This window comes from Aphidius gifuensis, linkage group LG1, assembly GCF_014905175.1.
Source record: "Aphidius gifuensis isolate YNYX2018 linkage group LG1, ASM1490517v1, whole genome shotgun sequence".
Taxonomy (NCBI): Eukaryota; Metazoa; Arthropoda; class Insecta; order Hymenoptera; family Braconidae; genus Aphidius; species Aphidius gifuensis.
This window is the reverse complement of record NC_057788.1, coordinates 7,269,869-7,555,238: the sequence shown is the minus strand read 5'-3', so window position 1 is coordinate 7,555,238 and position 285,370 is coordinate 7,269,869. Positions and strand designations below refer to the sequence as shown.

At 24.8% G+C, this 285,370-nt stretch overlaps 40 protein-coding genes, 1 long non-coding RNA gene and 1 pseudogene across 69 annotated transcripts; 18 read left to right on the top strand and 24 right to left on the bottom strand.

The window, feature by feature from the left end:
* Nucleotides 1-9,542: 9,542 nt before the first annotated feature.
* LOC122847917 lies at nt 9,543-11,499 on the top strand. The gene is made up of 4 exons (XM_044145773.1): nt 9,543-9,681; nt 9,768-9,964; nt 10,318-10,666; nt 11,054-11,499. Exons 1-4 carry the CDS (start codon nt 9,543-9,545, stop codon nt 11,497-11,499), a joined length of 1,131 nt encoding a protein of 376 aa, XP_044001708.1.
* An 838-nt stretch (nt 11,500-12,337) lies between these two features.
* Nucleotides 12,338-16,934, top strand: LOC122847513 (mitochondrial folate transporter/carrier). 3 transcript variants are annotated; one of them, XM_044145260.1, is made up of 8 exons: nt 12,338-12,466; nt 12,636-12,885; nt 13,878-14,031; nt 14,098-14,350; nt 14,436-14,549; nt 14,614-14,759; nt 15,891-16,084; nt 16,436-16,931. In XM_044145260.1, the coding sequence occupies exons 2-7, from the start codon at nt 12,744-12,746 to the stop codon at nt 16,030-16,032; spliced, it is 951 nt and encodes a 316-aa protein (XP_044001195.1). In that variant the 5' UTR covers nt 12,338-12,466; nt 12,636-12,743; the 3' UTR covers nt 16,033-16,084; nt 16,436-16,931. The 3 variants fall into 3 exon arrangements, with proteins under 3 accessions (XP_044001195.1, XP_044001194.1, XP_044001193.1); XM_044145258.1 differs by having other exon boundaries at nt 12,340-12,885; nt 16,436-16,934; XM_044145259.1 differs by lacking the exons at nt 15,891-16,084; nt 16,436-16,931 and having other exon boundaries at nt 12,338-12,885; nt 14,614-15,251.
* A 274-nt stretch (nt 16,935-17,208) lies between these two features.
* Nucleotides 17,209-18,022, bottom strand: LOC122847521 (DNA-directed RNA polymerase II subunit RPB11). The gene is made up of 4 exons (XM_044145273.1): nt 17,850-18,022; nt 17,680-17,769; nt 17,417-17,591; nt 17,209-17,335 (listed from the first exon to the last, which is right to left on the bottom strand). Exons 1-4 carry the CDS (start codon nt 17,900-17,902, stop codon nt 17,300-17,302), a joined length of 354 nt encoding a protein of 117 aa, XP_044001208.1. The 5' UTR covers nt 17,903-18,022; the 3' UTR covers nt 17,209-17,299.
* An 8,866-nt stretch (nt 18,023-26,888) lies between these two features.
* LOC122847916 (trypsin-like) lies at nt 26,889-28,019 on the top strand. The gene is made up of 4 exons (XM_044145772.1): nt 26,889-26,895; nt 27,138-27,483; nt 27,573-27,795; nt 27,870-28,019. Exons 1-4 carry the CDS (start codon nt 26,889-26,891, stop codon nt 28,017-28,019), a joined length of 726 nt encoding a protein of 241 aa, XP_044001707.1.
* A 3,893-nt stretch (nt 28,020-31,912) lies between these two features.
* LOC122847501 (cytochrome b-c1 complex subunit 7-like) lies at nt 31,913-32,871 on the top strand. The gene is made up of 4 exons (XM_044145239.1): nt 31,913-32,089; nt 32,226-32,276; nt 32,363-32,529; nt 32,595-32,871. The coding sequence occupies exons 1-4, from the start codon at nt 32,059-32,061 to the stop codon at nt 32,670-32,672; spliced, it is 327 nt and encodes a 108-aa protein (XP_044001174.1). The 5' UTR covers nt 31,913-32,058; the 3' UTR covers nt 32,673-32,871.
* Nucleotides 32,872-32,969: 98 nt separating this feature from the next.
* On the top strand, nt 32,970-36,410 carry LOC122847500 (sodium-dependent phosphate transporter 2). Of its 2 annotated transcripts, XM_044145237.1 has the most exons (7): nt 32,970-33,177; nt 33,250-33,366; nt 33,536-34,299; nt 34,622-34,828; nt 34,908-35,118; nt 35,191-35,858; nt 35,936-36,410. In XM_044145237.1, the coding sequence occupies exons 3-7, from the start codon at nt 34,096-34,098 to the stop codon at nt 36,164-36,166; spliced, it is 1,521 nt and encodes a 506-aa protein (XP_044001172.1). In that variant the 5' UTR covers nt 32,970-33,177; nt 33,250-33,366; nt 33,536-34,095; the 3' UTR covers nt 36,167-36,410. The 2 variants fall into 2 exon arrangements, with proteins under 2 accessions (XP_044001172.1, XP_044001173.1); XM_044145238.1 differs by having other exon boundaries at nt 32,970-33,366; nt 33,495-34,299.
* A 155-nt stretch (nt 36,411-36,565) lies between these two features.
* LOC122847499 (EF-hand domain-containing protein 1-like) lies at nt 36,566-39,669 on the top strand. The gene is made up of 5 exons (XM_044145236.1): nt 36,566-36,683; nt 36,762-36,901; nt 37,444-37,766; nt 37,829-38,289; nt 38,364-39,669. The coding sequence occupies exons 1-5, from the start codon at nt 36,636-36,638 to the stop codon at nt 39,207-39,209; spliced, it is 1,818 nt and encodes a 605-aa protein (XP_044001171.1). The 5' UTR covers nt 36,566-36,635; the 3' UTR covers nt 39,210-39,669.
* LOC122847497 (YTH domain-containing family protein 3) lies at nt 39,533-44,054 on the bottom strand. Of its 2 annotated transcripts, XM_044145231.1 has the most exons (5): nt 43,940-44,054; nt 42,834-43,512; nt 41,368-42,701; nt 40,341-41,273; nt 39,533-40,171 (listed from the first exon to the last, which is right to left on the bottom strand). In XM_044145231.1, the coding sequence occupies exons 2-5, from the start codon at nt 42,865-42,867 to the stop codon at nt 40,055-40,057; spliced, it is 2,418 nt and encodes an 805-aa protein (XP_044001166.1). In that variant the 5' UTR covers nt 42,868-43,512; nt 43,940-44,054; the 3' UTR covers nt 39,533-40,054. The 2 variants fall into 2 exon arrangements, with proteins under 2 accessions (XP_044001166.1, XP_044001167.1); XM_044145232.1 differs by lacking the exon at nt 43,940-44,054 and having other exon boundaries at nt 39,953-40,153; nt 42,834-43,888.
* A 102-nt stretch (nt 44,055-44,156) lies between these two features.
* Nucleotides 44,157-49,374, bottom strand: LOC122847498 (nicotinate phosphoribosyltransferase). 3 transcript variants are annotated; one of them, XM_044145234.1, is made up of 11 exons: nt 49,186-49,374; nt 48,743-49,114; nt 48,234-48,404; nt 48,046-48,172; nt 47,769-47,980; nt 47,121-47,239; nt 46,864-47,057; nt 46,279-46,476; nt 45,199-45,745; nt 45,001-45,129; nt 44,495-44,915 (listed from the first exon to the last, which is right to left on the bottom strand). In XM_044145234.1, exons 2-11 carry the CDS (start codon nt 48,810-48,812, stop codon nt 44,838-44,840), a joined length of 1,845 nt encoding a protein of 614 aa, XP_044001169.1. In that variant the 5' UTR covers nt 48,813-49,114; nt 49,186-49,374; the 3' UTR covers nt 44,495-44,837. The 3 variants fall into 3 exon arrangements, with proteins under 3 accessions (XP_044001168.1, XP_044001170.1, XP_044001169.1); XM_044145233.1 differs by having other exon boundaries at nt 44,157-44,915; nt 48,743-49,374; XM_044145235.1 differs by lacking the exon at nt 46,279-46,476 and having other exon boundaries at nt 44,157-44,915; nt 48,743-49,371.
* A 1,336-nt stretch (nt 49,375-50,710) lies between these two features.
* On the bottom strand, nt 50,711-55,514 carry LOC122847493 (zinc finger protein 43-like). Of its 4 annotated transcripts, none has more exons than XM_044145224.1 (6): nt 54,675-55,514; nt 53,701-53,922; nt 53,446-53,639; nt 52,973-53,383; nt 52,677-52,894; nt 50,711-52,046 (listed from the first exon to the last, which is right to left on the bottom strand). In XM_044145224.1, the coding sequence occupies exons 1-6, from the start codon at nt 54,819-54,821 to the stop codon at nt 51,919-51,921; spliced, it is 1,320 nt and encodes a 439-aa protein (XP_044001159.1). In that variant the 5' UTR covers nt 54,822-55,514; the 3' UTR covers nt 50,711-51,918. The 4 variants fall into 4 exon arrangements, with proteins under 4 accessions (XP_044001159.1, XP_044001162.1, XP_044001160.1 ...); XM_044145227.1 differs by lacking the exon at nt 54,675-55,514 and adding an exon at nt 54,214-54,289 and having other exon boundaries at nt 51,856-52,046; XM_044145225.1 differs by lacking the exon at nt 54,675-55,514 and adding an exon at nt 54,153-54,285 and having other exon boundaries at nt 51,856-52,046.
* Nucleotides 55,515-56,464: 950 nt separating this feature from the next.
* LOC122847495 (cilia- and flagella-associated protein 20-like) lies at nt 56,465-57,375 on the top strand. Its single transcript, XM_044145228.1, has 2 exons — nt 56,465-56,836; nt 56,897-57,375. The coding sequence occupies exons 1-2, from the start codon at nt 56,543-56,545 to the stop codon at nt 57,323-57,325; spliced, it is 723 nt and encodes a 240-aa protein (XP_044001163.1). The 5' UTR covers nt 56,465-56,542; the 3' UTR covers nt 57,326-57,375.
* Nucleotides 57,376-57,414: 39 nt separating this feature from the next.
* LOC122847496 (cilia- and flagella-associated protein 20) lies at nt 57,415-58,671 on the bottom strand. Its single transcript, XM_044145229.1, has 3 exons — nt 58,396-58,671; nt 57,913-58,218; nt 57,415-57,720 (listed from the first exon to the last, which is right to left on the bottom strand). The coding sequence occupies exons 2-3, from the start codon at nt 58,186-58,188 to the stop codon at nt 57,415-57,417; spliced, it is 582 nt and encodes a 193-aa protein (XP_044001164.1). The 5' UTR covers nt 58,189-58,218; nt 58,396-58,671.
* Nucleotides 58,672-60,608: 1,937 nt separating this feature from the next.
* Nucleotides 60,609-61,177, top strand: LOC122847492 (60S ribosomal protein L30-like). The gene is made up of 3 exons (XM_044145223.1): nt 60,609-60,629; nt 60,732-60,877; nt 61,000-61,177. The coding sequence occupies exons 1-3, from the start codon at nt 60,609-60,611 to the stop codon at nt 61,175-61,177; spliced, it is 345 nt and encodes a 114-aa protein (XP_044001158.1).
* A 617-nt stretch (nt 61,178-61,794) lies between these two features.
* On the bottom strand, nt 61,795-64,049 carry LOC122847491 (annotated as a pseudogene).
* A 190-nt stretch (nt 64,050-64,239) lies between these two features.
* Nucleotides 64,240-69,827, bottom strand: LOC122847488 (WD repeat-containing protein WRAP73-like). Its single transcript, XM_044145220.1, has 8 exons — nt 69,774-69,827; nt 69,351-69,492; nt 69,110-69,292; nt 68,006-68,185; nt 65,030-65,305; nt 64,787-64,961; nt 64,508-64,717; nt 64,240-64,442 (listed from the first exon to the last, which is right to left on the bottom strand). The coding sequence occupies exons 2-8, from the start codon at nt 69,489-69,491 to the stop codon at nt 64,240-64,242; spliced, it is 1,368 nt and encodes a 455-aa protein (XP_044001155.1). The 5' UTR covers nt 69,492; nt 69,774-69,827.
* LOC122847485 (elongator complex protein 2) lies at nt 65,428-68,012 on the top strand. The gene is made up of 2 exons (XM_044145214.1): nt 65,428-66,681; nt 66,751-68,012. Exons 1-2 carry the CDS (start codon nt 65,498-65,500, stop codon nt 67,931-67,933), a joined length of 2,367 nt encoding a protein of 788 aa, XP_044001149.1. The 5' UTR covers nt 65,428-65,497; the 3' UTR covers nt 67,934-68,012.
* On the top strand, nt 68,541-69,038 carry LOC122847490 (histidine-rich glycoprotein-like). The gene is made up of 2 exons (XM_044145222.1): nt 68,541-68,638; nt 68,711-69,038. Exons 1-2 carry the CDS (start codon nt 68,584-68,586, stop codon nt 68,953-68,955), a joined length of 300 nt encoding a protein of 99 aa, XP_044001157.1. The 5' UTR covers nt 68,541-68,583; the 3' UTR covers nt 68,956-69,038.
* Nucleotides 69,828-69,875: 48 nt separating the features above from the next.
* On the top strand, nt 69,876-73,620 carry LOC122847487 (V-type proton ATPase catalytic subunit A). 4 transcript variants are annotated; one of them, XM_044145215.1, is made up of 4 exons: nt 69,876-69,965; nt 70,827-70,925; nt 71,028-72,703; nt 72,776-73,620. In XM_044145215.1, the coding sequence occupies exons 2-4, from the start codon at nt 70,844-70,846 to the stop codon at nt 72,866-72,868; spliced, it is 1,851 nt and encodes a 616-aa protein (XP_044001150.1). In that variant the 5' UTR covers nt 69,876-69,965; nt 70,827-70,843; the 3' UTR covers nt 72,869-73,620. The 4 variants fall into 4 exon arrangements, with proteins under 4 accessions (XP_044001150.1, XP_044001152.1, XP_044001153.1 ...); XM_044145217.1 differs by having other exon boundaries at nt 69,942-70,071; XM_044145218.1 differs by having other exon boundaries at nt 69,945-70,315.
* A 957-nt stretch (nt 73,621-74,577) lies between these two features.
* LOC122847489 (upstream stimulatory factor 2) lies at nt 74,578-76,279 on the bottom strand. The gene is given in 5 exon segments (XM_044145221.1): nt 74,578-75,167; nt 75,170-75,251; nt 75,314-75,609; nt 75,689-75,759; nt 76,154-76,279. Coding segments are annotated over 5 exon segments (717 nt in total). The 5' UTR covers nt 76,195-76,279; the 3' UTR covers nt 74,578-74,940.
* A 447-nt stretch (nt 76,280-76,726) lies between these two features.
* LOC122847914 (odorant receptor Or1-like) lies at nt 76,727-78,037 on the bottom strand. Its single transcript, XM_044145771.1, has 5 exons — nt 77,823-78,037; nt 77,371-77,742; nt 77,079-77,283; nt 76,853-77,008; nt 76,727-76,774 (listed from the first exon to the last, which is right to left on the bottom strand). Exons 1-5 carry the CDS (start codon nt 78,020-78,022, stop codon nt 76,727-76,729), a joined length of 981 nt encoding a protein of 326 aa, XP_044001706.1. The 5' UTR covers nt 78,023-78,037.
* A 1,386-nt stretch (nt 78,038-79,423) lies between these two features.
* LOC122847913 (odorant receptor coreceptor-like) lies at nt 79,424-80,823 on the bottom strand. Its single transcript, XM_044145770.1, has 5 exons — nt 80,648-80,823; nt 80,173-80,438; nt 79,781-79,902; nt 79,555-79,710; nt 79,424-79,471 (listed from the first exon to the last, which is right to left on the bottom strand). The coding sequence occupies exons 1-5, from the start codon at nt 80,821-80,823 to the stop codon at nt 79,424-79,426; spliced, it is 768 nt and encodes a 255-aa protein (XP_044001705.1).
* Nucleotides 80,824-92,991: 12,168 nt separating this feature from the next.
* LOC122847912 (odorant receptor 85f-like) lies at nt 92,992-94,337 on the bottom strand. Its single transcript, XM_044145769.1, has 5 exons — nt 94,252-94,337; nt 93,768-94,031; nt 93,337-93,541; nt 93,112-93,267; nt 92,992-93,042 (listed from the first exon to the last, which is right to left on the bottom strand). Exons 1-5 carry the CDS (start codon nt 94,335-94,337, stop codon nt 92,992-92,994), a joined length of 762 nt encoding a protein of 253 aa, XP_044001704.1.
* A 2,784-nt stretch (nt 94,338-97,121) lies between these two features.
* On the bottom strand, nt 97,122-99,633 carry LOC122847483 (odorant receptor 46a-like). Its single transcript, XM_044145213.1, has 6 exons — nt 99,119-99,633; nt 98,152-98,357; nt 97,885-98,068; nt 97,484-97,688; nt 97,259-97,414; nt 97,122-97,172 (listed from the first exon to the last, which is right to left on the bottom strand). Exons 1-6 carry the CDS (start codon nt 99,631-99,633, stop codon nt 97,122-97,124), a joined length of 1,317 nt encoding a protein of 438 aa, XP_044001148.1.
* Nucleotides 99,398-100,562, top strand: LOC122847484. Its single transcript, XR_006373375.1, has 2 exons — nt 99,398-99,467; nt 99,541-100,562. It is a non-coding gene; the product is annotated as an uncharacterized LOC122847484 (long non-coding RNA).
* Nucleotides 100,563-104,989: 4,427 nt separating this feature from the next.
* LOC122847482 (keratin, type II cytoskeletal 5-like) lies at nt 104,990-105,818 on the bottom strand. Its single transcript, XM_044145212.1, has 2 exons — nt 105,709-105,818; nt 104,990-105,614 (listed from the first exon to the last, which is right to left on the bottom strand). Exons 1-2 carry the CDS (start codon nt 105,761-105,763, stop codon nt 105,013-105,015), a joined length of 657 nt encoding a protein of 218 aa, XP_044001147.1. The 5' UTR covers nt 105,764-105,818; the 3' UTR covers nt 104,990-105,012.
* A 2,702-nt stretch (nt 105,819-108,520) lies between these two features.
* Nucleotides 108,521-151,593, bottom strand: LOC122847478 (whirlin). 5 transcript variants are annotated; one of them, XM_044145203.1, is made up of 16 exons: nt 150,670-151,593; nt 127,209-127,582; nt 126,683-126,942; nt 126,303-126,314; nt 124,809-124,939; nt 122,009-122,329; nt 120,963-121,195; nt 120,590-120,890; nt 120,307-120,366; nt 118,827-118,984; nt 118,294-118,375; nt 117,700-117,810; nt 112,774-112,977; nt 111,026-111,349; nt 110,882-110,960; nt 108,521-110,807 (listed from the first exon to the last, which is right to left on the bottom strand). In XM_044145203.1, the coding sequence occupies exons 2-16, from the start codon at nt 127,562-127,564 to the stop codon at nt 110,665-110,667; spliced, it is 2,775 nt and encodes a 924-aa protein (XP_044001138.1). In that variant the 5' UTR covers nt 127,565-127,582; nt 150,670-151,593; the 3' UTR covers nt 108,521-110,664. The 5 variants fall into 5 exon arrangements, with proteins under 5 accessions (XP_044001138.1, XP_044001137.1, XP_044001139.1 ...); XM_044145202.1 differs by lacking the exon at nt 150,670-151,593 and adding an exon at nt 136,060-136,238; XM_044145204.1 differs by lacking the exons at nt 126,303-126,314; nt 150,670-151,593 and adding an exon at nt 136,060-136,238.
* LOC122847481 lies at nt 137,007-140,044 on the top strand. Its single transcript, XM_044145211.1, has 7 exons — nt 137,007-137,527; nt 137,594-137,882; nt 137,964-138,202; nt 138,583-138,830; nt 138,899-139,179; nt 139,240-139,390; nt 139,477-140,044. Exons 1-7 carry the CDS (start codon nt 137,033-137,035, stop codon nt 139,757-139,759), a joined length of 1,986 nt encoding a protein of 661 aa, XP_044001146.1. The 5' UTR covers nt 137,007-137,032; the 3' UTR covers nt 139,760-140,044.
* On the bottom strand, nt 138,783-147,220 carry LOC122847480 (ral guanine nucleotide dissociation stimulator). Of its 3 annotated transcripts, none has more exons than XM_044145209.1 (6): nt 146,604-146,793; nt 144,509-144,915; nt 143,089-143,193; nt 142,516-142,933; nt 141,658-142,277; nt 138,783-141,580 (listed from the first exon to the last, which is right to left on the bottom strand). In XM_044145209.1, exons 2-6 carry the CDS (start codon nt 144,743-144,745, stop codon nt 140,606-140,608), a joined length of 2,355 nt encoding a protein of 784 aa, XP_044001144.1. In that variant the 5' UTR covers nt 144,746-144,915; nt 146,604-146,793; the 3' UTR covers nt 138,783-140,605. The 3 variants fall into 3 exon arrangements, with proteins under 3 accessions (XP_044001144.1, XP_044001145.1, XP_044001143.1); XM_044145208.1 differs by lacking the exon at nt 146,604-146,793 and adding an exon at nt 146,970-147,220 and having other exon boundaries at nt 139,712-141,580; XM_044145210.1 differs by lacking the exons at nt 144,509-144,915; nt 146,604-146,793 and adding an exon at nt 146,970-147,215 and having other exon boundaries at nt 138,787-141,580.
* A 1,034-nt stretch (nt 151,594-152,627) lies between the features above and the next one.
* On the bottom strand, nt 152,628-165,420 carry LOC122847477 (protein PF14_0175). Of its 2 annotated transcripts, XM_044145201.1 has the most exons (6): nt 165,282-165,420; nt 164,848-165,193; nt 155,888-157,197; nt 155,525-155,778; nt 154,943-155,359; nt 152,628-154,749 (listed from the first exon to the last, which is right to left on the bottom strand). In XM_044145201.1, exons 3-6 carry the CDS (start codon nt 157,176-157,178, stop codon nt 153,691-153,693), a joined length of 3,021 nt encoding a protein of 1,006 aa, XP_044001136.1. In that variant the 5' UTR covers nt 157,179-157,197; nt 164,848-165,193; nt 165,282-165,420; the 3' UTR covers nt 152,628-153,690. The 2 variants fall into 2 exon arrangements, with proteins under 2 accessions (XP_044001136.1, XP_044001135.1); XM_044145200.1 differs by lacking the exons at nt 164,848-165,193; nt 165,282-165,420 and adding an exon at nt 157,615-157,972.
* A 2,350-nt stretch (nt 165,421-167,770) lies between these two features.
* On the bottom strand, nt 167,771-179,647 carry LOC122847476 (class E basic helix-loop-helix protein 23). Of its 2 annotated transcripts, XM_044145198.1 has the most exons (6): nt 179,071-179,647; nt 169,475-169,568; nt 169,218-169,390; nt 168,898-169,142; nt 168,602-168,825; nt 167,771-168,529 (listed from the first exon to the last, which is right to left on the bottom strand). In XM_044145198.1, exons 3-6 carry the CDS (start codon nt 169,347-169,349, stop codon nt 168,288-168,290), a joined length of 843 nt encoding a protein of 280 aa, XP_044001133.1. In that variant the 5' UTR covers nt 169,350-169,390; nt 169,475-169,568; nt 179,071-179,647; the 3' UTR covers nt 167,771-168,287. The 2 variants fall into 2 exon arrangements, with proteins under 2 accessions (XP_044001133.1, XP_044001134.1); XM_044145199.1 differs by lacking the exon at nt 179,071-179,647 and having other exon boundaries at nt 169,475-169,625.
* A 1,770-nt stretch (nt 179,648-181,417) lies between these two features.
* On the bottom strand, nt 181,418-195,712 carry LOC122847475 (dynein axonemal heavy chain 7-like). 3 transcript variants are annotated; one of them, XM_044145196.1, is made up of 24 exons: nt 195,012-195,712; nt 190,445-194,939; nt 190,050-190,385; nt 189,779-189,952; nt 189,528-189,700; nt 188,744-189,454; nt 188,373-188,667; nt 188,140-188,307; nt 187,742-188,058; nt 187,347-187,666; nt 186,603-187,260; nt 186,311-186,537; nt 185,688-186,239; nt 185,333-185,628; nt 185,070-185,234; nt 184,769-185,009; nt 184,209-184,498; nt 184,099-184,107; nt 183,988-184,011; nt 183,538-183,775; nt 183,235-183,386; nt 182,870-183,151; nt 182,608-182,782; nt 181,418-181,662 (listed from the first exon to the last, which is right to left on the bottom strand). In XM_044145196.1, the coding sequence occupies exons 1-24, from the start codon at nt 195,638-195,640 to the stop codon at nt 181,652-181,654; spliced, it is 10,938 nt and encodes a 3,645-aa protein (XP_044001131.1). In that variant the 5' UTR covers nt 195,641-195,712; the 3' UTR covers nt 181,418-181,651. The 3 variants fall into 3 exon arrangements, with proteins under 3 accessions (XP_044001131.1, XP_044001130.1, XP_044001132.1); XM_044145195.1 differs by lacking the exon at nt 181,418-181,662 and having other exon boundaries at nt 181,721-182,782; XM_044145197.1 differs by lacking the exons at nt 181,418-181,662; nt 183,988-184,011; nt 184,099-184,107 and having other exon boundaries at nt 181,721-182,782.
* Nucleotides 195,713-196,836: 1,124 nt separating this feature from the next.
* LOC122847473 (elongation factor Ts, mitochondrial) lies at nt 196,837-198,764 on the top strand. Its single transcript, XM_044145191.1, has 4 exons — nt 196,837-196,940; nt 197,502-197,657; nt 197,726-198,254; nt 198,336-198,764. The coding sequence occupies exons 2-4, from the start codon at nt 197,502-197,504 to the stop codon at nt 198,566-198,568; spliced, it is 918 nt and encodes a 305-aa protein (XP_044001126.1). The 5' UTR covers nt 196,837-196,940; the 3' UTR covers nt 198,569-198,764.
* Nucleotides 198,765-198,797: 33 nt separating this feature from the next.
* Nucleotides 198,798-199,508, bottom strand: LOC122847474. Its single transcript, XM_044145192.1, has 2 exons — nt 199,462-199,508; nt 198,798-199,210 (listed from the first exon to the last, which is right to left on the bottom strand). The coding sequence occupies exons 1-2, from the start codon at nt 199,496-199,498 to the stop codon at nt 198,798-198,800; spliced, it is 450 nt and encodes a 149-aa protein (XP_044001127.1). The 5' UTR covers nt 199,499-199,508.
* A 1,137-nt stretch (nt 199,509-200,645) lies between these two features.
* Nucleotides 200,646-204,690, top strand: LOC122847470 (villin-like protein quail). Of its 3 annotated transcripts, none has more exons than XM_044145189.1 (7): nt 200,646-200,835; nt 201,574-201,666; nt 201,745-201,858; nt 201,924-203,042; nt 203,120-203,306; nt 203,443-203,688; nt 203,752-204,690. In XM_044145189.1, exons 1-7 carry the CDS (start codon nt 200,818-200,820, stop codon nt 204,396-204,398), a joined length of 2,424 nt encoding a protein of 807 aa, XP_044001124.1. In that variant the 5' UTR covers nt 200,646-200,817; the 3' UTR covers nt 204,399-204,690. The 3 variants fall into 3 exon arrangements, with proteins under 3 accessions (XP_044001124.1, XP_044001123.1, XP_044001122.1); XM_044145188.1 differs by having other exon boundaries at nt 200,649-200,835; nt 203,443-203,691; XM_044145187.1 differs by lacking the exon at nt 200,646-200,835 and having other exon boundaries at nt 201,365-201,666; nt 203,443-203,691.
* On the bottom strand, nt 204,616-206,033 carry LOC122847472 (proteasome subunit beta type-7). Its single transcript, XM_044145190.1, has 4 exons — nt 205,872-206,033; nt 205,517-205,696; nt 205,018-205,333; nt 204,616-204,934 (listed from the first exon to the last, which is right to left on the bottom strand). Exons 1-4 carry the CDS (start codon nt 205,931-205,933, stop codon nt 204,629-204,631), a joined length of 864 nt encoding a protein of 287 aa, XP_044001125.1. The 5' UTR covers nt 205,934-206,033; the 3' UTR covers nt 204,616-204,628.
* Nucleotides 206,034-207,430: 1,397 nt separating this feature from the next.
* On the bottom strand, nt 207,431-210,414 carry LOC122847467 (cell division control protein 6 homolog). Its single transcript, XM_044145184.1, has 4 exons — nt 209,492-210,414; nt 208,490-209,428; nt 208,187-208,392; nt 207,431-207,976 (listed from the first exon to the last, which is right to left on the bottom strand). The coding sequence occupies exons 1-4, from the start codon at nt 209,766-209,768 to the stop codon at nt 207,743-207,745; spliced, it is 1,656 nt and encodes a 551-aa protein (XP_044001119.1). The 5' UTR covers nt 209,769-210,414; the 3' UTR covers nt 207,431-207,742.
* Nucleotides 210,415-213,013: 2,599 nt separating this feature from the next.
* LOC122847466 lies at nt 213,014-215,830 on the top strand. Of its 3 annotated transcripts, none has more exons than XM_044145182.1 (4): nt 213,014-213,099; nt 213,686-214,235; nt 214,299-214,501; nt 214,587-215,830. In XM_044145182.1, the coding sequence occupies exons 2-4, from the start codon at nt 213,871-213,873 to the stop codon at nt 215,684-215,686; spliced, it is 1,668 nt and encodes a 555-aa protein (XP_044001117.1). In that variant the 5' UTR covers nt 213,014-213,099; nt 213,686-213,870; the 3' UTR covers nt 215,687-215,830. The 3 variants fall into 3 exon arrangements, with proteins under 3 accessions (XP_044001117.1, XP_044001116.1, XP_044001118.1); XM_044145181.1 differs by lacking the exon at nt 213,014-213,099 and adding an exon at nt 213,112-213,377; XM_044145183.1 differs by lacking the exon at nt 213,014-213,099 and adding an exon at nt 213,130-213,227.
* A 146-nt stretch (nt 215,831-215,976) lies between these two features.
* Nucleotides 215,977-217,889, bottom strand: LOC122847468. Its single transcript, XM_044145185.1, has 4 exons — nt 217,498-217,889; nt 216,970-217,406; nt 216,732-216,872; nt 215,977-216,655 (listed from the first exon to the last, which is right to left on the bottom strand). Exons 2-4 carry the CDS (start codon nt 217,387-217,389, stop codon nt 216,317-216,319), a joined length of 900 nt encoding a protein of 299 aa, XP_044001120.1. The 5' UTR covers nt 217,390-217,406; nt 217,498-217,889; the 3' UTR covers nt 215,977-216,316.
* A 59-nt stretch (nt 217,890-217,948) lies between these two features.
* Nucleotides 217,949-220,120, top strand: LOC122847469 (protein C1orf43 homolog). Its single transcript, XM_044145186.1, has 3 exons — nt 217,949-218,201; nt 218,261-218,417; nt 218,489-220,120. The coding sequence occupies exons 1-3, from the start codon at nt 218,043-218,045 to the stop codon at nt 218,905-218,907; spliced, it is 735 nt and encodes a 244-aa protein (XP_044001121.1). The 5' UTR covers nt 217,949-218,042; the 3' UTR covers nt 218,908-220,120.
* Nucleotides 220,121-222,343: 2,223 nt separating this feature from the next.
* Nucleotides 222,344-224,331, top strand: LOC122847465 (F-box/LRR-repeat protein 12-like). Its single transcript, XM_044145179.1, has 2 exons — nt 222,344-222,495; nt 222,584-224,331. Exons 1-2 carry the CDS (start codon nt 222,351-222,353, stop codon nt 223,045-223,047), a joined length of 609 nt encoding a protein of 202 aa, XP_044001114.1. The 5' UTR covers nt 222,344-222,350; the 3' UTR covers nt 223,048-224,331.
* A 5,016-nt stretch (nt 224,332-229,347) lies between these two features.
* On the bottom strand, nt 229,348-233,905 carry LOC122847444 (focadhesin). Its single transcript, XM_044145129.1, has 5 exons — nt 233,371-233,905; nt 232,798-233,288; nt 230,064-232,721; nt 229,650-229,974; nt 229,348-229,522 (listed from the first exon to the last, which is right to left on the bottom strand). The coding sequence occupies exons 2-5, from the start codon at nt 233,277-233,279 to the stop codon at nt 229,370-229,372; spliced, it is 3,618 nt and encodes a 1,205-aa protein (XP_044001064.1). The 5' UTR covers nt 233,280-233,288; nt 233,371-233,905; the 3' UTR covers nt 229,348-229,369.
* A 2,668-nt stretch (nt 233,906-236,573) lies between these two features.
* LOC122847441 (zinc finger protein 608) lies at nt 236,574-276,026 on the bottom strand. 3 transcript variants are annotated; one of them, XM_044145122.1, is made up of 5 exons: nt 275,177-276,026; nt 256,588-259,634; nt 245,912-246,035; nt 240,489-243,857; nt 236,574-239,037 (listed from the first exon to the last, which is right to left on the bottom strand). In XM_044145122.1, exons 2-5 carry the CDS (start codon nt 259,081-259,083, stop codon nt 238,967-238,969), a joined length of 6,060 nt encoding a protein of 2,019 aa, XP_044001057.1. In that variant the 5' UTR covers nt 259,084-259,634; nt 275,177-276,026; the 3' UTR covers nt 236,574-238,966. The 3 variants fall into 3 exon arrangements, with proteins under 3 accessions (XP_044001057.1, XP_044001058.1, XP_044001059.1); XM_044145123.1 differs by having other exon boundaries at nt 240,489-243,854; nt 275,177-276,025; XM_044145124.1 differs by lacking the exon at nt 236,574-239,037 and adding an exon at nt 239,179-239,913.
* Nucleotides 276,027-285,370: the final 9,344 nt, after the last annotated feature.

Here is a 285,370-nt window from a genome sequence, read left to right as displayed (position 1 = left end):
CACTTTCGTCAACCTGGTTAATAGGCAGTTTTATTTATCTAAATAATTAATTAAATTTATTTTATTTCAGGACATTTTTTATATTTTTTTTTACAAATTAAAGTTTCCATAAAAGTTGAATAATTAAAAAAAAAAAAAAAGAATAATTCATAAAAAATAGTGATAGTTTCACTCCGTTGCGTTGTGATCTTATGCACATGCGCAACGGTTGCCCCATCTCTTTATTGCTTTTTATCTCCAATCAAGGTCCATAATAGATAGTGATAGATAGACACAGATAGTGGTAAGCCTTCGTAGTGGTAACAAGTAATTCAAGTTGATTTCTGCTGAGCGCATATATTACTAATAATAAAATCAAGGTAAATATTATTTAAATTTTACTTTTTACAGTAATTTTAATAAATTTTAAATGATTTTCTAAATCAAAATTACGAATATTGAACCACGTAGTAAATTCTCGTAGAAAAAATAATGAATATTTTTTTAAATGTTTTAAAAAATACCAACTTTTGAATAGTAAAATAGTTCGTCGCTCTTTAAGAAAATGAGTACATTTTATTATTCAGTATATTTACTCGTTAATTTTTTTTAAAACGTTTTAATTTTTTGTTTTAACATGCTCATTATTTTTTAACACATTTTGACGTACAACATTTAGTGAGGTGGACTGCACAAGTCATAAAATTTCGTAAAGATTGTGTTGAAAAAATAATTTATGTTTTTTCTGAAAATAAAAACAAATATTCATTAAAATTTAATGTATAAAATATTTAAAAAACGGATCATAAGATGCATAAATATAATAAATTTGCAATTTAAAATTACGAATAATTCTTGCATACAAAATTTTATTTATTAATTAAACTTTATTTAATATTTGATAATAATTAGTGATATAAACTCGAAATATTAATTTTTATGAAGATTATTTTAGGAGTATAGTCAATATTTAATAAGCCTGAATCCATTTTATTCGAAAAAAATTAAACTTATCGTTATTGTTCCAATATATTATTTTTTTTCATTTTTAGAATTTATCATTATGAGTAAAAAAAGGATCTGTCACATTCAGAAACAACATCATCAAGTTGTTGTTGACGAAAAAATAGATCTCATCAATACTCTGGATCATGATTCATTGGCACAAATATTCATGCGGCTACCAGTACCTGAAAGAATAGCCATGGAAAAAGGTAATAAAAATTAAAATAAAATTTTACTTATTTAAATTATAATTTTAATATTTTTATTTTATTTAATTTTATATATTTTTTTACAGTTTGTTCCAAATGGAAAGAGGCATGTGAACTAGCTTGGTACGACATTAAAAAATACACATTTGGTGGATTAAGCGATCGTGTTTTTGATGAAAATTTGTTGGCACCATCATATGTTGAGAAATTATTATCAAAGTTTGGTTTTTATTTGAGAGAGTTGCGTTTGTTGGAAATTTGCAAATCAAATATCATGCCACTCATTGGTGAACACTGCAAAAATTTAACAAGTCTTGACCTAGTTGTCAACGGGAAATTTAAAATAAATAACAATCACTACATTCATGCCTTCAAAAAGTTGGATAAATTAAAAAAAATTCATATACGCGTATTAAATATTGAAGATTGTAACAATACCAAGTTTCGATCTCACATAATCAATTATCTTCCAGAAGAAATAAATCAAATTTTTTTCGATTATGGAGTAGACATGTTCATGCCACCACTGTTTTTCGTAAGTTAATACTATTTATTATTAATACTATAAATCAAATGAATTCATTACAATAAATTTAATTTATTTAAATTAATTTTTATAATTTTTCAGAATATAAGGAAATTCAAAAAGCTTCAGTATTTGGCATTAACTGGCTGCCTTCTAGACGACATAATTCAAGGAATATCCGAAACAACAACACTTGTTGAACTCAGTCTTATTGATTGTTTTGTGAGCGAAAACTGCTCGTACAATCCTGTTAATATTTTTAATCAATTTGTAAATTTGGAATATATCAACATTAATAACCAATGGGACAAAGAGACTCCAAACGTACTCAATAATATTCTAAATTCATCCAAGAGTATAAGATATTTTAATATTATGTTGTATCCAGATTTTAATGCACCTGATATTTCAATTAAAAACTGGGATAATCTTCTTACCTTGAAACATTTCGGTACTCGTTGGAGAATTAATGATAACATAGCAATCAAATTGGTAAAATATTGCAAGAATTTAATGTCTTTAGATATTTGGAGTGGAGTGATAACACAAACTGCTTTTCTAAAATTGTCAGAACTAAAAAATCTTGGATTTTTAAAATATTGTTTCTTAAATGGAGTTTCCAGGAATGAATTTAAAAATACAATATTTACAATTAAAAAAAATTGCAAAAAACTTAAACATCTGATTATATCAAATCATTATAATGATATTGATAATAATGAGACTGAACCAGTTCTGCCTGCAGTCATTTTTAATGAGTTATCAAAATTGCAATATCTTGAATATTTAAATGTGTCAAATATGCATAATTTCCAAGATAGCAGTATTATCGCTATTGTTAATAAATGTAAAAATCTACGAAAATTAGATATAAGTTCATGCATCTATATTACTCAAGCAGCTCTCAAGTCTATAACCAGTTTGGAAAAATTAGAAAAATTAAATGTCAGTTTTATGGATAGTGTTACAGACAATTTTATCAGTAAATTGAAAGGATTAAAGAAACTTTGGTGTGAATCTTGTAAAAACATCACTGATGCTGGTATAATCCAATGTATTAAAAATTGTCCAAATCTTAACACTCTTTGTCTCTACCACTCTAACATTACAATTAACACATTTACTGGTGCTGACGAAATAACTAAAAATCGTATAAATAATATTGTTTTGTATATATTCTATAGTAATTTTACGGAAGCTTCAAAGTTAAAAACTAAATCTAACTGGTTAGTTCTTCGTCCTGGAAGTTAGGTAAAAAGTGATATGAACTAAAAAAAAAAAAAAAATAGTCATTTCGTATTTATATACTTAGTTGTTAAGTTATTTTTTTTTTATTAAATAAAAAATGTAAATTATAATTTTTTTCTTTTTTTTAGAATTATTGTAGATAATTATTAAAAGTATATCAGTGATGATAACAACAAAATAATTCGAAAATAATAATGTATATAGTAATGATCAATAATAATAATATAACTTAAAAAAAATTAAAAAATATAAATTGACAATAATTTACTGCTGAACCTGAACCCTTTTATCTTTTGTCTAATTTTTGATTCAAACAAATTATTATTAAATGTCATGGTGCAGAGTTGGTATTAACCATGTTGGTATTTAAATCAAGAAATAAAGGCTAACTGCATACAAAGCTATTTTTCTATTATTTAATTATTTTTTCTTGCGAATTACTGTGTTATAATTTTACAGATTTTTTGTATTGATTAATTCCTATCTAAAACATAGGAATAATGCAAAATTCACACAAAAGTGACTTAAAATATATTTTTTTTTTAAATTTTGTCAGAAAGAAAAACAATGTTTCAAAATTAATATTAATTAATTAAAGTCTAAGTTTACAAATAAGTTTAAAAATATTTTTTTTAGTCTAATATTTAGTCAAGATTTTTATACAATTTTTGAGTCATAAAATTGTTTTTTTTTTTTGCATTCCTGTTAATAAAATGTTTACCACTTGGATCTCTTATATAAGAGTATATTCGATAATAAATCAACTTTATAGAAATACTTTCATCTCTGATACCTGAAAAATAAAAAAAAAATTTAAATTATATACTTATAAATCTAACTCTTGAGTCGATTTTTTGATGTCGTTTGCGCCATGTTTTATTTTCATATGGTACTTTCGGTCTTAAATTAAACTAAAAAAAAAAAAAATAATTAAAAATCCGATTCAAAAACTTTTTTTTATAATTAATACAAATTTTCTTTTAATATTGTCAACTTACTGAATAAGGTAATGAATTTTTTTTTTCATCTGATTTTTTTATTGATGACCAGTTTTTTGTTGTTTGTGTAGATGTATGTAATTTTGAATTAACCAATTTGTTTTTAGGTTTTAAGTTGGAAGTATATTCGTTATCGGATTTCATCTAAAAATTATTAAAATTTTATTATTTCTCATAGTTTTTAGTACTCTTTTATAAAATGATAATGCAGATAATAAATTTTTTTATTTTTGCTCACCGAAATTGCTCCAGTTTGTTGTATTGGTTGTTGCTTGTACCAAGTTTTATTCTTGCTTTTACCTAATCCATTGGTAAACTGCGACTGGACTGCGACATTGTGACTGGATTCTTGATAAGGAATCTAAAAACGGAATAATTATATTTTTCATTGAACAAAGTATATGTTTTACAAAATTTAGATTTTTGGTTTTCAATACCGACAGCAATTAAAAAAGAAAAAGATAAAATACTTTACTATATCTATAACGTGATATATTAAACGATTTGAATAGATTAACTAAATTTTTCGTACTCTTTTATGTAATGATTATGCAGATTATAAATTTTTTTATTATTTTGCTCACCGAAATTGCTCCAGTTTGTTGTATTGGTTGTTGCTTGTACCAAGTTTTATTCTTGCTTTTACCTAATCCATTGGTATTGTGACTGGGTTCTTGATTAATCTAAAAACAGAATAATTATATTTTCCATTGAACAAAGTGTGTTTTACAAAATTTAGATTTTTTAAAAATTTAAATTTTTGGTTTTAAATATCGACTGAAATTTTTCAAAAAAAGATTTAAAATACTTTACTATATCTATAACGTGATATATTAAACGATTTGAATAATACATAAATTAACTAAATTTTTAGTACTCTTTTATGTAATGATTATGCAGATTATAAATTTTTATATTTTTGCTCACCGAAATTGTTCCAGTTTGTTGTATTGGTTGTTGCTTATACCAAGTTTTATTCTTGCTTTTACTTAATACATTGGTATTGTAACTGGGTATACCTGGGTGTAATTCTTGATGAGGAATCTAAAAACAAATAAAAATCATAAAAATTCAACTTATATCGTTATTGTTTTTTTTTATTTCAAAAATTTATCATCATGAGTCAAAAAAGGATCTCTCATGTTCAAGAACAACATCATCATAATTTTATAATTATAATTTTTTTTTTTTTTTTAGAATTATATTGTTGATGATTATTATTAAAAGTATCAGTGGTCACAATCAATGATATAACAATAATAATTCTAAAATAATAATGTAGTATATATCAATAATAATAATATAACTTAAAACGAATAAAAAAATATAAATTGACAATAATTTACTGACAAACACGAACCCATTTTATGATTTTTCAGAGGATCCATTATTTATCGTAAGATGCAGCCCATATCCAATTGTTGTTGTTTAGTTAAGTAAAAAAAAAATAATTTTTTAATTATATATTAATATATATAAATATTCTCGTATACTCTATAGAATATTTCGTCGTCTTTAAAAAAAAAAAAAAACAAAATAAAATACCTGGTGTTTACAATACAAACAATATTATTTCAGGGTCTTTGTGTTCAGTTTTAGTGTTATCTATCATTTTAATTTAAAATTTTTTGAATTTATTTTTCTGAGGGATTTGAAATATTGTATTTTATTTTTTTTTTCTTTCAGTCAATAGATAATAGTAGCACGAGGCTAAAAAACACCATAAATAAAAAAAAAAGAATCAAATAAACTATAAATTAAGAAGTTTAAAAATAAACTCCGCAATATTATTTCCTATTTTGAAATATTTTTTGTTACTAAAATACATGTCAATAATTAATCATAGAAAAAAAAAAAAAAAATGAGAAAAAAAAGAAACTCAAAGTTTATTATGAAAAATTGAAACGCTGATTGAACTCAACACATGAATATTCTATAAAATATTCTATAAAATATCCTTCCTACCGAATGACATATATGAAAATAATTCAAAATTTAAATTTCACCCTAAAGCATTGACAAATAATTTGGAATATTTGAATAATGCTCGATTGGAAAAATGTGTGTATTTGGCATACATGATATTTTAGTAAAAAACAATCAGAAAACTTATTACCCTCTGTTTTAAAATACATATAAGAATAATAAAATACACCCTTATTTATATTTAATTTTCATAATTGAAAAACAATTAAAGATATGTTGAAAAATAATTTTAACAAAAATTACAGTATACGTTTATGTGCAGCATTATTCATTTGACTTTATGCAAATTCTTAATACAGCTCCATTGAGAATTTTAGTCAAAATTTTAAAGCCCTTGAAACTTTGAATATATTAAATTAATTTGTTTCACATGACAATCAAAATAAAATATGCTGAAATTAGTCTAATTAAATTTAAAAACTTTAATATCTTACTTTATATGATGAATTATTAAACTGATTTTCTTTCGATTCGTGAAATCTTTTACTGTTATCCATTTTTATTTTTTTTTTTGCTGCACTACGATTTGCCACACACTCTTAAAATAAACAACCAGTATAACTGAATGGAGATCGGGAAAGAAAGAAATGAAAATTTAGACAATGTAGACAAATAGAATAATGGCTAGAGGATTATTGGTATCTCAAGGGCATCCATAAAATTCAATATTTATTTGCTAAATATATTTAAAATTCACTAGTATGTATATAAATAATTGTTGTTTATTTATTAACAATGCTCAATTCATAGTTTTTCAATTTATTTAATTATTATTTTTTTTTTCTTTCAAAGTTATTTTTATCTCTTTTATTATTATTATTATTATTTTATAATATCAATATCAATATCAAGATTAAGAATTATATTGATAAATCATTCATCAATTGCTTTAAATTGTCAATTTGTTTTTTACAAATTTAGTTTTTTGAATTTAAACTCTGTTTTAATAATTAAATATTTTTATATAAAATATTTCACCATTTTATCGAAAATTTAATGTCTTCATTACTAAATTGGAATTCAAAGTCCATTATCCCATCCAATTGGTACATTTTCTTTACTGACAACCATTTCTGGTATCATAAATACCAGCTCATTTGTATTATCAACTTGTTGTGTATTCGATAATTTATAAAGTACTTGTGATAATACACTACTTGCATAGTTTGGATATTTTTTAATAATTTTACATAATATTTTTCCAGTTTTTGTTAATATTTCTAAATTATTTGTGTATAGAAAAATTCCAGGTAAAATTATTTTATGTTTGTAAATATTACTTTCTGTAGATTTAAATAATTTATCTAGCCATTTAATAAAATTATCAGTTGACCATGATTTCATACAAATACAAATGTCAGTACAAAAATTGTACATTTTCATGTGCATGACAAAGTACAGAGTGTATTTTATTTGTAAAAAAATCATGTATTGATTCATTCCAATCATTTTTATTTGTTATTTTGTTAATTAAGTTTGTTGCAATGTCCAATGCTTCTGATGATAAAATATTTGCATATGCCATCCAGGGAAAATTGATGCTACCAATGAGTAAGCTGAAATTTTATCACAATTTAATTTATCAAAAATCATTGAGCCAAGTTTTATGATATCCAACAAATTAGTACTTGGACTTATTGGTACCATTTCAGCTAAAAGACACATGATTAAACTACCAATATCTTTATCAACATGCTCAATGACATCTTCCATCATAACAATGTTTGGCTTAAAATCACAATTTAATCGTAAAAGTTCAAAAGCTGTACTCATTATCATTGGACTTATTGCTGTACAATAATCAATGTTTTTATTTGATACTAAAAATTCAGCTAATTCTAGAATTCTTGTATTTGTATCGATGCATGTTATTGAATCATTTGTTCGTAGCCATTGTAAAATATTCAATTGAAGATTTAATGTGCCTGGTGGACTATCAAGCAGCGATTTCAAACACCTTAATTGTTCTTTAATTGTTGGATATTGCTTCAAATAACTTGAGCACTCATCATATTCCCAATGAGTTAGTTCAAGTTTTTTTACATTCGACCAAAAATCATCAAGGGCTTTTTTCCATTTCTTGCATATACTAAAAAATAAATTTATTATCATTACAATATATATTTTTTTAAATCAAATAATTGTTGTGTTATAACTATCATACCCAAAGCATTTTCGGTCTTTCCCATACTGGCACATACGTGAATATTTCAGCCAGGCAATCATCATTAACAAGGTCTTACTTACACTTGTGAAATCATACATTATATTTGATTAAATTAAAATGTGGTATATCCACTATTTAATCAAGTTTTAGTTTGATATTTTTTTATTTCTATATATTATATTTTAAAAAATCAAGATTTTTGAGCTATTTATATTTCTCACCAAGCATAATAACGTATAAGTTATAACCACGTTTTAGTTTAATCAAGTTCATGATTGAAGTTAAATAAAAAAGTAAACAAAAATAACACGTGACCATGAAACACAAGCGTTATTATCAGAAAATAGTATATTTCGTTACAAGTGCCCTAAGTTACTATGTAACTTGCTCTAAAATTAAAGTTCATATTTCCATTTTTTTTTTATCATGCTGCATATATTTATTTAATATTTTTTCATTATCTTTGTCACAATTTAAATCTTGCTCAATTTGTAAAAATTTCGTTTTATCAAGTAGCAGAATAATTTTAGATTTATTAATTTTAATATTAAATTTATCAAATTATTAATATATTATAATATATTTTTTCGTTTACTTCTACTTTTTATATCACCTTTGAGATTGGCCACTCTTTTTTATTTATATGAGACAGCTGATTGGCTAATGATAATTTTTTTTTTTTATTGGATGATAAAAAGTGACGACAGCGCTCATAGTGTTTACTTCCGTCAACCTGATTACAGCTTCCAGATGATCCAGCATAGATAGCCATACAGTCGAAAGCCTTCATAGTGGTAACAGTCGTAACAGTGATAACAAGTATTTGAATTGATTTCTGCTAAGCGCATTACTAATAATCAAGGTAAGAATTATTTAACTTTTAATTTTTACAGTAGTTTTAATTAAGTTTAATAAAAGTAGTTATCTTTTTAAAAATTTTACACGATTTTTCAAATCGAAATAGTGAATATTGGATCATGTGGTGAATTGTCAGAGAAAATAATAAATATTGTTCGCGGCTTTTTGATCGTTGCTAATGAAATAATAGTATTAATAATCAATTCATTAAATGAATCTACATATTTTTCGCATAACAAGTTAATAATTTTTAAAAACGTTTTAATACGTTTTATTTTTTAAAAAGTTTTGAAAAATAATCAACTTGTGAATATAGTAAAATTGTTCGTATCACTCTTCGAAAAAATTAGTACATTTTATTATTCAGTATATTTACTTGTTACTGTTTTTTTAAGACGTTTTAACATTTAGTTTTAACATTCTCATTATTTTTTTAAACCTTTTGATATATACAACATTTAACACTATTTGGCTATTCAGTAGGGTGGACTGGGAAAGTCATAAAAATTAAACTTATCGTTATTGTTTCAATATATCAATTTTTTTTGTTTTTAGAATTTATCATCATGAGTCAAGAAAAGATTCAAGAACAACATCATCATCATGTTGACGAAAAAATAGATCTCATTAACACTATAGATCATGATTCATTGGCACAAATATTCATGCTGCTGTCAGTACCCGAAAGAATGACCATGGAAAAAGGTAATAAAAATTAAAATAAAATTTTACTCATTTGAATTATAATTTTAATATTTTTATTTTATTTAATTTGATATTTTTTTTTACAGTTTGTACCAAATGGGAAGAGGCATGTAAACTAGCTTGGTACGACATTAAAGAATACACATTCGGCGAATCAATTGGTCGTTTTTTTGATGATAATTTGTTGACAAAATCATATGTTGAAAAATTATTATCAAATTTTGGTAATTATTTGAGAGATTTGTTTCTTTTGGAAAATTGCGATTCAAGTATCATGCCAATCGTTGGTGAACGCTGCAAAAATTTAACAAGTCTTTATTTAATTGTCAACGGGGAATTAGAAATAAATATGAATCACTACATTCATGCCTTCAAAAACTTGGATAAACTAACAAGAATTGATATACGCGTAGGAAATATGAAAAATTGTATGAATACCAAGTTTCAATCTCACATAATCAACTATCTTCCAGAAGGAATGAAACAAATTTTTTTACATTATGATGAAGACACTTTCTGGCGACCAGTGGTTTTCGTAAGTTACTATATTGATTATTATTATACTATGAATCAAATTAATTTATTACAATATACAATATATTCAATTTGTTTAAATTAATTTTTATAATTTTTCAGAATATAAGAAAATTCAAACAACTTCAATATTTGTCATTGAGTGGCTGCCTTCTAGATGACATGATTCAAGGAATATCCGAGACAACAACACTTGTAGAACTCAGTCTTCTCAATTCTTTTGTGAGTGAAGACTGCTCGTACAATCCTGTTGATATTTTTAATCAATTTGTAAATTTAGAATATATTGACATTGATAATCCATGGGTAATAAATACTCCAAACGTACTCAATAATATTTTAAATTCATCCAAGAGTATAAGATATTGCAATATTATGTTGCTTCCAGATTGGGATGCACCTGATATTTCAATTAAAGATTGGGATAATCTTCAAAACTTGGAACATCTCGGTACTCGTTTTAGAATTAATGATAACACAACAATCAAATTGGTGAAATATTGCAAGAATTTAAGGTCTTTCAGTATTTGGAGTGAAGGAATAATAGAAATTAATCTTAAAAAATTGACAGAACTAAAAAATCTTGAATATTTAAATTATTGTTTCGCGAATGATGTTTCCGGGGAGGGATTTATAAATACACTATATACAATTTCAAACAATTGTAAAAAACTTAAATATCTGATTTTATCAGATGAAGAAGATGATGGTGATGATGATAATGATAATGATGATGATAATTTATATAGACGAAAAGTTGCTCCTGTCTTTTTTGATGAGTTGGCAGAATTGCAATATCTTGAATATTTAAATGTGTCAAATATGCATGAATTCCAAGATAGCAGTCTTCTTGCTATTGCTTATTCATGCGAAAATCTACAAAAATTAGATATAAGTTCATGCATTTATATTACTGAAGAAGCTCTCATGTCTTTAACGAGCTTGGAAAATTTAAAAGAATTAAGTGTCGGTAATATTGATGGTGTTACAGATAATTTTATCAGTCAATTGAAAGGATTAGAAAAATTTTTTTGTGAATATTGTAAAAATATTACTGATGCTGGTATCATCGAATGTATAGAAAATTGTCCGGAACTTGACACTCTTAATCTCTACCGCTCTAACATTACAATTAACACACTTACTGGTGCTGATGAAATAACTAAAAATCGTACAAATAATATTGCTTTGTGTATATTCTTTAAAGATTTTGCAGGAGCTTCAACGTTAAAAATTGAATCTAACTGGTTATATCTCACGCCCCGGTGGTTTGATATTAATTGAATATATAATAAACTAAAAAAAAATTAGTCATTTAGTATTTATAAGTACGTAGTTGTTAAGTTATTCATATAATTTCAATATATTTTTATCTAAATATCGAATTAATTAAAAATATGTAAATTATAATTTTTTTCTATTTTTTAGAATTATTGTAAATAAGTATCAGTGATGATAACAACAATATAAATTTATTATATCAATAATAATAGTATATACCTAAATTAAAAAAATATATCTTAAAATATCAACTTGTTGTGTATTTAATAATTTTCACAATATAATTTCTAAGCTACCACAAATCGTTATACTAATATTCATTGCTGACTAGTGATACAGTTGCCTGACAAGCGATTGAAAATTATTACTCTTACATTTCATCAATAATGCATCTAATTCTGATATTTTTTATACATCCCTCTCATTATTTGATATTTTTTTTTCTTTTGCTCGATCCAATATTTTTGATATACCATGTGTTATTAAAACTAGATAATTATTTGACAATAATTTGTACTCCAATTCATCCATATTTTGTTTCTGTTTTTTTTTAAACTAATTTTTTATTAATAATTACGGTTGTTTTGTAAATTATTAATAAAAAATTTTTTGATTATTTATACTTACGTTTGTTTTGGTTCGTTCAGGTTCGTTTATATATCATTTCATATTGTTGTTGTTATTATTATTATCAATGACTTGTTGATAATTGAGCATGCGTAAAAACATCTTGTTGCTCTTGTGGTAAGAATTAAGTGGTGGGGAGCTTTTATTTTTTTATATTATATATTTCAGTGCATTGCACAGCGTTTCTATAACAATTTACATACTTTATGTTTAAAAAACCAGAGAGTGGGAGAGAGAGAGCAAGAAGTGTGATGCTCGTGTGGTAATTGAGAGAGATATTTTTTTTTTATCAAAATTTCATCATCTCTCCCAATGATCTCCAAACACTGATCCAGCCATTCAGGTATTGAATCAAGTGGTGTGTTTTGTGTGTATATATTTTATAATTAAATGAATAGAAAAATAATAAAATTTAGAATAATTTTTTTTATCAACAAAACTTTATATATTTGATGATAGTGTGTGTTGTGCTTAAATTAATAATTTAATAAGAATATTTAATTATGATTAAGATTGATCATAATACAAATGACGATGACAGTGTTAATAAATTATTTAAACTGTCAACGATAACAAAAATAATTGAGGCAAAAACAAGGGGCCAGGATAAGGATAATAACATGACGACAACTGGAAGAAGACCATTTTTTATACCTTTCTTTAGTCATTTTAAATATGAGCCTTTTGTTGCTGGAATATCTGGAGGTGTTGTATCAACACTCATGCTGCATCCTCTGGACCTCATGAAAATTAGATTTGCAGGTCAGTCTAATTACCCTAATTTTTCTAAAAAAAAAAAAAACAATAAATCAAACTCAATCATCCATTTTATAATCTACATTTTATAGATAACAAAAAAAAAAAAAAAAACAACAACAATAAATTAGTTGGCACAAAGAAAAACATCAAATTTTTATATAAAAAATTTTTTTACTATTAAATTAATTGCTGACATATTTTATTCAATTAGTAAAAAATCAATTTTTTATATTTTTTATTTATTTTTAAAATATAAATATTGTTGGTTTATTATTTCAATGTTGACACGTGGTTTGTTACTTCACTGATATTACAAATGACGTCAGTATTTGAATACATTTGTCAAAGTATAAAAATAAATACTTGGAATAACACCAAGTTAAAATAAATTATGTACAATATTTAAAGTTGCTATTAACAATTTAATTAGTAATATTAAAATGTAAAAAAATTATCATGATTTATCAGCTGTTATACTCTTTTATTTCGATTCGAAAATTATTTTGGCTATTGTATTAAGATTAATAATAGAGGTCATTTATTTGTCTTCCTGTTTTACTAATTTATATATTTAATTATCATGTTGAAATAAAATTTAATGGAAAGTTTTATTCAACTGAGTTAAATCGAAATATTATTATTTAAATTATTAAAAAGAGAAAAAAAAAAATTAGCTTGTGAGTAATCGATGAACCTTGTTGCATCATTTATTGATAATTTTAAAAATTGATTAGCAACAAAAGTATCTTCCAGCTGTTGACTAAACAACACTTAAAATTAAGAATATAAATTTTTTATCTAATTATAAAAAAATTTAACTGAGGCATTTGAGAAATCCTTAAGCAATCAATGTCTACAATTGCGTCATAAAAATAATCTCTTATAAAAACTGCCGAGTATTTTTTTTTTCCTATGAATAAAAATAAATAAATAATCCAACATGTACAATGAATTATTTTCTTGTATATTTATTTAATAATTTTTTTATATTACAGTTAATGATGGACTCACAAAAACAGCACCACAATATTCAAGTTTAACAAATGCTGTTAAAGACATAGTTAGAACAGAAGGAATAAGAGGACTTTATCGTGGTGTTGTAACAAATGTATTAGGTTCTGGTAGTTCATGGGGTTTTTATTTTTTTTTGTAAGTATTTTAACTACAAAAAAAAATAATTTATTCATTTGTTAATGATATTAATATTTGTTATAGTTATGAAAGTATGAAAGCATGGATACAAGATGGTGATCCTAGTAAATCATTATCACCAACATTACATTTACTTGCTGCTGCTGATGCTGGTTTATTATCATTATTATTAACAAATCCATTGTGGGTTGTTAAAACTCGTTTATGTTTACAATATGCAAATGATGTTAATATATCAGAATCTAAACGATATTCTGGAATGAATGATGCATTTCGTAAAATTTGGAGAACTGAGGGTATCAGAGGATTGTACAAAGTATGTTTTTTTTAATATTTATTTAACAATATTATTAACAATACAATTGTTTAATTTTATTATAACATTTATTTATTGTTAAAAGGGCATTGTACCAGGTATGTTTGGTGTTTCACATGGTGCAATTCAATTTATGATATATGAAGAAATGAAAAAGGGATATAATGTTTATAAAGATAAACCATTTAATACAAAACCTGTAAGTTAATTTTTTGATTATTAATTATTTATAATTTAATTATAATTGCTATTATATTATTTAGGAATTTTTGGAAAATATTGGTTTAGCAGCATCATCAAAATTCATAGCTGCTGCATCAACATATCCATATCAAGTTGTTAGAGCACGTTTACAAGATCATCATCATGATTATCGTGGAACTTGGCATTGTGTACAATCAACATTTAGGTCAGAAGGAATTAAGGGTTTTTACAAAGGCTTAACGCCTTATCTTCTTCATGTTACTCCAAATATTTGTTTTATTCTAATTGTTTATGAAAATTTTCCTCGATTGTTTCGTTAGTTATTCATATCGTAGCTCAGTTTTTTTATTTTTTTTTTTTTATTTAGTTAACTTTACAGATATATATTTTGATATGAAAAATTAAGATTCATATGGTAGAAAAATTTTAATATTTTTTTTTTTTTGGCCTTTTTTTAATTTGATCTAATCTATTATCAAATTTTGATAATATTTTGAGATTGTGTGTTTTATACAAACACACTTACACTTTTGCTCCCCCCTTTTTTAAATATTTTTTGAATGAATGTTTTTTTTGATTACTACGAGGTTTTTTGATTGAGTTTTATTTGATTATTTTGAGGGTGCAATTAACTTTGTAATAACAATGATTTTATGAAAAAATAATTATTGAAAAAAAACCACTGATAAGTGACGAGTGAATGATCAAAATTTATGAACATTTTATTAGTTTATTTAGTTATTTATTTGTCGAAAAGAAAAAACAAAAACTGATATTGCTCTTGATGAGATATTTGTGTAGTTATTTGATGACTGAACTTTTTAATTACAAAAAAAGAAATAAAATATTTTAACTTTTAATGAATTTCATTAAAAAAAAAAAAAACAATCAAGCAAGCATATTTAAATGAGAAAAATATAATCTCATATTTAATGCAATTTGTAAATAATAGAAAAAATAATTTATATTAGATTATTAATTGTGTTTAGCTATAAATAGTTGATCGAAAAAACAAAGAAAAAAAACAAATTTCGTGGAAAAATAAATAAAACAATATTAAAAACATTTTATGTGATAAAATGGATAATAAAATTAGTGAAATAATCACTGATTAATTTATAAAATTTTAAAAATAATGAATGAATGAATGATTAAGTTTGTGATGACAATTATAAACCACCAGCAGTACGATTTTTGACTGATAATAATTAATAAAACAGTCAATTAAATCGTTAATGATCATCAAGAATCGTACGCGGGTATAAATAATTTTTAATTATTCAAATATATAAAAGAAATTTAAGTAAAAATAAGTATTGCTGGTGGTTATTTACAGGGGTGAAGGTTGGCGTGGATTTTACAAGGGTTTGAGTGTCAACTTGGTGAAAGTTATACCAACAACTGTAATATGTTTTGTCACCTACGAGAACGTTTCCCATTTTCTTAAGATCAAGGACAACAACAAAAATGATCAATGATTTACATCCATCAATTATACAATGACTGTTAAACACGTGGAAAATGATTGAGGTAATAATTCACACACATTTTTCCAGGCATACTTGCTCTTATTTTATTTTTTTTTTTTTCATCAACAAGATTGACATTATGATGATTAATAATAATAATAATGATAATAATAACATGTGTTTTTATTATTAATTAATAATTAGTATGTATTTTTCCAATTCATTTTACGTATTTCAATATGTTTTATAAAATTATTATTAAAAAAAAATATGAAATTGTTATTTCTATTATTATTATTATTATTATTATTATTATTATTGACAGTGTAAAATGAAAATAATTTTTTTTAAATATTTTTTTGTTTTATAATTGTATTCAGTAAATAATTCGATACCGGTAATTTTTTTTCAGGATAAATAAATTCGTTTATTTGAAGATGTTGTAAATTTTTCACTCGGATATTTTTATTTATTGTAAAATATATTTATCAAGGATTTATCAGCGAAATATACTTAATGCATTTCATCAAAATTTTCAATCATCAAGACTGAATTTTCTTTTATTTAAACAAAAAGAAAACACGAGCTAGCTTTGTTCAAATTTTAGGGTTTTTAATTATTTTTTTTTTCTTCATTTGGTTAATTAATTATTGTTTCATTGATTTTTTTTTTTTGGATTACTTATCATGTTCTGATTGATGAACAGATGATTTTTTTTTTTTTCTTTTTTCATTGTGTTAAAAGAGATTGATTAATTACGCTGGCGTGATTGTTCCAATTTTGATTATGTTTGTTAATTATTTAACAATAATCTACATTATTAACAATTAAAAATAATCAAAATTAATTGTTATTTTTGTTATGGAGAAAATGTACATTTTTTAAAGTTTAATAAATGTGAGCTCAATGTATTAACGATGTTATTAATTTATTTATTTTATTAAAGATAAAATTCCCTTCAATTTTAAAATTAATTATCTGGTATAATTGAATTGCTGAATTTTTAATTGTTTAGTTTTATCAAAGTGTTTTGTCCCTATTAATCATAGCATGGTTTTAAAAATTCCATCATAATTTTATTGTTTACCTGTTGATAAAAAATTATCAAACTGTTTGTTGTATTTAATTTTGTTTTCAACTGGTAGATTTTCGTTTGTAAAATATAACAGTTGATAATTAAAATCTAAACAAAGTATTACAATAATATTAATGAATTTATTTAAAATAAAAAATATGGATACAGGTTTTATTAATAACTTATATTCAGCTGGATAAATTAATCAAGACCTTCTTTCTTTTCTTTAATTGCATCCTGTAAAATATTAAAACAACAAAAATATTATCATCAAAATGTATTTGATAAAAATCTAAAATATATATCAACAAATTTTACCTTGAATCTCTCTTCAAACAATGACAGTTCAGCAATCAAATCAGTGATTGCATGCATAAATGCTTCATGAGGTGTATAATCAGATGTTGTTTGTATTCTGATGACAAATTTTGGATCCAATGGATGTGGAACTTTGTATCCAGCAAATAATACATGTGGATCTTTCAACAACTGACTGAAATATAACAAGTTAATTAACCTCAATGCATTTTTTAATTATTAAAACAACACAACAAGTATTTATTGATATTTTTATAACTTACTTTCTGATCATATTGCCAAGAGTATGATCCTCTTTGTTGATAGTAAATATTGCAGCATTTGGCACTTTTGTATCTTGTTCTTTGATAATTCTGATAAATAACAAAATAATATTTATAATTAAGTAACAAAGATTTATAAACTATTTGTTATTATGAAAAATTAAACTTACTTTTTTTCACCATCATAAAGAAGAAATGATTCGAATGTTGGAGGGGCATTCATTTTTGAATTATATATTAATAATTATTGCTAAATAATTAAACAAATTAAATAATTTATTGTCAACTTTGTCAACAACGTTGTGACATGCTTTGTATATTTTTTTTCTTTCGGCGTCACACACATACACACACAAGCCAATTGTTAAACAGCTGATGACAGTGACCTAGACAATCACAAGATGGCGCTAAAAATGGCGCGCTTACTCCATTAAATTTTTAAATAAGTTTAATTAAATTACATATCGTAACAGCAAATCTTATAATCCTCATTCAAATGAGTGACATATCACAGTAGTTGATTTTTCTTTTTTTTTTTTATCATCGAAATTAAATTACTTAAATTAATAATGATTATATATTTTTTCGTGTATCATTCTTTACAAAATAATGAGCGAAATATTTTTATCAGTATTGTAACTATCATCATAAATTAACTATGTTTAAATAATGATAACGAATATTTATTTTCCCCAAAATTCGTATCAAGAAAATTAATTTAAAAATTTATATTAATCAAAACAATTTCAGGCTTTCAATAGACAAGTTAAAAAAAAAATAAGCAATGGCAAGAATTTTAATAAATTCAATTGTATTATACTTGGTTGCTTTTATTTATGGTAAATATTATTATTTGTTTAATTATTATATTATTAAATATTGATTATGTAAATTAACAAAAAAATATTCAACAGATGTAAATGGAAAATTATCAAATAAACTTGTTGGTGGTGCTTATGGATATATCACTGATTATCCTTTTCAAGTATCAGTACGTATTCATGGTGACCACCATCTTTGTGGTGGTTGTATAATCAGTAATTTCCATGTACTAACATCAGCAAGTTGTATAACATCTGATGTTAATATAATTTTGGGTAATCTTAAAGTTTTATCTGGCACAAATGATAGAAATAATAGAGATAATTACGGCAAAATTCATGACGTTGATCTTGTTATTATTCATCATGAATACTCACCACGTAAATTTTGGGCCAATGACATATGTCTATTAAAAGTATGATAAATTAAATAATAATAAAATACCTATATAAAATATCATTGTTTTAATTTTAAAATTGATTTTTTTTTAGTTGACAAAACTTTTTACTTTTACACAAAATCGTCAGCCAATTAATTGGTCTTTATATCTCAATTTGAGATCATATAGTTTTCATATTATTGGTTGGGAAGGATTAATAGCTGATAATAGACGTATATCAAAACTTGCTGTTACCATGTTACCGCAATCTGAATGTGAAAATTATTTTAAATCATATGGTATTCGCACTGGACAATCATGTGTTAAAACAAAGCAGCCATCACATAACATTATTGGGGTAATTATTTATATATTTTTCTAATAAAAATTATTCATTATTTAATTTTATATTCTTTTCTTTTTATTCAAAGGGTGATGGAGGTAATCCTATTGTTACGGCTAGGGATAAAAGTTTAGTTGGAATTATTTCATTGATCTTGTTAGAATCCAGCCATCCATCGATAATAACACAAACAACAGATTTTTATGACACATGGATGCTTCAAATGATGAAAAAATAATAAAAAATCTTAATCATATATAAATTTTAATATTTAAATTTGTTTAAATATTATTTAACAATAATTAAATTAATTTTTCAAAACTTTTAAACATTGACAATACAAAAAAAATATATAATCATGCTTGTATAATATTTTTTCTTCTTTTTGTTTCTAATTTAGAAGAGTAAATACATTTTATATAAATTTTACAATTTACATACAGATACTTATCAGAGCTATTTTTTATGTTTGCTATTTGATAAGGATAACCACCCAATGAATTTTAACAATAGAAATTAAATTCAAAATTAATAAAAACATAATAAGCTGACTTGTAAAATATTATCATCTTATTTTTCTATTTCTATAAGACAAACTTGTATAAATATTTAAAAATTAATTCTTTCAAATTGCATATATAAAATAAAATTAAAAAAAACATCCCAAGAATAACTTGTAATATTAATTAATTCATTTTTTTTTTATATTTTAAAATTTCTGTTACTCTTTTTATACATGATATGTTTAAACAATGATAAAGAATATATTTTATCATATTCAAATATCAAATGCGAAACTTGATAAAAAATTCAAATTTACAGAAATTAATTTCAAATTAATTTTATACTAGTATAGAGCTCTCAATCGACAAGTTAGAAAAAAATAATGGCAAGAATTTTAATAAATTTAATTGTATTATACTTGGTTGCTTTTATTTATGGTAAATATTATTATTTGTTTAATTATTATATTATTGAATTTTAATTATGTAAATTAACAAAAAAATATTCAACAGATGTAAATGGAAAATTATCAAATAAACTTGTTGGTGGTTCCCATGTTCTTATCGATAATTATCCTTTTCAAGTGTCTGTACGTATTCATGATGATCATCATCTTTGTGGTGGTTGTATAATCACTCCATTGCATATATTAACATCAGCAAGTTGTGTAACATCTGCTAATAATATTGTTTATGGTAATCTTAAAGTTTCATCTGGTACAGGAGATGGTGATAATAGAAATAATCATGGTACACTAAGTGATGTTGCTTTTGTTATTATTCATTATAAATATTCACCAAGTAATTTTTGGGCCAATGATTTATCCGTATTAAAAGTATGTTAAATTAATTAATAATATAAATAATTTTAACAAATTTCATATATAATAAATATATGTATTATTTATTTTTTTTAGTTGACTAAAAGTTTAATTACAGCACCATATTGTAAGCCAATAGACTGGCCAAAAATAAGTCAATTTACAAATTATAAATTTCAATTAATTGGTTGGATTTTATTGGGTGAAAATAGCATACGTCTTTCTAAATTTCCTATTACTTTTTTGTCGAGTTCAGAGTGTAACAAGCAATTTATTCTAAGTGGTGGTGTTCGTAAGGGACAATCATGCATCAAACCAAATTCAGCATCACATCAAATTGTTCATGTAATAATATTTATATATATTCTTGCTTCAATTATTTATCATTTTAATATTTTTTCTTGACTTTTAAAGGGAGATGGAGGTAATCCTGTTGTTACAACAAAATCTAAAAAATTGATTGGATTTATTTCGTTGGTTTCAACAGAACCAGATTGTCCTTCAATAGTAACACAAGTAGAAAAATATTATCATGATTGGTTGCTGAGAATTATTAATAGATATTAAAAGTTATTTTTACTTATAAAATTTATATTTGAAAATAATTTCATTGGATTATTTATTCTTTATGTATTTTTTAAATTAAATTCACAATTTAATTAATCTACTCTACTGCTCCTATAATTTTTAATTTTAATTATTCCTTTTTTTATCGTAAAAAAATATCTTTAATACCGTAAAAGCCATTTTTTTTTATCATTTTAAAATGATCAATATGTCTACTTTGCAGTCAACAACAAGTACTGTTTTTTTATATGGAAAAAAAAAATACAAATTACATATGATAATAAAAATATACACTTGAAATAATAAATAGCTTCGAAGAGATGATGATAACGTTAAAAATTCTGTAGTATTTTTTTTTTCATAGTTTATAAAATATTAAATTCAGTAGAAATGATATTCATATCTGCGTGATCTTAATTGCCCATAAAATTCCCTTTGCACTTAGACATAATGAGCATTTTTATGGATCGATTATGTTCAAGGAATAATAAAATTGTCATTTATTCAAGTGAAGTTGATGTAGCAAAATAAAATATAAAAATTGCTCATACATCAAGTGAATATTTATTATTGTGATATTTAAAAATTTTATTTTTCTTGTGATTAATTGAGAAAAATATAACACCAAATTAATAATTAAAATTTAAACTAAATATAAGTTAAAAATGTGGAAACCAAAATCATTTACAACAGCTGTTTTACCATTGTATATAATAAATTTAATGCTGAGTTGTAGTTTCATTCGTTTTCCAATTGATAAAATTAAATTAAAATTAAGTATTTGTTATTCAATTATTTATTTAACTAGTTATTGTGTTTGTGGTTATTTTACGCTAAAATATTCATATTCATCGGCTTGGTTAAAACCAACTGAACAACTTATTTTTTACGTTTTATATGCACATTTTTTTATGATGGTTTTAAATATGGTTTTAATATATCCATATGGTATTGTAAGTAGATTTAAATTATTATATTATTTAAATTAATGAATTTAATGATTTTTAATAATTTTAGAGTCATACAAAATTTATGAAAATGGCAAAGGATGTGGATACAAGTATGAAAGAAATAAAAGGTGAAATTAATTATCAAAAATTATTCATCGAAATTGTGTATACTGTTGGAGGATGGTTTATAACAGTAATTTTATTAAATTCAATGGGTGTTGTTTGGCTGAGTAGTGAGGAAGATTTAATGACAAGTTTTTTAATAATTACGGTCATTCAATTTCCAGTTCATGTTAATAGTTTTCGTGATTTAACTTATCGAACATATGTCAGGTAAAAATTTATATATACTTTTATAATAAATAAATCATTTATTTATTGATTATTTTTTTTTTACAGAATAATTGGTATAAATCTTGAAATGATAAATGAAATATTGGAAAATATTGTCAAGAAAAAAATTGAAGTTAAAAGTATTAATAATAAATTTACTGGATTAAATAAAATTAATAGTTTGACTAATAATATTGATAAATCATTTAATAAACGTGATACTTTATCAACAATTCAGGTTTTAAAGTAAAAATTATTTATATATTTATTTAAAAATATAGTTGAAATTTGTTGATATTAATTTTTCTTTCGAAATATTTAGTAATTGATTTAATAAAATAATAATTAATAAGAAAGTTATTGATAATAATGAGGATTTTTTTTTTTTACAGACAAATTCATTTGCAATTTGGGGTGATTGGTTATCATGCAACGAGAAATCATGGAATTCAATTGACAGTTTCTGTAATGACATTATTTTTTCTAACGATTGAATTTTCATATGACATATATTTTCTATGGCTCTCTCCAACAGTTCCATCAGAAATAAAATTTCAACGAGCTTGTATACTTATTGTTTGGATTTCAACACAAACTTATGGATTCATTTGTATGAATCATATTTGTGATGCAACAGTAACAGAGGTAATTATTATTATGCTATAAATTTAAAAAATTTCATGTATTTATTATTTCAGTACAATCGAACGAGTGAAATTATTCATAGAATCGAAATAAACAATAATAATGAAGAATATCGAAATGAAATACGTCAATTTTCAATTCAAGTGACTCAAAATCAATTGTCTTTTAAACCATGTCAATTATTTACATTAGGCTATGGTTTTGCACGCAGTGTAAGTTATAAATTATATTTCATTTTTTATATACAACCAATAATATTATAAATAAAAAATTTAATTTTCAGTTTATCACGGCAGTAACGACAAATCTTATAATCCTCATTCAAATGAGTGACATATCACAGTAGTTGATTTTTCTTTTTTTTTTTTTATCATCGAAATTAAATTACTTAAATTAATAATGATTATATATTTTTTTGTGTATCATTCTTTACAAAACAATGAGTGTAATATTTTTATCAGTGTTGTGACTATCATCATAAATTAACTATGTTTAAATAATGATAACGAATATTTATTTTCCCCAAAATTCGTATCAAGAAAATTAATTTAAAAATTTATATTAATCAAAGCAATTTCAGGCTTTCAATAGACAAGTTAAAAAAAAATAAGCAATGGCAAGAATTTTAATAAATTCAATTGTATTATACTTGGTTGCTTTTATTTATGGTAAATATTATTATTTGTTTAATTATTATATTATTAAATTTTGATTATGTAAATTAACAAAAAAAATATTCAACAGATGTAAATGGAAAATTATCAAATAAACTTGTTGGTGGTCATAATGTTGTTATCACTAGTCAACCTTTTCAAGTATCTGTACGTATTTATGATAATCATCATCTTTGCGGCGGTTCTATAATCACTCCATTGCATATATTAACATCAGCAAGTTGTGTAACATCTGATGTTAATATTATTTACGGTAATCTCAAAGTTTTATCTGGGACTAGTGATAATAATAACTTTAATAATTTTGGTACACTCAGTGATGTTGCTCTTGTTATGATTCATCATGGATATTCACCACGTGATTTTTGGGCCAACGATATATCCATATTAAAAGTATGATGATAAATTAAATAAAAACTTATGTTAAATATTTAAATATATATATATTTTTTTATTAATTAAATTTTTAAGTTGACACAAAGTCTATATTTTTCACACACACGTGGACAAATAAATCCTCCTGAAGCATTAGTTGCACAAACATTTCGACTTCAAATGATTGGATTTAAATTATCTAATGGACATATTTCAAGACTTCCGGTTTCATTTATTTGGCATTTTCAATGTAAGGAAGTATATCGTCTTATGACTCTTGGACAATCGTGCATCAAACCAACAAAGAAATCAGATAAAATTAACGAGGTCATTATTTATATATATAATAATTTATTATTTTTTTTATTTTTAAATTATTAATTGATTTATTTAAATTATTTTTTTATTTAAGGGTGATGGAGGTAATCCTGTTCTTTCAATTTCATCTGGATCCTTTGTTGGAATTGTATCTCTTATTACAACATCACCAAATGATCCAACAGTAATCACAGATTTATTTGGTTTCTATGACAAATGGATGAAACTTACAATTGAAAAATTTTAAAAATATGTTAATTTCAATTGATATATGATGATCTAAATAATAAAAATACCATTTTTAATTAATAAAAAATTTTTTTCTCTCATATTAACTTGAAGATTCAAACTGCTTATCAAAATTTTATTTTTCATGTTTGTTTTATGATATGATTTGATGAAAAAAACAAAAAATAAAAAATCTTCGTATATTGTTTGAGTAAATAAATAGTTTTTTGATTTTTTAAAATCATTTTAAATCACAATGCAAAATGACGAAAAATTTATCAATTACGTCATTGGCATTTTCAATAATCAATTTTTGAATTAAGAAACAACCGATTTACATTTTGATTAAAAAAATATATATATATAATTTAACATAATTTATATAACTACATATTGTCTATTGAGCTATATCAAACTACAAACAATAATAGGTAAATAAAAAATTATGAATAAATGAATAATGAATATATATTTTTTTGTGTATCATTGTTTACAAAATAATGAGCATAATATTTTTATCAGTGTTATAACTATTATCATAAATTGAATATGTTTAAATAATGATAACGATTATTTAGTTTTCCCAAAATTCATATCAAGAAAATTAATTTAAAAATTTATATTGATCAAAACAATTTCAGGCTCTCAATCGACAAGTTGAAAAAAATTGATAATGGCAAGAATTTTAAAAAATTTAATTGTATTATCCTTGGTTGTTTTAATTAATGGTAAATATTATTATTTGTTTAATTATTATATTATTAAATTTTGATTATGTAAATTAACAAAAAAAATATTCAACAGATGTAAATGGAAAATTATCAAATAAACTTGTTGGTGGTTCCCATGTTCTTATCGATAATTATCCTTTTCAAGTGTCTATACGTATTCATGATGATCATCATCTTTGTGGTGGTTCTATAATCACTCCATTGCATATATTAACATCAGCAAGTTGTGTAACATCTGATGTTAATATTATTTATGGTAATCTCAAAGTTTTATCTGGGACTACTGATGTTAATAATAGAAATAATTTTGGTACACTCAGTGATGTTGCTCTTGTTATGATTCATCATGGATATTCACCACGTAATTTTTGGGCCAACGATATATCCATATTAAAAGTAAGATGATAAATTAAATAAATACTTGTGTTAAATAATAATATATATATATATTTTTTTTTTTTTAATTAACTTTTTAAGTTGACAAAAAGTCTATATTTCACATTGACACGTAGACCAATCAATCGTCCTAAAGCATTACCTGCACAAACATATCGTCTTCAAATGATTGGATTTAAATCATGTAATGGATTTATGTCGAGAATGCTGGTTTCATCGCTTTTTCAATTTGAATGTAAAGATAGTTTTGCACCATATGGTATAATTAACTTTGGACAATCGTGCATCAAACCAAAAGAAGCATCAGATCAAATTACCGAGGTCATTATTTATATTTATATAATAATTTATAATTTTTTTTCTTTTTAAATTAATGATTGATTATTTCTATTTTGTTTTATTTAAGGGTGATGGAGGTAATCCTGTTCTTTTAATTTCATCTAGATTTATTGGAATTGTATCTCTTATTACAACATCACCAAATGATCCAACAGTAATAACAGAATTATTTGGTTACTATGACAAATGGATGAAACTTATAACTGAAAATTTTTAAAAATATATTATGTTCATTTCAATTGATATATGACGATCTAAATAATAATAATATTCATGTTTAATTTAATCAAAATTTTTTTTCACTCATATGAACTTGAAGATTTTAATTCAAACTGTTTATCAAAATTTTGTTTTTTCTTGTTTGTTTTGTGATATGATTAGATGAAAAAAATAAAAAATCTTCGTATATATTGTTTGATTTATAATTTTGCCATTCAAAATAGACAAAGTAAATAAATAGTTTTTTCATTTTTAAAAATCATTGTGATATTTCTACATTACATAATTTTTAAACAAAATAATCAAATCATTTTTCTGTTCAATGATGATATTTCTTTGATTATTTAAAATTATTTGTTAATATTTTTTTAAATCACAATGCAAACTTATAAAAACTTATCAATTTATATTTTTTTATAATTAAAAATCAACTACGTCATTGGTATTTTTGATAATCTATTTTTAAATTAAAAAACAATCTATTTACACTTTGATGTAAAAAAAAAAAGTAGATATAATTTAACATAATTTATAACTACACATTGAGCTATATCAAACTACAAACAATGATAGGTAAATAAAACAATTTTTTTTAAAAACTCATCATAGAAAAAAAATACAGTAAAAATAAAAAATATAAAGCTGATAATATCACAGTTGTAGTCAAGCTGTTGTACAACAATGTTGTGTTTTTTTATTAATTTTTTGTTATTTTTTTTATTAAATATTACTGGTAAGTTATTAATTTAGTCTATTTGATTTATAAAAAACAAGATTTCAATTTTAATAATATATTTATTTTTAAATAAATCAAGTTGGAGATGGAAAAAAAGCTAATAAACTCGTTGGTGGTATTGATGTTGATATTGATGATTATTCATTTTATGTAAGCTTACGTCTTCATCATAATAATATTTGTGGTGGATCTATGATAAATGAAAATCACATACTTACAACTGCCAGCTGTATCACACTTGGAAAAAATATATTTCTTAGTAATATTGAAATTTTAATTGGAAGTAATGACATCATTGGTTTTGATGCTGTTGCAAGTTTTCATGATGTTTCACTTGTTATTATTCATCCAGAATACAAACCAGTTGAATTTTGGAAAAATGATATTTCTATTTTACGAGTAATGAGAAATATAAAAATTAATTTGTTAATTATTTAATTTGTTATTGATGTGATTATAATTAATTTTTAATATTTTTGTTTTTCAAGTTGTCAAATGAATTACAATTTAATAGACAAGTTGTATTGCCGTCAATTGAATTTCTTTATGAAAGATTTCATCTTGAAATTATTGGATGGGGAAAACCTCCGTTACCATTTTACATTGAACGTTTAGAAAAATTAAATGTATATTCAATTTTACGAACAGAATGTTCAAAATATTTTCGATCAGGTTACATTCTTTCGCCAGGACAATCTTGTATTTTACCAAGCATTCCAGCAGCTTCTTTTATAAAGGTATATTTATTTTTATTTGTTATCTGAATTATTGAAAAAGAAATTGACATTTTTTTTTTTCTTTTATTTTATAGGGGGATGGAGGTAATCCAATTATAACAGTTAAAGAAAATCATATTGTTGGAATGATCTCTGCGATTTCAATTTATCATCCAAATTTAGCAATATACACAAAAGTTATTGTTTATGTTAATTGGATTAATGACATGATTGAAAATTATTAACATCATGATGATGTTTATTTTATTTTTTTTAAATTGATATATGCATTGTTATTGGAATTATGATATTGTTGGTGATTTTATGAAATTTAAATAAATATATACCAAAAGATCAAAAATATTATGATTTTTATTGCTTTTTTTTTAAATTTAATTGGTAGTTTTTTTTTTTTAATTAAATAAACAATATGTAATTTCAGGCCAAAGTTTCATTATAAATTTTTATCAAAATTAAATTACTTGAAATAAATTATATTTCATTAATTTTATAAATAAAATATTTAATTTTCAGTTTATCACGGCAGTAACGACAAATCTTATAATCCTCATTCAAATGAGTGACATATCACAGTAGTTGATTTTTTTTTTTTTTTTATCATCGAAATTAAATTACTTAAATTAATAATGATTATATATTTTTTCGTGTATCATTCTTTACAAAATAATGAGCGTAATATTTTTATCAGTATTGTAACTATCATCATAAATTAACTATGTTTAAATAATGATAGCGAATATTTATTTTCCCCAAAATTCGTATCAAGAAAATTAATTTAAAAATTTATATTAATCAAAGCAATTTCAGTCTTTCAATCGACAAGTTAAAAAAAAATAAGCAATGGCAAGAATTTTAATAAATTCAATTGTATTATACTTGGTTGCTTTTATTTATGGTAAATATTATTATTCGTTTAATTATTATATTATTAAATTTTGATTATGTAAATTAACAAAAAAATATTCAACAGATGTAAATGGAAAATTATCAAATAAACTTGTTGGTGGTTTTAATGTTGACATCACTGGTTATCCTTTTCAAGTGTCTGTACGTATTCATGATGATCATCATCTATGTGGTGGTTGTATAATCAGTAAATTCCATGTACTAACATCAGCAAGTTGTGTAACATCTGATGTTGATATTATTTACGGTAATCTCAAAGTTTTATCTGGGACTAGTGATGGTAATAATAGAAATAATTTTGGTACACTCAGTGATGTTGCTCTTGTTATGATTCATCATGGATATTCACCACGTAATTTTTGGGCCAACGATATATCTATATTAAAAGTATGATGATAAATTAAATAAATACTTATTTTAAATAATAATATATATATATAATATATATATATATATTTTTAATTTAATTTTCAAGTTGACAAATAGTCTACATTTTACAATGACGCGTAAACCAATAGATCCTCCAAAAGTATTGCCTGCAAAAACATATTGTCTTCAAATGATTGGATTTAAATCATCTAATGGACGTATTTCAAGAATTCCAGTTTCAACACTTTGGCATTATCGATGTAAGGATATTTTTGGAGCATATGGTCTTATTACTCTTGGACAATCGTGCATCAAACCGAGAGAGACATCAGATCAAATTACCGAGGTCATTATTCATATAATAATTTACAAATTTTTTTCTTTTTAAATTATTGATTGATTATTTCAATTTCGTTTTATTTAAGGGTGATGGAGGTAATCCTGTTCTTTCATTTGCATCTGGATCCTTCATTGGAATTGTATCTCTTATCACAACATCAGCAAATGATCCAACAGTAATCACAGAATTATTTGGTTACTATGACAAATGGATGAAACTTACAACTGAAAAATTTTAAAAATATGTTAATTTCAATTGTTATATGATGATTTAAATAATAAAAATATTCATGTTTAATTAATATACTTTTTTTTTCCTCTCATAAATTAATTTCAAGATTTTAATTCAAACTGTTATCAAATTTTTATTTTTCATGTTTGTTTTATGATATGATTAGATGAAAAAAACAAAAAATAAAAAATCTTCGTATATTGTTTGAGTAAATAAATAGTTTTTTGATTTTTTAAAATCATTGATTTCAAAAATGATGACATCAATTATTTAAAATTATATGCACTTTTTGTTATTATTTTTTTAAATCATAATGCAAACTGAAAAAAAAATGATCAATTGATCAAAGAACATTGATATTATTTTTAATTTAATATAATTTAAAATAAATTACGTCATTGGTATTTTTAATAATCTATTCTCTAATTGAAAAAAAACTGAATATAATTTAACATAATTTAAAACTACATATTGAGCTATATCAAACTACAAACAATGATAGGTAAATAAAAAATTATGAATATATATTTTTTCGTGTATCATTCTGTACAAAATAATGAGCGAAATATTTTTATCAGTATTGTAACTATCATCATAAATTAACTATGTTTAAATAATGATAACGAATATTTATTTTCCCCAAAATTCGTATCAAGAAAATTAATTTAAAAATTTATATTAATCAAAACAATTTCAGTCTTTCAATAGACAAGTTAAAAAAAAAAAAGCAATGGCAAGAATTTTAATAAATTCAATTGTATTATACTTGGTTGCTTTTATTTATGGTAAATATTATTATTTGTTTAATTATTATATTATTAAATTTTGATTATGTAAATTAACAAAAAAAATATTCAACAGATGTAAATGGAAAATTATCAAATAAACTTGTTGGTGGTCATAATATTCATATCACTAGTCAACCTTTTCAAGTGTCTGTACGTATTTATGATAATCATCATCTTTGCGGCGGTTCTATAATCACTCCATTGCATATATTAACATCAGCAAGTTGTGTAACATCTGATGTGAATATTATTTACGGTAATCTTAAAGTTTTATCTGGGACTAGTGATGGTAATAACTTTAATAATTTTGGTACACTCAGTGATGTTGCTCTTGTTATGATTCATCATGGATATTCACCACGTGATTTTTGGGCCAATGATATATCCATATTAAAAGTATGATGATAAATTAAATAAATACTTATGTTAAATATTTGAATATATATATATTTTTTTTATTAATTAAATTTTTAAGTTGACAGAAAGTCTATATTTTTCACACACACGTGGACAAATAAATTCTCCTGAAGCATTACTCACACAAGCATTTTCATTACAAATGATTGGTTTTAAATCATCTAATGGACGTGTTTCAAGAATGCCGGTTTTATCAATTAAGCGTTTTCATTGTAAAAAAATTTTTGGAGCATATGGTTTTATGACTCTTGGACAATCGTGCATCAAACCGACAAAGGAAACAGATGAAATTCACGAGGTCATTATTTTTACCATTATTTATACCTTATTGTATATATGATAATTTATGATTTTTTTAAATTATTGATTGATTATTTTAATTTGTTCTGTTCAAGGGTGATGGAGGTAATCCCGTTCTTTCGATTTCATCTGGATCCTTTATTGGAATTGTATCTCTTATTACAGTATCACCAAATGATCCAACAGTAATCACAGAATTATTTGGTTACTATGACAAATGGATGAAACCTATAACTGAAAAATTTTAAAAATTTGTTAATTTCAATTGATATATGATAATCTAAATAATAAAAATATTCATGTTTAATTAATAAACTTTTTTTTTCCTCTCATAAATTAATTTCAAGATTTTAATTCAAACTGTTATCAAATTTTTATTTTTCATGTTTGTTTTATGATATGATTAGATGAAAAAAATAAAAAATCTTCGTATATTGTTTGAGTAAATAAATACTTTTTTTATTTTTAAAATCATTGTAATATATTTTTACATTATTACGTAATTTTTAAACGCAATAATTGAATTAATTCTCGGTTCGATTATGATAATAATTCAATAATATTGTTGGTGATTTTATAAAATAAATATATACTTTTACTAAAAACTAAAATATATAATCATTCATTATTAATCATTCATTTATTTATTTATTAACTATTTACGTATATAATTATTTCAAATATAAAACTCTACTTTGCGCCATATTTTTCTTATCGACTGCACATATTAAACTGTTTTTTTCGAAAAAATTAAGATGTCACTTTCGAATCGTCAGCCATTTTCTAACCTCAAAGTGTTTTCTATATTTTTTTCTGTAGAAATTATCATCTGGAAGTTTTTTGAGAATAAAATCTCAATCGTTGTTAAATAATTAAAAATATAAATATCGGAGAGATATAACATTATTAACAATGTCTGGAATTACTAAAAATTTGCTACTTGGTAAGTTGATATTTATGAACTCTTATCTCTAAAAATTTATACATTGTTACGCGTATATTTTTTTTTCTTGTTTCAATCAGATTTTGATTGTCAAATTTCAATGTAATCTTATGTAACTGTTTTTATTAATTTTTAGGAAATGGTTTCAAAAGATGGGCTTATAACCTTTCGGGTTTTAACAAATACGGTTAGTAATATTAATATGCATTTATAAATAATTAATTCTAACAATGATAATATTTTTATTTAATCGAAAAAAAATTGTATTAACAGGTCTCAGATATGATGATTGTTTGTATGAAAGTCCAGTAGTCAAAGAAGCACTTCGTCGTCTTCCTCAAAAACTTGTTGATGAACGTAATTTTCGTATTATTCGTGCAATGCAATTGAATTGTAACAAAGTTATATTGCCAGAAGAACAATGGACAAAATTCGAAGAGGTAAATACATCAATACAAAATAATTAAAACAACAATTTTAATAATATTTTATATATTTTTATCAGGATGTTCAATATCTCAGACCCTACGTTGAAGAAGTTGAACGAGAAATCAAAGAAAAAGAAGAATGGAATAAACAATAAATTCCTTAACTCGTAATTAAAATTAGCAGAATAATAATTGAAAAAAAAAAAAACAAACAAACAAACAACAACAAATCAATCAAACATGTAAATTATTATTACTTGTAAATTATAAAAAGATAATAATAATTAATTAACAAATACATGTAAAAATTTATTGATTAAATATATAGATAACTCAAAAGTATCAATAGCAATAGTCAAATAGTTAAATTAATTTTCAAGGTAATTTATTAATTGATAATAATAATTATTTTTTGTTTTAATATAGCTTTGATTTTTGTCATCAACAAGATATTTTAAACACGTGGATAATTTTTATATACAATCACACACTTGTACAAAGCAAGTGAACAATGAAATATATATGTCCTCTGGGACATTGAGAGAGGGTTTACGATCAATATCACTACCTCCCACAAGTTTTCACTAAATGCACCCACATCATGTTTGTATGTTAAAACTATTCGCAGTTTCATCCCTCCATTGGTGCAATTTTTGTCTAGTATATATGTTATCTAAATTATATTTCATCATAAAATCTGCAAATTAATTTAATTTTTTTTTTTTATTTTAGATTTATTTAAATATCAATAATATATTTTTTTTATTTTTGTTTTACATATAAATTGAATGATACTTTATCGAAGATACCGAGGAAATAGAAATTCTCATAGCAAATATGAATATAAAGGTACCAGTTGATTTTATTATTAATATATATTTTAATTAATTTATTTCATTTTTAAATTAAACAAGTTGTAGTATATCTTGTCAAACAAAAAAATTAATGTCAATTAAATTTATTAATTGTGTTATTAGGATTTTAATTGAAAAGAAAAAACAATGGGCTTAATTTACAGATGCAGCAGACGAGAATGCTCAGCCTTTCAACAAGAACGATGCTGAGGCTAAAAAATTTTAGAGTTAAAATCAAGTCACATCTTTATCAAGTCCATTTAGCATGATAATCTGACTATTTTTTTTTTTCAATCAATATTAATCAAATTTCAAAAAAATATATATTTTTAATCTGAATAATTATTATAAAAGATTTAAAAACCAGTGAGACATGAATATAAATTCTGGTGCTATGAATAATACCAACTACCTCCCCTACATGTACAAAATAAAAATCATTGAATATAGATTTGATTTTACCATCATCAAGATATAAGATTAATGAAATTTTTAATTGATTTAAAAATAATTAAGTGACTGTATATTTGAATGGAAAAAAAAACATAATTATAAATTCTTCAAAGTGTGAAGCTGTATATAACTATTATACCCAAGTGAATTATCAAATTAAAAATTTAAATTAGATAAAAAAAAAAGTAGATTGAGAGAGATCAGAAGAGACTTAGAATTAGAATCAAGAAATTTATTAAGTTAAAATATAGAATTGAATAGAAAATCAAAAATGTCTTTGGCATATGATGAAAGTTTACTATGGCTGGTAGTACTAGGATTTATGGTTGCATTTGTGCTTGCATTTGGAATTGGTGCAAATGATGTTGCCAATAGTTTTGGTACAAGTGTTGGTGCTGGAGTATTGACTGTATTTCAGGCTTGTATATTAGCAACAATATTCGAAATTGCTGGTGCTGTTTTAATTGGTTACAAGGCAAGTTTTTTTTTTTTTTCTAACTTTACATTTTAATTATCTTAAATATTCACTTGAACTGCTTGATGATATATCTCATGAGTCATTGTGACACACTTGAATGTACAAATCTTGAAAATTCAATAAAGCCAGAAATACAATTAGATATCTAGGTATTTTTCAAGTCAATAGAAATAATAATAATCATAGAAAAAAAAAAAAAAAAGAAAAACCAATATTTACAGCTGTACATTATTGATTAAATTTTAAAATTTCCAATTACATTATTATTTGGAAATTAAAATAGAAAAAAGATAATAATTATTAATTTATATTTATTTAGGTATCAGATACAATGAGAAAAGGAATTCTTGATGTTAGTTTATACATTGGACATGAAAAAGAGCTTATGGTTGGATCACTTTGTAGTCTAGCTGGTTCAGGTATATGGTTACTTCTTGCAACAGCATTAAAAATGCCAATATCTGGTACTCATTCAATTGTTGGTGCAACTGTTGGTTTTTCACTCATTTGTCGTGGAACAGCTGGGGTAAAAAAAAAAAAATAAACAAATCATTCAATCATAAAAAAACAAATTAATTAATTGTTAATTTAAAAATAATTTACAGGTAAAATGGATAGCATTAGCAAATATTGCAGCATCATGGTTTGCAAGTCCACTTTTATCAGGACTTGTATCAGTATTAATATACTGGTTAATTAAAAATATAGTATTAAAATCAAATAAACCAATTGAACAAGGTTTACGAGTCCTTCCAATTGTCTATGGTCTTACTGTAGCAATCAATATATTGTCTGTCGTTCTTGATGGACCAAAACGTAATTAAAATATCAAAAAAATAACATAAAAAAATTAATTATATAAATTTAATTTATAATTTTATTTTCTAGTTTTAATGCTTGAAAATATACCATGGTGGGGTAGTTTAATATTAGCAACAATAATTGGTATAATATCATCAATAATTGTTTATATATTTGTTGTACCAAAACAACGTAAAACAATATTAAATATTAAAAATAATAACATAAATGAAAATTCAACAAATTTATGTGTTTGTGATAATAAAAATGAAACAACTGTATTATCTGTTATTGGTGAAAATTCTGTGCCTTTAACAGTATCATCAAATAAAAATAATAATAATCATGATGATGATAATAATATAAAGCCAACATTGAGAGGTAACACAAGTGCAAGTCCATTATTAATGATACAAAATGATAATGATAATGAACATGATATTGTTATTGATGATAATAATGATACAAATTTATCAATTGAAAAATTATTTTCATTTCTTCAAGTATTAACTGCTGCATTTGGTAGTTTTGCACATGGTGGTAATGATGTTAGTAATGCAATTGGACCATTAATTGGTTTATGGGCTGTTTATGCTGAAGGTTCAGCAAAACAAGAAGCTGAAACACCATTATTAATATTACTTTATGGTGGTTTTGGTATTGCTGCTGGTTTATGGATATGGGGTAGAAGAGTTATACAAACACTTGGAAAAGATCTTGCAACAATAACACCAATAACTGGCTTTACTATTGAAGTAAATTTTTATTATTAATATTTAATATTTTTTTTAATATATAATAATATTATTTTAATTTATTTTTAAAACACAAGGTTGGAGCTGCAGTAACTGTTTTACTTGCAAGTAAAATTGGTTTACCAGTATCAACAACACATTGTAAAGTTGGATCAGTTGTTTGTGTTGGTTGGGCATCACAGGGTGGTGATAGTGTATCATGGAAATTATTTCGTAATATTGCTTTTGCTTGGCTAATAACTGTACCACTTGCTGGGGTATTAAGTGCTGGTTGTATGCTTTTTATGAAACAATTTGTAGAACTGTGATTTTATTTTTTCCATTGCTTCGATATAATATATATTTTATTTTAAGACAAATAGTATTGTATTTAAAAGATATATATATTAAATAAATTTGTCAATAAGATAGTTATTATGAAAATATCGCCATGACTCATGCTGAGTTGGTTGTCAATAAAGTTTATTGAAAAGTATAAATTAATTGTTGAATGGAAATATTTTTCTTTCGTCTTTTCTTCATCTTTTGCCAACTTTTTTCATCCACCATTTCTTTGGCGAAATTTTCTCTAAACTTGAATCATATAAAACATATTTAAAAAATAATCGTTAATAGTTTTAATAACAGTTCTTCTTTTTTTTTTTTTTTTTTTTGTTACTTAGCAACCTTGAAGTTTGAGATTAATCAATAACGAGTTAATATTTCTGATGCACGTGTTATAAATAAATAGTTTTTCTTTTATATATTTTTTGTATATTTTATATAAAATTTATTAAAATGGAAGATGTACCACAATTACCTGGATATTCATTTCGAGATTACAATGTAAGTATTTTTTTAATTAAATAAAAATGTTGAAAAATAATATAAAATGTACAACTATGAATTACTTTTTTTTTAAAGCTACAAGATTTTAAGTTAAATCCAAAATGTAGCTATTTAAATGGTCATCGGTTTATCAAAGATTCTTGGTGTGGTGTTGGAAAACGACCAATTGATGTTATGTCCAGTGCTTATTCTCCAGAAAATCCAGAAGCTGTCGAGTATATTAATATAATTTCATTAAAACAATATAGGCAAACGTTGGGGAAAAATAGACACTTGAAAATTATAATTAAATTATTTAATATAGTTTTTTTTTTTTTTCAACATTTTAATCTTTGAAAATTTATATATTTAAAAATAAAAAAAAAAGAGCAACACTATAAAACTCAAATGAGACCACAATTAATATGTAATAATTGATAGAAAAAAAAAAAAAAAAATTATCAATTTTGTATGCAAAAAAATAGGAAAAAACATTATTTATTTTTTTCAATTTTCATTAATCAAAAATTAGCATATTGTGTCAACTTAGCACACTGAGTATTTTTTACTTTGTTTATTATTATTATCAGTACTTATTTATACAATCATTGAAACATGAAATTTTTTTTTTTTTAATTTTAAAAATTAACAAGTATGTGTGTCTATTTTTCCCTGTAAATTTAACTCCACGTTTTGCTATATATTATTAGAGTAAATGTAAATTATTAAATAGAAAAAAAAAAAAAGGAAATGAAAATAAATGTAATATTTATTTTAGCTATGATCCTTCATTGACTTATGGAAGATCAAAAGGCTATCCAAAAAGACAAGTTATACCTCACTATGTATTATTTGCTCAAAAATGCTTGAATTTTAAAGCATTTTTTCGTCAAAGTGTTTATAATTCACCAAGTGAACATCATCGTATTCGCCATGTTAATATAATATATTTTTTGGAAGATGATACACTTTGTGTTATTGAGCCACCAGTTGATAATTCTGGTTTTCAACAAGGTAAACTTGTTAGACGTGGTAAAATTCCTAAAAATCAGGATAACGATGTTTATCATTGGAAAGATTTAAATGTTGGAATAAACATAGGTATTTATTAATTCAAAAAAACAAAATGAACAATCAATAATTTTGTTTAATATTTATTTTAGAAATTTATGGTGTAACTTATCATACAGTTGATTGTGATGCATTTACTAGAGAATTTTTACTAAGTCAAGGAATTGATATTGGTGATAAAGAGGATCCACCACCTGATGCTTATACTCAAGATCGTTTATCAAAATTATCAATAACAAAAACAATTAAAAAAAATACAAATTCAAATGCTGAAGATTCACGTAGAAAATTTTTAGAATATGATGGAATGGTATTGACATTTAATTCAACATGGAATGATGATTATTATCAAATATTATATTTTTTAACTGATGATACAATATCAATAAAAGAATCACCAATTATTAAAAATGGTAAAGATCCATGTAAATTACTTTTAAAAAAAACTAGAGTACCTAAAAATTGGAATGATCTACCTGATTCATATCCAAGAATTTATCTTGAAAGAAGTGATGAAGAAGTTGTTGAATATTATTCACCATCTGATTTTAAAGTAATTTATTTATCAAACAAATGTATCAAATTTAAAAAAAATAATGGCTAAATATTATCATTAATAATTTACAGATTGGTGAGACAATTTTTATTTTTGGACGACGTTTTTTACTATTAGATTGTGATCAATTTACAAGAAAATATTATTGTAACATGTTGGGTCTTGAACAGCCAGAAAAAATACAATATAATACTGAAAATATTAAAAATGGAATATGCCAAGGTATTGCAACAAATAATAAAAATAATATTTGTAATTTTAAAAAATCAAGAAATACAAATAAAGAAGATGTCATAAGAAAATTATATAATCATCAAAAAAAATTAAGATATAAAATTAGCATGGCTGCAGTACATCCAGATGACATTGATCGTGAATTTATAATGGAATATAGTCTAGGTGATGGAACAATAAAAATAAATGAAATTGGAAAAAAAAATTCTGGTAGAATTGGTGGATGTTTTTTATCATCAATGCTTGTACCAAAAAAAAATATAAAAATTGATAATTGTGATGAAGAAATACCAATTTATTATACACCAAATGATTTTTTAATTGGATCAAATATAAATATATTTAATCATCATTTTTTAATAAATGATGCTGATGAATTTGTACATCATTATGTTGAAAATAATAAAGATAAATTTACACCAGAATTAGTTAAAAATATTCAAGATTATTTTACAAATAAAAAATATAAAATTATTCAAGATAATAAAAATGATAATAAAATTCAAGATGATAATAAAATTACTAAAAATAATATTGTTATTGAGCCAATTGTTCATCCATATCCACAAGGTAGACTTCCAAAAGGTAAAATATGCTCACAATGTGATGATATTAATAATGAACGTCGTAAAATTACCTGGTCTGATCAAGTACAAGTTCCATGCACTCTTACAAGTGGATGAATTCAACGAAAAAAAAATAATAATTTCGATTTCATCCAATTTTGTATTGTATAAATAAAAAATAAACACTTTTTTCTTTCACTTTATCCCATTTTATGTAGACATTGTTGTATATTCATTCATAATATTAATAAAAAAAAAAAAAAAATAGATTAAAAAAAAAAAAAAGAATTAGTTATTTTTTTTTTTTTCTTTTGCTATCGTATTCTCTTCCTGCACAAAGTGCAATTACATTTTTTTCTTTTTTTTCCTTTTCATTACACATGATAAACATAAAAATTTTCTTTACTCACAATTCGTTATTATTATTATTATTAATTCTGTTTTTTTTTTTTTTTCATTCAACTGTTACTTTATTATTATTGTTATTTTAATTTTTTTTTTAAATTCATTTTTGTTATTAACAGCAACAGGCACTGAGTTTAAATTGTCCATTGAAGCATCAACACCTTTTCTCGAGTGTCTTTTTTTGTTTTTTTATTAAAATCATTGTTAATAATAATTCACTCTATGTATTTGCATAATTAACTTTTTAATTAAAAAAAAAAAAAAAAAGATTTTTTAAAGTTAAAAAAAAGAAAAGTTTGTCAAGCTAAGCTTAATATTTTTCTCATTAGAAATTTATTATTTGTTTTTTTATTTTTTGAATCATTAGGATTATTATTCATTAGATGAATATTTTTTTTTTTTATTTACTCATTGAGAGAGAGAGTGATTCTGGGAGTATCTAGTGATCACACTTGTTTTTTTTTTATTAATTTCGCGGATTTAATATATTTGTGTGTTTTTTAAAATCTTGTTGTAAATGATTATTAACAGTTTTAAGATCTAATTTAGATCTATTGCTAGTGACGAGATGGAGGTGGACCTCTTCCTCTACCACGACCACCACCATCACCTCGTCCACCACCATCACTACGTCCACCGCCATCACCACGTCCATCCTGAAAATTGTAATGATCCTTGAAACAGTGTGTCAGCAGTGTTCAACTTAATTCTTAATAATAATATACGCTGAGACAATTTTTTCGTTAATGATAAATTGATATTATATTTATAAAACAATCGAAATAATTTAAATGTAAAATTGTCTCAGCGTTTTTATGAAAATGAAAAATAATAAAAACTTACTCTGCGTTGATGATGATGATTATTATGTGAATGATGATGTGAATTATCATGTTGTCGTTGCTGTTGATGTCCTTGATGATGATGTTGTGGATGATGTTGTCCAGAATGATGTCCTTGATGATAATGATGATTATGTGGAATATTATGATGATGATTATGTGAATGTTCTCTATCACGATGATGCATATCACCAGATGAATGATGTGGTCTACCTCTATGACCAGAATTTGATGATGATGATAATGACGGTGGGGGTGGAGGTGGTGGTGGTGATGATGGTGAATGTTGTTGTTGTTGTTGACGATGCATACTTGGTGGAAGCACTTTACGTTGATCTTCTTCAGCTTGACGTTTTTCATAATGTCCAAAATCATCAAATATACTTGTTGAATGACGATAAGAATGTAATATACGTAATACATTAATACCCTGTGTATGTGGTACTTCTTGTGCATCACGTGAATTTGTAACTGATTTATTTTCATTATTTTCTAATTTAATATGACGTAATTGTACATTTGGTACGTCTTTAACATATATCCAACGTACACGAAATTGTCCTTTCCATTTATCTTGTGACCATACTGAACTATTTGAATGATAATCAACTGGTGATACCATTTGTGCCATACCACAAAAATGTCCAGATCCATTTACAGAAAAAAATAAATATAATGGTGCACCTTCACGATTAGCTTCTCTAAATGCTTGATCAAGACGTTTATTACCATGCTCAGTACTACACCATATTTCATATTTTATTGATCTATGTATATCATCCTCAGAATATGATTTAATAACAAAAAATTTTGCACCAGGTGCTGTTTGATCAAAATCTGGTGGATTATAATCATTTTTAGCTTTTGAATCATCAGTATTAGCAACTGTTTGAGTTGTTGATTGAGATGGTGATGATTGTTGTCGTTGATATTGCTTTAAAATAATTAATTTTATATTTTATAATATTTAAAAAGAATAAAAAAATAAATAAAAACCAATAGTTTTTAAAAATAATAATTTTTAATACCTGATGATGTTGTTGTGGTTGTTGTTGTTGTTGTTGTTTTTGTTGATGATGGTGTGGTGGTGACTGAGAGTCATGCTGATTATGTTGATGATTTTGATTCATTGAATGATGAATTTTTGGTGGACTTGAAGCTTGTTGATGTCCACCACTACCAATTTGTTGATGATGTCCTTGATTTGCTGATGTATTTTGTTGTTGTTGTTGTTGTTGATTTTGTGGTTGTGGTGATTGTTTTTCATGTTGGCCTTGATGGCTTCCCTGTTGTTTTTGTTGTTGGACTTGATTTTGTCGAGCATGTTGTTGTGGTTGCTGTTGTTGTTGTTGTGATTGGGGTTGAACTTGTCTTTGTTGACTTTGAGATCCTTGTTGCTGTTGATTTTGAGGATGAGCTTGTTGTTGTTGTTTTTGTTCTTCTTGATTAGATGGTAAACCAGATGATCCAGTTTGTTTCCAACCTGCTGGTGGTGCTCGTTCTCTTTGTATAACTGGTATTGGTGCAACAACTGGAGGTGTAATTTGTGGTGGTAATGGTACTTTTGGTGGTGGTGGTACTGATGATTTACCTTCACCCCATGTACCAATATCCATATTATGTTTACCAGGTATTATTGGTGGTGGTGGCATACCAGCTTTTTTTTTCATTCCTTGATTCGTTGGTGCTGGTGGTATTGGTTTTGCTGGTTGACTTGCAACACTTGCCCAAGTTATTTTTCTTTGTTCTTTTGGTTCTGTTTTATTAATTTGTCCAGTTGTTATATTTTGTTGTTCATGTCTTGATAATTCACCAATTGATAAACCTTGAACACCTTGATCAACTGTTTTCATTTCACCACCACCACCACTTGTACTTGTACCACCACCACCACCTTGATAACCATCATTACTACGTGGTTGTGGATAATAATCTTCATATCTTGCTTTACGTGGTGTACCCCAAGCATTAAAATCACCATTACCAGGAAAATAATTAAATGCTGGTTGACCAAAACCACTATAACCACCACCAGCACCAGTTGGAAACATTTGATCCATTCCATATGCATCATGTGATATTTGTCCTCCATAACCAGATAAAAATGCTACTGATTCAGTACCATTTGACCATGTACCATCACCAGCTCCAAATGTTTGATAAGGAAATGATGTACCGGCATAGTAAGGATATGGCTCACCAGTTCCAACTTGATAATTTGAATGATGTTGTGTATTATTTCCACCACGCCATGAATCAAAATTTGTGCTGTCATCCCCAGCATGATCACCTGGCTGTTGTTGTTGTTGTTGTTGTTGTTGTTGTGGTTGTTGTGCCTGATGTTCCTTAGGACCATTGCTCGCTATATTTATTTTATACAAATAAACAAATACATGTCAATATAACTTTTCATTCATATGTCAATTTGACAGTTGACATAATAATACAAAATAATAAACAAAAATATGTTTTTTATTTTGATTAATATAATTACCCTGATTGTTGGCTTGTCCTTTCATCCGCTGCATTCCGTAGCATACAAAAACAGTTTAATCTTAATATGTATAGCTCCTTGATCTCCAATGACGCCAAAGTAGTCCAATGATTTTTTGTCAACGAGTTGTCAAAACTAACCTGATCCGGCAAAGTACCTGCCAAACTAGTTGACATAACCTGTCACAAATACAAGACAGGGGTTCTTTCACCCTGTAGATGATCTTCAACTACTATATTTAATTATTTTTTAACACCAAAAAAACTATCAACACTTTTTAAATCAACAACTGTACTTTGATTTATTCTTGAGTCAATTTTTTTTTTATTTTTTGCTTTTTTTTTTAAACACTGTTATTATTCTATTAAACAATATCTATTTATCAATTGTTGTATGTATTTTTTTTTTTTTTTTTTTGATGACGTTGATGTTGGGCACGTCAATTGAACAGATGAAAATAAAATATCATAACAAAACAATTATTTAAAATTGTGATAAATAATTGATTTCTGAAGTTTAAATATTGATATTTTTAAACAAACAATTAACAATATTTTATGATGTTTTTAAATGCTTTTTAACAACTCAAGTTGTATCCTTCTCCCTCTTGATAAAAAAATGAAATTCCCCCGGCTTGTTGGTGTCTGATACAACACACACTCTCTTTAATCACGTTCCACTATTTAGAAAAATAATATTAAAAAAATATCAAAAGAAAAAAAAAAAAAAGGATCAACTCCAAATGCTTTATCACCGTAATTTAATAAAAAATTAAATCTTTTATTAAATGCAAAATAATAAATGTTAATTAAACATTAATTTTCAATATTTAAAATATTATTTATAATAATTTTTATTATTTATTTGATTATTTTAAAAAATATATGACCGCAGGATATAAAATTGCGTGACGTACACTGACCCCCTGTTTTATTATTTTTTTATTTCTCTGTCGAACAACTTCGGCATTGCCAACCCACTCACTGTCAAGATCAAATTATAAATATATTTATAATTTTCATAATTTTATCATTGCAAAATTATCAATATTTATAATAATATTAATTCATTAATAATTGTTTTTAAAAAAATTCATAAAAACATACCTTTTTTATGTTGCGGTTTTTTTTAAATGTTAAAAATAGATATTGTTTTTCTTTTTTTATTTTTTATGAATAAAAATATAAAATCACTGTCTGTTGTCGTCTTGCCGGCTTCTTTACGCCTGCGCAATTGATAAATGATTTTTTTTTGTTGAATAAATATTCGCGGTTTTGCTTTGAAGGACCTTTTTTGCAGTAAAAAAAAACGAAAATTTCGACGTTTATTTTAATAGAAATTTTTAATAACTCTTTTTTTTTTTTATTAATTATTATTACATTGTTGTGTAATTTGTCTTATCAAAGATATTCTCAACACAATTGATATTTATTCATTATTTTAAGTTAACACATTTACATAAACATTAAATTTAATTTTATCAACAAAGACAAAGTGTCGTTATTTGTTTTTTTCTATAAAAAATAAAAATATCGACTATATTTTTTTTAATTTATTCATTGGTGCTCTATTTTTATAAATTATCTATTTTTTTTTTTACATTAAATTTTAAATTATTTACAGAATTTTAATTTTTTACATTAAAATTTTGTTTGCAATAATTTTTTCTACATTTTTTTCTTTCTTTTGATTTTAAACATGTTAAAATTTGTGCTAATAAAAAAATATTATAAATTTTTTGTTGTGAAAAAAAAAAAATAATAAAAATTGTAATTATTATTAATAAATCCATTTATCTACAATATTTTTATTTTTTTAAATAGATAATTGAAAGTTTGACTGAATATTTTTATTTAATGATTTAAATTCATTTTTATCATTTTTTTTTTTTGTTCAAATTTTTGTACTTTATTTTTATATTATTTTGCTTAAACAAGTTTTATTTTAATAATGATTATTAAAAATATCTTTAACTTGTTTAACAATAATAATTTTTAAATTTATTTATGATAATTCACCAATTGGAGCATTTTGTACCCAAAGATCATGAATATATGTGTACAAATCATCACTCACTGAAACCTAGAAGAAAAAAAAAAAAAACAAGTTAATTAATAATTGAAAATAAAAATTAAATAAATAATTGTTAAGTATATAAATAGAATACCTTGTAAGGTGTAGGATTAAGACTTCTTTTGTGATCATTTCTTAGTGTTTTTAATGATTCCAAAACTCTATTTCTTATATCAAATAAACTTGGTGCTGGATAAACAATTTTTCCATCTTTCCAATAAACCTATTTAATGAATAAAATAATTGAAAAAACAATAATCAATATTTTATTATATAATAATGAATAATATACCTTGTATAATATTTCAACTTTAGTTGGTGTAACATATGCACGTTTTGATTCTTGAAATGGATGACGACATAATACTTTTTTTCCAACTTCTGGTTTTGGTTCATCTGATCTTAATAAAAGATCAGCAAGTGCATGTCCATCACTACCATATAATCTGTATGCATTTTTACCACCAGGTAATGTTACTTTATCAACTTCTTGACTTAATTTAATTCGTGGTTGATTATTTATTTCAACCATTTTATAAACACAACCAAGTGCTGGTTGTCGTTGACATGTTACTAAATGTGTACCAACACCAAAACAATTAATTTCATGATTTTGTTCATTTAAACTCATTATTGTTTCTTCATTAATATCATTTGATGCAACAATTGTTAAATTTGCAAACCATGGACGATCAAATTTAACAGCAAGTTCACGAAATGTTTCACGTGCAGCTTTACTTAAATATGCTAAATCACCACTGTCAATTCTTATACCAACAGCTCTATAACCAATGTCAGATAATGCCAATGCAACTGAACAAAAATTAAGTAGTCCACTTCTGCAAATAAATAATACAAAAAAAAAGAAAAATAAACAAAGTAATTTTGATTTTATGCAAGCATTCAAAACGTGCATGATGATACAAAATATAAAAAGACAAATGATGGCTTAAAAAAAATACCACATGTTAACCACCCAAATGATTTGTTACACACCATTATTAAATAAACCATTTGTTTTTTTTTTTAAACGTGCAATTATATGGCATTATGAAAATAAAAAAAATATATTTGTTTTAATTTTTTTTCAAATTTCCAAGGCTGAATTGGGAAAGGCACTATATGAGGCAGATAAATTTATGCAGGCTCATCCAGTGTCCCGGTGAGTTTTGTATTTAAATTTAATTATTTTTTTGTTTTTTAAATTTCAACTGTTGTATTATGAATGGGAGAATGTGTTAAAAAAAATTAAACCAACAATGAAATTTTAAATGTCAACTTAGCTTCTTTTTTTCATTATGAAGCATTAAAACAAAAAAAAAAAAAAGATCTGCTTTTTTTTGGAGACAACACGAAAGTATGATTTCCATACCTCACACATAGCTCGCCCAATTCGCCTGGTTTTAAATAGTCATTGTTGTGTGATGGTGTTGTTGTGAGACAATCTTGTTCCTTGGCATTATAGCCATTATTTGATATATTTGATTTAATCAAATATTCAATATTTTTATCATTGTTATTAACATTTGTTATTCCAGTACTTGATTGCCCCTCGGCTGATGATTTAATGCTACAAATATACTAACGTTAGACTAACAATACACATATTTTTAAGATAATTTTTGTACTCAATTTGATTCATTCGTCTTTCTTTCTTTTTTTTTTTTCCAATAATAAAACTTATTGTCCTGATTTTTTTTATTGTTATTGTTTCTTTTATCAATGACACAATTGATTTGTGTTTTTTTTTTTTTTTTAAATTTAGAGTTGAAATATTTGTAATAATACAAGGTCGTATATTTAAATAGTATTTTTATATATTTTTTTTGTGATGATACTATTTGTGCATAGATAAATAATCAATAAAATTTAAATGATAAAAGAATTTGTCATTTGAAATGCGTGTTTATGTGAATTTAAATAGTAAAAAAATGTAAATTTTGTATTATTTTTTTACCTTTTGACATCGTAGGTATCAACTAGTGCCATGAATCCATCTGGAAAAGCAACAGCAAAACTAACAAGGGCAGCAAGTTCACTGTCAGATGCTTCTGACACCAAAACCTTGAGATTAACAGCAATTATTTCACGATATTTTAATGCCAAATCAAGAACATCTTTTTCTTCACCAGTTTCTTTATGTCGTAGTGTCTGTTGAATATAAATTTATTAATATCTTTTAAATTATTTTTAATTTATATTTAATAAAATTACTCTTAGTGTTAATTCTTCAATTCCAGCAAATGAACTTATGTAAGCATGAGCATGTGTTCCTCTAACTGGAATACCAAAAAGTTTACCAGCCAGTACATTGCTTGTTCCATCAAATCCACCTGTAAAAATTATAATCATATTATTAAACAATAAATCATTTATACAAAAATGATTTAAATTTAATCAACACAAATTATTTTTTATCTATCAAAAGCCAAATGATTACATCAAAAAAAGATATGGATTTATCAAAAAGAAAAAAGTTTTACAAGGTCATACGGCAGTCATTCTGGCACTTGAAAATTATTCAAAGTCAATCAATATATATTTTGTTGTAATTAAAACAAAAACTTAAGTTTAAAATTTATTGATAAAATTATATCTCGTCTTTAAAAAGAAACATTGTATATTGTTGGTAGTGACTGGTACAATTTATTGATTAATTTAACCAGGCCAGGTTTCTTATCCACGTGGTAGAAATAAAAAAAAAGAAGATGATGATAAAGTTAGTATGTAATTTTTTTATGACCCTCAAATATGATTTTTCAATGTCTTAAACTATCTTACAATTTAAAAAACTTGAACTTGACTTTGAACGTTTTCAAAGGGAATAATAATTATTGATAGATTTATTGAATATTAACATACCAATATAGCTGTATCTTGATGCACTTAAACCACCATCAGGACCTTGTGCACGACGTAAACCAAATTCAAGAAGTGATACATTATTACCAGCAACCATTCTGTATCTTGCTGCATTTGTTGCCATTAAACTTGCATAATTAACAAGTGTTAATAATGTTGTTTCCAATAATTGTACCATTATAAGTGGTCCTTCAATACGCATCAATGGTACCCTAAATGATTAATCAAATATTTTATGTTAATTCATGTTTTATTTGTCTTTTATTTAATGGTTTACCTTGGAAATACAACTGAGCCTTCTTGTATTGCATGTATTGTAACATCTTTTGGTGTTAAAACTCTTAAAAATTCAAAAAATTCTGGTTCAACTGATACTGGCATTGTTGTTTTTAAATATTCAATATCTAAATAAACAAATTTAATTAATTTTAATGATTTTTAATCATAAATTATTAGCATACCTACCACTATCAGAATATTGAAATTTTTCCATGAACTTTAAACATTCACCAAGTCCAGCAAATATTGTATATTCACCGCGAAATGGATTTTTTCTAAAGAACAAATCAAATACAGTATAATCATTCATCTTTCCACATTTCCAGTATGCATAAGCCATTGTAATTTGATATAAATCTGTAATTTAAAAATGAAATAAATCATCATATAATTTATAAATAAAAATTAGACAGTAAATAAATTAACATCCTTTTAATAATTACTACAATTATTTTTCAAATGAAATTTCTTTAAAGTAACATTATCATGTGATGTAATATAAAATGATATGTTATCATAATATCCCTCTTGAAAAATTCAATTAAAAAAAAAGAACAACAATATTAATAAAATCAAAAAATATAATTATAAAAACCATGTTAATTTATATTTAATGTTAAGATTTTTTTTTTTTGTAATTTATTTTAAGGTTATTAACATTTAATTTAATTTTTAATTAATATAAATATTTATACCAGTAAGTAGTGGCTGTACAACTCCATTTTGTTGTGATTCACGTGATAATCTATCTCCATCGTTCAACATAATGAATAAACTTTGTTGATGATAATATTTACAAAAAAAAAACAAAACAAAAACAATATCAAATTTAAATAGCTGGAATATTTTGATTGTTCTTATATGAAAAAAAATATAGAGTACTTTGTGTGTGTTTGTGAATGTTTTTTTTTATCAACAAAATTGTAAATATATTTTTGTAATCATGTGTATGTCACTAGATGTCTCCTAATGAACATAGATTCGTGGATTTTCGCAATATTATGGATATTTTGATCGTGAATGTTCGGATGACAGGAGCAAACTAACGTGGTTTGTTGACTGATCATCTGTTTATACCAAAAAAAAAAATCAACATATAATTTTTTTTTGTGTAATGATTTAGCATTTGCTTATTTACCACTGATAAAACCCCACTTCCCGGTGGTGAATGTGGGCTGGTTGGTGGTGGGTATGGAGGGTGACATTAAACTCAATACATACTGTGATAATCCCCACTTTATATTTGATTATCTATACACATTTTTATGATGGAACAGTCAAATTAATTGTATTCAACAAAATAAAAAAAACTACTGCAAGCTTGGTATGTATATTGATTGATCGATTTAAAAAATTTCAAGGACATATTTATTATTATTTTATAAAGTTAAACTTTTAACCTCGGTTTATTTTAAAAAAAAGATGTAAAATATTTATGGATATATTGATGATAATTTGTATGTTTTTCATTGTTAAAAATTTAGATTGGCAATAATACAAAAATATATTGGAGTAGACAATTAAATAAATAAATAAAATATTTAATTGTTTAAATTATATTTATCAACAATTTATGTATAAATTTGTTTAAATTTTAATATTTAAATTTGTAAAATAAATGTGATTTCGAAATTAGTATACTTCAATAATTTTTTTATTGTTGACATAGTTTTTTTTGTTGTTGTTATTGTTGATATTTAGAACAAATTTTAATTCATAATTAATTGATGTTTTGATTATTGTTTAGTGGGATTTTTTGATGATTGACATGGCAGGAAATACTTTGTTACGTTTTGAATGAAATATTTATTTTTGAAAATACTATTGACCTGTTTAGGCAAAGCTAAATAATTAACAAGATGGTTTTTTTATTTGATGATGATTAAATCATTTAAATGATGAATGAAAATATTAATTTTGATATTTAAAATGATAATTGTATATATTTTTTAAAGTTGATTTAAAAATTAGAAAAAAGAAAATTTTAGTCTAGATGTTAGTCACTATAACATCAATGGAAAAAATAATACAATTAATAAAAATTAGCTGTTTTTTAAAATAACAATTATTGTCAAAATGTTAAACAATAAAATACTATTTTTTAAAAACAAAATAAAACAATTAATCATTTTATAAAATAGCTATAAAAACATTAAACATAAATCAACAAAAACATCAATGAAATAATGATTTTAATGTTTCGAAAAAATGTTAATTCAATATTAATTTTCCAACATAAAATGATGATAATATTATTTTTTATTATATTTACTGTGACGTAATATAATAATCAAGAATTGTTGCTGAGATATACGACCTCAACTCAGAGGTATATCTTTAAAGCGTATATATTTTTGCAGTGTCAGGATGAGGTCAAATGTTCGATTAAACACACGCAGTTGTTCAGGGCAACATACTGCATCAACACTTTTTTTTTTCATGTTTATATAACAAGCAATATAATAAAGAAAAAAAATAACAAAAAATACAATTAACAAAGATATTATACAAGCTTCAACTGATTCAGTCACAAAAAATAAATTATCAAAAGAAAAAAGGAAAAATAAATTTAAAAATCCATAAGTAAATCAATGATGACATTTTTAAAATTAATAATTTTTGGTAAATTTATTATTAATAATGACTTATGTAATGACTCATGTAATGATTTGAGAATCAATTTTATTATTTGTCTTTTTTTCTTCCTGAATCTACATCATGTGTATCACTTAAAATAACTCAAAATTTTTGTTTAATATATATATTTTTTAGCTCTTGGAAAATGTAATTAAATGACAGTGATAATATCATTTACTTAATTTACATATTGATTATTGAATCCTAATGATATATCTATTACTATTCAGACTTATTTTTTTAATACATGATTATTATTTATTTATTAAAATTTGGTACCATGTCAGTTGTCCTAAGATTTTAAATCAAGTTAAACTTGTCTAAATAATTTCTTAGAAATTAATTACATTGCTTATAATTTTTATTATTATATTATTTACAGTGCTGAAGAACTTGATGTATATTATTTAAACACTACTTTGACACACATTTTATTTTCGTTCACACAGTCTTGTTACTATTACATTGACTTAATTATTGTTCCATTTCTAATAGTAATTTTTTTTAATACTGTGATTGTGCTTATCTAATTACCACAATAATTATTAACTACAAAAGTGTTTTACAATTTTAAGGAGGTATTTTTTACCTATTTATTTATTATTTTTTTTTACGCAGTTTCTCTTTGAGAAGAAAAAAATATAAATTGTTACATTCAGCTGAATATACAAGGGTTCAAACAGAATATTAATTCGTTTTTTTATTTGGCACAAATAATAGCAATAATAATTAATATAACAAATTGTTTTTTTTTTTTTTATTAAAATTAAAAGACTAAGTTTCCTGATTTATCACAGACCTAGGTTTATAAATAGTCTAACATTAAATTGTTTTTTTTTTTTTTACAAATAAATATATGTTGTTTTAATTATAAATAATATATTGTTGATATAGGCATGAATATATACTCAAGGTTAACAACAAGTTGATAAAAAAAAAAAAAATTAATATCACTGCAATTAATATGCGGAAGAAAAAATGATAATATCTGGAATTATATATTGCTTGTTATTGTCGTAAAAATAACTTCTAGTTGATGAGAAAAAAAAAGGATTATTATTGAATTTTAAAAATATATTGATTCATTAATATTGATCATCCGAATAATTAAATAAATTATAATTTTTTTATCTTTTGAATTATGTATATATATATTAATTAACGTAATATATCACTTTCTTGTTTTTATCATTTGTTTTTTTTTTTTATATTGTTGTAATTATAATATATTTGTTCACCTCATAAGATCAGCAGCACGTTGACGATCACGATTAACTTCTCTTGGATGCATACGTTTACGATGTGAAAAACAATTACCAGAACTTGCAAATGCTTTTGGGCAGTATGGACATTGATATGGACCTGAATAAAAAAAATTATATTTCATTAAAACAATAGGCAAACGTTGGGGAAAAATAGACACTTGAAAATTATAATTAAATTATTTAATATAGTTTTTTTTTTTTTTTCAACATTTTAATCTTTGAAAATTTATATATTTAAAAATAAAAAAAAAAGAGCAACACTATTAAACTTAAATGGGACCACAATTAATATGTAATAATTGATAGAAAAAAAAAAAAAAAAATTATCAATTTTGTATGCAAAAAAATAGGAAAAAACATTATTTATTTTTTTCAATTTTCATTAATCAAAAATTAGCATATTGTGTCAACTTAGCACACTGAGTATTTTTTACTTTGTTTATTATTATTATCAGTACTTATTTATACAATCATTGAAACATGAAATTTTTTTTTTTTTAATTTTAAAAATTAACAAGTATGTGTGTCTATTTTTCCCTGTCAATTTAACTCCGTTTTGCTATATATTATTAGAGTAAATGTAAATTATTAAATAGAAAAAAAAAAAAAAGAAAATGAAAATAAATGTAATATTTATTTTAGCTATGATCCTTCATTGACTTATGGAAGATCAGAAGGCTATCCAAACCGACAAGTTATACCTCATTAAATTTATGTGAAAACTTACGTTGACCAGTATGTTGATTAATATGAAATTTAAGATCTTGATTACGTTTAAATGTTTTATCACAAAGTGGACATGCATGTGGTCGTAAATCCGAATGTGTTATACTGTGTGCACGTAAAGTTGAATTTGTTGGATAAACTCTTCCACAAACACTACATGGAAATTGTACACCACCATGATATTCTTTGTGACGAAATAAATTTGATTGAGTTTTAAAACTATATATAAAATAAAAAAATTAAATACATTAAATATGCAATATATTAAAAAATTATATTTATATATTTAAAACTTACATTCTTCCACAAATATCACATCCATATTTTCCTTTTGGTCTGTGAGTTTCAAGATGTACTTTTAAATTACCTTTTGTTGATATTCTTTTATGACAAATTGGACACACAAAATTTGTTCCAGAATTATCATAACCACTTGAACTATTATTATCATTATTTAACGATGAATTTTGTATACTTTGATGGACGGTTTTATTATTATCATCATCATCATCTTCATCATCATCGTCATATTGATTATCTGATCTTGGTAAATGTGACCAGAGATGATTTTGTAAACTTATTTGTGTTATAAATGTACGTGAACATATTGAACAATCATACAATGATGATTTACCATTATTTTCATTATTTATCAACATTGTTGGACTTTTACAATTTTTTTTAATCTCTTTTCTTTCGAAATAATCACTAGAAACAACAAAAAAAATATATTAATAATTTATTTAAATGTATTATTTTATTTTATTTACTTTATATGATTTGATTTATCTTCATAATCAGAATTATCATCTGACAACTCTGATGACAATGAATTTTCAAGATCACATTGTAAAAATATCATTGGATCAACTTTGACTTCCATTTCTTCAGTTGTATGCTGATTTTCATCTTGATCAATTGAACGAATTGAACAATCATAGCCAGAATTTATTTCTTCAATTTTCTATAAATAAATTAATTATTATATTAAATATAAATTTAAAAATAAATATTATATCACTTGCCTTATCAGTAAAATTAGATTTAATAATATCATTTTTATTATTTTCATTATTATCATCAAATTCATTGTCATCTAATTTATCATTATTCCCAGATATTTCATAAAATTTATTTTTAAGTTTTTCTTGTGCTTTATGTGCCATTGTTGCAAATCTATGAATTCCCTCCAATCTTTTGACACATGAGTGACAAATAAATTTTGATAAATTATCATCATTTGATACCTGCAATCAATAAAATTATTTGAAATTAAAAAAAAAAATCAAATTTCGATTTCAATTTCTTTCACCTAGCAACAGAATATTGCTTGTATTATTCAAATTAAAATATAAAAAAATGTATTAAAAATATATTTATGATTTTTTTAGTTTTGGATGTGGATAACTCAGTTGATTATCCATCAAATATATTTTTATTTAACATTCATGTTGTTAAATTGCAACATGATACATACTCTCGCCCTTTTTTTTTTTGCTATTTATCCTTTTTTTTTAACTCACACTAAAATAAAATACCTTTCTGTGTCTGACAATTATATATTGCCAGATTTAGTTGGAAGGGATTTGCTGAGGATTCAGACAAAAAGTGGGAAAAAGTAACTAGGATATACATATACTGCAAGTGGAAGTACATACTTCACTAACGAATCGATAAAATGCTAATTTTTTTTTTACTTTTTTTTCTACAATTTATATTATTACAAAAAAAGATAAAAGCAAAAAAATCATCATTAACTTGTTACAATAAAATTAACATACTTTTTATTATTAATAAATAAAAAAAAAATATAAATAAATAATATAATTATTATTAATAAACAATAAAAACAATGTTTCGAAATTTTTTTAATTTCGAAATTTTTTTATTTCGAAATTTTTTCCAATTTCGAAATTATTGATTAAAAATTTATTTAAATAATAATTTGTTATTTAATTATTAATAATTGTTTGGTATATTTTCAAGATAATTTACTTACCAGAATATATAAATATTTACGTATTTTAGTTTGTAAATAATTACGTCTTGCGTTATCATCAAAAATATGAATTTTATTATTTTTATCAGTAATATTATTAGCACAAATTCTACACTGTAATTCATCATTATCATTAATCATTTCCATAATCAATAAATTATATAAATCATGTATAAAATGATTATCATCGATTCATCAATATAATTTTAATTTTCCACGTGTTTTTTCCGGATGGTAATGTCGCTGATCACAATTCGAAATAAATTCACTTTTTTTTTTTTATAAATTCTTTTTTACCCAATTATTTACATTAAATTTAATAATTATAAAAAAAATTATTCAACACTTATATTAATGATTATTAATTCATGTAAATTAATATTTTTTTATAATTTTTAAATTATATATTATCCACGTGTTTGAGATAAATATTGATGACTCTTGCAAATTTTCAAACAAATTTCTATTCAAATTTTTCTTTTTAAATAATTTTTTAAATACTTAAACTATTGATAATTATATGTCAATTTTTACGGCTATTATTGCTGTTATTATTATTATTTTTTTTTTTAGTAATGGAGCTATATGGACAGTGGAATTGGTGAGATTATTCTGACGCGATTTCGTTGCTTGAAAAAGTACGTCGGCGCCAGGCGTCGGCGTCTCATCCCCCGAAACAAAAGTAATGTTCTCAATATAAAATTTATAATAGTATTTGTCGATTTTAAAAAGCCCACGTGTGTGTTATCCATATATGTGTATATAAATTTTATTTTTTGATTATTTTTTTTTTCATGTATAGGAGAGAAATCTTTCTTTCGCGCCAGCGCGTTTAGTTTATGTTCGGGATGTTGCGCGGGACCAAGTAATTTTTTTTTTATTGTTATAGTGGTATTTTTTTTTTATCTATACATATTATCACTAACACTTGACACTTTTCATTCAATTCATTTTTAATCAATTTTCAAATAATCCATGAAAATATACAGACAGAAATAAAAATGTCTATTCGAAATTTCGACAGAGAAATTAATTATCTACAATAGAATCAAAAATTTCTCATGACAACAGTTTTGAATTAAAAATTGAAAAAAAAATTTTTTTAATATCTTTAAAGATAGCTTAATTTATATTTATAAAAATCTTTAATGTAATTGGTTTATTTTTTTTTTTACAAATGAAATTTAATGATTAAAATTTTCAAGTATTTTTAGGAATTTTTTTTTCGTTTTTTTCATATCACATTTGACCTTTGCATTATTATTGGGTTATTTTGAAAATTTAAATTTCATGTAAAAGGTCAAATACCATCATCATAAAACCTAGAGAAATTGAATTTACTAAGTAAAAAAAAAAATTAATAATTTATTAATAGTTTTATATTAATAAAAATGTTTATAAAAATTTCAAAACAGTTATATTAATTTTGTAAGAGAAATAAAATTAGCAAATGAAATAAAAATTGTCACCAGACGTGATCCCCACTTTTATTAGCCACTTAAAAAAAAAAAATCAATACCTTATAATTAGCAATTAATAGTTTTTGGCACATGCGTATAAAAAAAATATTTTCTGTAAATGTAAAAATAAATATATATTTATTTCTCCCGGGCGTTATCATTTCCACTCTCCCCTTTTCTTCAATTGATTTCTATTAAAAACAAAAATAATACTTGACAAATAATTGATAAAAAAATATTAATTATTTAATATTTATAAAAAAACAAAAGCAAATTTATTTCCATCAAAATTTCTATAACCTTTGAAAATGATAAATTAATAGTTTAAAATTTTTTTAGTTTATTTTTAATATTAGCAAATTAACAAGTTAATTAATTTATAAATATACATATTTTTTTTTTGGTAAAATGCAGCTGAGTGAAGGACTTGAAATATTATTAAGTAGTGTAGGAAATAAACCATTAGAATTATGGTCAAAAACCATATCTCTTGATGGAAAAATAAAACGTATTAATGATGAAAATTTAAATAACAATAAAGTCATTGAAATAATTGGTAAAACAGATACAAGTACAAACAAAGATTCAATATCAACTTGCATTAGTTGTCCAGCTTTATCAACTGATTTTTTACAAACAAATTTACCAATAATTGTATTTGTTATTAAAAATTTAAAGCTAGATGGAAAAATTGAATTTCAAGTTACGTTAATTATTAATAAACAAATTAAATTTATAATAATTATTTATTAATTAATTTAGGTTATTGATCATATGAATTTAAGAAGAAAATTTATTTTAATAACAAATTCAACACGTGAAAAAATACCAAAGATTTTACCAACAATGTCATATTTTCCATTCAATCTTGAGGAAGGCTGGAATCATTTAGAAATTGATTTACGTTTATTAACAAAAGATATTTATTCAACAAATTACACAACATTAAATCGTATAATTGTTTATCCAAATTTTCGTATCAGAAGAATATATCTTCAAGATCGTCATTATGAAAAATATGAAAAACCACAAGATTTTTTTAAAGCACTTATTGAATTATCAGATTTACGTAAAAATCATATTAAATTAATTGATAAAAATTGTCAAACAAACACACAAAAAACAACAACAATTGTTCCAAAAATTATTAAGAAAAAAAGAGTTAAAAAAAAAATTGAAGTTACCAAGTAAAAAAAAAAGCCAAACAATTTCGATTAAATTAATTTCGATTTTGCTCGTATTTTATTTAATGAATAATTTAATAAATGTTTATTAATAAATTAACATTTAGCCTTGTTTTGAATTGGTAAAAATAATTTAAATTCAGCTGGTAATTCATCTTCAGAATATAATCTATCAGAAAAATAAACTCTTCGTATTCGACAATTAGCATGAATTTGTACTCTCAATGTTTCAACATAATTTGTACCATATGCACGTCTTGTAAAATCAGCAAGATTAAACTGTATTTGATTCCATCCGTCATCTAATCTCATTGGCATTGTACAGATAAATGGTTTGACTCTTGTTGTTGACTGATAATTACTTGCACGAAATCTTCTTCTAACATTTTTATCATCAATTACCTAAAGACAAATGCAACAGCAATTAATATAAATATTTTTTATCATTTAAAATAAATATTTGTACTATAAAATTATCTTTATCAATTAATAAATAACAATTATAACCAACAGACAGCCAATTAATGCCTCAAATTATCATTGTTTTTTATTTATTTCTAAATTAATTTTCGAAATTGTTGGTTTAATAATTACCTGTACTTCAAAGGTAAAATATTTCTTTAAATTCTTTATAATCATTACTAAAAATGGTAATTTAATACCAAGTGTTTTACGTGGATCAGCTGGACATGTTATGTATGTTGTACTAACATTACTTCCCAATATTTCTAGTACTAAACTTTGTATGTCATTATCAGTTATACGTTTAATGTGTCCATTTCTAACTTTTTTATCCCATATTTGTAATGGTTTACTACCAATACTATAAAGTATTGATAAAAATCCACTTTGAAATGTGTTTTTAAACATTATTTATATTTATTTGTTTATTTGGTTTATCTGTAAATAAAAAAGATAATGGTTAACACACAAGTTTTTAGTTAATCAATATGATGCATGAAAATAAACTAGAATTGTATATGAATTATTTAATTTGTTACTACTGTGTTTATTGATTGTTTTATTTTTGTTGGTAAAATTTAGTGAGTCATGTTAATTGGGAAATTGTTGACTTACCAAAAAAATTTATAATTAATTATTATATCAAAATAGTTGTGTACGAAAATTTTGGTGTCGAAAAAATATTACTTGTTTCAATGGATTTAACAAATGTTGAAACACAATTTAATGATATTGTTTGGTCGATTTTTATAGCCTCTTTTTAATCACCATTGAAATTTATACATGTCCAAAAAAAAATATAATAAAAAAAAATATAAATAAACAAATATATTGTGCAGGTGGCAGGTGGTAGCAATGAACGTTGCTGCCATCTGCAATTTAATCATAAAAAAATATTACAACTCAATTGATAAAATTACTCGTAGACATCTTTTGTTTACTTTTAAACAAGTATAAAAAAATTAGTATTTTATGTACGCAAATTTTTTTGTATTTTACAAAATTATATAAAACAAAAAAATATCAGTGAAAATTAAGCTTTTACATAAAATAAATTGAATATTTAAATTTTTAAATTTATATTTAATAAAAAGCATACAATAGCCTGAATTATTTATATATAAAAAAACCAGAATTTATAATTAATTGCATTGCAAATTAAATTTTTTCAAATTTTGTGAAAAATTAAATGCAATTAACAATTGTAAAACAACTCCAATGTTGTCCATTGTAGCGTAAAATTCAATGTCTTCCTTTCTGTAAAATGAGAGGAAAAATTATTTACCAATTTATACATTTATCAACAATTAATTTGGTGTTTTTTTTTTTCATTTACTTACTTGTCATTGGGTGTATCACTGGCGATGATGACAAGCTTGGCGGTTTGGTTCTTAAGTGATTTTAATGTTTGTTTACATCCAAAAACGACTACGCCTGTTTCCTTAACCACAGCCAATTTGCCATCGATTGTCTCCTTATTCTTTTTAAATAAAAACAAAAATATTTACTTAATAAACTTGTGGCTACGTTTTTTATTAATTTTAAGAGTTGATTTGGGTAAATTAAAGGTTTAAGTAAAAAGCGAAAATAAGTCATTAAATTTTTAAAATGGAAAAGCAGCAAATAAATAAAAATATTCATCAAAAATGTAAAAATATATAAATTTAAAGACATGAATGAAAACAAAAAAAAAGTAAATAGAAAGAAGTAATAGATATGTTGATGTTTATTATTATATTAGTATGAGTAACAACAACACGATGAAAAAAAAAAGCTATTTTTCATCAAAGTCACAAATTTATTGTGATAAACGAAGAAAAATGTGTGTGTATTTCAATGACCATGCACGTGTAATGTTATATATATCAAAATAAGGTGAAAATTATAAAATAATAAAATAGATTGCAATATACATGGATGTATATTTTGCATTATTTTGTATCACAAAAATATCAAAAATGAAATGGTATATAGATTAAAAAAATTTGCTAAAGGGGATAAATCTTGTAAATATAAATGCACTAGGCCATGGGCAATTAATTTGTCTCAAAACAGTATGAATGGAATTAATTAAAAATAAAATTACAACTATTTTTGAAAATTACATCATGATGTCAATTATTTACAAAATATGTTAAATATATTTAAAAACTTACCAAACTTCCGTTACTCATGGTATTATTAAATAGTCACAATAAGATTTCTACACAATTAGTTATATTTATTGATAAATATCAAACCCCGACTTTTATATTTTTTTTTTTATGATAAATGATAATTTCACAAGACAAAGTAAAGAGAGAATGTGAATTTTTCAATAGGAAACGTAAACCGTATGGGCTCTATCTTTTGAAAGACAATGAACTTGAGCGCATGCACCCCATGAAAAAAAAAAGAAGGGATGAGGCCCCTGTATTTTTTTTCATATAAAATCAAATATATAATAAGGAAAGATTATAATTACAAAATTAATATAATGTTTTAACTTTTGGCGCTATTATTGGCTTTGAGGAATGAGTGGGGATGAGGAGAGAGAAAAAAAAAAAAGAGAGAGTGGATAATATTAGCTTTCAAGTTCTAACACTTCTAACTTCTTGGCTCTTGCTGGCAACTCTGGGCCGGTATTTTTTTCGTTTTTTTCAGTTTTTTTTCATTCATATTCTTTTTTTTCGTTGCAGCTTGGAGGTTAAAGTTAAAACCCTTTTATTTATAAGATTTTTTTTTTTTTTTTTTTCATACATATTTTTATTTAACCATTTAAATAATAAATTAAATTTATTATTTGTGCAGTATTTTTGATAATTAAAAAACAATTGAAATTCATCAAAATGGTTGCTCCAAAGAAACAGGTAAAATTTTTAATTTAATAATTAAACACATGGTTTTTTGTTGAACCTAAAACTGTAAATTATTTTTTTTTGTTTATTAATATTATTATTTATATATTGTAGAAAAAAGCTATGGAGAGCATCAACTCCAAACTTGCTTTGGTTATGAAATCAGGCAAATTTGTATTGGGCTACAAGCAGGCCTTGAAATCTCTTCGTCAAGGAAAAGCTAAACTTGTCATTATTGCCAACAATACACCTCCACTCAGGTGAGACTAAAATTACAAATCATTTTGTTGTATATTCTCTATAAATGAATAAAAAAAAAAACACCAAATTTATTATGGATTAATGAACAAATTAATGACATTTTGTTTAATTTTATTTTCAGAAAATCAGAGATTGAATATTACGCATTGTTGGCCAAAACTGGAGTCCACTTTTACACTGGTAACAATATTGAATTGGGTACAGCTTGTGGTAAATACTTCCGTTGTTGCACACTCTCAATCACAGATCCTGGTAACTCAGACATCATCAAGTTAATGCCAACTGCTGCTCAAGCATAAAAATATTACAACATTCAGTTATTAAAAATTTCGACTTTTTTTTTAAATCACCATAGACTATTGAGTCAATATTATTTATATTAACATGATAAACTATGTCCAAAGCAGTGATTTTCTAAAAAAATTCATTGAAATAAGATAATAATTGTATTTCTTTTTCGAAAATTTAATTTCATTTTAAAAATGCAAATATAAATTGTTATAGTTTATGTTGTTATAGTTATAGTTTATTGTTGTTATAGTTAAATTGTTATAGTTATATTTTGTTTACTTCTAAATGATGATTATTTTAATTAATTTCTCTTATATCCTTAAAACACAAAAAGTAATTAATCATTGTAAAAATGTTATTTACTTTTTTTGCTGAAGTTGAAAAAACAATTATTTTAATTGTTAGTTTTTTAAATTGTATTATTTAGTTATTAAAACATATTATAATAACTTGTTTAAAAAAAAAAAGATCATACAAGTAAACCTGAATTATTTATTAATATAAAAATAAACAGAAAATTAAAAATTAATTGTATTTTCAAATTTTTTTATTTAAGTTTTTAATTATTAATAATGAAAAAAAAAAAAAAAAATGTACAATGAACAATTTTACTACATACTATTTATTTAATTTTTTGAGTCATTAGTAAATTAAAAATATTTTTAATCTCCATTTTAGTATGAAGGTATAAAAAAATGTATAGATGAGTAGAATTGTTATTGATTGAAATGGAAAAAAATTAAAATTAACAATGTCCACGATCTTGAGTGCGTTTACGTGGAGCTGATCGAAGAATGTCATCAACACGAAGAATCATTTCTGCTGCTTCAGCAGCACTAAGAAGAACTTGTCGTTTAACTGCCCATGATTCAGTGATGCCAAGATTTTTCATGCAGCCAATTTTACCAGCTTCCATGTCTAAACCAGCACTGTTATTTCCAGAGTAATGAGCTGCTCTGAGTTCACTGACAAGTTGAGCTGAATCATATCCAGCATTGTCAGCAATAACTGTTGGTAATTGTTGGAGTGCTCTGGCAAATGCTTCCATGGCAACAGCCTCTTTTCCAGCAGTTGCTGCTGCTGTTTTCATTACTGCAACAGCCATTATCATTTCACTACATCCACCACCATAAACAATTCGTGATTCTTTAACAGTTGCAGCAAGAACACAAAGAGCATCATGAATTGATCGTTCAGCTTCATCCAAGATTTGTTGTGTTGCTCCACGAATAACAATTGTACATGCCTCTCCCAATGGAACTCCGGAGAAACGTAAAATAGTATCTTCTCCAATCATTATTTGTTCAATCGATTCACATTTGCCAAGCTTGACAAGTTCAGGTCGATCAAATGTACTGACAATTTCACCTCCAGTTACAAGAGCAAGTCTTTCAATTCCATCAAAGTCAGCATGTTCAATTGCCATGACATTTGCATCAGCAAACAATTGTTCTGGATAATTATAAATCAATTGTCTGTTGATGAAGAAAATTTGAACCATGTTTTAATTTTATCAATTTTGTCTTTCCTCATTTTTCTTTTTCAGAAGTTTACAAGTTCAGCAATTTTGGCCATTGAGTCAACTCGTACCCTTGAACCAAATACTTTAATTTTATCTGTGTCCATTGGTATTTCCAATTAATATTTTAGCATCAGTTATTTTTTGTGGCTGATGAACACCTGTAGTTTTTGTCTAGTAAAATCCAGTATCTAGAAAAGAATCAGCAGAGTTGCTCTCTTTTCTTGATGATCTGTATGGCAGATAAATTGCCAGAGCCTTTTAAGGCGATAATACTGCATCAACTGCAAGTTTACTAAAATGTTCTTTGTGTTGTGAAAGAATCTTTGAGCTCAATGTTGTACGTGCAATATTCATGAGATCCTCACGAAAACGTTCTGAATCTGCTGAATTGTCAGATGTTGCATTTTGAAGAGCATTTTTAGCAACATCTTGTGCAACACGCCAACCCTCAATAATTGTTTGTGGATGAATTTTTTGTTCAATTAATTTTTCAGCTTCTTTCAATAATTCTGAGGCTAAAATAATAAAATTACATGGTCAATACAAGGTCATATTCAGAGCTGATACAATGAAGATAATCATCAAGTGAATATTTACCAAAGACTGTGACTGATGTGGTACCATCACCAACTTCATCATCTTGAACTTTAGACATATTTACAAGAATTTTAGCTGCTGGATTATCAACTCCAATACTCTTGAGAATAGTTGCACCATCATTGGTTACTTCAACTTGACCAGCACTTCTACCATGAGCAACTAGGATCTTGTCCATGCCTTTTGGGCCTAAAGTTGATTTTACTAATTCTCCAATGGCAATTGCACCAACAAAAAGACTCAAACGAGCAATTTCAGCTTTTTCCTCTTCTGCCTCACGGTTCAATACCCTCACAGGGTTTAGGGACATCTAAAAATAATTAAAATTTCATGGGTTAGGTTAATATCATCACTCAAAAAACTTTTAACATTAACAATAAAATATTTTGAAGCAAAACCATCATAATGCACAGTCTATAAAATTCAAAAACAATCAATCAATATTTATCCCCATTAAAATAAAGAGCATTATTATGTCAAAATAACAGTTTTTAATTTTATTTGTACATGACACACGTGATGGTTTGTCATTTTTTTCTTTCTAGCCGGTATCATCATGAAATATAAACCAAACTTAAACTCATCATAATTCACACAGTTAATTAACAAAATTAATAAACATTACCATTTTTGACGCCCTTAATTATCGTCAGTACTTGATGTTGAAAAAACTTGTTAAATAATACCAAAAAAGGATATGAATGAAGCTCCCAAAAGTTACAAATGGAGAACCACGGAGAACGCCAACTAAAATAAAGTTGAGAATTGAGATGATGATTATTATATGATAATAATAATAGTCCATCGCCATATTTAATTTGTAGATAAATTAGAAATTTATAATTATCTACAAAGCAATGAAAATAAAAAATTGTGTGTTTATTTTATTTTTCTTATACAAAAATTAATAATTAATTGAGTTATGATCAAACCAAATTCTCAATAATAAATTCACTCATTTATTCTAATAATTGAAGTTTTACAGTATCCATGCAAAGCCAAAGTATCACCTCCAGGATTACAACTGGCATTTAATACTTTTATACTTTTTGGAGTCTCAAAACACATTGCAGTTTCATTTGGTCTCCATTCAATGACAACAGATGAATTAGAAAAAATAAAAAGACATCCTGAATTTGGCTTCCAGCAAATACCTAAACAAATTCCAACATGTAAATTAATTTTTTAAAATTTATACACATCAAGATATTTAATTTACCTGTAATTGGATTTTTTGTAAATACATAATCAACAGTATCTTCCATTAAATCCCAAATGAACATTACAGTTGGATAAAGCTGATGTCTCATTGCTAAATATTTTCCAGATGTGTTAAATTCCAAAATATCAATTGCAGCAATTGACACGTTATAATTGCTAGGCTTCAAATCAATGCTCAGACTTATTGGACGTTCATAAATTTCTTTGACTAGTCAACAAAATAAAATGATAAACAATTATTTTAAATTAAATAAAAATTAATAAATCATAAACTTACGTTTATATCTCAATGGACGATCAGGAATTGTTGATAAAAATTCGTCATTTGTCCAATTACGTGGTTTAATATCAATTTCCTTGAAAACTTTGCTGAGAATATTGTCTTCAGTAATTACAGGACCACAATAAAATTCCAATACAACTGACCATGTTATATAATTCACAATAGCAATCTTAAATCATATAAAAAACAATAACATCATTAATTTATTCTTAATTATTATTAATTTTTTTTACTAACTTTTTCATTGTATCCAGCAATGGCTATAAGTTCACCAGTTGATCCCCAAACAATTTTATCTATACCTTTAACATATTTTTCATCATCATCATCGAAATGCATCTCGTTATTTTTTTCATTATTTTCACCAGTAAATGCTCCAATATGTGTATCAGTAATTGTTGAATAAATAAGTAGCCTTGATTTGCCAATAGTTGAACACCATATTGCCAATAACTCTCCATTTGGTGACCAAGATACACCATCAATACCAAATAATTTATCACACATTAATTTCTGAAAACCAATAAAAACATTTATTCGAAATTTCGCGCTAAATTATTTATTAAAATGGCGTGTATGCGTAGAATATTATGCGCGTTAATAACATCTAGCTAAAATAAAAAAATAAAACACGTTTTCATTTGAGGTTTGAAGTATTTATTAGTAATTGTTGTCAAAATAAACTTTAAACAATTAAAATATAAAATGGAAACTAATTATATATCTTGCTCGACAAATAGTCATTCAAGATCAGTTGATTGGGGAAAAAATAACAAGATTGCATATGGTTCATCAAATGCAGTTGCAATATATGATCCAAATGTTGAAAACAACACCGGTAAAACTGAAAAAACACTTCATAAACATATGTCAAAAGTTAAAATAGTAAAATGGATAACAAGAGAACAAGATAAAATTGAAGATGAATTATTATCAGCTTCAATTGATGGTACCATAATAATTTGGAATGTTAATGATGATGTTTATACTCCAGATATTAGCCTAAGTCTTGGTGATAGTTTAACAACTGCTGATGCAATTTATTTGGATGATAATACTCATGATGATTATAAAAAACGTGATCTATTAATATGTGCATCATCATTTAATGAAATATTTTCAGTATGGCAACGTAAATCAAATGTCATAAGTGAAAAACAAATGATTAATTTAAATGGAAAAATACCAACAGAAGTATTATTTGCATTTCTTCCTGGTAAATCAAAATATCCAATAATAATTGCTGGTCTTGATGATTCATCAATTCAAATATTAGCATGGGAAAATTATAAAAATGAGACAATACCAAATTTTACAAAAGTCAGATCATTAAATGGACATCAAGATTGGATTCAATGTTTTGATTATATTAAAAATGATAATAATGAAAGTGTACTTGTAACTGGTTCACAAGATGGTACAATAAGATTATGGAAAATATTAATTGCTGAAGAAAAACCAGATGATGAAAAAATAAATCAATTTAAAATTGGTAATGAAGAATATGAAATTATGATTGAATCTGTATTAAGTGGACATGAGCATCGTGTTTATGGTGTTAATTGGATTCCATCAATAACTAAAAATGGTAAAACAATTAGAGAAAATAAATTATTATCATGTGCATTGGATCAATCAATGATTGTTTGGTCACCAAATGACAATGGTGTATGGACTGAAAATGTTAGATTAGGTAATGTTGGAGGTAATACACTTGGTTTTTATGGTTGTAAATTTAGTGGTGATGGTTTAAGTGTACTTGCACATGGTTACAAAGGTACATTTCATATGTGGAAATATAATAATGAACTTGATAGATGGTTACCATTATCAGTACCAAGTGGACATAATTCTGATGTTACTGATATACACTGGGATCCAAAAGGAAGGTATGTCATTAACATTAAAATATTTTAATTGATTTATTTACTAATCTATTTATTTTCATTTATTTTTAGATATTTATTATCAACAAGTTTAGATCAAACAATAAGAATTCATGTACCATGGAAAATAAATAATAATAATAATGAAATTTGGAAAGAATATGGACGTCCATTGACTCATGGATATGATATTAATTGTATTGAAATATTAACACCAACAATGTTTGCATGTGGTGCTGATGAAAAAGTTCCAAGAATATTAACAGCACCAAGTGATTTTATAAAATGTTTAAACAATGAAAATTGGATAATTTCAAAAAATACAAATAACAGAGTTGAAGTAGGAGCATTAGGTTTAACAAATAAATCATTTGTCAATAATGAAAATGATATTATAGAAGAAGATTTTGATATTATGGATATTAATAATGATAGAGGACCAACTGAAGAAGAAAAAATACGTCATACAAAATGGGAAGAAATAAGAAAACTTTATGGTCATGGTTATGAAATATTTTCAATGGCATCAAGACATGATGCTAAATTATTAGCAACAGCATGTAAATCAAATAATGAAGAACATTCAAGTATATTACTTTGGAGTACAGTAACATGGGGATATGTACAAAAATTAATATCACACAGATTAACTGTATCACAAATGGAATTTTCACCAAATGATAAATACTTGGTATCAGTATCAAGAGACAGACGTTGGTCACTTTTTTATTCACAAAATGATGATGATAATAATATTAATTATGAACTTGTTGGTATAAGTCCATCAAGTGGTTCATTACATACAAGAATAATATGGTGTTGTGCATGGACACATGATTCAAAATACTTTTCAACTGGTTCAAGAGATGGTAAAATTGGTATTTGGAATGCTGATAATATTAGATGTAATAATAATAACAATGAAACACCAATACCATCAGCTCAATTAGAAATTAAAGGTACATCTGTAACAGCTCTTTCATTTTCACCTGGTATACTTGATACTGATAACTACATTATTGCTATTGGCTTTGAAGAAGGAATAATAATGATACAAAAATTAACAATTTATAATGATGAATCAAATTGGATATGTTGTATTAAAAGTGATACATCTTGTGGACATCATAAAACAGTTAAAAAACTATCATTCAGACCATCTTTTAAAAATGAATTAATTCAACTTGCAAGTTGTGGCTCTGATGGAGCTGTTAAAATTCATGATATTAATATTAATCAAATTTTAAAATGTTAATTATTTTTTTCTTTAAATAAAACCATCAATAATTAATTATAAATTTTTAATTGTTGTTATTTTTTTACTTACTCGTGTTAATTGCCAATTTTTAATTTCATATATTTCTATAAAATCTTTTCCATCTGATGATGATATGACTGCTAATTTTTCATTGATATTATTAATTATATAATTTTTTTTAATTGAAGATTTTATTCCCCATATTTGAGTGTTTTTTCGAGTATGTATATTGTATATCGACAAATGTACCTGAAAAAACAAATAAAATATTTTGTAAACAACATTTTTTTTTTTTTCTTATATTCATTAAGCTTTATATTTTTATTATTAAATTTTCCCACTTTTTATTAATTAAAAAATATTATTGTTTAAAAGGAAAATTTTTTCTTTAAATTAACAAATTTTCTTTATTATAATAAATTACGCAAGTAAAGGTGTGTCAATTGTTATAAAATTTGTGATAATAATAACATTCTTTTGTTATTTAAATTTTTTCTTTTTTAACAAGTTTATTATTTTAAAATGAGTAAATAAAAATAATTATTTATTTCCTTTATTGAGAGTTATAAAATGGATCAATTTTTGTTGATTAATCAGTTGGATAATTCTGTATTGTTTAATACTCAGGAAAAAAAAAAAAAAACGCAATGTCTAAATTATTTTCTATAATACTTTTCAGCTGTCTTGCTGTTTACTTCATTGGTAAGATTGATCTACAATTTATTGCTATCAAGATTCTATAAATTACATTTGTTTTTTGTTTTTTCCTTTCAGTTTTAATATCAGCTGTTTCTGGAGATGGAATAGGTCATGTAGATCATGGATCAAGTCATCATCATCATCATGTAGATGATGGATCAACTCATCTTCATCATGCAGATGATAGTTCAAAACATAGATCAAGCCATCATCATCATGAATACGATAGATCAAGCCATCATCATCATGAAGATACTAGCTCAAGCCATCACCATCACCACCATCATCACCATCACGATAATACTGTTCCTCATGTATGATTAAATTAATTAAATATGAATCAGAAAAAAGTGTCGTTAAATACCAATACACAACATAAAATTGTTATTCAAATAAAATGATTGAATAAAAATAATTAAATACAATAAATTAATAAACTAGCTATTGTTTTAATATTATAAAAAAATAACTTACATTAAAGTCTGATGTAAGTATAAATTCTTTACTATTTGGTGTCCACGTAAATTTTTCGAAACCAGCACTACCCTCAGTTAATTTACAATTCCAATTTGGTAATTTTAATGAATAAATTTCGATGATATTTTTTTTTGAATTTGCACAAAGAATCAATTGACCATTTGGTGACCATTGAAAATCCTAAATAAATAAATTGTGTTAATAATAGAAATTAATTTTCTTAATTGAAAAATTTTACCTCAATTGTATCAGTAAATGTAAATGTCTGATATTCATCCAATGTTTTACTGTCTTTTATTGATAATTCTTGTTGATATGCTGTTGCAAAAAATTCACCAGTTGGTGAAAATAAACACAGGTCTTTGTTTATACGAAACATTCTGTAAAATAATTAGATAAAAATCATTTAGTTATTTTAAAAATAAGCATCAATTTAAATTAATCATAAAAATTTGTTGTAAAAAATTAAACAACAATTAAAAATTGACACTAAATAGAACATTGTTTATAAAATTAATTAAATTAAATTAATATTTTTTTATTTTTTATAAACTACATGAAGGTAATTGTAAATAAACCTTAAAAAAAAAAATTAATAAATTTACAACAATTATTTATTATTAAATAAATAATAGAGAAAAAAAAACAACGTTTTATTTACCTGTCAATTTATAGATAAAAAAAAAACAAAACAAATTTTCAAATACATGTCGCGTAAATAAAAAAAATAAATAATAATATTGTCGCTTGCATTGAAAACAGGACATAACATCAGCTGACCATGTCTTGTGATAGTGGCTAGGCTCGACTCGTTGGGTGTAATCCTCGGCATCAGTCCCCCTTGGACAATTCAGTAAGTTCTTCAACTATTTTTATCTTGTTAAAAAAAATTAAGTAAAACATCAACCAATCTTAAACACAAGTGTCAATTAATTGTCAATACGCCAAAATAAACAACAGTGCGTTTAACAACAATAAATTATTAAAACAATTATTTAAAAAAAAAAAAAAAAACATAATAATAGTTGACTTGTATCGATTGATCATCCATCTCTGTCATTTATTCTGTGCGCATCAAAACTTCCACGCGAACAAAAAATTAATTTTACAATATAATTATTAAAATATTAATAACAATTTTTTTTTTTCTTTTTTTCATTTCATTCATCAATTTGCAGTGTTTATTATCTATCATATAATTGAGTAATTATTATTTTTTTTTTAGTTTTAATAAATTAAAAAATGGAGTAATAATTTTGACAAAAAAAAAAAAAAAATTTAATAATAATAATAAAAGACCACTTTGCGCCGAATACTCTGGCGCATTCAATGGGCTACGCCTACTTTTCGAACTGCTCACGTGAATTCCGCGAGACTGATTATCATTTATACTTGCTCATAAAAAAAAAAAAAATAAATAAATATTGGTTAAAATATATAAAATATACAAAATATATTTAATAAATATTTTAAGTATGTTAATCAAAGTGTTGCTAGATTGATAAATTTTCCAATTAAATTTAAAAAATTAATTTTTAATTATTGATTACTGATTTTAAATGATTAATATTTGACATAATTTTTTTGGCTCATCATATTCAGGGAGTGGTCTACTTTCTCCAAGTCATACTAAATTTAGTTAATTTTAGTAAATATTTGTGCATGTAAATAATAATTGATTTTAATTGTTTTTATTTGTTAATTTTTTTTCTAGATTAATTAATCATCAAAATGGCTAGCCGTGGCCTACCAAAAATTGCCAATGTGTCGAAAGAATCGATCTATGGATATGTTTATGCTGTCTCTGGACCTGGTAAGATAGAAAAAAAAGCATTAAATTTGACCTTAAAAATAATTTAAAGTAAAGAAGAATAATAATTTAATAAAATGTTATTTTTAATTGATTGAAATATAGTCGTTACGGCAGAAAATATGTCTGGATCAGCTATGTACGAGTTGGTACGTGTTGGATATTATGAATTGGTTGGTGAAATAATTCGTTTAGAAGGTGATATGGCAACAATTCAAGTATACGAAGAAACAAGTGGTGTAACAGTTGGTGATCCAGTATTACGTACTGGTAAACCATTATCAGTTGAACTTGGTCCAGGTATACTTGGTAGTATATTTGATGGTATACAACGTCCATTAAAAGACATAAATGAATTAACAAATTCAATATACATACCAAAAGGTATGAATACACCAGCATTATCAAGAACAATACAATGGGATTTTAATCCAATGAATATTAAAAATGGTAGTCATGTTACTGGTGGTGATCTTTATGGTATTGTACATGAAAATACATTGGTTAAACATAAAATGATTGTACCACCAAAAGCTAAAGGTACAGTAACATATATTGCACCACCAGGTAATTATACTGTTGATGATATTATATTGGAAACTGAATTTGATGGTGAACGTAGTAAATGGTCAATGTTACAAGTATGGCCAGTACGTCAACCACGTCCAGTTACTGAAAAATTACCAGCAAATCATCCATTATTAACTGGACAACGTGTACTTGATTCATTATTTCCATGTGTACAAGGTGGTACAACAGCAATACCTGGTGCTTTTGGTTGTGGTAAAACAGTTATATCACAATCATTATCAAAATATTCAAATTCTGATATTATTATTTATGTTGGTTGTGGTGAAAGAGGTAATGAAATGTCTGAGGTATTACAAGAATTTCCAGAATTAACAGTTGAAATTGATGGTGTTACTGAATCAATTATGAAACGTACAGCACTTGTTGCTAATACATCAAATATGCCTGTTGCTGCACGTGAAGCATCAATTTATACTGGTATAACATTATCAGAATATTTTAGAGATATGGGTTATAATGTTGCTATGATGGCTGATTCAACATCACGTTGGGCTGAAGCATTACGTGAAATATCTGGACGTCTTGCTGAAATGCCTGCTGATTCTGGTTATCCAGCTTATTTAGGTGCTAGACTTGCTAGTTTTTATGAACGTGCTGGACGTGTTAAATGTTTGGGTAATCCAGATCGTGAAGGTTCAGTTAGTATTGTTGGTGCTGTATCACCACCTGGTGGTGATTTTTCAGATCCAGTAACAAGTGCAACACTTGGTATTGTACAAGTATTTTGGGGTCTTGATAAAAAACTTGCTCAAAGAAAACATTTTCCATCAATTAATTGGTTAATATCATACAGTAAATATTTACGTGCACTTGATGATTTTTATGATAAAAATTTCCAAGAATTTGTTCCATTACGTACTAAAGTCAAGGAAATTCTTCAAGAAGAAGAAGATTTATCTGAAATTGTACAATTGGTTGGTAAAGCATCACTTGCTGAAACAGATAAAATAACACTTGAAGTTGCTAAATTATTAAAAGATGATTTCTTACAACAAAACAGTTATTCATCTTATGATCGTTTTTGTCCATTTTACAAAACTGTTGGTATGTTACGTAATATGATTGCATTTTATGACATGGCAAGACATGTTGTTGAATCAACAGCACAATCTGATAATAAAATTACTTGGAATGTCATTCGTGACAGCATGGGAAATATTCTTTATCAACTCAGTTGTATGAAATTCAAAGTAAGTATTTTATAAAAATCCTCTGTTTTTGTTTAATCATTTTATTAAATTAATTTTTATTTATTTATCTAGGATCCTGTAAAAGATGGTGAAGCTAAAATCAGAGCTGATTTTGATACACTTCATGAAGACATTCAACAAGCATTCAGAAATCTCGAAGATTAAATTTTCTTTTTTTTTTTTTCAAATATTTCCATTTTATTTTCCGCACAGAAAAATCCTTTATTTTATCGATCGTTTAAAAAATGCCAATATGTTTAGGGTTTTACTTGATTGGAAATAAAAAAAAAAAAAAAAAAATATATCTATTAACTGGTAATTGAATTGCAAAACTAATTGCCAATTTCTAATAAATTTAGCAGTATTTTGTTTTTTTTTTTTCTTTGAAAAATAACAACAACAACAAAAAATATTGAAAACCTTATAATCAGTTACCATTGAGGCCTAAATCCTGATGATTCTGCCGGCAGTTTAAATGAATTAAAATAAATTAAAATTGTATATATTGACAGTTTACAAAAAAAAAAAAAAAGAAAAATTATATTAAAATTTGATTCAATGAATTTTGGGCATTTAATAATTTCATGAGTACATATTTTTAAATTATAAGAAAGATTGTTTTTCAAGGGCCAACACACACCTACACACGTACACATGCATAAATACAAAAACACAAATTACATTTCGATCGAGACAATAAAGTTGTAATGCCCTAAACTTGCGGATAACGAAAAAAAAAAAAAAGAATATATTAAGATTAATTAAATAAATAAAATGTTTCCAATCATTGTAAACTATTCCTAGTATTTTGGAATGAGATTTATGAAAATATTCAATTAATTTTTATGTCTATTTTTTTGTTCCATTGATATTAAAAAAAAAATCGAAAAGAAAAAAAAAAGAAAAACGTATTCAAGTGTAATACGAAGGGTGGAAATATATTTTCCATAATTATTTCAAAAGCCATTAAAATATGAAAGTAATATAAATGATGGAAAATTAAAAAAAGAAACAAAAAATATATATATATTTAATCATTATTTTATGGATGATTTTGAGTCCATAAAAATTTGATGAATAAATTTGAAAATAACAAAAAAGAATGGCAGTCTTTCATCAAGCAAAATGATTTGAAATTTATCAATTATAATTCATCAAGTATTAGCTATTGTACCATATTATATGTTATCATGATAGAAGTTTAAAAAAAAAAAAAAAACAAACAGAGTAAATATAAGCGTTGAATAGAATAATTAAAACTATGTTAACGTTGATATTACGTTAAAAAAAAAAATGAGAAAATAATAAAAATTAAAAAAAAAAAATAATCTAGCCAATTGTGGCATTTTTTGTTTTGATGGCTGGATCATGTTTTAATTTTTTTTTCAGTTGTAATAAATTTTTTTTCATTCTATTTTGATGATTAAATATGTTGACTATTTAAATCGAATTTTTTAAATTAAATCATTGGATTATTTTTGTTGGAAATTTCAGAATTAATGGAACCATTTGGTAAAATTTTTATTGATTAATTTTAATTATAAAATGCCCCAATTAAATCAGTTAAATAATAGACTCGAAATATTTTACTAATAATGATTTTTAGCTTTTATTATTTCAACAATTTTCAGATAAACATTTATTTATTATTTTGCTTTGTCGTATTTTAATTATTGGAATTTTTAATACATTTGTCATGATTAAATACTTTGGTTATTTATTATCTAAACTCAATTAACAAATAAAATAATTATTGTTTATTTATTTTTTAAATCGACATTCGGAAGAATGATTTTATTTTGTCATTTTTATTTTTGTAAATCTCATTATTATTAATAATATAACAATAACCCCACGGTATATACATTAACGATATATTACAATTCTATATATTTAATTTTACATTTATACGGAAATTAATTAAAATAAAAAAAAAAAAAAAAAAGAAAAAAACATTATTGCTTCGAATTTTAGGCAAAAACATTTTGTAAATTATTTATATTTTTTTTTAATTGGCGCTTATTATTTACAGCCTTTGCCTCGAATATTTTTTTCATAATTTAAAAACAAAAAAAACAAATTAAATAATATAAGAAGAAATATTTCGAAATGTTTTTTCTTTTTTTTTTTTTTTTTAAATATTCTAATAAGCCTTGGCTTTTTGAGAATCATATGAATTTTATTTACAACTATTTCATAATAATTTTGTGAAATAAAAAATAATAAATATATATTTATTAAGAATCAATTATAATATTTGCACTTGTTAATTTAAGATTATTATTTTCTTGTGTTAATTTAGCAACAATTTCTTTTAATGATGATACTTCATCTTGTAGTTTTGCATTTTCTAAAAGACACTGATTTAGTTTTTGATTAGTATCTTTTAAATCATTAATATAATCACATGCTTTTGCTAAAATTCCACCTTTGCTCTGTAAAAAAAATACTCTTATACATTCTATTTCAATTTAGCAATCCAGTTGTTAATTTTATCTCGTCGACGACGTTCAACTTCATTATGTGTTGCTCGTCTTCTATCATCTCTCTAAAAAATAAATAACCAAATAAAATACATACACAATTAACAAATTAATAAATTAAACAAACCTTTTTAACACTTGGTGTCATTGATCTTGGTGAATCAATTTGCAATGTTGTTGCACGTGGTGCTAATGATCTTGATGATGGTGTTGTTGTAAATATTTCATTTGGATTACTAACAATAAAATATTGTCCAGGTGCTGTTAATACTTGTACAGAATTACCACTTTGATGTGTTACTGGTAAATCAATGTCATTTGTAACTGAATTACTATTAACTTGTACAACTCTATATGACACTGTTTCAGGATATCTTATACCATCATCACCAGCTTGATTATCACCTGCAAGTGGATCATATGCTTCATCATAATGAAACATTTATATTAATGAATTTTAAAAATTATATTTTAATATATATTTAATTTATTTTTAATTTACCTTCACATTCAACCATATCAGTTTCTTCAAGTACTAATGCTGTACCAACTTCAACTTTTGGATTGACAGAACTAAAATCATAATTATCTGTCATATTTTTAACTTGTTTATTTTATACTTTATTACGTCAACAAACAATTGAGAAAAAAAAAAAATTTGTTTGTTGTTAAATGAGTAATTGGTTGTGCGTGTGTGTGTGTTGATGTACTGTGTAGAAAAATTATTGTAAATAGAGTAAAGTAAGTGGGAGAGAGACAGAGAGCAATACTGCAATGTTTAAAAAAAAAAAGAAAATGTATTCATGTGAATGTATATAAGGAAGCTTTTGTCGTTAACAAGTAAATGCGCACTGTGGTGTGAGACACAGTCTCAATGTATATGATGACCTTGACAATTGGCCCGGTTATACTTGATATTCAAAAAATAATACACACGTATATTAATATTGTTATTGTTAATTTATACCTGACGTCTTGTTGATCAAGATGTTGCTCCAAAATATCCATTTTTGCCACCAAAAAACGTTTGAATTTATCAAAATTCACGTGAGCTGGTCACGGGACACGACAACGAGGTCATGTGGTGTACAAAATGGCGTATAATTTAAGGCGCACGCAGCACTAGCTCCATCTCTTTTTTTTTTCAACTTCAAATGCAGCGACTTGTCGCTTTTTTTTAAATTATTTAAACGACAATGTTATATTTGAATTGCAAGAAAAATAAAACCACTTGCTAAATTGATTTACAAAGAAAAAAAAAAAAGAAAATATTTGTTTTTGATAATAAGAGTGATGAAAAATTTATTTAAAAATAATGTTATAAAATTGAAAAGATATTTGTTAAGTAATCTATAAATTTATATTGACATTTTCTCGTTAAAAATACATTTATATTTAATTATATTAATTGCGTAAGTGAAAAGTCAATTTAAATATGAATTTTTTTATTCATTTATTTTATTTTATCCGATCTAAAAACAAATATTTCTTGGTCATTTCCTGGTCATGTATTATTTGTTTTGAATTAAGTTGTCTTGAATTATGTACGATGAAGAACGTTATATGTTGAGTATGAAATTTTTATAAGCTGCAAAAAAAAAAATAGACAAAAATTTATGTGGAAAATGAAAAAATAAAAAAATAAATGAAAAAAATATAAATTTACATTTGTGAATGAATCAAGTGAAAGTGTTACAATATTTTTACTTGTAAATACAATTGGATGTAATGAACGATTCATTATTAAAATGAGACTTTTAATTGTACTTGTATCTAAATAAGTCCAGTTCATACTATATACTGCTTCTCCAAGCTGACTGCTCTATTAAATAATTTATTTATTTTAATTAAACATGAGTTAGTTTATATAAAAATAAATATTTATAACTCACTACAAGAGTCACTTCATTTCCAGCAGCACATAGAATAAATATTTGTGATAGCATACAGCCAAGATAAAAAATTGCAGCTGTCCATTCTTGTGAAAATGTTTGATATTTATCAATATTTAAAACTCCAACACATATAAGACAAACACTCAACGAGCATTGCATAAAAATAACAAAATCAAAATTCTCATTAATTATTTCAGATAGTCTGGAACGTTTAAAAAATATATATTTTTATAAAATTATTTAAATGAATAATAACAAATATAAAGTATATTATAAAACAAACTTGAATAAAATTTCATGAAATTTAACACAATCAGAAATAAAAGCTTTTTCATTTTTTAATATATAATCATATTTATTATCTGTTTTATTTATTGCATAAAAATTTTCAAATCTATGCTGAAGAATTTTGAATTTTGATACAATTTGAATCATAAGACTAGGTATCAAAGTGTCATAACCAATAGCAAAAGTTGCTGCGTTAATCCCTGCAAGTAGTTGATGTGAATATGCAAACCAGTAAGAAAAACCATCTACATGTTTATACGGTAACCAGGCAGGAAATGGCAATACACCTGGTCCCAAATCCAACAATAGTGTACCAAATGTTAAACCAATTGATGTTACTTCAACCATTATTCCATAAGCAACTGTACATTGCCTTTTATAAATTAAAAAAAAAAAAAAACAGTATAATATATTTAAGAAAAAATAAAACAATTGTTAAATAAATATACATACCAAATAAATTTGTCAAATGTTTTTTGAATTAAAATTTCCTCTGAATTTCTTGGCAAACATGGATCATTCATAAATGTTTGAATGATATATGTTATTGTATCATGTGATCCAACAATATTGAGTGATTTACAAAAACTTCCAAGTACTGCAAACGGTAAAAAACAATCATTGCTCATTTCTTGTATATTTTTTTTTGACATTGCAACTCCTAATAATGATGATACTGTAAATGTAAATAATAAAAATATAACAATTATTGTTCGTAGCCAATAAAAACAAATTGAAATTGATGTTGTATAATTTTTTGATTTCCAGCAACCAATTATGTAAAATACAAAAAAACAGGCTGGCAAAAAATTCATCACATCATCCATGACAAGTATTGAGTTTATTATTTTTTATTTTTATTATTATCGGTATGGATATTAGAAGTTAAATTTATGGACTTGTACATAAGATAGTTTGTTATCGTATGAATGTAAGACGTGTACTATTTTGTAGATTAAAATAAAATTAAATATTGTCAGAGAGAATTAATAAAAATGTCATCCGACGATAAAGTCGGTATTTAATAATTCAAACAATAATTTGATGGAGGGTTGATGGGGTGTATAGACGAGTATTTCTTGTAATTTATATATTTTTTTATCAACTCAAGAGAGGAAAAATAATAAAACTCAATTTTCCTCATCTGGCAAAATTTCCACGGGTTAATTTAATATGCATTTTGCTGTATGGAGGGTTGAGAAAGGGTGAATTGCACGAAGGTAGCTATTAACTTGGAGGAAAATGCGTGGGGGAGGTTTTATTTATTTATTTTTTTTATAGTGTCGTCGTGTCACCGCGGTCAATAATAACACTTCGTCTTTATAAGTCATTTTATTGGGAGGAAAATTTTTTTTTCGCATATATTATCTGTTAGTGTTTGTATTATTTGTTTGATCATAAATTTTTATTTTTTTTCGATGATAATTAATTCTTATTAAAATTTGTTTAGTGATTGGAAATATTTTTAAACCGAAAATGGATTAATAAAGATTACACTATAAAATGTATGTACGAAACGTCAAACAATTTTTATATATAATTGCACAAAAAAACACTTTTTAACTTAAAAAGTCCAACTCAATTATAATTTATTTGACCATTTTCATGGCTAAGATATTTTTTTTTAATTAAAAGTTTATCACAAAATTATTAATCGACAGTTAATCAATTGTGTGTTAACAACATTAATCTGAAAAATTAAAAGTATAGAACAATTGAAATTATCCATTTCGCTGTAAAAGATTGTACTTATGTTGGATAAGATATTTTAAGTAGTTGTAAAATAAAGATAATTTATGGACTGTATAAAAAAAATTACTGTAAAAAGAGTAAAACGCAATGTGATATTTGAACTGCAAAAAATAAAAAAAATTGCTAAATTGTTTTACAAAAACAATTTTTCCTTGAAAATAATTGAAAATAATAAAAAGTCAATTTCAATTTGAATTTATATTTAATAATTAATAATTTTCTATTTAATTCAAGCTAAAACCAAATATTTTTTGGTCATTTCCTGGTCATGTATTATTTTTTTTGAATTTAGTTGTCTTGAATTATGTACGATGAAGAACGTTATATGTTGAATATGAAATTTTTATAAGCTGCAAAAAAAATAGACATTGGAATTAATACTTGAAAATTGACGTGAAAGATAAATAAATAAATAAAGAAAATATAAATTTACACTTTTAAATGAATCAAGTGAAAGTGTTACGATATTTTTACTTGTAAATACAATTGGATGTAACGAACGATTCATTATTAAAATGAGACTTTTAATTGTACTTTTATTTAAATGGGTCCAGTTTATACTATATACTGCTTTTCCAAGTTGACTGCTCTATTAAATAATTTATTTATTTTAATTCAACATGAATTAGTTTATATAAAAATAAATATTTATAACTCACTACAAGTGTCACTTCATTTCCAGCAGCGCATAAAATGAATATTTGTGATAGCATACAGCAAAGATAAAGTATTACACCTGTCCATTCTTGTGAAAATTTTTGATATTTATCAATATTTAAAACTGTAAGGCATATAAGAAAAATACTCAACAAGCATTGTATAAAAATAACGAAATCAAAAGTTTCATTAATTATTTCAGATAGTCTGGAATGTTTAAAAAATACATATTTTAGAAAATTATTTAAATAAATAATATAAATTATAGTGGATTATAAAACAAACTTGAATAAAATTTCATGAAATTTAACACAATCAGAAATAAGAGCATTTTCACTTTTTAATATATCATATTTATTATCTGTTTCATTTATTTCATGAAAATTTTTAATTCTATGCTGAAGAATTTCGAATTTTGATACAATTTGAATCATGAGACTAGGTATCAAAGTGTCATAACCAATTGCAAAAGTTGTTGAGTTAATCCCTGCAACTATTTGATTTGAATATGCAAACCAGTACCAGGTACCAGTATCATGTTTGTATGGTAACCAGGCAGGAAAAGGCAATACACCTGGTCCCAAATCCAACCATAATGATCCAAATGTAAAACAAATTGCTGTTGTTTCAGCCAATACACCATAAGCAACTGTACATCGCCTGAAATCAAAGAAAAACAAGATGTTATATTTAAAAAACATAAATAAATTGTTAAATACATATGAAAGTAAAAAAAAAAATATTAAAATTGGTCTACACTTTTTTAAAAATTAAATTTGATATTTTCTGGATGTTAATAATTCGAAAAATGTTATATGTTAAATGTTAAAAAAGTGTAGACCGATTTTTTTTTTTTACTGTATACATACCAAATGAATTTGTCATATTTTTTTTGAATCAAAATCTCTTTTGAGTTTCTTGGTAAACATGGATCATTTAAAAATGTTTGAATGACATATGTTATTTTATCATGTGAGCCAACAATATTGAGTGATTTAAAAAAACATCCAAGTACTGCAAAAGGTAAAAAACAATCTCTGCTCATTTCTTGTATATTTTTTTTTGATAATGCTACTCCTAACAATAATGACGTTGTAAATGTAAATAATAAAAATATAACAATTATTGTTCGTAGCCAATAAAAACAAATTGAAATTGATGTTGTATAATTTTTTGATTTCCAACAGCCAATTATGTAAAATACAAAAAAACAAGCTGGCAAGAAATTCATTATATCATCCATGTTTATTTTTTTTTATTTTTATTATTATCGGTATGGATATTAGAAGTTAAAATATGCACTTGTACATAAAATAGTTTGTTGTCGTATGAATGTAAGACGTGTACTATTATGTAAAATAAAATAAAATTCAACAATATTGCAAGAGAGAATAAATAAAAATATTATCGACAATGTAGTCGGTGTTTAATAATTTAAACAATAATTTGATGGAGGGTTGATGGAGTGTATAGACGAGTATTTCTTGGAATATATATATTTTTTTATCAACTCAAGAGAGGAAAAATAATAAAACGACAATTTTCTTCATCTGGCAAAATTTCCACGGGTTAATTTAATATGCACATTGCTATATGAAGGGTTGAGGAAGGGTGAATTGTACAAAGGTAGCTATATTAACTTGGCATGTAGGAGAATGCGTGGGGGAGGTTTTATTTTTTTTTTTTATAGTGTAGTTGTGTCACAGCAGTCAGTAATAATACTTTGTCTTTATAAGTCAGTTTATTGGGAGAAAAATATTTCTTTCATATATCTGTTAACGTTTGTATTATTTGTTTGATAATAAAGTTTTTGTTTTTTCTTGTATTTCAATGAAATTAATTATTTTTTATGAAAATTTGTTTAGTGATTGTTGTAAATATGTTAAAAATAAAAATGGATAAATAAGTATTACACTGAAAAATGTATGTATGAAACGTCCAACAATTTTATATATAAAAATCCAACTTAATTATAATTCATCTATCTATTTCATGACTGAGATATTTTTTTTTTACTTGAAAAAAAATTATTACATTAATAGCTTATCACAAAATTATTGTGTAAATTTATTATCAATAGTCAAAGAATTAATTGTGTATTAACAACATTGATATTAAAAATTAAAAGTATACTAAAATTGAAATTATCCTTTTTGTTGTCAAACATTGTATCTTGAATAAAATATTTCAAGTAGCTGTAAAATAAAAAATAATTTATTAACACATAATGTGTGCGTTTGTATTGTATAAAAAAAATTATTGTAAAAAGAGTAAAACACAATGTGATATTTGAATTGCAAGAAACAAAAAAACTTACCTATAATTGTTTAACATAAACGATTTTTCGTTAAAAATATATTTATATCTTCATATATTCAATTATATTAATAACGTCAATGAAAAGTCAATTTCAATTTGAATTTTTCAATTCATTTATTTCATTAAGATTGAGCTGAGAATAATTATTTCTTGGTCATTTCCTGGTCATGTATTATTTGTTATATAATATTTTGTTGAATTATGAACGATGAAAAACGTTATATGTTGAATATGAAATTTTTATAAGCTGCAAGAAAAATAGACGTTAAAATTAATACTTAAAAATTGATGTGAAAGATAAATAAATAAATCAAAAAAATATAAACTTACACTTTTAAATGAATCAAGTGAAAGTGTTATAATATTTTTACTTGTAAATACAATTGGATGTGATGAACGATTCATTATTAGAATGAGACTTTTAATTGTACTTTTATCTAAATCAGTCCAGTTCATACTATATACTGCGTCTCCAAGTTGACTACTCTATAATTAAATTAAATTATTTATTAAAATGGTTTTTTTTTTTCATTCAGCATATAAATTAGGTGATATATAAAAGAAAAAGTTTAACTTACTACAAGCGAGACTTCATTTCCGGCAGCACATAGAACAAATATTTGTGATAGTATAGTACAAAGATAAAGTATTACAGCTGTCCATTCTTGTGAAAATGTTTGATATTTATCAATATTCAAAACTGTAACGCATATAAGACAAACACTCAATGAGCATTGCATAAAAATAACAAAATCAACAGTCTCATTAATTATTTCAGATAGTCTAAAATGTTTAAAAAATATATATTTAAAAAAATTATTTAAATAAATAATAACAAATATAGTATTCTCAAAAACGAACTTGAATAAAATTTCATGAAATTTAACACAATCGAAAATAAAAGCTTTTTCATTTTTTAATATATTATCATATTTATTATCTGTTTTATTTATTGCATAAAAATTTTCAAATCTATGCTGAAGAATTTTAAATTTTGATACAATTTGAATCATAAGACTAGGTATCAAAGTGTCATAACCAATAGCAAAAGTTGCTGCGTTAATCCCTGCAAGTAGTTGATGTGAGTATGCAAACGAGTACCAAAAACCATCTTCATGTTTAAATGGTAACCAGGCAGGAAATGGCAATACACCTGGTCCCAAATCCAACCACAATGTACCAATTGTTAAACCAATTGCTGTTGTTTCAGTCAATACTCCATAAGCAACTGTATAACGCCTTTTATATATTTAAAAAAAAAGAACAACGGTATAATATATTTAAGAAAAATTAAATAAATCGTTAAATAAATATACATACCAAATAAATTTGTCAAATTTTTTTTGAATTAAAATTTCCTTTGAATTTCTTGGTAAACATGGATCATTCATAAATGTTTGAATGATATATGTTATTGTATCATGTGATCCAACAATATTGAGTGATTTACAAAAACATCCAAGTAGTGAAAATGGTAAAAAACAATCATTGCTCATTTCTTGTATATTTTTTTTTGACAATGCAACTCCTAATAATGATGATACTGTAAATGTAAATAATAAAAATATAACAATTATTGTTCGTAGCCAATAAAAACAAATTGAAATTGATGTTGTATAATTTTTTGATTTCCAACAACCAATTATGTAAAATACAAAAAAACATGCTGGCAAAAAATTCATCACATCATCCATGACAAGTATTGAGTTTATTTTTTTCTATTTTTATTATTATCGGTATAGATATTATGAGTTAAAATATGCACTTGTATATAAGATAGTTTATTGTCGTATGAATCTATAAAGTGAACTATTCTGTAAATAAAAATAAATTTCAACAATATTGTGACAAAGAATGAATAAAAATGTCATCGACGATAAAGTCGGTGTTTAATAATTCAAACAATAATTTGATGGAGGGTTGATGGGGTGTATAAACGAGTATATCTTGCGATATATGTAAATTTTTTTATCAACTCAATAGAGGAAAAATAATAAAACTTAATTTTCCTCATCTGGCAAAATTTCCACGGGTCAATTTAAAATGCATTTTGCTGTATGGAGGGTTGAGAAAGGGTGAATTGCACGAAGGTAGCTATTAACTTGGAGGAAAATACGTGGGGGAGGTTTTATTTTTTTTTTTTTTATAGTGTAGTCGTGTCACCGCAGGCAATAATAATACTTTGCCCCTATAAGTCAGTTTATTGGGAAGAAAATAATTCTTTCATATTCGTTTGTGTTTGTATTGTTTGTTTGATAATCAAGTTTTTGTTTTTTTATATTTTTCAATGAAATTAAATAATATTTATGAAAATTTGTTTAGTGACTGTTGTAAATATTTAATAAATATGGATTACACTGAAAGATGTATGTATATGAGCCGTTGAATAATTTTTATACAAATAATTGCACAAAAAAAAACACTTTTTTAATTAATCAACATGTAACTTTAAGATATTTTTTTTTACTTGAAAAAAAAATTATTACATTAAAAATTTATGACAAAATTATTATGTAAATTTATAATAATTAATAGTCAAATAATTAATTGTGTATAAAAAAAAAAATAATGTAAAAAAAGTAAAATTCAATGTGAAATTTAAATTGCAAGAAACAAAAAAATAATTTACAAAAATAATTTCACATTTAATCATTGATAACGTAAAGAAAAAGTCAGTATTTATTTGATTTTCTCAATTCAATCATTTTATATAATTGAGTTAAAAAAAATTATATGATGGTCATTTCACTTCATCATTGGTTTTGAATATATACTTATATATTATTTACGATGAAGAACGTTGTATGTTGAGTATGAAATTTTTATAAGCTACAAGAAAAATTGACAAAAATTAATGTGGAAAATGAAAAAATAAATAAATAAATGAAAAAAATATAAACTTACACTTTTAAATGAATCAAGTGAAAGGGTTACAATATCTTTACTTGTAAATACAATTGGATGTAATGAACGATTCATTATTAAAATGAGACTTTTAATTGTACTTGTATCCAAATTGGTCCAGTTCATACTATATACTGCTACTCCAAGCTGACTGCTCTATTAAATAATTTACTTATTTTAATTAAACATGAATTAGTTTATATAAAAATAAATATATATAACTCACTACAAGTGTTACTTCATTTCCAGCAGCACATAGAATAAATATTTGTGATAGCATACAGCCAAAATAAAGTATTGCAGCTGTCCACTCTTGTGAAAATGTTTGATATTCATCAATATTTAAAACTGTAAGGCATATAAGACAAACACTCAACGAGCATTGCATAAAAATAACAAATTCAAAATTCGCATTAATTATTTCAGATAGTCTGGAACGTTTAAAAAATATAGATTTTTATAAAATTATATTGAAATAAATAAAATCAAAGATAGTAGATTATAAACAACATTACAAACTTGAATAGAATTTCATGAAATTTAACACAATCAGAAATAAAAGCTTTTTCATTTTTGAATATTTCAAATTCATTATCTGATTTATTTATTTCATGAAAGTTTTCAAATCTAAGCTGAAGAATTTTGAACTTTGATACAATTTGAAGCATGAGACTAGGTATCAAAGTGTCATAACCAATTGCAAAAGTTGCCGAGTTAATCCCTGCAAGCATTTGATAAAAGTATGCGAACCAGTACCAAAAACCATCTTCATGTTTAAATGGTAACCAGGCAGGAAATGGCAATTCACCTGGTCCCAAATCCAACCAAAATGAACCAAATGTTAAACCAATTACTGTTGTTTCAGTCAACACTCCATAAGCAACTGTACATCGCCTTTTATAAAAGACAAAAAAAAAAAACAATATATTATTAACAAACAAAAATTAGTGATTTGTTTGAAATCGATTGGAATATAATTTAATTAATGTTTGTTGAAATTTAATTCCTTTAATAGATTGTTAAATAAATATACATACCAAATAAATTTGTCAAATTTTTTTTGAATTAAAATTTCCTCTGAATTTCTTGGTAAACATGGATCATTCATAAATGTTTGAATGATATATGTTATTGTATCATGTGATCCAACAATATTGAGTGATTTACAAAAACATCCAAGTACTGCAAAAGGTAAAAAACAATCCTTGCTCATTTCTTGTATATTTTTTTTTGACAATGCAATTCCTAATAATGATGATACTGTAAATGTAAATAATAAAAATATGACAATTATTGTTCGTAACCAGTAAAAACAAATTGAAAATGATGTTGTATAATTTTTTGATTTCCAACAACCAATTATGTAAAATACAAAAAAACATGCTGGCAAAAAATTCATCACATCATCCATGACAAGTATTGAGTTTATTTTTTTTTATTTTTATTATTATCGGTATGGATATTAGAAGTTAAATTTATGCACTTGTACATAAGATAGTTTGTTATCGTATGAATGTAAGACGTGTACTATTTTGTAAATTAAAATAAAATTAAAAAATATTGTCAAAGAGAATTAATAAAAATGTCATCGACGATAATGTCGGTTTTTAATAATTCAAACAATAATTTGACGAAGGGTTGAAGGGGTGTATAGACGAGTATTTCTTGTAATTTATATATTTTTTTATCAACTCAAGAGAGGAAAAATAATAAAACTCAATTTTCCTCATCTGGCAAAATTTCCACGGGTTAATTTAATATGCATTTTGCTATATGGAGGGTTAAGAAAGGGTGAATTGTACAAAGGTAGCTATTAACTTGGAGGAAAATGCGTGGGGGAGGTTGTAATTTTTTTTTTTTTTATAGTTTAGTCGTGTCACCGCGGTCAATAATAACACTTCGTCTTTATAAGTCAGTTTATTGAGAGAAAAATATTTCTTTCATATATATCTGTTAGTGTTTGTATTATTTGTTTGATATTAAAGTTTTTTTTCTTCAATAAAATCAATTAAATTTCATTAAAAATTGTTTAGTGATTTTTGTAAATACGTTAAAAATAAAAATGGATTAATAAGTATTACACTGAAAAATGTACGTTAGAACGTCTAACAATTTTTAAATATAATTGCACAAAATAACCCTTTTTGACTTGAAAAATCCAACTAAATTATTATTTATTTGTCTATTTTCATGACTAAGGTATTTTTTTTTACCTCAATAAAAATTTTTAAATTAGAAGTTTATTATAAAAGTGTTGTGTAAATTTATTATCAATAGTTAAAAAAATTAATTTTTATTAACAACATTGATATGAAAAATTAAAAGTATCCTTTTTGTTGTAAAACATTGTATGTTGAATGCAAACATGTACTGTATAAAAAAAATTATTGTCAAAAGAGTAAAACACAATGTGATAATTGAATTAGAAGAAACAGAAAAACTCGCTAAATTGATTAACATAAATAATTTTTCTTTAAAAATATATATATATTTAATTATATTAATAACGTTCATGAAAACTCCGTTTCAATATGAATTTTTTAATTCATTTATTTTATCTAATTCGAGCTGAGAATAATTATTTCTTGGTCATGTATTAGTTGTTTTAAATATAATATTGTGTTGAATTATGTCCGATGAAGAACGTTATATGTTGAATATGAAATTTTTATAAGCTGCAAGAAAAATAGCGACATTAGAATTAATACTTAAATATTAATGTGAAAAATATAAAAATTAATAAATAAACAAAATATAAATTTACAGTTTTAAATGAATCAAGTGAAAGTGTTACGATATTTTTACTTGTAAATACAATTGGATGTGATGAACGATTCATTATTAGAATGAGACTTTGAATTGTACTTTTATCCAAATCAGTCCAGTTCATACTATATACTGCTTCTCCAAGCTGACTACTCTATAATCAAATATTTATTTATCTTAATAAATGGTTTTTTTTTTTTTTTCATACAGCAAATGAATTAGCTGATATATAAAAATAAATTTATAACTTACTACAAAGGAGACTTCATTTCCGGCAGCGCATAGAACAAATATTTCTGATAGTATAACACAAAGATAAAGTATTACAGTTGTCCATTCTTGTGAAAATGTTTGATATTTATCAATATTCAAAACTGTAACGCATATAACACAAACACTCAACGAGCATTGCATAAAAATAACAAAATCAAAAGTCTCATTAATTATATTTGAGAGTCTAAAATCCATAGAAAATATGTATATTAATAAAGATTATTTAAATAAATAATAACAAATATAGTATATTCAAAAACGAACTTGAATAAAATTTCATGAAATTTAACACAATCAAAAATAAAAGCTTTTTCATTTTTGAATATATTATCATATTTATTATCTGTTTTATTTATTTCATAAAAATTTTCAAATCTATGCTGAAGAATTTTAAATTTTGATACAATTTGAATCATGAGACTAGTTATAAAAGTGTCATAACCAATTGCAAAATTTGCTGAGATAATCGCTGCAAGTATTTGATAATAGTATGAAAACCAGTACCAAAAACCATCTTCATGTTTGTATGGTAACCATGCAGGAAACGGCAATACACCTGGTCCCAAATCCAACCACAATGTACCAATTGTTAAACCAATTGCTGTTGTTTCAGTCAATACACCATAAGCAACTGTATAACGCCTTTTATATTTAAAAAAAAAACAACGGTATAATATATTTAAGAAAAAATACATAAATCGTTAAAAATAAATATACATACACCTGGTCCCAAATCCAACCACAATGTACCAATTGTTAAACCAATTGCTGTTGTTTCAGTCAATACACCATAAGCAACTGTATAACGCCTTTTATATATTTAAAAAAAAAAAACAACGGTATAATATATTTAAGAAAAAATAAATAAATCGTTAAATAAATATACATACCAAATAAATTTATCAAATTTTTTTTGAATTAAAATTTCCTTTGAATTTCTTGGTAAACATGGATCATTCATAAATGTTTGAATGATATATGTTATTGTATCATGTGAGCCAACAATATTGAGTGATTTAAAAAAACATCCAAGTACTGCAAAAGGTAAAAAACAATCATTGCTCATTTCTTGTATATTTTTTTTTGACAATGCAACTCCTAATAATGATGATACTGTAAACGTAAATAATAAAAAGATGACAATTATTGTTCGTAGCCAGTAAAAACAAATTGAAATTGATGTTGTATAATTTTTTGATTTCCAGCAACCAATTATGTAAAATACAAAAAAACAAGCTGGCAAAAAATTCATCACATCATCCATGACAAGTATTGAGTCTATTTTTTTTTATTTTTATTATTATCGGTATGGATATTAGAAGTTTAAATATGCACTTGTATATAAGATAGTTTATTGTCGTATGAATCTATAAAGTGAACTATTCTGTAAATAAAAATAAAATTCAACAATATTGTGACAAAGAATGAATAAAAATGTCATCGACGATAAAGTCGGTGTTCAATAATTCAAATAATAATTTGATGGGAGACGATGGGGTGTATAGACGAGTATTTCTTGTAATTTATATATTTTTTTATCAACTCAAGAGAGAAAAAATAATAAAACGGCAATTTTCTTCATCTGGAAAAATTTCCACGAGTTAATTTAATATGCATATTGCTATATGGAGGGTTTAGAAAGGGTGAATTGTACGAAGACAGCTATTAACTTGGAGGAAAATGTGTGTGTGTGGAGGGGGGGGGGGGTTACAGTTTTGTCATATCGTCGCAGTCAATAATAATACTTTGCCTTCGTCAGTCAGTTTATTGGGAAGAAAATATTTCTTTCATATATATCTGTTCAGACTGTTAGTGTTTGTATTATTTGTTTGATATTAAAGTTTTTTTTCCTCAATGAAATCAATTAATTTTTATGAAAATTTGTTTAGTGATTCTTGTAAATATGTTAAAAATTAAAATGGATAAATAAGTATCACCCTAAAAAATGTATGTATAAAGCGTCAAACAATTTCTATATATAATTGCACAAAAAAAAATTTTTTTATTAAATCAACAAAAGTCTAACTAAAAGATAATTTGCGTAGTTGTAAAATAAAAATATTAACAAATAATGCGTGTTCATGTACTGTATAAAAACAATTATTGTAAAAAGAGTTAAACACAATGTGATATTCAAGTTGGAAGAAAAACAAAAAACTGCTAAATTATTTGACAATAATAATTTCATATTTAATTATATTAAAAGTTAATTTTAATTTGAATTTTTTAATGCATTTATTTTATTATTATATTCAAACTAAAACTCATTATTTCTTGGTTATTTTCGTTATGTATATTTGTTTTGAATATAGTTGTCTTGAATCATGTACGATGAAGAACGTTATATGTTGAGTATGAAATTTTTATAAGCTGCAAGAAAAATTGACAAATATATAATACTTGAAAATAAACGTGAAAGATAAAAAAATAAATAAACAAAATATAAATTTACACTTTTAAATGAATCAAGTGAAAGTATAACAATATTTTTACTTTTAAATACAATTGGATGTGATGAACGATTCATTATTAAAATGAGACTTTCAATTGTACTTGTATCCAAATCAGTCCAGTTCATACTATATACTGCTTCTCCAAGCTGACCACTCTAAAATTAATTTAAATTATTAATTTATCTTAATAAATAGTTTTTTTTTTTTTTTTTTTTTCATTCAGCATAAATTAGTTTATACATGTATAAAAATAAATATATACAACTTACTATGAAAGTCACTTCATTTCCAGCAGCGCATAAAATAAATATTTGTGATAGCATACAGCCAAGATAAAGTATTGCAGCTGTCCACTCTTGTGAAAATGTTTGATATTTATCAATATTCAAAACTGTAACGCATATAAGACAAACACTCAATGAGCATTGCATAAAAATGACAAAATCAAAATTCTCATTAATTATTTCAGATAGTCTGGAACGTTTAAAAAATATATATTTTTATAAAATTATTTAAATAAATAATAACAAATATAGTATTCTCAAAAACGAACTTGAATAAAATTTCATGAAATTTAACACAATCAGAAATAAAAGCTTTTTCATTTTTTAATATACCATATTTATTATCTGTTTTATTTATTTCATAAAAATTTTTAAATCTATGCTGAAGAATTTCGAATTTTGATACGATTTGAATCATAAGACTAGGTATCAAAGTATCATAACCAATAGCAAAACTTCCTGAACTAATCACTCCAAGTATTTGATAATAGTATGAAAACCAGTACCAAAAACCATCTTCATGTTTGTATGGTAACCATGCAGGAAATGGCAATACACCTGGTCCCAAATCCAACCACAATGTACCAATTGTTAAACCAATTGCTGTTATTTCAACCAATACTCCATACGCAACTGTACATCGCCTTTTTTTTTTAAAAAAAAACAAAAATTAGTGAATTGTTTGAAGTCAATTGAAATATTTTTTTGATTAATAAATGTTGCAATTTATAATTACTTTAACAAATTGTTAAATACATACCAAATAAATTTGTCAAATTTTTTTTGAATTAAAATTTCCTTTGAATTTCTTGGTAAACATGGATCATTCATAAATGTTTGAATGATATATGTTATTGTATTATGTGATCCAACAATATCGAGTGATTTAAAAAAACATCCAAGTACTGCAAATGGTAAAAAACAATCATTGCTCATTTCTTTTATATTTTTATTTGACAATGCAATTCCTAATAATGATGATACTGTAAATGTAAATAATAAAAATATAACAATTATTGTTCGTAGCCAGTAAAAACAAATTGAAATTGATGTTGTATAATTTTTCGATTTCCAACAACCAATTATGTAAAATACAAAAAAACAAGCTGGCAAAAAATTCATCACATCATCCATGACAAGTATTGAGTTTATTATTTTTTATTTTTATTATTATCGGTATGGATGTTAGAAGTTAAAATATGCACTTGTACATAAGATAGTTTGTTATCGTATGAATGTAAGACGTGTACTATTTTGTAAAATAAAATAAAATTCAACAATATTGTTAGAGAGAATAAATAAAAATATCATCGACAATGTAGTCGGTGTTTAATAATTCGAACAATAATTTAAACTGATGGGGTGAATAGACGAGTATTTCTTGGAATATAAATATTTTTTTATTAACTGAAGAGAGGAAAAATAATGTAACATAATAATTTTCTTCATAGTACGATGATAAATAAAAATGTCATCGACGATAAAGTCGGTGTTTAATAATTCAAACAATAATTTGATGAAGGGTTGATGGGGTGTATAGACGAGTATTTCTTTGAATATATATGGATATTTTTTTATCAACTCAAGAGAGGAAAAATAATAAAACGTGACAATTTTCTTTATCTGGCAAAATTTCCACGGGTTAATTTAATATGCATTTTGCTGTATGGAGGGTTGAGAAAGGGTGAATTGCACGAAGGTAGCTATTAACTTGGCATGTAGGAGAATGCGTGGGGGAGGTTTTTTGTTTTTTTTTTCTATAGTGTAGTCGTGTCACCGTAGTCAATAATAATACTTTGTCTTTATAAGTCAGTTTATTGGGAAGGAAATATTTCTTTCATATTCGTTTGTGTTTGTATTGTTTGCTTGATAATAAAGTTTTTTTTTATTATTTCAATGAAGTTAATTAATTCTTATGAAAATTTATTTAGTGGATAAATAAGTATTACAAATAAAGATGTACGTATGAACTGTTAAATAATTTTTATCTATAATTGCGCAAAAAAACAATTTTCAATTAAATCAACATAACTTAAAAAATCAAACTAAATTATAATTTATTTATCTATTTTCATGATTAAGATATTTTTTTTTACCTCAATAAAAATTTTTAAATTAAAAGTTTATCACAAAATTATTGTGTAAATTTATTATTTAGTCAGTTAATTAATTGTGTGACATTGATATGAAAAATTAAAAGAATTAAAATTGAACCTATCCTTTTTGCTGTAAAACATTGTATGTTGAATAAGATATTTTAAGTAGCTGCAAAACAAAGATAATTCATATTAATTTAATATTTGTTATTTCGAAAAAAAAAAAAAATTAACTTACACTTTTAAATGTATCATATGATAGAATAACAATATATCCACTTGTAAATGTGACGGGATGCATTGCTCGATTCATTATTAAAACAAGACTTTTAATTGTCGATATATTTAATTTTGTCCAATCAGCACAGTAAATTGCATCACTGATACTGCCACTCTAGAAAAAAAAATCATTATAAAAATACAAAGTTATAATTAACAAAGTGATTAGCTGATATATTTTTACCACTAAAATAACTTCATTTCCAGCTGCACATAGCATGTATATTTCCGATAACATACAAGCCAAATAAAGAACAATACTTGAAAATTCAGATGAAAATAATGGTACAGTTACAAGTTTATAAACACTTGTACAAAGTACAGTGGCACTTATTAAACATTGTAAAAAAATCATTAAATTAAAAGTTGAATTTATAGTTTCAGCAAGTCTAATTAAAAAATCGAATAAAAAAAATTTATTAAAATCAATTTAAATAATATTTTTTGATTATTAATTTTTAAATAAAATTAAACAAACTCAACTTTATAATTGTTAAATGACATCTTACAAAATCAGCAATTAATTCTTTTTCACGATTTAATTTTTCTTCAAATGATAGATCATTATTATTTAGCTGTTGTTTATATATATAATTTGTAATATTTGTAAAACGATGTTTTAAAATATTTAATTTTGCACAAACTTGTAATATTAATGCTGGTACAAGTGTACCAAATGCAATTGCAATATTTGCTGATGTCATGACACTTATTATTTGTTGTCCATATGCAAATTTATAAATAAAACCATGAGAATGATCATAGGGCAACCAGGTATTGAATGGTAATTCGCCCTCAGGTAGATCCAATAATAAAGTACCGAATGTCAGCATTCCTGCTGTTATTTCGGTCAAAATACCATAAATAATTGTACTTTTCCTAAAAAAAAAAAAAGACATTAATATTAATTAGTTATAGTAATTGCAATTATTAAATTTTTTTAAAAATTATTTTAATTACAGCTAATGAAAGCACTAAAATAACAAAAAAAAATTGATTAAAATAAAGTGAAATTTGGCAATTAAATAATTACTTTAAAAGCTGGTTAAAATTTTTTAAATATTTATAAATAATTATTGAAATTAATTGTAATACAAACCATATAAATGTATCAAATTTTTTTTGTATGTCTGTTTCAATGTCATCTCTTGGTAAACATGGATCATTTTGGAATATATCAATCATATTTAGAATTTTATTTCGGCAAATTAAAACATTAACTGATTTTCCACAGCATCCAAGTACAGATATCATGAGGAAACAATCACTTGCAACTCTTTCCATGTCATCATGTTTCATGGCAATTCCAATTATCGAACATCCAACAAATGTATAAAGAAGAAATAATGTTAGCACTGTTCTTAAACGATAAATGAAAATATTATTATGTGATGTACGCCAAAGACCGACGATTCGAAATATTATAAAACTTCCTGGTAAAAAGTCCATGTCATTTATTGCTGGTGAGTAGTTGAATGCGAGTTACAACCCTTTGTTTTTTTTTTTTTTTCTTACAATGTTTCTGATAATATTTTTACGATAATAGAATTCAACGAAAAATAAATATGAATATTATTTATACTGCTTGAGGTAAAATAAAATTGTAAAATACATATTTCACATATTGAAAATTCACATCATTATATATTTAAAAGAAAAAAAAAGAATTGTCGTATTTTAGAGACAATTTTTTATTATGACATTTTCTATTTTAAAATTGTATACATAAATTATTATAGTATCGAAGGGTTATCGGGAAATACAAAGGGAGGAAATAAACGATACGTGGAATTTTAAAATAAAGTTATTCAAATATTCTGTTGATTTTCATTGGAGGGATGGAATAAAGGGGTTGAAATAACAAAAATAAAGAAAAATAAAAATATGCGCGTGAGTCAGTGTACACTCTGTTCTTTCAGGAAGAACATTATTATTTTGTTTGTTATTTGAAAACTTTACTAAATAATCTAAATTGTTTATTTAATTATTATTAAATTCGTTTTAGTTTTTTTTTCAAGTATAACATTTATTAAGTTAATTTTTTTTTGAACAATTGAAAATTGAAAAAGTTGGAAAAAAGTCAGAAAAATGGTGGAAAAAAGTTCGAGAAAGGGTGGCGAAAAGTTGGATAAATGGTGGAAAAAGGGTTGAAAAAAGTTGGAGAAATGGTGGAAAAATTTCTCCGCCATTTCTCCAACCATGTGTCATTTACGTAAAAAGGTGGAGAAAGTTGGAAAAAGCTAAAGAAATATTTCTACCAGGGCAACCAACACCTAGTATGGTGATACCAGAAAATAAATATATTACTGATGAATGAAATATTGCAGTTCCATATCTAAATCATTGAAGTATAAGTTAAAACAATAATTTTTTTATTATAATATAAAACCTAAATGTTATTTTTTAAATTTCAAACAAAATGATTTAGTTAAAAACATACAAATGGTATATTTTCTAAAAAACCCATTTTCAAAAGACAGGTTTTGAAAAAAATCCTGAAACAAAAACACCATACAATATTTTTTATTATAAAAAATTTGACAACAATTTAAAGTAAAAAATAAGAATAATAAAGTATGAAAAAAGACGGATGGAGACGTCAAGAATAAAAGATTTATTTCGTTTAGATGAACGCATCTTTTTGAACACACTTTTTGAAAAAAAAAAAAACTAGTTTTATTTTATAAAAAAAAATTTGTAATGGACAATGCCAAAGAATTGATTGTACACGGTCTTGAAAACAAAACAAAACATGACAGACACGTTGGATCAAATATCGATGATGTTAAAGAAAATATCAAACCAAATGCTATGACTGATATATTACAGCAGACAAAATTTCTTCTGTTTTTTTTGGATACCACAATATTATATACCAGCGTTTGATAAAAATATATGATAATTGCTTTGAAACGAAGAAAGAGTTCTATCATGTAATTTGTGATAATTTATCACTGATAAACTAAAAAATGTTTTAGAAAATGAAGAAAAAATAGACACATTTTATAACATCGTCAAAGCCCAGGTAGAAACTAATGTCAATTAATGTCTCTAAAGTCTAGTAGTTGATGTTAAATTGACATTAGTTTCTACATGGGAGAAAAATCGTCCAAAAAAAACTTGTTCAAATAATGTAGTAAATATAGACAATTCCATAAACCAAATGATTAAGAGCTCGGTGGAAAATATTTACGTTACATTTTCCGTTTTTGGCCTATCACCTGAAAAATTACTCTGGCATGAGAAAAAAAAAAATAAATCAAATCCTATAATTTTTAGAAAAAAAAAACTATAAAGAAGAAATAATGTTAATACTGCAGAACATGTTCTTAAACGATAAATATAAATATTATTATGTGATGTACACCAAAGACCGATGATTGGAAATATTACTCCGGCATTACTTCGCATGAGATCAATGGAGGAGACAAAAATCCAGCATTGATCTCATGACGGAGTAATTTCTCCGGCAGTGATCTTATGCCGGAGTAATTTTTCAGTGTATACACTTTCAGAAAGAACATTATTATATATTATTTTGTTTGTTATTTAAAACTTTACTAAATAATTCAATTGTTATCAAATTTGTTTTTGTTTTTTTCAAGTATAACATTTATTAAGTTGCCATAAATAATTTACTACAAAAATTTATTAAAGGTGGTGTACAAAAAACAAATTACAAATAATTAATGGCTATATTAAGTGCAGATTAATTGGGATATATATAATAATTTGATTTGAAATAAAAAAAGTATGTCAAAAAAAAAAATAAACAATATTCTTAGCTTTCAATTTCGAATAATTTTTAGATTAAAATTTAGGATCATTAGGAGAGGACAGGGTAAAGTACACATTTGTAATTTATAATTACATATACTAATTTAATTAAAAATACGAAATAATTCAGAGAAATATTTTTACTAATGTATAACTAAAATTTTTCAATTGTTAAAAATATGAAATAAATAATTATGATGTTTGTTGTAAAACGTTGTAGGTTGAATACGAAATTTTAACAAGCTGAAACCAAAAAAAAAAAAAAAAAATGAAAGAAAATTAATACAATAAAAAATATACTTGTTTTATTAATATAAATAAATTCATACACTTTTAAAAGAGTCAAGTGATAATTCAATAACATATCCACTTTTGAAAATAATAGGCTTCATTGTTCTACTCATAATTAAGACAAGACTTTTAATTGTTGATGTATTTAAATCAGTCCAATCTGTCTCATAAATTGAGTCACTTATACTTTGGCTCTAAAAAATAATAAAAATTCAATTAAAAATTAGTATTGTTATTTATAATTTTATAATTAATTATATTACCACAAGTGTAACCTCATTACCAGCAGCACACAGTATAAATATTTCAGATAACATACAAGCCAGGTATAGAATTATATTTGTAAATTCAGATGAAAATAATTCAACACTTGCCAAATTATAAATACTAACACACAAGACAAGTGTGCTTATTAAACATTGTAAAAATACAACAATACTAAAAGTATTGTTAATTGTTTTAGCTAGCCTATTTAAAAAAAAAAAAACAATAATATAATTATATTTTTCATTTTAAAATATTTATATTTATATTTTTAAAAAATTCAGAGAAAAATTTAAATTAAATTTTTTAAACAATAATATTTTATATTTTTATTTAAAATTTAGATTAAATTCTGAATTTTTTAAAATAATAATATAATGAAAAATTAAACAAACTAAACTTGAAAATTATTAAATGACATTTAACATAATCAGCAATTAATTTTTTTTCATTTTTTAATTTATCAATTGATGTTGATGATTTATTAATTTGATTATTAATCATTTTAGTAAAATTGCTAAAACGATGTTTTAATATATTGAGTTTAGCACAAACTTGAAGAATCATTGCAGGAACCAAGGTATCTTGAAAAGAAAAAAACAAAATTGCTATTATGTAATAAAACAATATAAATGATTAAAAATTTTATTTAAAAATTAATTATTACCGTAAGCGATTGCAATATTTGCCGATGTCATGATACTTATAATTTGTTGACCATGAGCAAATTTATAAGTAAAGCCATGTGAATGATTATAGGGCAACCACGTGTTGAATGGTAATTCACCCTCAGGTAGATCTATGAATAATGTACCGAATGTCAGCATAACAGCTGTTACTTCAGTCAAAATACCATAAATCACTGTATTAATCCTGCAATAAATAATTGATAGAAAAAAAATAAAATAAAATAACCAATTAATGAGTTATTAAAAATACTGAAATTATAATGAAAAACATTAATAATAAATTTTTCTTTGTTGTTTTTTCAAATTAATAATTGTAATAATTATTATGAGTTAATAAATTATAATAATTTTGATAAATAGAGAAGATAATATTTATAAATTAATTAACAAACAACATTACAATTTCTTTAAAAAAAAAAAAAAATTAAAATACATTTTTTCGAGGGGCTAGATTTAGTGACGGGCTGTATTATAGGAGTCTGCAACCGTATTAATTTATTCAACAACAAATGGTTCGATATGAAATTTCTATGGCGGATAATATTCAGGGGGTTTTGCTTTATTTACCCACAAATTTTCATAATTTTCCAACTTTGCGTTTGTTGTTAAATAAATAAATTAGAATTTTTTTTTATAACAAATACGACTTGCAGCGAATGACACTGAATTATGAAATTCGAAAAAAATAAAAATAATTAAAATTAAGCTTTAAAATTTTAAGGATAATTATATTAAAGTGTTGTTTAAATTTTCAAAACATAATTTCATGATAATTTTGTTTAGAAATATTTTTTTTTTTTGGCTATGTATAAATCAAAGTATTTAATTATGAAAAAAACACCTGCAAAGTATTCGTATAATAATAATAAATATATATTATAATAATTATTTTTATTAATTAATAATAATATATAAATAATTAATAAAATTAATAATAAAACTAACCAAATAAAACTATCACATTTTTTTTGTATATCAATTTCATGTTCATTTCTTGGTGAGCATGGATCATTTTGCATTATTTCAATAATATTTAAAATTGTTTTACGACATTTCAGAATATTGACCGATTTACCACAACACGCCAGTACCGATAACATAACAAAACAATCATTTGTCACTGTTTTAACATCATCATGTTTAATGGCAATGCCAATTATCGAACATCCAACAAATGAATAAAGAAGAAATACACTGAAAAATGTTCTCAAACGATAAAAATTATTATAAATTGATGATTTAATATTTGGTGAACGCCAAAGACCAACAACTTGAAACACCACAAAACTTCCAGGTAAGAAATCCATATTGAATAAAGTCAATTGCAAACAAACAACTGATGGAAATAATACAAAATTATTATGCAGAAAAAATTTGTGGGAGTTTGATACATGTAAATAAAATTCTAAGGAAAATTTAAAATGATTATTTAAATTATCAAGGGGAAAAAATACTTGCATATGCAAAACATTGACGTGGCTATGTTAAACCCTTCACATCATTATTTATTCATAAAAAAAAAATTGCATAATTTGATAGATGACATATTGAAACATCGTACAAATTGTCGACATGAAATTATGGGAGTCGTAATATTTCCAAGAAAAAAATAGAGGAAAATAAAATTATTACGAGGAATTGTAATATCAAGTTACTTGAATATTCTGGTAATTTTCATTGGAGGGATTGTCATCATGAAGGGGTTAAAAAGTAGTGGAAGGAAAAAAAAAAAATTGCGGTGGATAGATGCTCTAAAGTCAGTTGAATAAAATCACTCAAGTAAGAATTTTTTTTATACATTTTCAAGATAGTAGAATAAATCGTGAGCTAAAATTTTAAACAATTAAAATATAATTAATTAATTAAGGCAAAAAAAATTTAGGTTTTATATTTCATTTATTTGTTAATTTAAAAAATACATTACATGCAAAATTTTAATTAGTAAATGGATAAAATTTCATCATTATTTTTACGGGATATTTTTACGGGATATTTTAACGGGAAAAAAAAAAAAATTATTACAGTGAAGGGATGTATTTGCAGGTAAATTTTCATGGATAAAAATAACATTTATAGATAGGGGAATAACCCTTCAACAAAAAGACAATATTGAGTTATTTAAAAAAAAAAATAATAGTCGTCGGTTGACTTGTGTTTCGAAGTAATATTTTTACGTTATTTCGAAACATGTTATTACCGTAATTGTCGTGTATGTATACGAAGAATAAATTCGCAAGAAAATAATACACAAGAAAAATTGCCTCACTTAAATATTCAATCGATAGATAATAGTACAGAGGGTGAAATAAATAGAAACAGAATAACAAAAAAAAAAGGGGTAGGGACTGCGTGTATTGTGAACTCAGAGGACAGTCGTCAACTACCCTCCGACAAGTGCATTACATCTAGTATTATTTCACAGTGTAATAATTCAAAGTACAAATAAAAAAATAAATTTTCTCAACACAGTGACACTTTTTGTTTTATATATTTATTTTTTCACTTGATAATATTTTTTAATAATTTAATATATTTCCTAGTAAACTACCGGACATACTCAGCAAATTTTTTGATGTTTTTTCAAATTTTTGGAGTGATGTTTCTAGACCGTCATATATAATTGCTGGAAAACTTGTGCCACTTGTAGTACCTGTGGAATTTGTGCTTGAAAAACTATATGATTTCGATGATGAATTTGATGAACTTGAAGAATTTGAAATTGATGTTCCATTTGGTGTTGGTGGAACAACTGGTGACACTGGATTTCCATCTGAAATATTGACCATAAGTTTATCAATTAATTTTAAATTAATAATACTGATGATTAATTAATTTTTATTATTTTTTATTACAGATTTATTTACGTACCAGTGAAAATAATTAGTGTTGTTAATGACAAAATAAGCACAAGACGGAGCATGATTAATTTTTACAATACTTTCAATGAGGAATAATTAATGTAGACTATAATATGTCGAGACAAATACAACGTCTTTTTTATTTTTTGCAGAAATAATAATTTTTTTGTGAGTATAAAAAAGAAAAAAATTGATATTCTTTTGCGTCATTAGAGTGATTGATTTATTATTTATTTTTTTATTGATAAATTTGTTGATTTTTTTTTTTTTTTTATTCTTTTTATCTAGTTGTTGTTAATGATAATAAAATAAAAGCTAAAAATAATACACAAGGAAATAAAGTGCATTTTTTTTTTTGTTATAAAATTTTAAAATTTAAAATTATTTAAACGGGATAAATATATAATCATGGTAATTGATTAATTAATTTATTAAATCAACTTAATTATTAATAAATAAATTGATTGATTATTAGTTAATTTGTTTAATAATTTATATTTTTTTTTTTATTTGGTAATTGAATTTATTTTTTATTTTAATTAATAATTTTGGTAATTAAGCGATTTATTTATTGAATAATTAATTAATTTTATTCATTTATTTATTTATTTATTTATTTAATTAATTATTAATTATTATTATTAATTTATTTAATTTTATTTTTTTGTTTAATAGTTGATAATCTTTATTTGTTTCATAGTTAATATTTATTTTTTATTTCAAGTATTAGTTACTAATTTAAGTAATTAATTGATATATTTATTTAATTATTCATTTATTTATTTATTTATTTTGAAGATTAAATATTGTTTAAAAAATTTTTTATAAATTCATTATTAATTTATTTTTAAATTGAAAAAAATATAATATTTATTAATTTTATTAATTTATATAATACATTGTCACTTTATACCTATATAGATTACAATTAATTGTAAACTAATTATTTTCTTAATTTAATTTAATTCAATTAATTTAATTAATTCAAGTTCTTGATTTTAATAAATAATTTTAAATTGCCTTCGCCAATAAAATGAATATGTTTGAGCCATCTTTTTATTGATGACTAAGAAAAAACATGTTTTATTTATATCAATAAATTGATCATTGGATAAATAATTATCTTAAAAAAAAATAACGAATAAAATAAATTTTAAATTGAATTAAATTTTCAAATAAAACACGTTATAATAATTATTATTTTTAAATATATATAACATTTATATTTTAATATAAAAATAATAATAATTATTTTTGTTTTTTATTATCATTTTTTTCTTCTTTTTTTGGTAGTATATCTTTGATATCTTTTTTTACATTATCCCAAATTCCATGAGCTATATTTCCCCAATCAAAACTAAAATCAAGTTGACGTGTTTTTAATTTTTCATCGTCTTTTTCAGTTTTTAAATAATTTTTCATTATAGTTTTGTCATTTTCAGTATCATTATTATTTTTAACCGGTTCAATTGGATCAACTGGGTCAACTGGTTCATTTGCAACAGCCAAAGCTATAAATAAAAATTTAAAAAACAAATATTGTTTAATAATATTACTAATATATTATTTATCATATAAACATTGAAATATATTTAAAGAATAATCACATTGGAAGATAAAAATGGCCTTATTTTTGATCTTCAAAGGCAGCTTCTAAAATGGCCTTTTAAAAAGATAATAATTTGGGCCAACATAAGACCTTCTTTCAAATAATTATTTAAATTTTATAATTTATCATTTTTAATGTAATCATCGTAACTATATTTCAATGTTGCCATAATATGATCTGAAATAACAAAATATATATATATTATTATATATAATTTTTAAAATTTAATTTAAAAAAAACTTACAGATCAGGGGCATGCCTAAAAACAAAAATAATAAAATACAATCCATTATTTAAATTTGAATTTATTTTTTCATTAACTGTAAATGTTCAACTGATAAATACAAAAAAATTATTCTTTTTATATTAATTTTAATAATAATAATAAAATAAATTTCAAGATTTTAGATTCGTTATCTTTTTACTCTGACAAGTCATTTTTAAAAATGATATAAAAATAAAAATTAAAAATTAATTAAAACATATTTTCAAAATATTATTATAATATGTATTTTTTTTTTTACTTTAATTTTTAATCAAAATTTCTTATTGATTTATAATATTATAAAGCTTTTTCTAAAAACTTTTATTTATTTTTTTTTTCTATATAATTTTTGTTAGCTTTTACACCAGCTTTTAATAATGAATTTAAATCACCAAGAGATCTACTTCTAATTTTACCATCACCAGTGTTTTAATGGTAAATTTCTTGTCAAATTTTTTTTGTTTTGTTTTACGATTGATGTTGATTTTAATGATAATTTACTAACATGATTTGATCTAGCTGGTTTATTTGGTCTCGCCATAACTTCAACTAAAAAAAAAGTAATTAATTATAATAAATATTATTAAAAATTTTATAATTAAAAATCAAATAATAAACTTACAAATTAATTAATTTTTATTCTTTCGTTGACTTTGAATTTGTGACTTTAAAAAAATTCAAGTTTTATAATTTTTAATAAATAATAATATTTTTAACATAATTGAGTACTTTTCAGGTTTTTTTTTTTCTTATACTAATTTAAAATTTATTATTATTTATATAATAATAATATTACAAAAATTCAACAGGAAATATAAATGAAAAAAAATTATAAAAATATTTTTTAAATTCATTTTTCATTGTTGATTATTATAATTTTTAAATAATAAAAAAGAATTCATCATGACAAAGCATGAAAAATTCAAATTCTTTTTCCTTATTGATTATTATGATTGGTAAATTTTTATCTAAGATAAAAAATATAAAATAAGTTGTTAGGAATATGTAAATAGCAGAGAGTTAAAATATGTTACATTGAAGAAATTAAATCAAGTAAGTATTGTCAATTTCAAGGTACAGTATGAGCTTATCTAATTTTTAAATAAATAATTTATCGGATGAAAATTCCAGTTAGAATTTGACCTAATATAATCATGTTTTTTGTTAAATTATAAAACTAGTATAAATAATAAATAAAAAAAAAAATAATACAAGGTATGAATAGAATGTATATTTGTTTTTTTTATTTATTTAAATAATTTATTCATGTTAACAATTTAATAATAAAGTTACAGGTCAGATGACTAAAGATACTGCTGATCTATGGAAAAATCTATCAAGAGTTACAAAAGCATCATTAATTTTTCGAAATTTAATTTTTATATTTTAAAATAAAAATAATAATAATAAAAATTTATTGTTTTTTGAATTGTTTAATTTTAAATTTTAACAAGCTTTTTAATTGCTAGCAATTTTTCACGAGCACTAATTAGATCAATTTTTTTTTTCAAATGCATTTAATTAATTTAAAAAACAAAGTAAGTATAATTTTAAATAATTTAATAAAATTACAATATTTTATTGTAATTAATTTTACATTATAATTTTTACGACATCAAAAAATTAAAAAGAAATTATATATTTATTAAAAGTATCAATATTATTTTATGAAAAATATTTTTGTAATATTGACTCAGTTGTTTTACCAGTCGATTTACATTTTAAATGTAAATTTTAAAAGATATTTAATATTATAATATTCAATGCAATTTGTTTCACATGTGAAAAGTGATATGATATTGAAAAAATATTAAATGATTAATGATGGATATGAGTAAAAGGAATATATGTCATAAATTATGACTCATAATAAATAAATAAATAAATAATTATTGTTTTACAAGATAATACTTTATTCATCATGTGTTAATTTATAAAGTAACATAATAAAAATTTCTTGATTGACTAGTTTTATAAAATAGATGATATTTTTTTTGTTGATCTATATATGATGACGATGAATCCTTCTTCCATGAATTTTCAATGATTTAGTTTTTCATATATTAATATAATTTATTGAGGTGTTATGAGTATTGTGTTATCAACCTTATAAAAGACCTCCTAAAAGACCTCCACCACCACTAGATTTTGTTTCGTGAGTTTCCCATTTTTCAGAACTACCACTTTTTTCAGAACCACCACCCAAAAGACCACCTAAAATACCACCTAAGCCTCCTTTACCACCACCAGTAACGCCACCCAAAAGACCACTGACAAGACCATGAGGACCTACAAGTGTATCCAAAAGTCCACCAACAACACTCTTTTTACCAGTCAAAAGTCCACCAAGAATACCATTTAATAGTTTTCCAATTTCTTGCAAAAGTCCAGTAAGAAGTCCTTTACGACCGCCAAGTTCAAGCACAAGATTTTGTACGGTGCCCAAAATTTCAGAAAGAAGAATGTTTACAATCTTAACCAAACGGGAAAGAAGATCTTTCTTTTGTGATTCACTAAGATCTTTTTCAGAGTATTTGATAATCCATCTCAATTCTCTTTTAATTTCTTCTAAAGATTTTTTGCTAATTGTGCAAGATGTAGATGGATCAGTTTGTGAGCCAGTACTTTGCCACTTTGATTGTACACTTGTTTCAGATGATGCTACTGTGCCTGATGATGCTGATACGTCAGGTTTTGCTCCAACTGAAGCTATAAAATAAAATAAAATAATTATTAATATTAATCGTTAATAATTTATTCATTTATTTTTTTTATATTTTAAATAAAAATTATTGAAACTTACCAATGAGAACTAAAGTGGCTAAGCCAATAACTGAGAATAATGATATACGAGCCATAATTAATTTTTTTTTTTAATTGTTGGCTGATTGTTTTCAACTGAATAATTTAATAAAAAAATTTCATTTTATACATTTTCTAAAAGAAAAATATTTTTAACATTGTTTATTATTTTCTTGGTTGTTAAACATCACAAAATAACAATGATTAATATTACAAGAAATTATTCATAACAATATATAAAAAAAATAATTTTTTTTTATGTAAAATTTTTATTTGTGTTATTGTAATTTTATTTTTATTATTTTATACACAAGTATTATTATTAAATTGTTTTTGATATAACGAATTTCAATTTTTAAAATGCATTATGTTTTTAGTGTAAATAATATAATAAACAAATAATATTTATACATATTTCAGCTTCAATCATACTTGAATAATTTTCGTAATTTTCGATATGATTAAATGGTTTATTAGTTTATATTAATATTATTTATGTTATTAAAATCGACAAATATATATTTCATTTTTCGTGAGCTGAATTTAAAAAAAAAATATATTTATTTTATCTCAATTTATTTTACAATAAATGTATCAGCATATGGAGGCTTGAAAAAATATTTTTAAATTAAGTTTTATAAATTATTTAAATATCTACTGTGCATTTAGATTAATGACGAGTCTTATTGTCTCGTATCGAAAAGAAAAAATTAAAAAATGGTAAAAAAAATATGTGTTTTTTGCCGGACCTATTTAAAATTTTACTACTTTATTAATTAAAGATTTTTAAATTATATTTTAATTTAATCAAAGCAACAAATAAAATTAATAATTAAATTTTAATTAAACAGAATAATCAAAAATTAATAATTAAAAATTATAAATGGAAAATTCATTCATATTTTTCCTGGCGAAATATTTTCATGAAATTTCGATTGAGAAATTAGTTTGAATTTGGATGATAAATTAATGTTAATATGGAAATAAACCAATGTAAAGTAAAAATTTTTAATTTACATAAAATTGACATAATCTGTGTAAACATAAAATTCATTTAACCTGTTGAATTATTTGAATGGCATTGAAGCAAATGACCACGAATTATACGTCATTTAATAATTCAATAACTTTTCAATGTAAAAATTAGATGACATTTAAATTTGTCTACTATTTTTAAGGAAAATATATAAATATGATGATGTGTCACGAGTAAACATCGTGTCTTTAAAAAAATATATTCCCTTTGTTATTTATTTAGCCAAAGTGGACAATAAAATTTAGGAGATTTCAAAAATATAATTATAAATAATTAAAGTAATCAATTAATTACCCAAGTAGACAATTTAAACATTAAATATTTTTAATTATAAAATATCCAGACAAATTAAAAACAAGAAGAATTTAAAATAAATTTTAAAATAAAAATAAACTTTTTTTTTTTTTCCATTAATTTATTAATAAATATTCTTAAGCTTGTAATTGATTAATTACTATTGTTTTAAAATTTAATTTTTATAAATATTCGCTGAAAAAAAACAATAACCAATAAATCATTTTAAATCTTTTTATTATTGCAATGTTTTACAATAAATATGTTTTTTTTTTTTATATGTTTTTTTTCTTTTTACATAAAATTTTTATAACTAACTCATTTTAAATTCACAATTTAAACAAACATGATTCATTTGCTGCTTATAGTAATTAAAATTGTCATAAAAAAACGAAAATTAAATGACAAATTAAATAATCTTATTATAAAATAATGTGTTTGTAATAATTTTTTTTAAATTGAAAAAATGTGGATTTAAAATAAAAATAATGAGCAGACTTTTTTTTTATTATTTTTTATTCAATTATTAAATATCAACGCATTAAACTCTTCAAAATTTGATATTATATATTAATTAAAATTTATTTATGTTCGGCGTTATATATGAAATTCAGTATGAACGCAATAAATTAATATTATTATATACATTTTTTATTATTAATTTTAATTATTATATTAATTACTCACTTATTATTTATTCACTCATTGCGGTTTTATCATTGACCCTTTGATAAACATTTTTATTAATTTTATCAACTAAAATCTTTCATTCAAATAATTTTTCATTTTTTCTCCATTCGTGAAAGTAAACCATTCGTTTTTTAAGGAGGACAAGAAGTGGTGTGTCTGCATGTGTTTTTCTATGGAAAAATAAACAGTATATATTTTTCTTTCATCATTTTCTCATCAAGATATCTAATTATTCTAATTACTACATGAGTATATATAATTTCAATTAACTAAATATCTAGTTTCAAGAATCATATCACTAAATTTTTTTTCTATCAAATTTTCTTTTTATAATTTACTGTTATTATTATTGTTAATATTATCATTAAATTATTTCGATTTTGTGTGTATATCTATTTTTCTAAATGTCATTTATTAATTTTTTGAAATCGCATGAGAAAAAGATTAAGATATTTTTTTTATTCGGAATTATTTGGAGACGCTGAAATTTTCATATTTTTTTTTTTCATTCAAATTAATAGTGTTGATTTTTAAATATATATAATCCATTGTTTATTTTCATTTAATAATGTTCAACACATAACGCGATAAGGCATTGTCGGATATGTCAGCTGAAATTTTACCTGGCCCTTATAAAAATATTAATTTTTAAATGTTAAAATTCTTTTTTATTTTTTATCATATGATAATTATTAATATTGCAATTATTTAAATTATATTTTCATTGAAAAAATCTATAAGAATTTACAAGTCTTGATAGAGGAAACAACAAAAAAAAAAAAAGACAATATGATTGTGTGTTTTTTTTTTAAATTTTATTTTATAGAAAAAGGAGAGACACTTGTGCGTACTAAAAATAAAAAAATAAATAAATTGGGTGCACGATTGACCCCATTGCCTGATTTCTTTGTCTCCTTGAATCCGTTAAACATAATACAAACATTTTTTTAAAATAATAATAATTATTAATAATAGTTGCCAATATTATACTTTTCTTTTTCTTCATTATATAAACTTTTTCATCGTGCAATATAAATTTACTAGACTATTTCGTTGCCTTTTTTTTTTATTTCATTATAATAATCTTTTTTCTTTATTTTTTTTTCAATAGTTTGGCACATTAATGTGTGCCCACTAATAGGATCCACAAATGGGTGTGTCTGAGTGATAATAATTTTCATTCCATCGTGCACACCAGACCAAGACGTGTGGTTCCTAATAGTCTGGCAAAGTAGTGCTTGGTACCGTTCATTTTAATACTCTCTCAATTTTTAATTATCATTATTATTTATTTTTTTTTTACTTTAAACTTTTTTTTATTTATTATTAAAAATTGATCAATCATACAAAAAAAAAAAATTATTTAAATATATTAAATTATAATTAATCAAGAAATTAAAATTAAAATTTCCTCATTGTGTTTAACAACAACAGTAATACTTGTCATAATTTGTCATAATTTATATTTAGCCATTAATTAAGCTACCTATTTATAAATGAAAAATAAATATAGGTGATGTCTATTCGAAGATTTGTTAAGTCCTCCTAAATTGCTATTATTATTTCATTGAAATTATTTACACATTAATGATTTTTATGTTTTTTTTTTCTTTTTTTTTTTTCGATAATATAATATAATCTTTAAGCCTTAACAATTCCCGTAAATAAGTCAATGGTACTGGGTTGATCACACACCAGCTGACTTTGATTAATAAAAAAAAAAAAGATTTATATTTAATTCAAGTGCAATTTTATTTAAATATTATATTAATTTAACATTAAAAAAAATTGCCTCAAGGCCAGCTTGTGTGTCGTTGATGATACATGTAAATTTTTTTTAACGCATTAGTCAACATGTTATTTTTTTAACGCTTAATTCTCCATCATTTAAATTTTATTTCTTAAATATATTATTATTATTATATTAATTCATTATTATTTATCATTTTTATGTTGTTTTTTTTTATATATATAATTTACTTTATGATAAGTATGTTTGCGCTGTAATTAATTTAAAAGCAAATTTTTATATTAAGTTTAAACAAGTGTATTTTAATGTGCGAGATCCACGATAATATTTGGCACAAATTTGTCGTTTTTTTTTTTGCTGTTAACTAATTTTTTTTAATGGATAATTTATATATATAATTTTAATATTATGACCCTTTTATTTAATCTTAAATATTTTGAAATATTACAATTTCTTCAAGTTTTATAGGCCACTGTTGTGAGTATCGGTTGCCTCATTGCATTTTATCGCATCGCTGAACATCCCAGCTGTATTAAAGCCGGTTTTTGCATATGGTTAATATATATTTTCCCACCGCCCGTAAGCCGGATTAATTAGAAAACTTGTTAGGCACCCAAAGGTTTGTTAATAATTCAAAAAAAAGATATAAATGAATGAAAAAAAAAAACCTTGAAATCATTAGTGTGTAACTGATTTATTTTTGTTTGAAATTGTCAAACAAAATTATCATTAATAATGAAAAATTTTCATATAAATTATCTTGTATTATCATCATCAAACAATATACTTATTAATCAACTTGAATATATATTTTTTTTAAAATTTGAAATAGCCCAAATAATTATTATTTATGTATCAAAACATATCACAATATTCGAGTTGATTTTTTTTTTTTTTTGTTAATAGTTTATTATAAAATTTAATTATAATTCAAGTTGATTATTATTTGAATTATAAAAATGGAAGTTTGATGAATTTAATTATAATATTTTCTTTATTTATTATTGTAGGCACATGAAATTCTGCTGCATGATTTATCAAGGTTTTTTTTTTTTTTTCGTTTTTCTTTTTTTGTTTTATTGATTAATAATTAATTATTCCAATGGATGATTTATTTAGTTTTATAAATTATTTTTTTATTTTTTTAAAATTTATGGTGGTTCCGGTTCGGTGGTGGGAGATTGTTGCTACGCTTCTAAAAATATAAGAGCCGTTGGTTTTGGCTCAAGATTACTTTTTTTAGCTTCAACAACTAGAAATTCAATTTCATTACGATCACGACGTGCAAATGATTCTGCAATAAGTCTTGCCACTTCCTGATGATGTAAACCTATTAATTAAAAATTCAATTTAATTTTTTAACAAGTAAATGTATATTTTTTTTTTTTAAATTTAAATTCTTGCCTTCAACTTTGTGTCCATCAACTTTGAGAATTAATTGTCCAACTTCAAGTCCACCAGCTTCAAAAGCAGCTCCATTATCCTAAAATAAAAATATCTTATTAATAATTAATTAAACGATTTAAAAAAAAAATTATTAAATCTTACGTGTATATTGATAATTCGTGGAAGAGGATGTTTTGTATTAGCACCACCTTCAATTGCAATACCAAGTATTTGTTTAGTTTTTTTAACAGTTATTCTTAAATTACCATGATGATCTGGTACAACAAGTGCACTATCATCTTCTCTTCTTTCAGTTATTTCATTTCTAGCAAGTCTTTGTGCACTATGATGTCTTCTTGGTTGACCATTATTACCAGAATTACCAGAATTACCACTATTTCCACTACCTCCACCACCATTTGATCCTTCTTCCAAAAGTTGTGCTTCTTGCATGTCATAACTTCTTGAAAGTTTGTGCGCAAGTTCCTGAAATTTAATTAAATATTTAATAAACAAATTAATAATCATAATTAAATAAATTAAAAATTATATTAATTAATATTTAAAATAAAAAACATTTTGAAATTTTGTAAAATATTGTTTATATATATTGTTGTATTATTAATTTTTTTCTCTGTTGTTTTGTATTGTAAATTATTATTTTTTTTTATGCTGACAATTTGTAGATGATATCATATGTGCGAAGATAATTTTATATATTTTTTTTTTCAAATTTTTGACAGATACATAGTCAATAAAATATTGAAGACATGCTTGCTGATAGGCTGATTGGTGATTGGGTGTTTATTGGTGCTCGGAGAGTGGTGGTGTCACTTAATATCATTTAAATTTTTTTAAAATTTTAATAATCCCTCAACCCGTTAATACAAAATTTAATTTTTATTATTTATTTTAAATTTTTAATAATAATCCAAGGGAAAGGTGAAAGTAAAAGAAAAAATATTGAAAAAAAAATAAATGTATATTTGGGGAATTGGCCAAAGGGAAGTGCATGTTGTCACACATCAAAAAAAATGTGCTTATTTTTATTTTTTTTATTTTATGTTAAATATACATTTAAAAAAACATAACTTTCAGCTAATTTGACTTCCGGCTAAGATACACTCTGTTAAATATTTTAAACTTTCATAAAAAAAAAAAAAAAAATATGAATTTTTTTTTCAAATTTTATTTACTTTAAAATAATTTAACTAAAAATAAAAAAAAAATTGTTTCATTTATTTGAAGTTTATTTAAATGTGAGTCTGTGATTTTTGTTGCATGCCAAGACAATTATCTATGTTTATAATAAATATTAAAAATCGTGCTCTAATCAAAAATAAAAAAAATATAAAATTCAAAATAATTTGATGATTTTTTTTTTCTAAAAGTATAAAGTAACAAATATTTTAATAATACATATTATCAAGTGCAAGACATCTATAATATATTTAATAATAAAAATAAATAAAAATAACATAAAAATTAAATTTTTAAAAACACATAATTAGATCTATATTGACTATTCTTTCTAAATTCTATATGAAATTCTATACAGAGCGAATACGTCCAGCATTATTTTAAAATTAAAAAAAAAAATAACCTATTGTCTAAGATAAATAAAAACCATGCTAAATAATTTCGTCAATGAAAAAAAAAATATAAAACAAATAAAAAAAAAATTCAAATTAACCGTTTCGCGTAATTATACATATCGTTATAAAAATTAGCTGAAAAGCGTGCGGTCGGACAGTTGAAAATAAAATATAAAAAAACACACAACCGTGACCAAAGAAGAGTAATAAAATATAAATTAAAAATAAATAAAATGATTATTAATAATATGGAATAATTAATAAAAAAAAAAAAAAATAAAAAAAAATTTGTGCGGAAGTTCTGGAGGAACTTACGAGGGGTCTGGCGCCCCAGTACCATGACTTGACACGTTGAGTTAGACCACCAAGAAGGTGGGATCTCCAACCACCAAAACCTCCCCCACCTCCACCCTCCGAGCTTCTCTCTTGTCTTTCTTCATCTTCATCCTCTGTATCGCGATCACGACGACCATTACCAATCATCTCAGCATCGCTACCCTCGCAACCGCCGTCCTTATCCTGACGTTCAGAAAAATAAATACATACAAAAAACAACCCCATTAGATAGCCTCTAAAAAAACAAAACAAAATTACCCCCTTTTTTTTTTTTTTTTTCATTTAATTACTGAGCTTTCCTTCTTTTTTTTTTTTTTATTTATAATTATTATTTTTTTTAATTATTAAAAGCTATTCATAATTTTCCTATCAAAGTCTTGCTTTATCTTCATTTATTTGAAATCATTTTCATTCGCCTTTCTAAATATAATTTTTAAAATTTATTTGTTTATAATAAATGCTAAAATAATTTCACGAATATATATATTTTATATGGTTTTTTATTATATTAATAATTTACTCGCTCGAGTGATTTAAAAGCCAGGTCGTCGGCCCCAGAAATTACTCTGGAAAAACCAGCCAATTTTCCAGTATATTTGCCAAAAATAAATAGTTATATTTTTTAAAAAAGTAAAATAATTTTTTGTAAATATATAAAATTTTTAGCATTAAATTATACATGAAATAATGATAATAAATATCGACCTAGATATTAAATAAAGAGTCTTAAATAAAGTGCACACACAACTGACCGCAGGAGACGCCTCAAAACTTTCACCCTGACTCAGAATTTGTGGTAAAATAAATACGCTATAACAAAAATTTAAAATATAAAAATATCTAAAAGTACAAACTATTTTATCATTTTAAAAAAAAACATTTAAATACTTAAATTTTTTAATTACAAATTAAATTGCTTTTTTCTTTTTTTTAAATTTAATCATTCTTTGGTCTTTTAATAGTATTATTTATAATTTTTTTTACAATTTTTATTTTCTTTTTTTACCTATATATCATTATCAATTGATGAGTCACTGACTCAGTCACAGAAGACGAAAAAAAAATTTATTTCGACCGAGATAAACGTCAAAACATCAGTGACCTAAATTTGCCTAATATTCTTTTAAATTTATTGCAAAAAATTATCTTTCGTATTTTAAAATAAATCTTCACTCCCTAATAATAATAATAATAACAATAATAAATAAATAATTAATTAATATTAATTTTAGTTTTTATTTTTAGATATTTTTCTTTAAAAAAAAATGAATGAATTGAATGTTTTTTATACAATTTATAAATTTTTTTTTTGTAAGATAATAATTGTTGTCTATAATATAGATATATAAATACATGCAATACTTTTATTAGTATTGTAACATGTAACCTGTATTTTAATAATAAAAAATAAAACTTGGCAACAGTGCACAAACTATTTCTTCCTTAACTTCCCACTTATTGCCTTCTCGTAACTCAATACTATCTCACTTTTGTTCATATAGTTATATAGACATTGAGTCCCCAGTTGGTCCCAGTTATATATATATTTGTGTCTTTGTTATTCCAATGGTTTAAACTATTATCATCTTCTACTTCCACCTGGTTTATTCACCAGACAAACTTGCCTCGTTTCGTTGTGTGCCTTAGCCACGCTCTTGAAATCAGTCGTGCTCGTATCCTCACACAACTTGCACCTTGCACACACAAATATCATTCAATTTTTTTATCCAAAAAAATATTTATTTAATATACTATCATCCATAGTATTCAACTATTAATATTATTCAATACGTATTCAATCGACAAATAAATATCAAAGTAAGTTTTATAATATATTATTTTTTTTCATTTTAACTTTTTATTTTCTAACTTTTCTATGTGATGTGTTGGTTTTTTTTTTTGGCTCATTTTATGATAAAATTATATTGTGAAATTGAATAAATTAGAAAATTTAATTTAATAATATACATAAATTGATGAAAGTTATTTTTTTTTATTAATTATTGATTTAGATTATAAAAAAACGAAAAATTTAAACGTGAAATTTTTTGTATTAAAAAATTTTTAATTTAATATATGAAAGTTTATTTAATTGAATGACACATGGATTTTAATTTTTTTTTTTTTGATAAATTGATGATAGTAATAATTGAATGGAAAGTATATATATATAAATATAGAAATACAATTTTTTCAAATTTTTTTATATAGAAAAAAAATAAAAAAAAAAAAGTTTAAAATTAACTAGAATTATTTATTTTTAAATTAATAATAAAAAAAAATTAATTATTAAATGACAGTAATTATTGTCTATAAAAGAAAAAAAAAAAAAAAAATTTATCAGATTATTTTAATTTGAGTGTTATTATTATTTTTCAAATCAAGGAAAATTTTATAATTTTATTTTTTGTTGATTTCATATAGGTATATATCTTTATATAAATTTTTTTTTCTACTAAAAAAAAGTACTTGTTTTCTTATATATATCTGATGCGCAACTAACTGTATATCCAATACGGTACTGACTACCATCAAGTCCTGGGAATTTATATTTCAACCGGTTCCACGCTCTTGATGGATCCTCAATATCAATCCTTGTATTTTCATTTTACCCAAATAAGGTCCTCATCCCAGCATATACTTTAGAAATATTAAATTTCTATTAAAATTTAAAAATCGAAAAAACGAAACAAACCAGGTTCAATTGCTTTCCATCACATATAAACCTTCTCTTCTTTAAATAAAAATAAAAATCAATTTGATAATGACGTAATTAATCTTTAATCTTTTATTTTTTTTGTTTTTTTTTTTATTTTAGAATGGAGTCCTGGTTATGTGATGTCCAACGAGTGAGAATACCACGACCCAAATTTGGCAGTGGAAATTCAGTGAGGAGGTCCAATTCAACTGTTCAACATTGCGTTATTCGAAGTGATGCTAATTACGCAAGACAGGCACAGGAGGTCGCCAAAGCAACTGAAGAACTTCGTCAAGCAATTCAAGACAAGCTCTGATCATTTGCGCTACTGTACCTTTTATTTTTCTTTGAATTTTATTTCATCTTCTCATTTTACTTTTCAAGTTTTTCTTTAATTTTTCTTCTTTTTTATACAACCTTTTTTTTTTTTTTATATTATTTTCATGCAATCAACTTTCAATCCATTTGTAAATATTATTCTCATTAACATTATCACCATTATTATTGTTTTTTTTTTTTTTTATTTCATAATTTTACAATTATATTATTCTTTTGAAATATTTTTGTAATATTATTTCGCCTTTTTCTTTGTTATTGTGTAGAATAAATAATAAATGTCATTTTTTTGATAATTAATTTATACTGTGTACGTGTTGTGTAAATTTTTATAAATTTAAGTGTTAATTTTATTGCTCTAATGATTTAATAACAAATTTTTGCAAACTTTCATTCTAGTTTTTTAATTTTTTGTTTTGTTTTTTTTTTTCAAATAATTATTTATCTGTTGTTTTTTCTTTGGAGATAATTGATTGATTTATTGTTGAAATAATAAGTTGAAAGTTTTTTTTAAAAAACAAATTATATTAAATTTAATTGACGAAAAATAAATATTATAATAAATAATAGACTATGCAATTTTGTTTAAAAAATATAGCATTATAAATTTAAAAAATTTCAAGAATTAATCATCTTTAAATCCAAGCACTATCCAAAACTGTACAGTAAATTTGTCTCTTTCTCCTCTCCACATGATTAGAAATTGCTATTTTTATAAATTACATATCTAATTGTCATTCTCTTTCATTAGCCCAATTGGTCATTAAAATTAAAATATCCATTTTGTTAATTAAACCTTGCTAAAGATAATTTTCTTTGTTACATATTTCTAATGAATTTTCATATAATTTCAAATAAATAATTTCTTTGTTATTATTGGCATGATTTAAAACACACATTGTGAAATTATAAATATTTAATATTTATATAATATATATCAAAGTAGTTAATCGTGGGCATACACAAGTCGATACTAAAAAAAAAACCGTCACGATCGGACAGATCTTGTTTCAGGGTATATAATCGGCTCTCGCTTTCCTCATTCAAACTCACCCAACCAGGGAGATACATATTATACGAAGGCGGTTTCACCTTCACACTATCCCTGTCGCTTTCGTCCAACCAAGCTAAATGTATTAATAATAATTTAAAAAAAATATTATATATTTTTTACATTCAAATTATTATACTCGTAAACATCTAATGGAACAACTCGGAAATCTATATTATATTTTACACGACAATTTTTATCATCATCATTTCTATATTTGATTTTATCCTTTTTTTTATATTTTAATTATTATTATTTATTATTTATTATTATTATTATTATTTTCCTCGTATTTGAATTATATTTTTTTTAATGTCGTAGTGCGTAATTGGTGTCTTGCACGCGAGTATGACGTGAGAATAAATGATCATAATTTTCAAATAAATATAGAAATATTAAATAAAAAAAAAAAATTAACGTACGACCGTGAACCTTGTCGTTGATGGTTTTCTATATTTTTTCAAGTTTATTTAAAATAGTAAAATACATATTAAAAAATATTATGTATACGTGTATATTTATCTAATTTTTTAATTTTGTTTTTTTATTATTCTAACTGTAATATATAAAAATTTTTAAATAACTTTTTCCTAGAATCTAGTATTATATTATGAAGAAAATGAAAAACTAATTTACATTATTCGCTCAATTTAATAATAATTAACTATAATTATTCTATTCTATATTCTAATAATCTAATTTTAATTTTTTAATTTTCATTAGTTTTATTTATCTCTTTAATCTAGAAAAAGAAAGAGTTGAAAAAAAAAAACAACAACAAAATCTAGGATATATTATAATGAGAAAAAAATTAACTTACCAAGTTTTCAGGATGTAGATGATGCTGAGAATAATCTCGAGAATTACCTCTTGAACCTCCTGGTGAACTGTGTCGACGACCTCGATCATTTTCAATTTCATCATCGTAATCCTACAAAATTAATTATTAAATTTATAAATTAAAATAAACTTTATAATGAAAAAAAAAGAAAAAAATAATACAAAAAAATATATGAATAAAATTTCTTAACGCAATTGTGAATTTCATTGGAGTATTAAATAATTTGCATAATTTTTTTTTTGAAATATAATTAAATTGGGTTGAATTTAAAAGAAATAAAATGGAAAACAAATATATATAAAATAATGAACAAATAAAATTAAATATTTAGAAAGAAAAAAACGAGAAAAAAAATTAATTAAATATTTTTTTTCGGTAATTATAATTACTGGATTTTTTTTTGAATATAATTTTTGGATTTTTTTGAAAGTATCACATACATAAAGACACACTCACACAGAGACACAAAAATAATACATTCATACAAGTACTTTGGTATATTATTAATTCAATTTAATTGCTATTTAGTTTTTTTTTTTTTTTCTTTTTATTTTTTTGGAGGTTTTCATGTACCTGATTGTCGCACTCGTCATCATTGGAAAGAGCGAGGTCGGATGTGGCAACCTGGTGATACTTGGTGCGTCTGCAACCCGGCCTGGAAGCCGAAAATCCAATATCTCAGCTGATTTTTTTTTTTTTTTTTTATTATTTTCTTTTTAATTTTTATCGTCTTCATTTAATTCATTTCATAAAACCTCGCGAAATCTTATCTTTCAATTTTCCATCAAGCTTAATCAACCGTAGTTAAATTGAAGAAAAATAAAATTTTCAAATTAAAAGTAATAAAAAATAATTTTATAAATCAAACTAAAACTCTTGGAAATAATCTTTTTTTTTTATTTGTTCATTTTCTCTTGATAATATAGTTGTTGTAAACTTGTTTTTTATTTTAATTTAAATCGATATGCATAAAAAAGCATTCAAGGTTACTAAAAAACCATTCAAAACTTCAATGAGCTGATAAATGTAAAGAAATTTGAAGGACATTGGCTTCGCGAGGCTTCTCTCACAACTGTTAATGAGTTTTTTTTTAAATTTTGTATGACCTCGTCCTGGGTATGTCAGCCCCGAGACCGCTGTCTTCACTTGGTGAACGATGCTCTGGATTCTCCTTGGGCAGCAGAGGTCCAGTGACACCAAGTGGATCACCCTCAACGTCGACAAGAAATCCTGGACGATAACAGGAACCAGGCTGCCCGCCTCTCTGCGACAAATCACAGAGACATCCTTTTTTCTCGTCTTTTTTTTTGTTTTTTTTTTCTTTTATCATTCTATTTTTTTTTACTTATTATTATGTTTTTTTTTTTATAAATATATCATCGAGCTTGCCCGAGCTTTGGATCGCGCCAATCCGACCTCGTTCTCTCAGCATCAATTTCATATTTTTTTTTTATTTCTTTTAATTTCACTCAATTAATTTCAAAAATCATCAAATCCATTTTTTATATTGATGCGATTAAATATTCTTCATCGAAATATGTCTCTTTTTTTTAATTTGAAAAATTTTCTCAAACGAACGCACGATAATATAATGAAAAAAAAAAAAAATAATTAATTCAGCAAAGCTCAGGCGAACTCGGTGGGGTAGCAATGATAATTTAAATAAAAAAATTACATTAATTTTATTTTTTACAATTTTTTTAAAATAATTTATAGACTGGCTTTCTAATGGGTTTATAAAAATGCGTGCTTGGTTCATCAAATGCGTGTTATTAGCAATTTAGAAAATAAAAAAAAAGCTTCAAGCAATAGAAAAAAAAATAAAATATATTTTTTTTTGCTGTGTTTCGTGATGGAAATATTTATAGTAGCTAGGCGTTTTTTTACATGCGACATCCATCAGCATAAACGGAGTAAAAAAAAAAAAAAATTATACAAAAGTTGAAGGAGATATTTAAGAAGCAGAAAAACTACATAATCAATAATTTTTGTGCGTGTGCTTTCGTCAGTTGATTAATTGATTTTTGAGACAATTTTTCATATAGAAGAAAAAAAAAAAGATAAAAAAAAAAATTTTTTTTTCATTTATCAGTTGCAAACATCCTTCCCCACAATCTCCAATTTGATGACGAGTTTTTCTTCAATTTAATTTTTCATTTTCGAATAAAAAAAAAATTGTATAAAAAAAATTGGACGGGGGAAATTGTTTCAGTTGTTTTTTTTTTTGTCTTTTTTTTTTCTTCGACAAATTCGAGATGTTTTTTTTGTCAGTGTATGTTTACATATGGCTCATGTATTTTGTGAATGTGCTAGTTTTTTTTTGCTCAATTTTATCGTGTACTTGTGATTGAATATTTCTATAGCAAAAAGTAGGGGGTGGAAGGGACACAGATAATAGAGACACATAAAAAAGACAACGAAATAAAAAAATAAATATATATGATTAAATGAAAAAAAAAAAATGTCGAGATAACGTTAGAAAAAGACGATAATATTTTTTCTACAATCAGTTTAATCTAAATGGATATTATAATCTTATAATCCGGATTATTTTGTATTATTTTTATATAATTTATTGTGACTTACCGGTAAATCATGAATTGAAGGTGTCACAACAAGATCTGAATGAGCTCTATCACCTTTTCTCTACAAATAAAAAAACCAATATAATTTTATAATGAAATTTATAAATTATTTAAATGATTTATCATAATAAAATTTGTCATTAAAGTTTTCGAGTACTTGTAAACAAAGTTATAAAAAAAAAGAGAAACAAAGTTGATAATAAAATTTCCAAGTAGTTTTTTAATGTAATTTAAAAAGAAAATTATAATTGTCAATTTATTTATTTATATTTTGATTGACTTACTCTAGTTGATGAAGAAACTCTTGGACGATAGACAAGATCATCAAAAATAGGTCTATCTTTGCTGTCAACAACTTCTCTTAATTCAGTTAAAAGTGTTAATTTTTCATGAGTATTTAATAAATCAGAAAGACTTGCAACAAGTTCTTCGATAGTCAATCTTCGTGTTCTATAATCACCAAGTAATTGTGTTAATGCTGCTCGTTCACTTCTAGCAAGTACAACACGAGCTTTTTCTTCAACCATTGCAGCTGTTGCTGATGATACAGAAGTAACACTTCTATGTCTCCAATCATTTGTATTACTATTGCCAAAAAATATATAAATATTTATTATTTGAATTAAATGAATTGATTATAAATATTAATTAACTTACGAGGGACTTGAAGGACGATTTGATGGTGATTCAAGAACAGATTGAGGCTCATGATCTTGATATCTTGAGCTTGGTACAACAACTGGACGACTTGTTGTACATGAATGTGGTACTTTACCAACATCTCTTATTACCAAACTCATTCTTTTATTTGTTTTTAATATTTGTACAGCTTCATCATGTGTTGCTTCTTCAAAACTTGTATTATTAACTTCAATTATTTGATCTCCAATCTGTAAAACATTCAGCTATTTTAAAAAAGAGTATTTATTCGGACCGATTGCTCTTTCAATTTCTTATTTGCTTATTAATTTAAAGAAAAAAATATGTTTAACTAATTTAACTAATTTTCAAAGGCATATGATGTCGTAAAATCATCACTTTTTTATGAAAATAATGCCGAAAAAGTAGCTGATTTTATAAGATATTTTGGAAAAACATGGGTTGGCCACAAAACCAGAAGCAATTCACACTTGGGATCATTATTTGATCACTCCAGAAGCAATAATTAAACATTGATCCCAAGTGTGAATTGCTTCTGGAGTTTTAGAGAAGCAATTTGAAAGGGCCTTCCTCAAATACAGGACAAACAAAAATAATGTATTCATTTTAACCGTTGAATTAATAAAAAACGCAATTTGATCATCAATGAACAAATGTCGATGGAGGTCATCTTGATAAATTTCAATGCCATCAAAAAAAATCGTCGAAAAGAAGTTAACCACAAATCCAATGATGGCCTGAATGGTCTGGGCACAAAACTAGAAGCAATTTTCATGTTGGATCTTTGTTTGATTATTGCTTGTGGAATTATAGGGACATCCTGATTATTTTACTACCATTCAAATTTCTCCACCATTTCTCCACCACGAGTCATTTTCGTAAAAAGATGGAGAAATGACGGAGAAAAGTCGGAGAAATATTTCCACCAAGGATCCTGATAAACTATTAGGCAAATTGTTTGATTAATTAATCAATTAATCAACTTTAATCAATTAATTTACCTACAAAAAAACAAGTAATAAATATTAAAAATATATTTATACCAAAAGTCCAGCACGATCAGCAACACTGTCTTTATCAACACCAGTAACATAAATTCCAAGTCCATATTCAAGACCACCACGTATCATAAGACCAAGTGATTGTCCAGGTTCAATACAAAGATCAACTTTTCTTGTTCTAGATCCATATCTTGTATCACGTGGATGAAGTGGTGGTGGTGATGCTGGTCTACCTTGTCTATCCATCCATGAACATGACTGTTGTCTACCAGTACCAGACCAAACTGGATGACCACCACGACATCTTGGATCCAATGCTGGTCCTCTAACTGTCATACTCAATGTTCTACATGATTTTAGCATCTAAAAAAAAATCATCAATACATAATAATTATTAAATATAATTTTTCAAAATTTATTATAATGTCTAGCTATACTTTAATGATATTAATTATTAATATTTTTAAAACGTTGAGCCATTTGAGAATGTTCATATAAACTTGAGAAGATACGCATAAATAAATAATGAATAATTAAAAAAGATTAAGTATAATGATTGTATAAATAAATAAAACAGGAGTGAGGGAGAGAGTTTAAATTTGTGGGAAGCCAGCAACATAATATCGATCTCCAGGCACATCCCGTGACGTCACATCCTGACTATCCTTGACCTGACCTGAGTAATTCCCCAACGAAAGCCTCTCCAAGATGAAGAATATCATTTTCATCATAGATAATAAAAAAAAAACTAAACTGCATTTATTTATTTTTGCAATATTGCAGTTTTTTTTTTTTACATTTAGACATGATATCATATTAATTTTATCATTTAATATTTTTTAAAGTTGATGTACTATTTTTGCTATTGTCTAAATTTTGTGTAAAAAAAAAAATAATAATCGATAAAACTTGGCAAGATTCAGGCGTCGATGGACCAATTATTTAAAAGAATTTCTAGTGAATTTAAATTGCCAATTCACATACCACAAATTCTATATACGATTTAAAAAAATTTCATAATTATATTTTTAAAGTGATTCTGGATCAATATTTAATCGACGAACATTGAAGGTTACTTTAGTCGATTAGTTTTTTTCAATTGAAATAAAATTATTCAAAGCAAAAAAAAAGAAATCTTTTTTTTTATTAAATTTTTTTTTAATAGAATATTGATAATTGTTTTAATTAAAAAAAGAGCAAATAGCACGATGGAATAAAAAAAGGTAAAATTATATTGATTTAAATTGTATCGATATTGTTAAAAAAAAAATAATTATTTAAATATAAATTTGATGGTTTTATAGGTCATAGTTGGTGGTAGTAAAAAATAGATGAGAATAATAAATGATGGGGTTGTATTTTATATTTTTTCAATGGGCGCCTTAAATCCTGGCGCCAGACGAACCAGATATTCCAAAAGTATGAGAAGATAACTTGAATAATACAAAACACCAAAAAAGAAAAAAATAAAATTTGATATTATACAAAAAACAAATAAAATATTTAAAAGCTCAAAAGCTCAAAATTATGATACTTAATATAAAAATTTTATGTTTTTTAAAAAATTTAAAAAAAAATTTATGAATAAAGTCAATGATTAAATGCCAGCTGAATCACCTGCATGATAAACTTGATGTACATTTGTATGAAAATGAAATATTGCATATCATTGAATAGATACTTTGAATAAAGTTTATAATGAGACATTGATTGACTTATTCAGGTAATATATTTAACAAAAATTAAAATTTGAATAATATTATTCCTTCCTGTTATTTTAACTTTCATGAAATAATTATAATAGTTATTGTAATTATCATAAATTGATTGAAATTATATTTTTAATTTTAAAAAATAATTTTATGGTGTGTTGATTAAACGACAATTATTATTGATTGATTCACGAGTGATGTTACAGACCAAAAACAACATATCTCTTTGTCATAAATCGAATTGTCTTTGTTGATTTAATATTGTCTAGGTAAATATTGTCATAAATTATTTGTAACTTGAAAACCCACATCTGCAAAACTTGTCATCTTGTCAACTTGTCACTCGTTGTCATTTCAATTTGCCTATTTTTTTTTTCCAACACTTGTCTATCGAAATAATGTACTTTTTATATGCCAATTTAAAAATTATTTTCAGAATATTAACAAGTGTTTGAAAAATTAATTTAAATAATTAATTAATCTTCAATTTATTGACAATTTATTTTTACCAATCAATCATAGTACACATGTGCTTTTTTTATATCTTTCTGATTTTTTTTCCCTTGCTTATATATATTTTTTTTTTGTGTAATGTTACTATTTGACTTTTGTTATTTTCTTTTTCTTTTTGTTGACTCATATGGATTTTTTTTTTTTTCATTTTTTTTCTATCATGTCTTTACAAGTCCACACCCAGAATTCCCTGAGTAGTTATACTGATGGGCTATTGTCGTGCTTGATTCTTTTGTTTAACACAAAATCCATAAGAGCATGACGAGCTCTAGATACTCATCGACATCATTTATTACATCCAGCTTGACTTTTCTTTTATTTTTCTTTACATATTACGTATTTTTATATACAATTTGGCCTTGACTGGTGTTGGATTATCGGTCTCTTCAATAGTCTCAATGAATATATATTTAAATATATCTTTCAATACATCATTAAAATTGTATTAAAGCTTATTGAATTTTTAAAAATAATATTATTTTTTCAAACCCTTTCAACGGAAAAAAAAATGAAATATAATGGAAAAAAAAATATTGGAAATTTTAAGATAAAAAATTTATAATAAAAAGAGAGAGAAAGCAAGAAAATATTATAATGAAAAAATAAAAAAAAGTTACCTTTAGTGCTTCTTCGTGGGTCACGGCTCGAAAGGGCGTTCCATTGACCTCCAGGATCGTATCACCAGGGCGTAGGCCAGCTCTTTCAGCAACTGAGCCTTCTTCAACTCTTGATATATACACACCCACGCCTGTGAACAATTCCACATGCTTATTTATTTATTTATTTATTTATTTATTCAACAACTATTGACTATATAGTGTTATTGTGTTTTTCAAGTGTGCACATGATTTTTCATTTAATTCCAATCATTTAAATTATTGTTTGTACTTGTTTGGGTGACATCAAGAGTCAGAAAATTTTATTATGTATACTCTCTAATCAAGAAAATTTTCATGCTTCAATTTAATTTAACTGATTGGAGGATTTTTTTTTTTATTTTTAAAATATTTTTTTTGATTGATTGTTTTACTAATAATTTATTTACATGCAATTTTGCAGTGAATTATAATAAAATTTTTATTTTTTTTTAATCTCATTAAGCCTCAATTTAAAAATAAAATAATAAATTTTATTTTATTGTTTTTTTTTTTTTTAGGTGAAATAAATTTATTGTAAAATTTTTTTCAACCAATTGAAATATAAAATTTCAAATAAAAGTTTTATATCTCAGGCGTCATTTATGGCTCATATGTGATCCATTTATTTATTTATTTTTTATATTTTTTATATTTCAAAGATTCAGGAAAATCCATGACCCACATAGTCGACCTTATTTTCTCGAAATTCAGAGTATTTTTTTTTCTTCATTTTGATAATCAATAAAATAAATAAAATAAATAAAATAATAAAATTGAAATATGAAAAAATAATGTACAGTTAATAAAACAAAAAAAAAAAACTAAGTAAACTGAGGCTTCATGAACTATTTTATTGTCTATCATTATTATTACTTGCTATTTGTGTTTATTGTTGTTTTTTTTTTTTCCTATAAGATATAAAAAATTTCATTTGAAACATGCTTGATGAAAAATATATATTTCGATAAAATATACGTAATAAATATTTTTTTGCAAAATGAGACTATCATCGTAGTAACAAAAAAATAATAGTAAAATTTTTTTTTAAAATTACTTATCAACTTGTAAATATTGTCATAAAAAAAAATAATTAATTAAGCAGTAACAAAGTTGAGACAATAAGCTCGTTTTATCGATTGAAATTCGAAATATTTCTCTATCGAAATTTTAATATATTTTTTATTTCTATCGTCATACATTTTTTCATGCAATTATTAAATTTTTTTAATCTATATTTGTGATATAATAATAATGAAATGTGAATAATTAATTAATTAAATTAAATCATGCAACATTTATTACTTTTGCTTTATTTAAAATAAATTTAGCAATGAGGTTATATTTTTTAAAAAAACTAAAAAAATAGAAAGATAAAAAAATGGAAAAAAAAGTGGAAAAAAAAATAATTGAATAACGAATTATTAATAAATAATCATTATTGTTTTTTTTAAATTTTTTTACTAGATTGTTTACCTGACTGGACTTCTGGGTACAGCGATAAATAACAGAAAGGAAAACATTCCCAGTAACTTAACTTTGTCTTAATTAAATTCTCATTGAACCATCGAGAAAATATTAATTTTATTTAATTAACAATAATATAAAAAATGAAATAATCTCGAGGGTTCGTTGAGTGTCATTCTCATCATCAAGGAGAATATATTGATAAACAACAAAAAACAAGAAAAAAAAAATCTCAACTTTAAAAGATTGTATCATTTTATAAAAACATTGTTTTTCTTTTTTTTTTTTCTTTTCAAAATTGAATTATTATCAAGACTATTTTGTATGAAATGAATTATGAATGAACAATTAACAATGTATATCAAGAAGAAGATAAATAAATAATTTACCTGCATCTTTTCCACCCTTGACACATATTCCAAATCCATGATGTGAATCTGGTGGTTCACGTGTCATTGTTATTGTTCTTACAGTTAATTCTTGAAGACTAAGTGCTTGTGGTGATTGAGGAGTTGAATTTTGTCCAGTTTGTTGTTGTTGTGATGTTGAACTACTGGCTCCTCTTAGTGCTGATACACTTGCTGGACTTGATGCTGGTGTCCTTCTTTCATTTGCTCTTCTTTCAACTGCAGCTCCATTGCCAAATAATCTAGAAAAATAAATAGTCCAAGGTATTATCATGTTTTTTAAAATTATTTTTGTCAAGGTCTTGTTTGATTTATTTAATTTTTTTATTTACACACAAAGCTAACTATTGTCTAGCTTCAAAAAATAATAAATTAAATTTTAAAAAATATTTAAAAGTTACTTAAAACATAGTTAAAATAAATTACCATATTTTCCTTTTTAATTTTCATTTTTTATTTATTTAAAAAAAGTAGAGTAAAGAAAATAAAAAATGTAAATTCAACTGACCTAAGTACTTGTTCAGGTGAAATAGCACCACCACCACCAAGTGTACCATGTCCACGATGTCTATAAGGTGTAGCATGTGATGAATGATGATGAGGTGCACTTGGTGGTCTTTCAACAATAGTATAACTTGTTCCAGGTGGACTATAATATCCTCTATTATGACTAGTTTGATGTCTGCTACCACTTGATGATTCAAGATCTTCAGCTTCATAGCATCCTGAACTACCACCACTTCTACTAAATCCACTATTATTTTTTATAAAATTTGATGATCCACCAACACCTCCACCTCCTCCTCCACCACCCCACTGTAATTCCTGTAACTCCGAGCCATAGTCCTCCGTTCTACTCGCCATCTTCGTTGATCGTCAAACCTATAAACAATTCAAATATTTTCATTAAAAAATTAATTGCATTTATTTATTTATTTAACTGTTAAAAAGTTATAATAGTTTAATGACACGAGAATTAATTTAAATGCCATATTAGCTAGCGATTTAATTTACAAAAAAAAAAAAATATGGCTTCACTTTTGTGGTCAGTGAATTTTCACTCAATAATATAAACTTTATTATTTTTAAAAGGTCAATGATCAATGATCTTAATTTTAAACTAGCAAATGGTTTTTATTTAAGCATCATTCATATACAAGTTTTTTGGCAAGATCCAAGAACTCATGACCCTTGCCAATTTTTTTTTTTTTTTCTTTCAAATAAAGAAGGGTTATTCAACTTTAATATAACACTTTCTCAAATAAAATATACGTAATAAAATTTAATAATAGTAGAATTTTAAAATAAATATAAGCAAACTATAAATTGATTATTAATTAATTAAAAATTTCAATATTATTTCAATGAATAAATTAATTATAAAAATTATTTTCATCAAATAAATTTATCACAGATTTAATATTGATTTATGAATTTTTGTTTTTCTGTTTTGATTACATAGTGGGTGGTTTATTAATTTATGTTTTGTATTTTTTTTTTTTATTGTTAGTAATAAAACTGGTGTGACTTAATGTGAAGAATCTTGATTCGAGATCGTCATGTAGGCCAGTCACGTAATTGAACTACTTCCTGATCACACATTTCAAGCTGGGCGTTTGTCAATAATCCTCTGATAGCCACCCTTCACCCCCCCGCAGTTCAATATATATATTTTATTTTATATTTATCCTATTTATATATTTTTTCCGCTAATATAACTACAACTCTACAAATCCGTTTATCGATAATAGCATATTAGATGACCACTTTTACGATTTACGTCAGTCTGATATAATAAATATAAATAAAGTGTAAAAATAACAATACAGTATTTGTAATAATTATTTAACAAAACTTTTGTTTTTATATGAAAGTTTGGTTGATTGTTTTTATAACAATGCTATTTTTTTTTTTTTTCCATTGAAAATAAATGAAAAATAACAAAGACATGGATGAATAATGAATAGAAATAGTGCCCTATAGTTTCAACGTTCTAAAAGGGTATTAAAAAAAAAGTTAAAAAAAAGAAAAAATATATTAACTGTGCTTTGAAAATGAGAAAGATACTGGACAATAGAAATGAATTTTGTGGTTACACTGATGAATCTTTAAATGGACTTGAAACTAAAAAAATAAAATTACAAATAAATAATAAATAGTTATAAACAAATTTATAATAATTATTTTTCTTAATTATTATTGAAATTTATAATCAATTTATTTTTTAAAATAAATAATAGAATACCAATAATTTTTTTTTTTTGTTAATTGTCTTGTTATTTGTCCTTGACAATGAAAATTTTAAAAATTACCCTGAACTACAGAAATTATTTATTTTTATTCTTCTGCAATATGTCTGAAGGTGATTGGATCAATAACACGCAAAACATCACTCAAAAATAAAGCTCAAAAAAAAGCTCTAAACTTTAACTAAATTTTATTTAAAAAAAAAAAACAATAAAATATATTTATATCTCAATTTTGCTGCTATGAAAAAAAACTAACAATCAATATTCTCAGTCATTGATTAATATTATTATTATATCTGATAAAAACGTCAATAATAAATATCAAGTGAATAGAAATATTGTAACAAGTTATTTGAAACTTTGAAGTTTTAAATAAATTGCATAAGTAAGAAAAGACAAAAAAATATTTGATAAAAAAATTTGTAATATATAAGAGAGGTATATACATAAAAAAAAAAAAAAAAATAGTTTAAAAATATGGTCAACAATTGAGCATTTATCTATCGTGTCACGTAACACAAGTGTCCTTGCTCTCTGTGACGTAAGTGAGAGGCAGTCAACCAGTCAGCAGTATATACAATATGTATATATAAAAAACAGCTTGTGTTTCATTCTAGAAATCTACCCACTTTTATTTAATACATATACACCCCTCCCCCCTCCCCACATATATAAATATTCACCCCCTACATCAACATCAACATCAACACACATACACTGCAAGTATTTTTACACTACTAGATTTTTTTTTTTTTTTTTGTCCACTGTGAACACATGTGTCTCTTCACATTCCACCCTCAACAACCCCCTTATTGCCATTAAAGATTTTATTTAAAATTCAAAAAAATAATAAACTCCTACGTCAATAAAATATTAACTAATTTTTTCAATTATTTTTTATGTTGCCATTTATTTATCATAAAAAATTTTAGTATTTTTTTCATTTTTTTTTCATCAATTTATATACTTATGTTTGTGTAGTTATTTTTTTTTTTTTTTTTTTTTTGTATTTAACTAGTGAAACATTGAAATATTTTTAGAACAAATAAGAGGGTTGAATTTATTTGATATCGCGTGCGGTCGATTGCACCAGTAGTATTTTATGGAGGACAATGAATTTTCATATAGGATCAAGTAGAAATACACCAGGTGTAGTAGTGTTAAACTATAAGGGTGGAAAAAAAATATTAAAATAGTCACGTATATATTATTTTTTAATACCTTTAAATATTTAAGGTAATAAAAAATTTATAGAGATATATAAATTATCATTTTCTTGTTTGTTTTTTATTTAATTATTTATCTATTTTTTTTGCAAATTATATTATTTATGTATAATTATTATTATTGTTATTAGAAATTAAATTGTAATTGGCGAATTTGTTTTTTTAAAAAAATAGATATGATCTTTAATTTTATATTTTTGTTTTTATTTTGTGATATTTCGAAATAATAGAAATATATTATTTGTATGCAAGGTTGTTGTTGAGGAAAACAATAAATTCTTTACTATTGTGATATTGATCTCGAGTGCTCAATTGATTGAATGAGACTATAGACAATATATTATATTTATTTTTGAGATATATTTGAAAGGGCACTATGCAATTAATCGATTTGAATTATATCTTAACTTTTTATTTGAATAAAAAATATAGGAAAAAAAGAAATCAGGATAATTGAAAATCTATTTTTATATTTGTGGACTTGTCAACAAATTGTTATTCAGTTTGGAGGAAGAAAAACAACATAAAATAGATTAATATAAAAACTATAAAAATATAAATTAAATATATTTATTGCTCTAGTGATTTAATAACAAATTTTTGCAAACTTTCATTGTAGTTTTTTAATTTTTTGTTTTTTTTTATCTTTTTCAAATAATTATGTATTTGTTGTTGGGTTTTTTTTCTACGTTTTATAGCTACGTTTGTTTATTTTCGGCAATTAATTTATTTGGGTTATAAAAATAAAAAATAAAAAAAGTGATTGATAAAAATCATAATTACAATTAATAAAATGATTATAATAAAGATACACAAGAATATATACAACCAACACCGGAGGCAGGAGGTCGCTCTATTATTTGAATAATGAATTTCTTTTAATGTTAAGTTAGTATTTGAAAAATTCAATAATACCTCCTTTAGCATTCTATATTCCTGATGAACAATAAGTAAAATCTTTGAAAATTACTTCTTTGGAATTCTGTTAACCTGATTTTTTTACAAAAAAAAAATTAACCGATTTGTATCAGGAACATAGAATAACAAAAGAGGTATTCGGTATTTTTTGGAATTTACCTCCTCGGTTTTATGCTCGCCTGATACTTTGAAAAAAAAAAAAAAAACATTTGATTTGTATCAGGAACATAGAATGACTGAAGAGGTATTCGGTATTTTTGAAAATTTACCTCCTCGATTTTATGTTTGCCTGATACTTCGAAAAAAAAAAAAAATTGATTTGTATCAGGAACATAGAATAAGCAAAGAGGTATTTTCAAAAATATCGAATACCTCTTTGCTCATTCTATGTTCCTGATACAAATCAATTTTTTTTTTTTTTTTTTGTATCAGGCAAACATAAAATTGAGGAGGTGAATTTCAAAAAATACCGAATACCTCTTTGCTCATTCTATGTTCCTGATACTCGAGAATTTTTTTCCCACAAATTTTTTGAAATATGATAGAAAAAAAGTTTGGGTATCAGGAACATAGAATGAGCAAGGAGGTATTTTCAAAAAAAATTTTTTTTTTTTTAATTTCAAAAAATTTGTGGAAAAAAAATTTTCGAGTATCAGGATCATAGAATGAGCAAAGAGGTATTCGATATTTTTGAAAATTCAGCGCCATCTATTGTATTTTTTGGAAACTATAGGGTATACACATTGAAATATCATAGATAGAAGAGAGCTGTTTTATCAGGGTTATAGAACAGGAAAAGAGGTATTTTTTGAATCAACAAGTTCAGCGCCCTCTTTTATTTTTCTTGAGAACTATAGGGTAAACACATTTAAATATCATAGATAGAAGACGGCTGTTTTATCAGGGTTATAGAACAGGAAAAGAAGTATTTTTTGAGTCAACCAATTCAGCGCCGCCTATTATTTTTCTTGGGAACTATAGGGTAAACACATTTAAATATCATAGATAGAAGAGGGCTGTTTTATCAGGGTTATAGAACAGGAAAAGAGGTATTTTTTGAATCAACCAGTTCAGCGCCCTCTATTATTTTTTTTAGAAACTATAGGGTTTGAACATTTTAAATTTATCGAAAAAATTAAAGTTTTGCATCAGGATAATAGAATGAGTAAAGAGGTATTCAGTGTTTTCAAAATTCACCTCCTCGATTTTATGTTTGCCTGATACTTTAAAAAAAAAATTTGATTTGTATCAGGAACATAGAATGACTGAAGAGGTATTCGGTATTTTTTGAAATTTACTTCCTCAATTTTATGTTTGCCTGATACTTTGAAAAAAAAAAAATTTTGATTTGTATCAGGAACATAGAATGACTGAAGAGGTATTCGGTATTTTTTGAAATTTACTTCCTCAATTTTATGTTTGCCTGATACAAAAAAAAAAAAAAAATTTGATTTGTATCAGGAACATAGAATGACTGAAGAGGTATTCGGTATTTTTTGAAATTCACCTCCTCGATTTTATGTTTGCCTGATACAAAAAAAAAAAAAAAAATTTAATTTGTATTAGGAACATAGAATGACTGAAGAGGTATTCGGTATTTTTGAAAATTTACTTCTTTGAATTCATATTCAACTGACAGACAAAAAAAAAAAAAAAGTTCTATTTGTATCAGGAATATAGAACACGCAAAGAGGTATTTGAAGAGTTAAACAAAAGCACGAATTTTTTTCTCCCCGGAAATATTTCGAAAAAACCTTCAAAATTAATAGAAAAGATTGAAGTTTTGTATCAGTATAGTAGAATGGGCAAAGAGTCTATTTAATGAGTTATGAAAAATAAAAAAAGTGATTGATAAAAATTTTAATTATCATGAATAAAATGGTTACAATAAAGATACACAAGAAGAATATGCTCTTGTTGTTTAAAAAATATATCACGGATAAACTATCTTTAAATCCAAGCATTATCCAAGACTGTACAGTAAATTTGCGTTGTTCTCCTGTCCACATGATTAGAAATTGCTATTTTTATAAATTATATATCTAAATATCATTCTCTTTTATTAGCCCAATGATAACAACAACCATTCAAATTAAAATACCCATTGTGTAAATTAAATTGGAAAACTTTTTTCTCAAATTCTTTTCAATTCAGATAAAGATATTTTAAATGACATTTAATCTGTATAAGAATTTTGTCAAGTGAAATATCTTATTTCTATATACATTTCAACAACTTTTTTGATATTATAAAATTCAAATAAATATAACATACTATATAAGTTGAAATGACACGAAGAAGGATGACTAAGTGAGTAGGCGGAGATTGTCAGATAAATAAATAATTAAGAGGGTGGTATAAGACATTGTTATTACATATATACAAATGCAAGTAGTCAATCCAAGTTACATCAGACAAACGAACAAGCCAATTTCCTCATTCGTATATAGTTTCGTGCGTACATTCAATCTCTTTGGTGAATCTATTTGACATTTTGATGGATTTACTTGTACTGGGTTTTTTTTTTTTACATGCTTTCATGTGATATGTTCAATAAACCCCTCGCGTGTTTAAACGAAATGTCCTACTCATATATTTTTTATATCTTTTATTCATGCAAAAAAAAAAAACAAACATCATAATAATTGTAAAAAATTTCTGCATTAATTAAAATAAAAAACAATATGTTTTTTATAAACATTTAAATACAATTTAACAAAACCTTCTATTTAAAAAAAAAATTGTATAATAATATTTTTATACTAATAATTGTTAAACTTTTAATAAAGCAAAAATAGAAATATTTTTATTTCTCATATATTAATTGGAATTTTAAATAATGTTGATAAATTGTTATAAAAATTTTTTCATCAATATTTTCTACTCTTTTGAGGTATATTTTTTTGTTAAATAAATAATATGTTATTATTTACATGAAAAATATGAAGCGAATGGACAAGCACGCACCGGCACAATATAATCCGTCGGTATATTTCATCGATCCTGAAAAAATACCGAGGTCGAATGTCGTCGTCATTGTCGTCACAAAAATACAAAACATTCGAATTTTTTTTTTAATAATAGAAAAATAAAATAAAGAATAATGTTTTTCTTCTACTCCATCACCCATAAATTTATTTTCAACCCTCAAAAATTCTGCTTTATATATTATTATTTGCTCTACTTATTTTTTATTATTTTGTTTCTTTGATTTTTCGTATCTATTTCGATGAAATTTACAAAACATCATGTGCTATTTTTGTCACAGGCTCATTCAACCGATAACGGAATAAATATAAAAAAAAAGGTTCATAAAGAAAAATAAAAAAATGTGATAACAAAAAAAAAAGGCAACTGACAAAGCCGATTGGCTCGTCAGGAGCAGAGATACTGCTTGAATTGAGACTGAATTTGGCTTTGTCATATTAATCTATTTTTTTTTTTTTTTTTTTTCTTAATATCTTTTACATATTTAATATGTATGTAAATGTTCAGATAGAATAATATAACAACAAGAAAAATCAATAGATTCTCATAAAGATTTAAAAAAAAAATTACATATATTTTTTTTTATTTTTCATTTTTATAAATGAAATTTTTTCCAGTAATAATTTTGATTAAATAAATATGTAAAATCAATTTATATGCAGAAAAATATTTGAATAATTTTTGAAATCTATTACTAGAGTTGTATATATAGAAAAAATATTTTATTTTTCATCGTCAAAGTAAATATCATAAAAATAAACTGACATAGAATTGGAACAAACTGGTCCTGGTTTTTCATTTTTTTTTTCTCCAATTAGTGTGGAGTACCGAAGCGAGTAATTACATTCGATCGACTAGATTCCTTCGAACTATTTTATATATATCTAAAAACTATCAATTTAATTTTAATTGTTATAATGATGAATAAGCACAATTTTACGAGCAGTCTCACGACCCTCGTGAATTCAAGTGCCAAACAAATTTGACAAATAACATTTTAACAGCACAAAAAAACAAAAAAAAAATATGGAAAATAAAATTTAGAAAGAACATAAAAAACAAAGCGTAAAAAAAAAAAAAAACTCGGTTACCAGGTTACCGTGCTTGTACTGCAAAACATGACTTCCTCGCTCAATTATCGAACGAATAATTGAAATTGTATATAAACAATATAAAAAATTAAATTAATATTCAAAAACAAAAAAAAAAAAATTATTCAACAAGTAAACAATAATTTAGTTGCCACGTGAAAAAAAAAAAAATTTCACAAAAAATAAATAATAACAATTGACAATTTTGTATTGTTTTAATTTATCTTTTTTTTCCCGTCAAAATAAAAAAAAAAGCTCTAAAAAAAAAGCTCTAGAGTAAATATAAAAAATTCATTGTAAATTCCACTTGAAACCAATTTCCATATAGACATGAGAGAAGAATAAAAAAAAAAAAAAAAAAATTGATAATATAAAATAAAAAAAGGCACCAACACGCGATATACAACAACAACCACCAAGAAATTGTGTCGAGGGCGTCGCGACATCTTTGTGTATATTATTATTTTAAAAATTTTATTTATCATGTTGTTATTATTTATTGTCATGAATTTTTAATTTTTTTTTTTTTTTTTTATAATCTGAAGTTTGAAATTCCTATGTTCTCGTCACGTTCTCGTCATTTTCACATAACACAATGCTCTGGAGAATCGTTAGTCTGTGTTATCCCAGAGGTCGATCGATGTTCAACGTAAAAAAAAAAAAAAAATAATTCTCAACGAAGAAATAATAATGATTGAATTAAAAAATAAATTAATAATACTAATAGATGTTAAATTCACAATAATATTTAACACAACTGACCTCTTTATAAAAAATAAATTACTTTTTTTAATAATAATTAATTCCATTTGGTTTTTTTGTTTATAATAAATTTAATTTTTCTTTTATATATAAAATTATTATTAAAACTTCAATAATAAACTCACGTCTTTCATAATTTTGTATCCTTAGACACTGATTGATAATTATTAATAATTTTCGCGTAACGCGAGGTAAAAATAAAATTTATTGAGACAAAAAACATTGCCTTGACTGTCCGGCTTGTTATTCACGACTGGATTTTATAAAATAGATACTAAGGGAAGTTTGTGAATTCAAGCCATTAATTTAAGGGGCTACAATATTATACTGTTATATATATAAAATTTACAGGGGTGGTGGCTCAACTTGTACTGCCATCTTTTGGTTATACTGTTATTATTTAATTCATGGTCTGATCATACATCGACATCTAGCGCTAGTTGCACTGTAGCAAGTAGAACAAACACGTATATGGTCAGACATGAAATATTTTTTTTTTCAAATAACATAAAATGATGAAATAAAATTTAACAAGCTATTTGTAAGCCTTGAAATATTTGCACAGTAAATTATATTATTGATATAATTATTTTTGAAAAAAAATATAGTCAGTATATAGTGAAAATCAAATAGAAAAAAAATATTATTTAAATAACTTTTTAATAAAATATCAGGACAAATATATTTACGTTTCATCTGGATTTATTATTTAATTTAAAATTAAAAATATCAATTGCCATGGAGTTTTATTTTTCTCAGTAAATTACGAAACATTTTAAACTTAGATGAAAAATATAATTTACGTGTTAAAAAATGTAGTCAACATACAATCATTAAGTAAATAAGATTAATAAATTTTGATAAGTTTTTGTGTGAATATAAAAATTCCACGTTGGCATTATATTCAAAAAAAAATAATATTATGTAGTTTCATTTTAATTTTATGTCTATCATTTGAGCAATAAATCATGTCAATGCCAACAAAATTAAATATTAACTTTATAAAAAAAATAATATACACTTTTTTAAACCATATAAATACACCCGTAGTATCAAAAAAAAATCCACACTTGTCGTTTAACTTTAATTGAGGAAAAAATGACTGGAAAATATATATTATTTTTATTAATAAAATTATTAATAATGAAAAATATAATTTTATCATCAGCATCAATAGTTCAAGATACACTTGATATGCTTGAAATTATTGGTAATAAAACAATAAGTTCAATAGTTTTAAATAATATGACAAGTTTTCATTCTATATGGTCAACAATAAATAAATTTCAATTAACACAATACGAAACAAATTATAATTTCGAAATAAATCAACAAGAAAAACCATCAATAGTCAGTAACTATGAAAAAAAATTAAATGATTATTTTTCAAGAATACAATTTTTACGTGATAGAACTGAAGATTGGTCAACATTAATAAGAAGAAATAATACATTAATTCTTGGTGATTCAACAACAGACATAATATCAAATGACGATGATTATCCAAGATCAGTATTAACAAAATTACATAATTTATTTTTTGGAAGAATATCTGAATTAATTACTGGACATGATCATAATCATTTATTACAGGTAAAAAATATATTTATATATTTTAAATTGATCAATAAATTAGTTAAATAAGTTTATAAATTTCAGTCAATAAATAAATTTAAATGTAATATGAAAACATCAAAACAACATCAATTATATTCTTTGTATAATACAATACTTTTCACTGAAGTACAAGCTTTTAGTGTACTAGCATTTTCATATATGTGGAGATCAATTAATATTCTTACTAAATTTGATTATACAAATGAAATGGCAATTGACATGAGTGATTCAAGAAATAGAATTATTGATTTCACAAGGTTATTTAAAAAAGAAATGAAAATAGCTTCAAATTTCATTCGTCGTTGTGATCCATTGGAAGATCATAAAAAAGGTTTAAAAAATTTTATAATTATTTATTTATATTTTATTAAAATATATATATAATATTCTGGTGAAAATTTTATTTATTCAGGTAAAACATATGATGCATTTGATAATCTCATGTATTCTTTTGTAACAAATCAAAGATATTTGGAACCATGGAATAATGTAAATTGTAAATCAAACTGTAAAGCTGTAACACCATACAAACGATTTTGTGAATTACATGGAGAAGATTGTTCTGTTAATCATCATTGGTATGATAATACATGTCCAGGTAAAATTTATGATTGTGAATATGCATCATCTACATTTGAAATTTGTCGAAGAGTAAGTATAAATTATAATTTTAAACAGAAAAAAATATACAGTAATATTAAATTATTATTTATACAATTTTATCAAGATTTATTAATGTTGTTTACTTGATGATTATATGTTTTATCTAAATTTAAATTACGCAAGAGTAAGAAAAAAAAAATTCCATGACAATTAATATTTGATGTTTAAGATTCATTTAAATTCCAAGGTTGCTACACAATAAATTTCACAATATTTAAAAAAATCCAGAATAATTAAATAAACATGCGTTGATATTAAGACAATAAATTCTTATATTTATTTGCTATTTAATAGTGATAAGATTAAATAAAATAGATGTAAAAAATTCAAAGAAAATGATAAAATTAATAAATATTAAAATAAAACAGGATCCAATTGATGAATCAAGTACCAAACTTTATAATTGGTTTAAAAATAAAAATAATGGAACTATTTATGGTGATGCAACACGTAAATGTGGTTCAACAGAAGAAATTGAAGAAGAAAATGTTTCCTGGTTACCTTGGTCAAATACTTGTGATGTTTGTTTATGTAAATGTCTTGATAATCGTATTGATACTAATAGTAATTCAATAAGAGCTTTTAGTTTATTACAGTCAAGAACAAGTGATAACATGTTAAGTATTTAATAATAATATTATTTAAACAGTATATAATTTTTAATATAATTAATTTTTCATACAGGGTTGCAACTGGTGCAAGACTTGTTACAAAAGATCGAATGGTACATATTCAACTTCGTGAAGCAAAACTTTTATCTAATGGAAAAATTGATAAAACAACAGAAAAATGGATACCACTTCCAACATTTAATTATGAAAATAATTTTCCCAATGAAGCAGTTTACTCAGATGGACAAATTCATCCATTAAAACGTGATAGAGATTTTGTCTTGTTAGGAAGAGATATTGAAGATAATATATGTTTTCAAAAATTAGTTATTGATACTAAATATTTATTGATTGGTAATTAAAAAAATAAATCCAAAAAAATCATAAATAATACATTAATAATTTTAATTTCAGGTGCAAATTTTGGCATTGATTATTTTGAAAAAAATCAAAATCAAAGAAAATTATGTATCAAACTTGAAGCAGAATATGTTCTTTATAATTTTCATGGAGAAACCTTCCCAACAGATACAAAATATCATCTAAATACATTTTTTATGCCATTGTAAAAAAAATTTAATCAACTTGTTATATAATTTAATAATATTTTCTTTAAAAAAAAAACATTAATAATGAATATTTCTATTTCAGAACTAAATTGGTTTTAGATAAGCCTGATAATCCACTTAAATTTAAAGAAAATATGAAAGATTCTGAAGACAATCAATTTGTCACAATCAGTGTATCAGATTTTGTTAAGGATGCATCACAATCAACTATTCCATTCATTGATCTTTTAGAAGTTACAACAAATCCAAGTGTACCACTTAATGGAATTGAATTATTTCATAAAGGACAAATTAATGGTACATCTGGTGGATTTATTTCTTTAAAAATTCATCCAATTGATTTTACAACTGATATGAATATATAATTATTATTTTGATAAATATAAAAATCACAAATATCATCAAATTATATACATGATAATCTTTGTCGACAAAAAATTATTCACTTTATTTTTTTTTCTTCAAAGTCTTGTTTTGTATTTTAAGAAAAAAAATCATTTGTAAAAGAAAATTTACAATTACAACAAATAAGTACGATTACAAAAAAATTACATTATTTTTTTTTTTTTATTTCTAAGCCTTTGAGTGAAGGAGGCCATATAATATAGTCGAGAGATTCCAGTATCACAGAATTTGCAACTCATTTACTAGATAATAAATTTTTAAACTTAAATAATAAAACAATCAAAACAACAAATAAAAAAAATAATAATTACACACCAAATTTAAATAGATTATTTATAAACTAATAAATATTTTCTCACTGGTCCCTGGTCATTATATAATATCTAAAAACAGATATGCAATATTTAAAAAAATCATTTAGACAATTACATTTAAAAATTTCAATTCACACTTTAATCTTTATAGAATTTTTTTTTTTTTCATAATTTAAACAAATATAAATTGTTTAAATATATATTTTCAAATTTTTCTGTACTCATGTATACTGCTTTAAAAAAAAATTAAATATATCCTTTTTTTAATTAGTACAATCAACTTTAAAAAAAAAAATGTTTTTGTTATTTTTTAATTAATAATATAAATATATTTTATTGAGTAAATTTAAAACCACATGATTCTATTAATAAATATATATCTGATTATGAAAATTTTGGCTTGAATTTAAAAATGATATTATTTATATTTTTCATGATAATAATAACTAATAAATAAATAAATATATAAAAAAAAAAAAAAAAAATGTTATATTATCTTTTACCATTGATTTTGTTTTTTGGACTATCAATTGTTGAATTATTAATATCTCTTCTAGGTCTTAAAATAAAATTTAAATTATGAGCAGTATTAACAGCATAATAAACATTTGCAGAATTTGGTAATACCATTTCTCTATCAGGTAATACCTGAGCAAGAGTATAAGCATCTGGGCTACCTTCAATATCAAGTTTTAACATTGCATTTCTAATAACTTGTGGTGTTCTTTCATTATTTGATAACATTATTGATTTATACATAACAACACCATCTGTTTCAATATTTTCACATTCCATTGTAACTTTAATAATATAAAAATCTGGTGAATTTTTATGTGAACTACTTGGACTTGATATACCAACAAGATTTGGTGTACTAGTACCATTTGAATTTAATGAAACATTTGGATTTAATTTTGACTGATTTGTTGATTGACCAACAACACCATTAACTGAACCAAGTGATATATCTAATGATGGTAATGATGAACTGGAAGACGAACTTGATAATTGTGATGGTGATGTTCTACGATCAAGTGAATTATGTGGTGAACTTGGTAATGAATCTAAATCACAATAAAATTGTGAACTATTTGAACTTGATGTTGATGCTAATGAATCATTTTTTTTATGTCTTTGATGATTATGTTTTTTATTTTTACGTATAAGTGTTGTATTACCACCACCACCAGATGATGGTAATTCAATTTGACAACTTAATTTATATGATTCTTTATCATTTAATACTTTAATTGAATAAAACCAACGATCAAATAATATATCTTTTTTAAAATTATATGTATTTGCTGCACCTTGAAGTAATCTTATTCTTGCTAATACCTCAAATTCTTTTCTTCTTTTATCAAAATTTATTAAACCATCAGCAATTGTATCAGGTATTGCTGTATCAATCATTGTTAAATCAGTTAAAAATGTACCCAAATATGGTATTGTTCCATAACTTATATTCTGTAAATAAATAAAAATCAATTGTATTAATAAAAAATACATTTAAACGAAATTTAAATTAATAATTATATAATTACCCCAGAATGAGTATTTTGTTTTTGAAATAATTTTAATAAATGACGATCACTTCTTCCTGCAGTATCAGCAAATTTAGCAGTACCTTCTTTTATTAATAATTCACGTTGTGTCCATGCATTATTTTCTTCAGAAAAAATTCTTTCAAGTTCAACATAAAGTTCATGTTTTTCTTTAGTCATATATTGCCAACATTTTTCTAATCTATAAACAGAATTACTTTGTAAACCTGATATTATTGCTTTTAAACTACTAAAATTTTTTAATATTCTTAATTCTTGTGCAATATCAATCCATGTTTCAATAATTTTAGCACGTTCTTGTGATTTTAATGTTGTTTCATTGAGTATTGTTGATATAACTCTTAATGATACATCATTAAATTGATTAACTGTTGCTAATACTGTTGCTGCATCATGACTACGATCACGTCTTGACCATACTGCACCAAGACACTGATGAGCAATTAATTTTTTAAATACTTCAGCATCCATACGTGTCAGCTGTTCAGCAAAATGACGATTTGGTACTTCAGGAAATTCATAACCCGTTGACCAATTATCACCAAGTCTATCTGTTGATCCATTGAATGATAATCTTCCATTGTCATATATGCAATTATCTACGAAAAAATAAAAACAACAACAAAATAATATAATTAAATAAAAACTTGCTGATTATACCTGCTAGTTTTTTTTTTTTTTTTTTTCATTCAAGTGTTTTATTTCATTTAAAAAGTTTTATGATAATATTAAATTAAACATCCGGTTTGAGGTGTCAAACAATTGGTGTCATATGATCATCAAACAATGAAATATTTATTTGTCATTTATTTTTTAAAATAAATTTATTAAACATACCAATTTGATCTTCGCATTGAAATCTGTGAAGACGATGTCTTGCTTTAACTTCAAGTTCCGAACCAGGTAAACGACGATGTGTAAAATCAAGTAAACGAGATAATAAAGAATATGTTGGTGGTGTTTTCCAATCACCAGGATATGCATCAAGCCATACATGAAGTGCTTGAATAAGTGTTTTACAATGTTGATCATTTGTATTATCATCAAGTGCATCATATCTTTTAAGTAATAATTCCAAGACTTCTTTTGGTGTTGTAAATGCCCGATAAGTTGCCAAAAAAACATTGATATAAGTTGATTCAAGTTCACCATCATCATTTGCTAAACTTTCAACTAATTTTTCAACAGTACCAGCTTTTAAAAATCTAACTCGTACTGTCTCCCATTCTAAATGTGATATTTCATCATCGGAATCCTGAAAAATTATCATTTTTTTTTAAATTAAATTTATTCAAAAATATCTCTATTAATCATGATTAAATTTTAATGATAAAACTTTCGAAAGAAATCGATACTACATATCATTAAATCAATTTAATAATAATTTAAAAAAAACACTTAAACACTTACAGATGCAGATATGCTTTTAGTTGGTCTGTGATATCTAACTTTTTTAAGATAAACTGTGTAAATAACACCATCACACCTTTCTTCACCCCATAAACGCCACGTGGGCTGAAAATAAACAGAAAAAAAATTAATTAATTAATATAATCACAATGTTGATCAATCATTCTAATTATTTTTTTTTTTTTTTATATTTTCAATTACCACAGCTGTTAGCTCATGGCAAGATAGTAAATAATTAATCATTGTCAAAATGACAAGGGCTAAATCTCAAGGGAACAACAATGATAAACAAAATTATCAAGTATTCAAGTTATAGCCAACAAAAGAACCACTCATTTTTTTTCTTTTATATAATATTAAAATATACATAATTGATACAACCTTCAATCGTGTGATTATGGTTCTCTACATAGCTGTCTCAAGAGTATATATTTTTTCATTCCATTTGAATTTTATAAACACGTGTTTAACACAGTTATAAAAAATAAAAAAAAAACATGCATAAACATTGACAATTTTTATTCAAGGTTCTTGTGTATATTAAATTCTCATGTTGACCTCATTAACTCATTTTCGAAAGACATCGTCTTCTTTTTTTTTCTTCAATTTTTACAATGTTAATTTATATTTTTATATTATTAAATTTTAAAAATATATATCAATTATAAAATTTCTTGTAGAGCTAATTAAAATACCAACATATGAATTAAATTTTTATCATGCACTTGATATATATAAATAATCCTCAAGTTAATTTTCCGACAAAATTGGATTTATTTAAATTACCTAGTTCATTGACCCTTTAAATATTTTAACTACTACGAAAATAGTAATATAAAGTAACTTGTACTAACATACAACACCACATGCAATCATATTTATTCATTTTTTTTTTTTTAAACTATTTTTATAAGTAGCATCATGAACAACACACACCAAGGACAAAAATTTCTTGAAGCGTATAAAACAGCCAAGTGAAGAATACAAAGCCACGCACAATATACAAGAAAAATTTTGTTATCTTTAATTTTTTTTATTTTTATTATTCCCTTTTATTGATGCGTAGCCTCCCCCCATGTCCCCCTTAATGTTACCTTTTTTTTTCCCCCTTCAAACATCCGGTCAAACAACACGTAATTATATTTGCCATTTTGGCCCCACCTGAAAACTTATGTAAACGTTTCTTTGTGTTTATATTTATTTTTTCTTTTCATTCATTTATAGAAGAAGAAGAAAAAAAAAATAACACGAAATTATGATAACAATCAGTACGTGATGGGTATTGTATATAATTAAAAATTATTTTTTTGGCACATACAAACAAGCAGCAAAAAAATACATTAAAAAAATTTAAAAAGCAGAAAAATATACACACAAACTAAGGACTTGAATAACCAGGCAAAAAATATGATAAATTTACCTGTTGAACATACCACTGTGTGGAATTTTGAATCTTCTTATTGATGGGTTTACAAGGAGCACAAAAAAGAAGTGGACCAAATTTACAAGGTGATTTAAATGTTGTAGTAGTAGAAGATGCTGATGTTGAAGATGAAGTATTAGAAGATGAAGATGAAGAAGAAGATGGAGAAATTGGAGAGGATGGAGCCAAAGATAAGGGACTTAACCCAGCATCTCCCAACATGGACCACAACATTCAAATTTATATATTTATATAATATTTTTTTTTTGCAATTTTTTGATATGTATATGAAATTATTTATCCCATCCCTTTTTTGTTGTAATTAATATTTTTCAATGATCCAATAATAGCCATGATGAAAATCTATCATTTTAACAGACATTGTGGTTACTATGATGCTCAATCTGAAATTGTTACAATAATAATAGTAAATATAATTTATTTTTTTTTTCTATTTTTCTTGGGGTCAATGATTTTACTAAAATTATCGATCGATAAGAAACACGTCTCAATCATGATAAGACATGAAAAAAATAAATAATCTATAACAACTGTCTTGTTACAATATAAAAAATTCAAAAATTTATTTTGTATGGTTTATGAGTAGAAAAAAAAATTGATTGAATCAACAAAATTAATTATTGAAATGTTTCAATATTTTTTATTTATATACAAAGTTGAAAAGTCAATGAAAATTGTTGTTATTTATTGATTTTATTTATACGACATTATTAATTTGTTTACGAATTAAATAACAAGTATTATGTTTATTTTTATTTACTAACGTCATTGCTTGAAGGCTCACTTGTTCATGTATTTTTTATATTTTTTTATTTTCAAAAGTCATATAATAATAAAATCTTTTTTTTTATATACATCTTATATAACACATGCGATTTACCGTCAAATAATTGAACAAATGAGTAAATTGATTGCAATTGTTATTGAGATTTAAAAGATAAATACACGAGGAAAAAAAAAAAATGCTTCAAAGAATCAATAAATTGTTTGTTTATTAACCTGATAGACAATATTTTTTTTTTTTCAAAAAGATAACTATTATCTGTAATTTCATTTTACAAATTAATAATTATCAATTTTTCACAAGTAAAATTTAAAAAATAAAAAAAACAGCAACATAAAATAAACAATAAAAAAAAAAAAAAAAAAGGGCAATTTAAATTTCTATATTTAGATGATGTAGTTGAAGACCAAAGACAAAGGGCAGACTGAAAATGTTTTTTGCGAAATACAATTTTATCTCAACCGCATATAAAGTAATTTTATAATTAAATAAAAAAATCATAATCAATTTAAATATCATTTTTTCAAATTAAATAATAAATCAATTTTCAAAAATTTAATTTATTTATGTCAATAAAAATTTAAATGATTAATTTTTGTGTATTAAAATAATTTTAAAATGAAATTACCAACGACAAGTAGAATTTTTAAAAGAGTTTAATGATAACAAGATGATCCTGGTCGATTAAATGAGTCAAATGATTGTCAAGGCTTGTTATATTGATTCGCGTGTCCCTGACAACTTGTGTATGTCATATTAATATACACTGATATATTTAATTTTTATATTATTTCTTCAAAGTATTTTTATTAATGTAAATATTTCTGCTATGTATGTAACTCATTGAGTCATTCATTGAAATTTGATTATAATAAGTAACAACACACCTGGTATTAAATTTTAAAAATATTTATTTTTAAAATATTGAATAAACTTTTGTGTCTTTGTCTTATTTATTTTATAATAAATACTGAAACTGAGGAAATGAGTCGACACACAAGTTTAGTCATATGTCATTTTTTTTTTTATTTTTGTAACAATTGTTTATGATTAATAAAAATTAACACGTGGGAAAATATAAATATTTAAAATTTATTAGGCTTTCAAGTATTGGTAATTTTTCATTTTTAATTTTATGATTTTGTCGGTTTGGAGAGACATTAATTGAACAACTGATAGAAGAAAAAAAAATCATGTAGAATAAAAAAAACAGAGGATAAAGATATGAATTTTATTTTTAAAAATTTATAAATAAAAGAAATAAGATATTATTCATTCATGACTCACATGAGGGTTTTTTTTTCCAACACTTGATAATGATGAATTGTAAAAAAGATAAATTAAAACTAAATAAGTTGATATTATTTGAAATTAAATTTGAATAATTTTGGAGCAAGTGCTCCCTTTGACGATCGTGAAACGACTGAGGTTCATCTGCTTTCTGAGCGACCTACACTAATCAACCGGCGAATATATATTTTTTTTTATTTTTACCTCGACACTAATTGTAAAAAAAAATAAAAAAAAAACTACAATAAGAATAATAAACTAGACCAAGAAAAGTAAAATAAAAATAAAATCATCAAGATTAAAAAAAAACAAAACAATTAAAAATTTTTTTCCTAATATTGTATTATTTAAAAAAATTTTTACCTTTGCGAAGAAAAAAATTGATTTTAAATTCATCCAAAGTATCGTGCACTTGACTTTATAACTATTATTTTTTTATTTTTTATCTTTTAATTTTTTTAAGTATATACATGACCGTGATATGTAAAGTGATAAAATTAAAAAATTAAAAATACACTTTTTTTAAATAAAAAAAAAAAAAATTAAACAACATTCGATATGCGCATAGTGAGGAAGTTGCAAGCTGACTGAAGCGACAAAGTGATCAGCAAGTAACTTTATATTATCACATAAATGTGTTGTATATATTTTAAATATGTGTGGATAAAATTTTATTATCTGTCCTTACTGCAATTAGAAGCGTCTTTTTTTTTTTTTACGTGAATCACAGTATTGTTTTTTTATTTTTTCATATACGTTATAATTAAATAATTAAATAACTTTTATAAATATTATTTTTTTGTCAAGTTAAATCGGCTTGATACTCTTTTTAAATTTATAAAAAAAAACTACCTGTTAATTATTAAAAAAAGGATTTAAAATTTATTTAAAAACCAAACTTTTGATTCAATTGAAAAATTATTTTCTTAATTATATGAATAATAATTAGTTGGCGTCAATTTAAACAAAAACAAAAAAATTATAATGATATATTTTATGAACCTCAAGAGAATGAGGTGAATGTGTTGATATTTTCATAAAAAAATTCGCATATAAATATCGAGGTAACATAGTTTAAAATATGTTGTAACTTTCAACAAAGTATTGCAAAATATTTACTACTATATTTTACTATATCAACTGAGAAAATTTTTTAAAATACATAAACTAGTTATGTCACATGTTAAAGATAAATAAAAAAAAAAAATAATAAATTTTAATATTAATAGCTAAAATAAACAATTAGAAATTAAATTATACTTTAATGAAAAATAATCACAGAGAAAGTATTAAAAATTTTAATATAAAAAAATTATATAAAATTAATTTTATCATAAATTTCATTGTATTTTTTAAATGACTTTCTAACAGGTCATTTTTTTTTAAACCAGTTTATATTTTTTATAATTGAGTAATAATATTTTTTTTTATTATTCATCTTTTTGTAATTTAACAATTACATATTTTTTTTTTTTTTTTTTCAATGACAGGAAATTTGATAGGCTGATAAACATAATGACGTGACGTCAATTTACATACACGTGCATTTAAATTTGTGACGTTTTTTTATGACGTCACAATATTTAGATGAGATTATTATTAATTTAACTGTAACATGTCATTTGATAAAAATTAAATATCCTACAAGTAGGCGTACGATAAATTTATTTCTCATTGAAATGTATTTTTAAATTTTTCAATTGTTCATTGATTAAACAAACTTGGAATAATTTAAAAAAAACAATTAAATTCAATTCAATTGTAATTAGAATAAATTTAAAATAATTATATTTAGTTTATAAAATTTGTATTTTTTTAAATTTATATGCTTCATGTTTAGTTGAAAAGTAAGGATATTGATTTTTGCATGTTGGGCTTGTTAAAACTAATTTACCTTCATCTATATGGACTTTCTTTTTTAAATGAAGGGTGAGTTAAGTGCATCTGTTTTATACTCTCATAAAACAACAACCCTCATCATCATCATATAGTTATCGTGTGGGTGCAGCTACATGCATACATTGAAACATCAAAAAGTTCAACAATTTCACCAACACAACGTTAAAGGTCAAAATAAATTTTCGTTATTTTAATTTTATTAATACAAACGAGTATAAAATTTAAAAACTAATTATTATTTTTGATGAGTTTTATCTCATTATTATTAAATGAAAATTATATAATTTTTAAGGGATGAATTGAATTTAGTAATGACGAGGTATATCAGACCAAGTCAGAGTGAGTCAGATGAGTCGTTAAAACAATTTTTTATCTATTTATTTTGTCGGTCTATAACAGCTCATAAAAAATATAAAAAATTCTCATTTTTAATAACAAAAAAAACAGATAGTCTAAAGTTTTTTTTTTTATCTAATTTAAGTATTTTATGACTCACATGACTTTTTGAGTAAAAAAACAAAAAAAAATACACCCAAGTGTTAATCGATATTTGCATTTAAATATATGCTCAAAAAACAATAACAACAACAAAAATAACAAGAAAAAAATAATAATAATAAAATACTAAAAAAAAAAGAAGTAATAAAAAAATGTAAAAAAAAAAACTGGCAAATACAAAGATCAAGATTGAAATTCGACTTTGTTATAGAACAAATATTAAACGAGTTTAAAAAATATTTTTCAAAAAAAAAAAGTTGAATAATATTTTTATAAATATAAAAAAATAAAAAAAAATAGTTTTAAAACAATAGTATAATTTTTAATTAAAATTGTGTAATAATAAATTTTGAAAAATTGCATTGTTATCGTGTGCCGATTAGGTACGCGTTGAACATTATTTAAAAAAGTGACACTCTGAGTCATATTTGGTGTCCTCCTACATGTGTCAAAGCGTCATCCAAGGCCAGCTGATCAACGACAATATCATTTTTTTTTTTTACACATATTGTTCCTCATTGTCTACATAAACTTTGTTCTTTTCATAAACAAATAAACCAGTCATAGCTATTTGATGAAAAAAAAAAGAAAGAAAAATATATATTGCTGTTTATTTATAATATGACCCATTAAAAAAAATGTTTAAATAATAATAAAATAATGACAGTTGTTATATAGTTTCTTGGAAGAAAGTGGTGAAAGCTTTTTCGAGCTGGACAAGGATCCGTCTAATCGACATCTCTCTTTACTTTGATGTCACGATATACATAAAAGTTTCATGTTCGACTTAATCATTAAGTAGGTTACCAAAAGAAAAAAAAACAATTAAATAAATTAATCAGTTAAAATATATATCAAACATATGTCAATATAAAATATAAATAAACAAAAAAAAATATAACAATTATATCAAAATAACGGAAACTATATCATACTTTCCAGAATGAAAGTTTTTTCCCAAGTATATATCAAAGTCTACAATTGTTTTAAATTTAAATTCATATATACGTGTTGCTTAATATCAAAATAAAAAAAAAAAAAAAACTTCTCACCGATATATAATATAATTTTTACTCCGTGAGAAATTTATTCTCACAATTTTTCTATATTTTTTTAACGATATTATTGCATTTTATTTCAATTACTCCAGCTTCGTTTGAAATTTTTTTTTTTTCTATTAAAATAACGGAGCAACGGATTTTCCTCCTTCTTAAAAATCGAAATGTTTTTTTTTTCAAAGCTAATAATAAAACGCACCATAGAAAATACATAACTGCACATTAAATGTCTTTTTTTTTTTTTCTACGTACATTTGGATTAATTTAATTTGAAAAAAAAAAAAAAGAAAAAATTGATTTTTATGATGATAAAAAGAATAAATAATATAGTAAAATATAAATGATACCTTTCGATTGAATATATAGCAATTTATATTAAATTGATGAATTTAAAAAAATATAATAAAATTAAATTATTGATATATAGTACAATATATCCCTGGCTGCATTCCGTTGTGACGCGCCTCGTTGGATTTGACACGTATTACTTAGCATTCCATAAAGACAATTTTATTAAATATATATAAAATCACATTAAATCCACCTTCTCAATAAATTTCACAACAATTGCACATATTTATTATAAATATTAAAACGTTAATAATTACCAGGGAGTCGTCTCCATTGTCAGTGCTCATAGCCCGAAATCTCGTAGCATCTCCTCATCTCCCCGATTTTTATGATAACCACCTGTTTTTTTAAAAACTTTTTTACAATTTTTATTTATTTATAATTTGATCTTTTGATTTTTTTTTTTTTTTTTATCAAAATTATATGTAGATCAAGTGTGGTATACCATGCATCTACCACCTGTCATCCGGCATCACTATCAACAAAACACACAACATACACAAACACATTCAACTTCACTTGTGTTTTGACACTTTGAAATTTGATATTTTTTTATTTTTACTCTTTTTTTTTATTTTACACACAAATTATAGACACTTTTTTACTCACTTTCTCCAAAAATTTGGAGTTTATATTAACACAAAATGTCAAAATCACTATATTATGTCAAAAAAAATTTCTTAAATTATTTTTGTTTATAATCACGTTATATGTAAACACACTTTTGAACTATTGTTTATTGTATACTGTCAAATAAATAACATGTAAAAAAATGTTATTTTTCAAATTATTTAATTATTTTTTTTTTAATTTTATGATTTTTTGTTAATAATATTGCTTGAAGTTTAGTTTTTCGTATGATAGATATGAGTGTAAGACTGAACAACTGCGGGGGGCATCGACTTGGGGCCACCGAGGACGCCATTCTCTTGTGTATATTTATCGTTATCCCCACTAAATTCTGATGTTTTTTTTTTTTCCAAAAAAAACATTGGTGTGTCATGGCGGCTTGCATATGTAAGCCGCCATTTTAATTAATCATGCTGATTGTAGACGTGAGGTGGCAGCATGATCTTCATAACGCGGTAAAAATTTGAAAACAAAACATTGATTTAAACAATAATATATAACATTTTACAAGACACTTTTTACTTACTTTTATTCTGTGGAAAAACATTCTTTTTTATTTATTTATCCATTGTAATAAATAAATTATTAAATTGTTGTTATTTATTTTTCATTTAATTTAAATAATTGATGATGATTTTGTCAATTATCTTTTTTTTTTAATGATAATTGAGTAGAATATTATAGCTGGGTCTTTTGTCCTTATCCTTCTGACTTTATGGATCTTTTTATTCACATCTGTAAACACACCGCTAGACTCAAATCAATAAAAAGAAAATTACAAAAATCTTGGAGTCCCAAAAAATAACTGTAACAGAAAAAAAAATGAAATTAATAATATTATCAATAAACATCTCAAAAAATTAATTAAATAATTAATTTTAATTGTTATTTTATTTATTTTTTTTTTCAATTTAGTTGTCCTGAAAAAAAATTATTAATATTTTATAAAAAAAAAAAAAAAAAAACAAAATATTCTTTTTTGTTATAAATTTTTCTAAATATATTTTACAAATTTTCACCATAGGATTTCATTCAATAAGGATGTCAAACAAATTATTATTATACACTATTTATATATTTATATATAATATTTAATTATATCTGGAATTATTATTTTTATTTATTAATAATTGTCGGCGTTTGTTACATATATAGGAGCTGACAGATTCGAGTAAATATGTATAAATTTAATACTATCGTCGTATATAATTATTTATTCCTTATGCATTTACATATATAATTTTTTTTTTTTTTAAATTTGTGTATATATTTTGAATCTTTTTATTTTATTTATTAATTTTTAATTAACTTTTGTCTATTGATTTTATCATGAAAAAAAAAGAAATTAAAACCAAAAATTTTTGAAATAAAAAAATTCCAACATTGTTTCGTTATTTACAACTCAAAATTAATAATTTGTTAATTTTTTTTTTGAGTTACAAGTAATTATTTAAAACTTAATTAATAATAAAACAAAAATTATGTAAAACAATTGTCAGGTGTGGATCAGCCGGGCACCATGACGAGTTGATTTATCTTATAATTATTTTACTATTAATTATAAATATATTTAAATTATCATTTGTTTTTTTTTGTGTATCTGGTTTATTTTATTATGTGCACAACCAATTAATATTTAATAAACAACAGTAACGTCAATAAAACGTACAACTGTTATTTTAACAAATAATTTATTTTTGTATAAATTTTTATGATCGCATTTCATTCAGTTATCACAATCGCAATGAAACAATAGTCTTTTTAGTTTTTTTTCTTTTTCTTTCAAATTCTCTTATAAAAAAGAAGAAAAAAAAAAAATTAAAATTTACAAGTTCAACACCACGCGACCTGCATTTATTAATAATAATAATAATTAATTTCAAGTATTAAAATTACGTAATAATAAACTGCATTCTAAGCTGATCCCACTTTATATTGATTTTTTTTTTTTTTTTCATTTGGTCACAACCACGTTAAAAAAAAAAAACATTATAAATATCGTGAAATAATTATTATTGCTCCTTTAATAGTTAACAACTAGGAACAATATTTTTTTTAAATTTATTTTTAACTTTTTATTACATTTTTGACGTCATGGCCCCAACAGAATTCCCTCAGGTACTTCTGCCTTCACTTGACGAACCAAAAAACCGTTAAAATAATTAGTCAAGATACTTAAAAAGAAATGTTTTTTTTTTTTTTTTATCTACTTGAATAAAAATAATAATCAGTTATCATTATGTTACTAAAAAAAACATTTTCTTCTTCAACTAATTATTATAAATACTAAAAACTAAAAAATACTAGGAAATATTATTTAATTTTATAAATAAAAATTTTTTATTATTAATTTGTATGAAATTGTATAAAAAACAAATAATTGCCAATATATTTTTTATATTATTTAAAACAAATAAAAGCTAAATTTAAAATAAAATAATATTTCCAAGTATTTTTCAGTCATTTTAAAATTGTGAATAAAATTTATTCATTAAAATTAATATTAATAATTTTTTTTATAAATAAAAGACACATGATTGCACCTAACTATTTTTCTATTGCAAAAAAAAAAAATATATATATATTTGCATTAATTGTATATATAAAATAAAGAAAAAAAAAAAATAAATAAAACTGATTATTTATATTCAAGCAGAAACAGTCTCAACCATTGATTTTTTAATAATTTCACCAAAATTTTCATCGCAATCATCAATATTATTTTGTATATTTGTGCTTTCAATAATTTTATCATCAACTTTATTACTATTTTGATGATAATTATTGATTGGTTGTGGCTCAACATCACTATAATATGAATAACGACCAGCAAGAAGTTCCGAGAATGGTTCAAGTTTACCCATTTGTTGTACAACATTATTCATTGGTTGTTGTACTGAATTTAAATTTGTGTATTGTTGAGAGTTATTATCATCTTGGGTAAAATTATTATCATAAATTTGTTGCTGTTGTGGTTGTGCTTGTTGTGGTTGTGATGATGATGATGATGATGATTGTTGCTGGTGTTGTTGTTCTTGTAGTTGTGATTGACAAGAATTGTTAGCAATTGAATTTTGATCATTTTGTACATATGAATAATGTGTAAAATTATTAATATCTTGTGATTGATTGACGTTTTGAAATTGTGGTTGAAATTGTGATGGTGATGATGTTGATGGTAGTGTATCATATGTTTGATAATCTTGATAATTTGTTGTTGAAAATGTTGTTTGTTGAGGAGTAAATGATTGAAATGTTGGATTAAATTCTGGATGTATTTTGTGATTTGAATTATCAATTGTTTCATCAGTTTGATAACAAACATCTCTTATTCCATATAAATCTAAACTATTATTATCTCTTGTTGTATGTATATTTTGACAACTTTGTGTTGTTGTTTCATGATTATCATAATTTAGTGTTGTAAAACTACTTGTATTCATACAATTTTGTTCATTTGTTGTAATATCTGTTACTGTTTGTTGTATTACATCACCATGTAAAGGTATTCGTGAATTAATATCTTGAATATCTTGTTCATTTGTTGCATCACGTTGCTCTTCATTACGTTGTTTTTTTTCAATTTCAAGAAGCAATAATGTATGAATAAAATGTGTACGTACACGAACTGGATTAAACTCAATTCTACCAGAATTATTTGCACAACCATCACGTGAACATCCACAGGGAAATCCAGCTCGATCAACCTTGAAAAAACAAAATAATTTTAATTTTTAGTTTTTTAATTAAAATTTATTTTTGAATAAATTATAAGCTAGGGATTTTCAAAGTTTACTATTTGAATAATTAACAAGAAAAGGGAGAGAAATATAAAAGACATTTTTGTAAATTAAAATATAAATTTTTAATGTAATTATAAATAATAGCTTATAAACTTACTTGGCATTTAACATTAGCTCTTGAACATGGACAACTTTCAGGATCACAATATCCTTTACATCCACATCCACAATGTTCTCTACTTGCTCTTATATCACGACAATCATCTTTTTCATTAGCATCAATTCTACGTACACCAGCAGCACGTAATAATGAACGTCTTTGCCATGGTGGTACTGGTTGAAGAAAATAATAATTATCAATATCAAGTTCTTCAGTATCACTTGGTTCATCATCAGTATCATCACTTGGATCTTCAGAACTTGATGCTGCTTCAATAACTGATGTTGCAGCTCTTTCTGATCTTAATTGTGCAACTCTTGCACGATGAAGTCGTCTTTGTTCAGCTGCATGTTCACTCAATGAAAATCTTTCAGCATGAGTATGTGTTGCACTCATTCCCAATGTACTACCACCCTTTAAAAAAAAAAAACAAATTCATACAATTGAATTAATAATAATAATAATAAAACATATGGATTTTTTTTTTTTATTTCAACAATATTTTGTTTGAAGAATTAACAGAATAATATATTTTTTTAACAAAGGGAAAAAAGAATTTATAAAGGTTTTAATTATTACCTGTGAAGGTACACATGTAAAACCTTGCGACCGAGGAAAATAATAAACAGTAACAGCATCAAATTTAATATTCCTTTTTTTTTTAAATGGTTCACCGTCGGTGTTGTTACGTTTTGCACTTGGTTCACCCTCAAGACAATCATCCAAACGTCTTTTTAAACTACTTTTTTGTGGTGATGAATAATTTTGTTGTGTTACAACTGTTGTTGAATTTGAACTTGATGGAGAATCAAATGTATTCAATGTATTAACAACTGTTAAAAAAAAGAAAATATATATAAAAATTAAAAATTATTAACATTTTATTAAAAAAGTTTAACACAAAGTTTATTTAGAAATTAAAAAAAAAATAAAAAAATTTACCTTTTTCTTTGTCTGTTAAAATATCATCTGGTATTCTATCAAGAAATGAAGTTTCCGAGTCACTTTCTTGTGCTGGTGCTGGTCCTTGATCACCAGGTAATTCACTACCAAGACCAGAATCACTACCATCAGATCTAACTTCATCAACAGCACCACCAGTTGTTAATGTCATACTTTCAGCTGAATCTTCAGTAAATGCTTCAGGTTGTACAGCTTCTAATCTCGTTAAAATAACATTTGTAACATCTTCATTATTTATTATCAATTGCTCATTATCATCACATACTACTGTTTCATTAATCATAATACTACTAGATTCTTGATTAACAATATATTCATTATTTAATTCATTTGTTTTTTCTAAATTATTATCAATTTTTACATCATTATCAGCACCATCATTATCGTCATATTCATTATTTAATTTTCTTGTAATTATTTGTTTATTTAAATGATTCATTTTATCAATAACAACCATTGGACTTTTACGACTTAATTGATCATTTTCCATATATTTTGGTGATAAATTAAAAACATTTATTTCACTTGTTGTTGCTTCTGTATCATCAATTTGTTGATTCGTTTTTTTATTATCATCAACTCTTGATAATATAAGCATTAATTCTTTTTGTTGACATATTAATTTTGTATCATTTATATTTTCATTATTACTATCATTAATATTATTGTAATTATTAATTTCAAATTTATCAATATTATTTATAATATTTTCACTATTAATATTTTTATTATTTATATTTAATTCATTTTCAATAACACCATCACCACCATCATCTTTACAACCATCACCATTGCCACCACCACCACCAGTTTCTGATGTTAATAATATTTCACCAAGTGTTCGTTCATGAAGACTAACTGATACTGGTGATAATCTATGTATATCATTTTTTAATTGTTTAATTTCTTCATCAGATATTTCAACACCAATTACTTTTAATTCTGTATTATTTATTGTTGAAAAATCATCACTTTTACTAATATTATTATCATCATCATCATCATCACTTATTGCATTAATTGTTGACAATAATGATTTATCAATATTTGTCACCTTGATATTATTTTCATTAATATTTTCGTCATGATGATTGCTTGGCTCTGATGATAATTCATTAACATTATTACTAATTTCATTATTAATATTTTCTTGTAAATTTTCCAAATTTATTGTTGTTGTTGTTGTTGTTGTTGGTAAATTCACTGAGGTGAATTCTTCTTGGTCATTAGTATTTTCTGACTTTGACGGACAAGCTAAAGTCGATTCCATCTCGAACTGATTGTGTTATCTAAAATTTAAAAAATAACAAAAAAATGATAGAAATAATATTAAATTATTAAAATGAAAAACAAATCATAATAATTTAATTTTTTTTTTTAAATATCAGTTGATATAGAGAATAATTTAATAAAGGAATTTCGTTGTCCGATGGTAAATCATAAGCAAGGATACATAGAGAAAAGCAAAGGGATCAATAAGCCGTAAGTTTGTTGGTACCGCGCACCAACATTTATAAAGTTATTTAACTACATACAATATTAAATAAACAAATTTATGTAATAACTCAAAATACTATTTTTTCAATTTTATAAATATATAAACTAAAACAAATATAATTATTAAATTCAATATTAGCTGATGGAAAATATATAATAATTTCGATTTCGAAAGAAAAAAAAAAATTTATTTAGCGGGCTTATTTTACCTTGTTTTTAAATTTTTATAAACCGTATTTGTTGCATTATAGACACATAAAATAACATCACAAAAACATTATAAAACTACCAAAAAAATGAATCATTATTTTTTTCAAATTTAAATTAATATAATAAATATTTTTTACATGTTAATTTGATTAAAATATCCGATAGAAATAATTGCAAATCGAAATAAAAAAAGTATGTATATTTAAAATTTAAAATAATAGAAAATGGATATTTATACAATATAATGTTTATTTAAAAGTTGATAAATAATGAGTATATTTTGAATATAGTATATCGAAGATATTTGAAGTAACAAAAATGAAAAAAACACGTCGAAACCGTTGACCGGTTTATGTCGGAATGAGAATGTTGCTTTGGTTCGCGCATCACCTCTTGGTGAAGTCGACTTTTATCCTTCATCCCCACTTAGCTATTAAAGCCCCAACAACGCAAGCAACGAACCCGGGTCATAGTGGGTATGTTGATGATGTACACCACTACGTTCGTTGTTTGGTAACATCATCATCGACGCCATAATATCGGCGCATTGTTAAAAATTATTAAGCTTAAAAATACAAATTAAAAAAAAAATATCAAATACAAAATAGATTCAGTATCTATATATTTTTTTCCATTGAACATATTTAATGTCCAACACCGTAATAATATACTATCTATATATACAAACTCTTGACTATTTTTCTAGTCAAAAAAAAAACCCTCTCCTCCTCTCTTATCCAACAGTTCAACGAACGAAAAACTATACTTAAACAATTGCGCATGTGCTAGTTATAAAATCAACAAAAAAAAAAATTAATTAATAATAATAATTAACAAATATATATTTCATTGTTTTATCTTGTAAATGGATATACACAAGAGCCAGAAAATTAAGGGTGAGAAAACAAAAAAAAAAAAAAATGGTTAAAAATAAAAATAGCTTTTAATTGTAAAAAAAAAATTAGATCTAAAATTAAATTTAAAATATCGCAGTTTAATTGAGCTATATATAAAATGATAAAAATAAATTATTTATAATTAGAAAAAGTGAAAAATAAAATAAATAATTAAAATAATATTAATAAATAAAAATAATTTTAGTAAAATAAAAAAAAGCACAAAATTTCTAATAATAAAAAAAGTATATAAATAAATAAGATAAGGGATGAATTTTATGAGTAAGATAGACAATATAAGATCGACGATATTGCCATCGTGTTTTTTTCTTATTTTTTATATATAAATTTTTTTTATAAGGGGTTTGTTAAAAGGGAAAAGAAATAAGTCTGTGCTATTTCATTTTTTTTTTATTATTTTCATATAGAAAATTTAGTTTGTCTCGTCTCGCAGCGAGTGAATTTACAATATCTATATATTCTATGTACTTTTATGTATGTCTTGTTGAATGTACATGAGCTGGGAAAGTACCAACACCAGTTCAAACGACAATTTAACAACATACTGTGCAATCTATGCATACATATATAAATGTGTGTACTATTTCTTCAAATACATGTATATATATATTCACAATGCTTCAACAATAATAATAAATATATGTAAAAAAAGGGTAGAGTTGAGTCGATGCACCAATAATATTGTGAGTGCAACGAAGAAAAAAATATTTCATATACCTCTTTCTTCCTTTTTATCCATATAATATAAAATTTTCATTTCTTTTTTATTTATTTTTCTTCATCCTTTATTTGTATATGTACATGTGTATTATATATACGTAATTTTTTCAACATTTTGCCGCTCGAAATTATAGTTGGATAGAGGGAAAAAATATAAAAAAAAAAAAACTACAAATTGAATGAAAAAAAATATGAGGAAATAGGAAAAAAAAATATACCAAAGAGAAAAATGCCGAGAGCTTTTACAAATCGACTTGTAAACAAGTGAAATATTTGAAAAAAAAAAATATTATAAATATGTTTTTTATATTTTATATCAAATTTAAATTGAGAATATATTTTTTTTTAAATAGTTGAATAAAATTTTTTATATATTATTTATTCAATTGAGAATTTAATTTTTTAAACTTTTTAAAATTGAGTATATACTTATTGAGCTATAGATAAATAGGCGAAGGTTCGTGTCTAACCTCGACTTCTCCTGGAGTACCGTTACCCACGTTTATAAGTGAAAATAATATGCATTTACCAAAGGACTGACATGTTTATATTTCAGTTGAATATTTTCACATACTTTTCATCTGTATATACCGTATTGAGTGTATCTAATTTTATGTATTATATACACTTGTATTATCATTCAAAACAAAAATAAAAAATATCTATAAAGTAGTAAAAATTTTATAGCACCATATCCTTTTTTATATAAAATTTATTTTTCTATAAAATATAAAACAATGTCTTTCGTTTTTGTAAATAAAATAAAATAGTTAATCATGAATTTTTTATTAAATTAAAAAAACTAAAATGTAAATTTAATTTTTTATTTCTTATTTATTTTTTTTATCTTTAAAATTATTATTATATTTTTTATCATATAAAAAGTAAAAAATACTTGAATTTTTTCTAAAAAACTTTTTATTTTCAATATAAATTTATTTTTTTTTTCATAAAAAAAAAGTCTTTTATCAGAAAATATTTTTTTGAAAAATTTCAAGTACCGAGGAGTGAAAAAGAAAATAATAATGCAGATAATAATAATATGAAAAAGAGTAATAAAAAAAAAGACAAAATGTAAATTCATGGTATGCACGTGGACTGTTATAGTAAAGTATATATATATATTAAAATTGAATGCGGTGGAATCGATTCAACTGGGGGTAAAAACACCACCTTACTTTCCTCATTTTATCAGAGCAACCAACCAACCAACCAACCCCATACCATTGTAAACCTTTCCAACCTCATTTACACGCCCCTCAATATATACACCCCCTTATCACCCTTTCTCTATCACTATAAATTTTCCATATACTCTTTTTTTTTTTTTTTCCTTTTCTTTTTATTATTATTTTTCTTCTTCTTATTTATTTTACATTTTTCTTTTACAACTATACCAAAATTTATCCAAAACTTTTCTCTTTTATTTTTATTATTTTTTAAGTAAGCCATAAATTAAAGTTTAAATAAAAAACTATATATAGAAACTAACAAAAAAAAAAATTGTTTAAATAAAAATTTTAATATTAATTTAATCAAAAAAATATTAATAATTTCTTTTTTTTTGTTTTTATTTTTTTCAATTAAAAATTATATTAAAATTTAAGAAAATTGATATTTATTTTATAAAATTTTGTAAATGTAATTTTTTTATAATTTTATTTATTCCATTTAATATATATAATATGTTTAAAAAAATATTGGAAGGGTCAAGAATAGAATATATATAAATGACGTCATACATAAATATTTTGTGATGCGCAGACGTTAATTTTAATTTTATCTCAACAACGCACGCTCTCTGCTGCTCGTAAAAAAGCAGAAAAATATATATATATCCACATTTGTACGTACAAATTTACGTTGAACATAGATATAAAAGCACGTGTACTAGTCATTCTCGTAAATGTAAAGAAAAATATATTCTATTATGATTTTTTGACTTATCTATATATAAATTCTCACAACAATGATTAAATATATATTTTATTATTTTGAAATAATAAAATTTTCATATATTTATATATCAATAAAATATAAAAATGACATAATGATAATTTTATTAAATTGACATGATGACAGTGTTGACAGTTGATGTGGAAGTTGAGTTGGCATGACCCAGATACGACCCTGAGATCAATCCCTCGTAAATCAAGAGGAAGGCCATAAATAATATTTAAATATATGATAAAAAATATATTTATTGAATAGTAAAATTAAGAATTATCTATTGTTTAAATTTTTATCATTTAATTGACATTTTATTTATACTGCAGAAGAGAAAAGAAAAAAAAAAGAATTACCTTTTTTTTTTTTTCAAATGAAACACAAGTGCTATATGGAATTTTGATTAAAGATAGTGAAAAAAAATAAATAGATATACAAAATGAGCATATAATAAAAAGGGTATTGAAAATATTACAAAGTTTGCAAACATGTATACACCATGGCAACCCTTTTGATACGTAAATATTTTGTCTTTTACAGGGTGACTTTGTAATTCTGCTGTTACTAATTTACTCGACTATAATTTCTACCCTTAATATTCCTTTTCATCCCTTCTTATAAACCACAAAATTTCTTCTCTCTAATTTTCCATAAATTATTAATTTTTAAAAATATATTTTCACAATGAAAAAAATTCACAAAATAGATCAATAAATAAAATTCAAATAATTTCAAAACAATGTGGCGAAAAAGAAAAAAAAAAAATATAAATGATAAAAATTTAAACTTCAAGTAAAGAAAAAAAAAATTAAAACTTTAAAATGAAAAAAAAAAAATAAAAAACGTAAACAATGAAATGAAGAACAAAAACAGAACAAAGTACAACGAGTTTTGTTGAAAACGCGCACAAATTGTGGAGAACAAAAAAAATCTGACGATGTGATTCGTGGAGAACAGGGTTGTAGGGGGTTTATTAAAAATAAAAAAATATATACATATATATTTTTTAGGGTGAGAGGGTGGTTTGTTGAAAAAGAGAGGGAGGAATCAATGCTGGTTACCAAGGCAACTCGATCTCTTCTATACATCTACAAGTAAAATAATTCACAACTCTTCGTACAACATACCCTCACAACTACATGCAATTTTTTTTTTTTTTCATTTCTATTTTCCTCCCCTATTTAATTTTCTACCCTCTATTATATATATATATATATTTTTTTTTTTGTTATTTTATCATTTATTTTCTTCTTTCACAATTTTCCTGTCCCGTAAATTCGACTATTCATTGTGACAATAAATTCCAAAACTTTTCTCGTATAAGAAAATTAATATTTTTTTTTATATATAAAAGCAAAAAAGGTAAGTTTTATATTTATAATGAGTTTTATATTTTTTAGTAATTATTTTTAATGAGTTTTTAATATATATTTTTTGTTTTTTTAGTAAAATAATTCCTCAAAGAAAAGTTTTGTTTTAATTATTATCCGGAAAATTTACTTTTTTCATTTTGAAGTAACTTTTTTTGAATATTTGATTTGAAAACTGTATAATTCAAAAGTTAAATAAAAATTTTTTATTTTTTTAAATTCACGTGAAATCCGCTTACTTCTTGTTTTCCCCATGAGAAAATTTTGTATTTTTTTTTTTCTATCCCACCTTTGTGATTGCTTCTGCGCTTTATATTGGTCTATAATATTTATTTATTTTTTCATATGACATAAAAAACTAGACAAAATGTGCCACAAATTGTCCTTAATCCTGTCGTCGTCCTTGACCTGAATTTTCGGTCATCAGATTCAGACGAAAAAATAAATAAAAAAAAAAATGAAGATATTGATTTGAAGTATGGTACGTTGAAGCGAATGATTTAAAGTCATTGACCGTAAATGATAACCTCATCGATAATGTGTATATTTTTTTTACATTGCATTTTAATGTTTTATTAAATCTTAATCATTTCACTGATGTTTGTATTTTTTTTTCTTTATATTTATAAAAAAAAAAAAACATTTAATATCATCTGCAGAATTTATACGTGAATAAATTTTATTTATTCAGACGAATTCTATAATTTATATGAAATTTCCGTTCAAATTGTTTTTTTAAGTAATGAATTATCTGCAAGTAAAGACAACGATAATATGTGATAAATTAAAATGTCATATTAACAGGTGGATTTTTATAAAAGCATGATAAAAAAAAAAAAATATCATTCTATAGTAAAAAAAATAAAGATAAGACTACATAATGTCGTTTCATTGGCTGTTTTAATATGTAATTTAAAAATTTCATTAACATTTATATTAAGACAATATAAATATGTTCTGCAAAGTGCAAATTAATGCTAATAAATTTTATTCACTAAATTATCGATAAATTCAGCAAAATTTTTAATTACAAAAAAAAAATAGAAAGAAATTTATTTTACAGGAAAAAAATGCAGATAAATTAAAGAGGAAATTTTTTTTTTTCATTGAGAAATTAATAGGGAAATATTTCGTACAAATTTTTCGATAGAAATAAATTTTTTTTTATCAAAAAAACCCAAAAGAAATTGCGGAAAACAAAAAAACTAGGAGCTAATGATTTTTGCGAAAAATATTTTTTTAAAAAACATTATTATTATTGATTATTTTACTCAAAATATAATGCAATTTTTAAAAAAATTTTGCATCGAATATATCTCATCTTATATTGCGAATAAAAACCAATTTTTTTTTTTTTTTTTTTCAAAGAGAACGAAATTTAATGAGTGATATTTAGCCCAAATAACTATTGCTACTAAACTATTCATTTTTTAATATAAATTAATCATTTTTCATCTAAATTCAAGCTTACAATATTGGCCAATTAATTAATAATTTTTCATTAAAATTAGTCAAATAAATTGCTCCAAAAAAAAAATTATATACGATTTAGAAATAGAAGAAATAAATTCACAAAAATAAATCTCAACTGACGAGTGGAAATTTTTTCATCACCAAAATAAGAAATATAAAAAAAAATCAAGTAGACAAAAAATAAAAAAAATATATAAACTCCATTTGAGTTAAAGTTAGGTTAAAATTTTCCCCCCACTGTGTTGAAACTGTACTATAATACATCCTAGCATGATATTTTTTTTCAACAAGCCATCTACCACCATTTGCCAAAGCAAAAAACTTTAATTATTTTTTATTCTATACTCATTATATAAATATTTTTAATTACCCCCAAAATATACTCCTAATTAACAAGCCTCCCAAAAAAAAGCTAATCAACAACTCAAATTTACAAAACAATTATTTTGCATGAAAAAAAAAAACATCTAAAAACTGCATAACATTAATAAAAATTTTTAAAAAAATAATAAAACCAGATATATAATTTAAAAAATTAAAAATAGAGTTTGTATATAATTATTATGTTTAACGTCATCTGTCATCATTTACGTGAAGTTGATGACGACAATGCGCACTCAATGAAAAAAGTTGAGGGAAAAAATGAGTAAATAAAAAAAGAGTAGCATAAAAAAAAATACATGTCCTAAATTAAAAAAAAAAAAAAGAGAAAGAATTTCGTAGATGAAATAATAACAACAATAATAGACCGGTGTCTGTATATTTGTTAGCGGGAAAGTTATTTATTAATTTTTTTTTTACTTACCAATTAGCACAAGATAATCATTTTATAACTTGATAAATATTAAGTTCCTATGAATTTTTTACAAATGATTTATTTGTAAATTATTTAACACTGACATTCACTTTTTATGCACTTTTTGGAGTAAATTTTGACAATTAAATATTTCGGAGTAATTTGGCCATTTTGTAGATTTTTTAAAGAAGCTGTTATTGTTGATTATGTTGATGTTGATTAAATTTAATAAAAAATAAAAAGAATAATAACCTCTGGACAAGAAAGGGACAGACACATCTACGAGGCCAAAGCACGCTCGACACTTTGCTTTGCTTTGCTTCGCGATAGCAGCAGAACTCTTTTTACTGTCTCTCTAAAAAAAAAAAATATACACAAGCTATATACAATAAATTTTTTTATATATTGCACACTGCAGTATAAAGTGACTGCATGCACTGTACCTTGTTGTGTTGTATTATATTTGGGCCAGGGATGAAGTGGAGTCAAGAGAATAAGCGTCATAAACACTCACGATATTACACGAACTCACGTATTTGAATTCGGCCCTAAACTTCGGAGATAAAAAAATGAAATAAAAAATTATCATGGAGGTGTATAAGGAGGGTAATCTCTCGAATTTCACTGAAGCTCACAGAATGGAGCAAGTCAGTACGTTTTTCTGCCGGTGATGACGCTAGTAGTGAGAAGATCAAAATCTATGTTGTTTTTGTTTATATTTTTTTGTTTAGCTCAGTTAAGTATTCCTTCATTGTAAAAATAATACACAACTACATAATACATTATTTATTTAACAAATAAAATTAAAAGCAATTTATTTTAATAAAATAAACACCAAGACAAGCAGTGTAAGAAAAATAAAAATTATTAATATTTGCTTACCATATGGGTAATTTCTTTATAATCACATCAATTCTTTAGCTTCATCTTTTTTTTGCTACTATTTTCATTTGGTATTTTATGATAATGTTTTCTTTTAATTTAAATAAATAATTTAGAATAAATAATACGGATTTTATTTGTATGGTGATAAAAAAACCATGCTGATGGATCTCTTTAGGATTGTTGTAAGATAATTTATATCACAATTATTTTAATATTAATATAAATAAATAATTAATAAATATCATTGTTTAGATTGAGAAAAAAGAACGTGTACATTTTATTTATTTATGCTAGATTACATAGTAAAATTCATCAATAGTTAAAAACAATAAAACGTGTTTATAATAGTACAAAACTTTGACCATTTGATCAATATAGTTGCTGATGATTATTGAAAAATCATCTAATATATTTTGATGATTTTGCTGATGCAATATTGAAACCATTATTTACTGAATTATTTGATTGTTTACTTGACCATTAACATATTTTTACAACAAGTAATACAGCTCCAGATTATTTATACGAAATTGGATTACAAAAAAATTTTATTCCATTTATACACAGTAAAAAAGTTGGTATTAATTCGTTTGTAATTTCTTTAGTCGTTTGTCAAATTTTGTTTGTTAATTTAACAAAAAAATTTGTTGAAATTTTAATAATCATATCAAACTGGTGGCATTGGATCAAATGGTTAAGTTTTGTACTACTATAAACACGTTTTATTGTTTTTAACTATTGATGAATTTTATTTATGTACATCTAGCAAATAAATAAAATGTACACGTTATTTTTAATTGTAAACAATGATATTTATTAATTATTTATTTATATTATCATTAAAATAATTGTATATAAAATTATCTTACAACAATCTAAAGAGATCCATCAGCATGTTTTCTATCACCATACAAATACAAATCCGTATTATTTATTTAAATTATTTATTTAACATTGAAGTAAAAAACATTATCATAAAAATACCAAATGAAAATAGTAGCTAAAAAAAAGATGATAAAAGGAATTGATGTGATTATAAAAGTACCTGATGGTAAAGCAGCATTAATTAACTTTCTTTAAAGAACAATCTGATGTTCTTTATTAAAACAAACTTTTAATATTATACTAATTGATTATTTTACATAATGAAAAATACTCTATAAAATATAAACAAAACAACTTTGAATATTTCGTCGTCATCAAAACTTTTGTGCTCATTAGCTTCACAACTTAATATTATTACGGTGTGACGTCACAGATTACCCTCCTTGTTAAACTCCATGAAAATTATTAACTATTTTTTTTTTTTCTCTTTTCTCTCTCTCTCTTTTGAGAATACCAAAATGGCGGAGATTTTAATACGCATGAGCGGCCGGCATTTTTAAAAACCGGGAAAAATTTAAAAATTTATTACAATTAAATATCAAATTGATATTTATTTATTTATTTTTAATTGTTTTTTTTTTTTTTTTTGGAATTTAAAAACAATTAAATTTTTATTTGATTGCTAAACAGCGATTTCTACGATTACAATATTTTTTTTCTGTTTTTTAATTATATCAATTGACAAATTGAAAATTACAATTAAATTTAATCATTTTTTTTTTTATAATTATTATTTATTATTGTTATTATAAATATTATTATTATTATTATTTTAATATTGACTTTTTGTAATTAATTTTCATTATTGCTCGTTAGAGAAAACCCGTGGATTTAATTTTTTTTTTTTTTTTTAAAATAATATATTATAATTTTGTAATAATAATAATTATTATTAAATTATAAAATAAAATATCTATTGACTGAATTTTACATGCTTTGGCACTTTCTTTCTTTTATTATTTTTTTTTTTTTTAAATATATTTTAACTGAGTTTATGAGCGCTTTAAATATAGCATAAATATATTTATTTATTTTTTTTAAATACTTTTTTTTTGTTTATTATATTTTCGTTATAAATATTGATTAAAATCAATTATTCAAGAGTATTATTAAATAGATTATTCGAATGCATATATAAACGCAACTGACTAGTTTTTTTATCATTATTATTATTATTCTTATCTTATCACATCCTAATATTGACTATCGTGTTTTTCGGACGGGGCTCATTATTATTTCTCCATATCTTTCGTTAAATCACTTATTATTTTTTTTTTTTTTGAGCTATTTTTAAATTCCCCATGTCTCATTGCTCAAACTCCACTTGATTTATTTTTTCTTTTCATTTTTTTAACTTAAAATTTTAGTACTTTCATTGAAATTGTTTATCTAAAAAACTTGTAAGATTAATACTTTCATTTTCTTTTGTTTCTTTTTGTTTTTATCTCAAATTAAGATATAAATCTTGATGTAAAATAATTTGATAATTGTAATGTAATTATCACGTCGTTAAATAATTTTTTTCTTTTCCTTTAATTAATCTTGTAAATAAATATTTTTTGTTTTTTCTTTTTTTATATCAAATAAATCTTTGGTTGATTGAATCTATAAATTATATTAAAATTATGACGAGTATATATATGTTTAAAAAATAAAATGAAAAAAAATATTAATGTAATCTAGGCTGATTCACCACCTGAAATACCAACATCACCAGAAACAGTTATATCTGTTGATGGTCCAGTTGATGTTGTTTGATGTAATGCATGCATACTTTGAAGTTCTGGTACACCTTGAAATAATTTACCAGGAAAACCTTGTAGTAAATCATATGATACTGGTGTTGGTGGTAATGCTGTTGTATGAGCATGTGGTGATTGAAGAACAGCAATAACTCTTCTAAGTTCTTCAAGTGCATTACCTTAAATTAATATTAAAAAATAAATATACATATATTTATTTAACTTTATGTATAAAATTAAAATATAATTACCCTGCATAAGAATATAATTTTTAGCCAATAGTAATGTTGCAATTTTTGATAATTTTCTAACAGATGGACTGTGAGCATATGGAATAACTGAACGTAATTCATCAAGTGCATCATTTAAATCATGCATTCTTCGACGTTCTCTTGCATTAATATTGAGTCTAACACTTTTACCTTGACGTGTACTTTTTGTTTTTGATGGACAATTTAATCTAGATCCAGTTGGCCTGAATAATGTAATTATAAAATTTTAATAAAGATATATTTATAAACGTTAATATATAAAAAGTTCAATTAACCGTTCTTGATCAGGACGATTTTCATCTGATGATAGTGCACTTGATGATGCATGTGGTTGTGGTTGTTGTTGAAAATAAAAACCACCAAGACCAACAGCACCAAGTGGAGTTCTTCTACCATGATTTTGTGGATGTTCACTACTTGTATAACTTCCTTGTGCAACTGGTACTGCTGAGTGTGATGTTGCTGGTGTTGAGTAAGAAACAGTCTCAATTGATGCATTTGGTTGACCTGATAATTGTGGCTAGAAAACAAAAAAAACAGCATGATACAATATTTATCAATTTAAAAATATTAATTTATCATTTTTTTAACTTACACCACGATGGTCCCAGGCCCAAGTTGGATGAGATGATCTTTGCCAAGGTCCCTGATTTAAATGGACCTCAGGAAGACCTTCTCTTCTGTCCTCCTCATCACCAGAACTGCTCTCACCATCATATGATCTCATGATAAATTCAATAAAAGCTCAATCTTCAAATTAATTATTTACTGCAATAAAAAAATAAATATAAGTAAATTACATGGACCAAAATATTTTATTTATTATAATTTATTTATAAAAAAAAAACTTACATAAATTTCAGAAAATTCAATTAAAGCGCAGGATCTTTTTCCATTCCTCATAAATTTTTTTTTTTCATCACCAAATAATAGGAATAATAATTATCTTGAATTTTTTTTAAAAAAAAGATAAAATTTATATTGTTGCTAATAATAAATTTTTGTTTTTTTTTTAGCTTTTTCAAATAGCTTTTTTGTCACTTTTTTAAACATTTATAATTTAGTATATAAACTTGGCTTGTGAAAATAAATAATCACAGCCATTTTAGTTTGTCTTTATGTACATGAATCAACCCTCACGAACAAAGCAATTCTGACTGCTTCAATAAACCGCAATTGAATGCTTTTTCTTTAACAATTTTTATTCACTATATATAAATATATATTTCAACACTAAATCACTTTTAAAAACTTTATAAATTATTGAATTTTTAAAATAAAAAATACTATAAGAATAAAAATCGAAAATTAATTAATTTTTTGCATTAATAATGATAGTTTAAATTAAAAGTAAAATAAAAATTTAAAAATCACGGATAAATATTAAATTTGGCATTTATTTCTTGAGTTTGTCCTGCGCCCTCGTGGCCATCACCAGTTTATTTTTCACCCCCAATTTTCTATCAAGTATTAAAGGGGAGAAATCCCTTAAAAAAGGGGAAGTTTTTGATTCATCAAATATCCAAAAGATAGCGCTATGGGATTTTTGATTCGCTAAATTGTGCTGAATACTACAATTGACTGGATTGTGGCGAACTCTGGGGTTCATTTAAATTAAAAATAATATAAATTTTATTATTTTTTATATATTGTAAAAAAAATAGCTGTGAATTTTTACTAATTGAAAAATTTCAAAGTCATTCAATATTTGATGTATTCAATAGTACTAAAAATAATTAAATCAACTTTTTTATTATTGAATTTTTTTTTATATAAAAATTATTATGTTAAATTAAATTTCACAATGACAATTATTGAAATAATAAAAATTTAATTATTATATTAATTCAAGTACTGAAATAGATTAAATACTCATTTATTTAAATAAATTTTCTTTAATTTTTTCTCCTTTAAATATTAATAAAACATTTAATCGAAAAATTGATAATTAGATTTTTCAATTAAAAGTTTTTGTTTTTTAAATTTTATAAATTGTATTTTAAATAATTTTAATTGTTTATTTGTTTTTTTATTTAATCAAATAACAATAGTATTTATTTAAAAAAATAATTAATTAATTTTTTTATATTTAATTATTGTTTTATAAATTTATATTTTATTTTTTTACTATAAATGTTTTGTTTTTTTAAATTTCAAATAGTTTTTTTTTAAATAAAAATCAATAGTTATTTTTTTCCATTATTTATTCAAAACAAAAAATGGAATTTTAAATTTGAAAAAAATGTTTTCAATCTCTATGGATTTTGAGTTGAACTCTTTGGGGAATTAAATCCACGAGAAATCGATTAACATGAATTCCCAATTCTATTGTAAACATATTTTGGATTACAGTTAAAAATTCATATTTAAATAATAATAATAATAATAAAATATGAATGAAAATGTATTGACAATACAAGGGTACATTGCCATATAGGAAAAATTTTAGTCACCGGTCTTTTGTATTTTGCCCATATGTCGTGTAAATTACACGTCCAGTATTCACTAAAATATCGACTCTCTATTTAATCTCTGCTATTCAAAAAATAAAAAATTTATTTAGTGATTTAAAAAAAAAAATAATTTAAATTCTAAATGTTCAATGTGCGGTGATTTAAAAAATAAAAAAAAAAATAAACGAAATTAAAATTCTAGATGTTTTTCCATTTGATAATAACCGAGTAAATGCATTTTTTTAAAAATTAAATATTAATTAAATTTTTTTTTACTGACTAAGTACATATTTAATCGTTAAATTGCCTCATTTTTAAAAAAATAATAACGAGGTAAATATATACGATGGGAAAATAAGTCTTGTCACTTATTCAATTCCTGTCAGAAAATCCCTGCCACTCAGTTTAAGAGGAAAATAAATAAAAAAACGTCTGATGAAAAATGAGAAAAATACACGAAAATAAGAAATAAATAAAATCGATCGATTTATACCCAATAGACCCAAGACACTCTTCCATCTTATATGTCATATCATTATATTATAAAAATATATATCCAGAATCATCCCTTACTCACACCCTTGATAATAATTTCCAGAAGTTGAAGGAAAATACAAAAAAAAAAAAAAAAAACAAACAAAATTATCATAATGATAATAATAAATCCAAGTACAAAAATATACCATTGAGTAAAATAAAAAAGCAAAAAAAAATCATGAAGAAAAACCAGCAAAATGTTTGAGAAAATAAAAAAAAAATAAAAAAAAATTTCTTGCATGAAGAAAAACCAAGGATATATTTTCAGACTCAGCAATATTTTTATACAGCTTTTTTTTTTTTTTTTTCTACCCGTCATAAAATAATTAAAGTATACCGAATGAAAAAAAAAAAAAAAAGATTTAAAAAAGTAAAATAAATAAAGATTTAAAAAATCGTAAAAAAAAAAATACATTATTTATATAACATCTGTCGATTCAAAATGTTATATAAAATTAAAAAACAAATCTCTATATATAAAATATTTCCCCACGAGATAATATATACAAAAGAAAATATTTATAATAATTTTATTGTAAAATTAATAATACACATTTATTATTAAATATTTAAAAATAAAAACAAATTTGCTAAATAAAAATCTACAAGTAAATATATATATTATGGCAATTTAAAAGCAAAAAAAAATAAAAAAAAATAGCAAGAATTAAATAATAGAAAAAAAAAAAAAAAAGGATAGAAAAATAAGTTTTGGCTTGAAGAGGGGGTTGGGTTTTGGGGGTGGTATAGTCACCAGAGGGTGTATATGTAGGCAAGAAGGGGAACAAGTTGCCTTGGCAACACTCAGCCATCAGCTTACTTCAGCTCTCTCGCTTCTCTTGCCATGGATCAATACAGCATCCACGAGCTGCTTTTACCCGGACGAAATATACACTATCCCTCCCATTGCCATATGTATCCCACCATATCAACCCCATATATAAATCGGGTGCAAAAATTATTCGGCCTCAGCCGAAAAATAGTCCAGTGAACAAATAACAAAAAAAAAAAAAAGGGGTCCCAAACCAACATCCACGCTCATCATCATCATCATCATCGTCATCCCCAAAAATATTTATTTTATTATTTTTTTTTTTCCATCAATTTTCTCCCCTTACGCGTGACCAGAAAATTTTTTTTCCAAAAAGCTCATCGACCCCGGTATATGACCGTTGAATTTTTCCAAATGTCAATAAATAATAATAATAATAATAAATATATATTAAAAAATAAAAATTATTGATAAATTGCTTGATATAATTTATTTCAATGGTCAGACTCTCTATAATATGAGAGTAAATAAAACAAAAAAAAAAAAAAAAATGACTAAAATGCATTTGATAAATTAAATAATACATCATTCTATATGTGATTTATTCTTAAAAAATTCTCGAATAATTTATTATTTAAAAACTTATTAAAAAATCAATATAAAAATTTTTAAATTTAATTAAAATATTATATTAATAATATTATAAAATATATTTTCTTTTTAATTTCTATAATTTTTAAATGTCAAATGTGTAATTGAATTGAGAAAAATGAAATATTTTTTTTTCTTATATATTATTAAAGAAAAATGAAAAATCCAAAAATAGTTAATAAGTATAATCGATTAGTGCACTTTGTCTCGGCATCTATGATCTAAAATTGAATTAAAATATCCATTGTGTTATACAATAACCGCATATATAAATTAACCTCCTCCCCCTCCTTCCCCCTTCTCTCCTAATAGTACATTATAACAACAATGATATTTTAATTGTAAATTTTCAATGTAAATAATTTTCATGAAAATAATTTGATAACATTTTATGATAATAATAATAATGATGATTAAAAATTCATATATTAAATATCATAAAAATTAAATATACAAGATGAAAGGAAAATAGCATGAAAAAAAAAAAAAAAAGTAAAATGACTAGATGAAATTAAATAAAATTTGATCCAGGCCCTGAGGTAGCCTCGAACTGGTGTGGCCGGGTCCATTGGCGGTCACCATGACGACGAACAGCATCCCCAAGCAATGTGACGTCACTGCTTCATCGATTTGCAAAGTAAAACCTCATTCTCTGTTTCGGTCTCTCAACTTGGTATATTATCGCAACTGAAACTACGAAAAGCAGCAAGCACATTGAGCTTCTCTCGCATTTTATATATATAATTTTTCCATTTTTTTTTTTATTTTTTTTCTTTTGCTTCTCATGGACCACCAACGCATTCAATTCATTTTCTGTCTCTGACACATTCAATATTATCTTTTTCTCACTCATTCTCAAATAACCCCCTCACTTCACTTCTCATTTCTACCCTTGTTCTCGTTTTCGCGCCCGTGCCAAACGCGTTTATCCGTCAACTCCTCTTTTCTCTCTGTGCCCCACAAATTCACCCCCAATGTATTCTCGCTCTATCTCTATATATCAGGGAAAGTGAGTAACCTTGCAAAAATGGAAAGAGCATATCTCTTTTACTATATATACTACTACTACTGTTTTTTTTTTTTTTTTTTACTCCAATTTTTTTATCCAAAAGATAAGGGCGAATTTTCTTGGCAAAGTGTATATCAAATTTTTTACTTTTTTTTATCTTCATGACGCCTTGATGAGCCACAAAGTGACAGGATTTACTCTTTTTTTTTTTTTTTCAACTTTTATATCATTATATACTTGTATACTCATTATTTATAATACCATTTTTTTTTTTTTTTTTTTTTTACAAATGACAAAAATAGCAAGTAGATTTTTCAAATCTCACATGATATATATTTAGATGAAACAAGTTATTATTTACTACCCATAATATGAGAATTATAATCATCAAATTTTCCTCCAAAATTACGACAAAATACAAGCTAAGTTTAATCTATACATTAAATTATTTTTAGTACAAATTAATATATTTATTATATGAGTAAAATTAAATTATATTTTTATATATTAAAAATAAAAAATATATATAAATGTTTATTTAATTTATAATATTTTTTTATATATAATATAATTAATCATAAAATATATATTGTGAAAATTTTGATTAGGGGTTGCAGCCGGCCAGCAGCTCGTCTTTCAGCTGTTGGATGATGATGGCAGACAGCGGGTCGCCCCGTGTGTACATTTTCCCAGTCTATCGTAAAACATCCCCCCACATTGAATTAAAGCCACGTTGAATCAATTCATCTCTCGAGTTTACATTCAAAATGTTTTTATATATAAAAAAAAATTTAAATCAATATTGCAATGTCAAAATATCAATTGCATTTATTTATTTATTTTAATTTTATTTACCAACAACGTTAAATAAAACAAATATATATTTATTATATAGCTTATATATAAAATAAATATGATGATGATAATAATCCCTGATAAAAGAGAATATAAAATAATATGTATATACGATTGTATAATATTTTGTTCTTGTCTCGCTCATTTTTGCATGTTATATATGTAAATTGTGTAAAAAAAAAAAATTTTTTTTTTAAGGCACAAAGTTAGCCAGGCCCGATAGAATTCATTGGACGCTTAAGGGGTATAAAAGGGGGATGAATAGGGGATAAAGAGGGCGCATCTCTAAAAATCCTGCGGGCTCCTTCCAGGCCGAGGAGGGTTGCCTAGGCGACTCAACCTCGCACTGAACTGAGAATTCAACTTTTGCTTGTGCTTTAGGCTGCCCCAATACGTACTCAAACTACTTGCATCAACTCTATCTATTTTGTTTTCTCTATATTCATTTCTTATCTATACTTTTATACTCTATATATATTTTATTTTATTTTTTTTCATTTCAACCACTATATGCACAAATTTCAAGCCAATATAAAAATAAATGCACAGCTTCAGGCATTTTTTTTTTTTTTTTTCAACTTTTTAATTGCCTCACACCTTTTTTTTCATCATTGTTTTAATTATATATTTTTTTATTTTTATTTTGACACTCTACTATTCAATTAACAGGGTGTGGCAATTTATTTTATATTTAAAAAAATAAAATAAATTACTGATCTGTTGTTTGTTTTTTTTTTTTAATTTGAAAATTATATTATTTACATAAATTGGAGTAAATAATTTATTGAAAAAAAAAAAAGAGATGAGATGTTGTTTTGTTTTTTTATCAGTATATATTTTGGTGAATGTATTAGAGAATGGTTTGTTAGTGGTAAGAAAATATAGAGAAGGGTGGCTTGTTGTTTGGGCTTCTTGCTTTTCTTTGCTTACTTAGTTGGACGATTCATTTTATTTATCCCCCCACATTTTATTTACACCCTTGCATGCTGAGAGAACCTCAGCACTAAGGGGATTCCCTTGACGATTAAACAACGGGGGTCGTTGAATCTTCCAATCTGAGATTACACATGAAGACACATACTAATGCCAAGTGAGATGAAAAATAAAAAAAATAAAAAAAAGCACACACAATATATATATAAAAATATATATAATACACTGTGTATGGATAAAAGAAAATTAAATGAAACTTGTGGTAAGTTGTTGTGATTGAATTTGGCAGGTCAACTGGGTTATAATTAATTGAGTTATTGTTGAGGTGAAAAATTATTCTTGAAGGACACTCAAGAGTGACCTATGACATTGAGCTATTTGACAAAAATAAATAAAAATATATACCCAAGAAATAAAATATATATAATCCTCAAAAAATAGCAGTTAAATAAAATTTATACCGGAAAATTAAATAAAAAATTTTACTCCAGTTATTATGTAATAAAAATCATTGAAAAAAAAAAAATTTTTATGTATTTTGTTTTTTATTATAAAAAAGAAATGAGCATGAAAAATAATACTGTATATTTAAAAAAATTGAAATAAAATTAAAGTAAGGGATGAAAATATAATAGAAAAAAAAAAAAAAAGAAAAACCACCTTTCTTTCGCACATCAAGTACAAATGTAATTTGCAAATTCCTCGGTATATTATGTGTATTTTTAGAGAGCCATTGTGTTGTTGCATACGATAAGAGCAAATGTTGAAATAAAATTGGAAATAAAAAAAAAATTGAAATAGGGGAGTTTAACAAAAGCCAAGGGTAGTAATATATATAATTATTATTTATAAATATATATTTAAAAAGATAAAAAACATTTGATTCCAACAAAATGAGTAAAAAAAAAAGTTTGATAACTTTTTATAAATAAAAAATAAAAATAAAACATATCATTATAAATCTCTGGCTTGTTAAAACAAAATATCCCATTAAATCATGAGTCACAATAGACAATGATTAACAACTAAAATTAATTAAAATTATCCTCATTTCCATTAAAATGATAAATTGGAGGAAAAAAAAAATTTTTTGATAAATGAACAAAATTTTATAAATACAATAAAAAATATATACAAATAAAATATTTATTTATACAACAATAAAAAGCAATGATAAATAAAAAAAAATATAAATAATCTCAACATGTGACAAGCAGTCTTTGTCACGTAACATGAAAAATAAAAAAAAAAAAACTTGAAAAAAGTGAAAAAGCACGTTCCTTGTGGACCATTCGGCCTTGAACATTTCATCCAGGGCACAAGGCATTTACAGAGATGGTATTTCACCACCACCATCAACATAATTTCTTTGTTTTTCACCACTTTTTTATATTTATTTTTTTTTCTTTTTCCCTCATCATTCTCATCGTGAACAATATAATACAACCAAGAAAGAGCATGCTTTTTTTCTTTCGCTATATATATATAGTAGTGCTTTTTCTGCACATCTCAAAGCGCACGCGTTTCCACAAAAAAAAAAAAAAATAAAAAAACACCTCTTATTCTTATTCTTTGAAAAATACACATAACCCAGAGCTTTAACTCTTCCGGAATATGTCCCGGGGGTGTGGCAAAGGTGACTAGACTCTATCAAAAGACTTGCTCTTGTATTTTTTTTCAAATAATATATAAAAATAAAAAATTTCAATGTAAAAATAAATCAAAAATAATATACGCATGTATATATTCAACCACTACTCCAAACTACATTTATTATAAATTTTTAATTTTCATAAATATCATAACAACAATAATACTAATAATCATTTGTATAAATTTATTTTGTTATTATTATTTGTGTCGATATATATACATGTACATATATATATTATTTATTTATTTTTATATTTTTTCATTGGGGGTAAATTTTAGTTGGAGGGGATGACTAAAGGGGGTTCATATCCCAGGAGCTTTGACTGGAGGGCGCAGTGGCCCCGCGACGTTCAAACCAACAACACACCCCATCAAGCTCACGCAAACTTAACATCAACAGAGAGGGATGAAAAATGTAAGTGTCCAAGTGTGTGATAAAATGAAAAATTGTTGGTGTAGAAAACTAAAGAGAAAAAGAGAAAGAGAGGGTAGTGGATACACAGAGGGTTAAAATCATCCCACCAACAACGTGATGTACCTCTTGGCACTAGAAAATGTATAGAGAAAATGCGTTCACGGGGCTTTTTGGAGGTAGCTGAGTATTGCTTGGCTTGGCAGCATCATAAAAAGGAGAAAGAGGAGGAGGAGGAGGCAGTGAGTGGGTGAGTGAGTAGATGGGTGGTTGGATGGATGGAGAAGAGATTAATATGCCGACGAGGGGCTGGGCCAGACGGGTGACGGCAAAGAGGGCGCAGTGCCACCGCGACCATCAAACCAACAACACCAAAAGACAACTTCTCTATCTATACCCTTGCATTTTAGTCATATCTTAACTTAACTAATTTAAACAATTCAAATAATATTTATATCATTTTTATTGTCCATTTAATGTTTTTTACTAGTTTTTGCTATTATTTAATTTTGTTTTTGATTATTATAATCATATATAAATATATGTATGTACATGTTTACATACATGCAATCTGTATTGTGTTATTGTTTTTTTTTTTTTCAATTAATTATTTGTTGTTTTATAATTTTTATTAAATGTTATTATCCATTATTTCGGATAAAGTTTATTTTAAAGTTTTAAAAAAATACGCGGAGGGTGAAAGAAAGTGATTGTTTTTTATTATAAATATTGATGGAGAAAATTTATATCAGGTAATTTATTATTATTAATATTATTTGTGTTGTAAAATATTTCATTTAATTATATTGTTTAATTATTTTATCGGTATTTATTTAAATTGGTTTTTATGATTTTTTAAATTGTGAATTTTCGGTGAAATTTTTTTATTTATAAAAATATATTGTTAAAAGTATCAATGGTTGTAATTATTAATGAATTAATTATTTTTTATTATAGTTTAAAATATTGCTTTAATATTTTTTTATTTTAAAAATTTTTAATTGTTTATATTGATAATTAAAATAATGGGTGATTTAGGTGGTATTGTTTTATCACTAGTGTTTAATAACCATGACTACCAAGTAAAAAAAAAATTAGAACAAACAATATATAAAAAGTGATTGAAAAAAAAAAAAAAGAATAAAAAAATTTAATAGTGAAAATAAAACTTACATTTTGTTTTTGTATATATTTAGGCACATTGCAGACAGCAGTCATGAATGAAGATGTCCAAGAAAAAATTGACTCAATGTACTCCAGCAAATCCACGTGTTTCCACATTTTAAAAAATCATCAAAACATCAATCATCGCATCTGGAAACAAATAGAAAGTTTTTTTTTAAAACAAACAAACAAACAAACAAAAATTATTTACTTAAATTAAAACAGGTATTTTAATTCAACATAAATATTTTTCAAGAAATAATTAAATGCACACAAGATGTTATTTAATTAGCTAAATACCACACCCGATTAAACACACCCTCAATGAGTCGTAAATTCTTTAAGTTCTGGGTCAACAGACTCCAGTTCGAGAAATATATCCAATTTGCCTTTTTTTTTTTTTTTTTCATTCTTTATATCTAAAGAAATAAAAAAAAAAATAATAATAATCGAATGCCAGATGTAACGACAAGCTGACGGGCAATTGCAGACAAGGGAAATTTAAAAAAAAAATAATAATTCATCATTAAATAATATCACCCCGATATAATACATCATCCCCTCCGCCCCTCAAACGACTTATGGTCTAAATTGATTGATTTTTTAAATATTTTTTAACATAGTAAAAAATATTTAAATATTACAAATTTAATTTAAACATAAATAATTTAAAAAAATAAAATCGAAATACATTTTTTTTTCTTTTTTTTCTTCGTGACATAATAAATAATATATAAATCATATAGTCGACGAGAGAAGGGTGATTGGCATATCTAAAAGCAGGGAATAGAGGGTGGAGGGTTGAGATTGAAGGGTCGAGACTGTTCGATTAATACGAGTGTGTCTAAGTACAATGGTTAACTGGGGGGTTTGTATCGAAAATTCATATCAGCTGCAGGGGACAATTTTTACTCTCATAGCAAAAAAAAAAAAAAGGAGATATATATATTTAAACTTTCTTCTTTATTTTTTACCCCCTCGATTATTCTCTTGTTCATCATCAGCATCACCACCCAAGAGCCCTAATACAAAATAAGCAATAAGTTACAATTTTTTTTTTTTTATGAGAGAGAGAGAAAGCGATAAGGGAAAGTAAAATATAGTCAAACAGGGAAGTGGGGTGGTAGTATGATTAAAGAATGGGAGGATACATGAGGTAGATGATAAAAGAAGGAAAGAAGGGAGAATAAAATATCTCACCCCATTATTCTGATCCAAAAACATTCATTCTCTTAAGCTCATGGCATTTGGTCACACGCGTCGTGTATTATTTCTCGTTCATCAATTTTTAGTATAAGCATTAACACACGCGTTTTCATCCATTGTGTATCATTCATTTTTATATATTCCCCCTTTTACCTTTCAACAACACGGTATATATATCTACCCCGCCTTTTTTGTCACTCGGTGTAACAATTTATATCTGTCTCAATTTAAAAACCCTTGACCAGCCGGGGCACACTCCCCTTGTTTTTTTTTTTATTTTTTTTAAATCAAGAATAAAATATCATCCTGAATCAGTTGGGTTTTGTTAATCGTCTGATCAACTTGAATTTAAATTTTATATTGAATTTATTTTATCTGCATGATTTGTGAATTTATATTTTTAATATCAACTGTGTTTGTTGTATAATAATTATTTATCAATTTCATAATTTTTATTTTTGTTTCTTTTAGTTTAGTGATGTGTTTAATGTTGTGTGTTTCTCCAGGTGACATACATAAACAATTGTGTAAAAAAAAAAAATAAAAAGAAAATTACTTTTTTCAAATTAAAAAAAAATAATATTGTTGAAGATGAAGAGGAACTTGAATCAAGAAAATTTATGGAAAAATACAAGTGTATGTTAAAAAAGAAAAAAAAAAAAAATTACGTGAGTCTGTGCTCCTTGCGTTCACAGCGGGCTTCCATGTGCCAAAAATTAAAAATTCATAAGGCACGCGGTGAATGCTAAGAGCGGACCATAATCATCAATTTAAAAAAAAAAAATTCATCAAAATTTTTAATTGACATGTAATATTATTAATGATTTTTTTTTCTTGAATTAATATTTTATGTAATTTAATTATTTATAAATTTTGCATGAACTTATTTAACGAACTGTAATTAAATTATTATTAATTTAAAATTTTTTGTTAGATAAATTGTCATTATTAATTTTATATTTTATAATAAAAGTATTTACCATAGAATGCAAGTATTATTACTCCAAGTAATTTGTTATTATATAATATATTGTTTTTAAAAATATAAATATATTCTTGTAATTTTTTTCATTTATAAAATAAGCATTACCTATTTTTTTTTGTTTGTAAATTAGCATTAAAAAAAAAAAAGAAAAGCTCTATTCATAACCCATTTTATCAGCCCTATTGGTCCAATATCCATCTTCGTATTTTCACCCTAAAATATCCATCGACCCTTATATGAACCACATAGTAATGTTCAACCAAATATTTAATCTTTAAACAAAAAAAAAAAAAAACTAAAAAAATAAAACTATTTCATAAAGAAAAAAAACGAGAAAATTAGAATTAAAAAAAAAAACATCCATCCAGTTTAAATACCAAATTTCATGTCATTGCACTTTTACCTTGAACCTGAAATATAATAATAACAATATTAATATTACTAATAATAATAATAATAATAAAAATAATAATAAAATTTAAATTTGAACCACGCCCTCAGGTTCCGGGGATTTAACTTGCGGAACTGTAATATGTTCATAGCAAAATGGGTAAAAAAAAAAAAAAAATACATTTAAAATTGTGTCCACAAAGGGAAAATAGAAAAAAAAAGAGGAGTAACAAGCCTCGAAGACGAAAGTGGAAATTGACGATGCAAATATATACACAGAACGGCAAAAAGCATTTAGGGGATGATGCCAGTAGTAACACTCAGTGTATGTGATGACGAGAGAGAGAGAGAGAGTAAAGTGAGATAAAATAAAAGAGATGAGAGAAACGAGGGAGATCAATACACGATGAGAAGTTGCTAGGCAACGAGCCTCTGGCAATTCGAAGAACGCGGTCCGAGTAGACAGGGTGCCGCCACCAGCCCAGAGAGAGCATCAACCCTCTACACTTTTTTTTTTTTTTTTTACTTTTCCCTTTTCATAAACCCTCTCTTACTCTTCTCTCTCTTCCTCTCTCATTTTATACCCCCCACAACACACATTAAATTCACCAACAATCCATGAACCCTGGATATTTTACAATTGATACTATTACAACTGCTGATACTATTATCTTTTTATCAAAATAACAAAATATACATACAATTGTATATATCAATTGGCTGTACTATTTTATTATTGATAAGAAATATGATGAATTCATATTTTAAGACAATCAATTGTTGTTTTATATTGATGATATAAATTTTAACTGGAGTTTGATCACTTGAATTGACATTTATGTCAATAATTTCAATCACCAAAAATGATGATATTAGTATTGCTATCAATTGCTCAAATAGTTTATCTTGTTTATTTTATATTTATTTACTATTTCATTGAGACAATTGACATAGCATTGCAACACCTCGCATTATCCAATGTTGAGATGATTTATCAGTTGGTAGCCACATTGCTATAACAAAATTTGTTGAATGACCAGTTGTTGATAATACACCTCTTCGTTCAGATGTTTTATAAACTGGACATGTATATGTTAATCTTTTTGGTACTTCTTCTTTTTTCATTGGTAAAAGCCAAAGCTAAAATATATTCATTTTAAATAAATATATTAAAATGATTTTTTTTCTTTTTTTAATTAAGACAATAAAAATATTAAAAAAACTTACATGAGGAACAGTGTCAAATAAAACTTTTGGTAATGATTCATCAAGTTTCATTATTTCCATGTTAAATCTAGCACCATCCAAAAATAATCCATAAATATAAATACCATCTTCTGGTGGTGTATTGAATTTTTTTTCTTTTAATGGTAAAAAATCATAAATTAATAAATCAATTGGTATTGAATATTTTCTTGCATAATTTTGTCTTGCACCAGTTAGAAATGCTTGAGTAAAAAAAAATCCAGATAACCAAAATGAATTTGGTGGTCCATTTTCAAACCAGTCCTTTGAAAAAAAAATTAAATAAATAAATAAAAATGTTATCTTGTAGCATCAATAATATTAAATTATAAAAAATAATTAATTACTTGTAAAAATTTCAAACGATGTATAAAGTCTTGAATATAACTACCCAAAGGTTTAAGAGATGGATAAGAATTTTTTTTCCATGGATTTGGTATTTTTCCAGTTATAATCGATGTAAAAACCTCTTCAAGCTCAGAATTCATTACTGTCAGACCTAAAAAAGGTAAAAGAAAATTAGCAAATAAATAAGAAAAAAAAAAAAAAGATTAAAAGAAACGGAAAAGCTTAATGAGAATTTTCATTTCTTTTTTTTTTTTTTTTATTCTCTTGTGAGTGGTTGAAGTATTGAGGGAAATTGACAGTACCTTTGATAGCTTTTTCAACACCCATAAGACTATTTCTAATAGTTTGTAGAAGCTTATTGAAACGACCCATTTCTTGAACAAGAACAGTATTCATACTTTGATTATAAGATGTTGGATATTTTTCTAATGCAATTATTAAATCATAATCATCTGGTAGTTTTGATAATATATCCTCAGCAACACTAAATACAATTTCATCTGGTGTTTTATCACCGCTTTTAACATCACCAGTTGTATCCTAAATAATTAATAATTTTAATAAAATATATATCCAATTTAACTTGAAACTAAAATTACTGTAAAATCTAATTTTAGTAGTTGATAAATAACTTTTATATTTTCAACTTTAAATAAGTTAAATACTCATATAAATATAGAGTTAAAAAATAAAAAAAAATGTAAAACTTTTGTTGTGGTTTTAATTTAAAAAAATAATATTTTTTTTTTTACCTTTTTCCAAAAATTCTTAGGAAGCTTTTAATAGTAATTTTTAAAATTCACTTATTATTAAATTTCATAGTATATAAAAGTTATTAAATATAATTTACGATATACTTTTACCTCAAGATCCTTAAGTATGATATAATAATTAAAAAAAAAAAAAAATACTCATCAAACTATCTATTAAATTTTTTTTCTTATAATTATTTTTAATATCAAATTTTTTTTACCTGTGTTAATAAAATTGATGATATCATAAGATCAGTTTCTTGTTGATCTTTAATAATATCTGCATTTTCATTCATTCCAAATACACTTGGTCCAGTAATCATTGGTAAATTTTTCACGTACTCAAGAAACTCAGAATGATCAGAAACTCTTGGTACATAATATTGACAAGATGAGTCAAAATAATAATCTTTATTTTCAACAGTTTCAATACAATAAAAAACTTCAAGTATTGTATTCAATGTACGACGATCCCATTCGTCTGTTACTCTACCACCATAATTACATTCACCTAAAAGAAAAAAAAAAAACAATTAAATTTCACAAATTTTATTCAAACTTATGATAATTAAATTTACATTTATATTATTTTAATAAAATTTATTTTACTAAATTATTTTATAATGTCTTTTACTTGCAAATATCATTGAAATTTTACAAAAGAATCTAATCAAAAATTTAAATAACCATAAGAAAAAAATAATATAAAAATAAAAGAATTATTTTTTTCAATTTATGATAGTTTTTATGTTTAATATTATGTAAATGTATTCTTTTTTACCTGTAAGATATTTTAGTGCTTCGTATTGTACATCATCATATTGTTCTAAAAAAACTTTCAATTGTAATACCGATATACGTAAATCAGTTTCGTTAAATTCATAAGGATTATTCCATCCAATTGGACCAAATTTTCTTCGTTCTTGAACAATAGCATGAAAAAAACATAATGAAAATAGCATTCTTTTAAAAGCATTTTTTTGTTTTGATTTTTCGAAAAAATTTGGTTCACATATTGGATCCTAAAATAAATAAATATTAATATAAAAAAATGATTTTTAAATTAAAAATTCAATAATTACCTGAAGAAAAGATCTTGTAATATTTGATCGAAGACCTTTTGGTGGTTCATTTGTCATTTTAACACCATTTTGAAGAACACTTACTGGAAAATGTTCAGCTGGATAACTCGTTAACCAAAGACGAAAATCTGGATGAACTTTTTCAGGTGTAAAATCTTCACAAATCTTAAATATAACATAAAATTATTATTAGTTTTTAATATTATTTATATTTTTCCCTGACAATTTATATTATAGATTTTTTTTTTTCCAGGTCATATTACTTTTTCCAGGGTCGGCATCCAACTTTTGGCAAGATGACAATTTTGTAGTACAATCCAAGAACCATTTTTAATACCCTCATCGATTAAACCAACAGCAATGGGACCTTGACCTTGTCCCAATGAAAGTGAAAATAATCTTGATATAAAACCATTGTCATCAGCAAATTTTAATAATATTGCTGCTGGATCAGCTCCTGGTGTTAATACAAATATCAAAGGAACACAAGAAAATGAATCAGCAAAAGATGATTCTAAATCAAATGGTGGTGATTCAACATATTCTTTGCCAAGTTGATCTACAAAAAACAAAATTAAATATATTATAAAAAAAAAAATTTTATAACATTTATTTTACCTTCAACAAAAAGTTGTACTGCTGGCACAACTTTATCAGATCTTATACAACGAATAATAAGCATTTTTTCAAATAAATTTAATTGATCATATGGCTTTGGAAAATTTTTAAGCTGTGGTTCTTTATCATCAAATATCAATTTCCATTCATCAACCGAGTCAATAAAACTTTTTTTAATAAATGAAAAACCAGTAATATTATTAAGTCTACATAATTCATTCCATGAATTTGTTGATAACCAATCAGTTGGATTTTTATCAGGATTATCAAGACCAACACCACCAGTAAGAAAAAACATCCATTGTTCCATTGATATATCACCTTTTTTATTTAGCAAATTAATTGCAAGAATAAGAGAAAATAATAATTTATCTTTTTCAAATAATGAACGACAAATATTAACATACAATGAGTATGTAAATGCTTTAGTAAGATCTTCTAATCGTTTACTAATATTTTCAACTGGTGGAGTATTATCAATTGTCGATTTAAAAAGATTAACAAACCATGAAAGAGAATACTGATACATTGGATCAATATTTGCCAAAACATCTACAAAATTTAAAACATAATTTTATTAATATTATTATTTCATTAATACTTGTGTTATTTTTTTAATTTACCAATTGTAAAAAATAATATTGTACTATGAATGGCAATTGATGTATACTGTAGCCTAGCTAAATCAATTGATTTTTCAGTAATTTCAGCTACAGTTTGTTTAGCTTCAATTTCATTAGCCAATATTTTTGATGAACTTAAAATTCCAATAGCTGTTTGATCCTCAAGAATATTTTCTTCAGAACCAGATAAAACTTTAAGAATTTTATCTTCAATTTCTTTAAGCATTCTAATAAATAAAAAAACAAATAAATAAATTATCAATAAAAAATATGTAGATATATAAATAAATACTTTTTATTAGCAGCTCCTTGAATAATAAGTTGATTTTTTTCATTTTCTAAATCTGGTCTTTCTTTAGCAACAACAATTCCCAATAATTGATCCTCCAAACCAACTGGTGTTATAACAAAATTTAATAATGTTACTTTAACAGCAATTTCCGGTAAATAATGAGGATTACAAAGTTTTGTTGTAATATAAAATTTAAATTTATGATTATATTCAACAACTGAATCACCAATTTTAATACAAATTGTACCAGATATTTTAAATAATTGTTTAAGTAATAATGGCTCAAGTACAGCATCAATATCTTCATCAATATTTTCAAGTAATACAGGTTGTCCAAATCTTATTGAATTTTCAAGTATTGTTATATAATTATTTTGATTTAAACGTATAACATTTAAAGCATTATTTTTTTCCATATTTTTAATCCATTTATTTGCTTGTCCTTGTGGATCAATCATTAATGGCCATCTTCTTGATTTAACAACAATAATACCATTATCAATGGAAAATAAATCACTTGGTAAACCATAAATATTCCATGATCTTATCAATACAGAATCACCAAGTACTTGAGTCAATTGAAAATCTTTACTACAATAGATATTTAAATTTGTGCATAATTCAATCCAATTATCAATTTGTATTGTTCTATATGACACTGAAATAATTATTTAAATAATATTCATAATATTCAATTTATATATAATTATATTTTTTAAAAATAGTAATAATAATAAATTTTACTTGTAAAAACACCAAGATATGCAACAACACCTGATCCAATTAATATATTTCCAGTTAATTTATGATAAAGTTCACCAAGTGTTTTAGCTGTTTCTGACCATCTATTATATTCACCACCAAGACCACCAATAAGTTCTTCAGCACGTTTTAATTTTTCTTCACAATCTTGTACTTCATCAATCATTGCTTGATAATCAGCTTTTCTTTGATTTAATATATCCATAAGTAATTGTAATTTTTTTTGTACTTCATGTAATTGTGATCTTTTTATTTCAAGTGCTGTTAATGCTTGATTATATTCTTCTTCAGCTTTTGCAAGACTTGAAAATTATTTAATATATTATATATTAATTAAATAATACACTTGTTTTTTTTTTATTATTAAAATTATTTACCGAATTTTTTTTGGTCCTACAACTTTTGCAACTTTATCATATTCATCAAGTGCAATGACCCATCTGCATAAACCTTCACATGCAGTTGATGCATTTCTTATTTTATCAGGATCAAAATTTGGATTTGTTAATATTGTTGTACGTATTTTAGTCATAATTCTTTCTGGTATATTATCTTTGTCATATTGTAAAAGTGAATCAAGAAATTTCATATCACCAAGTATACGAAGTGAAGGTTTCCAATAATCATCAACAATTTTACCACCTTCAGCTTGAACTCTTTCTGGTTTTACATCTTTCAATATACAAATTGCTTCCTAAATAAAATTTAATTTATTAAATATAAATTAGTTAAATTTTAAATTGTAAAAAAATTGTTTGAAATTTTTTTTACTAACAACAACAATTTTAATAATAGCAGGTGGACTTTTCATAGTTTTAACAATTTGTATATCTTGTGGTGTTAATGTATTTAAAGCTGAATTTGCAGCATTAAGAATTGGCAATACAAGCTCCAAGTCAGCATTACATTCCATTCGAATTTCTTCAGCAGCAGCTGCTACTGTCTACAAAATTAAATAAACAAATTACGTTAATGTAAATAAATAATATTTTATTTTTCTTCAAGTACCATTGCTGCTTCTTCATCAGCTTTAACAACTCTCTCAATATCAGCAACTTCTTTACTTTCTTTTTCAACATTTTCAAGTATTTTTTCAACATCTTTTGCTGCATCAATGAGCTTTGGCTGAAGTGCAACAAGAATTATTTGCATTTTTTCAACTTGTTTATGAGTTGAATCTAATTTACTTAATCCAATTTCATATCTTTTTTTTCCTTCAAGTACCTCACTACGTTTTTTACTCAATAAATCTTTAAAAGTACTAATAAGCTCCAAATAAGATGTTGGTGTAACATAATTATGTCTTGAAAAATAATAATAATTATTTAATATATTTTATAATAAAAAAATAAATAAATAAATAAATAAAAATAACTAACCTTCGTGCACGTAAATAAAATTCACGTGATAAATCTTGTGTTGATGTATGAAAATATTGACACATTTCAATACATGCATTTTTTTCATCAATTGATAATTCAATTTCACCTAAAAATTTTGTAGCAACAGCAAGAAGTGCATCATCTGGCCATGGTTGTAACCAATCAATTGTACAACAATTAACAAGTGCAGGAAATTTTCTTATTCTTGTACGAAAAGCATCACCAATTGGTGACATTGCAACAACAATATGTAATTGTTCTCTAACAATTTGTATAAAAAAATTAAATAATGCAATTGGACTACCATCTGTTTGTATTTTTTTATCTCTTTGTTTATCAATTTGTCGTATTTTTTCACAAATATCAATTTTTTCATCATTTGTAAATAAATTTGGTACTTCACCAGCATTCATTAAATTACTAATATCTTCTAAAAATGTTTCTTCTTTTATTTGTGTATCAGTAAATAAAAATGTTGTATGTAGCTCACTTGATGCTGTTTTACGTAATATTATTTTTAAATCTTCATGCCATTCATGTTTAGTATATTGTCGTGATATTTCAACTTGAAATATATCATAATCAGATATATGAGATGCTAATCTTGTCAATGATTGTCTACCTGAACCACCAACACCTACAAGTAGGGCGTGGCTACGTGGTTGCATTAATATTCTACATATTTTTGACAAATGTTCAACAGCAAATCTAATTATTATAATTTAAAAAAATATAAAATTAAAATATTAAAGATTTATTTTGTTTTGTTTATTTTTTTTACCTGAAAAGTACTAGATTCATTGGTTTTTTAGATATTGAATTATACTCAGCAAGATATTCATTTGCTGTCTCTGCAAGACCATCAATATCATCAACTTCCATATATTTTTTTTGACCATCCAATAAATACTCAAAATCACAGTAAATTAAATTACGTAAATGTTGCTCTGTTATCTAGATAATATAAATTATTTTTTTGGACAATTAAAATTACAATAAATCCAATTAATTAAAAATATATGATATATTTACTTTTTCATTTGGATGATCAGCAAAATCATTAAATAAAACATTCATATCTTCTTCCATTTCATTGATTAACGCTAATCGAATTTGTTCAACAAGCCAATTTACATCAACATCATCAACTAATCGATCTCCATAAACTCTCAAAACTTCATGTACCCACAAACGTTTCATTCCCATCTAAAATTAATTCAAAACAATTCAAGTTTCAAACAACAACAACAACAACAACAATTATAAATTTTATATTTTCAAAAACAAATTAAAATTCTATTACCAAATTTTTAATAGTATCTGGTCTTGATAATAAAATTCCTTGAATGACTCGTGAAAAATCACGTAAATTAAATAAATAATGTGACTTTGCAGGAGTTGGTAAAAGATGTTTTAAACTTTCTTTGTATATATTTAATGTTGCAAGAACAATTTGATCAATACAAATATTAAAATCATTTGTAAAACCACGTGATTCAAAATGCCATGATATAATTTTCGAAAATATTGTTATCATAACATCATCATTAAATTCTGATATACTGAGAGTAAAAAAATGACGTTTAAATCTTGGTGTAACATCTTTACCACTTGATGGTGGTCCCATTGCACATATAAACTATCAAAATTAAATAAAATTATTTACAATAACATTATTATAATATGTAAAATAAATACCTGAATATCTTTAAGTTTAAATGGAGCAAGTTCTTTTCTATCATACCAAATACCATGATCAAGCCATTGTCTGAGTAATTCAATTGGTGGCTGAGCACCATATTCTTCTGGTGATGGCATTGATACATCATCAATAAATATTATCCAACGTTTACCAATTGGTGCTCCATAAACTCCTTTTTTTCTTTTATCCATTTTACTCATAATAATATCTTGTGTTTGATTTGCACTTGTTTGTGCAGAAAATGTTATGAATAACGGTTTAAATAATTTATCATTATATTTTAATAAATATTCAATAATATATACAGATTTTCCAGTACCAGTTGGTCCAACAAGTAACACTGGTTTATTATTATTAATAAGATTTTTAAATAAATAAAAATATCTAACTGTTTCAATTGTATTTACAATTATTTGATTAACCGGTATGTCTTTTGGTATTGGTGGTACATCTCGAAGATCATCAATCCAAGGTGTCCATATACCTTTTTTTTCTTTTGTAAATTTATAATCATAAACTAATCCAATTAATGGTATTGGTTCAACATATTGTGGATCAGGATTTTTTATATTTGATGGTAAATTAAATCTCAACTTAATTTCATTTGATAATTCTGGTTCTACTAAACCACGAAATAAATCACTAAACCATTCACGATAATTAACCATTAATGTACCACCTAAACCCCATATACAAGAGAAAAAAAATGATCCTTCAATTTGTGCACGTGTTTCAAGATCACTTATTGTTGCAATATATGTATCATCATTAAAATCATTTAAAAAACAATCAAGTAAATACATAACTGATCTTATTAAATTTGCATCAGGCATATATAACATTTCTTTAGCACCACAACGACGTATAAGATGTAATAATGCTGGACAAAATCTTAAAAATAATTTTTTTAAATGTATTTTAATACGTCCAGTAATATTTTTAGATAAATTATTAATCCATGATGTTAATAATGGTAACCAACCAAGTGCAATTGGTTCCATATAAATCATACCACATCTTGATACAGTTGCTGGTGATGCAACTTCTAAATCCATTGGTTCAAATATTAAATTTGTTGTTTTTGCTAATTGTATTATTTCACCAGACATTAAACATAATTTTTTATTATCATCCAATACTGTATTCATATTTTCAATCCATATTGCATCAACTGGTCCATCAAATATAAGCCATTTTCTATTATTATTTGTTGATGATGAAAATTTTCTATAACTAACAGCAAGTATACCATCACTCCATTCATGTGATGCAGCATCAAATTGTCCATATAATTGACCCATTGTTATTGATTTTGGATTAATTATTGTTATTTCAACTTTATGCTCATTCATTAAACCTTTTATTTCAAGTAAATTTAATGCATCAGCAAGTATTTTATATGATGTTGTTTTACCACCAAATGGTAAACCAACAATCATAAAACCATGTCTAACAATCATCATTTCATATATTTGTTGTATTTTTTCAATGAAAAAATTTGTACATTGTATATTTGCTTTATTACAAGCTTCTTGAATACAACTATTAAGATGTGTATAATCAGATTCAGGTAATGAAATACCAGGAAATAAATCTGATGTAATACCTTTAAATAATTCTAAATCAATACTTAAAAATTTTGGTAAATTAACATCTTTAATACTACGTAATATTAGTACATCCTCAGATTCATTTGGATATTTTAATTTTAAATTTCCAGCAGCAGTTAATACTGATTTAACAGCTCTCATACCATAATCATAATGACACTGACTTGATAATTGTTCTGAGCACAGCTTATATGCATTTACAATTTTAACAGCAAGTGGACGACCATTATAAAAACCAAATGAATATAATGTATTTTCAGCAATTAATGCATAATCAGGTACCATCATTGCAACTGATCTAAATAATGCTTTTAAATTATCTGGTAATTCTGATCTACCAGCATAACCAGGATTCATTGTTATAAATACAGCACATGTTGAATCTAAATATATTTCTGTACCTTCAAATAATAATTTTTCTATACCAGCATTAATACCACGTTGTATTGTTAATATTTGTTGTGCAACAACAGATAATACCTCAAGATCAATTCTATTAAATTCATCAAAACATGACCATGCACCACATGATGCTAAACCTTTAAAAAATTTACCTAATGCAATATAATCAAGACCATCTGAACAATTAAATACAACACATTGTTTTGCAATAGCTTTTGCAAGATCTTTTGTTGTTTCTGTTTTACCAGTACCAGCTGGACCCTCTGGTGCACCACCAAGATGAAGACTTAATGCACCAAATAATGTTCTATAACAACGATCAGTTAATGGTGTTATAACAAGTCTTGATGAATTACCCAAATATTCATATCCATATGCAAGTGATGAATTAATCATATATGTTATTAAATTATTATTTTTCCAATAATAACGTAACTGACATAGCCATTTAAAATCACTATTTTTTAATACTTTATCATTATATAATTGTGTTAATGTATCTTTACCATGTACATCAAGTGTTACCAATGCTTCAAGTGTTATTCTATTTTGTTTTGATAATTTACCTCTTATTATTAATATTATATCATTTAATTCTTGTTGACATTGTTCAAGATAATTTTTTAGTCCATTAATACCAATTTCCATTGATTCTTCAATTTTTTGTGTCCAATATAATTGACTAACACATAGTACACATTGTCCAGGCCATTCAAGAACCCAATTTGTTCTTTTTTTTATTGGATAAGCATCAATTGATTGTTTAATAATATATTTTATACTTTTTTTCATATTTTTTTCAAGTTCTAATAGCCATTTTTCAACTTGTCCACGTGCTTGTGATGTTGATATAATATCAACTAATTCAACTTCTTCATCTTCAGTTGATTTCATATGTTTAACTTCTAAATCAGAATTAAATTTAAGCTTTGAAATACCTTCAAAACATTTTTTTAAATGTGGCTGAACTCTAGTTGGATCTTTTGTTTCAGATAATATTTCTAATAATTCATCATTTGATAAGAAAAAAAATCTTGGAAAATAAAGTCTTTTTTTTTCTAAATATTCATTTAATCCTTTTTGTATAAGTTCCAATAGTATCATACATTTTTTAAATTTTTCCAATACATTTATTTCAACAACTGACATAACAAGTGAATTTGTTTTAATACGTCTCATTGTATCTCTCCATGTTTTATCAACAGATGTAAATTTTCTACCTTCATCTGGCATTTGTTGTTGTATATCTGGTGATGTAAAAATTGGCTCAAGATACATCCATGTACTTTGTACTTTAAGCCAATAATCTAATATTTCTTGTAATAAATTTAATTTAATTTCCCATGTTATAATATCTTTTTCAAATGGTTTAATATATGATGAATTTTTCATTGTCATTGTTTTAATAAGATGATCATCAAGCATTAATTGTATTTCATCAATAGATGCTATGACAAATGTACCAGAATCTTTATATGGATTAACAGTAAATGATATTTTTTGCCAATCATTATTCATTTTTTCAATATTATTTTCAAGATTACCTTCTTTAATTGCAGCATCAGCAATAACATCAAATTTATCAATATAATCATCAAGTTTCATATCAATTATTTTACCAAGTGTTAAATCTGAATTTACTTTTATTGGTATACCAATAATATTTGATACTTCATTCCAATGTCTTGTTTTCATTCCTGGATTACCAAGTGTCATTATTATTGGTAAATTATGCTTGAAATTTTCAATTTTATCTTTTATTATTATTGACAATTCTTTTGGTTCAAATTCAAGTGTTTTTTCAAGTTTATAAATTGTACGATATGCTAAATTAACATCATTTTCAATATCATCAGGATGATATGCACCAATTAAAGCACTTGTCCATTTTTCATATTTTAATAAATAATCACATGTTGAATCATATAATTTTTTAAATGACATTAAACGATCAGCTATTTCTTTACGTACTGGATATTCAGTTATATCCCAACCAAATAGCAATTCTTCTTCATTAAATTTATCAATTTTTTCCATTGCACCAATTAATTTATTTTCAATATTTTGTATTTTTTTTTGATATCTAAATACTTCTTCTATATCACCCCAGTGTTGAATTTCATCAACTTGTTTTGATAATAAATCCAGCTCTTCTTCAAATTTTTGATAACGTAATTTTAATGATGCCTTAAATTCAATAGTTTTATCATTTATTATTTTTAAATTATCTTCAAATATTTTTGGCATTCTATGATACCAAGTAAATACACTATTATTTGTTGATATTTCATCTGTTGATAAAAGCCAATAGTCTGATAAAAATATAATATTGGTAATAATTTCATCTAAAATATCTTCTAAATTTTGTAAATGTTTATCTTCAATTTTTTTCATAAAATCAATTTGTTCCATGAGACCAGCTGTATTAACAGGATGAGACATTGCTTTTTCTGCAATTGCCTCATATTCTTTTTCAACACTAAAAATTAAACAAAATAATAAATAATTTTACATTAATAAATACTAAATAAATTTTCAAATAAATACTTACTATTTTGCTTTTAATTGATAACGATTAATAACACTGTCAATCAATAATTTCTTCAAGTTATCAATAGCATTTACCAATGAATCAATAAAATCATCATATGTTAATTCAAACATTCCAACAAATGTAGTTTTATTAATTTTAATAGAAATACTACAACTAAGTTCATCATAATAGCTAATAATTGCTTGATAATCATTCAGGCTCTTGGAATCATCAGCAATAAATTCATTGACCTTATCAAGTTCTTCACCATTCCAAAAATTTGAATATTCATTTAGTAAATTCATTTTTTCTTCTGGTATTACTTTTGATTGTTCAAATAAATCTGTTATTTGTTTTTTATACAAAGCAATTGTAGTTTTAGAAATATTTGGTTTTAAAAATTCAATTGGATCAATCCAATCTGTGTACAATCGTGTCTCTAGTCTATTTATTTTACAAACAGCATCAACAATTGTATCCAATATATTCCAATGAGTTTTAATAAATAAATCAATTTGTGGATCCAATGTTAAATTATTATTTTTTAGAATAATTTTCAAATTAAAACTACTTGTTGATTCATTGATAATAAAGCTCATATAATCTTGTAGACTTTTTTTACAAATTTCATTCAATTGATTTTCCATTATTGCACAAGTACAATCAAAAAAATGTTTATACTTTTTTCTATGCACAATATTTGGAATAAATTTTCTTCTATTATTCTAAATTAAAAAATAAAAAATACATAAATTATAATAACATTATAAATATATATATTTAAATTACACATTATTACCAAAAGAAATTGATTTTGAATATCAATAAACCATTTGGTTTTAAGTGTTTTTCTACCACTTTGTATTTGTTGATAAATTGTATTATTAAAATCAATTAATTTCCAATTTCTCATCTTGATGTCATCAATATTAACAAGTCGAAAATTTATCCAATCATTTATCCAAAGTTCTAATGTTGATCTCAAACAAGGATTATTAAAATAAAATTTTTTTTCTAATTTTAAACGACGATTATCAAGCTCATCTTGCATCAAGTATTTATCATTTTTAATTTTTAAAGCATCAATAATATTATCTTCTTGAAATGGATCAGTCATGGCAAAATTAATAATTGATTTTTTGATATCAATAATATATTCTTGCTTCACTTCATCCAATAAAATATTCAAATAATTATCAAATTTTTCGACTAATTTTATTGGAATTAATTTATATATTTTCATTAATATATCATCATCAATTGATGGAACATGAATTGTATCAACACCATTTTTTATATAATTATAATATTGTCGAAAATCATAAGATGAATTATTATCAGAAAATTCTAATATTAATTCAACAATAAATTTACGAAATTGTTCTTTTTTAAATCTTTTTCCAGAATATGAATTATTTAAAAATTCTTCAATACGTTTTTTTTTAATAACAATAGCTTCTTCACGTCCTCGAGGTTTTTTTATTGATGTTAAATTATCTGGTAGTGCAAATAGAGGCTCAATTTTTGTATCAATAATACTTGATGTTCCTGATGATGATGAACATCTTTTTCTGGTACTTTTTGATAATTGACTTGTTGATGAATCAATTCTCCAGTCATCATTCATCATTTTTAATTATTTTTTTTTATCAATAATTACTTAATAAAATATAATGATAGTTAATCATCAAAAGTGATCATGTGGTTTTTTATTTAAATGTTGTTAAGCCCTAAAAATAAATATAAATTATTAAAATTTAATTTTTTAATTTTGTTGTTTTTAATTTGCATAATTAAAGATAAAAATAAAAATTACTAGCTCATTTTTAATTAATTAATTACTTTATCATAATTCAACTTGATGTACTTATAGAAATTAATTTTTTTTTATTTCTAGCCTGTTTGTCACGCCGTTGTTGAAAATTCTATCCGCAGTCTTGATAAACGGTGAGTATTATCAATGTTTTTATCAATTTTTAAATAACAATACCATCATAAATTATCATAAAATTTACATGACAATATTTAAAATAATTACTTTAATTTGTGTGCTAAATTTTTATTGTGTTAATCATTTTAAAATGTTATTTTTTATAATAATTAATGAGAGCTGTTTGACAATTGAGATACAATAGTGATGCAATATTAAACAGTTTCTAGGCAACCTTATCAAATTGATTTTCCTAATAATAATTATTAAAATATCTATTAAAATATATTAAATAATATTATTCAATGTTTAATTGATATTTTAATTTTTTTAAATAAACATTAATGACAACTGTATCAATGACAGTTTAGACATAACCTCAAACTTTGTTTTTGTTTATTTTTTTTATTAAAAAAAAAAATCATAATAACATAATAATAAAAATTTTTATTATTATGAAAATTATTTTTTTACTATTTAAATTATTCTGTTATTAATGATTTTTTAAAAAATTCAAATTATCATATATTATCATAAATTAGTTGTTAATTTTGATATTTGTTTACATTTATTTATAGATGATTTCTGGACAATTTTGCCGGTACTTTAACACGGGTAACACCGTTTGGCAATCAACAGCAAAATCATTGTTGGGAAAATTGCGTAAAAAGACTGGATATACATTTGCCAATTGTAAAAAAGCATTAGATTTACATGAAAATGATATCACCAAGGTAATTAAAGCATAAATTATACAAGAAAAATAATTGTAATAACAAGAAAAACAAAATAATAATTACAGGCTGAAGCATGGTTAAAAGAACAAGCACAAAGTATGGGCTGGGCAAAAGCTCAAAAACTCCAAGGTCGTTCGACAAGTCAAGGATTAATAGCTGTTATGGTTGAAAATAATTATGGTGCACTTGTTGAAATAAATTGTGAAACAGACTTTGTTGCAAGAAATAAAACTTTTCAAGGACTTGCTGAAATTGTTGTTGCAACAACATTAAAATATGCTGGTAGTTTGAAAAATGTTGATAGAATAAACAAGACATTTTTAGATGCTGAATTGTTAAAAAATTTATCAACAATTGATGGTAAAACAATTGCTGATCATGCAGCATTAACAATTGGAACTCTTGGAGAAAACATATCAGTTAAACGAGGTCTTTGTATGACTGTTGATCCAAGTATACAGCTTGTTGGTTGTACACATCCAGCTCCAGTTAATCCATTACCAGCATCATTTGGTAGATATGGTGCATTATTAGCTTTTCAATGCCAATCAGAAAATCAGCAGTTGGGATTACAGCTTTGTCAACATATAATTGGTAAGACAACTTTATTATTTATCATTTAAAAAATAAAAAATTATCCTCAAGATATTAAAACAATTGTTATTAATATTTAAGGTATGAATCCAACTAAAATTGGTAATGCAGAAGGTGATAAACCAATTTCAAATACTGACGAAGAAACAATAATGATTCATCAAGATTTTTTACTTGATCCATCATTGAGTGTACAACAAGTACTTCTTGGTGCTCATGCTGAGATACTAGATTTTGCTCGTTATGAAATGGGAGAATCTAATGAATCAACGGAATCAACTGAGGATAACATCAGTCAAACAATATCAGCCTAAACTTGTGGTTGATATATATTTTTTTTTTTTTAAATCAACATGAAAATATTGAAATCTTGTTAAATAAATTATCATCAAGAAAAATATATTTTCATTTAAAGAAAATAAATGTACGCAAAAATATGTTTCTTTTAAATAATATTAAAATGAAAAAAAAGAAAAAAGATTTAAAAAAAGTTAATTAATTCATAATTTTAATTTTTAAATATATTTTTAAATAATTAGATAATTATTTATTTAATTTTTTTGTATCATGGGATTTCCAAAGCCACATTCTTGAATCCTTTTTAAAACATGCTGATACTTCATTTGGTAAATGTTTAACACCTTGATGATCAAGTATTTCTAATCCTTGATTAATTAGCTCAGATGTTAAAATATCACGACTCTGAATTGTTAATTTTTTACATTCTTCACGACATTTTTCACACTGACATGCTTGTGTTTCTTGTGATAATAAAATATCATCTTTATTAAAACTATATTCTTTATTATCAATCTTTAATTTATCAAGTGTAAATGATATATTTTCTGTCGTTTCATTATCAAATTGTGTTATTGTACTACCTTTTCTCACAATTAAATTTATTTCACTTTGGGATTTTTTTAATATAATATTCTCATTTCCAACAAGGCTATTGACTAAAAAATTATATAAAATTAAAATAACATAATAGATAAATTTTATTTATAATCTAATTAGATTGATAATAATCTTGGGGCCATTGAAAAAATTTTATTTCCTTTCTAAAATACCCAAAAATTATTATTATTCTAAAAAGACAATAAAAACCTCAAAAATAATAAATTATAAATTAATGCTTTTAACACGAATAAAAAAAAAATTAAAATAAAAAAACAATATAATTGCAACGGTGAATGAATAAAAGTACCACTGGAATAGTCGATCTGTTCGTCACGCAAGTCCATCAGAAATCTATTGTCTTTTAGACTAAACTAAAAAATGAATAAAAAAATAAAAAAAAACCTCTGCAGATCTGTCAAGATCAGAGTTTTCTTTTGTTTAAAAAATTTCTTTGTTATTGTGATATTATATATCTTTTATAATTTATTTATTTATAAAAAAAAAAAAATTTCAATATGCTGTTTATCACAGGGGCTGAAAGGAGTGGCAATACTCTACTTTTTTAGATGAAAAATAAATTTTTAAATAACAGAAATATAATTTTATAAAAATTTTGTTTAGAAATATTCATATTTTTTTGTGGTCTATCTATAAATTCTTTATAGCTATGTAAAATACATACACAGTTATGACCTAGTTTTTAAAATAAATACAACAAATTAAAATTAAAAAACCCAATTGCCAACTGAATCATATTTAAACATGATAAATCCTTGAAAATATTACCATCAAAATTTCCATAAACAAGCAAAATATAAAATTTAAAAACTCATAAATAACTCAACGAAAAAAAAATTGCCAACTTTAACAATAATTAAATGATCAATCATCAAAAGTATTTAAAAAAAAAATAAACAATGAAGGTTTAAAATGAATAGTAATAAAAATATCTCTAAAAAAAAAAAAAAAGAATAGCGAAAGTCAAGATGATATTTGATCCCACCAGATGCCCTAAAACTGCGGATACCCTTTCACCTCGTCAACGAGTCATGTTTCTCTTATTCACATAATAAACAATGTATGCTCCAAATAAAATGACAATGTTAGTTTATTAGTGTATTGAAACAATAAAATTAAATATAGTCAAGAGAGAAAATACTGTGTATTTTCACCATAAAATAACAATATAATTTTAAAAAATTATTATTGTAACATGTGGCAATTGCAAGTTTATGTAAAATAATTTCATGTATGTATAAGTATATAACAGGTGCGTTAGATAATGACTGTGTACTTGTTGTCGTTGTTGATGATGTTGATGTTGATGTTGATGATGAGTATGGATGTATATTAAGTCTAGGTCCCGCATGGTTGATTGTGTGTGTATTCATGAGATGCCCGTTGGTCATGGCTGGCCGCATTGAGTTCCGGGGCCCGCTTCCGGAGCAGTACTATGGTTTCTTTTTTATTAAATATACGCATATATGTTTTTTTTTTTTTTTTATTTCTTTCCCTCTTTATTATTGAAAAATAATGGAATAAACGTGTCAGTCATATGTGAACTGTTTCATCATCAACATCATCAACATTGTGTCTTGTTTGATCAAAACAATCAGATGTTATTGGATTATCATTTTATTTAATTTTTTTCTATCAGCTTATAATGGGATTTTCAAAAAGAGTAAGTTAATATATAAATAAATTGTCAAATGTATAAATTGAAAAATAAATAAATAAATAAATCTTCATTAACATGTAGAGTGATAAAACAAAGCCATAAAAAATTATGTTGATATAGTAATAAAATTAAATTTCTAAATACACAAGAAAGTGCTTCTTTTGATATTAAAAAACAAAATTATATTTCAATTAAAAGAGAATAATTTTTTAAATCAATATAAATTCATTGAATATTATACTTTCTTTGATATTTAAAAAAAAAAAAATAGCTTTATGATTTGACCTAGTATATGATTTATCAGTATAACCAGGTGAATGTTTGTTAAATTAGTAAAAGCGTAGCGGTCTAAATATCCAGTACGAATAGATGATTACTGCATCAGTAACCAAGTGTTGCATCCGTCCTTATATGCATTTTATTTTACAAGTTTCCAATTTCATCACGCGATTGTTGTTGCCTTTGTATTGGCCGAATTAAAAATTTAAAAAAAAAAAAAAAACACCCAACAAAGTGAAAAATAAAATAGTAAAATGCCATAAAACAGTCTAGATATTTTTTACTACTTGTATAAATGGTAGTTTCAATCGATATCAGTGATTAATTTGATAAAAAAACGTAAAACAAATCACAATTTATTGTTGATTAATTCATAAACAAAGAAACGATATTTTTTAAATGAAAAAATACAGTTATTTAGTATGAAAAATGATTGATCAAAGCTCACGTTATTATCAACAGGATGATCGTAGCTGTTGCTCTGATGATTCAGGAAGTGATGTCTTTAGATGTGTGCCAAGAAATAGAACAGCATTTTTTACTTGGAAAATTGAGGTAAATTAATAATTAATTGCTATTTTTATTTGTATTTTTTAATAAATAAATAAAGATATATATGATTTTTTCATTTAGGGATTACGAGCAATATCAGTACCACGTAATAAAATTGGCTATTTTTATTCTGAATCAGCGTATATTATTTATACTGTATCATCAAAAGAATGTCTACCTTATCCAGGAATACCAGTGAGTTTAAAAATTAAATATTAATTATATTGTATAAATAATATTTTAATTATTTTTATATTTAGTCAAAAGATATAAAAGGCAACAATTCAGTTCGTGCAATTCATTTTTGGATTGGAAGTAGTTGTGATTCAACAGTATCTGGTGCAGCTGCACTTCGTGCTGCTGAACTTGATTCACAAGTATGTGCATCATTATTATTTCGTGAATCAGAAGGACGTGAATCATCACGTTTTTTATCATATTTTCGTCAAGAATTAATTATTGAACGTATTCATAATGATCAACCAGTAGTTACACTTCATCGTGTAACTGGTTTATCAATACCAATTTTAACTGAATTAGAACAAGTATGTTGGGATAATTTTTCATCAAATGATGTTATGCTTTTAATTATACAATCACAAGGTGTTATATTTGTATGGATTGGTTCTGGATCAAGTGCACTCCATAAACGTCATGCATTACGTATATTAGAAGAACAAAAAGACAGCAATGACAATATTAAAATAGTTATTGTTGATGATGGCTATGAACAAACACTATCATTAAATGATAAAAATTTATTTGATAAATTTTTAGATCCAAATGAACGTTCTGTATTACCACAACCACCAAGAAAAATATATCAACCATCACCAATAAAACTTTATAAATGTAGTGAACAATCAGGAAAATATAAAGTTGCTGAATTAAAATCAGGACCAATATTTAGAAATGATTTAATATCAAATTCTGTATTTTTAATTGATCGTGGTGAAGCTGGTGTTTGGGCATGGGTTGGTCGTGAAGTTGATGCACGTGAAAAATTAGAAGCTGTTAGAAATGCAAGAGGTTTTGTTAAAAAAAAAAATTATAGTTCAAGTGTACCAGTTGCAAGAGCAATTGAAAATGAAGAACCAATTGAATTAAAAACATTAATTAAATCATGGGAACCAGCTAAAATAAGACCATTAACACTTCCACCATCATTTGAACCAGAATACATGAATGAAAGACCAAAAATGGCTGCTGAATGTCAACTTGTTGATGATGGAAGTGGAAAAAAAATATTATGGAGAGTCAGTATAAAAGATGGTATCATTGAAGTTAATGAAATGAGTCATATGAATGGAATTTATTTTGCTGGATGTTGTTATATTATGAAATATATTTATGGCACCGGAAGAAGAGAAAAAATAATTGTAAGTTTAATTGTAAATGCATTTGTAGCTAATTTAATTTTAAAATAAATATAAATATATTTTTTTACGATTCAAAGGTTTATTGTTGGGAGGGAGCTCATTCATCAAGTGTTGATAGAAAAACTGCACTTGAAGCAGCATGCAGAATTGCTGAAGATACTAATGGACAACTAGTCAAAGTATCACAAGGCTTTGAACCTCCACATTTGTTACAAATTTATGGTGGAAAACTTCGTATTCTTGCTGGGCAACATCAAGAGACAGGTAGATTTTTTTATAATTTATTTTATTTCAAGCTATTGCTTTGATAATTTAATTTATTTTTATAAATAAAAACGATAGAGATATCTAAAATAAATCAACTATAGTTTAATAAATTAATTTACCTTATTATTAACAGCTCCCAAGAAATATTTAGTTCGAGTATTTGGTTCAACACCATACACATCAAAAGCTGTAGAAAGACCACTTCGTCCAAGTTCCTTAGATTCTGGTGGTGTATTTATACTTTATTCAAATTCACCAGTTGTTTGGTGTGGTGAACGAAGTACTGGTGATGCTAGAGAGGCATCTCGTCGTCTTGCTCCATCAACAGCACCACTTATTTGTGAGGGAAAAGAAGATGATGAATTTTGGCATCAACTTGGTGGTAAAACATTTTATTATAAAATAATTAAAAAATAAAAATTAAATAATTTAAAATTTATAGGAAAAGGACATTATGATTCGGAGACAAATGAAATTGGAATTGACATGGATAAACATTTATATGAGTGTAAAATAATTGACGGTATATTTATCGGTGATGAGGTACTTGGTTTTACACAAAATAGTTTATTACCAGAAGCAGCTTGGCTTTTAGTAACAGGAAGTGTTATATGGGTGTGGTTGGGTAATTACTCACAGTCAAAAAGCATTGAACGTTGTGTTGAAAATGCAGCAACATTTTTATATACACATCCAGCTGGACGTGATAGAAATACAATAATATCAATAATAAAACAAGGCTATGAGCCATCAACATTCATTGGATTATTTGAAAATTGGAATCACAATCATTTACGTGATTACACACCTTTTGAACAATCAAAAATGTCACTACAAGGAAAAGAACCAGTAACAACTTATATTACAACTGATAAATTATCATCTGACTTTGATGGATTTGTAAAATATCCATTGAGAATATTGAGAAATGAGCCAGAACATTTACCAACTGGTATTGATGTATTTAAAAAAGAAATGCATCTTACTTATGATGATTTTATATCAATATTTAAAATGAATCCATCTGAATTTGATAAACTTCCTGCATGGCGACGTCAACGACTAAAACAAGCAGCTGGTTTATTTTAATAAAAATATATAAATTAAATTAATCAATACTTTTAAAAGATAAGAAAAAAAAAAATTAATTATTATAAAATAACTTGATTATTTGTTGAATAAATGTATCATGTTTTATTACTTATCCAAAAAACAAAAAAAAAAGAAAAAAAAAAAAACCAAATCCACTGTTTAATTAAATGATTATTTAAATATAAAAAGAAATAATGGGATATTAAATATTATATTCCCTTGAATGTTTATGATGATGTATCCATTGATTCTGTTTGAATTTTTCTTACTGATTCAGTTTCAATGATTATTGGACGTACAGTTTTATCCAATATTGCTGTTGTACCACGTTTATAACGATAACTTCCTTCACGTGTACCCTTGACATTAGCAATATTATATGGACGAATATAATCAGCAGCACGTGTATCAAATGTTGAACCACGAACTTCAGTATTACGAATAACACACATGTCAATATTATTACCAGATCCAAGATCATTAAAAACACCAGCTGATATTGCATCAGCAACTAAAAGTTTTCCTTCCTCTTCCTAAAAATTACATACATTAATTGATTATTTAAAATATATTAGGGACTTTTATATTATTATCAATAATAAAAAATTAATTTTACAGTCATATCTGGCTTCCATCTACTTTCAAATACAGCCATTGCAGCTAATGAACCAGATCCCATTGTTGTAAATTTATGATAATCACTTGAACCATGTGGATGAATTGAATAAAGATGTGCACCATCAATATCAACACCACCAAGTACTAATGCAGCACCAATGTGTCCTTGATGACGGAATAAATGTTGTTTCAACAATTTGTTTGCTGTAACAACTCGTGGTACACGTCCAGTATTTAAACGATGAAGTTCTAATTGACTTGATATCATTCCAGTTACTTTATCAGTGTCTGCAGCTGTACCAGCACCACAGCAGCTATTTTTAATTTATAAAATCATTTAATTAAGGGATACATGTATAAACTTGACTGTCTCAAATGAAGTCTGTCAGTTATGTGTGTTTGTGTTGATCAGGTCTTTTGTTTGTTTGTTTTTTTCGTTCTTGAAACTTAAATATTATTGAATTAATAACAATAAATAATAGAGACCAAGTACTTACAACATATTGGCAGATAAATAATGAATTTTTCGGCAATTTTTATCAGCAACAATACCACCAGCAGTTGCTCTTGTATCAGCACCAAGAATTACTCCATCTTTATAGACAATACCGACAATAGTTGTACCAGTTTTTTGAGGTGTTGGTCCAGTAAAACCTTTCTTTGCAAGCATTTCATTTCTATATTTAAATAAATAGTAATATAATCATTAAAATATATAAATTTATATATTATAAAAAATGACACAGCAGTATTAATAAGTTGGAGGTTAGGTGTCATTATTAAATAAACTTTGTATACTATAAATTATTATACCTAATAAATATTGAATTATTATATTAAATGTAAATTTACCTTTTGCAAAGATCAAAAGAAAATCCTGGAATTGGAATTTCTGGTGCTAAAGCTGTTGCCATTTTTGTAAATTTGTTGATTTATTTTATTTAGCAGTTAAAAAAATTCAACTCACTGTCACAGAAAATAAAGCAAATCACGAAAAAAAAATTAACACAAACCAACACAAACACAGGAAATAAAAAATCGCGGCCATTTTGTGTCGAGCTTAATTTCTACATTATCGGTCTCGTATTCGAAGCTTTTTTTTTTTTTTAAATTTGAAAAAAAAAAAAGCTTTATTATTTTAAAAACTTATTACGAGCTTTAAATAATTTAATATTTTTTTTTTAAATTAAAATAATAATGGAAAGCTGTAGCGAAGAGGAAGATGTATTAACAAAAAAGTGCCTCTTGTATTTTAATTTATTAAAACAAATTACGGGCTTGCCAAGTAGTACAAGTACTTGTTTTTATAAATCTAGATATTAAATCGACAATTGGTCCATAAATCACAGTAAAAAAAAAAAAAAAACAACATTAGTAATAAAAGAAATATTTATACTTACTGAAAAAAATATTAAAACACTATTGCTTGAGGTGCACTAAAACTTCAAATTATGTACCATAAAGCGTTATGAAAAAAATAAAATACAAAATTGCGCTTTAAGCAGCAAATTTTGATGGATTTAATAATAAACAACTTGGGGTTTCTAAATAAATACACTATCATATGTGTACATGATAACGATACGTGTGATCTAAGCAGTAGCAGAGATATTTATTTAATTTAAAGCTAGCTATTAAAGCATGATGACCTAAAGAATACATCAGGGACTATCATGGAGATTTAAAAAATACAATCATCAATTAAATAAAATAAAATCCTACCTTGTATGGGGATGTTCATCTTCCCACGCTGGTCATCAAATTGCTCAGGATACTGCAATCCATGTAGTAGTTCATGATGATTCAATCTGATCAACAGGTTCAATGATTACACACTTACAAACACTACACAAAACACTGATCACTCAAACACTTTTCACCAAAACTTTTTGAAAAACACTTTCCACTAAATAGTTTACAAAGTACTTTTAATAAAATTTTTGTTTTTATATTAACTGAATAAAATTGAAAAATATATAAATTATTTCAAGCTATTGTTCTCATAATTATTCACTTGATAATCAACTATTTAACTTGATTATTTAAAAATTATAATATGTAAATTGTAATATTATATTTTTAAATATATAGTCTATACTGTTATTACAATTTGAAAGTAGTTTATTCACTTCGGAAAGTCTCGAGTTGTCGGCTGGATTGATAATATACGAGTCGTTGCTATAGCGGCAAGCTCTTTGATGTATACATGCTCTTGGATAGAGGCAAACACTTTGATAGAGGCAGTATATTCTGATGCTCTCACTCTCAAGACCAACATGTTGTTATTTATAAGCATCACCAGCACTTTACCACAAACAATTTTAATAATTTCCAAATGTTGAACAATAACAACAATAACTGGTACATTGACAATACATTCTTAAGTTATTTATTTTTATGTTGCAGTTTTAATAGTTAATAATTACTTTATTGATACAAGCTAACATCAAAAATTTGCAAAAGCAAGAAAAGTTACATTCAATTTAAAATAGTATTATTAGTCAACATTTAAAAATGATTGTGATGTCAGAAAAAAAAAACTATATGTACATATACATTCCAGCAAATATAACGTAAAAGGCACAACTGGATAAAACGAATAACTTCATCAATTTAGTAATGATCATTTGATCTAATATGCAAAATGAAAAATATTGAACATAACTGATTCAAATAAATAAAGTAATTAATTTAATTATGATGCTATAGTTAAGTGTTAAATATCATAGACAAGAAACATCATCAATGATATCTGACATCATTTTTTTATCTTGAAGAGCAGTTCTTAATTCATCTTCATCCCATTGTAAATTAACTTTGCATAATCGTGGTTCTTTTTTACCAGTAACATGTAGAACACCTTGTGTTTCAATCAAAGAACATAGTCCAACAAATTCTGATTCATCAAGACTATGAATATTACGTTTTTTGCAAACTTTTTTGTAAACTTCATGTAGCTAAAACAAAACAAAAAAAAAAAAAAACAAACTTTAATTATTATCATCAATTACTTGAATTAAAATTAAATAAATATAATTAATCGATAAAAGTAAATTTATATTTTGAAATAAGGTCAAGGTAATTTAAGCAAGTGTAATAATTTAAATGAAAAGAAAAAAAACATGTTCAATCAAATGTGTATGTGCTAAATTAAATTAAATATTTACCTTGCCAACAGTAACATCTTTATTTCGACCTTTATTACGAATCAGCATGAGTGAACAAAGCAATAGTTTTTGTTGAAGTGGAAATGTGTCTTCATCTTTTTCAATAGTTTGCAAACCTCCATAGACACTATTTAATATTGCCACAACTTCTTTTATATCAATAAGTTTATCAGGTTGTTGTTTCTTTGGACTACCACCATTTTTAGCTAAAATAAAAAAATATTGTATTTATATTATAATTATTTTAATGTCATCATCAATTGAATGATATAAAAAAATGAAATAATAATAATAATAATTTACCATTATCAACAGCTGGTTTAAGTACTGGATTTAATTTTTGTGATTCAGCAATTTCAATGACACGTCGACTAATATCAAGTGCACGTCTTACATCACCAGATATTGCTGCAATTTTACCAGCCAACATTTGTATTGCAACATTTGTAAATATATCAGCAACATCAGCTTCTTCAAGTCTTGCTGTTATAATATCAATAATTTGTTGTTTATTATAAGATGTAAAATGCATTAATTTTGGTTCAAGTTGTGGTTTAAATTGACCACTACTTTGTAATCTTGATAATTTATTTGTTGTTAAATCCAATGCATTTGCAATACCAATTAATAATATTTTTGATTTTTCAATTGATGGCCATTCAAATATTGAATATAATACTGTTAAATCTTTACTTAATAATTGATCAATTTCATCAAGTACAAGTAGTATCATTTTATGATTTGTTTTTAAATGATCTTCAATTTTTTTTTTACATTTATCATTTGATTTTGGTGCATAAATACCAAGTTCTTTTAATATTTTACCATATATTGCACCTGGTGATTTTATTGATGTACAATTAATATATACATTTTTAAATGATTGTTTTAATTTTGGTATTTCCATTAATTTTGATAAACATGCTGTTTTACCAGTACCAGGTGGACCAGATATATAAAGTGAACTTGATGTTTTATCATCAAGATTTTTTTGTAAAAATAATTCTAATTCAGCAAGTTCTTTTTCACGTCCAGGTAAATTATCTGTTGCTGAATTATGTAATGCTTGTTTGGCATTTTGATATTTTTTATTATTGTCAGTAAATAAAATTTTTGGTGATAATTTTTCTTTAATTCTTGGTGATCCAATTTTAAGATTACTCATTCTTGTTGATGGTGTTGGTGATGGTGTTATTGTTGGTGATGTTTTTTTTTGTTTTGGTGGTGATAAACCTGCTTTATCTATAAATTAATAAATTTATTATTAATTATTTATTTTTATTATTCAAAAATTAAATTATTTACCTTCAGAAACTGATGATTTTCTAACTCTTCTTGGTGTTGATAATATTTCTTTTGTTGTTTTTTCATTTTTATAATTTTCAGTATCTGAATCTGAGTCTGATGATGATTCACTACTACTTAATATCATTAATTTTTTAACAACTGGTGATGTTTTTATTTTTGGTGTGTTACATGTTGCATTTGTATAATCTTTTTTAGGGGTTGTTTCAACTTTTCCATAAAAACCAATATTTTTTTTAATTGGAAAATTTAATTTTGCCTGTACTTTACTAGTCATTTTTAATTAAGTTATTTATTTATTAAAAATTATAATTAAATCAAGCACCAGCTGAGAATTGTCTCATCACAAATTATAAATTAAAATTAATATCAAAAAAAAAAAGAAAAAGACCTGATGTTAACCCAGTTGTTAACCCCTCTGTCGTGGCACTTTTTTTTTTTTATGTCACAGTCTATCGTCGTTAAAATAAAATAAAGTATCAATAAATAAAATTAAAAAGCTTATATATAATTTCACTGTATGTCAAATTTTTTTTAAATTATTAAATATTTACTCAGTCAATTTTAATTTATAATAATTGGAGTATAATGAGACACATTGCATTTAACTTATTTGACAACAAATCATCAACAAGTTCCTTAATCCATTAACATAATTTACATGTATCCGCGGGAAACAACATTAAAATTGCGCGGGATAAATAATTACATTACGCATGCGTTAAAAAAAGATGGCACCACTTGTTAATGACACCCATTGTGATTCATGAAAATTGCCTTAAAGAATTGTGGTGCCCATTTTCTACAAGTCAATCTGTCTTTCTCATAGTGCATCAGAAGCAAAAGGTTCTCCGGACTAATCCGAAGACACCAGGAACATCTAGACCAGTCTAGACTTCCTAACCCAGCAACATGAGAGCAAAGGTAATAATTAATCATCAAATATTTATATTTTTATAATATTTTCATTATTTAATGAATAATATTTAACTAAATCATTTTATCATCATCAATGCATGCATATAATATTATTAATTGTTTAACAATGTTTGATATATTATAAAAGTTTTAAATTGTACTTATTAATGGAGCTTTTTGCTTTATTGATTTGGACTTATTCAACTTGCTCAATAATCAATCAGTTGATTCAATATATTTAATTTATTGTGTATTGTGATATGGTGCCACGCTGCCGGTGTGAAATCTAGATTATTCTAGATAAAATCATTCGGCTTGTAACGCCAACGTGTACCATGTGATAATAATTTTGTTGAACAAGTGCAATCACCAGCTATTTCATTTGTTGATTGTGCATTTTATTATCCAAAAAGTTCAAACGTTGTTACAATTGCTATTTGAAATAAATCCTTGAATCTCTTGATAATAAGAGAACATTCAATTTTTTGTGTAATTACAACAATAACTAATTAATTTATTATTTTATAATTCTAGTGGCGTAAAAAGAGAATGCGCAGGCTAAAGCGTAAGCGCAGGAAGATGCGTGCAAGGTCCAAGTAGACTGGATCCAGTCACAATCTGTAAGTTATCATTTGTTTTATATTCAAACAATTAATTGATTCACGTTGCTAGTTAAATTGACAAGCTTTTCGTGTTGATTTTATACTCAAAATATAAACTCATTACTAATTCTATCTTGTGTTTGATTTATTTTTTTATAGCTGTTCAAACGTGACCATTCTGATGATTGGAAATCATTGATGACTCCTTCAGGCTTTTGGTTGGAGACGTTATCCATCTTACCCAGTCACCAGGATCAATCGTACAGAGATCAACATTCACACAATACGAAAAAAACAAAAAAACAAATTCTCTGTTTGGCATATTTTTAATAAATCTAACTGATCAGAGTATATACTATTGTCTTGTTAAATTATTATTTTAGTTTTAATAACCATTCCATTATTATTGTCGTTGATCTTGTTGATTCATCAAACGTTGCTGCTTGTTTTTTCATTTGTCGATTAAAAATTTAAGTCTTTTGTTTTACTCCAATTTGCTGATTTGATTATTTTCGTTGTAAAAAACAATTTCACATGGCATTTTTTTTTCTGTTCAAAATCTAACCTGCCTTGTTGAGTATCACATGTTTACGTGAGGTCAGAATATAACCAATTAATTTTAATCTGGCAGAACATTGTGGACTTGTGGTGTCGAGTGTTGTGTTGATTGACGTGGTGCTAAAAATTGTTGAACATCCTGATAAATCAACGAAAATTAGTTGTGCAGTTACTAAAAAGTCTTTCGTGAGTTCGTTACAATGTCCAGTGTCGCTAGAAATTTATTAAAACTTGGAAAACTTTATTACAAGTCATCAAATGTGTATACTTGTAAAGTTTTATCATCCACAAATATTGGTCTGATAAAAAGACAATTTTCATCAGACAAATCTACAAGTTTATTTTCTGAAAATGATGGCTCATTGCAGAATGAATCTACAAAAGTGTCAGCCAGTGTTAAATCAAGCTACCAAGAATTTCGTGATGAAGATTCACCAGTGATTCTAGATGTTGAAGAAGAACTTAGAAGACTTGAATTGGATACTGTTGAAACCATCCAGGAAGCACCTAATCCATATGAAGGCTTTGAGATGAAACGTATGTAAAAAATTACATCATCTTTTGCAAATTAAATTGTTGTGAATATTGTTGCATAGTTTTGGATAAATTTTGTTTGATTTTTGATGGATTGATGATGTTAATTTCAGGTGGAGTTGAAGGTGTTTTTGATATTGAAGAGCTGGTGGCTTTTTTGAAAAAAGATAAAGCACAAAATATATTTGTATCAACAGTACCAAAAGAGCTAGGATATGTTGATTATTTTGTCGTGGTAACTGGACGTTCTCAAAGACACATGGCTGCATTGGCAACATACATCAGAAAAGCTTACAAATTAAAACATCATGTTACAGATTTAATTCCACGACTTGAAGGAAAAAATTCACAAGACTGGATGGCACTTGATCTAGGTTTAATAATTTTAAAATTATATCTGCAACACATTAATTATTTTCTCCCAACTAAATCAATTTTGTTTTAAATCTTATTACAGGTAACATTGTGCTTCATATATTCTCAAATTCAGCACGTGAAAAATTTGATCTAGAGACACTCTGGTCAATTGGATCAGCATATGATGAAGAATACAATAAACCAGATAGAGAAAAAGAATTTCAAAGTAGATACTTGGAGTTACTTGCTGGTCTTGAACCAGTTGAACCAGTTGAACAATCATCTGATAAAGAAACATCAACAGTGTAGTTTAGAGTGTGTCATTAATTTAGTTTTAAAAAAGAAATTGATTCATCAATTAAATTGAGACTGTTGTTTTCTTTATTGACTGATTAAAGAAATAAAAAATATAATAAAGCAGTGGGGTTGAAAGAGGCACCAGACCACACCAGACAAATCAATAATCATATGTACACTTTGAAAACGGCCATTGCCTTTCAACATATTGTATATGTATAACCAACAATTTAAGTATAGTGTGTGTGTTAAATAAAAATAAATAAATAAATAAAATAACAAGTGTGTCTGCTGCTTTTTTACACGTTAATCAATCTACTTGTTCCATCTTTTTTCCCCTTGGTTAGCTCATTATGTTTTTTTCTTTTTTATTTTATTTTATTTTGTTAAATTAATTTAAGTAGTCTTGGACTCTTGGTCATTTTTTTGTGCCAGTTCTTGACAGTTCTTGATAAGCATCTACTCAAAACGTACATTTATTTTATTAAAAAAAAAAAAAATACCAATTCATTATCAGTGATAACAGAATTACTAATTTTAACACAAGGCCAACTTGTTTATAGTTTTTTTTATGTTTTTACAATTATTAGTCATTAATTTTCACGCATGGCAAGCACAAGGTTGATTGACATAAAATTGTTACACAATTTGTGTATTCTTTTTTAATATTAAACATTTGTTCTTTTATTTATACAGTTTTATTTGATAAACATACAATATTGAATACTCATTTTCATTTATTTAAATTACACACATACTCTAGTCTATTTTTGAATTGAGAACACATTTATTTTTTCATATGAAAAATAATAAATATAAATTGATAGTTAATGAAGCATTAATAAAAATTTATATGATGATTCAAACAAAACTATCATTATTATTATTTTAAAACGTGACTAATCGTGGTGATCTTTTGATGATTTAGGTGTGACAAGATTATTTGTGTGACATATTTATTAAAAAATGAGGAACAGTGATAATATTTTTTTGAGTGATAAAGCATGTCCATCATCAATAGTTTTATGACTCTGTAAAAAAAAATATAAATACCTAGTGTTTAAAAATTGGAGTTATTGAATAATTAATTGAACAATTAAAATTGGATTAACAATGGCGAAAAGTTATGAATTAACTTGTGAAAGAAAACCAACAAGATTTATGAAAGTACCATTAAAATCAACAGAACAAATTTATTTGGTATTTTTAATACCAGTATTATTAAGTTGTATTGTTTATATGTTAAATTTTGCTGCTGATTCCGTTGTTGCATATGAGCATTATCGTGGAAATAATATAACATGGTCAATATGTACAATTTTATTTATTTATGCACCAGCAATTGTATATTTTATATTGACTGTATCACGTCCAGGCTGGTGGTTGACTGAAGATCAAAGAACATTAAGAGGTGTTGTTACATGGTTTATTTTACAAATATGTCAAATGATTGCATTTCCATTATTTGCCATATGGAGGTAAATGAAATATTAATTGTTTAATGTAAAATATGATTAATTAACATTCGATTTGTTTAACAGATTTAGCCGCCAAATTGTTGTAATTGTTGATGCCATATTTTTAAAAGGAAATGAAAGAGTTAAAACACTCAATATTGCAGCAGCTCCAGCAGCAATTGAACTTTATTTTTTTCTTCAAGCTTGGTTTCAAGCAATTCCTCAAGCAATTCTTCAAGTTCATCTACTCTTCAGAGAGAGACTAATCACAAGATCCACTGGTTCAAGTAAATATATATTTTAACTTATAATTAATAAATTAACAAGTTAAAAATCATAAAATAATAATTTAAAATTTATTAATTTTTTTAGTTATTGTTCAAGTACTATCAATATTCATGTCAATAATTGTTATTGCCATACAAACAGCATTATTCCAAAGATTTGAAAGTCAAAGAATTAGTGGTAGAAAATTACCATGGGCAATGTGGTTAAAAAAATATCGTACTGATGAATTTGGTAATAATGATGAAATAAAACCACTTCAATCAATTGTACAATTAAATCAATTATCTGAAATTAATCCAAATGGTCCTGATGATAAAATTGAAGAACATACTGAAGCACCAAGATTAACATTAGAACGACAAGTATCAATGACACCACCATTACCACCAAAAAATGCACAAATGCTACCACCACCAGCACCAATACGTGGAGTAACAAGTGTTGCATCATTACCACCACCAGATATGTTTGCTCCACCACGTCCTGATACACTTATTTTTGATGATGATCATAATAATACAACCACCACCACCACCACAACAACAACAACAACACCAACAAATAATAAAATAACAACAATTGAAACAAATAGTCAAACATCTGAAATACATTGGAGAGATATTAAAGTACCACAAAGAAAAGATTCAGTTAAAGGAATGGAAGAAGATGATCCTGTTGGTAAATTAATAGCATTTATATGGTGGTTTTTTTTTATTTTAGCAAGAATATTTGCAATTGCATTGTTCTATGAATTTCATCCAATTTGGCTTGGTGGAATTATTGGTATTCATTATATTGTAATGCTTGGATATTTATTTTATCATGCAAAAGATTATAATATTACAACAATTTTTGTAAATTTATGGCTTGGATTTGTCTATATATTTGTTCTGGTTGAGTACAGAATCAAATTTAAATATGCTGATAAAGGTTTATTTTTTTATTATACATTTGTCATCATTCAAAATGTCATAATGACATTGACATGGTTTATATTTGATGAATATGATGGCTTTTGGTTCAAGTATATATTTTATACAATACTTGCAAGTATGGTATTGTGTATAACTTCAACAACTGTTTATCATGTGCTATTTAAACCTGGAACAAGAAGAGTATTTGCTAGTGAAGATAATAAACATCAAAAATCATTAAATACTGGAAATATATATTTTTCAGAATAAGTATTATCCTGTTTTTTTGGATATCATTATCGACTGAATATTTAATATTTAATTATATGCACTTTTGCACAATGATTCAATAATAACTAATTTTAAGATTAAAATATATACAATGTATATTAAGTCACAAAAAAAACAAAACATCACTTTAATATTATCAATTTATCATTGTCATAATATTATTAATACATGTAAGTTAATATTATGTAAGTTATTTAATTTAAAAAAAAAAAATGTGATTCAATTTTTATTAATGAAGACAGCTAATTAAAATTTGACAGCTATTTAAATTGCATTTATATTTATTTATAAAAATGATTTATCAATAATAGACATAATTTTTTTTACAATTTATTATTAATATTTACATTATTTTGTACATTTAAGGCATCTCTATATTTAAAAAAAAAATACGTTTAATTACCATTTAATTTGTTGATAGAAAAATAAATCTTAATTAGATTAAAATATAGTTAATATTTAAACAATGGAGATACCTTAAAAGATATAAAATTAATTTATTCTTCAAAATCTTTTTTTAATAAATCTGTTGTAATTTATATTTTTTTTAATTTACAATGTTCTAAAAATAAATTGTTTTTTGTTTTTATATATAAATTTTTTTAATCATTATCGAACATTTTGTACACTAAAATCACGATTAAGTGTACCAAGTTGTCCTTCAAATAAAACGTCATTTAATAATTTTTCAGCAAATATTCTTTGATCGATTCTCATATTACGAAGTTTAACTGCAACATTTTTACCAATTGCATCAAATTCATCCTCACCATTATATGAATTATTATTTTGATTTATTCTAACAATATTATTTGCATCATGATTATATTCATTTGATTCTACTGATTTTCGTCTTTTCATAACAGGTGTTTCACATTCAGCTTGATCAATACTTTCATATGAGTCTTCAAGATTTTGTTGATGTTGTTGTTGCTGTTGTTGTTCATCCTGAAACAAAAAACAAAACCAAATAATATCAATAAATATTAATAAATAATACATTGTTTTAATTGGTTTATCATACCGCTTTGTAACATTTTCGATATCCTCTTTTGGTTCTTACAACTTCAGGACATTTTTCAGCAGACATATCAACATATGCAATTGCTGGTTTCCTGAGATTTGATTTTGTCTTTATTTTATCCATAACCATTGGATGAAGCCTCTATATTAAACATTAAAATAATATTTCAAGTCATTGTTTACACAACAAAACATCTAGGAACTGATTCAAAATAAATAGAATAAAAATAGATATATACCTTTAGATGAGATAAAAAATTTCCAGTTGACTTTAAATTACCATTAAGTAATTTTTGGCATTGATGACATTTTACTGTAACATTTGTATCATCAACTCTGATGACTGAAAAAAATTCACCATCAAGAACTGCTGGTAGTCTAACTGGTGTTAATGTTAAATTTTGTTGTCCATTGTTAATATGTATATGTCCAACTTGTTCATTTTGTAAATTTGTTTCATTATCATCAACATTTATTATTTCATTGTGATTATCTTGTGATGATTGTGTAGATGATCGACTAACAATATTTGATTTAATAATTTGTTGATGTTGTTGTTGGTGTTGTACTGATTGTTGTTGACTAGAAACGTCAATTATACATGGTTCAAATGTTTCAATTTTAGTATCATATCTCGTTGTAGATGTAAATGATTCCATAATAATTAATGTGTTATCTGTTTATAATTTTTAAAATAATACATAAATTAATGTTAATAAATTAATTGTTTTTATTTTTGAAGTAAATGAAAAAATTGTTTTTCTTGCCTTTTTTTTGATAAATATTTTTTTATTTTTGTTTAGGAAAATTAAAGTTTTTATTTATGTTGATTGAAATATATTCTTTTTTATTTAATAAAATACAATATTAAATTTAAGATAAGAGTTCAGATAAGCCTCGTGGATGTTAAATCAAGAATCTAGATCAGATAAAATACACAGTGGGATTATAGTTTTCTGTTCACTTTGCTTTTTTTTTTTTTTTTTTACAACTGCCGGGTTTAAAGTTATACAAAATATTAATTATTGGTTAATTTGATGATGAAGATACTTTTGATTTTGTTGGAATAATTACACACAGTACATGATTATTACAGCAATGTGATTATCAATGAATTTATAAAATGGAACGATTTGATAAAAAAAAAAAAAAAAACATTGTTGAGTACAGGTAAAGTAGAAATCATTGTAACTTTGTTGGAAAAATATCTACTTCCAACTCTAAATGACAGCTCCAAAAAAAAATAATAAACATTCAACAACAATAAACATTGGATGATTGGACTGAACAAGATTGATCAACATTGATCAACATGACTGAAGAACAATCAAGTATATCTGTTGTTATTTTTGTAGCAGCAGGTGTATTAACGATAATATTATTATTTATATTTGCAAAAAGACAAATAATGAGATTTGCATTGAGATCAAGAAGAGGTCCTCACATTGCAATTGGTCATGATGCTAAAAAGGTAAATAAAAAAAATATAATTGTCTAGAAGGTTAATGCTAATTTATCTAATAATTACAGTCATTAAAAAAAGAAATACAACGACGAATTGATGTTATTCCAAGAATTCAGTATGAGCCACAATTAATAAGTGATCCAAGATATATTGTAGAACCAGGAAGTCAAGTTTTACCTCATTATTATAGGCTTAAAGCTGTTGATGATATTAAAACACTTGGTAAAATAATATTATCATAGTAATTATTTAATTTGTTTATAATTGTATTAATTTTTTCGTATTTTTTATAGAAGCAGAAATAACTAAATATGATAATTTTTTAAAACGTCACCCAAGTGAAAATTTACGTGCATATTTATTAATGACATTAGCAGCTCCATTAAATGGAAGTGGTCAACGTTTAATACATCAATTTTGTGATTTATATGAACATGCGAGACATGATCCAACTGAATTTAGTGATGAAGAATATCAAGTTTATTCACGTTTACATATGAAATTAATTGATGCAGCAAGATTACTAAAATCATATCCAAGTAGTAGAAAATCAAGTCCAAGTAGAACACCAATTAAAAAAAATATTGAAACTAAAAGAAATATATTAGAACCACGAATGAGACCACCAACAGATGAACAACAAGTACTTCATGGTTGTCGTCCAAATACATTAACTGTTATGGCATTTGATAATACTGAAACATCAGTCTAGCATTATGGAAATCGTCACATACATCACATGTGACGAGATAAAATTTAATTGAAAGAGAAAAAAAAAATTACAATGAACACATATATATTTTTATTTTTATTATAAATCAATTGGACCTTTTGTGGAAAAATATTTTGTCCAATTGTCATTTAAATGTCGTTGATTATTCAATGATATCAATGAGTTGTGATAGGCACTTTTGCATGAAGTTGGTAGAGAACTGGTTCTCATAAAATGCAGCCATTCCATTGTCTAAAAAAATGAGTAAAAAGAAAAATATATTAATAATTAAAGTATCTTCATCACTAATTAAAAAAATGACTGATAGTGATAAAGATAAATTAATAAGTAAGTATATTTTTGGTATATAATAAAATACCCGCTGCATTGCATCTTTCCAATGTGGCATTGTAGAAAGTATTGATATTGCTTGAGGATATAATGACACTCTTATTTCATGTGAATTGACAATTGATAAATTATTTGACAATTGAATTGTACAATTTTTAGTTAACTGCTTCAGAAATTATTGTTACCAATAATAAATCAGATAAAAATTTTGCTGATTCAATTGATTTTTTGTCAGATGTATTGTGAATTGCTGCATGTATTTGATACATTAAATCCCAACACCAAAGAACATTTGATTTTTCATGTTTCAATTCAGATTGTATGTTTTTCAGACATTCAAGAAAACATTTATGTACACTAAAAAAAAAATAATAGAATATTAATAGAGATATAATTTATAGTATAAGATTAAAAATTTATACATTTTAAATAAATTAAAATTTACCCTGGTAGTAGTACTGCAGCTCGTACCATGTTATTCATCCAACTTAATGGTATTTTATTGTCACATTTTAATACCAATCCAGCAGGCACAATTGATTTTTTGAATTATCATTTATTATATCATCCCATAATAATTTTTGTTTGTAAATAATTTTAATGGCTTTCTATCTGGTAAAATTATCCGGTTTAAACTTAAATATAATTCAAATTTCAATGGCAAAATACTTTCGTGGTTCACCAGTTGTAATGAGTGCTTCCAATGTATGAATGACAATGGGTACATTTTCTTGACAACCATTTCTGGTATCATAAATAATTATAATATAATCATTATATACAATAATTATAATATAATAACTCATCTGTATTATCAACTTGTTTTGTATTTAGTAATTTATAAAATATTTGTAATAATACACTACTTGCATAATTTGGATATTTTTAAGTAATTTTACACAATATTTTTTCTGAGCTCTATATACAAGAAATTTTGGAAATGTTTGTAGTATTGTTAATAATCCATTGTTGACTAGCAATACGATTGCCTGATAAGCAACTGAACTTGTTATATAATTATCACTTTTACATTTTATAAATAATGTATCTAATTCTGATATTTTTGATACATCACCATTGCTGGAAAGAATCATTATTTGATATTTTTTTTTTTGCTCCATCCAATATTTTTGATATTCCATGTGTTATTAAAACTGGATTATTTGATGACAATTTATACCCCAATTCATCCATATTTTGTAGCTGTTTTTTTTAAATTAATTTTTTATTATTAATTAGGGTTGATTTTTAAATAATTAATTAAACAATTTTTTGTTTACTTACGTTTGTTTATAATTGTTGTTATTATTATTATTATTATTATTATTATTGACCTGGGGTGCGTTCCGATCAGTTCCGATAAGGGGACCATGTGCGCAGAAATTAAACATGAGTTAATACGCATATGAGTTTCTACGCAGTAGCGTTCACTTTCGTCCAGTTTGTTACGTAATTTTGTTGTCAGTCAAGCGACAAGCACAGTCAAGGTCCATACATACAGCCAAACGCTTTAGTGGCATCAAGTAATTCAAAGTGATTTCTGCAGATTTCTGCTGAGAATATATTATATCTATTATAATATTAAAATCAAGGTAAATATTATTTAAATTTTACTTTTTATAGTAATTTTCTTTATTTTATATATATTATTCATCTAGAAAAAATAATAAATATCGTTTGGTTTTTTGGTCGTTGCTAATAGAATATTGTATTAATCGTATTAATAATAATCAATTCATCAAATACTTGTTGGTATAATCTACATATTTTCACATATTTTCAAGTAAATTATTTTTAAAACATTCCAATACGTACAATTTTTTATTGTACCATCATTATTCATTAGAACGCGGCTATTTGCACCATTTTGTGATTTTAACGTGACTTTAAGGTGAGTTTACCGTGACTTTAAGGTGAGTTTACCGTGGTTTTTAGGGTGGTTCAGAGAGCAATTGTCCCTAGATTTTTTAACGAGTGTTTAATGGGGTTTTAACGGGTGTTTAACTGGTGTCTGACAAGTGACAGCATTTTAACGGGGTTTTAAAAAATGTAGATAAGGGAAAAATTAAGCTGGTAAAATTATGTAGATATTGTGTGTTTGGCTATAATTAAGACTAAGTAAAAGATGTAGCTAAGTAAAATGTCTAGCTAAGTAAAATATTTAGCTAAGTAAAAAATTAAGCTGGTAAAATTATATAGATATTGTGTGTTTGGCTATAATTGAGACTAAGTAAAAGATATAGCTAAGTAAAATGTCTAGCTAAGTAAAGTATTTAGCTAAGTAAAAAATTTAGCTAAGTAAAAAATTAAGCTGGTAAAATTATATAGATATTGTGTGTTTGGCTATAATTGAGACTAAGTAAAAGATGTAGCTAAGTAAAATGTCTAGCTAAGCAAAATATTTAGCTAAGTAAAAGATGTAGGGGCGAAGAAAAAGATGTAAATGAGGGAAAAATTAAATTTAAAATTAAATTTAAAAGTATAATTATAATTTCAAAAATTTTTTCAAACACCCGTTAAAACCCCATTAAACACCCGTTAAAAAATCTAGGGACACTTGCTTTCTGAATCACCCTAAAACCACGGTAAACTCACCTTAAAGTCACGGTAAACTTACCTTAAAGTCACGTTAAAATCACAAAATGGTGCAAATAGCTTCATTCTATTCATTAAGCTCGCGCTTGATGATGGTTATTTTTTAGAACGTTTTGAAACGTATTAAAAAATAATTAACTTGTGAATAACAAAATTGTTCTTCGCCCGCCGAGAATATTTTTATTTTCAGTATATTATTATTCAGTAGATATATTCATCTGTCACAGCGTCCATTTTTATTTTTTTTTGTCAATACGTCATATTGGGTGTGCTCATAATCGCTGGTTACTTCTACATTTCTACATTTCATGAATTCCCTGGATACAATCCCCTGCACGTTGAATGTAGAAATAACCAGCGATTATGAACACACCCATTGTGTTATAAATATATAAATAGTCAATATATAAGCCTGAATCTATTTTATTCGAAAAAAATTAAACTTATCGTTATTGTTTCAATATATTATTTTTTTTTTATTTTTAGAATTTAACATCATGTGTCGAAAAAGGATCTGTCACGTTCAAGAACAACATCATCATGTTGACGAACAAATAGATCTCATTAACACTATGAATCATGATTCATTGGCACAAATATTCATGCTGCTGCCAGTACATGAAAGGATAGCCATGGAAAAAGGTAATAAAATTTAAAATTAAGCTTTACTGATTTAAATTATAATTTTAATGTTTTTATTTTCTTTTATTTAATATTTTTTTTTTTACAGTTTGTCCCAAATGGAAAGAGGCATGTGAACTAGCTTGGTACGACATTAAAAAATACACATTTGGTGAATCAGCTGGTCGTGTTTTTGATAAAAATTTGTTGGCACCATCATATATTGAAAAATTATTATCAAATTTTGGTATTTATTTGAGAGATTTGTCTCTTTCGGAAAAATGCAGCTCTAGTATTATGCCGATCATTGGTGAGCGCTGCAAAAATTTAACCCGTCTTGATTTAATTTACAACGAGCTATTGGAAATAAATATCGATCACTACATTCATGCATTCAAAAACTTAAATAAACTGACAACAATTGAGATACGCGTAATGAATATGGGAAGTTGTAAGAATTTAAAGTTTCAACCTCACATAATCAATTATCTTCCAGAAGAAATGATTAAAATTATTTTGGATTATGATAGAGAAGAATTCATGTCACCAAAGCTTTTCGTAAGTTACTATTGATTACTAATAATATAATAGATTTAATGAATCATTACAATAAATTCAATTTGTTTAAATTAATTTTTATAATTTTTCAGGATATAAAGAAATTCAAAAAACTTCAATATCTGTCATTGAGTGGCTGCTTTCTAGATGACATAATTCAAGGAATATCCGAAACAACAACACAGCTTGTTGAACTTAGTCTTATTAATTGTTTTGTGAGTAAAAACTGCTTGTACAATCCTGATGATATTTTCAATCAATTTGTAAATTTAGAATACATCAACATTAATAATGAATGGGGCATAAAGACTCCAAACGTACTCAATAATATTTTGAATTCATCCAAGAATATAATACATTGCAATATTATGTTGCGTCCAGATTCTAATGCACCTGATATCTCTATTAAAAATTGGAATAATCTTCTAAACTTGAAACATCTTGGTACTCGTTGGAGAATTAATGATAACATAGCAATCAAATTGATAAAATATTGCAAGAATTTAACGTCTTTAGATATTTGGAGTGATGGAATAATAGAAACTGATCTTAAAAAATTGACAGAACTTAAAAATCTCGAATATTTAAATTATTGTTTCGCGGATGGAGTCAGGAATGAATCTATAAATACAATAGTTACAATTTCAAACTGGAAAAAACTTAAACATCTAATTTTATTAAATGATAAGGATGATGATGTTATTGATGATAATATTATTGGTTCAGTTCCTTCGGCAGTCATTTTTGATGAGTTGTCAAAATTGCAATATCTAGAAGAGTTATATGTGTTAAATATGCGTGAATTCCAAGATAGCAGTATTATTGCTATTGCTAATTCATGTAAAAATCTACAAAAATTAGATATGACTGAATGCGTTAATATTACTGAAGCAGCTCTCATGTCTATAATCAGCTTGGAAAAACTAGAAGAAATAGGTATCAGTCATATGGATGGTGTTACAGACAATTTTATCGGTAAATTGAAAGGATTAAAGAAAGTTGGGTGTGAATATTGTAAAAACATCACTGATGCTGGTGTAATCGAATGTATAAAAAATTGTCCAAATCTTGATACTCTTCGTCTCTACGGCTGTAACATTACAATTGAAACATTTACTGGCGCTGATGAAATAACCAAAAATCGTATAAATAATATTGCTTTGTGTATATCCTATGAAAAGTTTGCAGAAGCTTCAACGTTAAAAATTGAATCTAACTGGTTATTCATGTGTCCCGAAGTTAGAGAAAATATCAAATGATTCAGCCAGGATGTTCGTAGGCGAAACTGGTCGGCTGAGGGTGCCATGGTTACTAGTAACTTAGTTTGTTTATTAAAAAAAAAAAAAAAAAACAGATAGACACTTACGAGTTTAATTAGTACAAATGAAAGACTAAAAGAAAAAAAAGTAAGTGTCTATCTATTACTAATAACCATGGCACCCTTAGCCCCCCAGTTTCGCCGGAGAACATCCTGGCTTCCTCCCAGAGAGTTCGTTAAAGTTAGAATAAGTTAGAATGAGTTAGTCATTTAGGATTTAGTATTTATATATAGTTGTTAAGTTATTCATATAATTTCAATATATTTTTATTAAAATATTGAATTAATTTAAAAAAAGTAAATTATATTTTTTCTCTTTTTTTAGAATTATTGTTAAAAGTATCAGTGATGATAACAACAGCAATTCTAAAATAATAATATAGTAATATCGATAATAATAATAATATACCTAATTAAAAAAAATTAAAAAATATAAATTGACAATAATTTACTTACAACCCTAAACCCATCCCATAATTTTTCTAAAGAATCCATCATTGTTCATTATATGGCCCATAATAGCGAGCACTGGTCACCAATGGTCACGGTGCACACTCTTTGCGAATCTTTTTCACCATCATAATAATTATTGCTGCTGTATCATGGTAATTATTGTTTACATACAAATTTAATTAAAAGAGAAAAAAAAAAAAAAAACAATATATAAGTATATATTTTTATTTTTATTATAAATCAATTGGAATTTTTGTGGATAAATATTTTGTCCAATTGTCATTTAAATGTCGTTGATTTTTCAATGAGATCAATGAGTTGTGATAGGCACTCTTGTATGATGTTGGTAGACAACTGGTTCTACATTTCATAGTATATTTTATTTGATAGTATATTTGATAGTTTTTTTTTTGCTCCATCCAATATTTTCGATATTCCATGTGTTATTAAAACTGGATATTATTTGACGATAATTTGTACTACTCCAATTCATCCATATTTTGTACCTTTTTTTTTTAATTAATTTTTTATTAATAATTACGGTTGATTTTTAAATCATTAATAAAAAATTTTTTGTTCACTTACGTTTGTTTATAATTGTTGTTGTTATTATTATTGTTATTGACCAATAGTGCGTTCCGGTGAGGGGACAATGTGCGCAGAAATTAAACATGAGTTAAATACGCATATGAGCACAGTTAAGGTCCATCCATAGATAGACATGGATAGACATGCAGCCAAACGCTTTAGTTGTATCAAGTAATTCAAAGTGATTTCTGCTAAGAATAAATTATATTATAATATTAAAATCAAGGTAAATATTATTGAAATTTTTTTTTTTGAAGTAATTTTGATTAATTTTAATGAAAATAGTTATCTTTTACAAAATTTTTAATGATTTTCCGAATGGAAATTATGAATATTGGACCATATGGTGAATTCTTGTAGAAAAAATAATATAAATATTGTTCGGTTTGTTATTGGTCGTTGCTAATAAAATATAGTATTAATGGTAATACGTACAATTTTTTATTGTACCATCATTAAGCTCGAGCTTGATGATGGTTATTTTTTAAAACGTTTCCAAACGTATTAAAAAATATTCAACTTGTGAATAATAAAATTGTTCGTCGCTCGTCGAGAATATTTTTATTTTCAGTATTTTCTTATTATCAGTATATCCATCCGTCACAACGTTCATTTTTATTTTTTTTATTTATTTTCATATATATGTCCTCAGAGGAATTATTGCGTACAGAATTTTATTTATTTATTAAACGTTACTTAATATAAGATAATTATTAAAGTCATAAATACTTACAAAATTAATTTTTATGAAGATTATTTTAGAAATAGTCAATATATAAGCCTGAATCTTTTTTATTCGAAAAAAATTAAACTCATCGTTATTGTTTCAATATATTATTTTTTTTTTATTTTTAGAATTTATCATCATGTGTCGAAAAAGGATCTGTCACGTTCAAGAACAACGTCATCATGTTGACGACCAAATAGATCTCATTAACACTATGAATCATGATTCATTGGCACAAATATTCATGCGGCTGCCAGTACATGAAAGGATAGCCATGGAAAAAGGTAATAAAAATAAAAATTAAGTTTACTTATTTAAATTATAATTTTAATGTTTTTATTTTCTTTAATTTAATATTTTTTTTTACAGTTTGTCCCAAATGGAAAGAGGCATGTGAACTAGCTTGGTACGACATTAAAAAATACACATTTGGTGAAACAACTAGTCGTTTTTTTGATAAAAGTTTGTTCGCACCATCATATATTGAAAAATTATTATCAAATTTTGGTATTTATTTGAGAGATTTGTCTCTTTTTGAAAAATGCAACTCTAGTATTATGCCAATCATTGGTGAGCGCTGCAAAAATTTAACACGTCTTGATTTAATTTACAACGAGCAATTGGAAATGAATATCGATCACTACATTCATGCCTTCAAAAACTTAGATAAACTGACAATAATTGAGATAAACGTAATGAATATGGGATACTGTAAGAATACAAAGTTTCAACCTCACATAATCAATTATCTTCCAGAAGAAATGATTAAAATTATTTTGGAATATGATAAAGAGGAGTTCATGTCACCAGTACTTTTCGTAAGTTATTATTGATTATTAATACTATAATAAATTAAATAAATTCATTGCAATAAATTCAATTTGTTTAAATTAATTTTTATAATTTTTCAGAATATAAGGAAATTCAAAAAACTTCAATACTTGTCATTAAGTGGCTGCCTTCTAGATGACATAATTCAAGGAATATCCGAAACAACAACACTTGTTGAACTCAGTCTTATTGATTGTTTTGTGAGTGAAAAGTGCTTGTACAATCCTGTTGATATTTTTAATCAATTTGTAAATTTAAAATACATAGACATTAATAAGAAATGGGGCATAAAGACTCCAAACGTACTCAATAATATTTTGAATTCATCCAAGAATATAATACATTGCAATATTCTGTTGCAACCAGATTCTAATGCACCTAATATTTCAATTAAAAATTGGGATAATCTTCTAAACTTGGAATATTTCGGTACTCGTTGGAGAATTAATGATAACATAGCAACCAAATTGGTAAAATATTGCAAGAATATAAGGTCTTTAAATATTTGTAGTGAAGCAATATCAGAATCTGCTCTTCAAAAATTGACAGAACTAAAAAATCTGGACTATTTATATTATTGTTTCGCGGATGGAGTCAGGAATGAATTTATAAATACCACTATACGTACAATTTCAAACTGGAAAAAACTTAAACATCTAGTTTTAATAAATAATGATGATGATGATAATATTATTGGTCCAGTTCCTCCTGCAGTCAATTTTGATGAGTTGTCAAAATTGCAATATCTTAAATATTTAAATTTGTTGAATATGCGTAATTTCCCAGATAGCAGTATAATTTCTATTGCTAATTCATGTAAAAATCTACAAAAATTAGAGATGGATTCATGCGTTAAGATTACTGAAGCAGCTCTCATGTCTATAATCAGCTTGGAAAAATTAGACGAAATAAGTGTCAGTAATATGGATGGTGTTACAGACAATTTTATCAGTAAATTGAAAGGATTAAATACACTTGGCTTGGTATATTGTAAAAATATCACTGATGCTGGTATAATCGAATGTATAAAAAATTGTCCAAATCTTGATACTCTTTGTCTCCCAGGCTGTAACATTACAATTAAAACATTTACTGGCGCTGATGAAATAACCAAAAATCGTATAAATAATATTGCTTTGTGTATAACTTATGACAATTTTGCAGAAGCTTCAACGTTTAAAATTGAATCTAACTGGTTGTTCATTCATCCTCAAGTTCACAGAAATATCAAATGAACTAAAAAGTGGAGTGAAGGAATAACAAACTGCTCTTCAAAAATATACAGAACTGGAACTTCTGGAATATTTAGATTATGGCTTCGCGGATAGAGTCTCCAGGAATGAATTTGTAAATACAATATTTACGATCTCAAACAATTAGAAAAAACTTCTAATTATATCAAATCATGATAATGATATTGATGATAGAAATATTGAACCAATTCTTCTTGCAGTCATTCTTGATGAGTTGTCAAAATTGCAATATCTTGAATATTCAGAAGTGTCAATTATGCATTAATATTACTGAAGCAGTTCTTAAGTCTATAATCAGCTTGGAAAAATTAGAAGAAATAAGTGTCAGGAATATGGATGGTGTTACAGACAATTTTATCAGTAAATTAAAAGGATTGAAGATACTTGGGTGTGAATATTGTAAAAACATCACTGATGCTGGTATAATTCAGTACAATTCAGTGTATGAATGAATGTTCAGATCTTGATACTCTTTGTTTCCTTCGCTCTAACATTACAATTAACACGGTTACTGGTGTTGATGAAATAACTAAAAACCGTATTAATAATATTGCTTTGCACATATTCTTTGAAAATTATGCTAAAGCTTCAACGTTAAAAATTAAATCTAACTGGTTGATTCTTGACCCAGAGATTTAGTAAAAGTTAGAATAAAGTAAAAGAAATTAGTCATTTGGGATTTAGTATTTATACATAGTTGTTAAGTTATTCATATAATTTCAATATATTTTTATTAAAATATTGAATTAATTTTAAAAAATGTAAATTATAATTTTTCTCTTGTTTTAGAATTATTGTTAAAAGTATTAGTGATGATAACAACAGTAATTCTGAAATAATAATATAGTAATATCAATAATAATAATAATAATAATAATATACCTAATTAAAAAAAATTAAAAAATAAAAATTGACAATTATTTACTTACAACCCTGAACCCATCCCATAATTTTTTCAGAGAATCCATCATTGTTCATTATATGGCCCATAATAGCGAGCACTGGTCACCAATAGTCACGGTGCTCATTCTTATTGCGTATCTTTTTCACCATCATAATAATTATTGCTGCTGTATCATCGTAATTATTGTTCACATACAAATTTAATTAAAAGAGAGGATAAAAAAAATAACAATATAAATATATATATTTTTATTTTGATTTTTATTATAAATCAATTGGACCTTTTGTGGAAAAATATTTTGTCCAGTAGTCATTCAAATGTCGTTGATTTTTCAATGATATCAATGAGTTGTGATAAGCACTCTTGTATGAAGTTGGTAGACAACTGGTTCTCATAAAATGCAGCCATTCCATTGTCTGAAAAAATAAGTAAAAAGAAAAATATATTAATAATTAAACTATCTTTATCACTAATTAAAAAAATGACTGATAGTGATAAAGATAAATTAATAAGTAATTATATTTTTGGTATATAATAAAATACCTGCTGCATTGCATCTTTCCAATGTGGCATTGTAGAAAGTATTGATATTGCTTGAGGAAATAATGACACTCTTATTTCATGTGAATTGACAATTGATAAATTATTTGACAATTGAATTGTACAATTTTCAGTTGCTTCAGAAATTATTGTTACAAATAATAAATCAGATAAAAATTTTGCTGATTCAATTGATTTGTTGTCAGATGTATTGTGAATTGCTGCTTGTATTTGACACATTAAATCCCAACACCAAAGAACATTTGATTTTTCATGTTTCAATTCAGATTGTATGTTTTTCATACATTCAAGAAAACATTTATGTACACTAAAAAAAAAAATAATACAATATCAATAGAGATACAATTTATAGTTTAAGATTAAAAATTTATACATTTTAAATAAATTAAAAATTACCCTGGTAGTGGTACTGCAGCTCGTACCATTTCATTCATCCAACTTAATGGTATTTCATTGTCACGTTTTAATACCAATCCAGCACGTACAATAATTGATTTTTTTAATTTATCATTTGTTATATCATCCCATACACTTGGTAGAGTTATTCTTTCAATAACTTCTGTTGGTAAATCAACAAGTGCTTTAACTAAATATTTAAATATTTTATTATCAATATCAATTTTATCTAATAATTTTTCTAAAATATTTGTAAGAAGAGTTTCATTGTCATGATGAACAAGATCATTTTTAAGAGCATTTGAATAATTATTCATTAGTATTTCAAACATCCAACTGCCATTTTCAATATCAACAATAGCACGATCAACAATATAATTTGTTGTAAATTCAATAAATGGTCCGACAATATTTGATGTAACACCACGACAAATATCTTCTAAATGTGTACACAATTGCCAAGCTTTATCAAAGTTTTCATTTCCAGATGATATATTTTTTGTTGTTTCTTTAATATAATTACTGAGAAATTCACGTGCTGATTGACTAACTGCAGATTGATGACATGAAATTGTTATACCATAATTCCAAGCTTTGTCTGATATTTTAAGTGCTGAATTAAATATTTCAAATTTAATTGGTGGCAATGGTTTGATATATTTGTGAGAATATATTCTAAGGCACTCAAGAACAATTTTTTGAGTTTCTGGAGATGATGGATATTCATATTTACGTAAAAATTCACCAACAGCTTTTGCTAATGATTTTTCAGGAAGATATTTAAAATTGACTGGTTCACCCATTGGCCACATGTAAATACCTGAACGAAAACTGTGCAATTCATCACTGATAAATTTTATAATTAAATCACCAGCAAATTTACGAGTTGGTTCATGAATAATTTGAAGCATTGTAATCCAACATGTACTTGGAATATATAATAAGCCCTCTTCTTCTTCTTCATCATCTTTGTCTACTTGTTTTTTTTTACCATCAGTATTTTTGTTTGTAATTAATTTTGATGGTTTTAAATGACTTTTAAAATTATCTGGTAAATCAGATAATTCCATTTGTTCAACAGTGTATGCTGACAATGCATTAAATGCACATTTAACAATATCCATGTCTCTTGTTGTTTCAAATAATGCATATTCCCAAAGTTTTGTTAATGCAATACGAAGTAATTTATCAAGATCTTCTTTCAAATGAATTGTATCAACAGAAATATCTTTAAAAAATTCACAAATACTCTGTACGACAATTGATCTTTCTTCTTTATTCATTTTTGGTGATAATACTTGCCAAGTTGAACATACATCAGCAACACCTGATACACAAAGAGCTGATATACCACGTAATGCAAGTGCACTTGCACCACTATTACCAGTATCAGTACATTTATTTAATATAAATGATAATAATGGCACAAGTTCAGCTCCATGCTCTGAACGATTTTCACATATATACTTCATTGCATTTGCACATGTTACATTGCCTTTTAGTGTTGTATCATTTTTACTAATGTCAATTAAAGCTGCAAGAAGATGACGATGACAACGTGGTTCAATTTTCCATGCTTTTAAATACAATTCAATGGCAAGATACTTAAGTGGTTCACCAGCTGCAATAAGTGCTTCCAATGTATGAATGACAATTGGTACATTTTCTTTACTGACAACCATTTCTGGTATCATAAATAACAGCTCATTTGTATTATCAACTTGTTGTGTATTTGATAATTTATAAAGTACTTGTGATAATACACTACTTGCATAGTTTGGATATTTTTTAATAATTTTACATAATATTTTTCCAGTTTTTGTTAATATTTCTAAATTATTTGTGTATAGAAAAATTCCAGATAAAATTATTTTATGTTTGTAAATATGGCTTTCTGTAGATTTAAATAATTTATCTAGCCATTCAATAAAATTATCAGTTGACCATAAATTCATACAAATACAAATATCAGTATAAAATTGTATATTTTCATGAGCATGACAAAGTACAGAGTGAATTTTATTTGTAGAAAAATCATGTGTTGATTCATTCCAATCATTTTTATTTGTTATTTTGTTAATTAAGTTTGTTGCAATGTCCAATGCTTCTGATGATAAAATATTTGCATATGCCATCCAGGGTAAAATTGATGCTACCAATGAGTAAGCTGAATATTTATCACAATTTAATTTATCAAAAAGCATTGAGCCAAGTTTTATGATATCCAACAAATTAGTACTTGGACTCATTGGTACCATTTCAGTTAAAAGACACATGATTAAACTACCAATATCTTTATCAACATGCTCAATGACATCTTCCATCATAACAATGTTTGGCTTAAAATCACAATTTAATCGTAAAAGTTCAAGAGCTGTACTCATTATCATTGGACTTATTGCTGTACAATAATCAATGTTTTTATTTGATACTAAAAATTCAGCTAATTCTAGAATTCTCGTATTTGTATCGATGCATGTTATTGAATCATTTGTTCGTAGCCATTGTAAAATATTCAATTGAAGATTTAATGTGCCTGGTGTTTTAATTAACAAGTGCCATGTTTGTTGTCTGCATATATCTGACAATTGTCCAGTTGGACTACACAATACATACATAAAAACAGGCCTCAGTAATTCAACATAATGTTTTAAATATCTGTAAATAAATAATCAACAATTTATATGATTATTTCTATAGCTTATAATAATGATAATAATAGTCTGATACATACTCTGGCTTTGATTGATGAATCATTGTTTGCATATGACCAAATATATCTCTCCATGCATCATTTTTTAAGTTCATAACAGTTATCAATGGATGTTGTGGTGCTTTTATTGAAAATGGACAATTATAATCATCATTAAAATTAAGCATTTTTAAATTTAACACAAGCAAATCACATATTGCTGATGTTAATGATGAATAATTTTTAGTTTCACCAAGTATTGCAACAAATTTTGATAATGTTTGTGGTATTGTTAATAATCCATTGTTGACTAGTGATACAATTGCCTGACAAGCAACTGAACTTGTTATATAATTATCACTTTTACATTTCATAAATAATGTATCTAATTCTGATATTTTTGATACATCACCATTTTTTTCATTATTTGTTATTTTTTTTTTTGCTCCATCCAATATTTTTGATATACCATGTGTTATTAAAACTGGATTATTTGATGATAATTTATACCCCAATTCATCCATATTTTGTAGCTGTTTTTTTTTAAATTAATTTTTTATTAATAATTAGGGTTGATTTTTAAATAATTAATTTAACAATTTTTTGTTTACTTACGTTTGTTTATAATTGTTGTTATTGTTATTATTATTGACTTGTTGATTTTAATTGAGCATGCGCAAAAACATCTTGTTGCTCTTGTGGTGGGGAGCTTGATTCCACCAATACCCGCTGCAGTGGTGGGGATCGTACGGCGCCACTAGAGAAACTTGCGGGTTGCGGAGAAGAGAATCAGTGCTGAAATTTATCTTGAGGTGAAATCACGTTCGTTTGAGTGTTGAAATTTTTTTTTTGGTTTTTGCGCTTTTTTTTTCTGTGTGTAGAAGATGCTCAATAACGGTGGCTGGGTTTTTGTGGTGCTCTTGATCTCTCTCATTAATCTGGTACAGTTCATACTCATTACTCATTTTTATTATTTTATTCATTACAAAAATAAATTTTCAACGTTTTCCAATTAATTTTATTTAATAATTTTTTATAATTTTGTGTGATTTTGTCATATAAGTCGGCGGCGTCCCTTTTGCTCACAAAATGGCCGCTCAACCGACGCGTTGAAAATTTATTTTTTTTTAATTCATTTTTTTTTCATAATTTTATCATTAAATTATCATCTCATATAACCCATTTTTTGTTTTTTATTCCTCCAACGTGCGTGTATTTTTTATTTACGTTGATAAATTGCTCAAATTAATTAATTGTTAAAGCCGGTTTTTTTTTTTTTTTCCGGCGTCTTGCTAACAATTAATTATTTTGCGCATCATCATTCGCATTTATTTGTTTTTCGTGAAATAAATAATTACTCATCAATAAAAAACTATAATGTGCGACATTTTTATGTAAAATTATGCGTTTATGATCGTCCCGAGTTTTTTTTTTTTTTTTATTTCAGGAAATTATAATTTTATTTTTTATTTCCCTCCACAAAAAAAATGCCTTCTTCATCGTTGAACAAAAATGGCTTTCTTTCGGTTGCAGTCTTTTTTCGATAGATGGCCGTCGTCTCTAGTTAAGCCGCCATCTTCGATGAAAAAGAGCGCCATTCTTTCTACAAATATGAATTCCGTTTTATGCATCCTTTGGACTCTACATTTAATAATTATCAAAAAATAAAAAAAAAAATTTCCGAAAATAGTATTTATTATTATTTTTAATAATTTATCATATTTCTCTACTTGAGATGAATGAATTAATAATTTCTAAATTATTTTTCATTATCATTGTCTTCTATGTATGATAAATAATTAAAATTAATTTTTTTTAATTAATCTAATCGTGTTAATAATTTATATACTATGAATTAGGTAGTATAGAATTAGCAATAGTCAATTTATTAATAAAAAAAAAAAATAAATTGACAATAAAATACTATATTGGTAGAAAAAATATAGACGTCAGTATCCAATGTTATCAACAGCTAGTTGTTGCTTCACGAGTCCAAGCAACCCAGCACCACCTAGATGATCTTGAAATTTTTGGTATCGATTTTAACACAAAAATTACTTTATAAAATTTATTTAAATTGTGAGAGTTTTCAAATGATTTATTGCTTTCAAAATTAATTAATAAATAGTTGTAAATTTTGCCATCAATCAGACCTAGACTAGACAGGCTATCATAGATCATAGTAATAAAAATTATTACTGTTGGATACTCATTTTAAAAATTCAGTTAGTCTATCAATCAAATAATAATTTTGGCTTCAATCTTATCTCTCATCTAGCTGAATTTTAAATTGCGATGCTTATCATTAATATCTAAAATAGATTTTTTAATTTTTCCAATGAAATAAATAAATAATAATATTTGTTTTTAATTTTCTTCTCAGATTTTTTGAATATAACTAACTTGTAACTGCAAATACGAAGCATGCTCAAGAACATCTCAACGTCTTGGTGATGGTCTTTTTTTTTTTTGCTGACATTGCTGATAATGTGAGTTTTTGTATTGATTAAAATTTTCTATTTGCTTCAAACTTCGTTGCTTCAAATGATTATATATAATAATTTATTCAGCTTCAAAGTTCAAGCTAAAAATAATAGCTCAGGGTTTAATTTTTTTACATAAATAAATTAGATATGATAGATGATAAAATTGAGATTTTTTAATATATTTTATTTGTATGGACAAGTCGGAGCATAGTGCACATTATTTTATATATATATATGTATAATAGTTTGGGGGGAATTGGGGAAAAGGAATCAGAGTACATTTCTGGAGACTGAACACAATATCTTACAATTCAACGACAAGAAATTTGCGTTTTTCTCTTACCGTTTTTTTTAAATTTTATTTTCAATAAGTGTATTTGCTTTTTTTTCGGTATGTTATGTATTTAATTGCATATTTATATACTTGAGTCTATGATGTAATATGTCAAAGCACAATAATTAAATATTTGCACCTTGAAAAAAATTGTAAGATAGAAGAATTTTTTTTTCTATTTTTATATAATATAATATAAATCTTTTATTCTCAGTCAACTTTGTCTCAAATTATGCAATTATTTACGATAAATATTAAATGTATATCCATGAATGGTTTTTTTTTTTTTTTTTTTTATTTAAATAGTTAGACAATATTACTTTTGATTTTTCTAAATAATAAAAAATAACTATCTCTCTCAGTGAGAATTAAAATAGAAAAAAACAAAATTTAATTGTTGAAAATTTTAATCAGCAATTGCATTTTTTTTTTTTTTTTTTTTTGATATTAACAATCTATTTTTTTTTTTGAAAAGCAAATACATTGTACAGCCTATACAATTATTGATACACCGTTTATTTAAATATTTTTTTAAAATTTAATATTCTCAGTTTATTAATTATTTTTTGTTAATTAAACTCCATTTTGCTGGTGGAGAGTACAGGGCAGGTACTTAGGCTATCTGTATATTTTCATAAAAAGCTTATTTTGTTTTTTTTTTTTTTTTTAATTTTTGTTTTACCATTGGTATGTTCTGTTATAGATATATATATATTTTTTTTTTTGTTCTATTTTCCTTTCATTCATTTTTTCATTTTATTTTTTTTTTTTTAAATCACAGCACAGCACCAGCATTCATTTTAAAGCCTACCCCTTCTCCGCTTATATTATTTTTCCAACTGCAAATATGAAAAAAAAAAAAAAAAAAAACCAAACGTTTCATTTAAAAATTGTTTTTTTTTTGATTTGGCATTTGCAACACTATGCGGTCCAATGATTTAAAAAAATTATTCATTTTCAATTTTCTTGATTTTATTTGTTCAATTAATTTTTCTTTCTCTCTCTCTCTCTCGTTATCGCAATTGTAATAAAATAATGAATCGTAATTAATAAGTCGTTACCGAACTAATATTATGTAGATTTTTTTTTTTTTTTTACCTAAATTGTATACCTTTATATTTATAATTATTACGTTGTTTTTTTTTTTTTACTTTTTTTCATTTTATATTTTAATTTTTAAATCATTTCCCATTAATAAATTCTTATTTTCCACATCATTATTTTTTTAGTAAACAAATATCATTCTACTTATTAAATTTTTTTTTTAAATTTTTTTATTTTTTTTCATCATAGATTTACAGTTACTTATAACGCCACTTAGTTATTTAGAATCATGATTTTCTTCTGACTTATGAATTATAATTTTCTTTATAATTTTTTTTTTTTTAAATCGTGTTTGTTGCTTGTATATTATTTTTTCTTTTAAAATCCCTTTTTTTTTTTATTTATTTATTAATTATTTGAATCGTATTCTCTTTTTATACCAAATACATTATATAATAAATTTTTAATTTTTTTTTTTTCTAATAGATTATATGTATAAGTTCAAGTTTATTAATTAATTATTAATATTTATTATAATAGTAATTTTTTATTTCTACAAAAATCGGAGCTTGTATTATAATAATATACAGTAAAATACATCGATTTGGACATCGGGGTTTTTTTTTTTCCATACATCATTTTCATTTATACATCCACACAAGTATACACCACTTTTTTTACTTAAATTGTTCTTTATTTTTTCTCACTGTTTATGTTTTTTACTTTATTTTTTTTTTTTACTATGCACATAACTTTTTATAGTTACAAGAATTTTCACTTTGTGTCAACTCTCGTGGTGGTTATTTTCATTTTTAATTTTCCCATTTCAAAAGCATTCGTATTTTTTAATTTAACATTTATTTTTTCATATAAAAAAAAGAAAAAGCTTTTTTTTTTTTTTTAACCCACATTCACGGAGAGTTTTTTTCAGTCTACCGAGACTTGCTAGTTGGCTAGCAGGTCATAATATATATTTAAAAAAAAAAAAAAAAAATATTCATAAATATGCAGTCATTACCATTATTTTTTTCAATTTTATTTTTCCACTTATATCTAATTTCAATAAATTAAATTATTTATATATATATTTTTTCATTTTGAAATTATTGTGGAAGAATTACAATATTCATTACAAAACACACCTATACAATGTGCCGTATGACTTGGCTAATGCTGCATAATATGCATTTATTATTTAATTATTTTATTTATCACTAATTTACATTTGCTACGATCAAAAAAAAAAAAAATACTTATGTACATATGATAAATTTTAATATCTAATTGTTTATGCACTTAAACATACGACCGTCATATTAATGTTTACTTGTTGTGGATTATTTTTCTGTTTCTTATTTTCTTATTTTCTAATTTTTTTCCTTATCATTAACGTAATTACAATATTTACAAAATTCTGAGACAATTAAATTCTCATATTATCTTAAAAACTAAACGTAGTCAATACAGAGTATTATTTGCATATTTTTTTTTTTTTTTTTTTTTATTAAATAATTATTTATTAAAAAAATTGATAATAATTAATTTATATATCAATTAATTATTATCTTTTGATAAAGAAATAAAAATCACATTTATCGATATAAAATGCATGACCACGAGTGCACTGAATTTGACTTGTGACAAGATCTTTTTTTTTTTTTTTTTATTTTTTTATTTTATATAAAAAAAATAATATTACTATATTACATAAATAATAATAATATTATATTATTAATAAAAACAAAAAAATAATAAATAAAAAATAATGAAATAATAATAAAAAACATTGCCACCCGCTAAAAAAGTCTAGCCATGATTTATCTACCGTGCCAATCTTTCACTCGACTATTATGGAATTAATAATGGTCCCCTTCCTCTGTATCATTTCATATTCATTACCAAATTACATTTTTTTAAAATTATTATTATTATTTTTTGTTAAATCCATTACTTCCAATTGGAGTTTCTTTTTTTTTTCTTCATAAAAAATGCTAGTTTATTCATGAGATAATTTTAATTTTTTATTTTACGTATTTTTGTCATTTGAATTTTAAAAATTATGGTAAAACCAGTAAATTTGAAATGCTAAAATTGATCTAATATTATTATTATCATTTTTTTATCTTAAGTAATGTTGCCAAGTGCATGAATAAATATTTTACAATAAATTATTAATTTGTTTTAAAAAAAAAAACAAAGTTACATACACCGGTTACAATTTTTAAAATACTCATTGTCTGGTTGAATTGATGTGTGAATGAACAACACCTGTGATACTTGCGTTGCTTGATTGATGTGTATGATGGGTTTGTGAAGAATTTCCGGCAATTGTTGCGGGGGCCGCGGGTCACTTGGGTGGAAAGGGTGAGATCACCGAGGCAGCTACTGCGGCAGCCTGCTGACTCGCCAGGACTGCCGCTGTAATCACACATAATAGATATGATTTTTTTTTTTTTTTTTTACAATAAATAAATAAATAAATATATATTCATTTTTTTAATAATATAAATTAAATTTTTTATAAATATTTTAATTATCATCAATGAATTTATAAGCCATCAGCGATCCCACCCGACTCCAGCTCAAAATATTATTTTTGATTGGCCATTTTTATTGGAAGGGAACACAATATCCATATAATTTTTTTTTTTTTTTTTCATAATTAAACAAGAGAGCCTGCTGTTTTTTATATTATTACATTTTTCGTTTAAATAAAATAAATAAATTATTTAAGGCAGTCAATGATTGTTGTTAATAAAAAAAAAAAAAAAAAAAAATTGATTAATTTGGTTTTTGGTTATTTTGGAAGACTAACTGTCAATTAAAATGATTAGTTAATTTTCTGTACAAAAAAATGATAATGAATGATATGATTTTAAATAATACGAAAATAATATTGCCCAGATTTTTTAAAATAATTTATAACGGGCAACAAATGATCAGAAAGAAGCACGATAAATAATTATCACAGTCTGAACTATTCTATTTTCTATACAGTTATTTAATAATTAAAAAAAAAAGTTATAATTTTATTTTTTTTTGTTTTTCATTACGTTCTATATAACACATTTATCGACTTGTCTGTTAATCTACTTGTTTAATTTAAAAAAAAAATAAACAAATAATTTTTTTATTAAATATAATATTGAAAATCATGATTTTTTTAATAACCGAAATTTATAAAATTAAAATATAAACGTCGAAATATACAACTAAATATTTACAATGTTCTCACACACAGCTTCGTAGATTAGTTCTCGATCTGGCTCACTCCTCTGCCGATTCACTCTCGACCTGACAACAAAATAGTTATTTTGATTTTTTTTTCTTTTACTTTATTCACCGAGTTAAATGATTTTTTTTTTCTTTTTAAATGCAAAATTTATATCACGATCAATATTAACTAGAAGATGAAAAAGTAAATCGTTTATTCATTGGATTGTCTTCCCAGAAGCTTAATAAAATATACCGTTGAATTAATTCAACTTGAAGAGAATTTAATAATAAAAAAAGTAAATAAATAAATAAAATAATTTAAAAGAAAATAGATAGAACCCGAGCTGATTGAATAAATTTTAATAAGATAAGAAAAAAGTATAAATATAATAAAAATAAAAAGACAGAGTGAAAGAGAACCGTAGTTAGTCCCAACACAAATTATAATTAGATAATAAAATAGTAGAAGTTGTAGTGGTAGTAGTTGATAGATAGATAAATATATTTTATATCATTTGGTTTATTTATTTATTTATTTTTTAAATCGGGGAATTGGCCATTTAATAATTATTATCAATATCCGATTTAAATAAATTGAGTTGGAGTCGCGTATCGCTGAAAGCCTTACTGTCAGGGTCTGACGAGTGGCTTACCTCCATAAGGAGCAGGATATTGTCCTGTTAGTAGTGGATAACCAAGTCCAACGTGCGTATGATGATGAGTATGTACATGCCTCTGTGGTGGTGGTGATCTACTGTCTTTACCAATATTACCACCACCACCACCAACACCAGTATCACCAACCCCTGATGATTGTGGATTACCACCAGGCACTTGTTGTTTATTACCCTGTTGTTGTCCTTGACCAGTTTGTTGTCCTGATCCAGTTGTTGATGTTGGTGGACCACTTGGTGGCCTTGCTGGTGATTGTCCAACAGATGATGGACTTGATGATGATGCTGTTGTTTTTGGTGTTGGTGATTTTAATGCACGTTCTTGTAATTCATGTATTTTATGAGCTGAATAATATTGATTTGCATGATGTTGAAGTAAATCAAGTGCTTTACCACCTGGTGGACGTGATAAATCTTCTGGTGCATGATAACGTGGCATTTGATGTAAATATGGATTACCAGAAAATGGTCCTGGTACAAGCATTGGACTTAAACCACGATATACTGGATGACCTGGATCAAATGGTATACCACCATAATGTTGTGGTGGCATATAACCAGGATGTATATATGCATATTGTGATGTTGGTGGTGGTGGTGGTCCTTGTGTTTCCATTGTTGGTTTAACACCTTCTTGTTTATTTTTATTATCATCATTTTTACCAAGATCTTGTGGTTTATCTTGTTTTGATTGATGTTTTGGACTTGGTGGTGGTGGTTTTATTTGTTGTGAATTTTTCATTGGTTCATCTTTTCTTCTTTGTTCACCAGGATATAAATAATACCTTCTATCATCTTGTACTGGTGGTGGAAGTGATTGTTGTTGTTGTTGTTGTTGTTGTTGTTGTTGCTGTTGTTGTTGCTGCTGCTGTCGTTGTTGTTGTTCACGACTTTGTGAACCATGATATACATGATAAGGACTCATTTGACTTTTCATTTCTATACTTTCTTTAAGTATTTGATGATTATCATGTTGTTTATCTTTCATGCTTGATTGTGATAATGGCTCTTGTTTTATTTTAGCTTTTATTGTATCATGACTATCAGTTTCCATTGGTTGACTTTGCATTTGTGATTGTTGCGTTTGTTGTTGAATTTGTTGAATTGGTTGTTGTTGTTGCTGCTGTTGTTGCTGTTGCTGTTGTTGTTGTTGAACAGGTTGTGGTTGATATGGATAACCTGGTGGTATATATCCACCATAATTACTATAATAATGTGGCTGTTGTTGAGGTGGTGGATTTAATTCTTTTTTATCCTTCTCTGAATTTTGTAAACTTGTCATTGAAGGCATTTGTGGTATATTAAGAGGTTTCATTTCTGTTTTAATTGGTGTTAAATCACTGGGTTTTTGATCATTAATTTTATCTTGTACATTTGGCACCAAATACGGTGGTTGTCCATAATATGGAAACATACTAAAGTGTGGTGGCAAATGTGCTTGTGTACCAGGTTTAACATCTTTTTCTACTTGTTTTAATTTATCAGCAGATTCAGCTTCTAATACTGGTGCAGCATCATCAGATATATCTGAATATGCTGGACTTTGTACATCTTCTCTTCCAGAATCAACAATTGGTTGTTCAAGAGGAGATGGATGAGGACTACCACCAGGTGATTTACGTGATTTTTTCTTGTATCCCTGAGGTTTTGATGTTTTTTGATCTTTATTTTTATCTTGTTGTTGTTCAGGCATTAATGCTGCAGTTGGTCTTACTTTAAATTGTGGCATTTTAGTATGAAGACCAACTGTTGGATATTGCATATGTGATTGAACTGGACTTTGTAATGGTTGTTGCATTGTAGCACCAATTTGACCTCCAAGTCCTAAATGTTGTATTTGACCAGGTGATTGTTGTTGTATTTGTTGTTGTTGAATTTGTTGTTGTTGTTGTGACTGGTGTACTTGTTGTTGTACTTGTTGTTGTTGTACTTGCTGTTGTTGTAATTGTTGTTGAACTGGTACTTGCATAAGACCTGAATGTGCTGGAGCTGGTTGTCCCAATGATCGATCAATACTATGCTGTATTGGTTGTAATTGATGGGCAGGCTGTAACTGTGGCTGTGGGCTTTGATTCAACGTTTGTACTTGATTAACAACAGATGGATTAACAACAAGTGAAGGTTGTTGTTGTTGTTGTAATTGTTGTGGTTGTTGTTGTAATTGCTGTGGTTGTTGTAATTGTTGTGGCTGTTGTTGTAGTTGCTGTGGTTGTAATTGTTGTGGCTGTTGAGGTTGTTGTAATTGTTGTAATTGTTGTGGCTGTTGTTGCTGTAATTGTTGTTGGGTTGGTGGTGGAGGTGGTTGTGACTGCTGTTGTTGTTGCTGCTGCTGCTGCTGTTGCTGCACAACTTGTGGCACCACAACTTGTTGAACTATTTGGGGTGATTGTGATGGTTGAGGTGGTTGAGGTATATTTAGAGGTTGTGGAATTGGATGTGGTGAGGGTATTGGCCTTGGTGATTGGCTCAAATGGGGTGAAGGACTTTGAGGTGGATTTACAACAACAGGTATTGATGATTGCTGTTGAACTGGTCGTGTATTTGATTGAACAGTTGGTCCAGGTAAATCATCTTGTCCAAACCTTAATACACCAGGTTTAACTATACTATTTTTTTCACTTGATATTGGAGTTGACAATGAATCTGTCGTTGTTGGTGTTGGTACTCTTGGTGGTGATGGAGTCTCTGGTGGATTTGATACAGGTGGACTTGTTGGCCTTACTGGTGTACCAGTTTCAGTTTTATCAGCTGGTGATTTAACTGGTGTTGCTGGACTTGGTACTTCAATATTACTTTCATCATTTTCTGACATACTTGTAATACCATCATCTGCCGAACCATGTGCATGTGATTGATGATATTTTAATCCATTAATATGTTTATATTTTTTACTACAATTTGGCTCTGGACATTCAAGTAATACTGGACTTGCTGGTGGTGAGCCACTTGGTGGTGTTGGTGGTGGTGCTCTTCTTTTTGTTTTTTCTTCTTCTTCTGGACCACGTGATTTTCTTTTAGCTGCTGGATCTGGTCTTGGTGGTACAAATGGTGCAGGACTTGGACTAGCTGCTGGTGAACCTTGTGCACCACGACGACCTTTAGCACCACCATTACGTAATTTACTATGTACTGAACTACGTGTTTCAGTAAAATTACTTAAATCATTTCCTGGTGTTGCATTTGCTGCTGCACGACCACGTTTCCCTCGACCCTTTGGTGTTCTTGCATCTAAATCACTTGTTGGTGAATCACAAAAACGTGGTGGTGCCCAATCATGTCTTGTACAATCGAGTAGCGTACCAACGTACGTTTTACCCCGCCACGTTACATTTACGACCAATACACCTGCAACAGAAAATAGGAAGTCCCAAATAGTAATTGTCTGGTTTGAATAAATTAAAATAACTAGATTATTTTAATTTATAATATTAGCAACAAAAAAAAAAAAAATATTCACTAGTTAAACATCCGGTGATGGCAGCAAGTGGCTCATTATTATCATCATATATTGTTAGCTGGTAAAAAAAAACAAAAAAAGGCAAAGCTAAAAGAAAGATAATAAGAAAAAAAAAAAAAAACAGAAAAAGTTTAGATGAATGGATGATATGAAAATACGAGAACCGTGGAACTTTTTTTTTTTTTTTTTTTGTATTTGAATGAACAAACAAAAAGTTGGTAATGCTAGTTGGTTGGTGAACCACAATTGTGGTGTGTATTCGATGGAGTGAGAATTTTGAATCTTCATGAAAGACCTTTGGCGATATTTCAAGTATATATATATGTTGAATAGCGTATATACATATATGTTATGCACAAAGTGAGGTAGAAAATAACAATAAAAATAAAAAAAAAAAATATCAAGCTGATAGAAGTGGGATAAGAAGAGCCAACACAAGCAATATGAGAATGAGAAATAAATGTGAGTAGAGAGAAAGAGTGGATAAGTAGAGGGGTTACTTGCGATAAAAAGGTATAAATGGGGAAGAAATAAAATAAAAAAAAAAAGGTAGAGAATTGTGAATTGAACATGGTTGGTTGGTTTGGTTATAGCAGACTTGAGTGGAGTTTGCTTCAAGTAAAGACCCAGCCACTGCTTTTTAGACCATATAGACTTTACCTCTAGAGCACTTTGTATATATTCATCTCAACTTTACCAAGTGATTACCAAGACAAAACCATAATATTTTTTTTTTCAATTTATATTTTTTTACTTTTTTTAACAGTCAATTGTTAAATAATTTATTTATATTATCATTATTATTTGAGTACTCTTTTTTTTTTTTTTTTTATATTTTATTTAAAGATAAAATTTTCATCACTCTTGATGAGATGGAAAAATAGGTTAAAGACGTGTAAAATTGAAAAGTTTTTTTTCCATTTGCTATATTATCTATGAAGTAAAAAAATAAAATAAACGAAAAAAAAAAACATAAGAGTTAAATTTAATGTGAGTTTTGATGTAAAAGCAATAAAAGTCAGTTTGTTTGATGGAAACGTACTGGCTTGGATTTATTCAATTGGAATTCAATGAATATATGGATTTTCACATATAAATTTTTGATATGATCATTCATCCTTAACCCGATGATTGATTGAATCACAAAAATAAAAAGTTTTTAAAATAAGAAAAAAATATATAAAAGACTAATAATAATATTATTTTTGAACAGAGATATATATAGTTACAAAGTTTAATGATCAATTGTTTGAAATTATTTGAAAAAAGTAAACAGTATTATTTATATTGTGTCGATTAATTGAAGAGACTTTTAGATGTATTATTTAATAAACACAGTGATAGATAAAATGATGAAATACATGTTAAGTTAATGTTTGCACATTTAGCTAATAGATGCTAGATAGTTAAATTTTGTCGAGCGTTTGTAAAGCCTGAGGGTTGAATATTAGCGTAATATCAACAACTCTCTGCTTCACAAGCAACTCATTAAACTTTGTAAACTATGTTTCAACATGTCAAATAGTAAATTTCATGTCAAGACAATATCTTTCATTGCAAAAACTTTTATTTTATTTTTTTTTTGGATAATTATATTAAAACATATCATGTAGAAATAAAGTTCTTTATTTTATTTTAAATTATTAATGAGAATAATTAAAACAAGGTGTCTGGATGAGTGAGAAAATCTACTTGATGACGAAGATTAAAACAAAAAAGAAAAACTTAATTAATTTAACATTCAAATATATACGAGAACAGAAGACTCAAAAAGATGAGATGACAAAGTTGAAACTTTTAAATTCTCTTTTCTACGTTTATTTTTCTTTTTTTTTTCTTTAACTCTCTTGTGAATTACCATTTTTTACCATAAATTTTTAAGTGTCATTTATAAAATTCCATCAAGACATATAATAAAATTAATTAAATCGTTATAGGTCCTCACCTCCTTCAGTCTCATGCCAAACAATTCCCTCCAATGTTACTGATGTGCCAGGTTCACATGGTCCTAGACACTCGGGTTCAGTTATTGTCCCAACGCTAGTTCCAACACACACGTCAGACATGTCCTAAAAAAACAAACAAAAAAATTACTTATTAAATTGATTCAATATTGCCAAATATATGATGTTTTTTTTTCTGATGATTTGATTCATTTAGATGATGAAAATTTTTGTTTGTTTGATTCGTTTTATTTTGTGTATGTGTGGGTTGTAATGTGTAACAGATAAACAATAGTTATTTATACTTTATTAACTATATTGTATTTTATGAAAACTACTAGATAGATTTAAATTCAGCAGACAAATATTAATTGTACAAACACAAAGTTGTATGTATTATTGCGAGAAAATCTAGTTGATGTAGCAAAGGATAATGATTAAAATGAGGGTAGAAGTATGAGGTTTAGTAGGGGAAAAATAATGATAATAGCCAAAGAAAATAAGGGGTAAAATATTCTAGTTATATTCACAAAGTTTTTGAGTATTTTTCATTTCACCCTATTTTACGTTTTGTCTTTGTTTTCATCGTTTCACTATTGCCACGGATTACAATGATGAAGTTTGAAATGCAAATCGTTGAGAGTTTATGCTTATACAGTTGAGTATATACTCTGTTGTATGCGAGTTGTGTATATATGAAATTCTTTTTTTTTTTTTTTTTTTTTTATCTACAAAGGTATACATGAGAAAAATAAGTATAAAGACAGAAGAATAAGAGAATCATCCATAATTACAGAAAATGTGTATATGCTTTTTATAATGTCGAGAGAGAGTGTGTGCTGAGTGTACAAAAGTTGTTTTAATATTTTTTTTATATATATACCCTTACAAAATTTATTATCATATAATAATCATCATAATAATAACAGTAATAATAACAACAGCAATATTTTATATGAAAACCAAAAAATCCTTGAATAAGGAAATTGAAAAATAAAAAAAAACAATTATTCTTTTTAATTGGTTTTGTTATTTTTATAATTAAATTATTTTTTTTTTTTTCATGTCGTTTGATACTTGTTGAGTTTTCATATAATTTTAACTTTAATATAAAAAAATATATAAAAGTTTTTAATATAAATAATTTATTTTTTTCTGAACGAAAAAATTTTAATTTATTATTTTTTTTTTTAAATTTAAAAACATCACGTTTTTACACTTGAAATTTTCTGGTTGAAAAATATGAATATATCATTTTTATTTTTTCGTTATGAATTTTCCGGATTTTTTATTTACCTTTTTATTGAATAAATAAAAGGTATTATTAAAAAACGTGTGGATATTTATGAAAAGTGTTAATTGAAAAAAATAAATAGAAATCAAAATAAAAAGTTAAGTATTTATAGTAATTCTTTGTTTTGATGTATTTTTTTTTCTTTTTTTTTAAATGACATTATTGTTGTTGTGTTGTATTATTATTTTATTAAATTATCTGGGGGATTAAAGCAAAGGTATATATATATTAATTAATTAAGTATAGGATTATAGTTGGGGATTATCTCAATGATATGATATATATTATATGTGTTGACGATGCACTGATGTTTTTTCAGGGATTACGAATGAACGTCATCGACAAAGCTTTTGAAAACCAGCAAGAGGGCGTATAACTGTTTTACGGTTGTATTTCTGTTTTATACTTTACGAGTTTTATTTACTATATACATATGAAACGATGTTATACCGTCAGACGAATGAACTATGTATACACAAATGGAATATGAACAGGCAAGCAAAAAAAAAAAACGTACATATAAAATGACAGAAAATTAAATTTATTATTATTATTAATGAAAATGAAAAAGCAGAAAATCAAGATATAAATATGAGGTATAAAAACATGTATATATTTTTTACGCGAGATGTAAATTTAATTGAAATTTTTTGAGATTATTTAGAAAGAAAAGTATTTAGAAAATTTAAAAACTATTTTACATTTACTCTGAATAACTCGAAATTACTTTGCATACAATTCGGTAATAATATTTCGTTCTCGGTTTTTTAAATATTTATCATTATAATTATTAATTTACTAAAAAAAAAAAAAGATGTTGAAAAAATAAAAACTGTGATATAAAGAGCATGTAAAACGTGACTAATGAAAAGCGTCAAGGATGATGGAAAAATGTAACGAATATAAATGTTAAAACAGGGAAAAAATTGAGAGAACACACGACTCCATATATTGCATGTAAAAATAAATGAAAAAAAAGAAACAAATTGTATGACAAAAATTGTAATTGTGCATGGAACTCGAAACGAAAAGAGGACAAGGAGATATATGAATAAAGTAAAAAAAAAAAAAAACTAAAAAGTATTTGAATAAATGAGAATTTAAAAATAAAAAAAATGTAATATTACAAAAAAAAAAAAAAGATGAGCCGTTGAAAATGAGAAATATTTGAAAAAAAGAAAATGATAATCGTCAAGTTAAATTGCCTTTGATATAAAATAACATGTTAATAGTTATTTGACGATTTTGTGGTATTCAATATGCATAAATCCACCCTATAAAAAAGTTAAAAAAAAAGTGTTTTTTATAGTTAATATATCCCCCCAATTTTAATGGCTTTATTTTTACGATAACTTATACTTGTTTTATGATCATTTTTAATACCTATTTTATATATACCCTTCATACAACCAGTGCTTTTCAACACATAGATGAAATTTTTTTTATTTATTTATTTTCTTTTATGATAATATAAAATAGCCTTACAGCACACAAAAGAGACCCTTCAAGTTTTATTGATTTTACGGTTCAATGCTTTACTTCGTTCGATTCCATAAATTCAACAAAACTCTTAAGCTCAATTTTCACAATGATTAACATTATATTTACTATTATTTTGTTCAATACATTTTAACTTGTGCTATTATCATTTTTTCGAATCAAATATAAAATTAAATTTTATTATAAAAAAACAAAAAATACATAAAAGTATACATTTGTTTTTTTAAATCAAAAAGAATAATATTATTTTGTTTTTATTTTTATTTTATTCAATTTCAATTTATTGATCGATAAACTATCCATTTGTGAAAATAATATTTGATTTTTTTTTTTTATTTTGTTTGATATCAACAAATATGATGGGAAATTGAAGACATAGAGTAAAATGAAACTGGTTTTGATATTGATGTCATTCTCTTTGAAAAGCCAATATCGAAAGACATTGACCGAAGTAAATATATATATATATAAAAAAACAAGGTGCACAAGAGTGAAAAGCTGAGAATGTTGAACAAAGAAAATAAAACAAAAAAGAAAAGCTGTATATTGGAAAAAGACGCGACAAAGAATAAAAGTTTTAAGGGAGAGAAAAAGGGGGATGAAAGCTTGAAGCTTTCAGGCACAATGTAGACATGAGTCTCGTGTCTTCTTGGTAACCATCTTATGTATATTATATATATATAGATGAACAAGTTAGAAGCCTCGTATTGGTGTGATGAGAAAAGTGGTGAAGACCCGAAGGATCGAGTGCAAGCAAGTACACTAGGGAAAAGAGGCAGCCATGTTACTTTACTTTATGAATATATTCATGAATCTTTGCCGCATACACATATACACACACAAAAAATATACACACATATATGTTAAATTTACGTTGTCTTGTAAATGTCAAGATAGTTAACAAGTAACAGTGTAGCTTGGCATGTTAACTATACACAAAATGCACCAACCTACTTAACAAAAATTCATTAACAATTTTTTTATATAAATAAATTTGAAAAAAAAAGATTATTATCAGTTTTTTTATTTATTTTTATATTTTTCTTTTATCTCAATTTTCTAAGATTTAAATTATTTTTTTTTAAATTAAGTTTATTGATTTATTTTTCAACCGTTTTAATTTATTTTAAGTTTTAAGCCAAGGAAAATTATTACTGTTATTATTTCTTTTTTTTTTTTTTTTATTTATAATTTTTTCATTTGAAATAATTAAATAATTATGAAATGAAAAATTAAAATTTGCAAATGTAAATTTTTATTTTATTATTTCAACTGTCTTGTGTATTTAATAAAATTAAATATTTATTTTTTTTTTTTTGATTAAAAATGTATATGCAACTTCAGTGAGTGAGTGAGTGTGTAATTTATAATTTCATATTTATTTTTCATATCTCAAAGATTATCATCATGATAAAAAGAAATATGAATATTAAAAAAAAAAAAAAAAAATTTTAATGATAAGTTGTCTGATAATTTCAATCATAAAATCGACATTGATAACACCATTTGATATTCCAATTGATGTCAGCTATATATATTTAATTTTTAAAGCGGAAATAGAAATGGCAAAGTCCTCGGTTTGCTAATTATGAACCAATTACCGTTCCCCGGTTGGCACGTTACGTGCAATCACGATTCTAGCAAGACGATTAAGTTCCTCTGCATTGCAGACTCACTTGTTACAATGTGCATATATCATGCATATATATTGATAAGAAAAAAAATACAAAAAAAAACGATTTAAAAACTGGATAGGTGTATCTAAAGATATATCATAAATTTAAGTATCAAGTAACTTCAAGTAAATTAATTTAATAAGACAAAATAAAATATTTTCTTTGGTGTTATAAATTTTTGTGTCCATATGGACATTGCCTAGGAGACATCTACATTTTAATGTTGCTCGGTAAATGCAACGAAACGTAACGAATCGTTGGCTTCTCAGCCATGAAGTAAATGAACAAAATAATAATAATAATAATAATAAAATAATAATACAAAGAAAAAGAAAATATATATAAAGAATAAAATAAAAAAAAAAAAAAAGATAATATGAAGAGACTATGCGGGACGTCCCTCTTGGCCATAAGCCGGAGGTCGTCAACTGAACATGAAAGTATACAACACGAGCCCACGCAGCTGTGACTAATATGCCTCATAAATGTTAGTACATGCAGCAACACCATCGTTATTACAGTTAACGAAAAAGATATATATATAAAAATAATAAAAAAACATGAAAAAATATTGTGTTTTTTTATTGTCTTTTAAAGAAGTTGAAAAAGAAAAAATTTATTTGATTATTTTTCAATAACTCAGAATAGACAAGTTGTGTTGAATTTTTTTTTTTTTCATTTTTTTTAAGTAAAGTACAGCTGTGATTGCTTTAGATTATATTATTTTTATTATTTGACTTGACGACACACACTGACTTAAACATTTACGAAGAATCGATGTAGCAGCTGTTGCCTCACTCGGTTAATCAATCACACCAAAAATAAGAGCTACATGATGACGGCTATGGACCAGCAATTTTATTATTATTTTTATATATACTAGTAACGTTGTTTTTAAAATAAGAAAAAAAAAAAATAGTATATAAAATAAAGTCAAGGCGATAAAATAACTTGAGATAATTTATCATTTAAAAGTTATTTAAATTTTGTTAATGGATTATGCAATAAAATGTCGGAAGATAAATTAATGATTTTATAGTGATCAAAATAATCGTCATTTAAATTTTTAACATTATTTTATGTCACTTGAATTAACGTATTATATTGTAAATAAATATAAAAGTTATTATTAAATTTTATTTATTTTAAGAAATACAAAAAAATAATAATAAATTTTTATGATTTTAAATGAAAAGTTTTTAAAAAGTTTTTTTTATTTTTCAACGAATGACTGTGTAGAATAATATTATAATAGAAAAATATAAAAAAAGATGAAAAGTTTTGACTTTGGTACCCGACAAGGTATATTACAGCAATCAACTTTAATGAAAGTCATAAAATGCAGGTGGAAACGACATGAATTCTTGAACATTTAGCTCGAGGATATTCAGTATAAGATCAGTCAGTCAGTCATCGTGACAAAAAATAAAATAAAAAGAAACTTAACGATAATAATAATTTTAATGGATTACAAAGATTACAAGCTAAAGTTCAAATTAAACTTCATTAATATATATATATTTTTTTTTCTATTTTTTCATTTGATACATCATAAAAAAAAAAGATAAATAAATGATAGTTAAGACGTTTTTTTATATAGATATTATATTACAAATGAAAAACACTCGACCCAAAAAAAAAAAAATAAGATTTCTTGTTAATGATAATCTGACCCTCGTTCTCTACTCTCTCAACACACGATCTTTGATGTTAAAAAAAATTAAAAAAAAGGGTTTCAGGGTGTGCCTAAAGGTTACTTTGAGATGCCACTTTTATCCAGCTTTAAAATCCCTCAACAAAGACCATAAAACAAAAAACCAAATAGAAATAACAATAATAGCATGAAACGAAATGAAATAAAATTTTGAATAAAATAATAATTATGTTATTACAAATGTAAATGTTTATATATATTTAAACACCTATTTATAAATTATTAAAACATGATTATTATTTTTAGATAAATTATTATCAAATCGTTCGTATATAAATTCATAGCTACTAAGTTATTCAAGTCATTATTTATTTTCATTCAAAGTTTGTATCTATCAACTGTGCTCATACACCGTGCAATCGACAACAAACACGAAACACTATATAAATAAATATATCTATATGAGTTTTACAATGACGAGTAGCAATTCTATATAAAATAATATCGCGTGTATATATTTCTGCTATATCCATAGTCATGCCTAACATAAAAAAAAAAAACAACACGTGACTTGTTAAAAAATAATATAATCTAACGGTTTATTATATTCTACAGCTCATCAATAAAATAAAAATATATATTTCTATTTTTATATATATGAAAAAAAAAAATCACAAGAGTGTTTTGAATAAATATAAAAATATGCTTGATAAATAATAAATTTAATAATAATAATAAACTTGAGAATGAAAGAAAAAATGAAAAAAAAAAAAAGATGGTTTATTCAACAGCCGGATGTTGAGTGTAGAATAACGAATGAATAAATTGAAATAACAACTGTGTGTGAATAGATATATTAAATAAATAAATAAATAAATAAATATGTTAGTGAATGAATGGATAAATGAATGAATGAATTAAAAATTGAGTTAACAAATTGAAAACAATACCGATATATAAAATTTTTGATCCAAATACTAGAACATTTGCATAAAATTTACTATGCAAATTAACTCATGATGAATAATATTTAAAAAATATTTTCAAATATCAATGTTATCTGAGATATTTGAAATTTCTAGTTAAAAATTTTAAAACTTTATTGAATTTATAAACAAGTTGTTATATTTAAATACATATAAAAATGCAATTTAAATTTTTTGTATTCAAAAAAAAATTTTAAATTACGTTGCATAACTTTTTTTTTTTTTTTCTTCTTTTGGTATTTTCCATTTTCCATTTTATCTAATCTCAGTGCAAAGTGCATATATAGAAAAAAAGTTTTAATATTTTATCGACATATGTTTGAGTAAATATAGATATATGTCTGAATTTATTTGATGTTGGGCGTTCTATTGGCATCTCGACACAAACCCAGCAAAACTAAAATATTGATTTATAACTTGGCGCCATCTCTCAGCAAGCCGCATATAGACGAATTTTGTGTTACACATTCCTCTATGTGCATTTTGCTTTTGAGTATGCTTCAATTCTCCACCCCTATATATTTTTTACCCTCTAATACAAAGTAATTGATGTTAAATTTATATATATAATGACGATAATAGCCACGAAATAGCCTTTCAACTTTTGTCAATTATAATGACACAAAACAAAATAAAACAAAAAAAAATCACATTAAATTGAAGGATGAGTCGCTTTTATTTTTAAATATCATTTATAACGAATTATTTTGTTGTTTTTGTTGAAAATTTTCGTTGATTATTACGATGAAATTGAAGAGAAGGTGGAGTTGATATTAAATAAAGAAAAAAAAAAAAATTAAAACCGTTGAATGGGGAGATCGTGCGGGAACGCGTCAGGCATGGTCGTTAATCGTTCAAACCGCCACGCTAATTACCTACGCCTGGAGCCCACTTGGCGGCCAGATAAAAGCCATGATACTAAAATATATATACCGTCTACATTGCGCCCGAACATGTATATATACAGATACACTTGTCTCTTTTATACCAAAAAAAAAAAAAAAGAATTAAAATAAAAGATATACGTTCTTAACTCTCAGAATATTAGCTCAAATGAGATCTGCATCCGTCAGATCTACAGCGCGATAATAAATCATAAAAAAAAAAACATAATAATAATAGTTATTATTATTATAAAAAGACAATTTTATTATTGTCAAATTGTTTTCATTTTTTTAATCGTGAGTCTTTTTATTTTTACAATTATTATTATTATTTTTTTTTATAATTGTATTGCATGATATTTTTTTTCCTTTTTTCATACCTAGCTATTACGTGAGTCAATCTCGTGTCAGTTGAAAGAATAAAAAATAAAAATTAATAGGAATAAAAAAAAAAAAAAAATAGTGTGTGAACAAACAAGTCGATTATTTTATTCAATTTCAAATGATAGAATGTGAAAAATGTCTTTATTTATTTTTATTTTTCTAACGGAAAGGTAAACAATTTCAGGCAATGTCATTTTAATTAGAGCAGACTTTTTAATTACTGTAATCGGGTATGATGTCTTTGGGTAAAATGTAGAGGGTGAGTTACGAAAGACCGAATGAAAGGAATGAAAAAAAAAAAAAAAGAGACAACTGGAAATGAAGAAAAAGTAAAAAAAAAGATGAAATGTTTTTTCTATCTTTTATTTATTTTTTCTTGGCGTCACTCGGTTACTCAAATGCTTCCATAATTCTTATTTCAACTTTCTTTTTCATCTCTTGAGACCGACTTAACCCTCCTTCCCTTCATCTCAACCCTCAACATCATCCTCGTCGACCCTCTTAACATTTCATTCCCACAAAAATCTCAGCATCACAATTTATTTTTTATTTATTTATTCATTTATTTTTTTTTTTCATTTGTTATATCTCCCGAGGGTCAGTATTTTTTTTTAATGCATGCCCTTTTTTTTCCAAAAAAAACCTTATTTTGCAAATGATATTTTGCTTAAAAAATAATTTTTATATAATGATATAGCTTTGAAAAATCATATACTTAAAAATAACAAAAGATTAAATTTTTTGTTGAAATTATTTTCAAGAATTTATTATAAAAATTTAAGTTGAATTATTTTTAAATAAAATAATTAACACCAACCGTGTTTTTCTTTATCATTATAACAATAGAAAATAAAAAAAGATTTATTTTTTAATCTTATATAGTTGCGAGAATGAAATTTCGTATTTTTTTTTTTTTTTTAAACTAAAAAGCAAAGAATAAAAAGAAAAAAAAAATTGAAAAAGTATTTTATTTAAAAAAGAAAGAGGGTGTTTTTACGGTGTCGCAATTTCGTGGTGAAAGCTTGGCAAGAGGTGAAACGAGGCAAGAGGAAAACAGGAAAAGGAAACGAAGGAGGCAAAGTCAAGGAATCGTTGAGATAGGAGCTTGATATGAAGTGAAAGGTGTAGGGATAATAGTTAAATATATATATATATATAATGCAATAGTTGTAGTAGTATAGTAGTAAAGTATAGTTGAATGCATGGAACAACCCTCTATATCAGCCAACCACCGTCACCATCGGCTTTTGCTCGCGCCCCAGTGTTTGTTCGTGTAGTCATTCGTGTGTTCGCGGGGGCGGAGACCGCAAAGTATTGATTTCAACCCCTCTTGCACATAGACCCCAGCCCTTTTCCTCCCCATCAAACCAGCCTGTAACTTTTTCATCAGTATGTATATGCGTAGACACACAACTCATAGACACATAGATATACATATATCCACACAAAGCATCTACAATTTACTATACATATTATTTTACCAACATTCGACACGACAAACTATACAGCTATATATATAACATTTCCTCTTCATCGACCGACCAATCATCCTCAATGTTTGTCCATTATATTGACAACATGTAATTTGCCATTTTACACACAATCCTGTTGCACGACAAAAATAAAATATAGCAAAAAAAAAAAAAAACAAATAAATAATAATTTTAATCATAAATATAAAACACGGTTTATAATGAGCTATCAACGGTTACTTGATATAAAAGTTTTTTTTTTTTTTTATTTATTTTCACTCTCAATAAATAGAGTTGGTAAATGTGCAAATGGCAATATATAAAGTGGAATGATTATTGGTAATTTATAAATTATAATGGATTGAGAGTTATAAATAATATTGATGTTAAAGTAAAAAAAAAAAAATAAATAAAATTGATTAATCTACTTGATTTGCGATTATAAGTAGAACAATCAAAGGGGGATAAAAAATAAAAATAAAATCAAGATTATATTGCAATATTGTTATTTTATGATAATCATTTGATGTATATCAAATAATTAAATAATGAAAAGTCTATTAAGAAAGTAGTTTAATAGCTTGTTAAATAGTTACTGATAGCTAATTGGCAAAAAATATTATTAGATAAAAAAAAAAAAGAGTATACGAGTATCAAAGTATATAAACGTATATCAATTATATATAATAGTGTTTATGTTGTGTATTTAAAAAAAAAAAATATAATCATCAATCATCTACAGCTATCGTCAATTTCCATCATCATCTTCATTGAATTTATCATCATCATCATCATCATTGTCATCATCATGATCATCAGCTTACTCACCTTTGGTTCAGAATTTGAAGTTTTCATTTTTTTAGCTGGTGGCGGACTACATTCCGCTGTATCCATTGTCTCGTCTGTTGTTGTATTGTTGATATTTGATCCAGGCACTGTTGCAACTTTTGTTGGTTCAATTTTAACTGATGAACCAGTTGTTGTTGTCGTTGTTGTTGTTGATGCTGGACTTGGTGGTGGACATGGTACTGTTGCACTAGTTGCTGGTGAACCAGAATTATTAGTAGCACTACCACCAGTACCACTATTGTTGGCACTATTATTATTATTATTATTATTATTGTTGTTACCAACAACACTTCCACCTATTCCTATTGTTCCTCCTCCTCCTCCTGCACTAGTTCCACTACTGCCACTATTAGCACCACCACTACTACCAACACTGCCACTTCCACTGCCACCACTACTACTATTACTATTACTATTATTACTACTATTACTATTATTATTACTATTATTATTGTTGTTGTTATTACTAGTAGTATTATTAGTATTACTAGTATTACTATTATTACTGCCACCGCCACTAACACCACTACCACCACCACCATTACCACCAACTTGTGAAACAGAAAAAGCTGTTCTTGATGATGGTGATGGTCCCTGAGTTTGTTGGGGTGCAATTGCAGAAGGGTTTTGTCCTTGAGTTTGTGCTGTTGCACCCGATGATAAATTTTGTGTTTGTGAGACAGGCCTAGTTGTGCCATTCATCTCTGGTTTATTTTGTTGGGGTGTATGATTGCTCTGTGGCTTATCATGTTTATCTCTTGCTTTGTCACGTCTGTGACCACTTGAGCCACGTTTTGAACCAGCAACAGTTTGTCCAGATGACGCTGATGCTGGTGAGTGAGGTTTTGATTTATTTGATGATGAGGAATTATTACCAATATCAACAATTGAATTTTGTGAAGATTGTGATGTAGATAATGTTGATGATGATGATGTGGATGAGGTTGATGATGTTGATGATGAGGAAGAGGAAGAATTTGATGAAGATGAATTAGCATTTGTATCAATTGTTGTTACATTATTACCAACATTACTAATACCACCACTACCAACACCACCACTACTAACACTACCAACACCACCAACATTAACATTAACACCTACACTACCAACACCACCATTAAGTTCATTTGATTTGACAATTTCATGTTTGGCCTCGCTTGTTTTTGAACCTGGTTTTGTTCTTTTGATCTTCATTTTGAGGCCTTTGTCGACGGTTGCCGAATGTTCAACAGCCATTTTTCCAGGAATACCAGAGTTCGTGTGTACCGCGTTTACCGCGCCGGGTTGTGGTTTCCCGGTTGGACCGTTGCCCGTTGAATTATTACAAACTGATGCTGAATTAACGTTTCCCGTAATACTCGTATTATTAACCGAGTTAACTCCACTACCAGCACCAGCACTATTATTATTATTATTATTATTACAATTAATATTATTATTATTTATATTATTACTATTATTGTTATTAGTGATACCAACACTATTACCAATACCACTATTATTACTAGTAGTGGATGATAAAGAATTTGAATTTAAGCCGCAAGACGGCGACGACGATGACGACGAGGACGATGATGATGATGATAATATAGATGATGATGATGATGATGAACAAAACGACGATGATTGATTATTTAAATTGCCAGTAACAGACGTTGAATTACTATTTATATTATTTATATTGTTATTACTATTATTACTATTATTATTATTATTACTGTTGGTATTGTTGCTGTTACTGTTGTTGCAATTAATGCTGTTGTTGTTGTTGTTATTGTTGTTGTTGTTGATGTTGTTGTTGTTGTTGTTTTGACTTACTGTATTATTTTGATTGTGACTACAATTATTTGTTGTCGCTGCTGCCGAGGCAGGCGTTGAAGCCATCCCGTTTCCCGCACTCAATTTTTCGTCTCTCGTCTTCTCAATGTCAGCGTCAAGATCAATTATTAAATCACCAATACCAATGTCCCATTCATTGTCGTCGTATTCAAAGTTGTTGGTTGCATTCGTCGCAGCCGTATCCGTATTTCCAACGTTAGCAGCCACTGTGCTTGCTTTCAAATTTTTCAACTTTTCCGGTTGATTTTTTCGGCTGATTTTATTATTTTTACTTGTACTAATATTATTATTATTATTATTATTATTACAATTACTACTTATACTGTTGCTGCTGCCGCTACTGCTGCTGCTGCTGCTACCACCGCCACCACCACCGCTACTGACAACAACACTATTATTATTATTAATATTACTACTACTACTACTGGTAGTTGGTGGTGACGTTATTGTAGATTTTGTTGTTGTAGTTGTTGTTGTAGTTGTCGTTGTTGATTGTGTCAATGGTAATGAGGTTGTTGATAAAGACAATTTTGATGATAATGTTGATGTTACGTGTGATGTTAATCCAGCACACGGCAAATTTCCTTTGCGATTAACGTTAGGGAGGCGACCGCCTATTGGCGTGGTCGCCATGCCCTTGGAACCGTTTCCTCGGCGCCCGCCAGCCTGGCCACCGATACAACGCCTTTTTCCTCCGGTCCCAAACAGGATCCGCTGGTAAATGCGTATGAACCCCGACCACCGCCCGCGAGACGATCTCCGTCCATCGAACACATCACTCCTGTATCTCCTGTATATCTCCAATCACTCGGCACAACTACAAACTCACTTGACTATTTTTTTTTTTATATTCCTTTTTTTTTTTAAATTTATTTGTTTCCTCACTTTTTTTTTTTTTTTTTAAATCATTTATATCATTTACACTTCTTTTGTAATAAAAAAAAAAAACCAACACTTTTATTTTTTCTTTTTATAAAAATCTTATTAAATTAAAACATCATCACTTTTTTATTTTATTTCATCACTAAATTATCATTATATTTATCACAGCCACTTGTCACCATCACTCGTAAATGATAATTATCAATCCCTTATTATTATTATTATTTTCATTGATGATTCATCACTGGGTTATCCTTTTTTTTTTTTTTTTGACAATAAATAACATTGTCATCAGTCGAAATCTGTAACAAAAAAAAGTAAAAAAAATTGAATAATGATAATTAATTAATTTATTATATATAATATGCATTAATTTTATTATTTGATATTTTAATATTCAATTTAAATTTATATATTCATGTGTATATATATAAGATGATGTACATGAAGACTAGTTAGATAGATATAGACACGACCTCCTCTCCATTTACTTTGCCAACAAATTGGTATTCCCACTTGGGTAGGAATTCGTGTCAGAGAACGATTAATTTTACTGGCGGCATTTTGGCAACAATCCAAAATTTATATGTCGCATCCTAGACACTATACCTTTTGTCATTGTATTTTGAAAACTCAACTACTTTACTTATATATACTATATGTATTTTTATTTTTTTATTAAATCAATTGCTTGTCATTCTCGTGTTGCTTAAATTTTATAAAAATTTTTTACTTAATTAACAATTAAGCATCAGTTCAACTTGATAATTTAGTATTTAAAAATCAAATTATTTTTTACATGTGAATTACATATAATTTATTGTCGACTTTTACATTTAAACATAAAGCTTTTTTTATTTTTTTTTTTTACTTTTCGTGATTATGTGCCAAAATAAATTGAGATCAAAAGCATTTAAATAAAAAAAAGTGTGTCGAGAGTAACTTTGTATATTGAGACAAACTTGTACAAATATTATAAATTATATAAAATAATATAATTTAATAATAAAAATTTTAAATATATTTCTAAATGTCAGAGAGTAAAATATATATCATTTTTCTGGTTGATTATTATTGTCTATATGGTTATGGATATATTTAAACAACACCAGCATATTAACAAAATAAAACAAACTTTCTAAACTTGGCACATTGTGTATGTGTGTGTGTATTTGAATTGGCTTTTATTTGGCATACAGCAGCATGGAGCAAGCGATATCATAAAGAAAGGTGTGGTGTCTAAGAGTCATAAATAAAAGACGCTCAATGAACAGCAAACAAAAGAGAGAATATTATTGTCTCAGCAATTTACAACTTTGTCATCGTAGAAATGAAAAAAAAAATATATATTTATATATATTTAAAAAAATAAAAAACACAAAAATGCAGTTTTATATATAGTTTTAGACTATTATCTGATTTACTTCAAAGCATTTCAACACCTCATTCATTTATTAAAATGAAAAAAAAAAAAAAAATGAACAAGTTCGAAGCCTGGCCAAAACAGGAAGCACAGAATAAAATTTCTAAAGCAAGCATATAGAATATAAGAGCCATGTACCACAAAAGGAAAGTTGTGAGTGAGTAAGAGAGCAAGAGAATAAAACAGTTTGAAAAGTGATTTAAATCACTCTGTACTAAGACATAAGTGGGAAGTAAATGAAAAAAAAAAATATATACATAAAACAAAATAAGATAATAAGACAAAAACATTGAATATCAATGTTGTAGTAGAATTTGTGTATAAAAAATAAAAATTTCAAATGAAAGTATGATATTTATTTAGTGAGATTCCACGTGATGAAAATAGTATAAATTTATTTTCTTTTTTTTTTATTATCTTTTATCATTGTCTTTATTATATTCATTTTTTAATGGCCTTTTTTTTTTTTATTATCTGTATTTCTACTGTCATAATAACAAAAAAAAAAAATTTTAAAATAATAAAAATAAAACTGCGGTTTGTATGTGCCATATGCCCACCAGTTTTTCTCCTTATATGCACTTGCATATTCACACATGCAAATTCATATATTTCAATACAAAAAAACCTGAAAAAAAAAGACACATAAACAACGACCCCAAAAAGCTACGATATAGCAGATGCTTTGCAATTGCACTGGCTCATGTATTCTCTCTCATTTTTCTCTCCCCATGTTCATTTTTTATTGTTGTTGGTATTTTTATTATTATTATTTTAATTCATCATACTATTTTCTTCACTTGGCTAACACAAGAGCAGTAAAATAAATCACCGGTATAAATTTTTTTAAAAATTTTATTTATCTATTTGCTTTTTTTTTTTTTTCTCTGAGGTATTTTGAATATCGTTTTAAAAGTTTTTTTAAAAAATGACAAAAATTAACACATATAAATATAATTTATAAATATGAGTAATTTGTAATAAAGACTACTATGTAAAATACATGTTATTAAATATATATACATATAACAGAAAAGCAAGAATGGCACACTCGGCAACATGAAAGCCAAATGCATATATATAGATTTATACAGACACGCAAACTCAACAGTTCACATGGCCTTTCCCACCTGAGGGCTTTGTCAGAAACTGCATCAGCAAAATATAACTAACTACATTTATACTCTCACAAACAAGCTATACAAAGATACTCCATAACTATATACATGATTTGAATAAATATTAGAAAACATAAATTTAATATTTATAATTTTAAAAATATTGATAAATTCAATTAAATTAAGAAAATTATTTATTTAAATTTATTTGCAAGTTATTTTTTAAATTTAATTCTAATTTTTTATTTTATTTTTTGTTGCAGATTAATCGTGGATTTTTTATTGTCAACTGGAATAAGGGTGAGTTTAATATAAATATTTTTTTTCTTTATTTTATATTGAGATGATAAAGCTTTTATTGGATCAAGTATTTTCTGTTAAATTTTCACGTTAATATACGACTAACATGAAATGTTATGAAATATGTTTGATTGAAAATTGTGTTATGGGTGTATTGCATAGTTGAGTTCCATATTGTATCAATATATTATCGTTCATTGAACTATTGGAAAATCAATTTCCCTCTTGAGCTGGACAAAAGCTACTCAATCATAAATACACGTAAACAGTATTAGGCATTAATGCTGTATACACAATAACTTCCCCTTAATATAACTTTATCTAAAATCAAAACAGATGATAGTTAAAATGTAGTTTAAATATAGTTATATAATACTAAGTTGAAAATTATGTCAACTTAATGTTTCATTACATCTGTCTTGTCTGGTGATGGGTGTGTTTTTGAAATGAAGATAATTTGATAGCTAAAATTTAAAAGTGAGAATAGAATATCAAAATAAAACAAGGGGAGAATAAATTTTGACAACAGTATTAGGGTTGGTCACATTATACATACACAGATATGATAAAGGGATCAAAACCATTTGAATAATTAAATGGCTATGGAAACTGTAAAAGTAAACTTAATATTCAATTTTATTTTTAGAAATAAAATATATAAATATAATTCTAGCAAATATATCAATATCTTATATATACAATTTAATTTTTTTATTTGTTTAAAGATAAAAGATCAAGCGTGAATAAAAAAAAAATATATATAAAAAGATAAAAGATAAAAAAAAAACATATGATGCTAAAAATTAATGAAGCTTTTGATTCGATATACTGATAATATATAAGTTTGCGTGTACACACGCAAGCAAATAAGTAGCAAATGTAATTGTATTTGTATATAAATACATGTACATATATACATCAGATAGATGGAGAGTTAATTTTATGTGTATATGTGTGGAACTTGAGACACGATACCAATTATGAGCAACGCTCTTGGGCGGGAATATGGTCTATGGCACAAATGTATATTATAAATATTATATATAAATAACAATGTTGTTACGTACAAGTATATATGTGTGGGTTAAAAAATATTTTATTAAAATATTTATATGTGTCTGTGTAAAAAATATACAAGTAAAATGATGCTCATAGCAAAGAGGTGGTAGCACGAGCCAGTTACTCATCACTTTGGGAACCCCTTTAGGCATATACTTAAGTGGCTGACAAGTATTTCCGGCAATGCGTACGCACTCGTCTCTCGTTACAGTTTTCTACTAGACGATCATCATGTTTATCATAATGCTAATAATAATAATAATGATGATAAAAAATTATTATGAGAGTTACTAATAGACACGAGCTTTTTTTTTTTTTTTTATTTTTTAAGGGTCATATAAATATCAAAGAATTATATCTATCTACCACATCAATTATATCAATAAAAAGTTTTATTTATTTTTTTCTTTTTTCTTTTAATTAATTAATAATTTTATTTTGCATGTTTAATAGCAATTTCTTGGGTAATTTTAATTTGTAATTTTCATCAGTTAAACTACTGCTGTATATATTTATACAGTTGTAATCGAAAGAAAAAAAAAAAAAAATTAAATTTAAAATTCATTAAATTTTTTATTTAAATTTGTGTTATTAAAGTTTTTTTTTTTTTTTTTCTTCTTCAAATAACATTTTATGTTGATTTTTAATTTTAAATAAAATAAAATTACTGGAACAAAAAATGAGGTGATGATAAAGATTGCCATCGACATTTTTTTAAATATATATATTATTTTTTTATTTTTTTTTATTATATAATTTAAGTCTTGGGTTCGTATATTTAATATACTGATTATTATTAGATGTATATATAAAAGAGGTATAGAAATAAATACATTTTTTCAATACTTTTATTATAATGAATTGAGTTAAAGAAAGAAAAAGAAAAAAAAAAGGGTGAGAAGCAATGAGAAAAGTTAGTTTATATGTCGTAGGACGTATACGACCCTTGGCCCCAACCAAAGAGATCGCAAACCCAAGAGGCTTAATACACTCTCACAAATATTTATAGAATACACGAACACACATACACACTTGTATTATTATTCAAGTATAATTTGACGCCATTTCCGGGATAGTATAAATTTTATTTTTATATCATTTGTACAAGAATGATTGCGTACATTGTTCACAGACACTTAAACATTTGTCAATTAAAATGTCAATTTGTCATTTCCGTTATATGAAAAATTAAATGTTTTATTGATCAAAATAAATATACACTAAAAGCTCTCACACACAGTATAATAAAAAAAAAAATAACAACAATAATAATAATACTATTTTTCGGGAAAACTTTATAATGATTAATTTATTTTTTAAATGAAAAATTTTCATTTCTTTTTATTATATTAGAAATGAATTTATTTTATCATAAAGAAAAAATATTGAAATAAATTTTTAAACAATACAAAAGCTTTAGATTTATGCTGGTATTTTATGTGTTTACATACTAATATAGGGGTGTATTATCTTTATTACATATATATATTTTATTGTCTATATAGATGCATGTATGTGTTTAATCCCCATCAGGTAATATTTCAGGTTTCAATGTTAAATTTTCAAACTATGCAATATACACAAACACATTAAAATATACACACATGTATTTTCATGATAAATAATATCTATATATGTATGAGAGTAAAATTGTACGTGATTTTGTATATAATGTTGCTTTACTCGTCCATGAAATCATAAATATTTATATGATAAAAAAATACGTGCAATGCATTATATATGCGTACGAATTTTTAACGTGTATTGAATATAACTTTGTCTTGACCAAATGTCAGCTGAATATACATATATATTATATTAAGTCAAATATATATATCAAATATTATATTTACTTGTCATTTTTAAACATTTATATGTTTATTAAAATTAACATTTTATAATGAAATTTAAAATAACATTATGAATAAATTAAATAAATAAATTTTTAATTGGTATATTTTTATTTCAACTCAAATTAGTTGATGAGGTTGTTATGTAAAGACGCATGGTTTATTGAAGAATGTTTGGGGGATTATAATCGAAAACTTGTCTTGATGGTTTTTTTTTTTTTCAAGATGAAGAGAAGAGAAGAGAAAAAAAAGTCTTGATGGGTGGTTTATTATATACGTGTATCATCATTTGAGCTTGAAAGAAAATAAATTAGTCTTATAAAAGAGCAGAGAGAAGAAAGATGTACAATGATTTTAAAGATACTTTTGCGAATTAGGGAAACGAGAAACGATTTATTTTTGTGTATATATAGATGTATTTGATGGTGTAAGTTTGACCACCCAAAAATATATAATGTATTTAAGAAAGCAGTGTCTCTCAAATTAATTTCATTCAAAAAATAATATTAAAAGTTGGTGAATTAAATTTCTTACTTATAGTTTGGCATGACCTCGAGACATTATAAATTATTTTTTATTCGGTTGTCACTTTATTCAATGGATTTCTTTTACTTTTTAATTTTTTTATTTTGTCATGATATATTAACTAGTCAAATTTAATTGAAGCAATTTTATTCTCCATTGATAATACTTGAAATATAAATTAATTTTTCTTTTTTTATATAGTACATAAAGCTCTCAATTATTATAAATTTATTTTTTTCTATTTAAACTTATAATTTAGTTTATATAAATAAAAATATATTCAAGTAGAAAAATTGTATATTTATATTAAAAGTTTTCGGAATCATGTACTTTGCTATTTTATTTTTTTTTACTAAAATAAAAACTTTAAAACTAAAAGTATAATAATAAAAAAAATAGAAGAAAACATACAATGTATATAAATTATACAATTGTTTCAATAAAAAAATAAATCAATAATAACAAGGGTCAATTGAACTGTGTCACAATTTTAGAGCATTAGAAAAAACAAAAAAAAAAAAAACTTGAAATTAATTTGAGTAGATAAGTACGATGGTATATTTAAATAAATTATTATTCAAACAAAAAAATATTATGAAAAAAAACAATAATATAATAATAATAAAAATAGAAAATATTTTTTAAGAAATGTTGACAAACCTCTTGGTTGGTTGGATGATAAACCAAGGTTTTTGAATGGATAAACTAACACAAAATAACTATTCAAATATAAATTCAGATATATGTATGAGTTACACAAATACATGAACATAGTCTAGCTGTCCTTGTACCAACACTGAATGATGTTTAAAAACTACTCGAGTCGTCGACTCTTCTTCTCGTAAATATATACGACAACGACGAATTCACTGAATAAAGATTACGACGTGCCAAAAACTTTTTATTTTTTTTTTGGCTCACACTAAAGTCCCTGTGGCAATAAGAATTTTTATACTGAAAAATTTTTATTTCAATATATTATAATAATAATAGTTACAAAAAAATAATATCAAGTTATTATTTTTTTTTGTATTGATTTTTTTCACACATACAAAATCATTGTATGTATTATTATTTTTTTTTTTTCATTTTTTAAAAGATGCTTATCATTATTACCATATATCTGACACTTGAATCTTGACAACTTTAACGTTCAAAATAATCTCAGTCATCTAATCATAACTGATGGTAGATAAAAATCATGATAGAACATATTATTGATATTTTTTTTTTTAATAAACTCTTGTTTTTTGTGTTGACTCATAAAGTTTGAGTCAATGTTTTAATATAAATATTACCGAGGACATGATATCAATATACTTGGTAAAAAAAAGACAACAAATCTAACAAGATTAGACAAGATATTATTGGTAATGACTAATTAGTTTTTGTATATATAAATATGCTCCAAGAAGCAATAGAGCAACATGATTTAAAAAAATTTACAAGTTAATACGATAACACTGAATTTATAGGTAGCTACTGATAAAATTAAATAATATTAATAATAAATTTAACGATTGATTTTATATTTATTTGATTTATATTTTTTATTATATCAAATAAGTCATTTAAAATATATTTAAAATATCAAACAACTGATTATGTATTATTTAAAAATATAAACACTCATATTAAACAAGGTTTTAGTGTATTTATATTACTGATAAATAAAAGTCATATTATTATTATTATCGTCACTGACTCACTGACATGTATCGATAATAAAAAATAAAAAATATTTCAAAGTTAAAACCAAGCACTTGCAATATATATATATATTTTTTTCATTTTAGTTTTTTCTTTTTAACTTTGAAATAAATTATGTAATCATTAGTTTATTGCTTAATGATTAAACTTGATGACAAATTTCATGTGGTAATTGTTACCTTCAATTATATTGTTTATATATTTACTCCCACTTTTAAACTATCACACGACCTCTTTCACGCGGATTTCCATGAACACAACAAACACGCAAACTTGCCTGCGGGAGTTTCGATGTTTGTACGTATAATCAAGGAAAAAAAAAAAAAGACAATTTATTTGTGCTACTGGTAATACTTTTCCTCTGCAAATAAACATGTTTTTTTTTTTTTTTTTCTTATTTTTTCTCTTGTTTTATATGTGTTTTTTTTTTTTTTTTTAAATATATAAAATGTAGAATGAGAAACTGAGAAATCAGAACAAGGACATTGTCATGGCCTTCAAATCAATTTATATTTCTTACACAAAAAAATAAATTGATAATAATTTTATAAAAATAAATAATCATTCAATGAAACATCAATATAAAAAAAATAGTTTTAAATAATCATTAGAGCAATTTTATAACATCAAGACAATGATTTTCTTGTTGCGCTAATGTAAGCGTGAAAATTTTTAAATAGTTTTGAAAAAAAATAAAAGATTTAAAGCTATGATTACAAAGTCTCAATGACCGGAAATAGCGGATTTTAGTTACGTCGTTGATGCCAACAATGGAAACCGGTAATTTTAGTAAAGTACAAAACTGTCAGTATATGAAAAAAAAAAAATAAAAAATAATCTACGAAAGATTGAACTAAATGAAAATTATGGATTAAAAAAAATAGGCATTAAAGTTAAAAAAGAAACAAAAAGCTTGACTAATTTTTTTTAACTTTTCATAAAGATATAAAAAAAAAAAAAAAATTACTAGCCAAGCAATGTTGCATCCTTTTTATGTTGATCTCATAATCATGACCCTTTGAATTTTCCATCCGAGTTCATCAACGATGGCCGTGTGAAACGAGTAAATCCTCTTTGGGGTTTTGAACTATATATAATGTAGAAATTGTGCACGTGCATACAAAAAAAAAGCTCTTTTTGTCCAATCACGAAAGCCGGATTACACAATAAAAATACATAACAATGTGAAACATTGTATTTAATCAAAAAAACAATAATAATATTAAACTAATTTGCAAATAGAATAAAAAATAATAAAAGCGAGTTTCAACAAAATAAAGTAAATAAAAGATAAAAAAAATTGATTGAAAATAATAAACATAATAGATAGACAAATAAAGTATATGTGTGAGTGATTGTGTAATTGTGTGTGAGTTAATAAAAAAGTAGGAGAAAATATGTAGGCGCAGAAGCACATGGCTAGTCGTATTTAATCGATCGAAAAAAAAAGCACCCACAATAGTGTGCAAGTGAGATGAATTTAACTTGAGATAAATAAAATAATGTATAAAAAAAATAAAACAGCAATATATTACAATTCAAAACACGTACATTCGACTGAACATATCACGAATAAAATGTTATAAAACACATTCGACAAAGTCGCTTTAGTCCCTTCTTACTAATGTGGCCATCGTGAAGCTACACTTAACTCCAAATTGCTATATAATACCTTGATACAAGCTGGTGGTAAGCCAATGTATTTTTTTTATTTTTTTTTCACCTTTCTTTCTTAATTCTTTTCAAATTTTTTTAACTTAACATTTTCAAGTTGAGTCGGTTATTATATATCCATATTTTATATAAATGTTTGCGTGTATGATGGGCGCATTTGGCTATCGATTTCTTTTTTTATATTATCTGCGTCTCAATAAATTGAATTTTCAAGGTCGAAATAATGAATGACAATATAAGATAAATTATGAAAAAGATGATTTTATAATTTAAACAATATTGTATATATTTTTTTATCGTAAAATTTATTTTTATTAATACTTTGTTGAATTATTAAGTTGTTTTTTTTTTTTTTCCTTTTAAATTGTATAATAAAAGTTATTACAGATTATTTTATTACAATGATGTTATAACTGCTATTAGTTGACATACTTTAATGCCTGATTTAGCTGATATGAATTTTCAAACTATAACGATAATAATTTATGAGATCGCGACACTAAACCAGCACATATGTATAGTGTAAATTTTTTATTATGTATACTACTTTATAGTCAATGAGCATTATTTAAAATTACGTCGTGAAAAAAAAATGCTACAAAGTTTGTTGGTTATTAAAAAATACATAAATGACATGAAAAAATTTTAAAAAATATCAATAAGTCATGTTTTTGAAATATAAATACATGTTTAACTAAAGCATGAAGAAATAAAAATAAAATTACATAAATAATAGTATAAATAAAGTTTTATTTGTTTTATTTATTTATTTTTTTGTTTTGATAAATAATTTGTGATTGTTTAATGATAACAATATTGTGATGACGTCAAGTAATGTAATTTGATAAAAAAACAAAATACATTTATATGCGGTTATGTGTATATATAAATATAAGTAACCAAAGAATAAATATAAAAGAAAAAAATAAATAAAAACTTTATAAGATAGTTTCAAGTTGACGTTCACGAGAAATTCTCTGAGAGAGTCGTGAAGTCTCGAGAGTTTCAAGTTGCTGTGGCTAATTGCATGACCTTAAACGAACTATCTCGTCACATACACGTAATGTATGTGTATGTGGTATGTACACATACACATATACACATTTACTGTATGACAACAAGGCCGATATATGCTTCCGTTCTTCTCTTTTTCTATTACGTTTTTTTCTTTTTTTTCAAACACGTAATCAATGTCAATCATTTACGGAAATTTAATTATAAAAAGTATTAGATTCAAAAAATATATATTTTCTATATTGATAGTTTAATAAATAAATAAATAAGCATAGGTATTTTTGAATTTTAAAATTGTATAATAATCGCAGGGTATAACGATATTTTTGTGTTGAAAAGGGTGAGCATACATGGGATCTATATATAATTATGAATAATAAATTGGCCGCCCTAATATTGACATAAACTACTAGCAACGAAATTTGTTGTATGTATATGAATGTTTGTGTTATACTGTCAAACATTATAGTATTAGTATTAAAGACACAAATTTTAATTATTATCAAGTAAATATTTAATTGTTGTACACAATTAAATATACGTTAGTAACAATAATAGTGTATAAAAAAATATTGTCAATTTAAATATTAATTATCTTGACTTTATAATTATTAAAAAAATAAAAATTAAATTCACCAAGTAGATAATTATTTAACTTTGTAACGTCATATATTTAAAAAGAATTAAATGAAAAAAAAAAAACAAGATAATTTTAATACAATCTCAAGTGGAATTTTGTGGTATATAATAAGAGTGCGTGCGTGTGGCAAACCCACAATTGATACAAAACTATATATAACGAATAAAACCCACGACATACATTCTACCTCAAAAGCCATGTATATTGAATGCATATTTTTTTTTTTTTTTTTTTTTTATTATTAAATATTTCAATAGATGTAAATATAAAAATAATAATTCACAATGGGAGCACAAAGGGGAAACGAGACCACAGATGTAGAATCAAATAATTATTCTAGCCAACACCTGGACACCTAAATTTAATCATGATAATAAAATTGATTACAAGAAATTATTTGTTTTTTTTTTACTACATACACAACAAGTATAGTCAACAAAATAGAAAAAATAAATATACATAATGCATATTGCATAATTTTGAAATGAAAAATATTCAATATAAAATACTCAACTGTGATTCAACTTAAATACATAATTAGCAAATAAATGATGTATATAATTATCACGTTGAGATGAAATATTCACGGACAATCATGATGAGCAGTCAAGTGTGAAATGTCTGTGAAACGATATCAATCGAGTGTACGGTTGAGTGCTTTCTTCATTGAAAAATTTAGTTAAAAAAAAAAGCAAAAAAAAACTATTTGTCTAATCTTCTGGTTTCTTATATATATATTATATAAAAAATGAAAAAAATAAATTCGCTTCCATATCGGTAGGGAGAAGATTTATGTGCAGTTTGCGGGCACGAGGTCGATGCTGCGGGTAAAGGGGAATTTTATAAGAAATAATAATAAAAAAAAATACCAACTGCAGCATATAAACGCGTATATTATTTTTTTTTCACTTACTCACTCACTCTTGTACACGATTTACACAAGATTCATGACTAAACTAAAAAGTCAGCGTGTGTCGAACCTAGCACGCACCACCATTTTCGGGCCAACGACTTGCCCCCAAACAACATCATTACATGTTGAATTTTATTTTTCAATTTTACAAATAAGACTAATGTGTGTTACATGAATTTTTTAATGTCCTTTACTTTTTTTTTTTTATTCAAACTAAAAACAAATGTATATATTTATTTTTTAATAATAATAATATTTTTATAACTTGTGATGTGTATAATAATAATCGACAGTAAAATAATTGAAAAAAAATATATTTAAAGAGTCATAATAATAATAATAAAACGTATATAAACTAATGTGGTATGCAAGGACAATGAAAAGGTATAGTTTGAGTAAAGTAACTGGTTAAAGCATTAAAAACAAGACGAGGGTATGGGCTATTCACCCTTTGACTGTGTAACGCATATAAACTCAACTTTCAATGTGTGTATAAATTTCAAGTAGATGTGTATTTATGTATTGTATATGAATATATTTACTAATGCATGAAAAAAAAAAAAGAAAAAAAAAATATATTAAATACAACCGGAGGCTCAACAAACGCCCACACAATTTCCGAATAAAACTTGACTCGTCGTAAATTCTTGATACCTCTTTACCCTTCTCTCTTCTCAATCCACTAAATCCTCATCAAAAACTTTGTACAGATATTCACGCCAATTTTTTTTTTTTAATTTATTTTTCATTCCCTTTTTTTTTTTAGCCAGTTATTTTGCCACCAGGCATTGATTTTTATCTCAAACATTCAACTCTATTAAACGTGAATTTTAACGCGACCAAGAGAACCACCGACACTCATTAATTTTTATCAGCCAATTCATTACAATGAAATGCTAAAGCCAATTAGCCTCGGGGTCATCGACGGAAAGCACAAATAATTGATAAAAAATACATTTAAAAAAACAGATAATCAACAATAACAATTATTTTTAAAATAAATAAATATTATTGTGTTTTTCTAAAATTCTACGTTAGAAAAATAAACAAGTGGTTATAAAAAAAATTTATTTCTACAAACATTATATACAATAAAAAAAAATTTATAAATAAGATATGTAAGAAAAAAGAGGGAGTAATATAAAGAAAAAAAAAAAGAATGAATTATATACTTGTGAAAAGTTGGGGACCATTGAGAATGTCTTAACAAACGCGTGTGAGTAAGTTGACTCTTATTTTGTCGTCCATCTGTCGTATGCGTGAGTCCCTTTTTCCTCCTCTTTTAGTACTACTCAACTTCCCCACGTTATTATCATTATTATCATTTTTTTTTTTTATAACCGACAATAACGTCAACTACCGTCAATTATCATCATGAAATAATTTTTATATTCATTTTGCATATATTTAAATAAATAATTTTTTTTTTCTTTTTTTAATGTATGACGTTATAAAGAAAAATAATTATCAATTTGTTGTAACTTGAATTATTTCAACAATTACAAAGTCAAGACAATTAATTAGTTGTTGTTTAAGTTGACAATTTTTACACATTATTATTGTCTCAGTGAATTGTCTATTAATTACTTGAAAATTTATTATAAATTTGTGCTTTTATAAATGACAAATTTTGTTTGAATTTAATTAACTTAAAAATAACAATACATATACAAAAATATGAGTCATTATCGATTGTATAATTTATGTTTTTACTACTAATAAATGGTTTTGTAATTTTATACATATATAAAACACATACACACATGCAAACACCAACTTGAAAATCGGCGCTAGTGATATATGTCAATATTAGGGCCAACAATTTATTTTAAAACTTGATATATTCATAAAACAACGATAACAATATAAAACATTTAAAAAAAAAAACAAATAAATAAAAGGTTAACGATAAAAATATAATACAAATGTATATTTACATGTTTTGTAACGAGAAAAACTACATAGTGAAAAACCATTTGTGAAAAATACTTTTTCGAATAAAAGAAAAGTGCATAATAGGGTATAAAAAATATACATATATGTAATAAAAAAAAAGTATCGTGTACAGAAAAAAAGTTTTCATTTTTTTTATAGTGTGCATGGGTGTGTGTATAATATATACATGAGAAAATAAGTGAAGCCAAAGTGTATATATAGCAGCTGCAAAGCTCAACACAATCATACAATTTTTTTGCTATATAAAATATGTATGTATGTGTGCAGTATGTATGGATAAAAAATATCATGTATATATAGCGTGTTAACAACATATGCTATAAAGTTAGTTGGATATATAAATGTGGGTGTGTGTGTGTGTGAACTTGTATACTTTTGAATAACTTGAAAGCAGGTTCATCCGACAAATATTATATTCAATACGTCAAGGGATCAAAGATGATCGTTTTCGCAATAAAATATTCAATATTATACATTCGTTTGATTCTGATATATATATATATGCAGTATTTATTAAATTATAAAAAATGCAAAAAATTAATACTGAGAAAAAAGAAAAAAAAAAAACCGAGACTGTTTAAATAAGTTAATTTGCTGAAACAGAGCTGTTGAAAGACTTTAAATATATATTTTTTTTTCTTGCTTCTTTTAAAACGTAAAATTAAAATAAATAAAAAAAAAGTGAAAGCAAAAATTGAGCATAGCTTAAGATAAGATAATTACTAAATGTAAAAAAAAAAAAAAACACAATAATTGGTTGGTGGAATAAAAAAATCATCATGCTTCTTGTGACTCTGTAATCGTACAAACGTAAATTTTCTGTAATCTCTTGGTACCTAAAAGTGATGCCGACAGAAGAAGAGTATAAAAGCAATGTAGAATCTCATGGCCTCGCACACGTTACACATATCCTTTGTCCGCGTGGACTATAATCCAATGTTAAAGAATCAGGAGCAAAGAGTGTGCCCAAGTGTATACCCTTAAGTATTATAAATATATATATATGCTGTATATTTTATAGGATGAGTTAGTATAGAGTAGAATGAAGCAGAAGCAAAGGGGCTTTTTTTTTTTTTTTTCTTTATATTTTATATCTCTTTTTGGCACATGCGCTTTGTAACAAGTATGACAAAGATGTTTATATATTTCAAAGTGAGATAAAGTATATATATGTATGCGAACAAGATGAGACTACAGGGAGTTGGTCGGTTGCAATACACAGAGCAAGGGAAAAAAAAAAAAAATTCAACAGAAACATAGAGAGATGGTTACAAATACAAACTCACAAATGTTATACACACTGGACCAGTAGAGATACTGTCAGTGAAAATGAGAAAGATACTTTGATAAAATGAGAAAGACAAAATCAGCCCCGGATATCGAAAAGCTCTCGTTGAATCACGTCACCAGCTTCTACCATCTCGTGGCAACTTTACGAAACAAATGGTTGCTTTTAAAATCCAGTCAAAGTATAAATAATGATAATAATAATGATAATAATAATAGCAGTAGTAATAATAATAAACCATTGAATTGGAAATAAGTAGAAAAAAAGAAATTAGAGAATAGAGAAATTTTTGACTTTTTCATATTTCGGAGCATTAAAATTATAATATTAATTATATTTAAGAAAAATAATATATATCAACAATTGGTACACACTTTTTTTTGGCTGATTTTTAATTTTCTATTAGCAGCAATTATTCATGTATTGGATTATCACTGTTGAAACACACACATCAATGTGTGAGTGTGCGGTTTGGAGCACGCCTCGGTTCCTCATTGAGGCGCCTCCATCCAAACGAAAACGATGGAAAAAAATTTAAAAAAAAATGCTCGAGGCGTTTTTAAGCCTCAATGCACTGTACACACATACACACACACATATTTTTTATAATATGTATGTATTATTCAGGTATACGTATATATATACACAGAATCACACAACTGTAAACTTTAAATGCGAGTCACGAGAAAAACACTCCCCAATATAAACGCGTACACATACAAATACACACAGTAATATACAGACTACATATATATATGCAGATACACTCACACAATTAATCTAGCGCCAGAATGCACATATGCACTTATACAATTGAAAACAATATTCAAATAAAATGAATGAGTGTCGTGATTGGCCGCGGCACAAAGCTGCTTTTTTTTTTATATATCAATCAATTTTATATGAATAAAAAAAATATATTTTGAAAAATAATATTGATTGATTTTATAAAATGATAAAAAAAATATTTTTTTAATTTATTTAATCACTAATCACATTAATAATTGTTTGTTGACGTTTTAGTATTTTTTGCACTTTGTATTATCCGTGATATGCAGACACTGAAATAAAAATATAATAACACACCATAGATAACAAATTAAAAATATTAAACATAAAAATTGTTTTTTTTTTTTTTTTTTTTTAAAATTTTAAATTTTATTTATTTCAATGATATACTCGTAAAAGCTTGCACACCAGGCCAACCGCTTGGCGTTTACTGAAGCATTGCGGTGCTCAACATTGCCTTTCCCCACTACATTTTAGTCTCGTATACTGGCTCGACAGTAGTGTAGCCATACGGGGTTACTTGGTATCTTTAATTTTTTTTTTTTTTTAAAATACTCCAAAATGCAAAAAACGAAATTATTATTATTTTTATATTAACAACAGCATTCTGTATCTCATATAAATATTAAAATGTTCTCGGAATAATATCATATCTTGTCAATATAAATATAAATAAATGGAATACATTCAAAGATGATCCGTAAATCCATCAGAATATTTTGGAGTATTTTTTATTTTCAAATTTTTTTATTTTTTTCAAAATATATATATATATTTTGATCAAATAAAATATTTGAGCTGATGCCAATGGTTAGAGAGCAATCTCGTTTCATCCTCTTCGAACTTGTGCGCCCTGACACGATCCTCCAATTCTACCTGCGTTAAAATATAAAAGCCGGCATCGACACCGACACAGACCAGAAAAAGACAGTGCTCCTTTTTTTTGATTTTTTTTTTATTCCTGTGCTCCATCCTGCTTCAACTTTATTAGACTGTATTTTGTGATTCGTTTATTCTTGATTTTTTTATATGGATAAAAAAAAAAAAAAAAAAAACTTGGGGAATACTTTTTATCTTTGTTCAGCACATCTTTTAAGGTTTATAAGCAAGTCCGTTTGTCTTACTCTTGGTGATGCCTCATTCCCGCACACTTGGAATACGTATTAGCCTGACTCGTTGTATTCTTCGTGGCTTATCCCCCCGTCGTACCTCCCCCGCCCTTTCCACACTTTGTGCTCTTTGCCCTTTTATAGGCTTTTTTCCTTTTTTTTTTTTATCCTCCCATTCGTTGCATTATGTATATAGGTCTATACGACCAAATAACACCCCTTAAGCATACACGCACCCTTAAAATCTACAAATATATATTTGAGAAAAATTTTTTTTATTTTTTTTTATTTTTAATAATATGTGTGGTAGGTCTATTTGTCCTGCCACATGTCCAGATCATCATCATAATAATAATGTATATTTTTTTTATTAATTTTGATAAACCGGAAGTGAGTTTTAATCACCAAATTTTGTTGTAATTGTTGGAATTAAAGAAAGCGTTGGAATTGGTAAAAGAGGTCGAGCATATATATTCAATATACACACACATTTTTTTTTTTTTTTTTGCCACGCTCTTTTGCCTTATTCTTTTATAATTTTTATCTTTTCATTTTTAAATTTTTTTTGTATTGTTATTATTATTTTTACTTCTCTTTTTTCGTTTATGGTTTAGTCCTACTGTTTGTTCTTCTTAAATTGCTGGAGTAGAAAAATAAAAAAAAAAAATAAAATATATGTATATAAGCAGTCATTGGAGTGTAAAGGAAAAGACCCATGAAGCCACTGTTCAACTTCCAGTGGAATGCCATGAAAAATTTATAATTTTTTTTTTATATAACCGTTAATTTAAAGTTAATTTTTTAACAAATTTTATTGTTATTATATTCAAAGTTATATGTATAGTGTTTTTTAGAATTTTCAAATAAACCTAGATGTTTTTTGTTTTAATCTTTTTTTTTTTTCTTGATAAGAAACAAACAGACAGACAAACAAAATTATTATGCAATTTAAATTTTACATTCTATATTATGAAAATGAAAATAAAAAAAAAAAAAAAGATAAAATAAATCATGATACATACTTAAAAAAACACATTGCACATAAAGTATACATTTCATGACTGTGATTTTTAAAATATTTTTATCATTTAATTTGACTAAATCTTTTTATTTTTTTCCATCATAATGAATAATAAAAAAAATATATATATATACAAGTCTTAAAAAGTAATTATTAATCATATCTGTGTTAATGTCAATGCTGTTAATGAAAAAAAAAAAAATAAATAAATAAATGAAGACAAGGCTCAAAACATAATGATAATTAATTACGATATATCTTGGTTTTGTTATAAACTTCCGTCTTAATTGTTGAAGCCATTGAAACGAGGTTAAACAAGTAAACGAGTTGAATACATATATTAGTTGTATGTGTGTTTGCAATTTTTTTTCAATTTTTTTTTTTTCTTTTCCTGCTGAATGCAGTAGTTTTTCTTTCTCTCTCAATATCTTTGGACAATGGTTCAAACATCGGCTGGTTCACTTCAGCGCCTTCTTCGGCAGTTTCCCCGTCGGTTTCTGACATTTACGGCATTATATTCCCTGTGTTCTTCTTGGTGCTGTCATCACACACACATACATATATTTTATAAATGTATATTGAAACACATGCGAATGCACATATACATTAACTCTCGAGTTGGCTGACTGCATGTTGAGATAATCACTCGACTCTCGTCACTCCAGGCGTTTAGGGACCGATTCCCCATCTTTTCATAAAACTTTTTTTCTTTTTCATTATTTATTTTTTCATATATAAATTCGTTGACTTTATACCCATATGTTAAATAAATGGGAAACAGAACAATTCACAAATGCAAACATCATGAAAATATAAATATATTTAAAAAACAGCCACATTATTATTGTAAGGTGTAAAATTAAAAAAAAGATAACTTGCTTTTTAATAATTGATAAATTAAATGATAATATTGAATTGTATATACAAGTCGTAAATTATTGAATAAAGATTGTTTATTTTTGAATGAGTATTATGATGAAAAAAAAAAATAATAATTTTAGGCCACGTACCACTTGGAGATAATACGATGTTTAATAGCATAAATTCTTGCGTCGTAATTATATTGAGATTAAAGGTCGATGCTGCAATTATTATTTAAATTCTTTTGGATATTAACACTCAGTTTATATACAAAACATTGTATATTTTGTAAATAATATATAGTATTATCTGTTGTTGTAGTTTTATTATATTATTTTTATTTTAAAGAAAAAATTTAATAAAACATGAAATAAATAATAAAAAAATAAAATTATAGAATTTTATTTATTCAGCGTATTATTTTAATAATGCCAAATGAATTTTATTTTATTTTTTTTTTTTTATATTTTCTATTTAAATTGCATGATGATGCTTTAATGTAAAATAAAAAAAAAATATAAAATAAACATCAACAATAGATATTGGATAAAAAAAATTCTTTAATCATACACACTCATTGAAAAACAAGATTAAAATCAATTCTGTAAATATATAATATTTTTCTTGTTTATTTAATTTATTTATTTTATTTTATTTTTTTTGTGTAGAGATAATAATTACATGCACACATCAGGTGTATAAATTAAATGACAAATTTGACAAATTGTGACATTTAAAAATGTTGAAATATTATTTTTTTTATTTGTCAAATATATATACGAAAAAAACATGTTACACCTTTTTTTTTTTAATTTTATTTTTATCAACATGTACATATATTTATTTTGAGATCCAACCAACTCGACGATCAAAGTGGAACAAAGAAAGTCTACATACTTTGTCTGTCACGCACAACATGACACTAACTCACCAGAGAAATGCATTTCAATAAATACAATGAATAAATTACCATTAATAAAAAATACATTCACATATTTTTATTATCATCAAAACATTAATATAATTTCTAATAATTGATAAAAATAATTTTATTAATATTACATCTTTTTTTTAATTTCATTTTCACTCAATAAGATTAACTCGTATCGCGTGCTTTTTTTTTTTTTTTTGATAGTAAATCTGTATGAAATAGGGGGAACACGATGAGAATCCAATTGACCCAAGTGGCTTTTACTACCGAGTTAAGGTTATCGTGTACGATAATTATTCTTCTCTGTTGTATATCTACAATTGAGATAATAATATATACTTTTTTTTTTTAAATATTTTTTTCCTCTTTTTTAATATATACTTTTGTATTTTTTGATGTACACAGGCACACGTTAAATAAATCACTCATGTGTGCATTTGTTGGCTTGACAAAATTCACTCAACCGTCAAAAATAAAAAGTAAAAAAATAAGGGGATTACTTAAAAAATGCTTGCCATTTTTCGTATATAAAATTTTTTTTTAATAATTTTATTTCATCGTTTATATATATATACATATACTCAGTTTCCGTTATATCCGGTTGTAATAAAAAAAAAATTTCACACACAAGTTATAACTTAGATAAATAAATAAATAAATACTTTGAAACAAATATATCGCTATAATATGTGAAAAAAGATCACAAATTTTTTTTTTTTTTTTTTTCCTCATTTCATGAGTCATATCATTTTTTATCTTTCATGTCGCGTTAGCACATGTCGCCCGGGGTGTTTGTATGTATATCTATTTTTGTCTTTGACTACTCAGTGTGATGTCTCTGTGTTAAAGAATTGAAAAAGCTGCTGAGAAACTTGGATTACGTTTAACTCATCGTATTATGTTATATATATCATTTGAAGAATATAAAAATAATATAAATAAATATAAATAAACAAATGATATTTAGAATGATGGAATTGACATGAATAATTCATGTTAAGTCGCCAAGCTGTCAGCCCCCAATTACAACTGACGATGTATACAATAAATAAATAAATATATCTATACTCTCGAACAGTCAATTGCGCATAAATTAAAATTGTGGCCTTTAGTTGTACTCGACCTGCAATTTATATATAGTTGAAATATACAATTGGAGATAGCTGTGGCTTGTCGTCACTCAACTTGTATTTCAAATTGTATAATTTTTTATTCTAATAAAAAATATACAGAGTTGTTTGTAAAAAGAAAATTCAATTTTCATGGTAGCTAAGAAACAGGTCCAAAGGTCTTTTTGCGACTTTTTGCCCCGTGTTGTAAGAGCAAAAAAAAATATATATAAAAAAAGATAAAATGAGAAAAAAAATACTAGTGAAGAATCCCGTCACGGGAATCTTGTGATTTATGAGACACTAAATCAGTGGATATTACCGATATTTACTGAATAAAAAAAAAAAAAAAGAACAACAAATTAAATTTTGTATTTTTTTTTTTTTTTTATGTTCATGAATAAAATAAGAATTGATTTCAACAATTTTTTTTTTTTAAATTCTATTTCGTTAAATTAAAAGTTAATATTTATTTTATATATTTTTTTATTATTTGTACTATTAAAATTTGTATGTTTAGTTTTAAAATGATACAGAGGGAAATAGTGTGTGTAAAGAGGGAGCAGTTAGAGGTCGCTTCGAGAGTCGCAAAATTGATTGAAAGTATAACGGAGTAGTATTACTGTGTTGGATAGATGGTAAACACGGTAATTGAGCCGAGTTAACTGGCACGAAACACACGCCATTGGTATAAAAGTCTAGCGAATCGATTCGGAAACACGTTTTTGCATGACACGATACTTGATTTATTTTTTTTTTTTGCGTTAAAATTAATTTTTTAAATAAACGCACTGATGCGCTTACATAAAAAGTTAATTTACTTTTTTGTTTATTTTTGCTCTTGATATAAAATATTTGCATCAACATATATATATGATTTGAGAATGTAATTTTTTGCTCTTTTATTTTTTTTAATATTCTGTAACGATGAGAGTGATGATGATTTCAGTTGAGGTACATATATATTGACGGTAATACATGTATAATGTTGTGGTTGTATTATATACATCAACCAACCGCATGCTGAATTTATTTAACAGCCTGAGGAAGCCAATTCTCACGCGCGTCCCTTACAACCTGCTGAATTTTATCACCGTAATTGTTATCAGCAAAACCGCATATTTTTTTTATGTTTTTGTTATTTATTTATTTTTTAAGAAGGACATCAACATTATTACAAAATGCCAAGTCAATGATATAACATTTAAATACAAATATTCATAGTCTTCAAATTATTTTACATATATATTTTTTAAATTTTACTTTTCACATAAATATAATATGAAATTTAGGATAGAAAATAAAATAAACGACAACAAGGCTAACTGGTTTTGGCATACCTCAAGCTTGTTGTACAACCACAACATCGAAACTAATATGAATTATAAAAAAAATTCAAATTAACACAAGTGTCATTAATAGGTTATCCATTACTCAAAACAAGTCAATTTTAAATACGTATTATTTAACATTTTAAATGTAGTGTTTCATATACCGATAATTTAATTTAAAAAAACAAATAAATAAATTATATATAGTGTATGAAATAATTGTGGAAACAAATATGCTGTTTGGCAGAAAATTTTAATACATACATTAGATTTATGTGGGTCTATGTAGATCTATATTCATCCAGGCAGATTTATGTATGAGACTATGTGGGTCTATGTAAGTGTACATAAGACTCTACAAGCTTGTATATATTTCTACATAAGTCTATATATAAATCTACATAATTCTATCGATACATAAATATACATATTTATTTATCTATACATTTATATTTTTCTAAGAATTTTTTTAAGGATAAAATAAAAATAATAGAAAAATTAAAATTTTGAAAAAACAAAATATAATAAGCATACATGTCTGAAACTCTTTGAGACTGGTGACTATAATTTTATCTTGATCTTGTCATGTCGGTTTCTATATAAATTCTATGCAAGATCTATTGGACCCAAGCAAACAATATCACCTTGCACTCCAAGGGGCCAGACAAAACACAGGGAGGCAGGCAAAAGAATAAAAAAAAAAAAAAAAAGAAATAAATATATTTTGAGGTGAAACAAACAGCTTTGGCGTCAATACCATATTTCACTGCCATTTGTGTTGAAATAAATTGACGCTTATTTGACCTCCTTTTTTTTTTTTTTTTTCAAACTCTACATTGATTTCCGGATTTTGTTATTTTTTTTTTTCAAAATTCGTACATATAAAAATCAATTTATGTATTCTCTTGCTATGTGAATCCAATGAAATGCTTGGGAGTCTCATGAGGGAATTCTCGCATGCGCGTTTAACACCAAAACTAGTCGAAAGTTACAAACACATTCTCATACACATACATAAATTTTATATATCGATATCCAAGCCAAGTAAACTGAGATTCTTTCGAGTCAACTTGGGAAGCTTTGCGTCCCTCACTTTGTAACGAAAAACCACACGACAGACGGTATACACTCGCATTTCTGCCACGTCACATTTTTTTATTTTATTTTTTTTTATTTTTACCTCAAGTTTTTATACCATCATTCCATTCTACTATACATCATAAATTCCATAAACGTTTTTCCAGAAAAATGCTCTTATACACAGCTCTCATGTAAAAAAAAAAATTAAATTATCACATTTTTTATTTATAAAAATAATAATTATATAAAAATTCATAATATGCAATTAAAATTATAGATCTCTATTTGACTAATATGAGAGCAATCAGTGTTGAGAATAGGATAGAAAGTATTAATTGATCACGTATTACTACCTTGATATAAACAGGAAATGTTTTGGTACATGTTGATATATAAATTGAAAATTCAATAAACATTTATATAGCGAAAGGTATCAATTAGCAGTTGTTTATTGAAATTTAATGATTTTTTATTCATTTTTAAACACTACTGTGTAAGCTTTACTAATTCAATAAAAAAACCAAAAAAAAAAAAAAAAAAAACAAGCTAAATAAATGAATAAAAAGAAAAAAAAAATTCAATATATACTAGTTCAATGAATTTTTTCAATAGCCAATAATGTTTTTTTTTTTTTTTTTTTATTTTTCCAAATTCTATGTAAATTCTTTTTGTATTTTTTACTCTGACAAATATTCAATTGTTCATTTTACAAATTCTCTTTATGGATCAATAATGTTGCCAATTGAAATTTCATTTTCGAAATCTAGGTAAATAGGTATAATTAAAATTTGTTTGTCATTATAAAATATATGTATTATGTTTGCGTGTGTGTGTAATTGATAATATCATAAATTTTAATATGTTTGTGTGTGCGAGTAATTTTGTGTGTTGCAAGTAATACATATTTACCGAGTATATCAGCTTACACGCGTAAACATATATACATATATATATATTATATACCAATAAAATGATGTACGATAAACATTAACGACAACACATCAGTAGCTAAATTGCCATGAGCAATATATATAATAATATACTTATAACGTACAATATAAAATATGCTATATATATACGAATGACCAAGTAACAATAATGTATGGTTTATTATGCACAGAATAATAGATTCATACACATATATACAAAACAAGAAATTATATACATATATTGCTGATTAGACCACAAAATTAGTATGTTATGTATTATTATTATTAGTATTATTATTATGTGACTATATAGAAATATATATATAAATAAAATATACTTGTTAATAATTTCAATTCAACAATATGCATTAGTACAACATTAAATAAATTGCATATATTATAAACTCAAAACAATATTGTTCAATTGAATTATTACTCTTTTTTTTTTTTATTGTTATTTAATCTTTGTTTATAATAAATTACAAGTGTGTTTATAAAATGAAAAAAGTAAAAGCACAAGTTGATATATATTTTTAAATATATATTAAACCAACAGATGAATATTTATAAAAGAATGCAAAAGCGGTTCTTGTGTTCTTTGTGGAAAAGATAAAATATATAAATAAATAAAAAAAAAACACTAGTGATCTGATGTAGAGAGGCGGAAAAATAAAAATAAAATAAAAAAAAAAAAACCAAAGAAAATAGGGTAAAAAAAAAAGCAAACAAGTGACGAGTGAGTATATGGTAAGTAAGATAGAGTGGGTTTTTTTTTTTTGCATTTAATATGTGAATGAGAAAGACAGAAATTTGATGGAAAAAGAAAAATATGAAAATGTATATATATGAGATAGAAAGTGAAAGACAAAACTTGTGAAAACTTAGTACGATAGTCATGAAATAAAAAAAATAAAAGAGGGAAAATATTTGTGATATAAAGAAAAGAATAAAGAGGGTGGGAGTAGAAAATATATAAAAAGAAAAAAAAAAAAAGAGCAAAAAGTATATTATGGCGTCTTTCTCGTTGGGTATGTATTTTGTCTTTCTCACTTGCATTTGTAATTCTATCTTACTCGCCTGCACGCACGGTCGATCGTTTCAACCCGGCAGCCATTTTGCTCTGCTCACCCGCAGACCTCCAGCACCCGGCATTCCAGGCCTGGGAAAATATTGCTACGATCCCAAACTCCACTGCTATATATTCCCTGTTAAAATCTACCTTCAAGCTATCATCTTAAAAAAAAATTTTCGCGTTTAGATCACAACTTGATCTTTATAATAAATATTTTTTTTTTGCTAAATAATTTTTTTCTCTTTTTTAAATAAAAAAAAAACAACAATTTAATAAATTATCTAATTACATAATTATTCTTTTTATTTTTTGTCTATTTTTAAATATAAAATAAAA

Excerpts from the sequence above, each read along its gene's own strand:
- LOC122847916 (XM_044145772.1), top strand. Across the intron at positions 27,484-27,572 it reads AGAAATATAAAAATTAATTT|ACAAGTTGTATTGCCGTCAA; the intron begins GTTAATTATTTA and ends ACAATTTAATAG. Across the intron at positions 27,796-27,869 it reads CAGCAGCTTCTTTTATAAAG|GGGGATGGAGGTAATCCAAT; the intron begins GTATATTTATTT and ends TTTATTTTATAG.
- LOC122847488 (XM_044145220.1), bottom strand. The coding sequence starts at position 69,491 with ATGTTTCGTATAAACAAAGACCTGTGTTTATTTTCACCAACTGGTGAA. Across the intron at positions 65,306-68,005 it reads AAAATTGGCAATTAACACGA|AAATTAATGTGTGATAAATT; the intron begins GTAAGTAAAAAA and ends ATTGGTTTTCAG. Across the intron at positions 64,718-64,786 it reads TCGTCCATTGAGATATAAAC|TCAAAGAAATTTATGAACGT; the intron begins GTAAGTTTATGA and ends TTTGTTGACTAG.
- LOC122847913 (XM_044145770.1), bottom strand. The coding sequence starts at position 80,823 with ATGAGCAGAGATTGTTTTTTACCTTTTGCAGTACTTGGATGTTTTTTT. Across the intron at positions 79,711-79,780 it reads GAAATGAAGTGACACTTGTA|AGCAGTCAACTTGGAAAAGC; the intron begins GTGAGTTATAAA and ends ATTATTTAATAG. Across the intron at positions 79,472-79,554 it reads CACTTGATTCATTTAAAAGT|CTTATAAAAATTTCATATTC; the intron begins GTAAATTTATAT and ends TTTTTTTTGCAG.
- LOC122847478 (XM_044145203.1), bottom strand. The coding sequence starts at position 127,564 with ATGGCGAGTAGAACGGAGGACTATGGCTCGGAGTTACAGGAATTACAG. Across the intron at positions 126,943-127,208 it reads TCACCTGAACAAGTACTTAG|ATTATTTGGCAATGGAGCTG; the intron begins GTCAGTTGAATT and ends TTATTTTTCTAG. Across the intron at positions 118,985-120,306 it reads CTTCAATTCATGATTTACCG|AGAGGCGGGCAGCCTGGTTC; the intron begins GTAAGTCACAAT and ends GATTTGTCGCAG.
- LOC122847444 (XM_044145129.1), bottom strand. The coding sequence starts at position 233,279 with ATGGATGAATTGGGGTATAAATTATCATCAAATAATCCAGTTTTAATA. Across the intron at positions 232,722-232,797 it reads ATTCATCAATCAAAGCCAGA|ATATTTAAAACATTATGTTG; the intron begins GTATGTATCAGA and ends ATTTATTTACAG. Across the intron at positions 229,523-229,649 it reads GGAAAGATGCAATGCAGCAG|ACAATGGAATGGCTGCATTT; the intron begins GTATTTTATTAT and ends TTATTTTTTCAG.
- LOC122847917 (XM_044145773.1), top strand. The coding sequence starts at position 9,543 with ATGAGTCAAGAAAAGATTCAAGAACAACATCATCATCATGTTGACGAA. Across the intron at positions 9,965-10,317 it reads ATTCAAGTATCATGCCAATC|AATATAAGAAAATTCAAACA; the intron begins GTTGGTGAACGC and ends ATAATTTTTCAG. Across the intron at positions 10,667-11,053 it reads TCAAAACTTGGAACATCTCG|ATAGCAGTCTTCTTGCTATT; the intron begins GTACTCGTTTTA and ends ATGAATTCCAAG.
- LOC122847465 (XM_044145179.1), top strand. The coding sequence starts at position 222,351 with ATGTGTCGAAAAAGGATCTGTCACGTTCAAGAACAACATCATCATGTT. Across the intron at positions 222,496-222,583 it reads AAGGATAGCCATGGAAAAAG|TTTGTCCCAAATGGAAAGAG; the intron begins GTAATAAAATTT and ends TTTTTTTTACAG.
- LOC122847912 (XM_044145769.1), bottom strand. The coding sequence starts at position 94,337 with ATGATTGATATATTCCAAAATGATCCATGTTTACCAAGAGATGACATT. Across the intron at positions 94,032-94,251 it reads AAATTTGATACATTTATATG|GAAAAGTACAATTATTTATG; the intron begins GTTTGTATTACA and ends TTTTTTTTTTAG. Across the intron at positions 93,043-93,111 it reads CATATGATACATTTAAAAGT|CTACTTAAAATATCTTATTC; the intron begins GTAAGTTAATTT and ends TTTGTTTTGCAG.
- LOC122847469 (XM_044145186.1), top strand. The coding sequence starts at position 218,043 with ATGACTGAAGAACAATCAAGTATATCTGTTGTTATTTTTGTAGCAGCA. Across the intron at positions 218,202-218,260 it reads TTGGTCATGATGCTAAAAAG|TCATTAAAAAAAGAAATACA; the intron begins GTAAATAAAAAA and ends TAATAATTACAG. Across the intron at positions 218,418-218,488 it reads TGATGATATTAAAACACTTG|AAGCAGAAATAACTAAATAT; the intron begins GTAAAATAATAT and ends TATTTTTTATAG.
- LOC122847495 (XM_044145228.1), top strand. The coding sequence starts at position 56,543 with ATGCAGCTGAGTGAAGGACTTGAAATATTATTAAGTAGTGTAGGAAAT. Across the intron at positions 56,837-56,896 it reads ATGGAAAAATTGAATTTCAA|GTTATTGATCATATGAATTT; the intron begins GTTACGTTAATT and ends TAATTAATTTAG.
- LOC122847496 (XM_044145229.1), bottom strand. The coding sequence starts at position 58,188 with ATGTTTAAAAACACATTTCAAAGTGGATTTTTATCAATACTTTATAGT. Across the intron at positions 57,721-57,912 it reads ATTTTACCTTTGAAGTACAG|GTAATTGATGATAAAAATGT; the intron begins GTAATTATTAAA and ends ATTTGTCTTTAG.
- LOC122847482 (XM_044145212.1), bottom strand. The coding sequence starts at position 105,763 with ATGGCTCGTATATCATTATTCTCAGTTATTGGCTTAGCCACTTTAGTT. Across the intron at positions 105,615-105,708 it reads AGCCACTTTAGTTCTCATTG|CTTCAGTTGGAGCAAAACCT; the intron begins GTAAGTTTCAAT and ends TTTATTTTATAG.
- LOC122847501 (XM_044145239.1), top strand. The coding sequence starts at position 32,059 with ATGTCTGGAATTACTAAAAATTTGCTACTTG. Across the intron at positions 32,090-32,225 it reads TACTAAAAATTTGCTACTTG|GAAATGGTTTCAAAAGATGG; the intron begins GTAAGTTGATAT and ends ATTAATTTTTAG. Across the intron at positions 32,530-32,594 it reads AATGGACAAAATTCGAAGAG|GATGTTCAATATCTCAGACC; the intron begins GTAAATACATCA and ends TATTTTTATCAG.
- LOC122847498 (XM_044145233.1), bottom strand. The coding sequence starts at position 48,812 with ATGTTGAACGATGGAGATAGATTATCACGTGAATCACAACAAAATGGA. Across the intron at positions 47,058-47,120 it reads TTGAAGAATTAACACTAAGA|ACACTACGACATAAAGAAAC; the intron begins GTAATTTTATTA and ends TATATTCAACAG. Across the intron at positions 45,130-45,198 it reads AAGTTGAAATATTATACAAG|GTTTATTGGAAAGATGGAAA; the intron begins GTATATTATTCA and ends TTCATTAAATAG.
- LOC122847513 (XM_044145258.1), top strand. The coding sequence starts at position 12,627 with ATGATTAAGATTGATCATAATACAAATGACGATGACAGTGTTAATAAA. Across the intron at positions 12,886-13,877 it reads CATGAAAATTAGATTTGCAG|TTAATGATGGACTCACAAAA; the intron begins GTCAGTCTAATT and ends TTTATATTACAG. Across the intron at positions 14,032-14,097 it reads TGGGGTTTTTATTTTTTTTT|TTATGAAAGTATGAAAGCAT; the intron begins GTAAGTATTTTA and ends TATTTGTTATAG.
- LOC122847485 (XM_044145214.1), top strand. The coding sequence starts at position 65,498 with ATGGAAACTAATTATATATCTTGCTCGACAAATAGTCATTCAAGATCA. Across the intron at positions 66,682-66,750 it reads CACTGGGATCCAAAAGGAAG|ATATTTATTATCAACAAGTT; the intron begins GTATGTCATTAA and ends ATTTATTTTTAG.
- LOC122847499 (XM_044145236.1), top strand. The coding sequence starts at position 36,636 with ATGGAAGATGTACCACAATTACCTGGATATTCATTTCGAGATTACAAT. Across the intron at positions 36,902-37,443 it reads GAAAATCCAGAAGCTGTCGA|CTATGATCCTTCATTGACTT; the intron begins GTATATTAATAT and ends TATTTATTTTAG. Across the intron at positions 37,767-37,828 it reads AAATGTTGGAATAAACATAG|AAATTTATGGTGTAACTTAT; the intron begins GTATTTATTAAT and ends TATTTATTTTAG.
- LOC122847472 (XM_044145190.1), bottom strand. The coding sequence starts at position 205,933 with ATGGCAACAGCTTTAGCACCAGAAATTCCAATTCCAGGATTTTCTTTT. Across the intron at positions 205,697-205,871 it reads TCTTTTGATCTTTGCAAAAG|AAATGAAATGCTTGCAAAGA; the intron begins GTAAATTTACAT and ends ATTTAAATATAG. Across the intron at positions 205,334-205,516 it reads TATTTATCTGCCAATATGTT|CTGCTGTGGTGCTGGTACAG; the intron begins GTAAGTACTTGG and ends AATTAAAAATAG.
- LOC122847492 (XM_044145223.1), top strand. The coding sequence starts at position 60,609 with ATGGTTGCTCCAAAGAAACAG. Across the intron at positions 60,630-60,731 it reads TGGTTGCTCCAAAGAAACAG|AAAAAAGCTATGGAGAGCAT; the intron begins GTAAAATTTTTA and ends TATATATTGTAG. Across the intron at positions 60,878-60,999 it reads AACAATACACCTCCACTCAG|AAAATCAGAGATTGAATATT; the intron begins GTGAGACTAAAA and ends TTTTATTTTCAG.
- LOC122847466 (XM_044145182.1), top strand. The coding sequence starts at position 213,871 with ATGGCGAAAAGTTATGAATTAACTTGTGAAAGAAAACCAACAAGATTT. Across the intron at positions 214,236-214,298 it reads CCATTATTTGCCATATGGAG|ATTTAGCCGCCAAATTGTTG; the intron begins GTAAATGAAATA and ends TTTGTTTAACAG. Across the intron at positions 214,502-214,586 it reads CACAAGATCCACTGGTTCAA|TTATTGTTCAAGTACTATCA; the intron begins GTAAATATATAT and ends TAATTTTTTTAG.
- LOC122847476 (XM_044145198.1), bottom strand. The coding sequence starts at position 169,349 with ATGAGATCATATGATGGTGAGAGCAGTTCTGGTGATGAGGAGGACAGA. Across the intron at positions 169,143-169,217 it reads GGGCCTGGGACCATCGTGGT|CCACAATTATCAGGTCAACC; the intron begins GTAAGTTAAAAA and ends TTTGTTTTCTAG. Across the intron at positions 168,826-168,897 it reads AATCGTCCTGATCAAGAACG|GCCAACTGGATCTAGATTAA; the intron begins GTTAATTGAACT and ends TACATTATTCAG.
- LOC122847521 (XM_044145273.1), bottom strand. The coding sequence starts at position 17,902 with ATGAATGCCCCTCCAACATTCGAATCATTTCTTCTTTATGATGGTGAA. Across the intron at positions 17,592-17,679 it reads CTTGGCAATATGATCAGAAA|TCAGTTGTTGAAAGATCCAC; the intron begins GTAAGTTATAAA and ends GTTATATTTCAG. Across the intron at positions 17,336-17,416 it reads TGTTTGAAGAGAGATTCAAG|GATGCAATTAAAGAAAAGAA; the intron begins GTAAAATTTGTT and ends AATATTTTACAG.
- LOC122847493 (XM_044145224.1), bottom strand. The coding sequence starts at position 54,821 with ATGGAAATGATTAATGATAATGATGAATTACAGTGTAGAATTTGTGCT. Across the intron at positions 53,384-53,445 it reads GATAAATCAAATCATATAAA|TGATTATTTCGAAAGAAAAG; the intron begins GTAAATAAAATA and ends TGTTGTTTCTAG. Across the intron at positions 52,047-52,676 it reads TAATCAACATACTGGTCAAC|GTCCATATCAATGTCCATAC; the intron begins GTAAGTTTTCAC and ends TTTTTTATTCAG.
- LOC122847474 (XM_044145192.1), bottom strand. The coding sequence starts at position 199,498 with ATGGACTTGCGTGACGAACAGATCGACTATTCCAGTG. Across the intron at positions 199,211-199,461 it reads ACAGATCGACTATTCCAGTG|TCAATAGCCTTGTTGGAAAT; the intron begins GTACTTTTATTC and ends ATAATTTTTTAG.
- LOC122847490 (XM_044145222.1), top strand. The coding sequence starts at position 68,584 with ATGTCTAAATTATTTTCTATAATACTTTTCAGCTGTCTTGCTGTTTAC. Across the intron at positions 68,639-68,710 it reads TCTTGCTGTTTACTTCATTG|TTTTAATATCAGCTGTTTCT; the intron begins GTAAGATTGATC and ends TTTTCCTTTCAG.
- LOC122847914 (XM_044145771.1), bottom strand. The coding sequence starts at position 78,022 with ATGTCAAAAAAAAATATACAAGAAATGAGCAATGATTGTTTTTTACCG. Across the intron at positions 77,743-77,822 it reads ACATTTGACAAATTTATTTG|GCAATGTACAGTTGCTTATG; the intron begins GTATGTATATTT and ends AATTTATAAAAG. Across the intron at positions 77,009-77,078 it reads GAAATGAAGTGACTCTTGTA|AGCAGTCAGCTTGGAGAAGC; the intron begins GTGAGTTATAAA and ends ATTATTTAATAG.
- LOC122847500 (XM_044145237.1), top strand. The coding sequence starts at position 34,096 with ATGTCTTTGGCATATGATGAAAGTTTACTATGGCTGGTAGTACTAGGA. Across the intron at positions 34,300-34,621 it reads CTGTTTTAATTGGTTACAAG|GTATCAGATACAATGAGAAA; the intron begins GCAAGTTTTTTT and ends ATATTTATTTAG. Across the intron at positions 34,829-34,907 it reads TTTGTCGTGGAACAGCTGGG|GTAAAATGGATAGCATTAGC; the intron begins GTAAAAAAAAAA and ends AATAATTTACAG.
- LOC122847487 (XM_044145215.1), top strand. The coding sequence starts at position 70,844 with ATGGCTAGCCGTGGCCTACCAAAAATTGCCAATGTGTCGAAAGAATCG. Across the intron at positions 70,926-71,027 it reads TTATGCTGTCTCTGGACCTG|TCGTTACGGCAGAAAATATG; the intron begins GTAAGATAGAAA and ends ATTGAAATATAG. Across the intron at positions 72,704-72,775 it reads TCAGTTGTATGAAATTCAAA|GATCCTGTAAAAGATGGTGA; the intron begins GTAAGTATTTTA and ends TTATTTATCTAG.
- LOC122847481 (XM_044145211.1), top strand. The coding sequence starts at position 137,033 with ATGACTGGAAAATATATATTATTTTTATTAATAAAATTATTAATAATG. Across the intron at positions 137,528-137,593 it reads ATCATAATCATTTATTACAG|TCAATAAATAAATTTAAATG; the intron begins GTAAAAAATATA and ends TATAAATTTCAG. Across the intron at positions 138,203-138,582 it reads CATTTGAAATTTGTCGAAGA|GATCCAATTGATGAATCAAG; the intron begins GTAAGTATAAAT and ends AAAATAAAACAG.
- LOC122847475 (XM_044145195.1), bottom strand. The coding sequence starts at position 195,640 with ATGGAAAATCAATTGAATGAAATTTGTAAAAAAAGTCTACAAGATTAT. Across the intron at positions 186,240-186,310 it reads AATATTATTTTTTACAATTG|ATGTTTTGGCAAATATTGAT; the intron begins GTAAATTAAAAA and ends TAAATTTTGTAG. Across the intron at positions 182,783-182,869 it reads TATTTGACACTGTTCCTCAT|CTTTGGCTTTTACCAATGAA; the intron begins GTAAGTTTTTTT and ends AATATATTTTAG.
- LOC122847497 (XM_044145231.1), bottom strand. The coding sequence starts at position 42,867 with ATGCAGCGGATGAAAGGACAAGCCAACAATCAGG. Across the intron at positions 42,702-42,833 it reads AGGACAAGCCAACAATCAGG|CGAGCAATGGTCCTAAGGAA; the intron begins GTAATTATATTA and ends AAATAAATATAG. Across the intron at positions 41,274-41,367 it reads AACCACAACAACATCATCAG|CAATATCAACGACAACAATC; the intron begins GTATTAAAAATT and ends ATTATTTTAAAG.
- LOC122847467 (XM_044145184.1), bottom strand. The coding sequence starts at position 209,768 with ATGACTAGTAAAGTACAGGCAAAATTAAATTTTCCAATTAAAAAAAAT. Across the intron at positions 208,393-208,489 it reads TAAACCAGCTGTTGATAATG|CTAAAAATGGTGGTAGTCCA; the intron begins GTAAATTATTAT and ends TTTTTATTTTAG. Across the intron at positions 207,977-208,186 it reads AAGATGTTACTGTTGGCAAG|CTACATGAAGTTTACAAAAA; the intron begins GTAAATATTTAA and ends GTTTTGTTTTAG.
- LOC122847483 (XM_044145213.1), bottom strand. The coding sequence starts at position 99,633 with ATGCAAGTATTTTTTCCCCTTGATAATTTAAATAATCATTTTAAATTT. Across the intron at positions 98,069-98,151 it reads AAATATTGCAATCGCTTACG|ATACCTTGGTTCCTGCAATG; the intron begins GTAATAATTAAT and ends TTTCTTTTCAAG. Across the intron at positions 97,415-97,483 it reads GTAATGAGGTTACACTTGTG|AGCCAAAGTATAAGTGACTC; the intron begins GTAATATAATTA and ends ATTATTTTTTAG.
- LOC122847480 (XM_044145208.1), bottom strand. The coding sequence starts at position 144,745 with ATGTTGTGGTCCATGTTGGGAGATGCTGGGTTAAGTCCCTTATCTTTG. Across the intron at positions 142,934-143,088 it reads CTAAAAGCATATCTGCATCT|GATTCCGATGATGAAATATC; the intron begins GTAAGTGTTTAA and ends ATAATTTTTCAG. Across the intron at positions 142,278-142,515 it reads TCAATGCGAAGATCAAATTG|ATAATTGCATATATGACAAT; the intron begins GTATGTTTAATA and ends ATTTTTTCGTAG.
- LOC122847477 (XM_044145201.1), bottom strand. The coding sequence starts at position 157,178 with ATGGAATCGACTTTAGCTTGTCCGTCAAAGTCAGAAAATACTAATGAC. Across the intron at positions 155,779-155,887 it reads TTTAACAGACAAAGAAAAAG|TTGTTAATACATTGAATACA; the intron begins GTAAATTTTTTT and ends TTTTTTTAACAG. Across the intron at positions 154,750-154,942 it reads GAGCTAATGTTAAATGCCAA|GTTGATCGAGCTGGATTTCC; the intron begins GTAAGTTTATAA and ends TGTTTTTTCAAG.
- LOC122847441 (XM_044145122.1), bottom strand. The coding sequence starts at position 259,083 with ATGGCGACCACGCCAATAGGCGGTCGCCTCCCTAACGTTAATCGCAAA. Across the intron at positions 243,858-245,911 it reads TTGGCATGAGACTGAAGGAG|CAGGTGTATTGGTCGTAAAT; the intron begins GTGAGGACCTAT and ends TATTTTCTGTTG. Across the intron at positions 239,038-240,488 it reads ATATCCTGCTCCTTATGGAG|CGGCAGTCCTGGCGAGTCAG; the intron begins GTAAGCCACTCG and ends GTGTGATTACAG.
- LOC122847468 (XM_044145185.1), bottom strand. The coding sequence starts at position 217,389 with ATGGAATCATTTACATCTACAACGAGATATGATACTAAAATTGAAACA. Across the intron at positions 216,873-216,969 it reads ATTTTTTATCTCATCTAAAG|AGGCTTCATCCAATGGTTAT; the intron begins GTATATATCTAT and ends TGTTTAATATAG. Across the intron at positions 216,656-216,731 it reads ATCGAAAATGTTACAAAGCG|GATGAACAACAACAGCAACA; the intron begins GTATGATAAACC and ends TTTTTGTTTCAG.
- LOC122847470 (XM_044145187.1), top strand. The coding sequence starts at position 201,541 with ATGATTGATCAAAGCTCACGTTATTATCAACAGGATGATCGTAGCTGT. Across the intron at positions 201,859-201,923 it reads TACCTTATCCAGGAATACCA|TCAAAAGATATAAAAGGCAA; the intron begins GTGAGTTTAAAA and ends TTTTATATTTAG. Across the intron at positions 203,692-203,751 it reads ATTTTGGCATCAACTTGGTG|GAAAAGGACATTATGATTCG; the intron begins GTAAAACATTTT and ends TAAAATTTATAG.
- LOC122847473 (XM_044145191.1), top strand. The coding sequence starts at position 197,502 with ATGATTTCTGGACAATTTTGCCGGTACTTTAACACGGGTAACACCGTT. Across the intron at positions 197,658-197,725 it reads ATGAAAATGATATCACCAAG|GCTGAAGCATGGTTAAAAGA; the intron begins GTAATTAAAGCA and ends TAATAATTACAG. Across the intron at positions 198,255-198,335 it reads GCTTTGTCAACATATAATTG|GTATGAATCCAACTAAAATT; the intron begins GTAAGACAACTT and ends TTAATATTTAAG.